Genomic DNA, 254,761 nt, shown 5'->3' on the forward strand with positions numbered 1-254,761 from the left:
TACACTTTTGTGCCCTAACTTGAGTCAGTGTTATGCCATGCCATCGGGTCACATTTGCCAGTGACGTGATCTCTGTCGTGATGTGTCTCCCTGCGTTAGACCAATATGACCTGAAGGGCCTCCATTAATTTGAATCATGTTTCTTATTGTGCCTTGCCGATGGCTCCCAGACGGAAACAATGCAGACACAAAGCAACGGAAATGCAAATATGCATGTATACAGTATAGAGGTTGTCTTGCATATTCGTACACAGTGCGATCTGTGTGTAATTGGTTTTGGGAGTTGACTTATGATTACATTTTGGTTAAATGCACACATGCAAGAGATGGGAAAGAAAAAAGTAACATCCTGCATCATCCAAAGTGTCTAAGCGAAAAAGAGAATTGATGTATACCAGCTGGATCAGTATGAATTTTAACCTCTATGACATGCATGTGTTATATGAATCCATTTTATTTTAAGTCACCATAAAATCAAATTGGACAATTTTTATTTTTAAGGACTTTTGCAGTGTTTGTAAGACTGTAGCATTCTTAGCTCCATTTAACACATTTTACAATGCTTTAATTCATTTTCTCAAAAAAAATCAGTATAGAAAATGGAGTAAAGATCATGAGTAAAGATTATCTTAATAAGTAATGTTTGACAATTCACATCCAATCACAAAGTGATTCAGTAAATATATTAGGTTATCTTAGTATTATAATTTTAGTAGCATATAACCTTTAGTTCGTTTAGTTATCTTAGTATTATAATTTTAGTAGCCTATTATAGCCTATTATTTTAGTTATCTTAGTATTATAATTTTAGTAGCCTATTATATACAGTAGTGAAGAAAAGACTATCGCAACTTCCATTTCATGCCAACTTAAAATCTTTACCTAAATAGCATTTCCCAGAAGTCTACATAAGAACAATGTATACAGAAAGATGCCAATAAAATGATTACTCTGCATTTCACATGGTCTTTCAGCCTCAAAATGTGTCCTACGCAGAAGGAAACACAAAATGTCCGAATGCAGCTTGCCGTGAACTTTCCATCTTGAGGCTTTTGCTGTTGTGGGCTGTTTTCACCTATAGCTCCACAGCTGTGAGATAAGGAGGGGAGGCCTTGAGACGGAGTGAGCTCACTGTTGACTCAGTGAGGTGTGTTATTCTCTCTGTAAGATGACTATTTGTGCTTGCGGTTCCACAGGCATACCCGAATCTTATGCCTGACCTCCTGGCAAACAAAACCTGTCCACCGTAATACAAATAAATAAATAAGCAACAGTATGTTGTCACTTGCTCCTGGGCAGTATGTCAATGTATTGTAGTCATGTCTTGGAAGAGCTAGACTTTTCCTAACTCTCACCTCATTGACATGAGGTCAGAACTGGCATGAGCTATACTGGGCTCAAAGTTTGAGAGTAAGTTTTGGTAGAAATTCCTTGAATCTAAACATTAGCTGGGATGATGATGCATTTTGCTGTTTTTTTTCTTCCTTTCTGACTCACTTTTCCTCTGTTTGCCTTGGCAAAGCAACTCGCTGGCCCTTAAATGGAAAATCAGCTTCGAATGAAGTCTGAATCACACCATAAAAACATTGTCACCACTAAAACAATATAACTTCCAAGCAGGTTAAAAAAGGAACCACAAATGGATATCCCTGTAAGTTTTTTTAAAAAGACAACTGGGTAATATTTCAATTTCTTGGTAAAACTATACCATATCTTCAGATTCTATTCCTCATATTTTCATTTTTGGAGGCTAATGTGAGGAGTAATCAAATTCTGGAGAAACAAAATTTTGTTTTGGACCCAAAATTTTCTTTAGGCATCCTTGATAAACCTCTGACGGTAAATTTTCCATTGAAATTAAACTTGTTAAAAGACACCTGACTTACATTAGTGAGCATCAGATTATCATCTTATAATTTGATCCAAACCATGCATTATATTCCAGTTCCAAATAAAGCTAACGGCCAGCTTGGAAGCAACATTTTATTTACAAAAACTGTTCAATTGAATTTTGCTTCCAAGTAATAAGCAAAAATTATTTTTTTCAAATAATTCTACAAGAAATGTAATATTAATGGCATTTCCTTTTTTGTTGTTAAAACAGTACTTAATGAGGTAGCATAAGCATTCAGAAATTTGATCATTTAGAACATTTCACACAGCAACAATCAAAATAAACAATTATGATCCCAGTGCAAATGATGCCAAAATAGAGAAACTTATTAATTCTTGCAAATGATGTCACCTTAATGGTCGTTAAGCCATCTAATAAGTCATTCATCCAATAAAATAATGGCTTAGAATGCAACTCTGCCTACCTAGAGATCCCTGAAGCAATCAATCCTATATGGACTTACCTCCGTATTCCCTGTGGTGCTGTGAGAGACTGTCTAGGGAGAGGAGCGGTGGCCGATAACCTGTCTAAATTTAACAGAAACGGGCATTGTTTCTGGCCTGGTGGGCCCAGTGAGCGCCTCTAAACATGGACAGCATAGTTGGGTTGTTGCTTATCGTTCTCCTCTCCCTCAGCCACTTCCATACAAGGCTGTGCTCGGAGCCTGTCACTTGCTACCCTGTCTGTGAAGCTCTGCTATCTGCCAGCTTCTTGTCCTTAACAGACACGTGCAAGATAAAGGGGCTCCGCTGGCAGGTAGCTTTATTCTCCCCCTGTGTGTGTGGCCATACTGTGTGTGTCTGAGAGCGAGTGTGTGTGTGTGTGTGTGTGTTTGCAACGAAGGCAGGAATGCGCTGAGGACGTAAGAAGCACTCCTGGTGATTTTCCACAGTTCCCAGGACCCCAGTCGTGACATCTTCTGATCCCGTGAGACATCCTGAAAGGTTTAGAGCTGGCTTACATTCAGTGTTATTTTAGTATCATTGAGATTCTATTACAGTTTTTATTATTAGTTTTTATTATATATTTTTTCTTTTCATTTAAATCTTAGTTCAGTGTTGTTGCCATGTCAACTAGCTGAAATAAAATGTTAAATTGATTTTTTTTTTTTCCAGTTAAAGTGTATTTTATTTCAAGTAACTAGGTTTTAGTTTTAGTTAAATATAATAACCCTACATCCTTCAGTTGGAATGAGAGCAGATGAAGCTCACATACTGGAGCCAAGAGGCAAATACATTATGAAATGAGACAGAGCTCGGCTTCCTGCAAAAGTCATTGGTTGCCCTTTATTTCGATGGTCCACTTTAGACATTCTACTAACAAAACAAAAAAAAGTATTGGTTTAACTTAAAAAAGTAAGTTATGTGGTTGCCTTAATTTTGAGTTAATACAATGAAGGAAATTAATAAATAGAAACTCAAAATATCATGTTATCTGAACCACATTAATTGTCTAAGTTGATTTGACAAAAGATAAAAAGTTGTGATAACAAATCATAAAAATAATAGTTTACACTGCATGTCAACTAACTCTCCTTATAGTTTTAGTAGACTGTCTTCTTAATACCAGCTAACATTTTATTAATTTCTGCTAGCATTTTTATTTTGATGCCCCTCCAACAGACATTCTTAACTTTACAACTACATGTCAACTTATTAACACTAACCCTAACATCTAACCCTAACCTTACAGTCTACTTCAGTCTAAGACTCCAATGAGAGTTAGTTGACATGTAGTTGCAAGGTTACTTAGTAGAATGTCTAAAGTGGAGCAAATAAATAAAGTGTAACCAAGTCATTATTACCATCGCTATATTTGGTATTGATATATACATCCTGCCTCCAAATCAGTGTAATTACATTCAACATGCTGAGGCATGAGTTTAGTTGCATAAGGGCAAAGTGATATAACACTTTTGGCCGCTTTAGACGTATTGCATTTTGACATCTGTCTAACTGGGCTCTATGAGAAGGGCACATAAAAGGCACATGTACTTGCAAGCCCATGAATCATGACCGTGTTTGGCTAAAATGCAACATCCTATAAACATCAACGGAGCAATGGCTACATTTCAGTATGCCACAAATGCAGGAAAAGCATCATGTATTTGACTTCATATTCTCTGGTTTTGAATTTGTTAAGGGATTTTGTCAGTGTCTTTAATGCTATTCCTGCCCTTTATCATAATCAAGTGATAAAGTGCACTTAGGCAAGTACTTTGCTGCTAATTTTATCACGACTTGCTGACATTTTGAATTCAGTAAATTTTTGTCCTCTATGGCATTTATTTACATTTTGACATTATTAAAGGACAACATGACTTTTAATGATGTTTAAATAAATTGTGTGGTAAAAAAAAAAAAAAATTTTGCAACTTTGCAAGGTAAATGAACTTTTTTGACATTGTGGAAAAACATTAAAACAACCCCCCCCCCCCCAAAAAAAAAGACACCTTGCCCCTATGTCAACAAAGACTCAATGAAGTGCATTACAATAGAGCTGTATGTGCCAGTGATATGGAAGAACCTATAAAAACTCATATACAATACATATATTACATACTACAAACAAGGAGAAGACAACTTGTAAGAATAGTCTTTATATCTTCTTGATCATCTTTCCGTAACGTTGACGTCACATCAGATTATGCTCTGCCAGCAGTTTGACGTGATTTATCCATAGATCTAGTCATGTGATATGTGTGACTGTTTTCCAGCAGTGCAGTTGTCAGAGGTCCATTTCAAACTGCCTGAAGGTACCCAGTGCTTTATTTACTGCATTTTATGATTCATGATGCCCAGTCCTGCTATGTCATATCCTACACATTCATGTACAGTATAAGAACATATGAAGTGACTAACTTGCAAAGTCATATGATTTGGTATAACACTAGCGACCATAGACCCTTAATCTGAGATTAACTCAGCTGTCAGCACCCATCTTTCTTCAAGTTTGTTGAAAACAGCAGTAATGAATCTTCATCTCATGAGTCATTAAACAACTTTGAAGTTTGTTAGATTAAGTATTATCCTTCCTGTAGTCAGCGGCTGACGTGGTCATCGCCGGCATAAAGGGCTGCAATGATTGTCTCATCCATTTCGGTTCCAGTTAAAGTGTCCTTATATGATGTTTGTGTTACATAAGTGAACTTCCATCCTGAAACTTGTAGTGAAGCATAGATAAAATCCTGTAAAGTATGAGCAGAGGTGGATAAAGTACACAACTTCCTTACTGAATCACTTAAGTAAGAAAGTTGTGTACTTTATCAGATACTACTGTTCAAATATTACTAAACTAAAAGTACAGAAGTACTCGTTTTTATAAGTACTTAAGTATCAAAAGTAAATGTCAATGCATTGTTTTATTATTGTTGCATTGTTTTATGTAATACTTACAGTTTTATGCCTCTGAATCTATGCTTGCCTACCTACCCTGATATCAATATCAAATTCATTTCTAGAACACAGTTCCAGTGGTGGGACTGAATGTGAGATTGAATAAGCGCACTCAATAACATCCACAATGGTTTAGGACACCCAAATGGCCATTCCCTAGTGCCCTATATAAAGATTTTTGGCTTTTAGTATGATTAAGTTGACAATATGTTACGCATACTGTTATCTATATCTATAGCTCCAAAACAATGACAAAATTCGCATTTAGAAGACAAACCCAATGTTGAAAATGAAAATGTCAGATGTCAGAATCCAACGTCAGATTGACGTTCATCTCCAACGTTGGACAGACGTTGTATTGTGGTTGAAAATCGTCAGAAACCAACATCAGTCGGGTTCTAACATCAACCCGACTTTCATTTCCAACCAAAATCCAACATCTGTCTTCTGACGTCAAAACGACATTGGGTTCTGACGTCAACTCGACTTTCATTTCCAACCAAAATGCAACCCTGCAACCAAAATCATCCCCTGACTGGCGTTACTACTTTCTACTCAAGGACCTTGACAGAAATGAAGAACTAAAAATGAATAAAAAGAACTAAATTTGTCTTTCAAATGTTGTGGAGTAAAAATAACTAAATTTGTCTTTCAAATGTAGTGAAGTTAAAGTAAAAAGTTACTTTAAAAAGTTCAGATACACAAAAAGTGTACTTAAGTACAGTACTCAAGTAAATGTACTCTGTTACTGTCCACCTCTGTGTATGAGCCAAATCTGAGGCAAATCTGGCGCCATTTTTCTTTATATCGTTTGCCTCTGACTGATATACTGGGGCCTAGCTCTTATAAAGGAAAATATTGGTTTAAACCAGAGGGAAAATAAACAGTAATTTTCCAAATGGTGGCTTGTCTAATGAAATGGGTCACTTATATGTGATAATCTCTTTTATGTCACTCTTACTTCTCACAAAACGAGTGTAGAAGATTTAAATTCTTCACCAGTGGTCTAAAATGACAGAAACTGCAGCTGTACATTTGGGTGGTGGACGAGGAATCATCTGAGATTCAAAGGAACATAGAGAGGATTTGTGAGAAGATGACCAGCGGAAAGATATTTCACAGACACATTTGGTAAGAATAATATTTGCATAATCTCAGACACAGAAAACTGTCTGAATTTCTGTTGGAAAATGTTCTGTTCTGATTGATCTAAATATTATTTATTTTTTAAAATTAACCTCTTATTTTTCACTTTATTTGAGATCCTCTGAACTAAACCCATTGTGATATTACTGAAGCTTTATCCCTGTGTTGAATTTGTTCCTGGCAAAACAACATTGTAGAAATACACTAAAACAAATTAGAATAAACAACTAAGAAAAATTTCTACGTGTCAAAAGAATATTGTTTCAAACAACAAAACATAGTTGCCAGTTGATTATCTAACAATCTCATTCAAAACTTGTATCGTCTCTTTCAACTTGTTTGCCCTTTGCTCAACCAATGGTCGTTTGTTGGGTTATCTTTCATTTTTAGTAGCCATCCTCTTCCTGCTTTTAAAGCAGAGGAAAATAACAGATGCACATCTTAATCTTTCTAGCATGAACACTCCTTCACTTATGCTGGGTACCAGGGCCTGAAATTAACACCCGACCACACGCCAAATGCGGGTGAATTCTGCAATTGGCGGGTAACACTGTCAATCTACCTGCCACATTGGCAGGTAGCCAATGAGAATCGACCCTTCGCGGGGAGTTTGATTGATGGCGATCTGGCCAATCATAATCCGCCGAATCCGCGTTTTTTTTTTTGTCCGACAAAGCAGTCAGGAGAGTTCAACGTTGGATGATTTGAACTTGAAAAAACGGAGTGTACTGAGTAGACCTACTGACATCTTTCCGCAGTTAAAACTTCATTCCTTCTTATGTTCATTCATGTTTATTTTATGCTATAAATTAACAAGAAAGAAGAGATGATCGGTTCACAAGCAGGCACAGCGATCTGTAAAGACACATTACAGAGCCACAAAAACGGTATTGTCTAAATTTCTTTAAAAATGACCAAATTTTAACGTTGATACTTTGTTTAAAATCAAAAGTAACCAGGACTGTCTTGTCTGTCAGCGTGTTGTCAGTGTCCTCTCTGCTGCGCGATGTGTTTTTCATTGCGTGAGATCATGGTTTGGCGTGAGCGCGGTGTAGCTTGTCGGACATAGCAACAGTAACTAAAGCGGCTGGGTCTTTGCGTATTTTTTTTTTTTTTTTTTTTTTTTTGCAACTGTTGTTATTTGACATTTAAACGAAGTCAGCCATACGCACCAAACGCGAATATGCGTCTAAATTCGCGCCTGACGCACTATTCGCGTCCGGTGCGAACGCAACATAACGGTTCCTGAACGCTGTAACTAACAGCTGCCCAGCGATCAACACAGCCGCGTGTGATTTGTTTACATAGCCTACGAGCTGCACTCGGTCTATATCTGTATTCTAAGAGTTATTATTACTTGTATGGATCTCGTTAATAACTTGACAGCACTTAAATGTGTATTCTTACAAGTTAAAGAACAAATGTTTGTGCAGTTCCTTTTTTTTCACCTTTTATGAGGCAAAAAAAAAAAAAAAAAAAAAAAAACTGGCTGTAAAAAGTCACTGTGGCGGGTGGATTTTTAAATCCACCTGCCACAGTGGCTGGTGGTCAAAAAAGTTAACTTCAGGCCCTGCTGGGTACACACCAAAAGATAATCGGGCTGATTTTGGGCCGATTTCCCCCCTTCCGACAATCCTAGCTATGTCCCGATTATCTTGATGGTTCAACAGATTATCTTATCAGATTTTCCCTTGGTGTGAGGTGTGTTAAGAGTGTCCGAACCTGCTCGGAAGAACGTCGGAGCCGCCCCGATCGCGAATCGTAAATATTAAACATGTTTAATATTTACGATCAGAAATCCTGATGTGTGGGGGGAACCCCGAGGACAAACGCGCGAACGTTCTGGAGATTATCACGTGAAGCGAAACAATATCCAATCAGAAAGTGAGATGATGGAAGACGGTCATTCTCACACACACACACACGCACACACGCAGGAAGCTGAGTGTTATAGGCTAAGGGTTCAGTGAGGGATTAAATAGGCTAACTTTTTCTAAAGAGAAAATAAATACAATAAAGAATAAATTAAGACAATAAAGAATGAATATATTTCTGTATAAAAGGTTATATATAATGGTGGGTACAATGTTTTTTTTTTTTTTGTTTTTTTTTTTATGTGAATTTTCTGTGAAAATCATTCATCAAACACTATCATCATAATTTCTTCCTGCATATCATCCGACATGCTTATTCTGAAGTCTCGCGAGCTTTTGTGAGATTTCCTGTGTTCACAGTCGAGACTGGTTGAAAATCTGTTTGTGTGTGGTGTGCTGTCTTTGTCACATCATGGCACACCACACACTATAGGAGCAAAATGCTTAAATCTAGGATTTTTTGTCCTCATGTTTGTGGTCTATCACATTTTGAAAATCTTATAAGATGTAAAAAATCTTTTGGTGTGTACCCAGCATTACACATCTCAACATCAAAATTACCTCCTTATCATTCATTTGGTGCTCAGGGCTATAGAGGGAGACAGTGCACTCTGAGGCCTTTTTTATATTGTAGAGAAATTAAACATTTCCTATGGTTAATAAAAATACACTTTAAGTAATATACTAAACAATCTCTGATATAAATGGCTTTTTAAAATATATTACAATAGAAAAAAGTTTTTTTAATTTGTAATAATATCTCACAATATTATATTTTTTTCTGTAATTTTGATCAAATAAATGCAGCCTTGGTGAGCATTTCAGTGCAGTGGTTTGGATTTAGAGCCTTTAAGTATGCAGTATACTGTATAAAATGGAATGAATCCATGAGACCCCAAACAGACATGTTAAATTAGAATTAGATGCTTTGTTTGAACAGAACAAAACAGAAATGTAATTTTTTTTTTTCATTAAAAATTGGGTGTTTTCATCCTCTGAATCTGTTGCGAAACTGTAAAAAGGTCCATAGCTCTGTGTATCTTCATTTAGAGCACACTGACCTGAAGGTCATAATAAAAACATAACATCATCAGCATTTTATTTACATTTCTCAATAAAGAATTTATAATGTTTTTTTAAATAATAAAACTGGTATGATTAAAGGCCCCTAAGGCTGAAAAACACATGTGCTTCTTGCCAACAAATACTGAGGTGAGTCAGAGACCGTTTGCGATACTAAACAGAGATTTCATGAAACAAATCAAAACTGAATACTCAGATTACATCTGTGACGCATATTAATATTTCAATCAACAGCCGTGAATGTGTTTTTTGACATCCAGCATTACATTCTTTCCTGTGTTGATGTAAAATGCAATCAACAGTGTTCCTTTGATTAAAAATATTCCTATCCTCTACTAATGTACCAGCCAGAAAATGTCCACATGTTTGATTAAAGCTTGGGACACATCTTGAGTCTTATCCTTGTTGAAGTTCCACTAGATCAACTATTTTTAACCACAGTTTCAAAACGTTGAGTGCTGGGTGACTGAGAATCAGGTTCTTAAGTATCCATGAGATTACAGGGACACTCACACCTTCCAAAGCTATTTTTTTCTTTGTTCATTTACTTTCCCAGCCAGATATGCGCTTGTGCAATGATGGTATCAGTGGAAATGACACGTTGCGGGGTGTCAGCTTTTTTTGTGAATAGTTTTTATTTCTTTTTAGTACTGTGTTTACCATTAACTTCTATTATAATAAACAAACTGAAAAACTGAACCAAATACAAAAAAATTATTCTTTATTGCATATTATAGATGTATATATTTAGCATCAAACAAACAATATCATTCTTGTTCAAAGTAATAAAAAACTGATTAAAGAAAGATTAGAAAATAAGATTAAAAAAAGATTACGATGGCAACATGCACAGAAGGTGGCGATATGCACTAAGAAGAAGATAAAAGTATGCGTGCTTCTTAGCGTCCGTTTCCATTGTGACTCGTGTGCTGTGTTCGAAATCGCCCCCTACACGCTCATTAACTATTCCCTACATTAACTTACTCCATTAATATAGTCCACTTGAAGGAGTTGATGTAAACGAGTGAGTGAATTCGGACACTGAGTGTGCCAGAAGAGCTGCCGATTTTACATGGTTTGTGCTTGCTGTTTAATAATAATCATTTGAAACACCAAACTGACAGATCCAGTAGTAATGAAAAGATTTATCTTGAACTCTGCCATGGAAACTAGCATAAACCTTAATTAAGCAATTTAATAACAAATTAAAAATGAATTTATATAGACCTAGCTGTATGATCTTAACAAGCGGCAACCTTCCTGTCTCTCTCTTGAAACCAAAACGGAAGTGACTTAAACTGCAATTCATCGACTGGCCTCTAGAGACAGGCTCCAAAAGAGAGTTACCCCCATGTTAATATGCCCAATTTTACAGCAGAAAAAAATGTGTTTACAGCCTGGTCACTACTAGCCGTTTGTCTGCTGTTTGTTAGCCGTCCCGTCACCTCAGCTAATCCCGCCTTTTTGCCCATTTCCGTTTATCCAGGAGTGACGCAGACGCGCTATCAAGATGGCGACGGCTGGCTCCGTCGCTGGCTTTGTGCTTCAAAAATGCTCTTCAGAAACCTATGGGTGACATCACAGACACTACATCCATATTTTGGATATGCTGGACCAGCGTGGTTTGGAAAATGGATGGATGATTTGATTCAGCTGTATGGCGCCATCTCCTGGCGATAATTCATTCACCATTAACTCTCAATTTAATACTCCTGGTTGACTGAATTTACTCCAAAGTAACCAATGTTTGGGTTAAACAACCGAGAGTTCAGGGTATGTGTGACGGTAAGTTAACCTTGCTTTCAGGAACACATCCCTGGTCCTCTCTCCTCCTTCGCTGTCGTCACTCCTCATTTTATCTTATCGGAGCTCCGCCGTGACTTGAGACCGTTGAGGTGCGCAGGTGAAGCTCATTAGCACTCATGCCACCGGCCTCGCTCAGTTCCCACGGCTCTCGTCCTCGCCCTGCTTGCCACACTTTGCTTAAATGTGTGTCATGGATCAACAGTAGGCCTACTCATGAACGGCTGTCGAGGATTCTCATTAGAAACAAGTACAGGCTTGGACCGCAAAACAGTATTCCTTGCGTCATGACTTAACGAGCGGATAACATTGTGTCATAACGGATTTAAGGTGTAGTCATATTAACTGTTGTTCAGCAAATGTTCACAGGTGAATTCCAGTCATTTCAATAGTAATCCACACAATCAGGAATCTTGTGTGAGGTCAAAAAATGTCAGTGTGGGTATAAGTTGCAATTAATATAAGTTGCATAAAATGCAATTAATATAAATAAAATATTCACAAGGAACATTTGAAGTAATTAATGAGGCAGAAAAGTAAAAAGGTGCAGCAGCTTCGTTTTCTGCCAGGCTTCTTTTTTCCTCTTTTCTGGTAGATTGTCCTGGCACTTGATTTTCAGCTCTACAAGAGGTTGTCATTCCTGTTCAAACTTGTTTCAGCATACTATGCCAAGATCTCTGCAAAGTACAAAATTTACTGTTAATAATGTTATTAAAGTTGTGAAAATGAAATCATTTCCTTGTGACATTTCAAACCTGTTTCAAACCCAAAAGCAGATCTCAGGCATAATGCAACCCCAGTCACCATTTACATTCATTGCATTAACACAAGCAGAAGATTTTTTTTTGTAAATCATCATGAATCATGAATCCATTCTTATGTACACTTGTCTCGTTCAATTTAAAGCAACAATTTACGTAAAAATTGATAAGTATCCTGGTGAGCTCCAAAAAAGTCCAAGAAAAGATAAAAAGAAAAGGATCATATAAATCCACAACTCGTGTGTTATGAGTTGTGTTATAAGCTTCTGAAACCGTATAATAGCTTTTTGTAATAAAAAAGTGAAGTTATAAGTCATTATACAGAGATCACAATGCAAATGATTGTCATATTATTTATCTGAGTAACATGAATGAAGTTTGAGAGCTGTAGCATGGGGGAAGATTTTCAGAGAATAACATAGAATATGTTTTTAGAATGCATATGTTTGCACTTTTTTGTGCTTCAAATTTTCTCCAGCCATTCACTCCCATTTGAAATTTGACACGAATTGTCCCGTTTTTTTGTGAAAATGTAGGCTACTTCTAAAGTAGAATTTCCTGGTTTCAAATTAAACTGTTTCCTTCTACTGTTACTGCAGAGCTGCCACACGCTTTTCTCACGCACAGAAAAATCGCGAAGCAAAGAGGACACGGAGACCGACAGACTAGACAGAGCAGGTTACTTATGATATAAAAGAATCAGCACTCAGATTCTGTAAATTTTATTACGAAATTCAAACAATAAACACCGTTTTGGCGTTTGTAAATGTGACGTGACAGATCCCTAGCGGCACGTGAACCGATCATCTCTATAGCTAATAGTAAATAAACACGAATGAACAATTTTAAAAGAAACAGTAGCCAACTTACCGAAATGTATATTCATCATACATAATATCGACCACTCAGTGTTTTTCATCCGCGGAAAGGGTCAATAAAACAGCTGGAGAACAATTGTCACATAACATTTACCTCAGGAAAGCCATTTAATGACCATAGATATAGCCTAGGCTATAGCACGTTAGTTGGCTAGAAAAAAAGAGCTAGAGAGTATTTTGCTAAACATGTGTAGGCTACTATTACATATTTATTATATTTTTACTTATCATTAAATAAAGTTGTTATTATAATAAAAAACGCATTATATTTAATTTGAGTTATTTTTAACCTTAAATAATACCAGCTGATAGGCCTCTCTGTGTGTTTAGCATTATAGGTGAGATTTTTTTCTTGAGAAAAATTAATGCCTATCTTGTGTACCTAATATTTATCCAAATTAGTCAATTAAATCAAATCACAAGAATTGAACTGAATTGAAATCCTGAAATTTGTTTCAATCAATAATAAAAAAAACGTAGCTTACCAGAAATTGTACATTGTAACATGTTGTCACTAAACCTAATACAATTCAGTTTAGTTACTAAAATGTTTTGAAAATCACAATACACTTATTGTGATGCAAGATTTTTTTTTTTCACAGTTAAAAATGTCAGTTAAATATGAAGGAAAAACAGCGCTGGAAAATCATGCAAAAACAATCCCCCCAAAGGTGGCAACCTTCATGGGCTATTTTTCCTTGGGTGAACTATCCCTTTAAAGACATACATCATTCTTATGAAAATACCTGAGATAGCTTGATGAACACAGATATATTATCGCTATCATGTGTTTGTCTTCATGTTTCATCAGTCAAAACGTCTCTATTTGCATGTTATTATATCCATATAAGGCATTTCCTGAAACGTCATAAGTTTAATACTCCTATGAATCTCACTTGTGGACTTTCTGCGTGGGGGATGAATCCGTACTGGGCTTAATGAAACAGATTTTGACATGAGAGTGTTTAGCGCTCCATATCGCTATCATCTCCCCATTTTGGGTAAAAATAGAAAAATAATACCAAAGTTCATAACGTAGTTACTTGAGTAGTTTTTAAGCAAACTACTTATACTCTTACTTGAGTCATATTATTTTTCAGTACTTCTACTTGTACTCAAGTAAATTGTTAAGTAGCAATAATTTTACTTAAGTACAATCTTTTTGTACTCTTTTCACCACTGCCTTACAGGGCCCAATTGTCAACCGTTCAAGGCGTGTGTGAACTCACACTCCCTGTGTTATGTTACTCGTACGTCATTCCAAACCCATAAGAACAGGTTAAACCAGGTTAAACAGTTGAAACCAGTTCTAGAAAAACAAGAAATTTAAAAGCCAAAAACAGACACACCACATGCTTTAAGGAACAGAAAGACACACCAAAATACACAGACTACAAAAAAAGAACAAAAAAAGAAAAGAAACCTTACTGAAATGCTGATTACATCTACACACTATAGTTACTGGGTTTGTTTTCTTGTCATAAGTTAGGCTATCCATGACCACATTATTTGTGGTGCTTTGCTAAGAACATGGCTATGGAAATGTTTTTTTTTACAAAATGTACACATGCAAAATGTTTGCTTTTCCCAGAGAAACCTGGTGTGCACTCAGTAATGGTGAAGTGTATTTACTAACTGTGGAGTTAACTAATGTTTTCATGAGCATTGTAACATTTGAAGCGGATGTCATTATAAATGTCAGTAGACTGGGAAGATTTCAAAATGAGCGGTTCATTCATAAGTCTGTAAGATCTTAACTTCATGCTGTGGAAATACAAACCGGAAGACACAACACAACAAGCGTAGACCAAAAGACCAAAAACCTTAGCAACTGCAAAGCCACTTTTTTTTTTTTTGAAAATGTAAAACAATTGTTTTATGATTCATCACACTAGCAGAATGTTGTAAAAGCAGGTGATTCATTCCAGAAAATCTTTCTTTTCTTATATTAAAAATAAAGGGCAATTTGAAGCCCTTTAGGGACACATTTGTATCCAGTGACACACCAAGAGAGATCATACTCCACAGATCGTTCATAATCTCCTTTATTAGATAAGTCATACAGTAATTACAATAATTTATACCTAAGGTGAGGTTAGTTTCCAAAAAAAAAGAAGAAAAAAAAAGAAAAACAGTAAAAAGTGGTTTTAAAAAATAGTCTGTATACATTGTATAGAAACGTTTGGAAAATTCAATAAAAGGATTTGTCAACTACTACATTTTATAGAACACAAGAAGCCTGGACAGTCAATCTATTATCACATGAATTATTACTGATGCATTATATGACATTTGTAATAGCTTTGATTAATGAGGCAGATAATCATATGAGTAAATCAGGTTGTGTGCAGATGTTTTAGAAGGATTTCCATCTGAGGGCTGAGAAAATGGTGTGGACGACATACAGTAAAGTGGTGAAAAAGGCAAACACCTGAAATTAAAGAGACAAATAATCACTATACACTTCAACGGGAAAAATGTACAGTTACATTTTTAACATGGCTTTCATTGGTGTAATCTAATGCATTTAAGTTGATTTCATGTTAAATACGTGTTTTGTTACTACATGAAGCTAGGTTAACCTGAATGAGGTTACATGTTTATTACTCTAAATATTCAAGATTATTCAGAACATCAGCTTTGTCATTTTTGTTCACAGATTTCACCAATATCTTACAACTAGTTATATTAGTATTTAACAGGTAAAACAGCGTTAGATTTGGAAATTTGATTTTGGGAAGAGGGACTCACCACGGCAGCTATATCCAACTTGTAAATAAGGACACTGTCAGAATTAAGTAGGGTATTGCCAGAAATAAGTAGGGTAAGTAGGGTATTGTCAGAAATAACTAGGCTATTGAAAAGACCAATCGAAATGGTTATATAAGCTAGAAGCACAGAAGCACTGAAATAGAGGAGTGATGCAAATCCATGGCATGCAACATCCTGTGGAGAGAAATGAAAAAATATATATATTTAAATAGGAAAATGTCTTCATTAAGAGAGAGGAAATACGAGAGAGAAAGAGAGAGATTATGAACCTACCGCGCTTGCCCAAGAGCTTTTGCTACGATGAGACCCAGTGGCAAAGACTATCAACCAGAGGAATGTCATGATGAAACAGAAAATTGTCACAGAAATCACATACGCTTGGGGGTTGTTAGGTATGAGCTTTGTAGATGCTACTAGACACAATACCAGACCGCCAAAGACCTAAGAGATAAACACAATGAAAGAATGAGCTTCCAGATAGATGTACTTTTTCTACAAGAAAATATATTGGTAACACTTTACAATAAAGTTCATTAGTTAACAGTTAACTAACATGAACTAACAATGATCAATACATTTGTTACTTTATTAGTTAATCTTTGTTAACGTTAGTTAATAAAAATACAGCTGTACATTTTTTGTTCATGTTAGTTCACAGTGCATTAACTAATGTAAACAAATACAACCTTTGATTTTAATAATGTATTAGTAAATGTTGGAATTGATATTAACTAAGATTAATAAATGTCGTAGAAATAATGAAATAATTATATAATGAAAATTAACCTTATTTTAAAGTGTTACCAATATATTAGATGAAAAATTACAACTCTCTTTCCCCTGTGAACATCTTTGTTTATGAATTGTTTTAAAACTTTTCCTGAAATATGACATGGATATCAAACAGTAAACATCTAAATTGGATATAAGAGAAAATAATGATATTGAAATAAAATAGAATAAAAAAACATTCTGACATTTATTTGGCCTATTGAATTTTTTTTGAAGAATTACAGATTTGCTTCGTTTTTATGCTATGTATTCACTTACAATAATGAATCAAATCATTTTAAATAACTTGGATGTATATTCTTTAGATTAACAAATTGTATTTTTTTTTTGTCATTTACATAATTGTATACATTTTCTGTTAACATTTGTTTTCTTTTTTAAATGACCGTTAATTAAAATAAATCAGGAGGCTAGATTCTCCAGGATGAATTCTCTTAGAGTATATTTTAAAGCAACCATTACATTTTTAAGTTAAACCAACAATAATTTGTATACAGTGTAGGTACTACTAATCAATAGTATTTGAATTTACATCTAATTAAATTAATTTATTAAAATCAACTCACAAGCTCTACTAGGTAGAAGATGTCGGGGATGGTGCAGAATATGTTCGCTCCGCTGGGCAGGAAGCCCGATTGCCCTGTATTGGATGCCATGAGTGTGTTCACCTGAGTGTCCTCTCTGCACAAGTAAAATAGATGTACAGAAATGCTGAAGATATGCTTTATTTAAGAGGCTGAGAAACTGGACAGACCTGTTCACCTTGATGCATTCCATGACCCACCCTGTGCACAACGTTCACCAAGAGCAGCTGCTTTTTTGCCAGACATTTGTGCACATTCATTTTTGACAGTGTTGTTGGTTGTTGTCTTTCAAACGACCATGGCAACTTTCTTTATTGTTTTTTGACAGGCCAAAGGCCTACAACAACATACTGTAGAATAGATATAACAACAACAACAACCACAACAACATCTTACTGTATATTCTAATCCAACCAATTTGTCAATTCATGGTAGTGATCAATCGCCCTATGTCAATGCAAAATATGGGAACTGAGCAAAATTCATTATTTTAAAATGAAAGATTTTTATCTCAACATTTGCCATGTTGACAGTCAAACACCCATGTCGAAGACTATTAGCAAAATGAATGTTTCCTAAGAAGCAGAGGTGTAAAGTCTGGGTCAGAAAGTAACTAAAAGTCCTGCCATATGTTTATTCCACCCATAAACTCAGCCAGCTTCACTAATTAAGTCTATCTCCTGTCTGAAAAACTGTGCTAATTAGCAAATCCAGGTGATTGGAACAAAATACACAAAAAAATACAGTTTTCTTTCTGAACCTGGACTTTACACCTCTGCTAAGAAGTCGTCGATCTGGTTACAATGGTGGTTTAGATTTTGTCAAAGCGTGACTCAGGATTCAGTTTAATAGATTTTTTTGAGTGACAAATTAATTATTTCTTTCTTACAATATCCAAGTGAGGCTTAATTATTTGCCTTTGCAATGTCTTATTTTATTACCGGGTGGTTATGAGGAAAATTCCAGGCTGGAATGTAGCCTATGGTAATGGCACACATCAGAAGTGTCAAGCTTTACCTGTAAGCTTGAAAGTTTTTAGTGGGTGATTTCTATTATTTATGTAGCCTACTTATTGAGGTGTCTGCTGAAATCCACTGCGATGATACTAGCAAATTAAAACATTTTCTGACAAACTGACTGACAAACACGAACACGACTGTATACTATCACGAAAACCTCGTGAATATTTATCCCGCATCAGAGACGGTTGAGTCACCTCAGACCGTCTTTTACCTTACACTCCCATCTAGTGTTTGGTGTGGTGATTACAACGCTTGAAGGAGTTGTCACGTGGGCTCTGTTACTTTACTCAGCGCTGGATACGATGAACCAATCACAGTCCTTTTTTTTAGCTTTAGCTTAGATTTTACGAAATACACACACACACATTAAAAAAAACATCCTGAATGCGAATTTAATAAATAGAAGATTCATCTTTAGGAGCCATTCAGTGTTCTACCCCTAGATAAACGGTCAACATTGCTTCCCCGTGAATTAAATGCGCATTTTGTCCATGTGTTACAGTAAAACGTATTCGGACCTGATTCGACGCGCGTAGCAGCACGTAGTAGGTCGTCTTGACTGATGTTTTGACATGCATTTTGGTTTCGATTGCCGTCGTCTAGTCGCTGTGTGCTAAACATCCACATTCTGAGAGGTAGACATGCTGAAATACTTTAATCTTTGTTCCATTTCTTATTATTTAACTTTACGGGCCATTTACAGACTGATACATACGATTCTTCCGGGTTTGTTTACTTGTTGTTATGATAAGCTGACTCATATTGTTTTATCTTGATTTCTACCTCACAAACTGCCTGTACCTAGTTGTTTTTCTCAGAAAGAAGGGTCATTTCATGAAAAGAGTGGCTTTTGAGTGTCGTAAGACTATGTTCATAATATGAAATACTGACAACTTTTATAAAATATCATTATTAAAAAAAATCATAACACATCAAAAAGTCAAGTACATGAATCATATGATGTGCGTTTATGCTCATACTGTACATAATATTTTGACAATATTTATACTATTTAGGCTATTATTATTTAATAATAATAAATATATTTTGGCAGAATATAAAAAAAAAAACGTAGGCTAGGTTAAGGGTTTACTGTAGTTTACTGTACCTAAAAAAAAATCATCTTTCAATATTGAATGTATGGAATAACCCAGAATTTTTTTAAATCACGTGTAATGGTTTATTAAGAAAAATAAGATTGTGACTCCCTATATCTCTTTTGTCTATAGATACAAGTTGGAAATATCTCAGAAGTTAATATCCTCATATGTGAGTCCTTCAGTGATTTTTTTTTTTCCTGCACGTTGGCTCAAATCTGGATCCTCCACCTGTGCAACGTATCCGTCACCTTGGCACTGAAGTGAACTGTCACAGAAGTGAATTGTGATCTATTTAAACAGACACAGATGCCTCGATGGGGGACTTGCACCAGCAAGCACTTTCGTTGGTCAAGCCCAGTAGCTCAATGGCTGGTTTTGTGTGTTTTAACCTTTGGAGTGATATTGCCTATATGCTGCCATCGTCTACTTTACTCGCATTATTTTTTAAAGAGTGTTTATCTTGATTCACTAAGCGATGCATCACTACAAAAAAGCTACGACAGAGGTCAGGAAGCCCTGCATTTCTGGGAGAGTGCTGCCTCTTCGAAAAGCCTGAAGGACCCTTTGGAAACGGATGCTAAGAAACCAGATCTCCTGATCACCATAGTGACATCCAGAAGAGCAGAGGGGAGGGACTATCACTACCTGTTACAGGTGGCACAACAGCTCAAATCGCTCCTCAAGGCATGTGGAGATAAACCGTGTGCCGAGGTCATGCTCTGTGATGTCGAAAGTGGTCCCTCTTTGAACGAGGATGCTTTGCTTCTGGAGAAAGAGTTCCTGGTTGTTAGACGTTCACCAGATGAGAAATGGAACAGCAAAGAGGTGGACAACATCTTCGAGAAGGAGAAAAGAGATTACGTTTTCTGCCTGCGGAAAGGATGGGACCTGATGAGGCCAAAAAACGTCGTCGTCCTGGAGGATGATGCGCTTCCGATGACCGATTTCTTTCCGTTGATTAAAAACTTACTCTCGCGGAGATTTGCCCTCAATACTTTATACATAAAGCTCTACCACCCGGAACGTCTTCAGGGATACTGGAACCCGGAGCCGTATCGCATTCTAGAATGGCTGGGTCTCGGCCTGTTTGGTTCTACAATCCTCCTCCTCTTGTCATCTCACTGTACACCTCTTTCTTTTACCTTCTCACCTCTTCATCTTCTCTTCCTAACTCTCTACATAATGGCCGTGTCTGAGATGGCAGGGAGGCACTATCTGCTGGAGGTCAGACGGCTCTCACCCCAGCTGTATGCTGTGTCTCCTGCCACTGAATGCTGCACCCCTGCTATGCTCTATCCAGGTAATGCCTCCATCCGAGCCGCCCAATACCTGGACCAGGCCGTCTGTGCTAGGGGTAATGCAAAAGACATGGTGCTGTACAAGATAGCCAGGTCGACGCCAGGTGAGAAGGCACACAGCGTTGAACCCAATATCATCAAGCACATCGGAGCTTACTCCTCCATCAGGAAGAACCCTCTTCTACCCAGATTAATTTGACATCATAATGTTTTCTTTTTACAGAGGTTGAAAATGAAACCCATTTTAGGCAGTTTATTAATAAATGTTTAAATTTTGTGGCTGAAATATGAATGTCTTTTTAGAGCCATCCGTTTGTCAAACTTTTGAAACCGTTTCCTGATCACGATGCTTGTCTTTTAAACTATTTTTAATCAACATTTTTGTCAGTTTACATCGCATAATGACACAATGGATTTTAGCATCAAAAGGGAATTCATAGTGTTATGAAAATTATTTTATATATGTAACTAAATTATTGCCAAATTTGCACATTCAAAACACTGAAATGTAGTTTAAAAAAAAATCAATTCAAATCATTTATATTTCTCTTTATATTCAACATGAACTCTAAAGGATTATCCTAAGAAATTATTTATATAGTTTTGTATTGATCTTTCACTTTTGGTAAAATATAATAAATATTATATAACGGTTTACAGTCGTTGGTTTCTTTTTTTGTGGTACAGAGGCTCTTTCACTGTTTTTTTAAAGGTAATAGTTCTAGGCAACCTACTGAAAAACGTTCAGTTAACACTACATTATATGATGCTATGATGTTCCTCCTCTGTTGTTGAGGTCTCAGAGTAAATGTCTGTGTTTCATAAGACAGTCGTTGGGGTGTTTTCTTCCAGATGTTCCTACAAAACTCCTGAGTGAGCCTGTGGCTCTTCTCCGCTATTTCCGCTGGATTCAGTCACATGACCGGTCAAAATACACCGCATTGCAAACTCTGTTTAAAGAAACAGTATACACTCTCAGTATACATATGCTCTTGATATTCCATAAAATTTATATTATTCGCCCAAGAACTGTTTATTTGGAGATTAAAACCAAGTACCACACGTTCCCACCGGGTACGTGTGTAATATGCGGGATTTAACCAATCGAATCCTACTATGGCGAGGCCTTATCTTATGAATATTAATTAGTTATAGCGTTCATCCTATCGACGCAAGGCTTCTTACAATGGAAGGCGGGACTTCTTCGTGTTAATTAGACCATGCTCAGGTTGATTGGTGAGATGGCTTGTCTACTAAATATTAATTTGGCCATGCTCTGTCATTTTCAACATACGAAGGCGTGGGTCATGAATTTTTAATAGAGAGGCCTTCGCCATACTATGATTAGGAAATTTGCTTCGTTTAGCAAGATACACTTTTTCGAGACGGGATTTCCTGCGAACTGGATGTATCTGCTGCGTAAGGACAGGGAAAAGTTGAGGGATAGAGAAAATGTCTGACACCGAAAACCCAAAGAGCCATTCTTTATCAAAGAATGAAGGTTTAACCAATGGAGGAAATAATGTTTCCAGTAACGTTTCAGAAGAGATGACAGAGGTATGTTGCGTGCGTGGATATATGGTGCTCTTGGAAACCTGTACTCATCAATGTGCAGCGAAATGTACAAATCTAAACGGATGGTTTAAAAAAAAAAAAAAAAGTTAATAGATGACACTCTGATTATTTGGTTTATTTGTATAGAAAGTTTTTCGAACTTATCACAACATTAAATCTGGATCGTTTATGGAATAGAAACATCTGGTATCCTGTTTGTCAAGAAAGCACTGGAAAATTGTGCCTGAAGAAAGTGTCAACTGAAGCACTGGAAATATTTGGCAAACATATTAGAAGTTCTTATGGATTGTTATGAGTGTCTGTTGCCATACAAATTCAATTATGCATGGAGGAACTGTTTAGATAAATAAACATGCACATATCAGTCACATTTCAAATGTTTTTTTGAGTGAAGGGTGTAGTGTGGGAGGGAGGTTATAGCATCAAATAGTTTTGGTTAGGTGATATGTCCTACTCTGTACTTCATTTAACCAGCTTTTCACAGCTTTTGCAAAGTATTTGATCTGTTTATTGTTATTTATACAGATTTTATGACATTATGTTACTTGAGAGACTACATTAAATATGTGTCACACCATGTGCCTCTCATTAAAATTTGCCAGTCAAACTGATTTTTCTCTCTTCTTGGTCTCTGATGTTTGCTGGTGGTGCTTTAGAAATTCGACCTTGCCACTGTCTATGTGTCAGATGCCCAGTATAACAGGAACATCTATTTTGACACTTCGCCACAGGCTGTGAGGTAAGAGATGACTTTCCATTAATCATTTATATAAGTTTGACTATTACTAGGTTGTGTATTTTAAAATCTGTAAAATATTCCACAGGTTGTACCTGCTGTACAATCACTGGTTCATGCAGACACTGGTATATGTGTTCATCGTCATAAATCTTGCTCTGGCTCTCTTTGAGGATCCTGCTGTTGTTCCAATTCCTATATGGGTATGTATGGAAATATAACTTGCATTTACAAATTGTTCAGCAAAGCAGTGGATTAATCATTGACCACAATTGTAATTCGTTTCAGACCTTGTGTAGAATTGTGAATGGGTGGTTGAATATTTCTTGAATGCTCTCTGTATCTCTAGCTGATTACCTTAAAAGTCCATAGATATCCCCGTCAGTTCATACTGCTAACACTTTCTCTGACAAGCAGATGCCATGAGACCTCTTTTTAACCACAAAACATGCATATAATGCATCAAACTCTATACTCTGAAATGAAGAATTGGGGTGTGTTTTCATATTTAAAGTTACCTATATGATTGTGTGACCAAGGAAACATCCCAAACAGTGATGCTATATATGTAATAGTTTTTAACATAGCAACATAAACTACACACTTAGAAGAAAAGGTTCTATAGGTATATAGAACCTTAAAGGGTTCATTTAAGAAATGTTTCCTTATAGATCCTTTTCGGTATAAAATGTTCTTTAAAAGTGAGTCAAGAACTCTAGGGTTCTATATAAAACCACATTGAACCTTTTTTTTTCTTCTTGCTTACTGCTTTTATGACATCCTGGAATCCATGCCAACCCTCCATATGACACAATGGGATATTTCCTGGAGACTTGTGTTTATTTAAACAGCTTATAAATAATTCTAAATGATGTTTTTTGAAAATCTAAAAATACAGAAAGTTTTCTGAGATGGTTCGGGTTAGGGTTAGGGCATAGAATATGCAGTTTGTACAGTATAAAAATCATTAAGTAAAAGGAATGTCCCCATAAAACATTTTGTATATGTGTATGTGTGTGTTCTATAGGCGACTTCTACAATTGAAATCATATGCCTCTCTGCATTTACTGTGCGGATGGTACACTATGCCAAAGTCATTCCAAAGGATAAATTCTGGAAGGATCCCAAAAATATCTGCATCATAATCGTTGTAACGGTAGGCCTCTAATACATAGTTTTGGATTGTATCTTATTTACAGGTACATAAGCACTTTTATCTTGTGTTCATTTTATAATACATTATTTATATAATATATATACCCTTCAAGTATTCTGTCTGTACAAACATGTGAAAATGCTGAGAATGTGCTCGTAACAATGTTGTGAAATGAACTTTAGCCCGTGTTTTATCATTCTCAGCAGTTCTGCAGGATCTCCAGGAAATGTGGCGTTCAATGACTATGAGTAGACATTTAGTGAAGTCAGGGAGAAGTGTGTGTGTTGCATAACTGGACATTTTGTGACATTTTAAGTTTCACTGTATTCTTGTTTCATTATCTTTCTTTACCCTTCCCACTTCACAGCTCTCTTTCATAGATTTGACTATATATGGGGCACTGAAAACATCAGGCTATTTTTCCATCCGATGGTCAAGGGTCTTGAGACCACTTCTGTTAGTCAATGTTACAGAGGGACGACAAGTAAGAAAACCACAATCAAAGCACAATAAACACATATATTTTTTATATTTTTCATAGTTTATATTTTTTTGTATTTAATTAAGATGAAATGTTGTCAGTAATTTAAATTAAAAATGTTGTCAGTTACTCTACTCCTAAAGTTGTCGAAAGCATACACTACCATTTAAAAGTTTGGGGTCAGTAAGATAAAAATAATAATAATTTATTTTCAGCAAGGTTGGAATTAAATGGATCAAAAATGACAGTGAAGACATTTATAATGTTACAAAAAAAATTCTATTTTAAAAAAAAAGCTGTTCTTTTGAACATTCTGCTCATCAAAGAATGCTGAAAACAATGGTTTCCACTAAAATATTATGCAGCACACCTGTTTTCAAAAATGTTATAATAATAAGAAGTGTTTCTTTAGCACTAAATCAGCATATTAGAATGATTTCTGAAGGATCATGTGACACTGAAGACTGGAGTAACGATGCTGAAAACGTAGTTTTGCTATCACATGAATAAATTACATTTTAAAATATATTAAAATAGAAAACTGTTATTTTAAATTGTAATAATATTTCACAATACTGTTTTTACTGTATTTTTGATCAAATAAATGCAGCCTTGGTGAACATGAGAGACTTAAAATCATTTAAAAATCTTACCGACCCCAAAGTTTGAATGGTAGTGTATGTTTATTGGGCACAAATGTCTCTCCTCCAGACCCATTTCTTTTTTTTTCATCCTTCTGTTTGTCTGTAGCTGCGGAGGGCGTTCAGGAGTATTCGGAATGCATTGCCTCAGATCTCCTATGTTTTTCTCTTATTCATGTTCAGCGTGTTGGTCTTCTCTCTTATGGCTCTTAAATTATTTGGGAAAAGGTAAACCTAAATAAAGTATCATCCATTTATACCTCTGTTTTCCCATTCATCTCAATTGTGTCCATTGAAAAATAGTTTACATAACCTTTTAAACTGCTTGTCATATCTTTTTTTATTTTTTCCCAGGGGCCTTCTCACCATTGATGGTTCACCATATTTCACAAACTATTTGGATATTGTTTTCGATCTGTACGTTTTGGTGACCACTGCTAATAGCCCTGATGTCATGTAAGTCTTGAGCTATTGCATTTTCTTTCTCTCCTTGAGCTTATTTCTCTTCTGTGAATCTTTGTTGTGTGCAATTGTATATTCAGCAGTATAAAAAATATCAGTCACCCATAAAATGCTTTAGCATGCATTGTACACAACACAAATGCTTCTGGAATATTTGATGTTTTTATGTTTTCTTTGTAGGATGCCGGCATACAACTACAGTGTTTTCTTCACTATTTTCTTCATTCTGTATATTGTTATCAACATCTATACCTTCATGTCCTTCTTTCTGGCTGTCGTTTACAATAACTACAAAAAGTACCTAAAGGTATTCACATTTTTTTCCGTCAACATGCAAATTTTTATTTCTCACATTTTAAAGAAGTTATGTATCTTAGAATAAAACAATCTTGAATTAAACAAATTAATCTTGATATTAAAATCAATATTATTGATCAGTTAATTTTTTAATTAATAAATACCACAGATTATGCTTTTTTCTTTATTGTGTAATGTTGCTGTTTGAGCATGAAGAAAATCTGCAAAGTTACAAAGTACAAAGTCCTCTTGAAAGGGAGTTATTCTTTATATCAGTAAGCACTGGCTAGATTGTAGTCTTGAGTTTTCTTCCGCAGGACTTTATAAAAGGGCATAATAGATCCTCTTGAATATTATTGTTCAGTCCAATAAAAATACTTCTAGCTATCTATCTAGCTGTAGTGGAACACTGACTTGATTTCTTTGATGTTTCCTAGGAGGAAGTGCGGCAGCTGGTGAAGGCCAGAAGATATAAGATGTGCCGGGCGTTTTCTTTGCTTCAGGAGACCCGGGGTGAAGGTGGGGAGCCTGTGGTGACCCAGGCCAAATGGAACCTTCTGGTTAAACTCGCCAAGCCGAAAATCAGTATTGCTCACCGGGAACTGCTCTGGAGCGTCTTAGATGATCAGAATAAAGGGCACATAGGTCAGATAGGTTTTTCTTTCCCATTTCAAATTTGACTTCAGTTTTATTGACTTTTTCTCTTTTTTCCCACTTGATCTTTTTTTTCTGAGCAGGAAAGTTTGCATTTGTCCAGCTGGCTGATCTTCTAAGTATCCAGGTGATCACAGTGAAGTCAAAGGCGCACCCCATTCAAATCTGTTTCCCCTCTCTGTATGATTCCTCAGCCAGCAGATTCATTCGCCACATGGTTCATCACAGGTATGTGGACAGAAAGGGCCAGATTTACTAACAGCTTGCATCACCACAAACCCTCTTTTGGCATTAAAAAACTACTGTCAGGATATTTAATAAAGACGTGCAGTAAAAAATTAGCGATTAAAAGGCATGGACAGTTATTTTTGCGTGGACTATGAACTTATTGCATATGCATTTGTAGGAGATTCCCTTTCAGAAGATTTGCAGTAGTCAATTTAATGGTATTTGCAGTAGCACTGCAGTACACGAGATCCAGAGGGCGGAGTTGGATCCAGATATAAGGGGTGGAGATGGGTAGGTTTAGGGGTGGGTTTAGGGATCAGGGGGTGGAGATGGGTAGGTTTAGGTATATGTAAGGTGGGAGGAGTTGGATCTGGATCCAACTCCTCCCCCTGGATTTCGTGTTCTGCAGTGAGGACCATCTCTAGTATTTGTGCCTTTATTTAACTGGACTGGAGTGTGAAGCATCAATGGAAAGGAAAACCAAAACCAAAAAATAGGGGTGTAACGATACCCTCATGTCACGATTCGATATATATCACGATACTGAACTCACTATATAATATTATTTCAATGCTCCTAGACATATGGACATATAACAAAAAATGCACTGTTGATTAAAGTGTAAAATGTGGTATTAATACAATAAAAATATTCATTATTCTGAAGCTTAAAATATAGAATTATTTTAGACCAATATGCTTGCACTCTGTCACTGACTAGATGTATTTAAAATAATGTAGGCCATTTGCTTATATATCTAAGTGGTGTTTTTAATATACGTTAAGACAAACCATGTGCAAATTCATATGTCAACACCATTGCTGAGTATTTTCTCCTTAAATCTGCAGTGATCAAAACACAGTCTCAAAAACGCAGTTTGAAATTGAAGAGTTCAGATGCAAAAGCCTCTAAGTGCCATCTGAAATTTTCTTCTAGAATGATCATTCTAATAAAGCTTGTATATTTAAGTTAAGTAATTTCACTTAAATGACAATTAATAGGTCATTTGCATTGCCATTTAAGTGAAATTATTTAACTTAAATATACAAGCTTGATAAAAATGATCATTCTAGAAGAAAATTTCAGATGGCACTTAGAGGCTTTTGCATCTGAACTCTTCATTTGCTGATGTTTCGTACCAGCTACTTTGTAACCAATCATGTTAAGGTGTGATCGTCAACGAGTGGATCTTTGAGCTGGTGTGAGTGAGTGGACGCGGGACTAATTTGCATATTCATAGATCCGCGTATACTAAATAAGGCAAAGGTGTAGAGTTACATTCAAGCTATTTTAAGGCATGAAGAATTTTTTTCAAGGAAAAAACGTGTAAATATGTCATTTTGGTGATCAAAGATGAGATCAAATTATTGACTACAGGGGGACTTTAAGTATTTCTCTCTGTTTCTCTCAGCACTATATTATTTTGTATATTTAGTATACTATATTTAGTATTTCCTGAACTGGATGTGTCTCTGAATGCCCTTTCATATTAATCCAATATTTCATTGTTAATTTTACTTATACTTATGGACATTTCTCCTACCTCCACCTGTCACGCCGATATTGGAGAGGATCAGCATATTCTTAATGCTTGTGCCTGAACTGTTTCGACTTTCTTAATCAAGGATTTTGATGCACATCCCCAAATTATACATCCACAATTGATTACTGACCTGATTAATGCACTATATATTCATTCTAAATATTTTTGACTAGCTTCCCATTCCATTCCTTCTTGACATCTGAATATATTAGTACTTTTTTTGTACTTATCTAACAAAATCTGTATATGTGTCTTGAAAGTGAGCCTGGAATCCATATCCCTAGATATCTTATAACTTTAACTTGTTCAAGTGTCTGACCGTTTAGTTTCTCTTTTATTTCAGGGAAATTATTTGGCCTGATTATCTTGTAGTGTGTGGGTGCCTTAACTGTGCTGATCCGTGCTGGTAGAACGCGTGTAGTGACGTTGCCATTCAGGATTGTTCACTTATCTGTTGCCTGACTGCCAGTTTCTCTGAAGCTGGCCAATTGCGCCATTTGAGCGAAGTTAACAATAAAATGAAAACATCTCATATCGTCTGTAAACTTTACCAAAGCAACAACTGACGCATATTACATTCTAAAGAGCTCCGTTATTATCAGCCCCACAGTGTAAAATGAAACCATATCCGTACCGAAATTTTATCCACTCCTGTTCATTTATTTGGAATGCCAGAGACTTTTTCCGAACGTATCATTTGCCAAGCCATGATATTTTTCATTTGCACTTATCTTGGTAGATTGCATTGGTCATTATGGAAATGATCTGACTGCATCCGTGTTATTTAATCTGCACACTGCGAGTAGATCACCCGCAGAACCATCGCACTTTTATTTCATCACACTTGCCCTGTTTAGTTAATCTGGCCCAAAATGTTGATCTTGCATTGACACTAATACATTCACATATTTCTTTGGATAACAACACCATTTGAATCCCATATATTTGTATTGTGTGTTTCAGAATGTTTGTGTATGTCTATGACCTGATTATTCTGGTGAATGCTGTGTTCATTGGTCTGGATGAGGAGAACCCTGTGGTATCAAATGCTGAGTGGGGTTTTCTGGCTCTTTATATGTTGGAGATCATTCTCAAACTGTACTCAACCGAGCCACGGGCGTTCTTCGCCCGACATCATTTCTGGAACTGGTGAGGAACACTTTGTGTTTTGTATGGCTCAGTGAATTTGATCACATAACATCACCTGTGTGAGCTCACATGAAACTAGATTCAGTCAACTCTATCTCTTACAGGTTTGACACTATCATTGTTGTGTGTGCACTCTTTGGCACCATCATTAACTCAGCACTCAAACACTGTAAGTGCACATGTGGATATAACAAAATTAAGCACTAGGAGGGTTATTATGTATATACTTGTGTATCACTGTATTTGAAGATTGGAAGATTGGAAGACTGTTTTAGAAGATTGACACATTTCTGCATTCTCTAAGTGTTTTATCAGAGCTGTTAATTTTGATATAAACATACCATATTAAGTTATCTTGTTGACTTATCTTTATGTTTGCAGCTGGAGGTTACACGAGTCGTCAGATCTTGGACATCGTTTTTATCTTGCGAATCCTCCGACTCATACGTTTGGTGGATTCCATAAAGAGGTGAGATAGTTACAACCAAATGCAAAAAACAAGTGATTTCTGTGCTTGAAAATACCTTTTATTCATTTGCCATGTGACATTAAACTAAAAACTTTCCTTCGCAGATTTCGAGCCATCATCAACACACTTATTAAAATTGGACCAACTATTCTTACCTTTGGCCAACTCATAGTGGTGAGTATTTACAGATTGTTATGGATTAGTTCACCCAAAACTCTTAATTGTCAAAATGTACAATTTCAAACCTGTACGACGTTCTTCTTTGTGGTTTTGTCTATACAATAAAAGTCAGTGGGGTTATCTGTTGTTTTGGACCCCATTTATTTCATTGTAGGAACAAAAACATTCTTCAATGTATCTTTGTGTACTTGTGAGTAATAGGCAATAGGCATACACTGAGAAATATCAAAACTATGTTTCAATAATATTTCTAATATGTATATACTGTATATACTTACAATACCAAATAAAAAATTGGGGGTCAGTAAGCTTTTTTTTTTTTTAATAAAGTAATAAGAATTATTCAGCAAGGATGCATTAAAATGAATCAAACGTGACAAAGATAATATTACAAATGTTATAATGTTACAAAATGTTTTTTTTGTTTTTTTTTTACTTTCTATTCATCAATGAATCCTGGAAATCATGATTTCTGAAGGATCATGTGACACTTAAGACTGGAGTAATGGCGGCTGAAAATTCAGCTTTGCCATCACAGGAATAAATTACATTTTAAAGTTTATTAAAACAGAAAACTTTTTTCTAAACTTTTTTTGTCATTCCAATAACATAAGTTAAAATTGTAATATATAGTAATATATTTCGTAATATTTCTGTTTTACTTAGTTTTGATCAAATTAATGCAGTCTTGATGAGCCTATAGAGTTATTTCAAAAACATTAAAACAACTCTTACTGACCCCAAACTTTCGATAATGTGTATATCTACCGCATGCATTAGATGGGCTATTGCTTTTAAATAAAAATACAAATTTATTCAAATGTTCCTGAGGAAGGAGTGGTTGCTGTCACTGTCTCATTGGTGATTCCTGTATACTGCACCATACCTGGCCTCAAGGACACCTTGTACAAAAAAGTGGGGGGTGGATGCAGTGCTTGATTTTTGGCTACATTTAGATACAGGGACAGGGACATAATCATCAGAAGGGAGGCAGAGACCCTTCATGCCAAATGTTAAACTGTTATTTGTGATGAGAAACATTATCATAATCAATATAACTGTGTATTTATTATAAATCCACTGCTGTCCCCCTACAGGTGGTCTATTACATATTTGCTATGGTTGGCATGGAATTATTTAAAGGAAAAGTTCATTTTTTTGAACCTAACTCTACAAGTCCTGATCAAGAGTACTGTGGAAACCCTCTCCTTAAAGGAACCGCTTTTGCTAAACTCAACTATTGCAAGAACAACTTCAATAATGTGATCTCTTCCTTCATCGTCTTGCTGGAACTCACTGTGGTTAATCAGTGGCATGATATCCTTTACAACTACAGATTAAAATGTATTTTTGCTCCAAGTATTATACTTAATCAAGTGTGTGAAACTGTAGATCAAGGTCTTTGAAATTTTTGAAAGTTTCATGCATTGCTTTTCCCTTAACTCAGCTGCACTGTTGGCCAGCGGTTTCACAGCAGTCACACACGTTTCAGCCAGAATATTCTTCGTCCTTTTTCACATTGTGGTCGTCATTATTATAATCAAGTAAGAATGGAGTCTACTTGAATATTATTGTTGTGTTTTACTTTGAAGGAAAAATATGCATAATGTGAGATTTTTATTTCCCTCCCAGTATTTTTGTAGCATTTATTTTGGAGGCCTTCTTGGTGGAATACACTATTGACAAAAGTGACCTGCAGACTTCTCTGGAGAAAAAGATAGAGGAGCTGGAGCTTAATGTTCAACAGTATGTGCCATTTAGACCTCATATCTTGTTATTTGATGTATAAAAAATGTTTCATGCGTACGTGTCAGCGTAGGATCCTGTTGCTGTTGATTTGGGGTTTTAATGGAGGTTTGTGTGGTTTTGTGTTTGTTAGGGATGGTATGGACACAGGTCTTGTAGATGCAATGGAAAGCAATGAAAATGACCTGGGTTCTTCTGAAGCTGGCAAACAGAAGCCCTCCCTCATGTTCAAGATTGCTTCAAGAAGTATTTTATTTGATTATTTTATTGTTATTAATTGTTTGTTTTATTATTTGGTGTATTATTAATTATTATGATTATTTACATTTTAATCAAGTCTTGTCAAATGCATTTTTAGTCTTGTTAGAGTAAGTAAATGTTTAAGATTGCTTCAAGAAATGTTGTTTTTTGTTATTTTTCAAATGCATTCTTAGTCTTGTAAAAGGTGTATTTTGTATTTTATATATGCATATATATATATATAATTTGTTTTATTTTTCCAGGATCCAGAACTGTGGATGGACTTTTGCAGCGGATGTTTGAAAGAGATCTTCGTCCTGAAGACTTCAATGAGGATGAAGAGCCAGAAAACATAAACTTCTCAAACCCTGTCTTTGACTCAGTATAACTGACAAGAAACTAAAAACTCCTCAAAACTTGTAAATATATAAATACATATTTGTATCAAAGATTCTTTATATGTATGCAATATTTGATAAGATTTATTATATATACTTTGCTATGTGGACCACTAATAGTGATTTTTCAATCATCAAAGAGTCATTTTTGTAATCAAATGTGTGTGTGTATACTATTATATAAACATATAGGCTTAAAATGTGTGTGTTTTTTATAATTGTTTTGGGAAAAGTGCACTACATGTCCAATAAGGATTGCCACAGAGTAAAAGTTTGTATACCAATTGAAAAAAAATTATTGTAATAATAATACGAGAGAGACTCGTTGATATCCTAACGTGTCCCATAAGAACTAAACTCTATTCACGGGCTTATAATGTGCTGTCAAGAGCTCACCAACAGGGAGCGGAATACCGTGTGTGGAGCACCAGCATCGCTGTGGTGGAGGTCGGAGAGGAAGAGTGATGTGTGGTGCTGATGCTGGGATCCAGACGGGCGGGGAGCAAACAGGGAGCATCCAGCATCCTTAGCAATGGTGGCGAGAGGTCTAAAGAGTATCCTGACGCGGGAAAAGAGGTTATGAGCCTCCGTACATAAGAAAATGAGCAGGTAATAAGCGCCTTATATTTCAATTTCGCTGTGGCACAATATGGCTGGTTCTGTGATGCCAGGCCGGAGAACCGCTGTCATTTTAAAACAGCCCCCGTATGAATGTAAATTCAACCAACTGCATCCATAATGTCTGCCAATAATTTTAGCATTTCTTTGAAAATGAAGGGGGGGAAAAGCTGCTTATATGCGTTTGCTGAAATAACACAGGCCTAATGAACCCCCGGTGTTGTTCATCGGCTTCAGTTTGAGATGTGTAGTTCTGTTTGGATGCTTTTCTGTTTGGATTAGTATCTTTACTTTTAGCCTAGTTAACTATTCAGGGGTTTGCAATCTAGAGACTTCTCTCTAATTTTGTTTTGTTGAATAGGCTAGTTTATGTAACTATACAAAATGAACATTGACAACGAGTGTAACAGGGAGGCGAAATGGCAAATCCTACTACGGCGAAGACATAGCTTATGAATAATAATTAAGTCATGCTGTCGTTGCTGGCTGGGACGCAATTAATATTCATGAGCCAAACATTCCTCCTAGCACGATTCGTTAGTTTACTAGCGCAGCGTCTGCCTATTACCCAATCACGCAGCTGTACTAGATGAACGTAACGCAACGTAATAAATATTTATCCACAAAGCGTCCTCTACAGATTGCGAAGAGTCACTGCATGGGTGTTTGACGCGCTGCAGTGCGGACCAGCGCAAAGGATGTTGCGGACAGTTGCGTTCTGTGAGAGCTGTGCCGTTTGTTTATCGAAATTCACTGGATGTCTCGAATATCCGGATAGAATAGCATTCATGTACACACTCTTTTAATTTTTTTGTCGTTAGGAGGATTGCAATATGATGCTCCATAGAGCTTGTTTATACAGCGAATTAGAGCACCTGTCTCGTGCCAGATTTGTATATTTGCTTTAACCTTGGACTTTTATGTCATTAATATGCATGGTTTTTATTTTATAGGCGTGATGTTTACGATTAGATAACCAACTACGCTTCCAGTAGGTGTTTTTGTGGTTGTCCACTGTCTTGCAGTGCATTGTCAGTGTTATTGAAGAATGTTTTAAGTTACTGTACATTCGCGTTTTTCTTAGTAAAACGGCTAATAATTTTAGAATTTTTGATAGATGGAACATCACTAATAAAATGCAGAAGTCAGGCGGTTTATGGTTTTAGAAAAGGTCCCAGCTGATGGTTTGTGTCACTGTGAGGTCCCAAATGAAGATTTCAAAACGACGGAAAAGACTGACTTTTCGTAGTCTGTGTGCCAGGTAGGGAGAGAGACTTCCAAATATATTTTAAAATATGCATTTGCTTTTTACTGTTTTACTAAAGCATGTGAAATAATCTGGAGTAAGGCTTGCAATGAATTTAGTCTTATGTAAAACATAAATGTTTAATCGTCTTTTTGTGAAAAAAAATGTGTTCATTTCCTGCAAATGTAGCCTATAATTTGTCTTTTTGTTAAAAAAAAAGTGTATATTTCTTACAAACTTTACTCCACCTTTCTGACATAAGGGAGAATGGGGTAAGATGTGTCACCCTCACATTTTTTTTGTATTCCGATATTTTGAAAGGGTCCATCACAGGACGTCTTCCTGTGATTGAAAGAAAAGTGATGATTTTATTTATTCTAAATCAGTTTTGCATGTCAAAGTACATTTTCTACAAGGCAGGTAAAATTACTTTTATGTTTTTATGTCAAAACAAATGTACAGAATATTAAAGTTTTCTGTGAATAATGTCCAGTAAAGAGTTTGGAAAGGGATTGTACATTATAAAAAAAAAAAAAAATGGAATACATGACTGTTTTGTTTGTGAATTCATATTTCTATGGCCCTGTAATATAGATGACGCTTCTCATCTTATTCAGAAAACCTAAAACAAAAGTGGCACAGCTTACCCCCACTCTCCCCTATGCTTTTAAACACAACATTTTTGCATTTATAAAAGCATTATATGTATTTACTGTCTTGTCTTTCTCACTGGCCCATATGTGTCCTGGTGTGTTGTAATGTGTGTATGTATCTGTGTCCATTCCACTGTGTTGCACATATGTTTTGTGTTTTTTCTTCAGTTCACAGGGCTTTCGTAACGGCGATGTCTTTTCGTAATGTCAAGTCAAAGACATATTTTTCCTTTTGCGCATCAGCTTATGATTCAATAATGCATGTATCACCTTTCTCTGGGACATTGAGTGCAAACTGACCTTTGTGACATTCATCCTTAAGGATTCAGTTTCTGTCTGACCCATGCTTGCCTTAAGATGGATGGTGAGTGTCATAATAGTCAAAAGAGGAACAGCTGATGGTTTGAGATTGTATCAATACTGACCAAAATCCTTGACAACTAGCACAGAGAAGGAAAACAAAACAGCCGGAACGTCATTCAAGAACTGTATCAGCTCAAAGTGCTCAAAACCAATTGCTTGCTAAGTATAATCCATCTCTTCTCTTGTTTTTCTGGCTTGTAGGCTGGCAAAGGAGGGTTTTGGTGTCGACTAAATTGGTCAGTTGCAAGATTTTTGTCAGAGACGTAAGGTTATTGAAGAGATTTGTGAACATGGTGAGAGAGTTACACCGTCCTTCATAGTTCCCCCCTTTCCCTTCCTGGACATGTGGCTGCACTTCACTTTTCAGAGTTTGATCACAAAATGGCTGTTGACGCTTCCCTTCCCTGGGATTCAGAGGAACTTAAATGATTATTCTTTGCTAATTAAGGTGATCTGAATGAAACCCCCTCTGCTTTTCGCTCACCGTAACCTCACATCCCATGGGTCCCCTGGAACGAAACTGAAAAGAAAAAAAAAACCCTCACACGCAGTTTAGTGGGAATACAAGCCGCGCGATTTGAATGCTTTAGCTTTTTCGCCAGCATTACGGCCTGTGCGCGAACAACACCCGTAAGACTGTTCGGAACCTGCTTTTTAGATACTCGCTCATAAGGGAGAGGGTAGATAGCAGCAAATGTAGAAACTATTAAGAATATCCATCTGTCCTTTGGCCTAAAGTGGATTCCCTTTATTATGGGAATGAAGCAATAGCATTTCCACGCATTGTGGTTTCTCATGCAATATAAAATTTGACATCATCTCAAAATATAGTCACAAAAGAGTGCAATAATCGGGTTCCGGATGTAAAAATCTCATTTATTTTCTCCAAAGGGGAATACATTTTTAAAGCTCACTTATAAACCTTTAAAGAAAGATCTAATGTTATGGGATTAACATTAGAGTTAGATTTATGAGATTGCTAATCAATTGTAGGCTATATGCCTTTTTTAAAGGCATCAGCCCACATTATTTCAACTGATTTTGTTGAATAATCATGTATAACAGCTTTTTGTTGAATAATCACTCGTTTAAAACTACACTACCCATGATTCTTCAAAGAAATCTCCATCAACCAGAGAACTGAAACAGCAAATCCTGCCAAAATATATTTTTAGAGCCTGCCTACTCCCATTAAGCACTGCGAATGATGTAAAGAGTCGGTCTCTTTATGCTCTCAAATTTTGAAGTAAATCCCTAAATATCTATAAATCCCTAGTTGTATATTTCTCATGTTTTTATTTGATTATATCATTCGCGTTGCTTCATGGGATTGTAGTTCTTTCCTTCATTAAACATTAAAAACGGTTCGGTACAGTACGTAATCTTGTACCTGTCTTTTTGTCCGACGTAGTCATTCACCTCGTAGCTGGTTGATTTGGTTCATGGCTTATAACTCTTTAAATTAGACTTTTTATAAATCCCTATTGATGGAAAAAATACTTCCGGAACCAAGGTCGCCGAAAAAGTGGGCGGGCACTGTTGCACTCTATGGAAATTGTCAATTGGCTGTAATTGAAGAGATTGGAAAGTAAGGCTATAATGGACAAAACAAGTTGAATAGCTTCATTCTTCTACAACGGCTGTTACAGTCACAACAATATACTGCAGCTGTTAAAGAGCCCATTGATAACCAGCCACTGAAGGGTGTGGAAATGCTGGCTTGATGAACTTCAGTTGTATCTCAGTGTTCAAAAACCAACACATAGTGATTAAACTCTTCACTGCTCACATTCTTTTGCCAACTCATGTGAATTCGAACCAAACATGATTTCAATGTATTATATTTTCGTAAACAGCATCATTCATCCCTGTCACTGCCTGTATAACATTCAGACTATCATCTTCCAGTTGTTTTCTACAAATCTCCTTGTTTGCATCTATCAAGGGTACATCAGTGCAGGTGTCAGTAATTTGGCACATGAGTTGGCAATATTATGCTCTGTCACTGTTCTTGGCTGAACTTTGTCTACCTGATGTCATAGTGCAGTTTGTTCATAGATTATCCATAGAGCACTTCTCTAAGATGCTGCACTAGAGACTGCAGCTCTTGACGGATGCTGGGCTGGGCATGAGTTAGCGATTGAGCTACTGAATCTGAGCCGAGCTAGGCCCTGCATGTTTAACCAACAAAACAACGGTGCTGCATGCCAAATAGCATGTTATTGGGTTCTTATATGCATCTTTCTTAACCTTAGTTTCCAAAATTGAACCTTGGAGTAAAGTTTCTATACTGCATTAAACATTTTGAGTCTCTCATTTTAGTGCCGAATTTCATTTGTGTTAAGAGGCTGATGTTTAATTTAAAAGTCGCGGGACAGTGGTGTTTAAGAATCCAATGACCAATACAGTTTACTGTCAATCACCTGGTTTTAGAATTAGAGATCGACCGATAATGTTTTATTTTTATTTTTTTATGACCGATACTTGCTTGTTACCGATATTAAATTAATTGTTCTATTTGTGCTTTTTGACTCAATACTTATGTCGCATAATTTATGCAATTACTTTACGTGTGAAGTTTGGTGTTTGCTATTGAACACACACAGATTCATTGTTGGAAACTATTTTTGACAACTTACCAGATTCTGTTGCACTCTGTAAACTAAATAATTAAGCGCTGATAACTTACTTAACAAAAGTGTGTGAATATCTGTAAAAAAAAAAAAAAAAAATTGGTCAAACTCATTATCTATTTACAATTGCAGTAGTGTTTGGCTGCTTTATTTTAGAGATGCACAATATATCGGTTATTAGCTGATACTGGATATTTACAGTAATTGTGCATGTTTGTTCCCCTTTTTGTAACATCGTCATTTAACACTCAAATTTAACCTTTAATAACACTTAAATGCAATCTTTAGCCAGTCTCATAATGAATTCACTTGTAATATTTTAAAATGACCCATTATTTACTGTTTTATTTGTAATTAATTTACACAAAATGGTATAGAATTTTAATGTCAACCATTTAACACTTATCGGCCATAACATGAACATAATTATTGGCTTACCCATGTTAGCCAGAATTTTAATATCAATGTACCCCCTTTTTTGGGAAAAAAAGCTAAATGTGTTATTTTAATAAATGCTTAATTGTAAGGTTGTTAATGAATATTTTAGATGCGTTCATAATGGTTTCTTTTTAAATCTTATCAGAAATGGCTTAATGGAACTGTTTTAGTATCCCTTGTTAGTGCACATCGTAGGCTACTTGGCCTACGTATAATAGCATGTGCTGTTAGAAATATCCTCACTGTTTGTTTATGGGGTGTCATTACTTTTTTTGTTTTCTAAGCATTTCCTCCACTGTTTGTGGCCATTTTATTTGCGTAGGCATTTGGGTCAAAAAGTATGTGGGTCAATGGATGTGCCTAGTAGACTTTTCTTTGTCTGCTAACAGCATAGTAACATTATAACGCTCAAAGCAGACTTTAATGTCAGCATTTTGCCTCTTGAATATGTATCAGTAAATAACCGCAGGAATAAATTGGTGTTCTATCTCATAACTTCTTTTTAAAACAGGCATTCCAAAGCTAATCTTTGGAATGTTACCGTTTGTTGAAGTTTGATGGCAATTGCATGTAGAAGCCAGCTCAACTGACCTATAGCACGTCGGCAAAATGGCAATAGCGATGATGAATAGGTGATTTAACAATTTTTGGTGGCTTTTCACAGATAAATGGCTCGTTTAAGCTGGGGGCTGCCAGAGTGCTCTCAGGGTTGCAGTGCCTAGCACCAGCTCTGCAGGACAACGCCAACATGAACGGCACTGCAGAGCAGCAGGACATTCTGCCCCCAAATTGCATGGTCAAAGAACGATGGAAAGTGGTAAGTTTTCAAAAGATCAATACATGACATTTGTACACACAGGGACACACACACACTGAATTTGGTTTGATGTAGAAACAATTTTCACTCAGAAATTGCAAGTAAATTTCACAAGCTATTACAAAGAAATGAATACCGGTACATTGAATTAAACGTGATATTAAAGTGCAGGTGTAATGCTCAAAATAAAACAAAACAAAATAAAACATTCAGTTTGCTATAATTTGACCTAAAATTAGTGCAGAATCCTAAATATTTATTTTCCATTGTATTTCGCAATGTTTCTTTGTTATACATTTCTCAAAACCCTGTATGTTTTGTTTACTTTCATGTTTAAATAAAATTTTGAATCCCATATTTCAAGATTTTTTTTCTGACATTTGGACTGTTTAACTATTTTTAACATAAAAATGTAATAGAAATACATAACTTTAATTAAATAGTTTGGGGGATCAAAAACATATTAGTTTTAAAGAAATTAAAAGTAGAAAATAAAAGTGACAGTAAAGACAAATAAATGCTGTTCTTCTACATTTTTATTGATCAAACTGTCCCGGATTTTTTTTTACCATGTAAGTTGCAGATTTTCAGCAAAATGAAATGGGGAGCTTCTCAAAAAAAAAAAAGTATGCGGGTACATATAGAATAGATAAAGCTTCCCATCTTTTCTCCTATGCTCTTAGTAGATTATGTAACAGTAAAGCTCTTTTGACCCCAATCACTGGGACTGTCTTGTCAAAAGACATCACATAGAGATAAAATTCCTCAACAATTCCCAGTACAAGGGAGAAGAGAATCTTCTCACTTGACTGATCACTTCCAGTCCAAGTAAACGGGCTCAAGAACCACTAGAACTAGACCATCAAATAGACATGATGGTTTATGAGTCATTTGAAATCACAAATCTTCTGCTTGCTTTCTCCTTTGTCTTGCGGACATGTATTACTCTGTATGGTGCGGATATGAAATTTGCGACAAATATATGCAAAGCTGACTAATGTTTGTTCTGCAGTGGGACTGCTGCACTACTGCATATCCCTGATCAATAGATTTGCCCTCTAGATTGGTTTATCAATGAAACAAGGATTATAACATGCAGATGTAGAAGAGATTCTGTTACAGTATTATTTGTTGAGCTTGTTGTTTTTTTTGTCTGAATTGAAATCAATATCTCAGGAGAGTAAAATAAAGGTACTATTGACGCACTTGAAATGTAAATATTACGAAGTGCTTTTTGATGTTTCCCAGATGCTTCTTCTAAAAGACACTTTGCAAGGCTGCGTGCATTTTTATAAGATCATTGAATATTGACAACTTTTAATCACAATTGTTTCTCTGACTTTAGGTTTCCCAGCTCATACTTGAAATCAATACCAAATTAAACAGAAAAAAAAACATCTTGTTGTGTTCCTTTTTGATGTACAGCTGAAGAAGATAGGAGGAGGGGGGTTCGGGGAAATCTACGAGGCGTTGGACCTGCTGACTCGGGAGAATGTGGCGTTAAAAGTGGAGTCAGCTCAACAGCCCAAACAAGTCCTGAAGATGGAGGTAGCAGTTCTGAAGAAACTGCAAGGTAAGACATGGTCATCATTAGGTCGTGGTTTTTGGTACAGCATCAACATCACTTTGACATTGACAAGATATCACATTGTCCGATTACTTGAGACAAATTCCCCACAGAAATGCACAGGGTCATTCATGTTATACAGTACCCTTTGAACTCCTAAAAACTGTATTCTTGTGTTGTAATTTAAGGAAGTTTGTCTACAAATTGCATACCCATTTACAATACGTTTGTATACACTATCGTTTAAAACATCAAACGTGACTTATAATGTTACAAAAGATTTCTTTTTCAGATAAATGCTGATTTTTGAACCTTCTATTCATCAAAGAATCCTAAGAAAAAGTATATCATGGTTTTCTACAAATGATTTCATCATTAATCATAATGAGAAATGACTTCATATATCATCATATTAGCAACAAATCATCATATTAGAATGATTTCTGAAGGATCATGTGACCCTGAAGACGAGTTTCTGTTTTGACTGTATTTCGATCAAATAAATGCAGCCTTGTTGAGTATAAGAGACATAAAACATTTTTAAAAATCTCACCGACCCCAAACCTTTGAATGTTAATGTATATTTTTAACCATCTATTAAAACCATTCTTAAATTACCATACTGACTTCCTGCAAATTTATCATATCCATTGCTAATATTTGTTGTTTGGGCTGTTGTTTTCCTATCATTATGTAACTTCCTGAAGGATGATTTGATTAGTTAAAACACATAAAGGACTCATAGGATGAAAAGTGATATTGAGGACACAGGAAAAAATGATAAATTAATTTACAATTAAGACAGTATTACCAAGAAAACATGTTGGAATCATTATAGAAAAGAAAGACTCAAAGAAACACAAGCCCTGCTGTGTTTCAAAGGCTTTATAGATTAAGTTGCGTGCTAGTCGCATTGTATAATTTTATACAGTAGTTAGTTGACATCATCATGACTGAGGCATTTATTAAAAGCTGCAAAGACTGACCATCCCATCACAGTGGACCATGTGCGTGGCATGTTGTATATTTAGCACTGTGATTGAAGCGGCAGTAACACGGCCTACGTGACTATCGTCACATTCTGATGATTCAGTTCAGCCATTAGTCATCAGAAAGAAGCAAAAAACAATCAAAAAAGAAGTACAATTTGTCACGTAATGGCATATAGTATAAAGAAATTGTTGATTGGCCAAGTGGACATGGGTATTAGCCATTTAATCAGCCTGACTAATAATGCTATTCTTTATTTTTGTATATAAATGACTTGCACATGTTAATGTTATTTTCTTTTTTAGGTAAAAACCATGTGTGTAAGTTCATAGGCTGTGGGCGAAATGATAAATTCAACTATGTCGTCATGCAGCTGCAGGTAAACGACTTCCCTTTCATAATATAGTTGGCGCATATAAAACCAAAGCTCATATAAGTAATCCTTCATTTGAAAAATCATCATTGATCGATGAAAGTCCGTGGAGCATTTTATAGTACATCATAGATAACCATCACATGCTGGTTTCTCTCAAATTCTGAAGCTGTCTTTTACTGGTGTTATGGAGGTGTGAGGGCTTCACTTACACTTCATTATCACTCTCAGGGTAGAAACCTGGCAGATCTCAGGCGAAGTCAGCCACGCGGCACCTTTACCATGAGCACAACCCTCCGCTTGGGAAAACAGATTCTAGAATCCATTGAAGCCATTCACTCTGTTGGCTTTCTCCATCGAGACATCAAACCGGTAATATCTAATAGCTTTCCTGAAAATTTTATTGCCTTGTAATCATGTGTCTAATAATAAGATAATGCAACACTGTCATTTGATTTCCAGAAGTGATTTTATTTATCAAGGATGTATGGATTTTCTTTCCAGTCAAATTTTGCCATGGGAAGGCTGCCTTCAACATACAGGAAATGTTACATGCTCGATTTTGGGCTCGCACGACAGTATACGAACACCAATGGAGAAGTCCGACCGGTATGTCACAGTTTAATTCCTTTTCAGTATTATTCATTGTTAATTTAATAATTTACTGCTTAATTATGCTCATTTGTTGTATGCTCTGAAGAAAAGTACATGTTTCCTGCATTGCAATGAAATATGACATTTCTGTCAATCAATATTATTGGTTACAATCCAACCATGATATTAGGTTGTCTTTTGATTGAGCCCAAAGGTCTGGTTTTATTAAGAAGCATCTGAGATTTATTTGAACAATAAAAAGCAATATTCACTGTAACAGTGCGGGCTGGCAGAGAGACGAGCTTGAAAGCTCATGAGAGGTTTACAGAGCTCTCTGAATCAGGCATTGGGCTGTTTCCTCTTTTAGCTCATTACAAAGAGCTCTTCATTCGCACATGTTCCTCTCTTCTCCATCCTTCACACTATCTCTCTATTTCTCTGTACGTGCAGGTTTTAATGCAGCGGTATGAATATTTAATAAGACTGCATGCATCAGTGAGCAATGCCCCCAGGTTCAGCCTGAGAGAGTGTAATATTTTCAGCCCTCCCTCTCTCTCTCTCTCTCTCTCTCTCTCTCTCTCTCTCTCTCTCTCTCTCTCTCTCTCTCTCTCTCTCTCTCTCTCTCTCTCTCTCTCTCTCTCTCTCTCTCTCTCTCTCTCTCTCTCTCTCTCTCTATTTCTCTTTCGCCATTCCTTTCTGCACAGCTGAGTCAGCAGCACTCATTGATTCAGGCAGGAAACTGAGTGTCATCCTTTAGTCTATCTATCTATCTATCTATCTATCTATCTATCTATCTATCTATCTATCTATCTATCTATCTATCTATCTATCTATCTATCTATCTATCTATCTATCTATCATCTCTCTCTCTCTCTCTCTCTCTCTCTCTCTCTCTCTCTCTCTCTCTCTCTCTCTCTCTCTCTCACTCACTCACTCACTCACTCACTCACCTGGGCAATGCAGTGCTGCAGCACTAAAGTGGTTTGGCTCTGCTTTTCTCCTGCAACCTTCAGGAGTTGTTTGTCTGTTCCTGCAGCAGATTGAAAATTTAGCTTGGGTTGATCCAAAACTACCTCTCCAGATGAATTAATAACTTTATAATGTTGAACAAATAACAAAACATGTTTAAAACCAGACTGTAACTTTACTGTGAAGAAAATTCTTCACTTTAAATGCAATTGCAGCATGTTTTTTTATCCAATCTGTGTTATCCATTCATATTTATGAGATCCTAAAAAATCATTTTTAGGATTCTAAATAGTTTTGGTGTCCTCAGAACTGTATATGTTGCCTTTTTTTTTTAAATGCATACAGTATAAATAGGACAAGAGTCATATGCTGCCATGTTTGTTTGTTAATATTTGTTGATGTTTGTAAATGTTTTTAATTGTACCCCATTTTTTAAATATAGCTACTTATTTGTTATACTACTAACATTTTCCTATTGAAAGCATTTGAAGGACATTGCATGGGGTCATTTGTATAATTTTGCCTGGTGCAAATGGACATTATTTCTGCTTTTTCTTTTGTTTGACCATCTTGTCTTATTTTTGCAGTTTTCGTTTGGGGTTTTAAGTTATGACGTGCATGTCTGACGTATTTCTCCATCTGTTCCCTTCTCCCCACATTCTCACCAATGGAAAGACTTTCATTGTGAGTGACTTCATGGAGTTCTCATCTTTGCTTTATATCTGACCTCAAATTTTTTTCATTTATAGCATATATATATATATATATATATATATATATATGCACGCATGCATTAGGAGAGTTTGGCATTCAAGTTCAGCAAAAGTGCAGTTTCTATAATTGTCAGTAAAAGCGTGAACACGGTAAGAGAAAATTAACTGCATCCAAATCAATTGTCATTTGTTCTGCAAAACAGATGCTACTTGTCATGTCATTTAGTTAATCAAAAATAAATTTGTTGATTTGGTTTGTAAGAATGTCCCATTGGGACTAATACACACTCATGCACGCACAGACACAGGTAAATTTACGCGACGGAAGGTGTTTACCTTTTGCGTTGCGTGTTCAATGTTCTGGAAGAGTGGAACGCTATGTTCAGTCGAGTGTGTGTTGTGCATTGTGTATCCCTCTCCTGTTGCTACAATACCACTAAAACAGAAATTAAATGAATAATGCATTAAATATAAACAGGAATCTTTTTGTCTGATTTGTTTTGATTTACCTAAATATATAGAAAATTCTAAGTATTACAGATGACGAAAATAAAATGCAAAAATAAACTTTTCCTAATACATTTCTGCTTTTAGCCCAGAACTGTTGCAGGATTTCGAGGGACTGTTAGATATGCATCTGTCAATGCACATAAAAACAAAGTAAGTGCTTAGTCTATGTCTACTTATGTATTTATATCAAACAATGTATTTTACAGGATATACAATAATCTAATGTTATTTCCCTATTCATTTTAATGGAATTCTTGTGTTGTTTTTTTATCACAGGAAATGGGTCGCCATGATGACTTATGGTCGTTGTTTTACATGCTGGTTGAATTTGCTGCTGGGCAGCTGCCGTGGAGGAAAATTAAAGACAAGGTGCTCTGACTTTCCTTGCCTGATTTGAAAATCAGTGTTTGTTATTTTTTTTTACTCGATTTTTTTTACTTGAAATTAAGTTTTACTTTGAATCAGACCACCATTGTTGAAATGTACTGTTGTCATCTGCATCATTTAGGAGCAGGTGGGTCAGATAAAGGAGCGCTATGACCATAGGATGCTGCTTAAACACATGCCATCAGAGTTTAATGTCTTCCTGGAGCATGTTTTAACCCTTGACTACTACACCAAACCAGACTATCAGGTATCTACAATAGAAACTCTAACTCTCTATATATCTTATTATGTTTACTAAACAGATGTGTACCAAATAGAATACTAAAATAGATTTTTATATTGTTTTTTCAATATCTTTAAAAACGTTTTTCCTGTTTATTTGACTTTATTTATTACATTTACTTTATATATTGTACATCTACTGTATCTCTCTCTCTCTCTCTCTCTCTCTCTCTCTCTCTCTATATATATATATATATATATATATATATATATATAAAAAAAAAAATATATATATATGAATATTAAATATTAAACATTATATAACAATGTATAAGAATTACATGGATACATTTCATCATACAGATATGAGTAGTCTTTACTAAGGTGTCTTTTCTGTGTCAGCTCCTGATGTCAGTGTTTGAGAACAGCATGAAAGAACGCATCATCACAGAGAATGAGGCATATGATTGGGAGAAAAGTGGGACGGACTCCACAATGTCTGCCACCACACCGACAGCAGCGCAGCAGAACACACGGCCTACAGCGGCTATGGTTGGGTAAGAACCGCATGCATGTGTGAACACATCACACGCCATGTGTATATGCCTGTGGACGTGTGACCCTATAAATCATCCATCCATCCATCCATCCATCCATCCATCCATCCATCCATCCATCCATCCATCCATCCATCCATCCATCCATCCATCCATCCATCCATCCATCCATCCATCCATCCATCCATCCATCCATCCATCCATCCATCCATCCATCCATCCATCCATCCATCCATCCATCCATATTGTTAAAGATCCTCTTGTACACGAACACACAAATGCACCACACTTTACAAAACCCACACTAATTCACAGGCAGCCTCTCGAGGGATTTTGTTACTTGTCGTACATTGTCACATAAAAGCCGTACAGATGGACGAAAGGCATGATTAACGTCTGAAATACTCAAGCAACTGAAAAAACAAGGGACAAGCTTGAATGTGTTGTCTTATTTGTTTTTCTTAATCACTGTTATTTGCATACTGATAAATTTTGCAAACTGATTTATTAGTCACAAACATCCAATGCTTCTTGGAACATTGTGGTTTGTTTTCAGTAGGTTTACATGTTCAGAGAGGAGAACACTCACTTCTGATGGAAATGTCACTGACTTATTTTAGTCCATTGCAGTTCTGGAAAGGCAGAGTTGTTGTATTGCTCCAGGACATGAAGAACATTTTACCATGAAATAGAAAAACGACTTTTAAAGGAGTTCCCCCTCTGATGCTTCTTCTTGAAAGCTCTGGGTGATATTTACAGAAAATGACTCTATAAAGGTGAAGCATGTCATAAACAGATTTTTTTTAAACAACCCCAAGTAGGTTTCCCAAAACATTTTCTAAAGTCATTCAGGGTCGACTTGATTTTTTTTTTTTTTTTTTATTGAAATTGATTGTGATCTTTTCTTGAACCTTTAGGGTTATAAATGTAACCCAGATGCCTGGTGACCTTCAGAGGGAAAATACAGATGACGTTGTGCAGGACGAGCACCTAAGCGATCAAGAAAACGCCCCTCCGATTCCCTCTGGCCGGCCAGCTGCTGGCAGTCAGTTACCCACTGACGCAGATGGATGGGAGGAGACAGACTTTAATCGCAACAAACTCAGGATTAACATTGGAAAGGTGCAGAGCACTCCAATGAATATAATCCAATCAAATACTTTTCATGATCATATTTTGAAAAGCAATTTTGTTTATTTTAAAACCAATTAAACATAATCCATTTGAAGTTTTATAAGTCAGGTTTTTTTATATATTTCATTTTCTTTGATTTTATGTTGCAGGGAGGTCAAGAGGAAGATGGTAGCCGGGGTGTGTGTCCTGTGTCGCCACAACGGGGAGGGTTGGACTCTCCGGGTATGCAGGTGCACTCACTCAGGTACCGACGGGTCAACAGCCCTGAATCTGATCGCATATCTGCCGCTGATGGACGGGATGGTTACGGACAACGGTGGGTCGAAATTTTTGTATCGAATCAGAAGAGTCAACCAGTCAGAAGTTAGATAACGAACCATCTGTTTTATAATATTAGCTTGACTGTTTTGAGTCTTAATACATCTTGTGATGCTGTTTTTGCACTTACCTTTATCTATTGAGTTCCAATATAATGAATAGGCTATTTTCATTGATGAAATTTTAATTCACTGCATTATTCAAATAAAGGGATTACAACATGATTATTTCATATACACTACTGTTAAAAAGTTTGGGGTCAGTAAGATTTTTTTTTTAAATAAATTTATACTTTTATTCAGCAAGGATGTATTAAATTGACCAAAAGTGACTGTTAAACATTTCTAATGTTACAAAAGATTTCTATTTGGGAAAAAAATCTGTTATTTTGAACTTTCTAATCATCAAAGCATCCTGGACAAAAAAGTAGCACAGTTTCCACAAAAATATTAAGCTGTTTTCAACAGTGATATTCATAAGAAAATGTTTCTTGAGCACTAAATCAGCATTTTTGAATGATTTCTGAAGGATCATGTGACACTAATGATGCTGAAAATTCAGCTTTGTCATCACAGGAATAAATTACATTTTAAAATATAATAAAAAAGAAAATAGGTATTTTAAATTGAAATAATATTTTAAAATTGTACTGTTTTTACGGTAGTGTAATAATTTTTTTCTTTGATTTTTCCAGCAAAAATAGCGTATATATTTTTTCTGGAAAATCAAAGGAAAAAATATTTATACTACAGTGAGAAATATTTTTTTCTTCGATTTTCCAGCAAAAATAACGTGTGTATGTATGTACATATGTATATGTATGTGTATATATATTGTTCCTGTAATAAAATATAATATTGTGCTCATACTGCCCATTCATACTATTCATATTTTTGTGTCATTTAGCATCATAAATTGATTATTTATTCCTTTCTCAGCTCTCGGATGGACATCCTGGGTTCTCCTTCTCGGCATGTTTACTCCTCCCAGCCTGCTCAGATGCTGTCCATCGACGGTTGTCGTGGAGACCGTGGTCGTAATGAGGCCTCTGCGTCAGTGGACCAGGAAGCCCACAGCAATGCCTTCATCCGCTCCGTCCCACTCGCAGAAGAGGAGGACTTTGACAGCAAGGAGTGGGTAATCATAGACAAAGAAACGGAGCTCAGAGACTTCCACCACCTCCCAGGAGCCGAACCCACCACATCCGGTACCACAGATGAGGAGCCGGAGGAATTACGCCCTCTGGAGGAAGGAGAAGAGCGGCGGAGACATAGAGGGACAGATCCGTCAGTCAGGCCCAAGACCTCACACGGCGACCGGACGACACGAGGCATGCTGCCGCTTACGGAGGAGGAGGCGTCCAGGAGGAGCGGGAAAGGCCAGTCAACCTCAGCGGAGAGCCCTGTGCAGTCACCCTGTCACTCGCTGCCCTCCGGACGGCCACGGCGGAGAGAGTCAGAAACCAACGGACCTCAGAGACAGGTAAGACTATCCTGACTAACCTGCACTGACATTCTTAGCCTAAAGATGGAGTGCATTGCTGGGTTTAAGGTGAGTGAGGCTGAAAATATTTGATGGTGGTAAAGAAATCATGAGGTCCAGTTAGAAGTGCTATAATAAATTGTTTGTTTACAGACACTTTTTTTTTTTTGTACATCATTCTTTGGATGCGGTGTGGGTGCAATGTTTTCGAGCTCATGAGATGCTGAAGAAAAATGGTCTGGATAAGAATTTTAAAATTAGATCAGGAAAAGGATGCTTATTCACAAACCAGCTTTATCAGCTGAGTACTGGATTTTATCAGCTAATAATGAAATAAATGATAGGGAAATATCAGATAAGATGGCAGGAGCACTATACTGTAATTTCTTTATATTACATTGCATCTTGCTATTTTGTTACTTCTCTGCTTGCAAATTAATAACATATATTTTCAAATGATATTATTTTAAAAACATATTAATTAAAATATTTTATGTTTTACAAAAATTTTATACAAATTAAATACAAAAATGTTTATATATACACTACCATTCAAACGTTTGGAGTCAGTAAGATATTAAAACATATTAAAACTTCCATTCAGCAAGGAATTGATCAAAAGTGACAGTAAAGATATTTATAATATTAAAGATTTCTATTTCAAATAAATCCTGTTCTTTTGAACTTTCTGTTCATCAAAGAGTCCTGAAAAAAAATATTATCATGGTTTCCACAAAAATATTAAACAGCACAACTGTTTTCAACATCGATGATTATGAGAAATGCTTTCCATCTATTAAAATAGAAAACATTTATTTAAAACTGTAGCAATATTTCACAGTGCAGCTGTTTTTACTGTATTTTTGTTTAAATGCAAAAAGCATAAAAAAAACTGAAACATAAAAATTCTTACTGATCCCAAATTTTTGGACAGTTATGTATAGGGATGCACGATAAATCGGCCACCATATCGGTATCGGTCGATACGTGTTCATTTTTAATGTTATCTTTATCGGCTCGATAAGAAAATGTTGCCAATTAAAGTAAATAATGGATTATTTCCTTCAGCTGAGACACTTAAGATGTGCATTGTTCGCCATGATGGTTTTGAATTGCTTGAAATATGATTGCAATCACTTCAAAAAAGGAGTGTAACATGCACAGTACAAGTCTGAATATAGGCTGCATAAAATTATAATGAGAATATTATAGTTGTGTGCTTGGGACATGGCTTTTAATGGTGAGACTTTTGTTTTTGTAAGCAGGCTCTCAAAAATGATATCGGCCAATGTATCGGTTATCTGCTTTCAAATATAAAGAATTATCGGTTATCGTGTCAGCCATCATTTTCATATCGGTGCATCCCTTGTTATGTATCTGTATGTAAATGTTTGTAATAAATTGTGTAAAAAATATTACTAAACCAACCTATAATCCTCTTTGGAGCGCTTTCAATCTTGTTTTAAATGTGGTGCCTGATCTTTTCAGCCACCACACATACATCAGGAATTTCTTGTACCTTTAGAAATTTGTTCACTTTCCACTTGTTCCAAGAGTGAACATGAAATACTGGTTCCAGAGACATGTGCAGGAGACTTGGTTTAGCTTAAGTCCCATTATAGCACTTTTTCAATTTTTAAAATAGCATATCTGTCTTAAAACCAACTTTAATCTATATAAAGCCAGTGCTTTGTGATGATGGGGCGGTGCTATTGTCTCCGCTTTTTACAGGGTGTGTGCCTATTTCTTTCTCCCTTTCTTCTCTCTCCATCTGTCACTCTCTCTTTAATTCACTGTCTGACACACAGACTCATGCCTCATCTCTTCTTTTCTGACCATCAAACATTTGGTTTTCACATGATTTGCTACAATGTAATGATTCTTCTTTGTTCGTGATTTGTATTTTGGAAAACTTTTGTATGCAGAAGTTCAGCTGTAACTAAGGGGGTATTCAAGGTCATGTACACACTACAAAGCTTTGATCAGGTATCATTTTCATATGTAAAGAATAAGGAGTCTGAGTCAGTTTTGTGATATGGAGGTTACCATAGTGATTTTTTCACACCCTGCGATTGTAAACAAGAAACATGGATACCACAGTGTTAGTGACTGATTAGTGTGTCATTTGTTATGAAATCATTTATGCTCATTAAGCTGATTACATTGCATTAACTAGCTGCTCACTTTAGTTCTGATCGCACTACATGGATTTAAATAAAATTCAGTTGCTGCAACCTTCAAGGGATTGGTAACCCAAAAATGGTTTTCAATCCCTAAAAAAAATCTGAAAATGGTTTTCAAAAATTCTGTAATTTACTCACCCTAATTTTTCCATTTACTATGGAAGTCAATGGTAACCAAAACTGGTTGTCAACATTCTTCAAAATATAGTCTTTTATGTTCCACAGAAGAAAGAAAATCATACAGGTTTGGTACAACATGAGGATGAATATATAATGACAGAATTTTCATCTATCCTATTAATCCTATTTAATATTCTAGAAATGATTTCACTTGTTTAATTCGGTTGTCACTCCTGTAATAACTGAACTCAGTATGAACAGAATGGGATTAAAAGTAGCTGCAGTGTGTACATGGCCAAAATTTCTTTTCTTTTATTCTTTTTTCCTTTCCAGATAGAATTACTCGATGATTTCTTAAATCTTCAGAAATATCTGGTTTGTTTTCAGCAGTTTTTCAGAAAAAACACAAAAAACTCTGTGAGGGTAAACTAGACCTTTGCTAATTGGATTCCGGGGCTGCGTATTTCTTGTCCTTCAGAAAAACACTTTTTTTACATTTTTTTTTTTTTTTACCTCAATACTGTGTTTGTGTCTTTGACTGCGTTCAAAATGAGGGGTCTACTGCTGAGCGTTCCTACAAATTTTTTCAACTCTGACTGTTGTTTGTCTTTTTAGGACGCTCAGCACTAAACCATTCAGTACAACTCTGCACTAATTCACATTAAAGTTATTCATTTTCATATTTTAATGTTTGTCATCCCTCATAGTCCAAAACAAAACGTGTGAGAAGATTTCAGACGCTCTTTACCACTAGGGTGAGCCAGATGACATATAGTAGACCAGCAGTTTTGCTCATCTTAAAAGTTAGCTAGCTAGTTTATTCTTCTCATTTACCCACGAGGAAATATAGCAGAGAAAAAAAAAAATTCTGGGGCATTTTTCTGAATTCTGTTTAGAATAACTTGCCCCTTACATTGTTTCGCTGTAAACACAGTCACAGCCTTTTCAAGCTGAACTGAGATTGCTGGATTGTCTCTTTTGTATGATAGCCAAAATCTCAAATCAAAACAGATGAGGATGCTCATTTTCCCAGCAGTCTTCACCTTTTAAATGCCCACTGCCTTTTGCTCGGCCTTTCGCTCAAAATCACGTATGACACGTTGATTTCACCCACGGAGAAAATACCAAGGCTGCCGCTGGAGCCACAAAAGAAGAGTGAAAGAGGTGTTTGCGGTAAGCACAGTTTAGGCTAGTCCCTTTTGTACCTGTTTGATGAACTTGCTCATTGTTTTTTCTTCTGTTTGTCATCATTTTATCCATATTTACCCATTTTTATCCATGTGTGTTTGTGTTTGTATGCCTGACCATTCATTTTTCTTAAGTTGTCCGCATTTACAACGACGGTGTGATGATACCGATCGGTAAAATGGCTAAAGTACTTTTTGTCTGGAATCTCTCTGCTCATTGTCTTATACATGGTCACATGTGGCACATTTTTGAGAGGTGGATCTGCATCAAACGAACAGCCTCTGTGGAATAGAGGCTCTCAATGTTGGCTGCCCAACCAAAAAGAAAAAAACATAGCTATCCCTTTAGCTTTGTCTCTTGTGAAAACTTGTTTCCAGGCAACCCGTTGTAGGTCTGTGTAAAGAGAGCCCGTTCCTCTCTTTCCTCTGAGTGTCTGGCGTTCTCCTCACTGCATGCGACTGGGGAGATGCCTTAAATGTTACAAATACAAATCCTCTGTAAAGCTCGTGAATTTCAACGCTTGCTCTTTCTCGTTTTATTTCAGCTGGATGATGACAGGCCTCACACGGGGCCGCGTTCCAACCAGCTGCGACGTCTCGCCTCCTACGTCTTCTCGTCCTCGACGTTGGAGACTGAGCAGTACCCTCACGCCGGAGGATCCTTCATCCAGCGCAGCCGGTCGGCCGAGAGCAGCCCGGCTCACGGTAACCTCCGATCGGGCTCGAGGCGTCACGCTCCCCTGCAGCCGCCTGGAAGTCCGCGCAGCAGGCACTCCATGCTCAACGTGTCCCGCGTGCAGATCCAGCAGATGCTGGCCAAACTGATGAACAAAAACAGCTGAGGAAAGCTGACGTAATCTCTTCTCACACACCGATGTGAAAGACTTTTTTTTTTTTTAAAGGATGTTGAAATATTTTTTGGGAAAGATGAAGTCTTTTCTGATGCAATAAACTGTAGAGGGCTGTAAGAAGGGAACGACGTGTTAAAGGGAATGCCATGCTTTTACACACACTGTTCATAACTCGCACTTTCTGCTTGTTATGAACAAACGCTTTAGTCATTTTAATCACTCTGTGAGTAAAAAAAATCACATTAGATATAGCGAACTATAAAGATATTAATAGCCAAAATTCATTACCTGCAGTGGCTATTCGTGTACCTCAGTTGCATGTGTTGCATTTGCAGCTGTGGTCAACCTGAAACATAATACCGCTGCCTTTAATATGCAAGTTATTTTATTGTCTTCCATGCAAAAAAACATGAAAAACTTGGTGATTTGTTTTTTGTCTTCTTTTAATATATTTAGTATTATAATTTAAGTTATCAAACACGTTCTAAGCCATCATCCATAGTACATACGCAGGCTTTCAATTTTACATTTTGTTTTCTTTTTTCTGTGCTCTAAAGGTGCTTTTGCCTCACAAAGGAGATGTTATGCAAGTTGAATGAAAGTTTTTTGAATATAAAATGGAACCATAGGAGCAAAAGGGAATAATATGTCAATGCTTTTATAACCAATGAAGTGGCATGCTGGAGTCTGGTTATCTTTTACAGACGAAATATGAGATAAATGAGTCGGCTGTTGTGTCAGTCATACAGGAAATGAAAGAACAGCACGCATTTTGGTTTCTCTGCCACTGATTAAAATTAGTATAGCCATAAATTAAGCAAAAATTATATATATATATATATATGAAAGCAGTTTCCATTAAATAGCATCTTTTTTTTGTGCGTGTTTAGGAAGGTGTGTAGATAAAAGCTTCCATATCTCATTTAATCATATATTTATGTGCATAGAGCTTTGAATGCGCTGTGTACGCATTATATCTCATTAAATACCTCCTAGTTAGTCTTGGGTTGGATGCACAGTTTTGTGTTGTATGTTATTGAGTAGCAAATTAATGTGTGTGAGACTGCTGTAGGGTCTTTTGTGTACTGTTCTCACTATTGCACTTTAAAAAAGACACCGAATTGGAGCCATAGCTGTTTCCTTGGCGATGTGATTGATTGCAATAAGATGTGAACGGTGGTTTTGAATTGAGCGGTACAAGATTGTCATTTTCTCAATTAAAATCCACTAGTGTTTATACTGAAAAAAAGAACTGAAAATAAGGGCATATTCTAGAAAATATTATGTACATTAGACATTTAGTGATTAAATAGCACCTTGGTTGAATAAACTTCATTTTATGGATGTTGGTGGCTTAAGTTGTTTTAAACAACCTAGGCTTGAAAGTTAAATGGCTCTTGCAGTGTTGTTGTTGTAGCAGGCAGATATCTTTTGGCAATATAACATAAGATGCATGCCTGGATTGTGAAAGTTGATGGAAAATGTATTTATACTTTCCTTTTGTCAGGAAAGAAAAATGATATGGTCATTAATTGTTTAGAAAACCATTACTTTTGCTAGATTTGATTTAATTTATATTTTTGATTATATTTTTTAAAACGACTTGACTAAACTGCTTTTTTGTTGCAAAATAAGTGTTTTTAAACATATTAGAAACATGGGAATTCAGAAAAAGTGTATTCGAAAATCTGTTGTTTGTTCACGCATACATACAACTTATAGTTTTGGAGTGTGTACTGCACCTTTATATGATCAAATTTTCTGAATTGTGCATCTTCAGAAATTGTATTAGAACAGAAATGATACATTTCAAAAATGACTTGTTTTCTGTATATGTTTCTGGTACTGTCACAGTCATGGCTTCTCACATGAATGTACTGTTATATACCCAAACAGGCTGCTAACTCTTGCACTTATTTTGCACATTTGCTTTTGCCTGGATTACATCAATATGTTTAGCTGTAATTTTACAGTAATGGCACCGACATTAACGGTGCAAGAAAAGTCGTTATTGTTGAGATTGTCCAGGTCTGTTGACTGGGAAGTACTGGAAAGACAGTGCAGTTCAAAACCTTATTTTTGCATGACTAACAAATGAAGTTGGTCCATGAAAGCAAGTGAAACTAAGACAATTTTGTATGGTTTATGTTATGCCTTTATGTTTCCATGAATTGTATTTTGATTATTGATTTACATACTAAGTGATCAATAGAGCAAATTCCTTAGGTTTTTTTTTAAAGTTGACAATATTCAAAATATTTAATTGACAAATAAATTTGCATTAAAGCATTTTTTTTTTTTTTTAAGATCTACCATTACAAAAAGTTTTTGTAAAAGATTTTCTTTAGTTTTAAGCACTGTTTACAAAATTTTCTAAGGCCTTTTATTTTATTTCTACCTGAACATCTGCATGTGATGCTCTGAAATACCAAAAAGAAATTCATTTACTCTATCACATCCCACTAAACTGCTCTTATGAGTTTTTGATGGTTTTACTTTATGCCTATACACAATGCCTTTGTCACAATAACACCTTTAGGATGGAGGAAAATGCTGTATCATAGCTGTAATGTGCATGTTGTATGATAGATTGTTGATTGCAGGGTCATTCTATATAATGTATATAGTGAGATGTGATGGATCAAGGACGTTTGAAGCATAATCATGTCTGCAGGGAGTGATAATCTTAGCTTGGTGTTGTGAGAAGCTTCACTTGAACTACAATGAACTCTACTATGTTGACACCGATACACAGCTGAAAAGCAACAATGTACACAGAACAAGCTCTTGATGGAGCTGATACAAGCACCGACTGTTGTCAATATTTAATGTATTCAGTATATTTGCAATTAAAAACAACTATGTGTCAATGGTAACAGCGCTAATTTAAAAGTGTGTGCTGTTAAATAACAGTGTAAAAATAAGTTGCAGAAGGTTTTATTTAACTTTTTATGTAACCAGGCAAGTAATTTAAGAGCAAGATTTTATTTACAATGACAGTCTGGTATTGCTATGTAATGTAAATGGGCTGTGATCTGTTAGATTGATGTACAATAAGCATATTACCTTTTCTATCACAACATCACTGTACAGTATGCTTGTAATATTTCCAAGTTAAGCATGTATTTTAAACTTTTTTTAAATGATAGGATAATTGTACATATATATCTAAGAAAGAGAAATGAAATCAATAGTGTATAGATAAAAGCATGTTATCTGGTTGGTTTTAGTCTGTATGTATTGTATAGAAAACCTGTATGTTGGATACACTTGAAAAAAAAAAAGCTAAATATGACTGGCTGCTGTAAAATGGAAAATTCTTTAACACATTTTTGTGCCTTTTTTATGTATGTAATCTAGACAATCTTAAAAAGCTTGTGTACAATTTAAACATAATTAAAGTCTTTGAGAAAAAAGAATTGTTGTATTGTGTGGTTGTATAATGTATAGCAATGATTTTTTCTATTAGAAATTAATAAAATGATTAGAAAAAGTATGTGTAAACTCAGTTATGAAGTACAGTATGTCTTCATATACAGTAAGTATGTGTTGCTGGAAAGTGTTTTCCAGGAATATCTTACTGAACAGGATCTCGTTGTTTCTCATAATTTTTCTTACACTGCCTTACCAATATGGCAGTATTGTAACTTTAGCATTTTTATGTTATCCTTTAGGGCCCAACCCCGGGTGAGCCCCTATTGTCACCTACTGACTACAGGACTAAATCCCCATCCTCTGAGAAGGAGATGTTTCACATCCTTCCTAAACTGCAGGCTAAGAGAGCCGACTTCCTCACCGTCATGCTTACAGGAAGCCTACACCAGCGACGGGCCTTCACAGCCACACCGCCTGAAACACAAGATGAGGGACCCAGAGATGACGATGTCACGAAGAGTGAATCTAGTAGTGGCGCAAGCGAAAAGAGCACTGAACCTAGTCAAGATGGGGCTCCTTCCACCTTAGTGGCCGATGATCCGCACAAGGAGTCAAAAGAACCGGGTTCTGTTGCTGAAGTAGATCCTGACCAAGAGGACGTCTCGAACACCCTTGTTTTGTTTTCACCAGGAGACACAAAGAAGTCTCCCAATGTTATAAATGCGACGGATGTGGATCAAGCTGTGGCGGGATCTGATGCCCCTCAAAATGAGCAGTTGGATGAAGTTGGTCGACTAGAGGTGCAGGTCCAGGAGGACATAAAGCAGGCAGAGAGGTCTTCAGATGCAAGGCAACCTGATGGAATTACTGTTGACCCATCCATACAAACATCTAAACTGGTGGTAACTGTCTCGACAGCTTTAGTGGCCTCAGCCTCAATTGCATCACCCCCTTTCTCCAAAGTGGAGAGAACTTTTTTACACATTGCAGAGACAACCCATCTGAATGTCATGTCTTCCAGTGGTGCACAGGTTCTTGAAGTTTTAGAGGAGGTTGAAGGCAAATCACAATCCAAGCGGATGAAGGACAAGTCAGTCCTTTCTCAAGAGCCAGGAGGAGTTGCAGCGTGTGTCCAGTCTGAAGTGACCTCTCAGACTCTTACAGAGGAACCTCGGGTACTCAATGTTCTGCATGGGTTTTTGCCAAATGAGACTACTAAAAAATGGGAAGGTCTTGTGGTTCCTCTACTCTCAGAGTCTAGGGAACCCATTCATCAAGGTTCATCAACTGAATCCAAACAGGATAAACAACTAAAAGAGGAATATCAAGAGGAGAACACAGTACCTGAAAGTGTTTCTAAACATCCACGACCAAGGAGCAAAAGTCGAATTCCTATCCTAGTCCCAGAAGAAGAGCCAGGATCTGAACAATCCCTGCCCATCAAAGAGCGACTCCGTAGAAGAGCCATGCAGCAAGACCTGGCCCGTCAAGCTGTAGAAAGACAACGTCAGGGCCGCTGGATAAGACTAAATTCCAGGACTTCATCCTCACTATCTTCTGGAGACGAGCCCAAGAGACCTTCAGAGACTCTTTCTACTACAGGCTCAGAGGAAGATATTCACGTATCTGATGATTCTGTCAAGAAACTCAAGAAGAAGGCTGAGGAAAAGTACCAAACAGAGTGGCACAGCAGGATCCCACGGCCAGTTACCCCAATAAGAAAGCCTTCAACTAAACTAGTCGTAGTGGCTCCTGTTATCCAACCTGAAGCTGGGAATGCAAAATTAGAACAAAAGGCAAGCAATGGGTAAGTTCACTTCAAACATGTTTGACAGCCAGGGTTGTGCACCATTTAGAATCAAATTGAGAATGCATTGAATTAGAATTTCTTTGGATTGCAACTCCAAGTCAAATTCCAATTCAGTTTTCAAATAGGATGAAGAACATTTAAATTCACACTTAAGAATTGAATGGCAGCCATTTCTTTAATTCAGCATACCAAAAGTATGAATATGGTAAATTAAATTGTATTTTGTTTTATTCACCTTAGGTCAAAGGTACAACCACAATCAGGATCAAGTGCTCCACCACTTCACACAAGATCAAAATCAACATTATCTTGTTCCACCAAGCCAAGTGGAAGCAATCGCATGCCTCTCTCCTGTATTCCGGCTTCTTCTCGTCGCAGCTTAAGCACCACAAACTGCACTTTCTCTTCAACCCGTATAGCTAGTCCTTCGCCCCATAGGCTACCCATACGAACTGCAGTTAGCGAATCTCGCAAGCAGCCGTTTGCCCTCCGTACCACTGTGGATCTCCCACTGAAGTCTAGGACTACTACTTGCAGTGGTCCTGCAAAGGACCCCAAACCATCACCAAACCAACCCACCAATACACCTGCAAGGAATCAAACCAAAGCTTCTGCTCATTCAAAGAACACAGTACCCATGAAAAGGGAAAAAAGCACAAGCAACAAAACAGCTGCAGCCAGATAAGACACTGTGACTGCTGTTTACTGGGATTGTTTCTTCTCAATTACTTGAACATATTGCCTCAACATGTAATCGGCCCCATTGACCAAAATTAACCTTTTAATTAATTTAATGTTCTTCCTAATCTACAAATGGCTATAGTTCAGTTCTAATTTTGAATTCTGTACCAAATAATTTTATGTTGTACTATAAGGGTAAACAATGTAGAACTTTCACTTTACTGGAAGTTTTTTGGAATATAATGGAGGAAATGTCACATTTAGCTTAATCGGTGCTATACTGTATATGTGTTGTTCTGTTGTGCATATTTAATTCAATATGTTTTTGAAGGTGTACTTTATTATTAGTTAGATGCCAAGTTGTCTTTGACCCTTGACACACAATAATAATGTATAATTATTTACAACATCTAAATCAATCATACAGTATATTATGTGTATTTAGGCAGCACAAATTATTATAGACCACCAGACACACAGAACATTGTAAAATCTGCCACATATCCAAGGACAAATGCACAAATTTTCTCTGGTCTGCAGCTCGGCCCTCTTTGTAAACCTTGTGATGATGGGCATGCCTTGTCTTTAGCTTGTTACAAGTGTTTGATGATACTGCTGTATGCTTGTATATATTCTTTTCAGTATTTCTTGCAGAGACCTCTTTATTTTTATCAGGCAAAGGAAATGGTAAAGTATTTGGGTTTTAGTTTTCTTAAAGGAATTTATTGTGGGTTCTACACTGAGTTATCTCATTTTCTAAGCATGGCAGAAATCACACATTATTAATAATTGTCAATACGGATTATTTCTAAATGAACAATTTTCACCTCTTTTGCTCTTATTACAATGGTGAGATGTTAAGTGAGATATCTGTTGGAACAAGGAGCATAAAATGATCAAGTCTTAGTTGTGTTATGTTGTTGTTTTTCTACGAGTGACACATTCCTTCATTTTTGCACACAGATTTTTAAGTAACTCATATTTGGAATTAAGTAAAAAATGAAGTATAATTAAGAAAATAAGTGACTTTAACTTGGCCAATTAGAGTTTGGTGAGTAATCATTTCTACTCAGTTGAAGCTTACCTTGTACATTTAACTCCATCAATATAACACTAAATTAAGCCATACTTTTAAAGTATAAACTTTCCTTAAAATATTTAAGTAAACAGTACAGTGGATATTGTGTGGACAACATATCTACTTAATAAAAGTAATGTGGTACCCAGCCAAACACATGAGACCTCAATATTTGGAGCACAATACACGATAACGGTAACATTCCTTGGATCATGAATGTGTCATTTTGAGTAAAACGTACTCCAGATATCACAAAAGAGCAAGTTACTAAACCTAACAACAAAAGCAAGGATAAAACAGTGTAAATATAGCTGGGAAACAGTGAAAAATGCAACCTTAATTATTAATGCACTTGTGCATGATGGGAACACAAGTATCAGAAAGTTGCGTAGGTTTTACTAAATTTTATAACGCTGATATTTGCACTTTCATTTCTACAATCTTAAATTGAGTACTAATTAAGAATTTACTTTGTTTTTGTTTGTTTTTTATTCTTGCCTGAACTAAAATAACATTTGTTTTTTTCTGTGGTATTTACTTCACCACAGAATCAATTTTTGTGTAACTAATGTATTTTCCTTTTCCTCTCTCCGGCTAGTCAGTTGAGGGATATTGAACTTTTAAAGCCTGGGATTCTTCTTTTTCTTGAGCTTACCAAGACAAAGACCTCCTTGTGTCTCATTCAGGCCCTGAATAGCGTGACAGGGAACAGTATTATGATAACATATAGCAATTCAATTCAATCTCCTCAGACAACTCTCCACTCGCTGTTAACTGTAGACCAAACCAAGTGTGTCCCTAGAAAAAGAGCTAATTTCATTGAGAAGGTCTCGATTCTGATGGGTGAGTAGAACGAGCATTCGCAAAAGAAACAAACGGATATCATATCTACTTGGTAGCTAATCTAACTTTCAGCTATGAGGTTTGAGGACGTCCTTCAAGAAATTGGTGGCTTCAACAAGTTCCAGTTTCTGGTTCTATACATCCTGTGGCTCCCACGGGTCATCCTTCCACTGCATTTCCTGCTCCACAACTTCATCTCAGGTGTGCCATCCCACCACTGTGCCCTGCCTCACTTGGACGGCCGGTACACAGATGGCACAGAGAAGGACAGTGAATCGGCATGGATTCTGGCTTTTGGCATCCCACGTAATGCAGATGGCTCCTACAGCTCCTGCAAGATGTACCCTATTCCCTTGGACTTCAACCCTAATGGTGACCTGTCCCTACTGTATGGAAACCGATCAAATGTGTCGGTGCCATGCCAGCACGGATGGGCATATGACCGCTCACAGTTCACCTCAACAACCGCCACAGAGGTAAGAATGTACAAAGCATTTTCCTCTATTTCAGCGGCCTTCAAAGCCCCCATTGTCAAAGACAACATTAGAAAGGCCCCAATATATATATTGTAATTCTGATGTAATGACAAAGCTGCTTATTTTTACACTTTTTCATTACAATTATTAATAGTTAAAACAATTAAATTCTATAATTCCCATAAATTCAGGGTTTCCATCAGGGTTTACACTTTTTATTACCAATCAATTTAAATGTTTTTTTTTTTTTTTGTTTGGTTTTTTTGTCTATACTTTAGTGATTATGGGGATTTTACTGACAAATGTTCATTTCTAGATTGGCATAACTAGAATAATTCCTATTCATTATAGAAATTTCCATGACTTCTATAATTCACACTGGAAATTCAATCATATGTCCTGGTTTTCCAAGACCATGACAAGCCTGGTTCTTAAATAAAGTTGTTGAGGGAATTATTTAAAATAAGAAATACGATTTCAGTTTGCAACTTTTTTTAGCAGTTCTAGCTTATTTTAAAGCATGTTTTGTCATATTATAAATCATTGTAAGCCATCTTGAGACCCCCTAGTTGAGAATCACGGCTCTGTTTTATATGTTGATGAAAATGTATTAATTCATTTTCATGCTGTTCGTGGACTTTATTTCACCCGTATATTATAACAAAGACAATATAAGAAATCTGCAAGGAATTTATCATGGTGTGATTTGTCTCTCTTTTTCTAGTGGGACCTGGTATGTGACGACAAAAAGCTAAACCAAGCCCTTGCCACATTTTTCTTCATTGGAGTAACAATCGGTGCTATTGTGTTTGGCCAGTTGGCAGACAAGTATGTTATTTTTTTATCAATCTTATGTTTTAGAATAATTTGTTCCATGCTATTTTTTTCTATGACCAATTATTTTCTACTATTTTTTTTTTGATCCATGGACCATATCCGAGTTTCATTCTGCTCAAAGTTGGTCACATGATTTTACTACAATAAAGTGTCTTTACTCACATGTCTGAGGTTGACAAATTATGAATTGCCCTTGATTTGTTCTGCATAGTTGATTTGTACATATCCATAATCATTCTTTGCTTTTACAATAGAGTTTTTTCTTGAGTTATACTCGTTATTTGTCACGGAACGCCACATCTAAAACTGCTTACCTCAGGCTATTTGTGTAAAGAGCAAGAGACATTTTCCATGTGATTTTCACTCTTATAAAATGGTCTAATATCCTGTGTGGTTAAATATGTCTTTTAAATCACTCCACAGGTTTGGTCGTAAGCCAATGATTCAGGTGTCCTTTGTGGTCAGTGCTATTTTTGGAATTGTCGAGGCTTTTTCTACATCTTACGTGATGTTCGCCATAGCAAGAACCTTGTGCGGACTTGCCTTGACCGGGATGTCTATCACCACAGTGGCCCTGTGTATCTATCAATTTATAATTTCTTTAATCTTCAATCTCTTTAGTCAACATGATCAAAACTGATCCTATTTACTTTCTTGTGAATTATTCATCAGTGCATGTTGTCCAATGTATATAAATGTATATACACTACCATTCCAAAGTTTGGGGTTGGTAAGATTTAATTTTTAAAGAAGTCTCTTGTGCTCACCAAGGCTGCATTTATTTGCAGTAAATACATATTATAACAACTTAAAGTTTTTCTATTTAAATATATTTTAAAATGTAATTTATTCATGTGATGGCAAATCTCAATTTTCAGCATCATTACTCAGTCTTCAGTGTCACATGATCCTTCAGAAATCATTCTAATGCACTCTAAAAAAAAAATTGTTTGAGTTGTTTCAACCCATGTTTGGGTCAAATATGGACAAACCCAACTGTTGGTTTAAAGGGGTGTTATAATGCCCTTTTCACAAGATGTAAAATAAGTCTTTGATGTCCCCAGAGTGTGTATGTGAAGTTTTAGCTCAAAATACCACACAAATATTTTAGCATGTTAAAGTTGTCACTTTTTGAGGGTGAGCAAAAGCGCACCGTTTTTTTGTCTGTTCCTTTAAAAGCAAATGAGCTGCTGCTCCCGGCACAGAGGGAGGAGCTTCAACAGCTTGTGTCCTTTTACCTCACACAGACATGCACTGAAAATTTCAAAAACTTTTAGCCTTTTATGTACAAAGTCAGAAAGATGGAGAAGTAGTGACAACATGTAGACAACATTTCTGAATGGTTAGTTGATGAATTTATATAGCTTATCTGTAGTTATCTTCTAGTCATTGATTAGCATATTCTGTCATGATAATCTATAAAACGCGTTCCCGGGGGCGGGTTTATGTAAATTTTACTGTTTGTGATGTCACTAACCCGGGAGGAATGTCGTGTAGTCCTTACCAGCTGTTTGTTGTAGTCCTTAAAAAGCAATTTCTTTAAAAGAAAATATCTCCCTTTGCTTTGAACTTTGAGTGTTGTAACTTTGCAGATGTTATTTACGCTCAAACAGCATTTTAATTACATTTTTAAACCCAACATTTGGACTTGTTCATATTTGACCCAAACATGGGTTGAAACAACTTAGCATTTTTTTTTAGAGTGCAATAGAATGATTTCTTTATATTTAATATCTAAATATTTTGCAACATTATAAATGTCTAACTTTCACTTTTTAGCTTTTTAGCACTTTTTATTTGATGCATCCTTGCTAATTAAAAGTATTTTTCAATTAGTTTCTGGAAGCAAAATAGGTTGAGAAAGTATCATGTTGCTTAGACCAGATTATTCACAGTATTGTTTTCACCGACTCTAACATGAACTCCGCTCAATATACAGGTGTTGAGTGGACAGACGTTAAACATCGCACATTTACTGGTACCATCATCAGTCTCGGATGGAGTGTAGGGAACATGCTTCTGGCTCTTCTGGCATATCTCATCAGGGACTGGCGCCACCTCATCCTGGTAGTGACATCACCCTGCCTTATTGGCATAATTGCCTGGTGGTGAGTGGTGGAACTGCAAGTGAAAGAATAACGGGTTATTGGACCAGAAAAAAATTGTGGGATTTGAAATACAAACAATTAAAAAGGAAGAAAATATTGTCCAATTTCTATTCATAATGAATTAACAAATATTACAGATATTTAAATAAATATTACAAATATTTATTTATATTTTTACAAAAATATAATGCATATTTTTAGGCCTCTAAATGTGCATCATGACTACAAGACTATTTTTCTCCTTTGCAATTCACCTCAAAAGGTGGGTTCCTGAGTCAGCAAGATGGCTGCTGGCCAAAGGCAGGGTAGAAGAGGCGCAGAAGTATCTCACTCAGTGTGCTAAGATGAATGGAAAGTACTCTCATAAACTAGAAACTGAGGTAAACACACCTAGCCGAGCTTTCATTTGTTATAACCAATTTTGAACACGTCCTTTATCTCTTCATTAAAACAAAATAAAACATCTCACTGTCATCTATATACTATAGACCTTAAAGAAAATCACCATTTCTGAGGTCTCTGACAAGGATCATTCCTACCTTGATCTAGTGAGGACACCGAAACTGAGGAAGATTGTGCTTTTGTCAGGGATTTTCTGGTATGTGAGGACTTTTTTTTCTCCATTGTGATATAAAAGTCAATAGCTGGTTTTTTTTGTTTTTTTTAAACAACAATCTTTATTTTAATTGACAGGTTTGCAGTTGCTTTTACCTACTATGGCATCAGCTTCAACATCACTGGGTTTGGTCTGAACATCTATCTCACGCAGTTTGTCTATGGAGTCATTGAAGTCCCAGCTAAGGTTGGGACCTACTTCACTCTGGATCTGATTGGACGGAGAAACGGCCAGGCGTGGTCTCTCATTATAGCAGGAGCTCTGATTGGACTAAACAGTATAATCCCAACAGGTACTCCTTCATTCTTTATCATGCTGCATCTTTGTCTTTGACCTCTTTACCATATTTGATGGTGGATATATGAATTACTGAAGAATTGTGCTATTTCATCTACAGAGTTGGCTGTTGTGCGTACAGGAATTGCAGTTATTGGGAAGGGATTCTCAGAGGCAGCCTTTACCATTGCCTTCTTGTACACTTCTGAGCTCTACCCTACAGTACTCCGGTATTTAAAAAAATACAGCACTTGTAAAGTTTTAGATAAAATTATATTTAAAATGTTATTTTAGATAAAATGTTATTGCCAAAGGTTTCTCATATTTTTCATATGCCACGGATCCCCAAATATGATCATCCTCATATGAGGGACCCCCATCCTAAAATTTTAAAGACATCAATCTTTTTATAAACACCCAAATTTATACTCTGAAAAGTTAATATTATAAATCTAAAATTAGTTTGTTAGATTATTTCTGTTACAATTCCTATCTTGTTTCCCAGGTCTTTTGTTTAAGGACTCTTATTTTGAAGTGTATTTTTGTTTTTATTGTTCCTGCTGTTTGACTTCCTGTGATTAGTTCCTGTGTCTCATTTCGAAGGCTGCGTCCTCTGGAGGTCGCATTTGTCAGCTGCTTATGTCATCAATGATGTCTCATTTCTTAATAGTAAACATTACATCCCAAAGTCATAGTAAAAATACAACAACTTATACTTCAGAAGGAATAATGGTCAATGTTATAATAGTTACTTTTTCTGAAATGAGACATCCTTGATGACGTATACGGCTGACAAATGTAACCTCCGGAAGATGCAGCCTTCGAAATGAGACACAGTTTTCATTGCTGCCTCGATTGTTCCCATAGTTTCCCTCGTTCGTCTCCATAGCAACTCATTACCCACACCTGTTCCTTGTTCCAGCCCTTGTTATCTTGTGTATTTAGGGTCCGTTTACATGTCACCATTTTCAACAAAAACTGAAAACTCTGAATGCGTTTTGGCTATTCATTTACACATCTGGTGGGCTGGAAATGAAAGCTTTTGAAATTTTAAGGGTATACGTTTACATGATAATGATGTACTAAAAACGGAAAGTTTTTCCTTTGCGTTTTTTTGCGTACAGACAACAACATTGTCAAAACGATCCCCATTCACACGGATTCACAAAAACGAATAAAAACTCTGCATTATGCTGCCAGGCCAGTAGTTGGCGATGTTACTATGTTCTTGGTCTGGTTTTGTCCAGTGATGGCTGTTTCGATTTTTACTCCGTGTTTTCAGTTTGTTCCTAATGTTCAGTGTTTCTTTAGATATTTTGAGTTACCTTGTATATTTCTGTAGCTAAATAAATAACGCATTGCATTGGGGGTCCAGCTCTCCCTCATTTCATTATATATTTTTTTCTACTCACTATAATAATGTACTGTTAAATATATTATTTATTTATTTGTTTAATTATGTAATTCTAGTTTAATTTTTATTTATTTATATTAATCAAATGTTTATTTATTTATTTGAATCTGATTTATTTAATTAATTTCAATCCCATTTTTATTAATTAATTTATCTAATTAATTTATTTGCTTAATTATTTTTGTTACTTATTATTTATTTATTTATTTATTTTTTATTATTATTGATTTTTTACTTTTCCATGGACTCACTGTCACTCCCATTCGGCCCCCTGCAGGTCCCTGGACCCCAGTTTGAAAATTGAATCCATATTTATGAGCTACCTCTTGTCTTAGGTATGAAGCAACTCACTCTGCTTCTCTGTATCTTTCATAGGCAGTGCGGCTTGGGCTACACCTCTTTTATAGCCCGTATCGGAGGTGCGCTCGCCCCCATGGTCATATTATTGGAGGACATGTGGCGCTTCGCACCGCCTCTAGTGTTTGCTGCCACTGCAGTTTTCAGCGGATGTGTGGTCTTCCTGCTGCCTGAGACCACCAACGTTCAGCTTCCAGAGAACATTCTGGATATAGAGGAGGGGAGGTATAGTATCAGATCATATCCAGTATATAAGGATGCCAAACTTGCTTTCTGCTGAATCACACAAAACACCACAACAACAAATATTAAATTCCATAATACTGCATCTTGATATAAGATCACAATGTGAAATATTGATCATTTATTTATTTATTAAAGGCACACAGTGTCCACGGAATCAGAGAGGGATGTTGAACTCTCTGAGATGAATTCTGGGGCTTTACAAGAGAAGGACTCATAAAGGCAAATACTGTCAGAAGAACAATGACTCCTTACAGTTCAACATCCTTCCGTACAGCTGTGAATACACAACATCAACTTCAAGACATTTTATGGTGCACAAGGGATTAAAAAAACATCTCTGAGGTTTCACAAGACTAAGAAACAAATGAAATGTCATTGAATTTAAAAGTCAACAAATTGCTGTCTGTTAAAATAAGGTGTTTTTTGTATTTTATCTTCTGAAAAGAAATAAAATTGAATGGTGCAAATGTTTGAATGGTTCTTGTGTTCTTGTACATACGCATTTATCTTGATGTGAAAAATATTAAAAACGTTGTATCATGGAATTCAAGACATACAATACACCTCTTTAATGGACTGAAATGTAGAATTTATTAAATGTGGCACTTACACTTACCACTATTTCTTAACAGTTATACAAAAATATATAACTTACCAATACATTTTTTTTAGACTCAAATAAATTGTTACCACTATCATCTGAATTTTCCACACACTTGCAATTACGCATTAACACTCCTTAGCGGCAGGGGGTGCTCGTGCACCACATACAGCTTTACATACAACAGGCGTAGTAGAATTTCACAGGTCAGCTGTTCGCTGACGTGCTGATCTTAAACCCCTCAAAGAAGTTTTCATTTTATTAGGATTTTAAAATATGACCCTAAACAACATGGCAGACCCAAGACGACCGAATAAGATCTTTCGGTGAGTATTATGTCTGTGTTTAACAATTGTTTAATTTACTATGATGAGAGGTGTGATTGGCTCTCGTTAGCATTACTGTTAGCCGCAGTTCGGCTAATGATTAGTAGAGATTAAACCAGATTTTCACTGAAGATTAGAAGTATGGTTTTTACCTAATAATATACTTTAAATTAAATGTTCATTTTATTAATGTTACTTGTTAAATTGTATAAATATTAATTCAATATGTTAAGTAGTGCGTATTACTGACAGCAATTGTATCGTTATCGCTGCATATTTATGTTATTAATTATCTAATCCTTCATTTATTTCGGGTTGTCCACCTAGATATCGTATGGCTATCTCTGATGGAATCATGTGATGTTTGTGTTCTGTGTATTTTATATGAAATCGATGCCGGATTAAATGACAGACAGCATTAATAGCATCATAGACTATTAATAGTCGAGGCATATTGTGTTTGTTTTACAGCTACAAGCCTCCCAATACCGAAACGAACCCGACACTGGAAGATCCTACACCGGATTACATGAACCTGCTCGGCATGATCTTCAGTATGTGTGGCCTGATGCTCAAGGTGACCTCATTCTCATCTACAAAAACTCCTGTTTACAGTCAACGCTGCTGTTTACTTCATGAATGCTCAGTGTTTGTGATTAAAACACGAGCTGAATGATTCTCAGTGATTATGTAATGTTAAATTGTGTTTCATTTGTGTATTTTGGCAGCTTAAATGGTGTGCATGGATTGCAGTGTATTGCTCGTTCATCAGTTTCGCCAATTCAAGAAGCTCAGAAGACACTAAACAAATGATGAGCAGCTTCATGTGAGTTGCTTATGCTAATTTGTCATTCTCATAATTAATTCCAGTGTTTTTTTTTTTTTTTTTTAATTGATCAATGTTAGTCTACCTGAAGAAGTTCTCAAATGTTATGCTTCTGGGATTGTATGCCAAATGAAACATGTATTCATTCATTCAGGCTGTCCATATCGGCAGTCGTGATGTCGTACTTGCAGAACCCGCAGCCCATGTCGCCACCGTGGTAACAAATAATCCAGACCCAGGGAGATATCTCAGCAGGGACGGCATGAGAACCAGCTGATCCTCCCACTGTCCTTCTGGAACACAGGGACATACACTCATCAGCCCAGCTGGCCAATCAGAGGCTGTCAAATTGACCAGTGTAGCTCCTGTTTGACCTTTTTTCAAGTTGTCTCTGTGCTCACCGATTTTTATGTATGTGACTATGCGAAAAATATTCATATGATTTTGAGAAATAAATGACTGTTTTGACATTTCTTTGTGGCTGTATTTTTCATATATGCACAAGTAATTAGTGGACACTTTGATGTGCATAACTAGCAGGCGAGATTTTGGAGATTGATGTTAATGTATTCATGCTGCTACTGCTTCCAACTATATGTGTGGACAGAAGTTTAATAAGCTTTTTATTTAGTTAGATTTAGTTTTTCCAAGTGTGCTGTAATATACAGTGCCGTACAGACGTGCCAGATTCATTCCTCTCTCAGTGTGTCCAAATCCAAAATGGATTCTGCTCAGGCTTAGAGGATTTAAGGAACAACTGGCAACTCATGAATTGGCATTTTTGGAAGTATTGTTATTTTTCTTATTAAGAGGAGCAATGTGTATAGTCTATTATTTTGATTGTTGTCTTTATAACATCAGGGCAGTTTCTTCAAAAATCTGTGAAATTTTTTTTTATTTTTTTTTGTCTGTAACCTATTATGCTATGTTACCACTATGGTTTGAGCACTTTTCTGACAAGATTATAATCTATATAATTATAATATTAAATTATTTATTTATATGATATGTGTTCTGATGGCAAATATCCTCTGATTTCTGTTTTTATATATATATACATTTAGACATGAAAAACACGAGCAATTAAGCATGACTCTAAAATAATAAGAAACATTATTTATTATTTAAGCTTTTGTGTATCGAATTTTATTAGATATCTTATGACGAATGTTTTATGTCACTAATGGTCAAAGCTGAGTAAGACGTTGAGTCAGCATTTTACCGTCATCTGACAATTCAGACACTCGTTCTTACGTCTGATCAAGCTTATTGGATAATTCATAATCTATAAAATAATAAATCAACCCAATAGTTATAATTTATTATGACTTATTATATGACATTTTATTGTTTGTGGATATTTATTTTTGCGTAGCCCAACGACTGATTAGTGAAATTCGCATTTACATTTCCCGTATGAATAATAATTTGTGCATCTCATAATAAATCTGCGGATGGAATGAAATTACACAACCACACCGTCTCTCACCCATCGCGCAGCAGCAGCAATCAAAACGCGTAGTTTTAGTCCGCGCGACACTCAGTGCCATTACAGTCACGTATTCGTTACGCGCACAGAGCGCGAGACTCATCGTATCGTACAAGTGCATGCGGGTCTCGCGCCACGTAGAGTCGTTTCTCGAGAGCCTTCGAGAGCTGTCACTCCTGAGAGGAATACCAATATTACACTGAGAGAAAATACAAATTATCTGTTTTGTCCAAGAAAAATACTTAAAGACAGAATGCTCCGAGCTTGAAGATGGAAATGACCTCCTGCTCTGAGAAAACGGACCTCGGACCATTCAGTTTGTGGAGTTTTATTGTTAGTTTTGTCAGTTATAAACTACAGGTGATCCGGACGGGTCCAGATTCCAGGATCTTCTCAGAAAAAACACAAACCTTTCTGGTAAGTGTTTTGTCTCTTGTCTGTTCAAAAGCGCTTATTTTTCTGTATAGCCTACATAAAGATGTTTATACATAATATTTTTCTCTATATACAAATAATTAAAATATATAGCCGATATTTTCTTTAAAAAATATATAATTAATATAATGTAAAATATAAAATTATATTATCTATCTATCTATCTATCTATCTATCTATCTATCTATCTATCTATCTATCTATAAACCATAAACCTTTACCTGAAATATCTGGGGCATCACAGAAGAATATTTAATCTTTCTTTGGTTGAAACGTACCATGAAATACCATGGTATTGCTCATTTGCCATGGTAATACTATCTTTGAACTACCTTGGAGTACATACCATGGACTATATCAATGTACTATGATTTTACTACCTTATATATTCAGTATACCATGGTATCACAGCAGTGAATTTTTGGACTTAACACAGGACTTTTGTATTTGTTAGATGTTCTGCTGCCAGCCTTTTGCTGTTGTGTGATGGCTTTCAGCCAGTGTTCACTCAGCAGGTAGCATATTCTCTATGCTCTGAAGGGTACTAAATGCTAGCAAATCATTTTATTGCATGTTCAAACATTTTCCTTTGTCCTTCTATTAAACAATACACATGTCAGCTGCAGAATTGGCTGAGACTGAATTTCATCAACCATTTCTGATAACAGTTCAATTAATTTTTCATTTGCAGGCATATCAATTGCATGATATACTGGAGAGTTAAAAAATCTAGTTCAACCCAGTAAAAGTATTCTAGAGTTTGATACTTGACATCTTTGAGTAGGGATTCTCATGGCCATTATTTTTATGGATAGGCTAAGTTTTTGTGGTATGGAGAACTTTGTAAATAATTGCATGTATTCATACACACCCACACAACGGTGAGGCTGTCTGTGGGCTGGTGCAATGGAGAACCAACCCACACCAACAGCCACTTGCTGTAACACACAATGATGAAAATGAAATCATCCAAAATTGGATCTTACAACCTTTTGTGCATATGTTTATGCTTTACCTCGCCATTACGGTGAGATTTATGGTGTTGTCGCTTCAGCAAACAAAGCAAAGAATGATTCTTTTGTCTTGTCCAGGAAGCAGCCAATGCATCACACCCTTTAAATGAGGAAGAGATGTGTTCCTAACTAAAAATACAAAAACATGAATGTCACAATGCTGTCAGCCTCCAGGGAGCGACCTTAAAATGTGTTGAAGGCCTTTCAGGATGTCTTCTGGTTCTCCTTCACCTCACTGAATATATTCCCTGTTGGAACTGGCATGCTAATTGCAATGTCTTTGCTCTCCATTGGCCAAAAATAAAGAGGCAGATTTAGTTAGTTCCATCTTTAGTGTCTGATCATTGAGACAAGCTGTGTCCCTCCTAATCACAGTCTGACAGCAAACCCCGCCTGTCAACAAAGAGCACAGCCTCAATAAGGACTGTAGTGTGAATGTATTCCATTCACAGTTTGGACTGTGCTTATCTTTTCCCGTGCTTTACTCCATCTGTGCCTTTCTTTTTATCTATGTACTTTGGGGAAGGTCACTACAGCATTTGACACCTTTTCAATGCCTTGCTTTCGGAAACAGAAGTGTTGAGGTGTTATTGGCCCGTGTTGCTGCATCTCAAAGAGCCCCAGAAATCCCAAAAGCATAAACACCCGTCTACAGCTCTGCTATTGTTTTCTTATGCATGTGTGTGTTATTGAAAGTGTTGAGTGTGTATGTGTCACTTTAAATTACTTTATTCCACCTCCCGTGTCACAGTGGACAAATTCTTCAAGCACTGTCAGCATATTGTAGTACTGGAGTGCATCATTTATTTTCACCTGACGTTGGTCTATTCCAATTTTTTCTAAACATCTGTGCAGCCTTTTTTTAATTAACCTCCCTTGGTGCTTTTTTCTTCCCTTTGCTTCCCTTTCCCTTTTGATAACATGTCACCTATTTTCCCCTTCACTGTCCTTCTTCTTTTTTTGGTTGCTGTCTGTATTATTACTATTATTTATAGCATCATGAACACCATCACAACATTTTTTCAACAAAAAAAATTATAAAGTGCAATAAGAAATCAATCAAATGATATATTTTATCCTCATTTACATTTATGAATAAGTAGTTAGTGGATATAATTAGTAATTGTATAAAATATATATTTTTTAAATTTCAGTTATTTTTCAGTATTTATTTATTTGAAGCATTATGAACAACGTCGCAACATAGGCTACGTATTTTCCAATAAGAAAAATAGAGAAATGGTATTACAAAAATTTTAATAATAGTAATACCAATACTATAATAATAATAATAATAACAAACAGGGTATTATATCAACAGCTTCATAAATGAATAGCATAGTATGCATTATAAATCAATGGAAGGATAGATTTTATGCTCATTTACGTTTATGGATAAATCGTTTTACTGATTTTACTGATATAATCACACATTATACTCATCATAAAAGATAAAAGATCTTTTTCTTTGAATTTCACTTAAATATCCATAGTCTTCAATGACAACAATGACAACAGAAAAAAAATCACACCAAAATAATTTCTGCCAATACAGCCTACGTCCGAAACTGCATACTCTCTTGAGTAGGTACTTATTTTGAATAAATAATTACTTTACGACCGCTAAAAACGTACGTTCTATATAGTATGAGTGTGTGTAGTATGAATGTAATCTGGATGTTCTACATTCGCCATGTTGTCATTATCATGTGACCAGCATCAGTTACATCGCTTCACTGCCATTCATAAATCCTCTCCCGTGGCCTCATGGGATAGTAAAGTGTCCATCGTATGCACACTTCAGAATCTCGCCGGAAGTAGTAGGTCATCCGTGTACTTTTGTCTACTATTTTATGAGTAGTGTGAATTCAGACATACTTCTTTTGTCACATACTATTTTCCCCCTACTATATAGTAGGGAAGTATGCGATTTCGGATGCAGCCACCTTCACCTCTCTACTTTTTTCCCCATAGAGCCATGCTGTCTCCCATGTATGCAGACAGCTCAGTCATCATGGAGAGAGCGCCGTCCTTGCGGAAGGGTGGGAGAGTGCAGCCACAGGGCCACAAACTGCGCTGTCATCCTCCTACCAGCGGGAGCAGTGTTTGTGCCAACCCCACCTACTATCATACTGTGTATGACATGAGTGATGAAGCATGCCAGGTTGACTCCTTTGACTATAGCAAAACGAATGGAGGGGAAACCGTGGTGATGGATGGGACACTTTACTCTTTGATGCCCAGTGATTCTCTGGTTCCTCCTGTCAGAAGGAGAGGGGGCCTAGTGGACCACCGTGATGTCATCAAAGCCCACCAGTCCCATAAATTGCAGAGCACTCCACAAGCCCGACGAAAACAATGGGAGTGAGTATTAAATAATATGTTACTTTTTTTAAAGGTCTTGAGTTTGACGACTTTGTTTGTTAGTTTAAAGTGTACTAGAAAAAAGTCCATCAAAAAGCACCAATCTTGTGTTTTGGCACGTTTAGTCATCTGATGACATTTAAGTTTACTGTAATTTTGCACAAGTAGTTTAATGTCAATGCTAGTCCTATGAATTGAAATTAGCAACAGTATAACCTTGTTTCAAATGAAATGTCAACAATGGTCCACATTTCGATGGCGAAATACACCCACACACCATTCATCTTTATTACTATTATTATTTTATAAACCAGAGTTGGAACGCTTTGGTTAGACCTAGTTTGTTTCCATGCCTCTTCTAAAGCTTTCAGGGAGCATGTCTTCTCAGACTGTCACTCAAGAAATTCATCTCCTATCATATCTCTGAGAATAAAGGGCAGGTCATGAAGGTGTGAGTGTGTGGAGAGGATGTTTATGCTAGAGCCACAGTGATGGACACATTGATGGACATAGTGATGGTCCCTACTTCATTTGGACCCTGTGTGTGGTTGTGCCTGACAGCAGTTAGTGAATGTGGAAACCTTGAGCTCTAGGGGAAACAGAAATCTGCAATGGAAAGAAAACAAACTCAGACCAAGATGGAAACATTAAATAAGGCAAAACAGCCGTGGTGAAGGTATGTTTGGCAAAGATGTTTGTGTAGTAGTGAAGTGAAAGCCTGTTTATATTCTTTTGTTGTGATTAGTGGAAACATGCTTCTCATAAACTTGTCAGTCTCATAATTGGAGCCTGACAGCCCGTCAAGATGATGTATTTCTGTGGCACTGTAGCACCGTAGGACCAAACAGAATAGCAAAAATCATATATATATATATATATATATATATGATTTTTGCTATTCTGTTTGGTGCTAATAGTGCCACATATATATATATACTGTATGTGTAAGGGATAATGTAGAGCGAGGCGGCTGTTATAGCGAATACAACCCCGACAGGCTGATAGGACCCCAACGCGAAGCGGAGGGGTCTTGAATCAGCCTGAAGGGGTTGTATTCGCTATAACAGCCACCTTGCTCTACATTATCCCGCTTATTACATGGCTACCTACCAAATAAATCAATAATTTGACACAAAATATTGATTTAAAAAGGAGTTTATTGATTTAAAAACGATTGTATTGCTTCCGCTAAAGAAAATAGTCCATTTCGTCTCTACGGTTAGAATCCTGCGTCCATAGCAACGCTCTGTTTTTCATGCCAACGGTGTGTTATACTTAGCAGCGGTCTGTTATCAAGAAATAACAGACCGCATTTTACATTAGAATTCAACCAATCCATGTAATAAATATATATATATATATATATATATATATATATATATATATACACTCACCTAAAGGATTATTAGGAACACCTGTTCAATTTCTCATTAATGCAATTATCTAATCAACCAATCACATGGCAGTTGCTTCAATGCATTTAGGGGTCTGGTCCTGGTCAAGACAATCTCCTGAACTCCAAACTGAATGTCAGAATGGGAAAGAAAGGTGATTTAAGCAATTTTGAGCGTGGCATGGTTGTTGGTGCCAGACGGGCCGGTCTGAGTATTTCACAATCTGCTCAGTTACTGGGATTTTCACGCACAACCATTTCTAGGGTTTACAAAGAATGGTGTGAAAAGGGAAAAACATCCAGTATGCGGCAGTCCTGTGGGCGAAAATGCCTTGTTGATGCTAGAGGTCAGAGGAGAATGGGCCGACTGATTCAAGCTGATAGAAGAGCAACTTTGACTGAAATAACCACTCGTTACAACCGAGGTATGCAGCAAAGCATTTGTGAAGCCACAACACGCACAACCTTGAGTCGGATGGGCTACAACAGCAGAAGACCCCACCGGGTATCACTCATCTCCACTACAAATAGGAAAAAGAGGCTACAATTTAGACCAAAATTGGACAGTTGAAGACTGGAAAAATGTTGCCTGGTCTGATGAGTCTCGATTTCTGTTGAGACATTCAGATGGTAGAGTCAGAATTTGGCGTAAACAGAATGAGAACATGGAACCATCATGCCTTGTTACCACTGTGCAGGCTGGTGGTGGTGGTGTAATGGTGTGGTGGATGTTTTCTTGGCACACTTTAGGCCCCTTAGTGCCAATTGTGCATCGTTTAAATGCCACGGCCTACCTGGGCATTGTTTCTGACCATGTCCATCCCTTTATGACCACCATGTACTCTGATGGCTACTTCCAGCAGGATAATGCACCCTGTCACAAAGCTCGAATCATTTCAAATTGGTTTCTTGAACATGACAATGAGTTCACTGTACTAAAATGGCCCCCACAGTCACCAGATCTCAACCCAATAGATCATCTTTGGGATGTGGTGGAACGGGAGCTTCGTGCCCTAGATGTGCATCCCACAAATCTCCATCAACTGCAAGATGCTATCCTATCAATATGGGCCAACATTTCTAAAGAATGCTTTCAGCACCTTGTTGAATCAATGCCACGTAGAATTAAGGCAGTTCTGAAGGTGAAAGGGGGTCAAACACAGTATTAGTATGGTGTTCCTAATAATCCTTTAGGTGAGTGTATATATACAGTATATATATATTTCCAACTCATGGTCAGAATAAATTGCTATTAATGACATATTTATAGTTGTTTCTGGGAATAGGGGGAAATCATTTTACCTAAATATAGTTAATGTTCTTTTCTACCTTGACGTTGTTAGCACAAAAACTTGTGTCATCGGCTGCAGGTCTCTGGTGTGTAGAAGAGTATGACTTTGTTTCTGTTTTGCGTCACGGTGGGACTGCTTAAAAATGAACACAGAGTGGCAGTGAAATCCAGTCACGATTTCTGTTGCGCTTTAGGGGTGTGGAGGCTTCCACTCTCATTGCTCACCCACTCATTCTGGCAGCCGTAGCAGCGGGGAGACGTGAGATAACAGGTTACTGACAGAAAATGCAATCTCACCTCATTTCACTCATTTCCCCTCACTCTCTTCTCTCTCTCACTTTCCTTTTCTTGTCTCTGGCTGTAATTAAATATGGGCCCAGGGAGTCTGTCACACAGCAGAGTGGTAGAGAAATGCACAAACAAACACTCACATGTATAAGATACACCACTAAACTCATTCCAGCTATGATATATCTCCAACACATATGTTGCAGACATTGAAAATCTTCATATTCAAGTCTATTTGTGATATTGACCATGTTAACTCTTTTGTGGAGATGGTCAGTTCTTGTGTCCGTTGAATCACAAGCTCTTTGGATCATTTCCAAATTATGCTGGAGAACATTATGTCAGCCTGGAAACAATTTTAGTGGTATAAAAATACTAATTTTATTAATTATATTATTAATAAATATTATAATAATAATATAAAAAGTAAGATACCATATACTAGGATAGTTTCGTGAACTGCCCTGAAACACTCTCACATTGTCCCTGGGACAGTATAGGTTATTCTTACTGTTGAGACCTGAAATTACACTGAAAAAAAATATTTGTTGAATTGAATCAATTTTTTTATCGTAAGTGGTTGCACACAATTGATTTTAGCTACATTTAAACAAATGCATTAAGTTGAAATAGAATTTGAATAAGCTAAAATCAATTGTGTGCAACCACTTACGATAAATAATTTTTTTCAGTGTGGAAGCCTTTTCCTCATATTCTCTCAAGGTAAAAACATACTAGACTCTGTTTCTTTCTCTCTTTCCCACTCTTTCTCTTTAGCCACTGCCTTGTGCTCAGTGTTTTCCATAAACACGGGGTATGTCTCTCACACGCTCTCAATTAGAGCAGTGCTATATTAAAACATCCTCTTAAATAGAATAAAAAAAACACTTAGCTGTTGCTTAGCTGTGTATTGCATCTCTTCTCCATACCTTCATCTGTGTCCCACATACCTCCCCCTTATCTGTGCTGTAGATTGCTTCACTTCATATTTCAGTGGTCTAGGTTTAGAATGAAAGGCTGAAAATCAAAACGCATGAGCCTCAGGCTTTTGAGTATTTTACATATAGACTGTACACACACACACAGAGTCTTATACAGAGACACTTGGCAGCAAGTATGGACAGATCAGCCGGCAGTGTGACAAGAGGGCAGCTTTTGTGCGGACGCTTCTACAGTTTCTGTTGGCAAGACAGACCTAAGCCACATAAATAGGGTGGCTGTGCTATTTTTAGCAACCATAAAATTGGCTTTTTAGCATTTCCAAGGCCGCGATGAATTAAAGCGTTGATTTAAGACAGAGAAACTGGGATGATTTGTGGAATGTGATGTTACAGTTGTGAGGGTGCTTGATGATTAAATGTCATCTAGAATGATCTTGGCAGCTGCAGTCCTTTTCCCAAAGACTGAGAGGATGCCAGCATATGCAAATGTAGAGACTTCCTGATTAGCCTCTGCAAATAGTTTCCATGTTGATTTATACCAGTGGCGAGGGAATAAAATTCCAATCGAGTGGACCTTGGCAAAATGTTATGGATTTTATGATCGTTATTTTCCTTAGCCTATATGAGAACATTTTTGCGATGTTTTTTTTTTTTTTTGTGGCATTATTATTAACTGTACAATACCGATATCTGCACTATTGACTGAGTTGCACATTTACTTTAATACATTAAGGCTCAAAAGTTTGGGGTTAGTAATATAAAAAACAAGCCTCATATGCTCACCAAGGCTGCAAAATTTGACTAAATAGACAGTAAAGAAACAGTAATATTATGAAACAGTATTTCAATTTAAAATAACTGTTTTCTATGTTTATATACTTTAAAATGTAATTTATTCCTGTGCTTACAAAGCTGAATTTTCTTCATCATTACTCGTCTTCAATGTCACATGATCCTTCAGAAATCATTCTCATATGCTGATTTGGTGCTCAAGAAACATGAAATTAGGTTGTGCTGCTTAATATTTTTGAGGAATTGTTTTCAGAATTCTTTGATGAATAGAAAGTTCAAAGAAACTATTTGTCAAATAATCAGTGTCTTTACTCTGACTTTTGAATTGCATCCTTGGTGAATAGAATTATTAATTTCTTAAAAAAACCGACAATGAATAATTGTACTGACCCCATACTTTTGAATGGTTGTTTTTCTTGTGCGACATGTTAATGTGGTGAGAGACCCGTTAAAATGTTTGAATGTCATTGCATTAGATGACAAAATATCAAGCCAAGTGGCATTTGCAAACAGATTTTTTTTGTGATTTTTAGTGGATGCATGCATACGTAGATGCAGTTCCCTTAAAATTAGGATTTTTTTTTGCTTTTGCATAGCACTTGTAGATTTGAGCTAAATGTTGAGAAAGAACAGAATAAATCAGTTTAAATTAAATTAAATAATAGGAGAAGTTATTGTACAAAGAGAACATGAGATTCACAGCTGGATACCGGCCATAAGATGAAACATAGGAGATGAAACATCAAGTTTTTTTGAGCTTTATTCATGAGAAAACACTTTTGTGCTTGGCTGGGCTAAAATAGTTGTTTAGTGAAGTCGCATTTGAAGAGCCTTATATTATCTATATCACAAAACTAAAAAAAGCTTTTTAATGTGCAGAGGCAGCATAAACCTGTGCATGAATCATAGTTGTGGGGAAAAAAATAGATTGAAAGTTGCATGCACAGTTGACAGAAAGCAAGATTTAAGGCTTGTTTTATGATAGCAATCAGATATTATGTTATTTATTTTAAATTTTTAAACAATTAAATGCAGTAGTTTTAAGATCGTCTAGTAAGGGCAGAACAAATGGTATGTTCAAGGAAGAGGAAGTACATGGTTTCTGGAAGAGTTAGGCAAATAGTATAGAAAATATCATTATCTTCATATAAAAACAATAGAAGTCAATGAAAAGTTATCCACCTTGATAAACAGTATGAGAAAGAACGAAGAAACATTGCAGCCTATATTTAGTCCATGTGAGAGGATGGATGGATCAATAGATGAACATCACCTAAGGAAATTATGAAATGGAAAGTAAAAGAATGAAATATGAAGTAATCAAGAGGAGGAGTGAAACGGGAGACAGATTGAGCATTAAGACCAATGAGAACAGAATGAGTGTCCTCTTAAACACTGAGCTATTGTTTGTTTTTCTTAGGTTATTTCCAATTTCCCTGCAGTCTAACTAAACCATAATCTTGCCCTCCATCCCTTCTTTCTTTTTCCTTTGGTCCTCCTTTACAACTTTCTTCTCTTATCTTCTTTTTATCTTGCACCAATCTAGCTGATTGCCAAGCGTGGCAGACCTGTTCCAGACAGAGGCGTCCCTTAGGACCCAGTTTCTCCAATGTCTGTGTGCGTGCGTGTATATTGATCGCTTTCTGGTGTGGTTGCAAAATCGTTATTCCTTACGGGTTTCTTGTTGTTATTGAACTTTCAAATACACCTCAGCAGTTTTCATGCAACTATGTCTCTGCATTAAATTCATTACTCTACATAATTACTTGGCTGGATCCAAATAGTGTGCAAATGCATTACTTCAGTTTAGGCATCTGTGTCGTAAACCAGCTCACTGTCTTGTTTTTAGGCACAATTTATTGAGCCTGGGATCCTGTCAAACCACAGTGTTCTCCCAGCCTGAGACTGCACCTCCTGCATCTCAATTATGCATTTGTGCCATACTGTCTTCCTGTATGAGATCTCAGAGGTGAGCTTGTTGTGTGTGCTTGTGAGAGAGAAATTTTGGTGCTTAAAGAAATGTATTAAATCCTTTTTCCGGTGTGCTAGGCAGAAACAGCAGAGTCATAATCTGGTAGGGAGTAAAGAATAACAATATAAAAAGCTGTTATGAAGTTCACAAAAATAGTCACACGTCTTCCTTCATACAAATCGAATGTTTCTCAGGGAACTCCAAACTTTTGCGATCGAACGCAAAAACATCGAAGTATATTTTTTTCCTCCCATATCATATTTTTTTCCCCATCACCATGTTATTTTAGGAGCTGCGTACAAACCAGTTCAGAAACATTCTTTAAAATATATTCTTGTGTAGTTCATCTTTTGTAGTTCATGAAAGTGGACTCAGTTGTGAAAACAGATCAAATTCTACCTATGTTTGTGTATCTTTCTGTGTATCTCTTGTTATTCATGAATGTAGGGCAGAACTCACTTTATTTTATCTCTCTGTCCTCTGTCGTTTCTCTGAGCCATTTAGATGCTAATGCAGCCAGCGAGCTCTTTCCATCTGCTGCTGGCCCAAAGGTCACAGCAGGGTCAGCTCAAATCTGCTCTGGGGGGCTGGACTGTCTGACCCTTGTTCACACCCATTCACACTTCCCTTTTTCCCTGACTAATAACAAATATGACACAATACACACATGGTTATGTTTAATGGGGTCTGTGAATCAGGCTGCTGAAGGTAAATGTGAGTGTTATTTACAGTGCATGTATATGTTTATTTTCGCATGAAACAAATACCCAGTGTACCTTTTATTTCAAATGCTTCCACATCACTCTGAACTGTATTGCTTATGTTAAGGTGTCAAATAAACTGCAGATAGCTGCTGTCATATATTTATGTTAGCAAATAATACTACAGTATGAGTAGTAAAGGATGTTAAAGCCAAAAAATCTTACAAAAAAAAAGTGCACTCTCATTAAGCAAGTCAGACAAAGAGAGCTTTTTATTCAAGAAAAGAAGTGCTGGGAGACTAACACGCTCACAGCAATCTTCTCAATGGATATTATGCCATAAAAAAATCTTTATGGCAGTGCTTTACTTCCCTCTCATATTCAGAGATTGATCTATTGCTTTCCATTGCCCTTCATTCATATTTTGTTGTCACGACTTGTCTAGATCCTTGCAGATTTCACAAGACACACATATGCTTTAATTTGATTTTATGCTTTAACTTCAAAACCATAAGTAATTCAAAGATATTTATTGGATATATTACTGTATGGATACATTTATTAGATATATTTACATCACACACAGCTTCAGGAACAAGCTGTCATGCCTTTCTGTAATGTTAGAGTTACTGCCCTCTCCTGGGCAAAATATTCAACTGCACTGTAAACGATGAAGATATCTTGGCTTCTAAGAGGATGAGTGTGTGTGTGTGTGTGTGTGTGTGTGTGTGTGTGTGTGTGTGTGTGTGTGTGTGTGTGTGTGTGTGTGTGTGTGTGTGTGTGTGTGTGTGTGTGTGTGTGTGTGTGTGGACTTCAACCTGAATGCACAGACTCATGGGGGCTTGTGTCACCGTGGGGACCTAAACGAGGTCCCATGAGGAAACAAGCTTTTGGTGAAAATATAAAAATGCAGAAAGTTTTCTGTGATGGGTAAGGTTAGTGAAAGGGGATAGAATATACAATTTATACAGTATAAAACCATTACGTCTATGAGAGTTCCCACAAAGATAGCAAACCAGACATGTTTGTTTGTATATATATATATATATATATATATATATATATATATATATATATATATTATCATTGTTTTTTTGTGGTTATTTTTCATGTTCACCTGAGGCATTTTGCCATCTTAAAAGTAAAATTAGATGGACATTAAAAAAAGTAACCAGACAAAGATTTTATTAGAGAAAAATTTTGTATACTCTATTTTTTTTTAAATAAAATTTACAGTGAGACATTGATGTTGTTCCAAAAAAATAAATCTATTTAAAATAAATATTTTGATATTTCTATTCATCACAGAATTCAGGAAAATAAATCATCACAGTTTCAAAACTGTTTTCAACATTGATAATAATAATAATTGTTTTCTGGAGTAATGGCTGCTGAAAATACAGCTTTGCCATCACAGGAATAAATTACATTTTAGAAATATATTAAAATAGAAAAACAGTTATTTTAAATTGTAATGATATTTCACAATATTACTGTTTTTGTTTATTTTAATCAGCCCCAAAAGTTTTGAACAGTTGTATATAATTTTACATCTATATTATATTATTCCATTATTATCTTGTGTCTGTAGATGATATATAAAAATGTGTAGAAGATTTATGTAGTGTTTGAATTTAGTGACTAACGTAATTATCAACACACACAATGCTTTTTGCTTTTTCATTTGCTGTTAAAAGGTACAGCATGGATGTTGTGAATTTAACATCAGCCTTCCTGTACTTTTACCCTCATTGTATTTGCCTCGATTAAGTTATAAATAATTTAAATTGGCATTGTTAATGGCTGTTGACGAGACAAAACAATGTTTGAGGCCAACCTCAAAGCATTAAGCTAGACATTTCCTAAGTAAATGATTCAAATCCACAAACTTTCCTCCCATGAGCTGTACAGTAGGGGGAGCTGTGAAACCTTGTTACATTTTTAGCCTGCTCTTCCAATATCAGACACACGGTGGCACTGCAGACAGTGCTGTTAGATTTCTGCAGCCCCACCTACTGTTTTGTCACCCTGTAATCACCCACAGCTGAGGGGATCTCCCATCTTGATTCACTCAAGCACTCGCTCCTCTTCGTCTCTCGCCCACTCTCTTGCTCTAAGCCTCGACACATACCATTGTGATGATCATTACAGCCGTAGTGTTACAACTCATTTTGACAAGCTCTGTCTATCAGTTTGATTGAATGGATTTAATCAGTATGATTGCCATGTGCTGTGCCTGAATTCTCTCTGATCACAGTTGCAGTGAAAGCAGTAAAAGGCTGCGAAAACCGGATCCACCATTAGAAAGGACTTCACTAACATTTTATGCCGCTCATGCTGTGAATAAGCTGCTCTCCCTCATGTCATTTTAAACCTGTATAACTTATTTCCTTCACACAAAAGGAGACGTTTAGCATGATATCTGAGCTGCTGTTTTCCTTTGCATGAAAGTGGATGGTGACTATGCGCTGTCAAAAGAAAAGCATCATAAATGTAGTTTTTAAGACATGTGCACTATATTCAAAGTCCTCCTAAACCATATACTATACTAACTTTGACGTGAAGTTATGGATGGAAAACCCAAATTAAAGTTATTTACGGAAAACCTTGCATGGCAGCTGTGGTCACCATTCACTTTCATTGTACGAAAACATTAAGTACATTCTGTTATTAATGACTCCTTTTATAGGTCATATAGATTTCAAAAGACATCAAGATGAGCAAACAATGACAGAATGTTCATTTTCTTCTGCAGAATACAAAAGAGTATATTTTGAAGTACGTTGGGACCAACATTGGACCCTATTGACTTCCATTTTGCTGAGTCTGTAGCCATTTTCAAGAAACGGCTGAAGACACATATTTTTCGGCAGCACTTGATCCATTAATACTAACACTTTCTCTTCTCTTCTATTCTATATCTATTTATAAAAAATAAAATAAAAATAAAAACATGTAGCCTACTGCGTTAGATTAAACTGGGAAGGGTCATAGCACTTGCATATTGTTGTCCTATTGTTAGTTTAACTGATTCTATTGTTCTCATTTGTAAGTCGCTTTGGATAAAAGCGTCTGCTAAATGAATAAATGTAAATGTATTTTTATTTGCAAAAAATAAAACGCTTTGTTTTCCATAAAAGTAGTTTTGGAACAACATGACGGTGCATACATTTTAAATTTTTGGGGGATGAACCACCCCTTTAAGGGTTCTTGTGGAATACCACAGTTGTTTATTTCAGAAGCACAATTTGGTAATTTTCGCCTTTCTAGACTATTATCTCATCAACTGAATTAAGTTAGCAAAAAACTGCAGCCCTTAGGTTTGTGGTTGATGAAATGCATCAGTGTTTATATACAGTACGTGCCGTATTCCCAGCAGCCACCATGTTACCAGTGTTCAGTTCTAACTAGCGTCACCGTTAAGTGCTCCAGCTTGTCTGAGTAGCCATGCGTCCCATTGCTCACATGTCTTCTCAGGGTCACTCTCCCTGATTGGCTGGCTGCCAGTTTGAGCTCGGCTCTTTTCTCAATGAAACGTTCAGAGAGTGTGATTTACGCTGTCCTAACGGCATGAGTGGAAATGAGATTCAGCAGAGTGCGGATGGCAAATGCAAACACACAAAAACTAAAAAGGATTTCTAAGCGGTAGATACTAAGCAAATGTTAATAGAAAGGTTCAACCCCCAAATAAATAATTATTTACTCCAGCTTTCAAACCCATATGATTTCCTTTCTTCAATGGGACAGGACACATAGAATAGGTGAGTCAGTAGTAGTGCAATTTATTATGAAAGGCATCAAATCTGATGTATGTGTGTGTGGTAAAAGAAACTTAACTAGTCGTTTCATCATCAGTCGAGTTTCGTAGTCTTCTGCACGCTCTCTCCCTGGCACACACACCCTTTCTCTCTCCCCCCCTGAAATAAAATGGTATGCAAACACAAGACTGTACTTAATACAGTGTCTTGCTAAACACATCCATCTGTGTCACATACTTAGATATTTGCAGCAGCCTGTAGTACAACGAGGGTGCTCTGTTATTTTATCCCACCTTGCTTCATGTTCTTGCTTTCTCTGAACAAGGACACTGAAAATAGGTCGTATCTTATTATTAATCCTCTCCCTCTGTCACACTCATTTTATCCTTTGCTCTGTCTGTCTTTCTTTTATCTATCTATCTATCTATCTATCTATCTATCTATCTAACTATCTATCTATCTATCTATCTATCTATCTATCTATCTATCTATCTATCTATCTATCTATCTATCTATCTATCTATCTATCTATCTATCTATCTATCTATCTATCTATCCATCCATCCATCCATCCATCCATCCATCCATCCAAAATTAAGTTGACTTTTTCTGAATTTAGAATCATTTTAATTTACCAATTCCATATAAATTTTCCAATTGTATGTCCTGTTTGCTACTTTAATTCAATTTCAGTTTAATAATTGTTTTTCTTGACATAATGTGCCCTGGTGGATTGTGCACAATAAAACCAGGAATTATTTTTTAAAGGATTTTATTTTATTTTTTGGTTTTATGTTGAGATAAAGCACTCCGATTAATTTATGCCGGAAGGACACTGATGCAAAGCACACACACGGAAATATACTTCCTTCTCTCTCTTTTCCCCTCCCTTTCCATTTCCATCTTTCTCTAACTCTTTTGACTCCTCCCCCTCTCTCTCGCCAAGTGTTTTCACTTTAATTGAAAGGCCCTCAGTGATGAATCAGGGCTGATTTGCCATTTGCAGTAGCAGGGAAAAAACGAACGCTCAGCACACTGGCTAGATGCATGGATGGATGGAGGGAGGAGGGTCGGAGAAATGGAAAGAGGGATCGATTGGCTGACGTGGTCGCAGCTCACTTGGCCAGACTCATTCACCGTCTCTCCTGCTTACTCATAACTTCCCGTCCACCTTTGATCACACCTCCTGCTTTTAACATCATTTCCTGCCTGTGATATGCTCTTTTCATTTTCCCTCTCTCTGTCTTTTAGTCTACTTTTTCATCTGTCCTTTTGTACCACATGAATTGTAAGCATGTACGTCATCTTGGTTATGATACATTGTTAAAAAGTGCTGATCATCTACTACTCCATTATGAAATATTAACGATATTTTGCTTGCAAAAATATATATTTCAAGAATACATGGCTAATTTTGAATGACTATCAAAGGAAAGATTAATTTTTGGTCCAGATGGTGTAGTTGCGGCATCTGCTAGCAGTGCCTGATTAACCAGCCATATCTTGACCGATTAAGAATAAAAAGGGGTGACAGGTTGAATGACTCAGCGTTCATGTTCACACCTCTGAAAATGTTTTCTAATTCCATGTCACGGATTGTAGCGATCAATTTTGGCAACGTAAATCCAGTGCAAATACCGTGCAAACAATAGTTGTGGTTACAATTTACAATGGGGGACATTTGTTAACATGAACTAACAATAATTAATTTCTTAATCTCAACATTTACTAATACATTATTAAAATCAAAAGTTGTACCTGTTCTTATTATTTAATGAAGCCAACATGAACTAACAATGAACTGTTGCATTTTTATTAACTAATGTTAACAGAGATTAATAAATACTGTAACAAATGTATTGCTCATTGTATGTTAATGCATTATTGACTAAAGGGACAGAAAGCTCTCAGATTTCATTAAAAAGATCTTCATTTGTGTTCCGAAGATGAACGAAAGTCTAACGGGTTTGGAACGACATGAGGGTGAGTAATTAATGACAGAATTTCATTTTTGGGTGAACTAACCCTTAAATGGATTCAAATGAATTTAAGGGAATAAAGAAAAAGAAATAAAAATGGTAAAAGAAGTTCTAATAATATTTTATTTTAAAATATGCACACAATCACTCTTTGTCATATGTTTAATGTTGAAAGAGCAAAATTTTTCTTTTCTCATCACACTGAGTTATGAATTGCATGAATCATGTAAATGATAGCATATTCAATTCAATTCAAATGCATATGCATTTAAATTCAAAACAGCGAAACTTGATGATAAAGTTGAGTTTGAGTCACTGGATATTACTGTCAGTTGTTTAACGTAAAACACTTGTCAAATATTAAATGTTTAGCTACTTACATTTTACCACACACTATTTCACTGTTACAACTGAAGCGTTGCGTTGGAATTCGCACTCGTCTTCTGTGAACTGTAAGGCCTGTCTCTGATTTGATTAGCCATCTTTTCGAGCACTGTTAGACCGCTGAAGCAGACAAGCCCAACAATGTAGATTTTAAAACTTTTTGTCATCCTAGCAACAAACAGAGCAGTGCATAATAGTGCGCAGCAGAGCAGCATTAACAATATCAAATATTGAGATTTGGGGGTGGGGGGTTGACGTATCCCCCTCAATATCTATTGTGGTTATTGCCCTGAATCCATTACACTTGGATGTACATTACAGAATAAAAGATCTGTCGCTACTGAATACCATTTACATTTAATTAACCAAGACTATCCTGACTCAATATAAGAAAAATGCAGTTATGTTGATATGTGGCTTTGCATTTGGAGAGGAGATTTTGGATCATATCCTATCAGGACAATGAGCTCGTCTGTACATCAGTGAGATAATAAGGCCATTGGTCATTGCTCAGTCTGTCCCAGTGACTCAACGATCATTTCAAACATCCTGGATGTTGTCGGAGGGTCAGAAGGGCCATTGTCTCAGCGGGGAGCGGGCCGCTCTGACTCCCTCTGATTCTCGACTATGCAAATTAAGCTTAAATGCATGTGTCTTTATATTGTAGATGTTTCTGTGCACATACAGTGTGTGCAAACACTCAGCGTGTGTGTGTGTGTGTGTGTGTGTGTGTGTGTGTGTGTGTGTAAGTGCTGATCCTCCTCAGTAGACTGCTTACTCCACAACAGTCTTAGGCCATTAGCTGAGGCCAGCAGTGCAGACTCACCCCTCCATTCGCTCTCTCCCTCCATCCCCCTCATCAATCAGTTCATTAATTAATACACACTCAGTCCCTCTGCAAACACACAGAACAGCCAAAAAAGACCAATCTCCTAATTACTGTGGCTCTTCTCCCATCCTCTCCCATTCCTCTCTCTGTCACTTAATTCCCCCCCACTCATAAACTCTCCCTCTTCTGCTATCCTTCTCTCTCTCTCTGAAGAATCTATCCATTTAACCTCATTGGCCTAAGAACTGGATGAAAAAGATGCAGATAAAGACAAGATATTTGATATAACAAAATAAATGTCAGATATCCATTTATTTTTGGAATATCAGCATCTGAAAGGCAGCAAAAAACAATACCGTCAAGATACAAGAGATTGTTCTGATACGAGAGAATCATCACACAATGTGACAGATTCAAGAAGACAAACCACAATTAAGTATACAATTCATATTTAATACTAATATTTAAATGAATCAAATTTAATATTAAAGGAAAGGTCAGCCAAAAATGTACTCTTTAAAAATACATATGTGTAAATGTCTGTATGTGCATAACACTTTACAGTAAGAACTCATCAGTTAACATTAATGCATTAACTAACAATGATCAATACATTTGTTAGACATTTAGTAACCTTTATTAATGTTAGTTAATATAAATACAACTATCTATTGTTAGTTAATGTTAGCTCAAGTTCATTAAATAATATTAACAGATATAACTTTTTGATTATAATAATGTTTTAGGAAATATTGAAATTTTCTAGGTCAGAAAGATCAGTTCTGATCATTTGGAAGTATATAGAGCGGAACCTTTCTTTGTACTGAAGCACCTTGGTACTTAATGTATTGCCTAATAAAATATTAACCAATTGAAGACAGGCCAACATGCATCAGTGCGTAGATATAATTCTGGGTAATGCATTGTCAGGTTGGTGATGATGTGTATGTGTGTGTACATTTTGCAGTTTGAATTAAACAAAGAAAAAAGAAGTGACAGAAAAGTGAGTTGGAGAGTGAAGACTAATGGAAGAGAAAAACGACAAAAGAGATGTTCTTCCAGTCCCAAAGCTGTATTAGGAAAACATCCACACACTCATACTTACATTTGGAGATGCTGCAGAGAGTTAAACAGATCAAAGTTTAATAATGAGAGCTGGGCTAGTATGCATGGCTGCTATGAATTATTTAGGTTTATGAATCATTGAGTATAGAATCGTTTTCTGGACAGAACTCAAGACTGGCTCAGCCTTAAAACTCAAGTGCAGATTACTGGACACAGGTGTATGCAATTGGAGACACACAAATATAATATAGCTATTTATTTATTTATTTATTTTAAAGACAGATAGCACAAACATTTCACAAAAGAAAGAAGAATTGTAATGACAACAATAGATGTAATGTTCAATGAAGATAAATAGAATTTGGACACTGTTTGTTGAATGTTTCATGACTTGATTGCCACTAAAAATGGAGAAAAGTAATAAAAGTAAAAGTAATTGTCCATATAAGTTTCTTGCAGATGCTGATTGGTTTGATATGTATGTTCTACTGGAATGCAGTTCATGCAGTTTTAAGTATCTAAATATATTTTTGGGCCACTGTATTGTTGCATTGTCCCTTAAACCCAGATCTCTCCTGGCTGAGCATCAGAGTGAAGTTTGAGTAAGACTATTTCTCCGACTCTTCCTCCAAGACTTCATAAGAGCAACTTGTTTTTGGGATTATAATGACAGCATCTATTGCCACAAGTGTAGTCTTGTCACATCTGATTGCTTTGATTGACACCTCCAAGCTGGGGCATTTGTTCTTGCTGTGGCTGAGCGAGGTGCTTTCTAATGTGTTGCAGTCACAGAGCAGTAGAGTAAGCGAGTTCTCGAGCATATTCTAACCTCTTGAGACAGCCTGTAAAGAGGCTACACACACCTCCTGCTGCCATACACCGAGAAAAGCTGAGGATGAATCTATTGCACTCGCTAGCCCGGTTTAAATATAGTAGCCCCCCCTCCGTCTCCGCATACACGCTCTTTATTGCTCAGAGACTCATGGGTTCTTGGCATGTGGTGATTTTCTGTGCATCCTCATGTGCTCTACATGCTGTTTGACTTATTTCAGTCATTTTAAAATGAAAATGCACCTGAAAAGTGATATAAAACAACACCAACATTACTAGTGGCACAGCATATAATTCCAACTCTATTGATTCATTTATCCAGTACTTTTTTTGGTTGGAAGATAGGGCGAATGCAAAATTCTCCCAACCTAATTGTTTTATAACAATTAATTGTCTGCTTTCCTATTTCCTATATGCTCACTGCTTGCTTGTGTGTGGATGGATGTAAGGGTTATCATGCTTCACGCTATGCTCAGTCAAAACACCATCTGGTAACCCTGTATATTCCTGAAGGGCCAGAGCTTAGAGAGCAGGTGGTTAGAGAGTTATATGTCTTACCATTATAAACAAACGCACTCATATTTGCATTCCCGACTTCCTTTTCCCATGTGTTCTGATACATTCTCTCGGCTTCTTGCTGTACTTGAGGCTAGATGGGCGCAGTGAGAGAGGAAGTGGAAGGATGGAACGAATAAGGAGAGGAGCGGGCCGGGGAGAGAGAGAGAGCAAAAAGCAAGCCAGAGGGAGAGAGAGAGAGAATGCGGGGGAGCACTGGGTGCTTCCTGCAGGGTTTCCGTGTGAACGCGGTCTGAATGACAATGGTGCACATCAGGGCCCCAGCACGACTCAGTCTCACGGCTCAGCCAGAAACACAGGAACGCATAGCATGCTGTTACATCTACACACAGGCATGCTGCACAGAATGCACACAAGATATATAAACATTGATTTAATTGTCTGCCTTATTTATTGCATTTGAACTGGTTCTGATGCAAATGTCAAAAATTGGACTGTACAACAACAAAAGAGCTCAGAAATTAATTATAAAATGTGTTGCTGAAGGCTAGCAGTGAATAGTCACCTATGTGCAGTGTGTGCTGCAATGGTGATTTCTCTCTCTGTCTCTCTCTCTCCCCTCTGTGCTGTGTGTTATAAAACCTTTTGTCAAATTGTCTCCCCAAGCGAATGCATTATGCCTTAATTAACCATGTCTCTCAACGCGGAGGCTCATCATCTTTGTTGCATTACACCAGGCGCTCCGGCAGATACGCTACAGACTGCGCATCCACGCCCCTTACCGACACTCACGCTCGCCCACTACCAGGACAACCACTCCACCTCCTCAGCGGGAATCCTCCCCTTTTATTGCATTATTATGGGCAGCTTGACTCGAAAGCTCCCGGAACAAGTGCGCTGACTAATCATGCTGTACCTGCACCGCTATATTTCTGATATAGAGTTTGTTCTTTGATTTCAGGACCACGGATAGCGCAGTTTCAGTGCAGGGGGATAGTGCAGTTTCAGCACCACGGACAGCGTCAATCTAGAGCGCCCGTTGATTTTACACTGCAAATATTACGCATTCCTTCAAACAGAACATTTCCAAATTCAGTTCACAGCCCTTTAGTATGCCACCAGCTGTCTTCAGATGGAAATCGGACACGTTTTCTCAGCAAGTTTAGCTGGAGAGTAAACCCAGGGAATTAGCAACCAAAGGCATTTCAGAGGCTGGTGCCAGGTGGACAGATGGGCATGATATGAGCAGAGTGTTTTTAGGACACACACTCTCTCCTGAGTGTCTTTTCAGGCTGACAAACTGTCTGTTCAGAGAGAGAGCATCACATTGCAATGTTATATAAAAACGTGTTATTGGTTAACTGTACTGTAAGTTATCTACCATATAGCCTACGCTAAAAAGATCTAATTATCATATTAAAAAATATATATTTAAAGGACATTGCATTTAATTTGACTAATTTTACGATGTAAAAAACAGTGGAACTTACCTCATAAAATTAGGGAAAATATTTAAATTATATTTAAATGTTTATAAGACACTGTATATTTTTGCAGTAAAAGAAAATGTTAAACTTATATATTTAAAATAACTAAAAAGTAAATCGCTTTATGGGCAAAGGGACATTCCCAGAATTTGGTTTCCCATCAAACCATCTTTTTTTTTTTTATTAAACTCTTCTTTTATATTATTAGTTATATACGGTGCGTGGCTGTTCAAACGTTTGGGGTCGGTAATATTTTTTTGAAAGACGTATTTTATGCTCACCAGGCCTGCATTTATTTAATAAAAAAATTCAGAAAAAACTGTGATATTGTGAAATATTATTACAATTTAAAATAACTTTCTTTTCTTCGTTGAATATATTTTTTAAAAAGTTATTTATTCCTGTGATGCCAAACCTGAATTTTCAGCATCATTACTCCAGTCTTCAATGTCACATGATCCTTCAGAAATCATTCTAATATGCTGATTTGGTGCTCAAGAGACATTTATTATCAGTGTTGAAAACTGTTGTGCTGCTTAATATTTTTCTGGAAACTGTGATTCATTCATTCGTTTTTTTTTTGTTTTTTTTTTAGGATTTGATGAATAGAAAAAAAAAAAACCCTCATTGACCCCAAACTTTTTGAAAATAGTGTCCATTGGAGTGTTTTATGTTGCATTCATATTGTTTAGTTAATGTTTATAGCATTATTTTTGTGTTGTGTGTTTCCTGATGATGTTTTATGCTACTGTAACAAAATGTGGATTCCATTGTACCACCACTTCTTTTATGTGTACATTTACGTATTTTAATTGGTCAAAAAGATTTGTATATTAATATTATACACTTTAATGACCTACAAAAAATAGTTACTAAAATGCTTCAGGTAATAGTTATAGTTTTAGGTAATAATAGTTAGTTGAATAATAGTTTCAGGTCATTTCTGAACCGTACATTTTTCAGTGTAGTGATTAAATATAGTAACATTTAATGTGGAATAAGGACACTGTAAAGTCCCCATAAATCCATACTTGGTCAACAAGTACACACTCCCTCTTCCGGAAAAGTGTATGACTCAGACACAATACGTATTGAGAGATATGAATCCATCCATCGCCTTTGGATAATGTCTCGTCTCACACGGTTTGCGAGAAGAAGCAAAATGGCACGCACTGTTCGGTTGAGTCTTGTCTTGGCCATAAGGAGGAGTGAGCTGGAGGATAAGCGAATCGCTACGGGGACGCGCGTCATGTGCTGCAAGGCTTGAGCACGAGCGTTAAATTGATCAGATGCTCTAAACCCGCCAGCTGATCTGAAGAGGATTGCGCTCGAGACCCCGCGTCTCCGTTTCATTTTCTCCGCCAAAAATAAAACTTTTAAATCCGAAATAATCGGTCGTCGTCCACTGAGGCGACAGAAAAACCCCGAGGCGGAGCATTTTAGGGGGGCTTCAGGCGATGGGTGCCTCTTGGTTCCTCTCGGTTACCACAGAAGATGCGAGCTCGAGCTTCAATCCACGCGCTCCGGCGCCTCTCCAAAACTGATTATGCTCATTTCAACGACCACCGTCGGATTTTTCGCGTCTTGGATTTGTCTACGAGTCCTGGAGTATAGATGATAATTGTGTTTAGTGAAGAATTGAGGGAGAAACCGCAAGAGATCATCATTATATCTTGACATGGTGTTTTTTGTTTTCCCAGCGCGCGCTCACGCCCACCATATAGGACCGATATGGCTCTAAAAAAGCAGATAAACTTAAATGACTAAAATCAACAAATGTGACCGAGGTGTGGATTTTTTTGGGGAAGCCCCGTTGTCTGCATTTGCGAGTGTAATTCGAGAGTTTGGCGGAGGGGAGTCTGAATATTGCCATAGTATACCAAACATTGCGGATACCACAGAAATAAATTAATAATTAAAAGGTTTTCACCATTTTTCTATTCTATTTTCGTCTTGTGGATATAGAAAAAAAAAACAAGAATGCAACTCCTCAGAAAGACGTATTAGACCTAATATAGTTGATGCTAATTTACATGTAATTTATTAACGCAATTATGCTAAAAGGATCTGTATGCACACCTTGCAAATGGCAAGACGACCCACACCGAGCTGTTGAGACGGGAAATACTTCTTAAAATGTGGATCCCACCCTCCTGAGGAAGATAATTCGTCGACATTTTATCTCTTTATGTTTGACTATTTGTTTGACTATTTGTTGAGCTGATTGCACCATTGAAAGGACATACTCCATCTATCCATCCATCAATCTCGTTATCTGAGTCCCTTTTTGGCGCTGACACGCTCTCACACACATTTCCCCAACCACTGATCTTGTTTGGTGCTTTATGATGGACATTTCTTAACCATGAAGATCAGATCTGAATGTCTGTGTGCTCTGTGCTGAGGCGGATGGGGTGTAATGTGGTGTTGTCACCCTGAGACTTCACCCCCTTCTCGGCTGCTTCGTAACGATTGGCGTTTGGTGTCTACAGAATGGCTCGGTTCGGAGACGAAGTGCCGGCCAGGTACGGCGGCGGGGGCTCCGGTCAGGGGGGACCCGGCCGCGGCGGCAGCAGGCAGGGCGGCCCGCCAGGGGCCCAGAGGATGTACAAGCAATCGATGGCCCAGAGAGCCCGGACCATGGCCCTCTACAACCCGATCCCGGTCCGACAGAACTGCCTGACGGTCAACCGCTCTCTGTTTCTCTTCAGTGAAGACAACATAATTCGAAAATACGCCAAAAAGATCACCGAATGGCCATATCCTTTACTAAACCCAGATACGAGGGCTCCTGGGAACAGGTACAGATTTGTAATATGTTATAGGTTAGTGATGGCTCCTTCACTGGCCCCTGCTTGATGCTGCCTCCATTTCTTCTAGACATCTCTATAATGTAAGTTAATTATTCAACCAAATCATTATAATTAAGCATAAAGGATGTAATGATTAATATTCAAACGCTACTTTTTTTATACATTTAGTTATTTATCGTTGGTTGTAGAACATTTTGAGATGCTGAGCAACAGCACCAGATTCCTCTAGGTTTTTTTTTTTTAATTCTTTTAAGTTGCCTACCATAGTATTACCCTTTGGTTTGGATTTTAGGACAAATACCATTTCTAATGCCATGGTATTGTTTAAAATACCTTAACGTAGCATGCAAATAAGAGAAGTTCAGTATTGTGGTACATCAAAGCACCATGTTGTTTTTGGATGAGCCGTCACTGTTCAGCAAAGCTAATGTAGACATTTTGAACATGTTTTTTCCCACTTAAAGTAGTCTATAAATATTCTTTATTATTCCTGTAATATTAAGGAGATTGTACCGCACTCTTTTACATTTTCTATAGAGCATCTTAGAGAACACCCCAGTACTCTACCCAATAAAGAGGGAGGTGGTTGCCAGGGTGGGCTAGGCTGGCATTTTCCCCCCTGTGGAGCCAGGCCTGATGTGCATGTGTTTTCATATCCATGTGTAAGCATGTGTTAGGTGTGCAGGTCTGTGTTCAGAGGCCTGTGGCTGCGTGGGTGTGCGTGGTTTCCCGCTGGCTGGGATTGGTGGAGTGTGCAAGTGACTGTTTGAGTGCCTGTGTGAGTGTGGAGGGGGGCTGCTGATGTCAGCATATGAGCTTTAATGGAGCCTTGCAGTGTGGAGCGAAAAAACAAGGAGAGAGATGAAGTTGCCTTTCAATACTGTGTGTGCACAGTTGAGTAAACCACATCAAGTGGTGGCTTAGTCAGAATTGAGCTGGTAGTCCTGATTACATGAAAACACAGAGAGTAGCGAATTGTGAAAAATTATAATGCGCATAAAAAACATAAGTAGTTTGAAGTCACTAAGATAATACATTTTCCTCTGGTTTCACAGACAAGGCTTAAGCCTAGTCCTGGACAAAAATGCATGTTTGAGCTGTTTTAACTGAAAGCAACTTGCACTGACATATCTCAAAATATGTCAGTGCCATTGCTTTCTCTCAAGATGCACACCAGTAATGTTTTAATGTTTATAAAAGCTACTTAGATGTCTTAATTAAACTAAGGCGTAATCCTGGTGTAATCTACGTCTGTCTGTGAAACCAGGCCATTGATTTTGAAGACAAAAGGTGATAGTTCACATAAAAACGACAATTTATTAAGTAGCCTGTATGACCTTTTTTCTTCTGTGGAACACAAAAGATTGGACCCCACTGACTTTCATTGTATGGACAAAAGACCTTGAGACTTCAAAATATCCTTTTTTGTTTCACGGAAGAACTCATAAATGTGTGGAACAACATGAGGTTGACTAAAAAATGACTGATTTTTTTTTTTTTTTGTGAACTGTCCATTAAAGATTTCATGCATCTTGTATTCTTTACTGCTGCTTGTCATCTACCAAATGTATTACATTAAAAGGTACTTGCAGAAGACTTTTTACAAGATAAGTCTCCTTATATCCTGAAGGCTCGCTAAAGGATGCAAAAGAGTATGATCCCTGAATTGGTAAAGTTCCCTTTCACATTGAACTTTTGGGACATCGACTAGGCCAACACTATTCTTCTTCCCTGTGCATACACTTATGCGGAAAGACATGGATCAAGGCAATGCAATAGCAACTTTTAAAAGACTTTAATTGATCAGTTCTTCTATCATGATTGGCAGACTGCCATGAGTTGAGGTGTACGATAATTTCTCTAATATTAGCTTTACTGTTACAGAGAAGAGGTACTAATGCTAATGTATACTCCATCTCTTGGAGAGTTGTCGCATGTAACTTGCTGTTGAGTTTAAAAATCTCTGTAGAGTAGAGGTTATTCAAGAACTGGACAGGGCAGCTATTGTGATAACAGTCCTTCTCTGCCACCGTTTGGTTTTAGTCAGCAGCAAAACTTTCTATTGGTCAGTTTCCTTAGCTCAGTATATTGGCTGGTTGCTTATAACTTCTTTTTCCATCCGAGTGCTAATAGTTTGGTAAAACAGTGCGATGGTAGAGGTGTTAGACTGTTTTAAAAATACTCTGTCGGAATGATGAGTTTATAAGGTCTTTGCTTGTATGAGTGCCAGTAAAAAAATTCCCTCTCTCATGCTCCTACGCCTCCCCTTTCCTTTTGCCATCTCTCTCTCTCTGATTCTCTCAGACCATCTGCTCATTCTCTCTGTTGTCTGTATGGTGGTGGTGCTTCCTGGGGTTCTGTTGGACTCACTGGGCATGAGCATGTGAGAGGAAACGGTAAAAGAATGGAAAAAAGAGTGATCTGGGGAGGTACACTCATTTCTGTCCTTTTGGATGTGCGTGTGTGTGTGCATGTGTGATGCAAGTGAAACAGATTTGTAGCTATTTGACCAAAGATAGCATCATAGAGATCAAGCACATGGTGTTCATTTTTAGAGCAGGGTGGAAGTTTTTTTAAATGACAGTTAAAAATCAGTTTGATCGGTCATAACTCACCCTAGAATTAATAGATAAATATAAGAATGTAAAGAAATTAAGCTATTATGTTATATTAGTTGTTTTTTTTTTGCATATTGACGTTTGAATGACAGTTAAGCACATTTCCTATAATATTATCCTTTTCCCAAATGCAAAGAAACAGTATTCTTTATTCATACTCTACTGTAATGCTGAAAAAATACTGATTTAATTTATTGAATTACGTACAGTAGATACACTTAATTTACTTATGGTAGTGTCTTTAAAATAAGATTAATGAAAAATATAATTTTACTACATTTTTAAATGTAATACAACAAAAAATGACTAAATTGAGAAAGTAAGAATATCACTATTAAGAATATTGAGAATGGGAAAGTGGGTAACATACACCCATTAAGGTTCTTTATAGTAAAGTTTGCTCAGTAAACCTGAAGCAAAACGTCCCATGTTAAGAAACATTTTGGAGGAAAAGGTGGTGGAAAAAAAATCTTAGTACAAAAATAATAAAATTTTCTTTATGCCAATTCATGCAAATTGTTCTTTTTCACATTTTCTTTATGCAAAATATATTTTATGTTAATTCAAAAACAATTATTAATATTTTGAATTAGATTTTTTTAAATATATTTTTTCATGTGAGTTTTGTGTTAAATTTGTATACATTTTTTGTGCTGTCGTCATTTTTATTATTTATTTTTTTCAATATTATTTTTTGTTTAATTTAACTTAATTTAATGTAAATTTTTCAGTTTTTAGGTTTAAAGTGTCCTATTATGCTTTTTTTTTTTTTTACATTTTCAACTTTCTTTGAAGAAGGTCTGCAAATTTACAAATCACAAAGTTCACTCGAATGGGAGTTATTCTCTATATCAGTAAGCACTGTTTCTGAACTCCCTGAAACGCCTTGATTGTAGTCTTGAATTTTATTCCGGCAACATAAATGTCACAATATCCCTCATTTAAATAATTCCCGCCCAAGTTATACACATAAAAAGGGACCTGGTTGAGTTGCATTAGTAGTGTACTAAAACTCGCGGTTATGGTAAGGGGCGTGACCAATCACAACACACCAATCAAGCTGACCAATCAGAGCACATTGCGCTTTTCGGAAGGTGGAGCTGAGACAGGAATTAAACAGGGGTTTTCTGAAACCATCTATAGTCACAAGTTGCTTTGTTATCAACACAATTCAACTGAACTTGCAACCCTAGTTGGCCAACGGTGCTTTTGAGAAACGCACCCCAGAGCGTTACTGACAGACTGGTAAGAGAGGTGCTGCAACAATGTAAATATGTGAAAAATAATGTGTTTTTTGAACACTCAAGCATTAAAAACAAAATAAAGACTTTGTAAAAGGGCATAATAGGTCCCCTTAAATGAAAAAAAATAACCCTGAAAATGACCTGGACATGTTTTTTTTTTTTTTCCTTGCTTCATGGTCAATGGCATGGTCACATATAATAGTAAGCCCTTGCATTAATGGATGCAGTGATGTGTAATAACAGAAGAACAGGGGTTTGTAAATGTTTCGGCTGGTTTCACACTTTGGCCTCGTGTCCAAGCTGAATGGAGATTGTGCATCAGCAGTAACACACAGTGGAGGGATCATTGCTGGGTGAGTGGAGACTTGGTAGGGCGGCACAGCCTGTGGCATCAAACACACAAGCACACGCACATGAACTAAGGCAGCTAAAACAGTGACACCTGTTCTGTAGGATCAATCTCCTCAGGAGACCAAAGGAAAAAGGAACCGGGCCAGGACTCAGCACCAGCCTATGGCATCACACACACACACACCATGTGGGACATTCACGCTTCAGTGTGCAATCGTAGAGACACACAAGAAATGGATACATGCTCACACTCGCACACCCACACACACATACCAGATACCAGACACTAAATCCATTGCTTTTCTCTGGCTATAAAACACAATCTGGCTCTCCGCTGCAGTGCAGACTAGAAGGGATACAACATAGTTTGAGCAGAAGAAGCATCTAATGGTCTGTGTGTGTGTGTGTATGTGCATCTGAGTGTTACTCAAAGAGTAAGGAAAACGTCACAATGCACTTCACAATAACCATGTTTATTGTGTAACCCTCTTAGACACACAGACACACTCTCCCACACATATTCATATTGAAATGCTCTTTTTTGCTTCCCAGTTGGACATTTCCTTCCTTATTGCCATAACCTTTAGGTACCCTCTGCTGGTAAAAGGTCTTTTTTATGAATACCAAATAATGTTTTTTTTATTAATATTATTAATTTTGTTGTCCTGCTGATGCATTTGCCCTTCTATTTGGAGGAAGAAAGTCCAGGAAAGCTTTGAGATCATAACCTTTTTGCAGCTCCCATAATGCTTTGCTAAACCACATTTAGATGCTTGGCTGGACCCAGGTTGCAGTTGATTGGATCTCAGTAGATTTGAGACTGTGATTTGATAAAGAGTTTAATTGTTTTCTAGAGATGCTTGATATGCAAGTACCATATCGGACAATATTAGAAATTTTGGGGTTTTAATTTTGCCCATTGCTCAAAATCATTTTAATTTGTATACTTTACATTATAAGTTTTTAGCGATGATTTGTAAATCATAATTTGATATTGGGTATGTATGGCAAGCTTTTTGTCATGAAGTGCCATTTTTAAGTTTACGAGTTGATCACTGTGCCACAACCCATACCCAATCCCCCCCCCCCATATGTATATATACACATAAACATATTTTAAATATTCCTAATGGCTAACATAGAAATTGAACAGAACCTTAAATATTTCTAAAGCAATTTTTCATAAAATTTGTTTTCAATTTGTCAAAATCCTTTTTACAATCAAGTTTGTTTTCATGTTTAAATTAGACTTTGAAAAACAGGTTTCCAATGGGCCTATTTTTGCATTTTTACTGATTGGATAGCTATCCGTTTAAACTCCGCAAAACCAATATAAATCTAATCTTCAATTCCTGCACTATAAGCAAATTAAACAGATTTAAACAGTTATATTAAATTGTAACATTTCACAATATGTCTGTGTTTTTGATCAGCTTTTCTGAGCATAAGAAAATTCTTTCAAAAACATAAACATCTTACCAACCACAATCTTTTGAGCTAACGGTATTGCATAGAGGTTTCAACAGCATATCTGCCTTTAAACCTCCCAGGGTGCCTTGACACATACAGTAGACTTAAATTGCATTGCTTTAAACTATTTTTGTTTGTTTCTTCTCAGTAATGGACAAAAAAAAAGTCTAAATTCTTTTCCGTGGTAATTGACAGATTGTCATAGTTGATAAAGCTTAAGTTGCTTTGAACATGGAATATTCCTTTCTTGTATGTGTGTGTGTTTCAGTGGGCACAGATCACCCTCATCGTTCAGAGAGAGACAGAGAGATTCAAGAGTTCTTTCCATTGTCTGGCATGATGTGTTGGGCGTGAGCCATTGGCTGTTGTCCAAAGTAGCTGTATGGCCTTAGTGTCACTGCTGTCACTGTAAGGAAAGTCTCACCTTATGAGCTCCCATGTTCCCTCTTTAGTTTACTGTGTCTTATGGTTAAAGACACAGTTCGGATTTTATCGACGTCTTTAAAGTGATAGTTCTCAAAAAACTGAAAGTGCTGTCATCATTTACTCACCCTCATGTTGTTAGAAATCTGTTGACATTCTTTCTTTTGTGGAACACAAAAATATGCTTTTTTCATAACAGGAACCGAAGGTATTATGCTCCAAAAAGGGCAAAAAACTATTCCATACAAGTCATCTATACTGTATCACTGCTGTAACAGCGTGATGTGCAATATTTGAATTGATATGAACATGAATGTGACTTGAGAGTCATAATGGACAATTCTAGTTTTTTCGTGGAATATTGCAGTATTTATTATAAATGATTTATTCGTTCACATCATTATTTTTTTTTAATTCACTTGCTCTCGTAATCTTTAACCAAAATAACTTCCCCTTCCTCTTGTAATGACTTATCTTCTCTTCTCTGATGATGTGTTTATCGGCAAGCGGGCAAGCAGCCTGTCACTCACATGAGATCACAGCAAAAGCAAACCACAACGAACAATCAATTCCTAACGGACAAAATCAAGTCCCACCCTACATTTTTTCTTGTTTGAGAAGCTGTTTTACTCGCATATACATCACATTAGGCTATGTGTCCACCAAAGTGCTTTTTCACGCGACTGGCGTATTTTTCCAATTGTTTTCATTGGGAGCGCCGCGTTTTTAAAACGGCAGGATCGCCGTTTTTTTTACCGGTCGTCGAGAGTTTAATTTTTTTTTACTTTGGGTAAAATGCAGCGCTCATCATTGTCAGCCGTCCAATCACAGTAGAGGAGGGGCGGGACAAATACCACATCGACCAATTGTCACATTCTGCTTTTACAACGTCAACAGATGACAACAACAAGCATAATAAAGAAACAAAATAATTTAAAACAAGAGCCAGAGCAAATACTTTACGCTGTATCAATATTTTATGTAGAAACAACACAGAAACAAACTATCTGTGTCTAAGCGTCTCAACTGAAAAAAACGCTGCGCTGCCAAAACGCTATGAAGTGCCCACAGCTAGGCCTTTTCAGCAGAGCGCCTGGTGGACGAGCGGCCTTAGGTTTTGTTTCTTGCCGACTTTAAGCAAATAACAACATTGCTTCATGGATCATATGGCTTCATAAGACTTGGAATATTGGTTGGCGTAATTTTGTGTGAGGGTGAAAAAGTTTGCCATGTAGATTGTGCTCATGTTCAAGTTAGTCTTGCAAGTTCACCGCACTGACCAACAGAAAGCTGCTTGGTTTGAAAGTGCTTCATGCATCTCTACACAATGGACAAGGGAAAATGGAGACTTTTTCAGCTGATGTGGTCAGCTAATGTGACCACACCTTTACTGACCCTAATCTTCTGAACAGTACTGTACGTTTTAGGGAAAAGGAATGTATTTTGCAGTTGAAACATCATCAGGACTCAGACCCAATGTGATCTCAGTCCCTGCATCCCAATTTGCATACTATCCACCCTAAATATAGTATTCAAGAATCTTGAATACAGTTTGGGGCGGATATTATGCAAATCGGGATGCAAAGAGTGTATCATATGATAAGTCTTAACAGCCTGATGCCAAAAAGCGATGACAAATAGCTAGTTCATGTATTTTAGGTAGACAGGGATGTTGTGAGCCCAGTTGCTTGATAAGATCAGCAAAGTGAAAGAGAGAGATATACTGTAGAAAGGAAAACGGAGCAGATGCTGCTGGTTTGTTCTTTTGTTTATTTAACAGTCTCTTCTGTGCTTTTCTGTTCTATCAACATGATATTTATTGGCCTTTCAACCAGGCACCATGTTTGCAGCAAGTTTGTTCATGTTACAGGCTTATGTGTGTTTTGTACCCATGCCCCTTTTCCATGTGACTTAAAAGTGCCTTTGCCTCAGGTATCCCACATTCTCTTTGGACTGTTTCTGGCCCTGGTTTTATATATATCGGTGGCGTTTCTCTGCCCACTGGGCATGAGCAGTCCTGTTAAATATCACAGTGTGTGCTGTGAAGCATTTCCTGATTCTTTGTCATGTACGCTTTTGGCTCCTCTCCTCTTCTCTTCTTAATAATCTTCTCATTATAAAACCATGCGACTGTAAGAACATCTCTGTACGTGGCAGAAAACAAACCCTCCGCCACCTCCGATGGCTGAATGAGACTGGAGGTACTGTGATATTTTGCCCCCGTTCTTGGTCAGGAGCCATGTTTTCATCTGTGTCCTGAATCGATCAAATAGATATCCAGCCTAATTGTTATTTTCTGATTAAAACACTGCATTAATGAGAGGATACTAATAGGAGTGCTTATGCAAGGGAGGGTAATGATAATAATTATTCTGATGACAGTGTGATTTGGCATTACAGGGGCTGCTTAGGAGAAACTGAGAGAGCAGGGAAAAAGGGAGAGGCAAGGGTGAGGAGGGAAAGAAAAATGAGTATAGGTGGAGGAAGAGACTGTGTGTGTATTCAAATCAGTTTGCATTAATATAGAGCCGATCATCCATTTATTCTATCCATTCTGTACTATCTGTCATTCCATCTGTCATCATTTGTTCTATCATTCATTCTATGTATCATTTTATCACTGTATCATTCCATTCCAACATTTTATTCTATTCATCATTCTATTATTTTATCATTCTATCTCTCGTTCTTCTGTTCCAATTCTTTGTTATATCATTCTATCTGTCATTCTAGCTATCATTTCATCTATCATTTGTTCTATTGATCGTTCTTTCATTTTGTCTGTATGTCTGGCCGTCTGTCTGTCTGTATCTAATATCTGTCATCCTTGCTCACATCCTTCTCCTCTCATTCTCAGAGTATTCTCTATTCCTCAAAAGTACAAATGTCGTGTGTGTGTGTGTGTGTGTGTGTGTCAAACTCCGGCAAAAATTAATTCCAGCCAGAATCCTCACAATAAGGAATTTTGTGTGAGGGTGAAAAAGTTTGCCATGTAGACTGTGCTCATGTTCAAGTTAGTCTTGCAAATTCACCGCACTGACCAACAGAAAGCTGCTTGGTTTGAAAGTGCTTCATACATCTCTACACAATGGACAAGGGAAAATGGAGAGTTTTTCAGCTGATGTGGTCAGCTAATGTGACCACACCTTTACTGACCCTAATCTTCTGAACAGTACTGTACGTTTTAAGGAAAAGGAATGTATTTTGAAGTTGAAAACATTATCAGGACTTAAATTACTGTAAATTTGCTGCTCAAACAGAGCCAATTAATAAGTCCCCCAAGTGGTTGCTCTATTGTAGCTCAGGTATGGGTTATAACAGAAAAGATAAAATTGTAAACACATGAGACCTATGTCTACATAAAGTAAAAGTATAAGTTACTAATTAAATGAATTACTTAGCTCAGAAACTTTGATCTTAGAAGTATTTGGTATGAAATGTTTGAGTTTTTGATTGTAGACCTGTAGACATCATAGCAGATCTGAGCATGGTTTGAGATACTATCAGAGAATTTCTTGTCAAACTAAAGGAGACTCTCAAGAAAAATTTGGAAGGCAGAAGACTTTGCTTTCCATTTTATCTAGGTGTTCTCTAGGAGAGCGATATTAAAGAGATCTCAGTTGTGATTTTCCTTTCCTGCAGATACTGTAGTCATCCATTTATTTTCAGGTTTGACCAGGTTGGTGTGTTCTGACAGAGCTAACATGTGATTTGGTGCGACAGCCTCCTCTCATAGATCAAACAGCTCTGAAATAAAAGTGTGCACTAGTGAGAAGTCACAGCTAAGTGTGTGCTAGTGAGAAGTCCTCTTGCCCTCATAAAATACACACACATTATGCAATCTAAGCATTGAATGACAATGAATGAGAAACTGTACAGATATGCAGTAATATTTTACGGTATAACTATATCAAATATTGGTACAGATCAGTGTTGGTATATTATATATGATTATATTTGTATTACTGTAAGGGTTAACAGTCTCCTTATTAGACATGAATTAGGATGCATGCTAGTAGTTTGTAGTCAGATACACACACACACACACACACCGCAAGTCTGATGTAAAGATCACCATGGTCTGATGATTGCTATTGATTCTGACTTTATATAGCTGTTTTTGGTTACCATGGTAACTCGTGGGTCTACCCCTGCAGTAGCACACGAAGCCAACACATACACGCACAGACGAAGATGGAAGGAACTATCTAGGGGATGCAAGCACACTCAAGGCAGTATACAATACCTTTTAAAGATGGGGGTGAAGAAGGGGAAGTGTGTTAGAGACAGAGAGAGAGAGAGGCATCAGCTTTCCATGTATCCTTCAGGGAGCAATGTGTATGATACATGCAAGTTGATTGCATGTACATGTGGTGTTTGACTGAGAGGTGAGAGGTCGCAATCCACTGTCATCTTAACAATAAAGGGGATGGGTGGTGATAGCCAGTGTTTAAGATGGTAACAGAAAGATTGCAGGTTTAGTCCTCAGTAGGAGCGGCCCATGAACTGCACAGTTAAACCACCCGTCTCTGCCTTTGTGTAGGGTGTTTGACCCCAGCTTAATGGAGGAGAAGTGACCCTGCAATTAGTGAACTACAAGTGGAGATGGTTTGGATAAAAGTCATCAGCTAAATGCACGGCAGAAACTAATTTTCCTAATCAGTATTTGTCTGGTTTTCCATTTAAAATATCTAAGCATCCTTAACGTGAGATAAATATACTTGAAAAGGAAAATGTGAAGTTTGAGCAACTTGAGAAGCCTAAATCTTATAAAATATTGTTAGATTAATGCTTAAAGAAAGTGACTCAAAATGGCCAAATATTGACCTTTGAAAATGAATTCACTCCAATGTAGTTACTAGTCATTTAGCACGTGTTTTTACAGTACATTAATTACTGCAACGGTCTTCCTGCAGTAACCTGGGATTAAGTCTTGTGCTGGAGGGCACAGTGGTAATGAGGACAGTGATTTCGGTAAGTCATGGGTCACAGCAAGCTGGGATCAGGGTGTTGAACTATATCTGTAACCATTATAATATCAAAGCCATAAACTGGTTTATTTGTGAAATATTTATAGTATTATATTTTTCAGCATAACTCATCCCACACTGTTTGTGCTATTGACATACAGTAAACTATTCTTCAAATCGTGTGGCTTGTGAGGAGAGGTGTGCGGTTACTTTTCTAAGTGATCAGACTTTTTCATCTGGTGGAAAATCAAACATATTTTTGTAAAGAAGTCTCTTATGTTCACCGAGGCTGCATTTTTACATAACTGGTTTATATTTGAATATATATACATGTATATACAGGATATATAATATATCTCAAATTAAAATAAAATTTATTCCGGTGTTTGAAAAGCAGCCATTACTCCAGTCACATGATTCTTCAGAAATCATTGTAATATGCTGATTTGGTGTTTAAGAAATGTTTCTTATTATTATCAATGTTGGAAACAGTTGTGATGGTTAATATTTTTGTGGAAACCGTGATACAATTTTTTTCATGATTGTTTTGAACATTGAAGCAGGGTTTGATGTATACATTTTCCCCAGGAGCACATGTGCTCCTAATTTGAAAAAGGAGTGCATAAAGAACTTTAGGGGTGCAATGAAAATGTATTAAATATTTTTTTATAAATGGATACGAGGATACATTTACATGCAAAATGGTTTAATTTGTTTGAATACAAAAACGACACTTTTAAAAAAATATTTCTGCTTCAAACTGTATTTATTTAGAAATTATAAAAATTATGTATATTCTAAACATTAAATTAACTGCCAGATCAAGTTTATTGTGTAACAAAATACCAATAATAAACAGGAAAAAAAATGTTCTGCATAATGCAGGACTTTTATTTATAAACAAGGCCCAAAATACACTGGGACAATTTAAAAAAAAAAATGTCTTTACTTCTTCCAGCGGCTCATTCAAATATACAAGGGAGATCAAATATGCATGCTTACAAACATCTAAAACATATTACAATACAAAAGTTAAGTAAAGTAAACATTTTCAAAATTAATTTCAAAATTCATTAACCATATGCGCAGTATTAATTGATTGCGAACTGCTCTGAAACCGCAAGCCTATAGAATAAGCAACCATGCAGCGTTTTGACTTTGAATGTGCAGCACTCATATTTATTGAAGTAAATCATTGTCAAAAATCACATTAGGCCGTATCACGATTCCCGTTTTCTGGCCTCAAATTTAAGACCTCTTAAAATGATAATTGAGAATTTTATTATATCATAAGTTACCCATAAGTTATGACCTTAAATTTGACAAAACTGACTTTTTATTCACACGCGTGCTGTTAAATACATTTTACGTTTCACACAGATCTATTTTAAGTCGCTAATGCAATTAAAATGCTCGCTCTGTGGAGCCCTGTGCAAATCTTCTTGTCAAAACTGCTTTGTTTAAACAGACACAATACTTGATGATGTGAATAAAATATTCAAATGCAGTAGAACTGCTTAAAGATGATGTTGATCATCTCTGTGGCATTCTTTCCAAACATATTGGTTGCACATGTTTGTGGACAGCAGCTAATACTCTGATGGGAACAGTCACAGTCATCAATATGTGTCAAGTGTCTTTAGAGATCCCAGAGGTCAAACCTTCAATCCACTAATCCCTCCATGAATGTGTTGAGATTTAATAGGCTGAAACTGCATTCATACTAAACAAGTTGCGTATTCTAGAAATCTCAGCTGTGATTATCAGTTGCGTGACATTTTGCAGTATAAAATGTAGTTTAATTGGGTTTCAACTCCTTTGCAGACACTCTTCTCCCTGTCAGTCGTCAGTGTTTTTTTTTTTATTAATTAATTTTTCAGTCAGGCTCTATTTCTAGTAACTGGGACAAGCTTGTGGTCACCATGCTTCAGGCATCCAGCGAATTATGGTAATAAAAAAAAAAAAAAATTGTAAAATGGAGTCCTCTTAATTACTGCTATACTCCTGCATGAAGACACAAGCCCTGATTTAATTAACCGTTTGACAGTTGGGAAATCTCTTAGTCCTTTAATTACACTCATATCCTGTAGTATTTCCAAACTAATGATTTCATGATTTTTCACATTCTGGTCACTTGAATTAAATTCAGCATTAGATTTTGACAGAGGTCTTATCAACATCTTAGCATCTTACTCCCAGCATTAAACTATCTACAAAGGTGCTGTCAACTCCTAAAATCCTGTAAAAAACGACTTCACGTAGAAACAATTTTTATTTAGAAGTTGCTAGTAAATTTCACAATAAGTTTCCATAAAACTGCTCATTGAATTAAATAGAAAAACTGAAACAGTATTTTGCAACTTTAATAAATCATTTTTTTACAGTGCAAAATTTAAGTAATGCAAAGCTCCTTTGATTCAATGACATTTAGCAATCACATGCAAGTATCACAGTATTTCCATAAAGATGACAGAGAAGTAGAGAAGTTAAACTTCTTTCCTTTTTCCGGAGATGCAATTAGGCCACTGTGAGAAAAACAGGGTTTCATAGGGGAAGGACCAAGTCCCCAAGATGATGATCTGGTTCCATATATAGTACACAGAGTGTAAATAACTAATGTGGCTAATTCTGTGTCCATCATGATTCAAGGGTGACTCACTGCCTGGTCTACACCTGTGTGTGGGTGTGTGTGTGTGTGTGGGTGTGTGTGTGTGTGTGTGTGGTTTGTTTAAGCACTGTTGATTATTTTTAGGCGATCTAGACTTTGCCTGATGTTGCACTGTATGCTGTTTTTATTTGATTATATTAATATAAGGACATTTCAACACTGTGTTCTATGTGGAGCTCTAAAAGCAGAACATCAAAGAAAAAAAAAATCTTTTGGAACGTATGTACAAATCTGTGTGTGTGTCAGTCAGATGACATCGTCTTATCTGAATGAATGTTTCACCTGAATAAGCTCATATCGTCAAAACTATATAGGAAAGATTTCAAATATTTATTTTCAGATATATTTATAGATATCTTACATAGATATAGAGTGGGTTTCAGATATACTTTGTTTCTACATCTGAACACCTGGTGTTTTTAAATTCATATTAGCATCAATTGTACTCAATTGTATCTTGGTTTTGAACTTTGATTCCTTATACAAGTGTTGATTTCACGCATTTTTGTGGGTCATTACATTAGAAATCACGTTTGCCTTGAGCTCCAAAAACAGCTCGTTTGGATATTGCGGGATCTGTGACATCACACGGGCAAATGCATTTGCATATGACTTCCTTCAGAGCAAGACATTGACGAATAGTCATTGCACCATAGGCCCCGCCCACTGGCATTTAGTTGCTTAATGGCTGACATTTGACGTTATAATCACTGATGCTGTCTACACTGGATACAGTATACAGATGCGCGTTCAGTTTCTGACATACTCCACGCGTGACGTAATTTTTACACAGGTTTATAAACTTGCGACAGCACTGGTTATACCGATAACACTGGGGGTGGGGTCGCATTTGAATGCGTGCATGCTTTTTTTACTTTCGCTTCCGAATTCGCGATCATGCGTACTCTGTGTATAAAGGGAGCAGCGCTACTGACTGCATATTTTACAAGATGAGATAACTGTCAATGATGCTCAGGATCTGTTGCACACCAAAATCCTCCGCCATTGTCTCTCTCTGGTCATATAATAAGTGAAATCTGACTCCTGCTGCTCTGTGCTACGACTCTGCAGCTTTATGGAGCAGAGCAGACACTTTTAGTTTATAATTGTTGCATCTGTTGTCAAACTGAACTAAATGGTTTTATTTCTATAAAAAAGCAAAACGACAGTGGGGGTGGTGCCGAGGTGGCCATATGTAATCTGTGTACGGCTGAGCACTGTGAAACACCGGTAACACTGACTACCGCAACAAGCCTATTGTAAACAAGGAACACTGTAGTGGAGAATTCGCAAAGAAACTTTTGTTGAAAGCAAAGCAGCCGACTGATCTTACAGCAGCTGCATTACAAAATGTAAGTAAATGCAGGGTTCTCAAGTCTCACGCATTGGCCGTGAGACACACGCAATTCAACCAGTTCACACGCTCACACGCCACACCGTGTATTTCTCACGCTGAAAAGGCAATGCCAACCAAGTTGTCCTACAAGCTTTATATATAACGTTGTATATGAGGCGCGGGCACACAAAGTGAAGTTTCCTGCCGCCAGCACGTATCTTGGCCAGATTGCGTTCGTTAATAGGCAACACAGATGCGCGAACACACGGAAGTTGACGGAACATTTTCGGCCACCGTACGTTCGTTACTAGGTAACCAACAACATCGCGCGAACACACGTCGTGATGATGGAGAAGGTAAGTTGGAAGAAAGCTCGTCTAACATTTTAAGGCTAGAACATTTAATATATAGCCCATCGTATTATTGATGCAGTCAAAAACTCTACAACTACTTTGCAACCAGGCCAGAAGCTTTGGCTCAGTTTGGCTAGCTTACGTTATCTGAAACTAAGGGAAATGTTAGTGGGTATGGGAAGGAATGAAGATGTATTTCTTCATTTTATTTTAAATAAATTTAAATGTATTTATTTTATTTTAAATTATATTATATATTAGACTGTATTAATAGTATTTCTAGTTACATTAAGGCTACATACGTATTAAAGCAGAGTGCTCTGGGTAATATTTTATATCCTGTCAAAACATAACGTTACATTAATCATTGATTGCCATTGCATTTGTATTTTTCAAACACTTGCAACACAAAACACATTTCATAAGCTGGAGTGTGTACTCTTGTGTACACACACACACACACAAACACACACACATACCTTAATAATACTCTAATATGTCATTTGTTCTCAGTGTCCCACCACACAATAAATCATTATACCATTTCGACTAGACACATTCAAAATGCAAAAATATTTGTTTTTCCAAACTGTTTGGAGCAATTTGTTATATTTTTGTAATTTTTGTAACTTAATTGTAATTTTGAAATATAACATTAAAGAGTATATTTGATGTGATTAATTGCTCTGTCATTTATCAGATTTACCAATTGTTATAATTTCAATTTGTGCTGGTTAATTATGAACAATGGGTAAAATTGGGGGGCGGGGACAGGTGGGGGCGGGGCTCCATTAGGGCTCCTCCCCCAACCGCATGTGATCTCACTCCAAGATTTTGATAAAACTTGAGAACCCTGTAAATGATTTCATAATGCTAAATGACAGTTTTATACAGATAGAATTTTCAAAACACTTGCGTGCAATAGCTAGTAGGTGTTGATACCGTTTCCAATGCAATGATGTCAGCCAATCATAACAGTAGCATTTACTGACAAACCTTAAAGGAGCCACCCCTTAAAGTCGACATGAAATCAAAATTGTCCCTATTTACTTTGTTAGCGCATATTACTAGTCTTGTGGTGAACAATTAATCCGTGCAAGTTAATACACAGAATTTTTTTTTTGCCGTGGTATTCCTTAATCAAAATCTGAAAAGTTACTTCCGGTCTTGAATGGCATTCCTTTTCTGATGACATCAGTTTGACGGCTTGGGTTGAAAACACTTAACCACTCTCCTTAAACCGTTAGTCTGCTATGAGCGAGAGATGGAGAGGAGGAGCGCTAGAGTAAAACCCTGCCCTCTGTTCAATATTCCGTTTCACTTGGAAATACGTCACAACACTGGAGAAAAGTAATTTGCAACTTCCCGACTTTAAAAACAGATCATTTTAGACAGAGTTTTTTTTGTGCCAAAACATTACTCGCATTATAAGTGAAACTCAAGGAACATAATAAAATAATTTAAAAAATCCATGTCATCATGACCCCTTTAATAGAAAGTGGTTCTATAAAATCTAAAATATGATAAAAATAATTTTGTAATAAATTATGAAATATTATTTTAAAAAATCATTTTGATTTTATTATTAGTAATAGAGTAGTTATTTTTTCAGGATCATTTTTTTTTATTCTTTTTTTGTAATTTTTTATAAAATTATTGCAATATAATTTTTTTCTGTAACAGTTGACACGGATGTTGTTTTTTGCTTCATAACTGGGGTTATTGCGGGTCACAGTGGATTGTTCAGAACATGCATACACCTTATCAACAAACGCGCTAGTCTTAACTTATCAATACCCCTCATTGATCCGTGAATCCTTTTCCCTCTGACCCAAGCATTTTTCTCACTCCTTTAAATGAGAAGGGGATTGGGGAGAGGTTTTTTTTTTCATTCGGAGGGTGGGTTGTGCAAGCTCTGACTTTCCCCCCGGGGTCCTAAATCTCCCATGGGACAATTTAGAAGTTGCAGTGCTGAGACTGCAAGCTTTTAGCCTCTCTTATCAGGGCCTGGCCTTGCTGACATGCGCGTCTTACACACATACACACGCATACGCAGGTGCACCCCAACGGTTAGCAGTAGATCTCCCAGATTGCATTGGGCCATTGACATTCCATCAAATCCCATCAGCACTTGCTTCACTTGGCTGAAGCTCAGAGAGTTCAGTTCAGCCCGGGAGCCAAAATGTTACGGTGTTCTCTGACGATCGCACAACGCAGGGGTATTGACATGGAGAAATATGTATTACAAATGGTCACATTCAGTTCTGTAGCTCGAAGTACAATAAACATGCAATTACTGCACAAATGCTTCTTTAAAAGAAGAAAAGTGTTGATATGTTTAAATCAAGTAATGCTGATGTTGCCTCACTGTGGCGGGTTGTGCTCGGTGGCATATTGTGCGTTTGCTGTAGTTCCGATCAATACAGAAGCTCTATAAAACAGAAAGAACTCTCAGTGCCTGGCCACAATAATGTAATGCATGTAGTCCAATGTGGACAGTATTCATGCAGGAAATATATGGAGAGCATATACAGTGTGGCTGCTCTAAAGGCCAAATGGTGATAAAATCAAAGTACACTATACGTTTCAGGCTTTTGATAATAACTAATATACATATTTCGTTTTTCAGTTTCATGTATTGTCCCTAATTTATTTAGGGATGTAAAAACTGTGTATCCTGTCCCTAAACCTCTATCCGTAAACCTACCCATCACAGAAAAATTGTGGCTTTTTTTTTTTTTTTTTTTTTTTTTTTTGAATTTCAAAAAATAAGTTTAGTATGTTTTTTTTTTATATGCCATTTTTAATATTATATATTTAATATTATATTATATATATTTAAGACTTCCGTATGCATTTTTACGGAGCCCCGCACATTACATGCTGGAAAAAAATAGTAGGCTAAATCGTGCGGACAGTTTACTATTTTGTTCCCTCGATTTATAAATCGTGCACACAGTTTACTATTTCGGTCCCTTGATTTGCTATATCGTGTGCACGATTTATAAATTTAGAGAACAAATTAGTAAATCGTCCGTACGATTAGTAAAACGAGGGAACGAATGAGTAAATCGTACGCACGATTTATAAATCGAGGGAACAAAATAGTAAATTGTGTGCACGATTTTTTTTTTTTCTTTGCATGTCATGTGCAGGGCTCATGACACTTTGAATCAGAGTTTTAATTGACTAAAATTTAATTCACAGAAGCTAATCAAACGGTTTTTATTGCCTTTTTGAAAGTTTAAATCCGAGGTGCTATTGAAACATCTTACGCTTGCAAGGTGCGAGTTTGGATCCCCAAACAATGACCTGTTTTTTTTTTTTTTATAGAAACTAGATAGACCCAAAACTCACTCAGTTTGGCCAGTGGGCCACCCTAATTTCTTTGTGTATTTTTACAAATATGTGGTCTGAAAATGAGTATTTATTATGCATGTCCGTATGTGCATGTCTGTTGTATGATATGCGAACACATGATCGCACTTGAGGTTGAGTGTTTTTAAGCCATCTGATGATAATTTACTTCCTGAAGCCCACTCGCAGAACAAGCAGAAAAAGAAATCTGCATCTCTTCTTTCCCCTCCACCCACATTTCCCTTTTTCTCATTCTCCCTCTTCTCTGTTTATACACCCATCTTTCTTTCTCACACTCTCCATTTCAGTTTCTCTCACTAGGGGCTCTCTCCGTCTGTTCTGCCACTGTTTATGTTCTTTCTTCCCTCTATCTTCTCTCTCTCTCTCTCTCTCTCTCTCTCTCTCTCTCTGCAGAAATGCTGAGGCGGCAGTAGCGCTCTGACTGAATTAAGATTGTATGATTGATGTGCAGCACTCTCAAACGAGAGCGAGAGAAGGAGAGAACGAAATGCAGGAGGGAAAGGAAGGCTGAAAGGGAAGGATAAAAGATAAGACGAGGAGGAGTGAAGAGAAAACAGGGTGGAGTAAGCAACAAAAAGCTTTTCAATACTGGGCAGACCGACAGAGAGAAACATGCAGATGTCAGGGTGTGAAAGGTGCCGGATTTGACGTTTAAAGACTGGAGAGAAAGAGGAAGTGGAAGAAATTGGAGTGTTTGGTGTTTACTGAGATTATGCAGAAAGACTGAAGGATGAATGGAGGAATGAGAGAGAAATTAAAGTGGAGAGAGGGAGTGAAAAGGAGGCATATCAAAATGACGGACAGACTGTAAATATGAAAATAGAGAAAAAACATTTGACATAAATGTTGAGTGAATGTCTGCTATATCTGAAACGTACTGTATACATACACCCATGATTCTCCTGTCCACACACAAGGGTGGGTTTAGAAGTGAATTGGGGAAAATGGGGCTAGAAATTCTGTCCTCCACACTAAACTTTCACATTTCTTGTCATTTTTTTGTCAAATTGTCATGCGTTTTATATACTTTCTTAAAATTTCTAAAATATAGGGTCAGTAAGGTTTTTAGAAAATTAATACTTTTATTCAGCAGTAAGAATATAATGTTACAAAAGATTTCTATTCTAATCATCAACAATAAAAAATTATGGGTTGTTTCAACCCATGTTTGGGTCAAAAATGGACCCAAATATATATATATATATAAACCAACGGGTGGGTTTGTTCATATGGGACCCAAACATGGGTTGAAACAACCCAGCATTTTTTAGAGTGAAAGAATCCTGAAAAACATTCTTACAGTTTCCTCAAAAATATTAAGCAGCACAACTGTTTTCAACGTTGATAGTAAGAAATTTGTCTTGTGCACCAAATAAGCATATTAGAATGATTTCTGAAGGATCATGTTACACTGAAGACTGGAGTAATGATGCTGAATATTCAGCTTTACCATCACAAAAAGGAAATTTTAAATTTTAAAATACATTAAAATAAAAAATGGTCGTCTTAAATTGTAATCTTATTTCACAATATTACTGTTTACCGTAAAAGCCTTAGGGCCCTATTTTAACGATCTGAAACGCAAGTATCAAGCGCGAAACGCAAGCAACTTTGTATTATACCGGCGGGATAAATGACTCTTGTGCCCGACGGAAATCTAAAATGGGTTGGTCTGAAGTAGCTACATTACTCATAGGTGTGGTTTGGGCGTAACGTTAAATAAACCAATCAGAGCGACTTCTCACATTCCCTTTAAGAACAGGCGCGCTTGTTCCATGGCGGATTGCTGTTATAACGGCGGATTTGCAGGCGCCAGGAGTGGTTCACAGCCGAGGAGACCGACGTTCTCGCCAGGGCCGTAAAAGACAGAGAAGTGGCATTGTATGGGGATGGGAGAAACCCACCCAAATTAGCTTCGGTTAAACAGGCGTATAATAATTTGGGTAAATGTGTAAGCTAGATTTATGCCTATTTTTTCACATCTTCATGGACACAACAATGATTTCCCTTGTGTGTTAATATTTTTCCTTTAATAATGTATGGTTTTCTAAAAATGAGAACTGCTGCGTCTGTGTGTAGATGAGATGCGCGTTGTGCACATGTTACATTGATTATGGCCAAGCATGTGCCCTTAAAATAGCATATGTATAACATGCGCAACGCGCCACTGACTTTAGACTAGATTTTTCCTGGTCAGTGGCGGAATTGTTTTCTAAACCTGCAAAATAGCACCAAGGAACGTTTGCGCCGGAACACGCCTCCTCTTTCCGCTGAACCGCCCCCCGGGAGCGCAAGTTCATTTCCTAATTTACCGACGTGCGTCTGTCGAGGGAAAAGTCCGCTGTGCGCGGGTGCAAAATAGGAATGATACATGCGTCGGTGTACAAAGTCAATTGCGCTGGGTGCAAGATAGGGGCCTTAGTGAGCATAATAGACTTAAAAAAAACATTTATTACTCCATTTCTGTTGGCTAAAACAGTAGTTTAATATTTTTGTATGACCTTTAACATTTTAGCTGATTCAATTTTGTTTTGTTCTTGATAATTGTTTTGTCATCAAAATTTTGCTGAAACCCAATGTGAGAACTTACACCATATAGTTCCCCAGAAACTGTATCTCCGTTCCTGGTCAATGATCTTTGATGATCTTTGACTTTTTTTGTAGTCAAAATGTATGTGCTCTTACAGAAATTGGGCTTAAAAATAAACCTTCCCTGAGAAATATTCCCTGGAGATAAAATTATGACAACAAGAAACGGTCTCTGCTATATTCATATCGAGTATGAATCATATTTTACATCCCTGCACATTAGAGCTGCAATCATCCTGTTAACTAACCTTTAGCACTACTGCAAGAGATGCAGAACGAATCAGTGGGTGAGATGGTGTTTGTGCGATAAAAGGACAGATTAAGAATATAATACCACAAATGTTTGTATAGAAAACGTCGAAGAACAAGGCAGGAGAGAGATGGAGAGCAGTAAGGGAAGTTCTCATTTACACTATTACAGAATGTACAGAATTTATTTCGTAATTACAACATATTTTTGGTCAATTTCCAGCAGGTTCTGGAAAGTAAGCAGGTCATTATATTAATATTTCAGGCACACAGATCATAGCTGTAAAGAAGAACAGCTTGAAATTGTGGTTGAAACCTAAGAATGTTTTTCCATACAGTCTATATCGATATCACAACACAACACAAACTCTCAGCCAGAATAGATCAATATGATCACTGGCAGCAAACACATATATGTTTCCAATCTCACAGGTGGATGGTGTGTGCTGCTGTTTCTATGTAAAGCAGAGACACGTTTGTTTGGATTGCTCAGTGGAATCTGACCAACAAACAGCTTTGGGTCAGTTTTCATAAAAGAATAAAATTAAACTGAGCTTGTTTTAGTTGCAGGATTGCAATTAATTTAAAAATACACAATCTTTCATATATATACCATGTAAAAATTTGGGAACTTTGGGGAAATTAGTTTAGATTTTGAATTAGATTGTTTTCAAATATGATTTCATTTCATATTTGGACAGATTTACAGTGAATGGAAACTAAGACATTTTACTGGCTAATGTCAATGAGATATTGATACCATCTCTCTGTTCAATCTAGAGTGGAATCTAGAGCAGTACGTAATGGATATTCACTGTTTTTGTCAATGGGGTCCAAACCAACATTGGCTATTGGACATTTAAAAAAGATATATCTTTTGTGCTCCATAGAAGAATGTCACACAGGTTTGGGATGACATGAGTGTGAATAACTGATGACATAATTTTAATTTTAGTTGAACTATCCCTGTTTTAGATGTATTAGAGCAGACTGTTTACATGAGTGTGTTGGTTTTGAATGTAATGTTACTCCAGCTGCCGAATCAGGATCTTTCTGCATATTGCATCAGTAAACCAGCCCTCATGAGCATGCAGTTAGCATCCAGCAGTCAGCTCAGTGTCTAACACAGACTTACCGCAATGAAAACCATTAAAGGAATCCATGATGGAGGAAGAAAGCTATAGAGAGTGCGTTAGAGTGAGAGAGAGGGGAAATGAGAGAACAGGGCACTATGACAGTGGAGCAACGAACAAATCTCTGTGAATCAAGAGTCACTTAGACCTCTAAAGACCCGAACGCAGCAGGATGCAGTAGAATTTAACGTCACAAATAATAAAATACAGAAAAAGAGAGCGACAGAGTGAAAGAAATGGGTTTCAAGGAGGAGAGGAGCAGACTCTTTAATCTGTCATGTATCTATTTTTAGTGTAGCGTATATGGAACAGGAGGGGGAATTCATAACTGAAGGCTTTTTAGCATGATGGATCACACACACGCTCGCTTCAGGTCCCTCTGCAGGAAAAACTGAGCAAACGAAGAGGAAAGGAAAATGCAAAGATGGAGACAGGAAGACCACGGTGTGCCAAAGACAATGGGAAAGCGAGTTGACGAGAGCCCTTGCTGAGTCTTGTGGATTCTTTCATTTCATTTGTAAGGTTGTTTGTTTTATTTCAGTTGAGTTGTGTGCATCTCATCAGCTCTGTTTCCCCCTAAAGCACACAGTCAGCTCAAATCTAGAGCGCAGAAAAAAGATGGAAAAACCCTGGCCAACACGTATATGTCCATCAAACCCATGCATCTACAAGATGTGTAATTCTTGTCATTAACTAACAAAGTGCTGTCAACCCAAAGGTCAAATTTACAATGAAGTTCTCACTGTTATTTCTCGCAGGAAGTGGCAGAAGTGTTCATTTGAGCTTGGTTTTTCAGATGAAACATTTGCACACACAAACTAAAGGTGCGTAACTAAAGGTCAGTCCTTTTCAGTTTCAGTTGGCAACAAGGGTTGTTACAAATATGACAAAGTTGAGTTCAGTAAAGGAATGCACAATGACGTAATGGGAGGTGCAGACAATGCAAGTCTTGTGACTCGTTGTCCTTTAAAGTTTAAACGCTGCCCATACAAAGTTTCTAAAGCCTGGAGGTCTAACTGACCGTAGACGACTCTCCTCTCCTCTGGATTGCTTTCTGATAATGTAATATGGAGTTTTTAGTTGTGAGCAGTCGAGCATTAATATGCTGATGCTTAATAATGCAGTGTGTGCATGGGAGGGAGTGTACAGTAGGTTAGTGTGTGTGAGGTGATGGGGAAAGTAGGGACAAGAAGAGGTGGTCATGGGAAGGTTTCAAGGACACTTTAAAAAAATATATATATTAAAAGGAAAAAATGGCCTTTTAGAAGTTAGTTGAATCTAACAAAGCCTCCCATTGGGGACATTGCGTAAAAATTTGATTCCTGCTTAAAACAAGAATAATCTGCAAAACGCAATTTAAGATGAATTTTCTGCAAATAATTTAATTTATCATCGTTTAAGGCTATTTAGATACTAAAAAAATTATTATTTTTTAGATTATTATTACTGTGTAGCTAACTAAACGTGTATGTTTTTGAGAAGAGACAAATATGTGTACCGTATATAGAAGGAAAACGTATATATTTGGCTTTGTGCAGACTTTTTAATTAAAGCAGAAGAGATTGAAAGAGGGACCTGGCACCATCACTACCTCTTATTAGTATAATACACATTTAAACTGCTGATGGAGAGATGCAGTAGAGACTCTCAGATGCTGGCCAACTTTCCATTTAACAGCTCTTCTCTCTCTCTTTCTCTGTTGCCAGCTCTCCCTGCCTTTCCTTTTCTTTTCCTCCTCATTTAAATACATCTACATTCTCTCTGTTGTCCTTCTCTGTCTTATTTTTCTCTCCTTCTCTCTCTCAATTACCCTTGTACAGAAACAGAACAAGAGAGAAGACTGTTGAAATGAGAAAGGAAGATTTCAGTTGTTTAGTAGTTTAGTGTGCAGCACTCTGCAGCATCTCTGTCTGTGGTTTCTGCCGTGAAGGGTTTGCACAAATGCTCGCATTTCATTTCTCAGAACAACCGCTCTGCACATGCTCACTTCAGCGCTCGAGTGGTTGCCATGGATACCACTTTAAGTCTCCCAGCATGCATTGTACTGCTAGCCATGTTAGCCCTGAGCTAACTGTCTGTTGGTGATTTCAATAAGCTCTGAATAAGCATGAGTGTGTAAGGACTTGATGTGAGCTTGTGTCCCTAAGAGGTCTGTGTTTGCTCTTTTTGCACCACAAAATAACTGATGTACTTTGAACAGTTTACATGCAGTATACAGACAGATTGGTGTGAATTCTCGTGGCATGCTCATATGCACGGCTCCAGACTGCGACCAAATGGATGCATTTTGCAAACTTTTTCCTGCTGATGTGACTAAATTTTGTTCAAGGTCATCAGCCCAACTGATAGAACTGTCATTTCTGTTGCGTATGAGAAACATCAAACAGCAAACGAAACGAAAGCGGAACGAAACCCTTATACTTGTTATTACGCTGCTCGGACAGATTATTAGCTTTGCGTTGCGAGGTACTCACGAGCTGATCTTTGTCTGATCACGCGACACTGTTACTACACAGCGCTGAGAGATCCAGTGAGAAAGAGTTTGAATTCGCCACAGAATTAATAACACCGCTACAAAATCTAGTGAGAAGCATTCAAATTTGGTGCTGAATTCTCAGCTAGAAGGGTTTCGAGTCCACAAATCTCCAACGTTCACCATGGATTTAATGTAGTAGTACTAACAGTGTAACCATGGTATTGTGGCAGAAGTAGTAGAATGTTTTTACATTATTCATTGCAGGGTTCGTACAGCCTTTTGAGAGTGAAAATCAAGCGCATTTTAAGAACTTTCAAGTGCTTCACACAACTTTTTCCAGCAGTTCAAAACTCAAATATTTATTTATTATATTTCATGTAATTTTTAATTTGATGACCAAAAACATTGTTTGTTCATCCTACAAATATTGTCCCCATTTGTAAAACTAAAAGTTTCAAGATGTAGGAAAACTTACACTTGGTGGCAAACAAACACTTTTATTATTATATTATATTATATTATATTATACTAGCCTAAATCTTACAAAATTGAGTTTTATGTTTAAGAATAATCAGTAGGTTAAGAAAAATGTTTATTAGTAATTATTTATAATTATAATTTATTATTATTATTTTTTTTAAATCTATCTTCTAAAACTTCTTTAGTTAATGTATCTTGTTTTAAAAATATGTTTGGATATTGTTATTAGAAAACAAGACAAAAATACTGATTAATAATACGTTTTTGCAATGTATTGAAATATATTAAATATACGCAGTACATATAGAATCAAAGTTTCATGAACTTTATAATAGTTTGAATGAAGATTTATGCTTGTCATCATATAGTGTAATGCAAACATGTTTAACTATGTAATTAATCATCTTAAAATGTTACCGAAGTGTGTAGCAGTCTTCACACAGACTGCATGTGTTTTTGTATGTGTGCTTATCTGTATGTCACATGCATGACATAAGCGGTTATGGCAAGTGCTGAGAATGTGTGTGTGTGTGTGTGTGTGGTAGTGATGGGAAGTCCGGTTCTTTTCCGCGAACTGGTTCTTTCGGACAGTTTGTTTCAATGAACCAGTTCAAAAAAACGGTTTACCAGTAATCTGTAATCAGTAATCCTTACGTAATGACGTCAATTCTATCATCCCGGCGGATAAAAATACATTCAAATACAGGCATTTGTAATCATAACTTCAGTTAAATAATAGTAATCATCATCATAATCATCGCTGACGCAGACGCTGTTATTACGCCTGCTCAGTATCTCCAGCTCATCGGTTCTCCGTATCGAACGTGTCCGAAAGAAACAGTTCTCGGTTCTGTAATGTAATTCGAGAAATGCTGCAACAACCAGTTCTTAACTGTAGCATAGGCCTGTGTGTGCTGATCTGAGATCTGCTGCAATCTGAATATACAGTCGACAAAACTAAAAAGTCGATGCATGTTTAATACGTTATGTTTTGATTAACAACATTTACTTTGCACCCTTAAAACCTTGGCAGGAGTTTACGTCAAAGATTTATATCAACTTACTTAGAAATTAAATTAGCTGTTCCTGAAAATAATGTTTTAGTATAATAGTAAATGTTTAGTTTGACAGTTTTACAATCCATTCATTGTGTTTCAAATCTTTAAAATAATCCAGTGATAAGACAGTAATTATGTGATAAACATGTTTCTAACATGTTTTATATTGTTACACTTATTGATGTTCAACAAAATATTTAGGAAACATGCATTTTGTCCCTCTGAAAAAATTGCACGCATGCTCAGCTCATCAGCTCATCGGTTCTCGGTAGGCTACAGTATGTCGAACGTGTCAGAAAGAAACAGTTCTCGGTTCTGTACTGGTGATTGAGGACCGCTGTACCTGTACGTTCGGTAGTACGCGCATGCGCAGTATCAGTTCTCTCAGCACAGCATGTCTCAGTTCAGTGAACTGTTGGATTTACTGGAGTAACATATACTCCGGGATATTGGTTTATTTCGAGTCGGAGGGACTGTCAGGCATGTCCGAAAGAGTAACATTGGTAACATTGGTAACTTGTGGATCAGCGCTGACGCAAGACGCAAACTGTTTTGAACGATTCAGTCTGATTTAGTGTACTGGTTCGACCGGTTCACTAAAAAGAACCGGTTCAAAAGAACGATTCGTTCACGAACCGGACATCACTAGTGTGTGGCATCAGTGCCAGTGGCAGCTGGTAAAGAGACACACAGTAACTGGATAATGAGTGCTCTATTACAGTCAGGCTGAATCTTTCCACACTCATCTATTTTATACAGCCCTGCAGCCATGTGTGTGTGTGTGTGTGTGTGTGTGTTTATTTTTGTATGTATATGTGTGAGCCCAGGCCTACAGCTCCACATCACTTACACTTGAACGCACATGGTTTATCCAAACTCTGCAAGCGGACAACATTATGTGCATGATTTGTTGTTGTTGTAATATTAATTCCTTAATACAATTTCTAGTAATATTATAGGATAATAAAATTAATATTTTGACATTATATTTGGTTATTTTTGTAACATTGCAAAGTTCATACATTTTTATGTTGCCAAGGTGATTTTAATATTATGGTAAAAAAAACTTTTGAAATATAAATGTTTGATATGAGCCTTAACTTTGCCTCTTACTCCGTTTGAGTGGATGATTTTAACCACCATCATTGCCAACTGCATCGTACTGGCTCTTGAACAACACTTACCAGATGGAGACAAAACTCCACTGTCAGAACGACTGGTAAAGTGCAACACACACACACACACACACGCACATTTACTTAAATGCTTAGCTATCTAAATGGGGACATTGCATAGACTTCTACTGCATTTTTACAGTATTTACAACTTTATTTACTTTATTTTTGTACTATTTTTACAAATGCACTTCAAAGTATACACTTCACAAAAACACTTAATTTAGTATGATATATAACCTGTTTTCCAAAAAAGTCCTCATAAGGTAAAAATTTAGTGGTATTACTATCCTTGTGGGGTAAACCATACATTTGGTCCCCATAATGTAGTGAATATCAGGTACACACACACACATAGTAAACGAATAGTTTAACACTGCCATATAAACATTTCATCTACTCCTTTCTGTTCAAGCATGCACAGGACAATTTGAGAGTCACTTGTTAATAAATACAGGTACTGTGTGTTTTCTTTCTCTCACAGGATGACACAGAGCCCTATTTCATTGCTATTTTCTGTTTTGAATCGGGCATTAAGATTCTTGCGCTGGGATTTGCCTTCCACAAGGGCTCCTACCTGAGAAATGGCTGGAACATGATGGACTTTGTAGTGGTGCTCACGGGGTGAGTTAAACAAACACACTCACTGCATGGTGTCTGATGTCATTGCTCTTGTATACAGTACAAACTGCAGAGACCAAATTAAATATAATTTGAGCTGCTCGATTTATGAGTCAATATAAACAATTGTCAGATGACTCTCTGGAATACTTGATTCTGTTGGTCGATGGTGGAGTTCTGATGTCAAATATTTTTGTGTAATAATTTGTATGTTTAGTGAAAGACTGAACATTAAAATTGGAGTGGCTCTTTTTGACAGATTAATTAAAAGAGTCATTTGTTCATGATACAGACTACACTATGTATTATTTTTACTTTTACATGCAGTTAGAAATGACAAAGCAGACTTTTTGTCAGTTTTATTAAGCATTTCATGGCCTTTTTAAGCTCTTAACTTGGAAATAAAATAGATGATTTGTCTGTAGATTGCCGTATGACTGGTTGACTGCACATTATTCGTAAAATGTATGCTAAAAGATATACTTTTCGCATGGCCTAAATTAGCCTTGAGAAAAACACGCCCCCTCTGGAACTCTCTGTCTGAAACAACACTACACACACAGTAGAGGTCTGGTTGGATGCTGGCTCCCTCATGCCTTAATGAGCACACACACACACACAGACACACACACGGATTCTCAAACACAGGGCAGATCACAGCAGCACCTTAGGGAGCAACCATCAGGGCACGTCTGAAATGTCACCTCACAGGGAAGCAGAGAGAGAGAGAGACAGACGGGTGTGTTGTAGTATTGCAGTTCTAAAGAAGGGCAGGGTCATGTGACTCCATTACTCCATTCCCCTGGGCTTTGAAATATTGGAAAATTAGAGAGAGAGAGAGAGAGAGAGAGAGAGAGAGAGAGAGAGAGAGAGAGAGAGCTCGGTGTTGGTTGATGTGGAAAGATATATGGACTGGAGGAGGAGGAGATGAGAGGCTGAAGAATCCACGATGGAGTGAAAATCCTGAAAAGCTCATTTATGCTGGTTAGTGCTGGTTTGGTTGGCAAAATGCTGGTCAACTAGCATCATCATTATGATTGGCAAAGGGAGGCTTGGTTTAGTTCACCCAAAAATGGAATCTCTGTCATAATTTACTTGTCGTTCCTTACCTGTATTGCCTAATTTCATACATGGGACACAAAAGTCTCTTTTGTCCAAACTGCTCTTTTCCATAAGTGAATGGTAACAACAAATTTGTCCCCATTACCACTGACTTTGTTTAAAACAGCTACATGGACATTCCAGTAAATATATAAATATATTTTTAGACAAAAGGGGTCAGCAGGGACACATCAAATAGGTAACAGTAAATGCATTTATAATGTCCGTTTCAAATAAATGCTGGTCTTTTTAACTTTTTATTCATCAAAGAATTCTAAAAAATATATCACGGTTTCCACAAAAATATTATGCAGAACAACTGTTTTCAACATTGATCATAATAGTAAATCTTTCTTGAGCAGCAAATCAGCATATTAGAATGATTTCTGAAGGATCTTGTGACACTGAATACTGGAGTTATGATGCAGAAAATTCAACTTTGCATCTCAGGATTAAATTATATTTAAATTATAAGTATATATAAAAATACAAAACTTTTATTTTAAATTATAATAATATTTTACAATATTACTGTTTTTACTGTTTTTGATCAAATACATGCAGTCTTTTTGAACATAAGAGACTTCCTTCAAAAAACATTTCAAAAATCTAACCGACCTCAAACTTTTGAAGGGTAGTGTAAATATATTTTAAGTGCAAGAAGTCATGCAGGTTGAGAACGACATGAAGGTGAGTACATGATAATGGAATTACTTTTGAGTGAACTGTCCCTTTAAAAAGATTGGTAAGATCACCAACATACCAGCATCCAAAACATGTTGACGAGCAGTGCTTGTCTTTTCAACAGAAACTAGTGAAAGTAGAAATGATGGGAAGAAGGAGAGAAAAAAACTAGAACATGGAGGATAGAGGTGGAGGGGGAAGGGAGGAGAATGAGAACGATGGAAACGTAATGGAGCAGGGCGAGCGGGTGTGTGTGTTTTTGTTAGCTGCTGCAGTAACCTGCTTTTCACTACTGCAGATGATCAATCAACTAGCCCCGCTTTTAGACACAGCCAGATCTTCACACACACAAGCAGCTGTATAACTGAACATGGCTAATCATTAACTACATCCTCAATACACACATTTTTACTCACCGTCGACTGCTGTGTGTGCATATTGGATACATTTGTAAGCATCAGCTGACATTCACAGCAGTGTGTGTGTGTGTGTGTGTGTGTGTGTGTGTGTGTGTGTGTGTGTGTGTGTGTGTGTGTGTGTGTGTGTGTGTGTGTGTGTGTGTGTGTGTGTGTTAGAGAGAAAGAGCTACACTTTGATGATACAATGCATTCTCCTCCATGCTGCTTCCTGTAGCTTTGATTTCTATTTACAGACAGACTCATACATACCTTTACTTACTGTAACAAACACGCATGCATACTTTCATGTTGGACTGTCATGTTGTGTCACTTTTGGAAGAAGGTGTTAGTGTTTTTTCTCTTTCTGTCCAAGAAAACATATTTTATTTTATTTTATTTTATTTTATTTTATAATTATTATTTTTTATTATTTTTTATTTTATTTTCTATTTATTTTATTATTAATTATATTTTTTACTTTTTATTTTATTAAAATACAATCTTTTAAATATTTAATATAATATATATATATATATACACAGTACTGTGCAAAAGTCCTAGGCATGTTTATACCCCCCCCCCCCCCCCAAAAAAAAAAATGGGGGGGGGGGGGGGGTATTAACATGCCTACGACTTTTGCACAGTACTGTATATATATTTTTTTATTATTATTTAATTTTTTATTAACAGTATTTATGTTTTACCAGCACAGACCTTTAGATTTAGACCATTTACATTTAAGACCATGACCCAGCAGCATAGGAACGTTCTGAAAAACATTTCCACTTTGATTTTAATATAAATATTGTGATGGGATGTTTACTCAGTAGTCCTGATTTGATGACAGTCAGGTAATGGGCGCTAGCCATAGCAGGATTACTGCTCACTGCTTGCACAGTTGTTCAGTCCACTGCCAACATTACCAGCTGGCAGAAGCTTTTTCTTGGTCTTAAAGTTGTTTCACAGACCCATTTTTTTCCTCATTCTGCAGCCATGCAAAACACAACTCTTTAAATATGATTAGCTATTTCTAAAAATTTAAGGACATGTCAGTCATAATGCTCTGAAAAGGACAAAATAATGAATAGTTAATTCATGAAAGCTGATTGGTCAGAAGCTTCAAGATTCAGTCAATAAGATTACTCGCTCAACATTTTAATAGTCTGGTTCATTGTTTGCTCTAAGCTAGTCCTTCCTCTGAAACCCTCCACCTCCCCCAGCTCCACCTGCCTAGATCTGCTACAGGATTTATGTCTATTTTGTCTATTTATGCAGCAGCAGCATATCTTACATGATCACAGCAGCGTGTTTATGTATCTATTCCATACTTTCTCTACAGTAGGCTTGCTACGATAGTCGGTGTTACCGGTGTTTCATCACTTGCCCACCGCAGCACCGCAAAAAAAAAAAAAAAGTTTAAAGCGTTAAAAATATTTAATTTTTAGTATCCGTTTTTTTCTGTCACCTAGCGTTGTATGATCACGCTCTTATTAATGTGAATGCTTTTAAACCATTCAAGCGCGACAAGACTAAAGAGACCGTGCTGTAAGTCCTGCCTATTAAACACACACACACACATGACCCACAGAAAAGACGCGCGTCAGTATCGAGTTCTCTTTCGGGCTTGAACAAACCATAACACGAGTGTACAGCTTATGTATGCTAAACTGCTGTCCGAATTCGCTCACTCGTTTTCATTCACTCCTTCAAGTGAACAGTATAAGTGGACTAACGTAGGGAATAAGCCTAACTTAGTGAGTGAGGGTTTAGGGGGCGATTTCGGATTCAACCCATGTTCTCAACGCGCTGACAGGCAGGACCGAGCAGGTAATATTTAATATGAAACAAAGTCTCAACTTTCAAATTTGGTCAGTCAAAGAAAATTAAACAATAAATAGACCTACCGTTTTGTGGCTCTTTAATGTGTCGTGACGGATTGCCTCAGTTAAAGCCAAGTTCAAATCCACCAACGTTAATCTACTAATTCTCCTGACTGCTTTGTCAGACAAAAATGGTGGATTTTGATTGGTCAGACTCAGATCGCATGTCAATCAAATTCCCTGCGAAGAATGAATTGACGCTAATTTAAAAGTGAAAGTGAAGTGCACACTGCCGCACCAGCTTTTTATAAACGATGTAAAAAAAAAAATTGCATCGCCCAACCGATATTACCGGTGTTGTCACATGTCGATTAACCGGTGGGAGAATATTATCACCGTCACATCTCTACTCTACAGCAGCAGTAGCAGTAGCTTAGCAAATCTAGTCCTACGAAGAGCAAATACATTAACTCTCCATATTCAATAACATGTAATGAGGCCTACATTAGTTTTAGGTTGTTTCAGCCTTTTGACTGACACAGAAATCAGAATTGCTTTGTCTTTGAATAAAAATATAGAACTTCAGTTAGAATTAGTCTGAAATTATCAACAGAATATTGGACACTGATGTCGTTACATTTCATTGTTTCCTCTCATGTTTAAACGTTTAGCCGTGGTCGTCTGTTTTTAGTATCTGAAATGCTCTTTAGTGTCAGTTGAAAAAGGATGTTACTTCTGACAACGACTGTGGTTGCAGGACTCCCTCGAGTGCCTCTCCATCAGCTCGAAAACTCTAGTTCTACATTTTAGTTTCACCTCGTGGATTTTACATCAAGACATCAATGAAGCTTGACAGCGGAGTGACAGACTCTCATGACCTCTGAGCAGAGTTCGCTGCTGGTCTCAGAGCGGTCACTGGTCACAGCGGACAGTCTGAAAGAGCTCATGTTGAATCTGCATTTGAGTAGTTGACAAATAACGACATGAACTTGCTTTTTTCAACATCAGGATCTTTTTAAAAGTCAGTAAATGTGTGTTTGTACATAATGAAAAGACTTGAATATAAAATTGATGCATATGTAATTTACAATATAAATATGATATATTATATGCATATATAATGAAAAAAAAATTAATAGTGAACTATAATTGTTTTTTATTGTACTTCTTAATTAATTCCCCTCCATTTAGTAGGGCTGGGGATATTTCGAGTTTGTATGATATATTTCTTACAAACAATATAGAATGAGGCAATACCGTTTATATCGATATACTGTACTGTAGTTTGATACAAGCGCATCTGAAAAATAGCGGAGGATGCAGAGTGTGCTGCTGCGGGGAAGGTGCATAATTCACTTTGTCCATGCTTTATATCAAGGGCTTCATAATAACTCATAAGATATAGTTAACACGGATAGTTTAAAGCGGCTTGCCCCTTTAGATGCTCTGACAGATACATGCTCTGTTTAATGCGTTTGAGTTGTGGTGTTTTCCTCAGTGCATAACTTAAGTTTCACAGGTATATTCTCACTCTGTAAATGTTAGAAAGTCATGCAAATATTTCCATTTTGTTGTCAGGAGAGGACAAGCCTTATGCAAGTGAATCTCCGCTAAACGGACAGACTTCGGTGAACGAGCGCCAAACAGTATAATAATTCTGACTAAAATAAACATATTGCTAAAATATTTGTAGTTGGACAATAAATGTGCTATATTTGAAATTTTAAACCTACAAGTAAGTGAGTTTTTGTGATAGCAGTAACTGTAAAGTGACTATTGCAATGGGTTAATCAAGGCTAATATAATATGTCTGTGCTTTTGTTTTTATTTATTTTCATTTTTAGTCTTTTTTGCACATAATAGTCTAAATGGCATAGCCTGCATGGTTACATTCACTATATCTGTTTTCATAGCCTTCAATATGAACATTGTTTGTTGGACAACATTGGGCAGGATGTGAAATGTACATATTTTTAAATAAATACAATAATTTCTATCCATGTAGAAAACGTATAAAATACCGAGATATGTCGCCATTCAACCAAAAAATGCAGAGATATGTACTAATTAGTACTTCCATTTTGAACCAGTACCGTTATTAGTTCCCTATCACATTCTGCATTACCACTGCCATTGCTTGTGCTCGTGTTGCCAATGTACAGCTCTTACTTGGCAGATTCCTGAGTCGTGACTGCGCTGGCTATTGGCTGCCTGCTCTGTGCCAATCTGTGACTTCACTACTGGCACACACAGCGAAGAGAGACAGAAAGGAAAAGAGCAAGAGAGTGAGCGAGACCAAGAGAATAACACCATGGTTTAGCCTGTAGAAGATTTCTCAGTTTCTGGACACACCTTAGCACTGCCATGTGCAGCTGTTTCCATAGCAATGTTATGTAATAAGAGAGAACCGTGGAAGGCCAGAGAAGACACCACTCTCTCTGCTTTTCTCACTTTATCGTTCTCTCTCACACTCTTTGGTTTGCCGTCTCCTTGTGTCTACACTCACATACAGTCGCTTATTTTTAAATTATGGAGTAGAGGAACATTTAAACATTAATATGGACCAAGATGAGCTGTTAAATTGGATTGAACAACATGGAACGGCATTCTGGCACATTTGATAAAAAAAAGACATTTGTTAAAAAAAGACTACATTTATTTGCAGTTTGTGTGCAATTAGTCCAGTTTCTATTTGATCCAGTCCACACTGTCACCATTTTGTGAGTGTACTCACTCAAAAACCCATCAAAGTGTGTTACATTAAGCATTATGCTTAATTGTGCATGTTATTTCAAAGATAAAACGTTTTCTCCATAATATTGAAGGGGGGGATGTCAGTTTGTGGAAGTAAAATATGTTCAAACATATATTTATACAGAAAGTAGTATTTTCTCGTAATACATGCAACAAACAATAATCTGTTTTATTTACATGATTTTGAATCTGGCTTGCCTCTTACCCTAACCCTGATTCTTCCGCTTCTCTGCATCATTTCCTGTCTTCTCGCTAATATCAAAAAAAAAATCTCCCAAAAAGACAGTGTGAACTTGTGCGCTTGTGTCTATATGATCTTTTTTGAGAACATGTCCAGGAAGTTATGTCTGTGGTAACGGTACCGTTGCGCCGACCGGACACCAGGTTAAAAGCGTGTTTCAGGAATAGATGCACTTTGAGTGGAGTGCGTTTGTGCGTGAGTGTGTGTTGATGTTAGAATAAGTGTGTTTCAGGGTGAGTGTGTGGTTTAGCCCTATATGGAGGTGAAGGGAAGGATGTCTTTCTCTAAATGACTGCAGAGCAATAATGATAATGGAAATGATGGCAGTGGTACAATATCCACACAGGTAGAAAACCTCCCTCTATCTCTCTTTCTCTCTCTCACCACACACACGTCATGTTGCACACATTAACATACACCTTCTGCGTGTGTGTGCTGGTGAAGTTGCTCTTTCTCTTGTCCTTGAGACGGCCACACACATGCTGGTTGCCACATAAGGACAGGTGGGAAGGACAACAACAGAATGCCAGAGAGAGAAAGTAAGGCTCTCAGTAATAGACGGAGAGAGTGTGTGTGTGTGTGTGTGTGTGTGTGTGTAATAGAGAGAGACTGCATCAGTGTGTTATGTAGTTGTAAAGGGTGAAAGAGGTTTTCCATGTTTCTCTCACCCTCATTTTTCTTTCATCACAAATGTAACAGTGAAAGAGGGGGACTAATAGGGAAAAAAGCATTCGTGGAAAAAGGAGGGAGGTAAGGGAGAGGTAGGGGGAATGTGAGAATGCAGAGAAAACACGGGTGCTTGGTAACAATGAGCGGAGAGGATGAGAGGAGGGGGAGGGAGTGACCATCAGCTGTGCTGAGATCAGAAGGAGCAAAAATATATGTATATATATTCTAGTCCTTAGATTTTACTTGGTCGCTCCTTCAGTATAGGTCGAATGGATATTTAAGGATATATTGTCTGCCAGGTGAAAATCTGAGGGTATACTTAAAAATTTTGATGTAGGATTTTCTCTCAGAAATTGCTAGTGAAGTTCACAAATAATTACAAAGAATTGGCAAGTAACACTGACATTGTATTGTAATTGAAAGTATTTTCTTGTAAACCTCCAGTAATCTTGGAAACTTTGGAAAATAAGGTTTTACAATGTACTGTATGAATGCCTAAAGTAACAACCAGTGCCAGAATTGAACAAAAATTAAATCATTAATTTGCCCCTAAGATTCATATATTTACTCTCATATTAACGCATAACGTTTTCCCATTAATCTCAAGTACTTCAATTGAATCAGTCCATCAAAATTTCTAAATATAGAATATTATGCTTAAAATATTATAATATTTGTGCAGGTAATATAAAATACACAAAGTTTAAGGTCTGTATTATTTTATTTATGTTTTTGAATAAAGTCTCTTTGTCACCAAGGCTGTATTATTTAATCAAAAATACAGTAAAAACGTATGATCTGTTTAAATGATCTGTTTTCTGTTTTAATATATTTTAAAATATAATTTTTTCCTGTGATGGAATAAATGGATGGAATCAGCATCATTACTCCAGTTTTCAGTGACACACGATCCTACAGAAATCATCCTACTATGCTGATTGGTTGCTCAAGTAACATTTATTATTATTATCAATGTTGAAAACATTTTTGTGGAAACTAGCGCTGTCACTAACGTTTATTTTGGTAATCAAGTAATCGTCGATTATTCTGCCGATTAATCAGATAACTTTTTTTGTGGTAATAAAAATAGACCTAAGCAAAGACCTAAGCCTTTAAAACGACTTTTTATATATATATATATATATATATATATACATTTAATTCAAATGTTCACTTAATCGTTAATATTTGGCCATTTCTTTACGATAGAAATGCTACAGGCACTGTAATTTCTTGAACAAGAACATGTAGACAGTAAAACATGCAAACTCAGAGCGAGGGTTTAAACTTTTATTTTGAAATCGCGATGAACAGTTTGCATTTTTAGAAACACGATATTCTCCTGTGCTGGCGTAGGTTTATAAATGATTTACCTTGCAAATCTGACGAAATAGTGCACATTGCATTCCCAGATGAAAGTCATAAGCAAACCAAACTCACAGCATATGCAGAGATGGAGTTTGGCATGCATATATATATATATATATATATATATATATATATATATATATATATATATATATATATATATATATACGTATATGCATCTCAAACTCCAAACTCCATATATATATATAAATGATAACAGTTGCAACAGTACTTGAATTTAATCGAGGAATCTTGACACCCATAGAGGAAACCATCTTTCAGGATTCTTTAAATAGAAAGTTTAAAGGAGCAGAATTTATTTTAAATAGAAATAATTATAATAGATTACATTTCAATCCATACATATTTACTATCACTTTTGATAAGTTGAATGCATCCTTGCGCAATAAAAGTTTTAATTTTCTAAAAAAAATAGGTTCCTAAATAAAAAAAAGTAGACTAATGCACCTAAGGGGCAACAATTTTGCCCCCACATTTTAAATTTCTGGGGCATTTTTGTAACTTTGCCCAAAAGCTTGGTTAATTTCTGACACTGGTAACAAAATGGTTTACCTCAGTAAGCAACATGATTGTGGCTATCATTCATGTCTGTAGCACAAATAGTGCAGGTCAAGTTACGCACCCAGGTGTAATGGTGAGAGTTAAGGGCTAATCTAAATCCATAACCTTAAGTGTGAGCAATAATAACAGGGATATCAGCATTATCAATGACTAAGAGACTATAAGAAAGAAAGCTAAGTCAAGGAGGAGGAGAATACCATTTAGAAACGGTTGATAATTTTTAAGGAATTAAGTTATATCATCTTCCCAGTGGTGAAAATGGACTCTTCCAGCAGTCTGTCGCCATGCTGATCAGATCACACTCTCACACAGACGCCCGAGATGAGAAGTTAACAAAGAAGAAACCTATTCCACCACTAACAAGAGGCCTATTTTACAAACTTTGGTACAAGAAAATAGATTGTGATACCAGATCGTTGTCGCACTCCCCAAACAAACACCCTCACATACCGCACAAATGCACTGTATTCCCAGATGCCCCGGCCTGAGTGTACAGCATTGAATAATGTAGAGTTCGGCTGCATATCAGGATGACCTACATTCAGCACGAACGAAAAGCTGGAGGATTCCTGCACCGTTTTGTTGCAGGAACCAGCTGTTTTCTGGTGCCGACAACATGTAGAGGACGTGCTAATGAGGTGGACTTTATGTAGTCAACGGTTAAACTGCAGATAAGTATGACACTGTGGTCAGTCAGTGAATTCTCACCATATAAAAGGGGGAGGGAAGGGAGATCAATCGAAAGGGGACACTTTATCTCTCACTCCTGGTCTGGTTGCCGCGGCAATACCGAGATTCCATCAATGACAGAGGCCCGTTGCCGTGGCAACGGTTATGAATGAGAGAAGGCTGGTAACCGTGGAGACTCCGTAAAAGAGGAATCGCCGGTTGCTATGGTGATGCCGTGAATGGGGAGAGACCTGGTGGCGTGATGTTGGAGAGAGACTTCCACGATCGTCATCCACATCTTCATTTTTTTTTTTTAAGTAAATGAGCAAGACAACACAGAATCTATTCTTAGAAACATTCTTAAAGCATACACATATTAACGTAATATGTATTATCATACACAAATAGACTGTAAACAATATTTTCCATTTCACTAACTTCTTCTATCTTCTATCTTCTACCAGATATAGCCACGCCCTTTCTCCAAATCAGAAAATCCTTCCTGTCAATAATTTTTCATATGTGGGTTGTGATATGTCTTTCAAGGGTGCTTTAATTTTTTTAAGTTACGTTACAAACACAACACCTACAGTGCAATAGAGGAGAGAAGGAGTGATAAACTGGTGTTGGGAGAAAAAGTAAAAAAGAGAAAGTCCTTTCTTCACTGTGTGTGCTCTGATTGATTGTCAGGTTTTCCCCAGCAGACGAAGGCCTTGACGCTCCTGTGAATCCCTCACTCCCTTCCTCCATCTCACCTTGTCATCATCCTCTCCCTGGGGCCGGGAGGCTTTCTCTTTCTCTTTACCTCTCTCTCTGTTGCTCTGTCATTCTCAGGGCTAACTGTGTGTCTTTCAATCTTTTCTCACCAGTGTGTCCCAAATCACACTGTATTCCCTTCACAGGACCCTCCCACTGGTGCTGAGAGAGAGGGCAGTGACTACCTCATATAACACTGTGAGAAGTGTTCTTTCAATAAAACTTGGCTGCCTATACAGTAGAAATGCGAAGAAAATGTTGAAATCGGTGCTACCAAACTAGAGAAAACAGAGATAACAGGCTATTGTCTTCCCTTTTGCCAAATCGGTAGGGAAACCTCGACACCCATAATGCACTGGCATTTTGCACTTTACGGCCACCCCCACCAGTCTGATATGGATATGCTTGAGCAGAGTCAAATACCACATTGCTTTAGTAGCAAATACTTCTTAGCAAACTTTTAGTCATAATGGTGTCGACTTGTATTGTTCCTGGGTGCAAGAATTCAAAGAGTAAACGTTTAGCGGGAGTGAGTTGCTTCCAGGTTAAAGGATCCAGAGCATTGTAGGCAGCGGTTAAAGGCTGCAAAGTATCGTAACTAATTTACTTTACTAATTTAATGAACATATAAGAATGATTCTGGGTGAGAAACAAGTTTTGTTTCATTGTTTATAGACTACAGATATCATTTTTTAAACTATTTTATTTGCATTTCTTAATATTGTACAATACTTTTTCAGACACATTTTCAATATTAAATGTATTGGGAAATGCACATAACTGATTGTAAAGAAGTGGAATTTTACTTTATTTAAAAAAACCTATATATACGTGTATATATATATATATATATATATATATATATATATATATATATATATATATATATATATATACTAGTGCTTATCAACGTTAACGATACTTTTTTCAGTTTAACATGTTAAATATATATAAATATTGTAGAATAATTCTGGGTAAGAAGGACACAGTCACATGTTCTGTAAGGTGAGTGAAAGCAAATAACTAAAGTTTATATGTTTAACTTTACCAAATGTAACTTTCTGAATGAATGTTCAAATAAAGTTTAGCTTATTAGCGGTCGAAAACATGCTCAAATATGTGAACCAGGGTTATTATAGTTAACCGAAATCATAAAAAAATACTTGAAATAAAATAGACATTTACTGAATTAAAATAAAATGTATATAAAATAAAACGTACTACTTAAACGTAAACTTAATGTACTAAAATAACTCACAATGACAAGAATCACAGAGTCACATTTCTGTGACTCACAATCACAGAAAAAAATGAATAAAAACTATATAAACATACTGTATATATTTTTAAAAACAAATAAAAATGTCACAATAAAACATTAACTGAAATTAAAATGAGAATGGAAAATATAAAAATAAGAATTTATCCAAAAACTATAATAGTATCCTAATGATACTAAAATAACACTGAAGTGAACTCGAATGCTAGTTTGTTGCATTCTTAGTGCTGCCACTACGGATGCTATAACTAGTTATTCAGAGCTACAGTTTAAAGGTAATCTTGCTGAGTAAGTTAGTTTAAGTTAGTTAAACTGACATTTACAGCTAGCTGCCTTGTATATCACTAGAGATGGGTTGTCATTGGCTTTTTTGACTGGGCCAATAAGCATCCACCTAGCAACCAAGTAGCAATGTGCTAAAAAACACTTAGAACATATTAGCAATCACACCCACAATACTCTAGAATCATGTTTTTCCATGGCCAACCACTATATACTCGCATATGTTCTTCAGAAAAAAAAAATGTAACAAATTTTTATTTATCAATCCTAAATTGTCCCTATTTCAGTATTGGCCAGTTAGTGTTGTGTTCAAAATAACATCCTATGAAAGGCACTTTCTTTGACAGCTCACAACAGAGAGTTCTTATCAGCCAAATAGATTTGGACAGGCCCGCTCTTCTACTCTAACCCGAGAGCAGGGGCTACAGCCTTTCTTTTCAAACTTTTGCACATATACACACTCTTTTCCTCTCTCCATCTGTCTCAGACTTGCACACACTAACACACATACACGTCAGTCCACTCTTCCATCAAAAATACCACAGGCCTTTTAGTGTGTAGTAGGATATGAGCGCTGTCAGCGGTGCTCTGTTATTCTGACTGCACTTACTGTACATAAAGTGTTCTTCACCGCCTGACCGGGAGGCAGTTTATTCCTTCCCGCATCTAAGTATTCACTGTTCCACAAAAATAAAGTGTAAACTGATCTTATATCAGCAGCCGAAGCACTTTAGTCCTGATCTCAGATCCGTTCTTTAAGTGTTGAATGTAGATTTGCGTCTGTCTTAGGCTTATTTAATCACACGAGATGGCTCATAAATAGGTGTTATTTGTTACGTGAGACAGCAGATATATGTAAATGAATTACTGACCGTTTCATCCAAATATCTCAGTTGGGTTTGCTCAAAGAGGGCACAGTCTGCTGATCTGTGATCAGGTTTTCAATTTAGGTTTGGTTGTGAATATTCTAGACAGATCCTATATGCTTATTATATAGGGTTGGCGCCATCTCATCTTCATTCTCAAAACATTAGTTGCACCATGTGACATCACAAAATAACTAATATGATTCATTGATTGAATTAGTCACAATGTTCTTGCCAATGGAACGGCTTAACAGAAAGAGCTGAAAAAGCAGAAGACATTAGAGAATGAGTCAGGAGACAAGTTTGCTGCATTCTGTCCAGTCTCGCTTAAGTCCATCCATCCAACCATTCTCTCTCTTTTCTTTAAGCTTACGTAGGTGTTTGCTGCATGTGATGGTAGAGCAGTTAAAGGCCTATTGACTGAGCCAGCGGCTGGCGTTCTAGATCATAACCACTAATGAATGAGCTCTTAGCAACATTGGCATCGCTGCATATACAGGCGACAGCAAAAATGTGTTGGAAAAAGAGCAAGAAAGGAAGGAAGACCTCCTAAATCCTGAATTCAGTGTCATTGCTCAACTATAACTTTTTCTTTTGACTACAGATATCATATTTCTATAATTTTCAACCCATTTGTATGCATTTCTCAATACTGAGAACACTTTTTCATCTAAATGTTCATTAATATTGACAATTATTAAATAAAAACAATATTAAAATGGATTCCGAAACATTTTTTCCCATCCAACAGGCCACTAGTGTCCCACAAATGAAGAATCACTGCACCCCACTGTGTGCGCGCGCACACACACACATTTAAAGTCACCAAGAAATACAATTTTTCGTTTTTTGGCTTTTAGTATGAATATGTTAGCCTTACGGTTATGATTTTCATGACATCCCTCTGCACTTCAGCTTCTCATCAGATTTTCTGTCCAATCAAATGTTCTCTAGAATCTAAAGCGTCCCGCCACCTACATTTTAAATAGATGCTGAAGCTGCGATGAAAATCAGTCAATTGTTCACACATTTACTACTTTCTAAATGGTGAATGGCACATAGTGCACAATATGGAAAGGGAACTATTCAGACAGTGCAAGTATGCTTTCCATTGGGGCAAATTAAGTATGGTTTCACATTAGGGTTAATCGAATCGCCGCAGTGCGCACACAGTCTGCGCAGACACACAGAGACGCTATAGCACAGAGCGGATCATATGCGCGAGTCCGCGCATACCAGAAAATGTATCGGACCCATTTGAATTCTGCGCAGAATGCTATATTTTAAAGAGGTATGGAGGATATTAGGAGGAGAAGCGGTTAGAGATTAGGAGGAAACTGCGGCTTTACCGATCTGAACGGCTCTGATATAAACTAAACGCTATTGGCTGTTTTAAAAAAGGGGAGGAGCTGTTCAGCATGTCCAGTCCTGTCCCCCTGTTTCAGTAGAAATTACATCAACACACTGAATAATGCTGCGCATTTCAAGGCACTTCAGTGGGCCTTTAAAGATCAGATGATCAGACCAGTGTGTGATGTGAGAACAGAGTAGTGTGTGATCAATTATTTACCTGCTATTGACCTCTTCTCAGGTTAGTGTGTATGCATGTGACTATACTATTGTTTGGGTCCAAATTTCTCCCCATAAATGAGATAATATGACAAAACTTCCTTCGAAAGAGATGTGAAAAAGTCATAATTTGAAGAAAAAAAACAATAACATCCTGATAAACCGATGACTGAATCCAAATGAAAGAGCAGAAAGTAGATTGAAGCTGTTGGGTTTAATGAGCAGGCATTAACTGTTTGTTTTTCTGCCTCCTTTCTCTCTGTTTTTTTCTTCTGTCTTCCAGTATCCTGTCCTCCGTTGGGTCAGAATTAGACCTGCGGACATTGCGAGCAGTCAGAGTGTTGCGGCCACTAAAATTGGTGTCAGGAATTCCAAGTGAGTGTTCTTTCTGTCTGCATTGATCAATGTCTGACAGAGCTCTTTGTGCAACATGCAATAATGTCATTACTCTCCAGGCCTGCAGGTGGTGCTGAAGTCCATCATGAAGGCCATGATTCCACTTTTGCAAATTGGCGTGCTCTTATTTGTGGCCATCCTTATGTTTGCCATTATTGGCCTGGAGTTCTACATGGGCAAATTCCACCAAACATGCTACGACAATGTCACATGTGAGCTTTTCCTAAAAGACAAAAGAAAATCAGTTGACCTTTGATTTGTATGCCTTTTACCAAAACCTGTGCATTTACATTATTCAGTTGAGGTTGTAGACGAACAGCCCTGTGGTGCTCGAAGCTGTCCGGACCATTCGGTGTGTATGGGATACTGGATCGGGCCAAACTATGGCATCACACAGTTCGACAATGTCCTTTTTGCCGTGCTCACTGTTTTCCAGTGCATCACCATGGAGGGTTGGACGGACATGCTTTATTACGTAAGAGCAAAAGCCAATGATTTAACACTGATTCCATTTTTTAAAATTGGATCTAGATGACAATATTTGATAAATATTTGTGTATTACAGAGCAATGATGCCTTAGGGAGTTCATGGAACTGGATGTACTATGTTCCCCTCATCATCATAGGATCCTTCTTTATGCTTAATCTGGTGTTGGGTGTACTTTCAGGGTAATGTCTATCTATCTATCTATCTATCTATCTATCTATCTATCTATCTATCTATCTATCTATCTATCTATCTATCTATCTATCTATCTATTGTCTTGTGTGTCATCTATCAATCGGTCTTTTGATTGTTCTTTCATTCATCTAAATGTCTGTTTATATCTATGTCTATCTGTCGTTCTATCTGTGTATTGTTCTATTGTTCTATCAATCATACTACCTATTTATTGTTCGATTGTGTCTGTTGTTCTATCTATTGTTCCATCCATCCATCATTTGTATAAAATGTTTCTATATTTGTTTTCGATTAATAAGTTGCTAACTATACAGGTGTCTTTCTGTCTGTCTCTTTTTATATTATCTGGTTTCCCCCAGCGAGTTTGCCAAAGAAAGAGAGCGTGTGGAGAACAGGAGCGAGTTCCTCAAGCTCAAACGTCAGCAGCAGATAGAGAGAGAACTCAATGGATATCTGGAATGGATCTGCAAAGCAGGTCTGTGCATAAAACACATAAACAAATGTATAGATATAAATGAATGTCCTGAATTATCTGCAGAATGTAACCATTAGTTTATACTGGTTTGGACCTGCTTGTTTTTTTGCATAAAGAAAATGCATCTAAAAATACTGGAAACTTCACATTTTTCAATACTCTCTCTGTCTCTTTTTTCAGAGGAGGTCATACTCGCTGAGGATGACAATGGCCCCGGTGACAGTATGAATGTTCCTGTTTTGTGCATGCTAAACAAAGTCACAGAATTTAAACATGCTATAATGTCTAAAATGCAGTAATAATTCACACTGCCTCGATGTGTTTTTGCCCAGGATCTCGTCGCAGGCCCACATTAAAGAAAAACAAAGCTGACCTTTTAAATCCAGAAGAAGGAGAGGACCACATGGGAGATGCAGTTGGTAAGAATCATTCAGATCATATAGGAAAGCAACTATGATTATTGAATGTTTCTTTAATTTGTAACACAGACGAAGTGATCTGAATGTTGCCACAATGTTATGTGCGTATGTTCTCAGGGTCGCCTTTTGCTCGTGCGAGCATAAAGAGCGGGAAGGGTGACGGAACTCCGTTTAACAAGAAAGAGCGCCGTCTTCGCTTCTTCATTCGAAAGATTGTAAAGACTCAAGTGTTCTACTGGACCGTCCTCAGCCTGGTGGGACTCAACACACTATGCGTGGCCGTCGTACACTACGATCAGCCCGAGCTACTGTCAGACTTCCTCTGTGAGTTGTTTGTTTGTACATTTGTTATAGTGGCAGCTATTTTTGAATTTGGCCAGCATTATATCCCATTGTTCATTTCACTCCTCAAATAGTTTTCTAGTTTTGCTGTCAAGAAACTCCTTACTCGCCTCTGTTTTCTTTTATCCCACTTTCTGTCTTATCTCTCTTTCTCTTTTTCTCCAGATTATGCTGAGTTCATTTTCCTAGGCCTCTTTATGTCAGAGATGCTGATTAAGATGTACGGACTGGGGACGCGTCCTTATTTCCACTCCTCATTCAACTGTTTCGACTGTATCGTGAGTGCCCTTCTCTCTTGGCCCATTTAAAGTCTCACTTTCTCTCCCTTTCACTTTTTTTTTTTTTATCTCTGCCTCTGTTTTTAACCTCCACAAGCCGCTGACCTACATTAGATGCAGACTTAAGTCCTTGTTGGCCAGTCCTTAGAGTGTTCCTTATTTGTTTTGGGATTTGACTGTGTACGTGTTTCAGGTCATCGTTGGCAGCATATTTGAGGTGTTCTGGGCCATGGTAAAGCCAGGGGCGTCCTTTGGATTCAGCGTGCTACGAGCTCTCCGACTACTTAGGATCTTCAAAGTCACCAAGTGCGTTCTGTTGCTTTCATTCAATCTCTGAGTCACCCATGACCCGTCAATTTATTGGTTTTTGTGTTGCCCCCCTCTTGAGATTTGAACCAAAAACAAGATTACACTGCTGATTGTTTGTTTAGATTAAAGGAATAGTTCAAGCAAAAATTGTTTTCTCATCCTCACGTCTCCAAACTTCTTTTAACATGGAATACAAAAAGAGATCATGCTCTTTTCCATACAATGAAAGTCATTGGAAACTGGGGCTTTCAAGCACCAAATCAAATGTTATATTCCACATCTTCTAAAGCCATATGATGGATTTGTCTGAAGAAAATACTGGAATTTAAGCCATTTGTCAATCTTGAGTTTGAAGCAACGTCAGGGGAATAAATGATATTAGAATTTTAGTGTTTACTATATTTCTTCCTTCTTACCAGAGCCTTCTCTCTGTCTTTTTCAGATACTGGGCGTCTTTGCGTAATCTGGTAGTGTCTCTTCTAAACTCCATGAAGTCCATTATCAGTTTACTTTTCCTTCTCTTCCTCTTCATCGTGGTCTTTGCTCTTCTCGGCATGCAGCTGTTCGGTGGACAGTCAGTATAGATCTACATTTCGCTGCCAACTCTCTTAATCAGTTTCTCAGTTATATACAGACAACCAATTATTATGCATAGCATGTTATCATTGTAAAAGTCCATTTGATGTTTTTTTCTATTTTTTGCCAGGTTTAACTTTGAGCAAGGCACTCCTCCCACAAACTTTGATACGTTCCCTGCTGCCATTATGACAGTGTTTCAGGTAGGTTATGTTAGCTTGACAATAGCTTCCAAAACCTTGCAATCTGCCTACATATACAGCATTCTAAGGCATGTACAGATATAGAAAATAGCTAATTATTCTTAAAAGAACTTTAAAAGAACCACGTTTGTGTGTTTCAAGAGCACCTGTTTATATAGTATATATGTGTTTATATAGATTCTAACAGGAGAGGATTGGAACGTGGTGATGTATGATGGCATTGAGTCTCAGGGAGGGGTGGACAAAGGAATGATCTTCTCCGTATTCTTCATTGTCCTCACACTCTTTGGCAACTGTATCCTTCTTAATCACATACAAACACAAGCATTTTCATTACTACATAACGGGTTGGTACATTTTTATGTTTTGAAAAAAGTCATCACCATTTACGCATTTATTTGATAAAAATACAGTAGAAAGAGTAATATTGTGAATTATTATTATAATTTATTTGAATATATTTTAAAATTGTATGTATATCTGTGATGGCAGCTGAATTTTCCGCTGCCATTACTCTTGTCTTCAGTGTCACATGATCCTTCAGAAATCATGCTGATTTGGTGCTCAAGAAACATTTCTTATTATTATCAATGTTGAAAACTGCTTTTATTATTTAGCATAATAAAAAAAAATTCAGGAATCTTTGGTGAGTAGAAAGTGCTGGAACAGCATTTATTTGAAATAAATATTTATAGGACTTTTTTAAGTCTACCTACATGATGTGAACTGATGAATTGCCAGTTATTTTAAGGCAAGGCAAGTTTATTTATAAAGCACATTTCATACACTATGGCGATTCAGAGTGCTTTACATAGAGATGAATAAAAATAATCACAAAATAAAGGCAAGGAAAAAGGAATTGGTACAATACTCATTCAGTAAAAGCACAGCTAAACAGATGTGTTTTGAGTCTGGATTTGAATGTGACTACTGTAGGAGCACATCTGATCTCTTCTGGAAGCTGGTTCCAGCTGCGGCTGGCATAATAGCTAAAAGCGGACTCGCCATGCTTAGAGTGAACCCTTTGTATTTTTAGTTGATGTGATCCTAATGATCTGAGTGATCTGTTGCGTTTATATTCAGTGAGCATATCTGCAATGTATTGAGGTCCTAGGCCATTGAGTGATTTATATACCAGTAATAATACTTTAAAATCAATCCTAAATCTAACTGGGGGCCAGTGTAAAGACCTGAGGACTGGTGTGATGTGTTCATATGTTCTGGTTCTGCTCAGCGTTCTGTATGAGCTGCAACTGCTTTACGATCTTTTTGGGAAGGCCAGTGAGGAGTCCATTACAATATTCCACCCTGCTGGTGATGAAAGCATGAACAAGTTTCTCTAATTCTTGTCTGGAAACAAATAATCTAATTCTTGCAATATCTTTGAGATGATAGTATGCTGATTTATTTATTGCTTTGACATGACTACTGAAGCTAAGGTCTGACTCCAGAATCACACCGAGATTCCTGACTTGATTTTTAGTTGTTTGACCCCTAGAGTGAAGGTATGCGCTCACCTTGAGAACTTCATCTTTGTTTCCAAATGCAGTGACTTCAGTTTTGTCTTTGTTTAGCTGAAGAAAGTTTTGGCACATCCAACTGTTGACTTCATCACTGCATTGGCACAGGGAGTCAATGGGGCTGTAGTCGTTAGGCGATAGGGCTAAGTAGAGCTGTGTGTCATCTGCAGTGGAATATCTGTAACTGAACTTTGGATTAGGGATGTCACAAATAAGATATTTGTCAATGATGCTCAGGATCTGTTACGCACCAAATCTGCCATCGTCTTGTCAGTCATCTCTCTTTACTCTCATCACGTGATAAGTGAAATCTGACACAGTGTCTATGACAAACTTTGTAAAACACAACTACTGTCTGTTGTTTCTTAACCCTGTCCTCTCAGACACACTACTGAATGTATTCTTGGCTATCGCTGTGGACAACCTGGCCAATGCTCAGGAACTAACTAAGGTTAAACACAATTTCTCTGTCTCAGATTCACCAATCATGTACATTTCTCCCCAGAACCATTTAACTAATTTTTATATGCCATGCAGTGGTTAGCGGCTGTCACTACTGAACTTTTTTATTTTATTTGTTATTTTCTAGGATGAACAACAAGAAGAGGAGGCCACATCACAAAAGCTTGCTCTCCAGAAAGCAAAAGAAGTTGCAGAAGTGAGCCCACTGTCTGCTGCCAACCTCTCTATTTCTGCGTGAGTTACTCTACACACTAAAAATCCACACCTTTACAAATACGGATACACACACAAATTTGCCTAGCTGTCTATATGGGTATGTTTCTTTTGACTTCTACTTTTCTTAAAGGTGAATTGCAAAAATAATGACTGCCATGGATCAAACAGTCAGAATTCAGGGGACAAATTTTGCCAATGTTTTGCCCAAAAGTAATAGCTTGGTCAGAGATACACACACACCATAGCAATGAAGCCATACCCAGTTTTTCATAAATATTCATGATCAAAAGGTGAAATTCTAATTCTTCAAGACACCTCTGACACTCAATGACTCGTAAATACCATGAATAGGCATATATATGCAAATGAGTCATAATACACTTGCATATTAATGTCAAAAACTGACATAATATAGTACACTTCAACTTTATTACTGTAAGAGGCCTTGTCTTATGTCACAGGAATTTGATCTGGTACCGTAAGCTAGTTTAAATGCTTAAAGCCTAGCTTAACTGAGTTTAGCCCTATCAGCTTAACTTTATCATCTTGTTTGAGTAAATCCACTCTAATTCACTTTCCAGCAGACTTGCTTAAAGCTGCTTGATCATATAGTATGAAACCCCCCCAGAACCATTTATGTTTTTGTTGTTAAGGGATAGTTCACCCAAAAATGGAAATATTTGTCATTTACAACTTTATGTTGTTCCAAGCTTTGTTTTATTGCAAAGAACACAAAAAATAGATATTTTACAGAAGGCCTAAGCTGCTCTTTTCCTTGTGTTTGTAATGCAGACAGTGAACAGTGGCTGCCAAACCCCCAAAATAGACTAAAATAATACCAAGAAAGAAAAAGAAAGAAAAATACCATGAAAATGCATATGACTATATAAGTCTTTTGAAGGCATGCCTCAGAACACATATTTTGAGTTAAATTTGCAGTTGAACTACCGTTGTATGTGTGGTATCTGTTTGTGACGTGGGTTTTTCTATAAGGTGTTTTGTTCCTCATTAAATTCTTCATTCAGTTTCTAAAAATGGTCATTAATGTTTTAATTTTTGTGTGTGTGCGTGTATGTGTGTGTGTGTTATAATCAACTAACACTTACACTATGACCTAACCAGGCATGATGCGACAAGTTTCCAGTGATAAAATGTGTCTTTCCACACTGAAAGTAAAAATGCTGAACATCGTGAAACAATCATGCAGAACATATTTGATGTTTAACACCGTTACATGGAGATTTAAGACCAATGAGATTTTACTGTCGTCACTTTATTGTGTCTGATTAGGACATGGTTACACATTTATAGTGAAAATATATATTTAGTCTATTTATTTTTGTTTAGTAAATAAATATGTTAATAACTTGACTGGGGTTAGTCACATAAGTTTAAGGATAGCTTGACACAAACCTGGAACTTGGAATAGTTAGTTAGTCTGCCAGCAAGCAGGTTTGAGAAGTTTTATATTTTCCTTGTTTTAAAAAGCGCGAAATTCCTGGTTTATGCCAAGTCATCCCTAAACATGTTGACTAACCAAACAAGTTACCTTCAGTGAACGGGACCCTGTGAGGCCTGTTCGCTTTGTCAGCTGTTTTCTGTGATAGTTGTGGCAGCGTTGTTTTTATGTTCCTTGTTTCACCCCCGTCTCCTCAGAGTTACAGTAAAATCTGAACGTATCGATGCCACAGACAGTTTACTGGACTGGTATTTATTTATTTACTTACTCATTTTTTTGTTCTGTATTCCTTTTGCTTTTGCTTTCCGCCTCCCTCATGTTTTGTATGGGTGTTTTTTTATGTTACCTGCTGCTGTAGCTGCAGTCTTGTGTTGTAGCACTGAGGCTGAGGTATCATTGGCTGTGATAACACACTGTCTCCTCCACAGCAGCACTGCAAGCACAGGGCTGCTTGTATCGCTGTTTTGGTCTCGATCCATCTCTGCCTTCCTCTCTCTGTCTGTCTGTCTGAACATGTCTCAGTGCTCAAGGCTATTGTTCAGTATGTCCCCCACCCTTCCCCTTCCCCTTCCCCTCCCCCTCCCCTTCACAGAATTCATGAGCCACATCCATGTTCTCTTGCTGGGGACTAAGGGACACTATCATTTCCTTCCACCCTGGGTCATTGCTCATAGGTGCTTTAGGGGAAGAAAACTTTGGCATTTCTTCCTCCCATGGTTAAAATCATTCTCTGTTTCTGTCTGTCTCTATTTCTTCACTCTGTAGTAAAGAGCAGCAGAAGAACTCAAAAGGTTCTAAGTCAGTGTGGGAGCAGCGCACAAGCGAGATTCGCAGACAGAACCTGATGACCAGCAGAGAGGCACTTTACAATGAACTCGATGCAGAAGATCACTGGAAGGTCAGAGACAATTCATAGATCCCGAACGAAGAGTGATGATGTTGTGATGAGGACGTTTTTCATTCAATTATTCAATTATTACATTTTTATTCAGCAAGGATACTTTCATTTGATTGAAATGACAGTAAAGACTTTAACATTGTTACAAATTCCATTTCAAATAATACTGTTCTTTTGAACTTTCGATTCATCAAAGAATCCTGAAAAACAAGTACGGATTACGGTTTCCACAACAACAACAAAACAACAACTGTTTTTAGCAAGTCAACATACTGAATGATTTCTGAAGGATCATGTGACACTAAAGATTGAAGTAATGACTGCAAAAAATATACATTAAAATAGAAAACAGTCATTTTAAATTGTTAGAAAACTTAAATTCTTGCCAACCCATAACTTTTGAAGTAACACCAATTAAAACACAGTTTAGTGTAATCTTTAGCAAATCTCAGAATATCCATTTATCATGCTGTACGTTATAATGTTGTGTAAATTCATTTGCAGCATTTAAATGATTAACTTTGGTTTTTAGTGTTTTATTTAACTTATTTAGTTAAAATAGCTTATTTAGACTAAATAATATAGTTTAACTATTTAACTATTTTATTATATGTAAATACTTATTTCATATTGAGCGTTATTCTAATATCGGTGCTTTCCTAGTTCACAATAAAACTGGTTTTGTAACATATTAAATGGGTCAATTTTGATTTAACGTTTACTACTCTTTTTCGTAAGAAAGTAACATTTTTGAATTGATCAAATCTACTTTTTGTATCTCTAGATGAACTACCGCAACCGTCCTGACATGAAGACCCACTTGGACCGTCCACTAGTTGTTAATCCTCAGGAGAACCGCAACAACAATACCAACAAGCCCCGACCGGGTGAACCAAACCCCCAGGAGCTGAACCAGCAGAGGAGTGAAGAATACTTGCAGCACCAGCCCCGATACCACCATCATCACGGTCATCATCATCACCACCACCACCACCACACCCACTCCAGCCGCCAGTCCCTACACCACCCAGAGCTGGGGGACGCAGGGTGCGAATATGCCCAGAGAGGAGGCGAGGACGTGGAGGGCGCAGGCGAGCACAGGCGCCCCCGACACCACCAGCACAGAAGGAGGGATGAAGATGGAGCAGAAAGAGGTAGGAGACACAGAGAACACCACAGCAGAGGAGAGACAGGAGGAGAAGGGGAGGAGGGCCAAGAGAAGAGGCAGAGGAGGCATCGCAATGGAAACCATGGGGATGGAGATGGAAGGAGGGATAGGGAACGGAGTCGACAGCATCAAGCTAGAAAGTGAGTGTGCTAAATTTGTGTATCTGTGTTCGTTTGAAACTGCACAGGAACTTGATGAATTGAATTGAATCAGTGACTCATTATTTTGTTCAGTGAATCATTTACAAGAATCATCTAAATGAATCGACTGAAATAAATCTTTGAACAATAATAAAACTAAAATAGAAATAAAAATAAATAGAACTTTATATACATATATTTAAACATATATATATATATATATACAGTGCTATGCATAAGTGAATACACCCATGCTAAAGTTGACTAAAAAGAGGAATAAAAAATCATATTTTGGAAATTGAACTTAATGCCTTAATTTAAAAAATTAGGAAAAATCCAACCTTTAAGGACACCAATTTTCTTTGTGAATGAATAATGTATCGTAAATAAATAAATGTTCTTCCTTAAAATACATGGTGCATAAGTTAGTACACCCCTATGTTAAATTCCCATAGAGGCAGGCAGATTTTTATTTTTAAGTATTTTAAAAAAAAATGTTTTAGGATACTATGCATCCTGATAAAGTTCCCTTGGCCTTTGGAATTAAAATAGCCCCACATCATCACATAGCCTTCACCATACCTAGAGATTGGCATGGGGTACTTTCCATAAGATCATCTCTCAATGCAAATCAAACTAGCTTTTAGGCTAACTGAAATAAAACCATGCCAATCTCTAGGTATGGTGAAGGCTATGTGATGATGTGGGGCTATTTTAATTCCAAAGGCCAAGGGAACTTTATCAGGATGCATAGTATCCTAAAAAAAAAATAAAAAAAAATACTTAAAAATAAAAATCTGCCTGCCTCTATGGGAATTTAACATAGGGGTGTACTAACTTATGCACCATGTATTTTAAGGAAGAACATTTATTTATTTACGATACATTATTCATTCACAAAGAAAATTGGTGTCCTTAAAGGTTGGATTTTTCCTAATTTTTTTAATTAAGGCATTACGTTCAATTTCCAAAATATGATTTTTTATTCCTCTTTTTAGTCAACTTTAGCATGGGTGTATTCACTTATGCATTGCACTGTGTATATATATATATATTTATATATATAACTAATAACAACGACAAAACAAAATGACAAAATTGCTGACTAAAATGAAAACAGAAATGATAATAAATTAATATGACTTTAATAATATTAAATTAATAATATATGAATGATACTAAAATAACACTGCGCAGAATAAACAAATAATTCTTAATCTAAGCAGCTAATTACAGTATGTTACAACTGTTGTTTCAGCTGTTAACCTGTCTTCCCCTGTTTTTATTTATTTATTTATTTTAAGAGAGGCTAGTTTATCGTTGGCTCGTCCAATTCAGCCAGGCCTATCTCACACGGAGAGCCAGTATAGTGAGGATCTGGACAACCTGCGAAACAGCAGCAAGATGGCCATCCATGACCCTGATCCTGATCTTTATGACCCCTACTGTGACCCAGAGCAGGCTAATAATCTGCTGAACCTGCGTGGACCAGATCTCCATGACAGCAGTCTCATTCTGACAGACTCCACCAAAACCCCCAGCAAACTCGACCACACTGTCATAGATATGCCCCCGATTTACCCCTCACTCAACGCCAAGTTACAAGGTGAGGGATGTGCTTGTGTGATTACAAAAAACTTTTGGAGGATTAACTTTTAAACTTTTAACAGGATGATTTACCCAAAAATGAAAATACTGTCATCATTTACTCGCCCTCAGATCTTTCCAAGCCTATATTTTTTTCTTCTATAAAACACAAAAGAAGATATTTTGATAAATAATAATATTTAGATACGTTTTTTTAATATCCATACAATACAAACCAATAGTCCAGTGTTGTTTTGTTCCCATTGACTTTCAGTGCATTCGCAAAAACAGCTTATAACAGTTTTATAACCACATGAGGAGGGTGAATACATATATTAAAAAAAAGAAAATGTGTGTGAACTTTCTCTGTAAATCCTAAGCCCAAATCTATACACCTTTGTTCACATTTTATTGCATTGATTTAAAAAAAAAAAAAAAAACTGAATTTAACTGTGGTCAAATGTGTTAAATGTAGCTTGAGATTGGTTGCTGAAATATACAAAATTGCTTTTTAAAGTATAATTTTAAAATATAGAAATTGCAATTATAAAAAAAATTGCAGTTCAATCATGACAACTCTCGAAATAGTTTTAGCATGTTCATGATTATGGCAATGTTAATGTATTTGGTCTTGGCGGACTAGATCTGCTACTCTGCTGCTGTTGATTATTGCTGCCGTTGCAGAGCAAGTATGGACTTGGTACTGCCAATAGATATTCTAAGGGCACAGATTCTGTGCAAGCCTATCTATAAGTGACATTATGCATTTATGGTCAGACAATTATTAATGTTTAAAAGCTGATGTTGGACTGTTTTATACTTGATTATGTTTGTGGATTTCTGAGCATTTCTTTTTTTCCCACATTCCCTTCATTGTGCAGTAAACAAAAATGCCAACACAGAACCGGCTAAAGAAGGAGAGAAGAAAGAAGAGGAAGAAAACAATGGTGGCGACGAAGACGGACCCAAACCCATTCCCCCATTCAGTTCCTGTTTCATTCTATCCACAACCAACCCGTAAGTGTGTTCAAGTGTGTAAGTGCATATGTGCAAAATAAATTTTACTCATCATAACCAATGTGGGTTTTCAGGTTCCGGAGATGCTGTCACTACATACTGACGCTACGTTATTTCGAGATGTGTATTCTGTCAGTCATCGCTATGAGCAGTATTGCATTAGCGGCTGAAGATCCCGTATCGCCAGAATCACCTCGAAACAACGTAAGACTAATGTTCTGAATATTTTTTGTGTTGAAACTTTCTAACCTTCTAGAAGTAATGTTCTGCCTACTTGAAAATACCACCAACCAGAACAATTTTAGGCGTTCAACATACAGCTATGTGATGCAGTATTTTGGACCAATGAGATCAATAAGACCAATAAGTTTTAGAAGAGATCTTAACATTAGCCGCGTTTCCACCGTCAGGCCAACAGTGTGCGTGCTAGTGCGTGACAGGGCCAGTCGCGATTCCACTGTCACTTCCGGGGCTTCCTCAGGCCTTGTCAGGGCTTCCTCGTGGCCAACGGCCAGGGTTTTCTGGCCCGACGGATACCTTGGTCCAAAGCGGGCCAACTTGGGCTAGAGGACTGGTTACGAACAGAGGCGAAGTTTACCTGAGCCGGATGACTTTATATACTAGCTAACATCCGCATTAAAGACTTTCAAAAAAACTCACTTTCATGTTTGAATGCCTTCTGTTTGTGATCCGATGTGGATTCTGATCACCGTATAAGGTAGAAATATTTATATGCGATGCAAAAGCCTATGCACGCTAACTATTACCATAGTAAACATGGTAAATATGAACGCTTGAAGAAATCAGACAAATCATAAAGGCTATCACAATCATGTTTTTATTTTTTATCTGTCAGTTGCCTATTGTCATACTAGTCTCTTTATACCGGACTATCATAAAATAAAGCAACATTTTTTCGGGAGCTTCCTCTGTTTCTCTGACTGAAAATATAACTGTAGCCTATAGCCTACTGGGAGAGAGTGCTAAAGCTCCTCAGGTCTTATTTTTGGTGGCATATTTGAAGAAATTATCATTCTTTCTAAATGTGATGTAAATACAGTAGGCTATGTCCTGTAACTACCAAATAAACAGAAAAAGACGCGACTGAATAAGTAAGTCTGTCCTCTTTCTTTTTTGAAATAGACCTAACTTTATTTCTGTGTGACTAATGTGCAATTTTGACTCAAATGAATTCATTATGATCAATGTATCACTTTGTATTGTAAACCTGTGGCGAAACATCGATTCTTGGGTTTTAAATATTCAAGTAAACAACAAAAATGCCAGCAAACGGTCGCTTTTATCATGTTTGTTTTGCGATCTCGCTGTTTCCAGTGATTTCTTTCTGATTAGTTTTCATTTGTTGGTGAAATGATGGGTTTGTGTGACGTTGTTCCAGAGAGGCGTGTTACGAGCGTGTTTTAGTGAAGCGCTGTGGAGCTTCTGGCCCGACAGTGGAAACGCAGTGTGGTTTTGGGCTCGGTGCTACAGGCTCGGGGCTTTTAGCCCAGCACGGCCCGTTTAAAGCCCTGGCTCGCACTGGCCCGACAGTGAAAACGCGGCTATTGTCTCAAGCTGTGCTTTCAAATAAATCTTCTTTCACAAATAAATCTTTTTAATAGGAATTTTTATGAAGTAATTTTTTGTCCATATTGAAACTACAACCAACGATCAGAAATAGTTTAGATGTTTGACATCTGCAGTGTTTTGAACCAATGAGATTTCACTGTGGGCGGGACAACATGAGCAACCAACAGTTAGTCCTAATAACAGCTAGTTTGGACAAAACTCAGATTTAAATGGATTTGATGTGATTTGTGTTGGTTGTTTTGTTCTCGTATAGATTGTATTTGATGGCAAACATTTTCAATGCATTTGCTTTCTTTTTTCCAGGTTTTGCGTTACTTTGACTATGTATTCACGAGTGTGTTCACCTTTGAGATGCTCATCAAGGTAAAGTGTGCACGAGATGATTTGTGCGGTGGCTTTTTAGTGTGTCATTTTATCTGTTTGCTTTAATCCTGTGCTCTGTGTTTCAGATGGTGGTGTTAGGCTTGGTTTTGCATGAGGGCTCATATTTTCGTGACCTCTGGAACTTTCTGGACTTTGTAGTGGTTAGTGGTGCCCTGGTAGCCTTTGCCTTCACGTAAGTGCCCTTTGCTCCACCGCTTCCTGCCCCACAGTGCTGCCTCTTATCTTCTCTTCTGCCACCCTCTTGCCCCACTGCCACCTTGGAGTCTCTTTAATACTTTCTGCCACTTTCTCTCTTGGTCTCTTTCTCTGTTCTTCTCCTGTCAGCACTGCATGCTCTTCTTCTCAGCTCTCTATTTCTATTTATTTATTTTTTTGGTCACTTTGCATTCTGCCTCACTCAATCAGACACGAAGATGAAGGTCTTTCTCTCTTTACACACACTCACGCTCACACACAAACAATCACTTTCTGGCAGGACTGGCCTGTCTATCTCTATATTTTCTCTTTGACCAATGAGCTCCCCAAGCTTTCTTCTTGGCTTCAGCCCTATTCCTTTCCCATTCAACTCCTGCCATTAGTTCTATGTGATGCACACAAACTTTTTCCCTCCATTATACTGTGTGTCCGACACTTCTGTTTGCCTGTCTGTCTTTCGTCCCTCACCATTCATCTTTTATCTCATCTCACACTCTGTCCTTCCTCCTGGTGCAAAAACAACTTTTCTTTGTTTCCTCCTTTAACCAAGACTTTCAATCAATCCTAGATTCTCTGAAATAACTCCAGTCAAAACCAACAAATGCACAAATGGTATCTTAGTGAAATTATCCAAATTGAGCAAATGGAGAATTCTGCTCAAATCTCAGATATGTGTCTCAAAATGTTCTCTTAGGGCGCTTTCACACTAGCACTTTTGGTGCGCACCCGGGTTCGAATGACGTCAGAGTTCGGTTCGTTTGGATGATGTGAACGCTGTCTTCAGAACTCGGGTGCGCACCCGCGTACCGTACTCGAGTCCGATTAAAAAGGTGGTCTGGGGTACGGTTCATGTGAACTCGTGCTGATATGAACGCAATCGAACCAAACCGCGGAAGTGAACCGCTATAGATGACGTATAATGTGTCTTCGGAGGACAGCCCGCTGTCTTTGAAACGTTTTCAGAAATTTTGCGGCAGACAGACGCAAGTGTGTTTCTGTATGTCTATGTTGAAAACATAAAAAGAAGAACAAATGTCAACTGAGCAAGTCTATCCATTTGGGCGCCTTTTATTTCGCGGTTACCAAGCAACACCATTACGCCAGCTGCAGCCTGATGACGCAAGCGTACCGCGGTTCGGATAGAAATAATATAATGTGAACACAGTCCATCGGGGGCAGGGGAGGGGGGAGCAATCGAACTCGGGTTCGGAACAGGCAATCGAACCAAGTGTGAAAGCGCCCTTAATGTTCCCACTAATCTCACACTTGAGTTCCAAATGTTCCAAAAAAATTCCAATTTTTATCTAATAAAGTTTATTGATTGATTTTATTTTATTCTTTTAGAAACTTTACCATGGCCCAATAAAATAAATAAATAAATAAATATAATCAACTTTTACTAGTACATTCATTTATTTATTTAGTGAGTTAGTTATTAGATTTTTTTTAGAAACTCTACCGTGATATATAATTTACAGAATTGGTTAAACATAAGCCAAATGTTTGTTTTGTTGGAGTATCAGGGCTCTTTTCCATCGTCATTGCTCCACCAACCAAGTATTCACCATAACCTTGTCCCCTCACACTTTCCCCCTGCTGAGAAGGGTAGTTTTGTGCCCTTTGGGGCCCTGTGGGGGTGAGGGGTCTCCAGGCACCTGTAGCCCTTTAGTGCCCAGGCGGTTTCCATGTTTGGATCAGCGAGAGCTCGTCCTGCCACAGGTACTCTGGTTTCTTTCCTATGCACGGCCTGGGGGAGCAGCAGCCTGGGGATATAAAGAGAGTGGTTGAAGAATAAAACTGAACCCCAGAGTGGGATGATCAGCTAGTCACTAAGAAAGGAGAGCAAGTGAACACTGCTGATGGGGCTTTGAGCGTGGAATGATTTTTACTCTTGTTTAGCCCTTTTTGGTTATTCTTTTAAGTGTATGTTGTGCATGTATGATCTAGTATGTGTACATCCTCCTCAGCCCCATAGGCCAGATATGTTTTTCATGTTTGTAAGATTATTTGGTGGATTGCTGGGTGTCATAAATGGCATAACACTGTTTTTTGTGGTATTAAAAGTGTCTGCACACTTTTAAACAAGGCTTTGGAATAATAATAGCAAAATTAAATAAGTAAATAAATATCTCATGCATAGTTTCAGATCTTTTTTGATGTGGTATAGGCATCTATCTGTTTATTATGTGTGATTGCACGTGTTTACATTATTGCATGTGCATTCAGTTCAAATTATTTTTTCAGCTGCGCATTTAGCCAACATCATAACATGTGACCTTAAAAGAAATAATCACCTTCTAATCACATGCTACTAGTAATTCTGAAAAATCCATTCTAAATAGCAACTTGCTAGCCAACCAAGAGCCTTTTGAAATAGTCTTAAGTTGTCATTTGCGTCACTGTTTGTCAAACTGTTTTGTCATTGTTAACACTTTGCTATCCAATCGTCCTTGCAAGCAACATTGGCCCCAACAAGCAATAAAAATTAGGGACTGAGGAAGGTGGACATGATTATTTACATCAGTCAAACTATCAGCATACATGCACTGGCCTCAAATTTAATATGCAGATTTGAGATTTAAGCTAATTATTGTATTTAAAAAATATATATATATACACTACCGTTCAAAAATTTGATAAGTAATTTACTTTTCTTTTTTTTAACTTACTATTTATAAAAACATCCTGGAAAAAATAAGCAGCGCAACTGTTTTCATCATTGATAATAATAAGAAATTTCTTGAGCACCAAATCAGCATATAAGAATGATTTCTGAAGGATCATGTAATTGAGTAACCAATTTTCTCCTTTTTTTATTGAAATATTTGCCAAGAGAATTCACATGTTATGCTGATATGAATGACTGTTAGCTGAATGCCTGTAGTGAAACCTATCAGGCCGTACAGTATGTTTGAATACACATGGCCTGATATGTTTAAATCCTGCTTTGAGTTAAAAATCACTCCACACATAACGCCCAGTTCCCCTCCCCTGACCCTAATCTAAATGAACCCTCTCCACCCTCTCAACCCTGTTTCTGTCCTGTGTCTTTTCCTGTTCTCATTCCTCAAAACAATTCTTCCCCATCCAATTTCCTTTCCTTTCCTTTTCTTTCTTTTCCTTTTCTTTCCTTTCCTTTCCTTTCCTTTCCTCTCCTCCTCTCCATCAGCACTAAGCTGCCTTGGACCATCTCCAGCTGTCAAGCTGTTTATCATTTGGGCCTCCATTTGTTGAGTCTGACAAAGTGAGTGAAAAAGAGAGACCATAAGAGATGTGGAGAGATAGAGAGAACAATAGATATAGAAAAATATGGTTAAGGAAATAAAGGAACACAAGAAAAGAAGACTCCAGGTTGACAGTTGCTTCTCATTAATTGGTGTTTTTGACGTTTCTTCATCTTCTGTCCTTCATCTCATTCTCTCTCTCGCACTCACGCACATATGAAATGAAAGGTTATACTGTTTCATTATAACCTGTGATTATTTACTCACTGTCATGCTGTTTCAAACCTGTATGTTGTTTTTTCAATATGCCTCATTTTGTGTTCCATGGTTAAAAAAAACCATCTTGCAGGTTTGATACAACATAAGGGTGAATAAATGACAAAATGTTATTTTTGAGTGAACTATTGCTGTAAGTCTTGTTCTCTCCACTGCTTAATGCTTTCTAAATGGATGCATTCTGGGTATAGGCATGGTCATATGACACACAAGCATCTCTGATTACCTAGAATACCTTGGTTTGGTGGAGGAAAGGCTTGCCCATTTGTTATAGGCTCACAATAAGAACAAAACGACTCAACAAATGATTATGCTTTTGGCTCCTTCATTCTTAGAATAAAGAATGAAGTTATTACAAATACCTGCGAAGCATGTAAACAAATAGGTGCTGGAAGTTTGGATTGTTAAATTAGGTATGTGTGGGGTTGTGGACTGTATGTGCTGCTTGAAAGTTACTCAAATAAATACCGTCGAACACTGCCACCTTGAGGCGACAGCAGTGTGGCGGCCATTTTGGCTCCATTGCAGTCAGTTACGGATTCCACCTCCATTCTGGCTCAAGTGTCTGATACAGTGTGCTGATTCAGGGCTAAGGTGGCGAGAATCTCCCCCTGCTCTCAGAGTTGGCATGGCAGAGGGAGGATTCTCTCCTACCGCAGTGGGTTGTCCTAATCTATAAGTGTGACAAGTTTGAATCCTTAGTTATTGATTGGGGACAGGCCCAGAGTAAAGACCTGCCAAATACCTAGCAGGGGTTAGTGTATGTCTGAGAATGATTCAGTCAGAGTCAATACAGCAAAGAGCAGCAGACTCATGCTCGAAATTGCCACACACACACACACACACACACACACCCAGTGTGTGTGTGTGTGTGTGTGTGTGGCAATTGTGAGCATGAGTTAATCACTAATAAAGCAGCTACATTTGATCAGCAGATCAGTTCACATTAATTTTATTATAATATTTGTGTAATATTTTATTATAATGTAATTAGATTTTATTATATGTATATAATAATATTACATACTAAAATATGATCATATATGGATTATTATGATTCTGAAAACTTTATATATATATATATATATATATATATATATATATATATACAGTATATATATATAATATTTTATCAGATAATGAGTTTGTTTGTGAAATGAACAGATAGATATGATCTTGTCTTAGAACTGTACACTGCTTATGTTTATTAGATCTCTCAACAGCTTTCTAAAGTTTTAAGGATTTCGTCTGGATTTTGATTGACCCTTAGCTAATCCCTGCCTCCAACATTACTGGCAAAACCCACCTTAGCAACTGTTGCTGACTAATATGCGCATATGGAGGAATTGTTTTGTTTTATAGTTTTACTCCAACATTTTACAGACATTATTAAACAAATATGCAAATAATAGATTAATTTCATGAAAAACTCCAATTCACTCCTATGGGACTTTCTGTAAGGCTTGTGTGAGCGAATAAAAGTAACCAAGTAGGCAGCGTTTGGCAAAGGGTCAGTTATATGTGTCTATAGAATTGTTTTAGAATACATTAATTAAAGACGCACTAAGCAAAGTTTCAGTATTGACCACTGTTGGAGGGGATGTTGTATCACACAAAAGCAGTTGTTTATCAATTCCGATGAATTTGTCAGTTAATTTGAATTAACATAAGTGTCAAAAGTCCTATTATATGTGTAAAACATTGCTTGGTGCATCTTTAATTTTGTTTGACTTGACTTGATCTGTACTTTTAAATATCTGAACACGGGGGCTTTCAACTCTTTTAATCATTCGCTGGAGTTTTTTTTGTTTGGTCCTTTTTCTCTGTTTGTCTGTCTCTCATATTGATGTTGTTCCTCTGCAAACCACTCCCAGTATCTTGTTTCTTTTTCTGTCTCTCTTTCTCTTTTTCTGTGTGTGTGTATTCCTCTCTTTTCTGTCTCTTTCTTTCTTGCGCTGTCTGTCTCTAACCTCTCTTATGTCTACGCCTTGGTGATCAACAGGAGCCTCTCTCGGTAAAGTCTCCCCTCCTTATAGTCGCACGGCTACCGTCCAGCTCACGCGATGGCTTCTCTCTCTTTCTTTCTTTTTCCCTTCCCGACAATCCCTCCTCTTCCCTTCCTCTTTGCTCATCCACTCTGGTTCTCTCCATTCCACTGCTTGTTTTATTCTGCCCGTGACTTACATTGGTTATTACGGGTCCATCTGTGGACCTAAACGTCTGAACACAAAGTTATAGAAGAGATCGCACTTTTGTACACTGCTCACAGTACTGCACACCTTTCTCTGAGCACAGTCAGGAGCGAGTAATTGATTATTGGTAACCTGGACCTTTTCCAATGCTACTCAATCAATCTGTCATGAGCTGGCTGGTCTTCAGCTGGGACTTGCCTGGAAGTTCATAGTTAAAGACAGCTGTCTTGGCCGCTTGATTGAATAGTTCACTTCTGTTTGTGTTTGGGACCTGTGTAAATACTTCAAAGAAATACCTCTGCCACATTCATAAGACTGAGCTTGGCTCAATAAGGATTCATGCTTGATGGCTAACACTGTCTACACTGGATGCAAGATCACTAACATTATCATTTAATAAATAAAATAAAATAACTTTATTCACAAATGTTAAATGTCATTTTTTTTACTATGAATATTATTAGTTATATATAGTCCTGTCAGATTGATTAATTGTGATTATTTGTGTATTTATATAATATGTATGTGTACATACATTACATGGATGCATATATATATATATATATACACACACACAGACACGCACACACATATTTATATATATTATATATATAAATATAATATGATATATATACACACACATATTATATAAACGCAAACTTTTATGTTAGATGCAATTAATCGCAATTTGACAGCACTAGTTATATTTTTAAATAACCTCATCATTAACCCATTATTAACCTCATTATTTTTTTTATTTTTTTTGCTTTTATTTATTTAGCATTCATTTATTTAAGCATTCATTTATTTTCATGTCATTTATATATATATATATATATATATATACACACTGCATATAACCCGTGCAAAGTCCATTTAATTCCCCGATTTCTGTTAGCAATTAAGCAATTCTTTTTTTAACCTTGATCTTACAGCTGACTGATCCGTGTTCATGAATATTTTCGGATAATCAGTTTTGACGCTTTCCAGTGTAGACAGACTATGGCACTATACATCAAGTTTCCTGGTCAAAAAATTCTTCAAAATGGCAAGCATTTCTTGACGATTTTCTTGTAAAAATCCAAATGGCAGAAAATGTATTGACAGTTTTTCCTTTTGTTTCCCTTATCGGTTTGAATGCAATGAAATGTCCTTGTAACTTGTCTTTGTCTCCTGGTTTGAGCTTCCTCAAGTTCTTCTAGGGACAAGATACAGTTGGACTCAAGTCCGCTAGCCTTTTGCATCTCAGTGAACCCTCAGTCTTGTCATGTTACCTACAATTAACACAAACAGCCTCCATATCCCAGACCTCCATTCCCTTGTCTGCTCTAACACAGCTAAAAAAAAAAAAAAAAAAAGAAAGAAAGAGGTTTGGCTGGGCATTGCACCAGAAAATGCCTGACAGTTTTGATACTTACTTGAATGTGTTTTGAATGCTTTTGCAATGTCCAGAGAAGAAAACAAGTAAACCAAAAACCATCAATGGTTGAGAATCTGAAGGCCTGTGAAAACTTGCTTGAAAGAAAAAAAAGATATTTTTGATAAAAGGCATTCCACAACAAAGTAGTCTACAACATAATATACGTATATAAAATAATATTAACTGTTGCATGGTGATATTGAATCTATCTTCTACATTAAGAGTAAAATGGAAGCTCAAAGAATGATCTAGAAGTGAAATGTGATGGAAATAGATGGAGACGGTCTTTCAAAATGTCCTTATCACTCTTTCGTTCTCATTGTACAGCATGTTAATGTCCTGTTGTTTGCCTCCACTCCTCAGGGGGAGCAGTAAGGGGAAAGACATCAGTGTCATCAAGTCTCTGAGGGTCCTAAGGGTGCTACGTCCACTCAAGACCATCAAACGTCTTCCTAAACTAAAAGTACAGTCAAAGACACACATGTTATCGCATCATCCTGTTTTCCCATGTTAAATTGTTTGCACTATACTAATTTCATTCGTCTCCTTCTCCCAGGCGGTGTTTGACTGTGTAGTAAACTCTCTGAAGAACGTGTTGAACATCCTCATTGTCTACATGCTGTTCATGTTCATCTTCGCTGTGGTGGCCGTGCAGCTCTTTAAGGGACGATTCTTCTACTGTACCGACGAGTCCAAAGAGTTCGCCCGTGACTGCAGGTAAGGAGAGATGACTTGCAATTAAAGATGATGTTAGTCAAAAATCACAATTTTGCATGCAACAGGTTTCCAAAAGTGACATGAATTTGGCAACATGGTCCACAGTAATACACTTAAGGTCCGTTCACACCAGTGATAACTATAAAGATAACTTTATCGTTAACCATATTAGCATCCACACCAATGCATGATAACGGTCTGTTTATTATAAGCATGTGCTGACATTTGCCACTTTAAATGTTTGAACTTTTTAAAGTCGGGTGGATTCTGATTGGCGTCAATGTTTTTATCATTGTTTAGCTGGAAAAAAATCATTCTAAAAAGTTGTTCCAACAATATTGTTCCTCTGTGCCATTACCGTTGTATAACCAAATAGAATTACAACCATTACTAAAACTTTATTGTTATAGTTATCGTCCTTGGTGTGAACTGCCTATACACAATGTGTATTTGTGTTTCAGGGGCGAATATTTGGTGTATGAGCGTAATAACGAGGTCAAATCGCAGAAGCGGGAGTGGAAGAAGTACGATTTCCACTACGACAACGTGCTTTGGGCCCTGCTTACTCTCTTTACCGTGTCCACTGGAGAGGGATGGCCGCAGTGAGTTGGCATTCACTCACAAATAAGCGCTTGTGTGTCATCTCTGGTGTCATCGCCTCTTCCTTTCTTTTCTCTTTCAGGGTGTTGAAGCACTCTGTGGACGCCACTTTTGAGAACCAGGGTCCGAGCCCGGGGTACCAGATGGAAATGTCCATCTTTTACGTGGTGTACTTCGTTGTCTTCCCCTTCTTCTTCGTAAACATCTTTGTAGCTCTCATCATCATCACTTTTCAGGAGCAAGGAGACAAGATGATGGAGGACTACAGCCTCGAAAAGAATGAGGTAATTGCTATTTTATTCACATGAGTAAACCAAACTAACATAGCTCATTTTGACCAAAATTTCAGGCAACATCCTATAAATCCTTCAATTGCATTGTGTGCATTGTGTGAGATTGTGGACAGAGTTTAGTTGTATTCATTGCTAAAATGTTGTTTAATGGTAAATAATTTCATATAATTAAAAATGTGGTATTTCAATCTACATTTTGAGACTCATTTTGAGTCATAAGTTGCAGTAGCCATTTGTGTACAAATGTGATTATGAACTGAAATATTGACTCATCTGTGAAATTGTCAATTTTATTGCAAACTCTAGAAAGGAGCAGATTGCTAAATATATAAATATATTCTATTATTATTATTTAAAGTGTTAGTTCACTAAAAAAAAAATTCTGTCATCACTTACCATCGTGTCGTTCCAAAACCGCAATAAAATCTGAGAGATTTCTGTCCCTCATTGACATTCTATGCAACTACCACTTTCACACTTCAAAAAGTTCATAAAGGCAGTGAAAACTAATCCATATGAATCGAACGGTTTAGTACAATTTTAGGATAAAGAGTAGACTGACTTATGCCGTTGTGGCTCTTTGCAACTTTCCTGGTAAAAAATTCCATATGAAAAGGGACGCGAGTGGAGCCAAAGGAAAGAAAACAACTTAACAAAACCCAAGGCTATTCGCGTATAATCGTATAAAAGGAAATCAAAAGTCTTCAGCCAAAATACAAAACTTACAGGTCACTTCTAACCAAGTGCATCTAATACATCAGAGATCTCTAAGTGTTGCACAATGTATGTCACTTGACATCTTACCTGTCTACTTTTCCCCAGTACATGGTGAAAACAATGGGAAAATAACAAAAAATCAATGAAATGCAAGATGACAAAACAAAAACGGTACAAATAAAGATTGTCACAGTTAGAACAGCGCTAGCAAAAGGTTAGACTAAACAAGAGCAGTGAAAACAGTGATGTCACACAGGTTATTGATGATTGACAGAGAAAATGAAAACACAATCCTTTCACCAAGGAATGAGCCTAAGGCCCCATCCACACTACTGCGTTTTAGTTTAGAAACGGAGAATTAAAATGAATACGATCTCCGTCCACACCAGCGTTTTAGCTGCGTATTAGAATTGATCTCCATCCACATTAAAATGACCATTCACCAACACTGGGCATGCGCGTGCCGGTGTAAACCTAGAGACTTTCAAACATAGACTGTAAAAAAATGCTTTTAAACATCAAAATGTCATTTATTAATATGTATTTGTGTCAAAATTACATATAAACATCTTTTCCTATTCTATTTTGCCTGGAAACGCTTCCAACACGCTTTCGTGTCGCATGAAAAATAGGCGTCGGTTCTATTTCTAGCGCGCGAGTATAGTATACCGCGTTAGTTTACTTCTTACTGTAAGAAACTGTTCCAGCGGGTGGAGTTTACTGGTACTGAATATTACCTGTGTATACTCCATGACTGATGACACCCAATCATAGAGCCGAGCGTGAGCCTCTGCGTCATCGTTTCTAAAGTCCTCCGTTTTGACCCGTCTTCACTAAAACGCCCTCCGGAGATTCAAAACGCAAAACGGGGTCGGCAGCGTTTCTAAACTTCTCCGTTTTAGGGCTTCGTTTTTGCCGTTTACGATTTCAAGTATTTAGTTGTTTATTTGTACATAATTTGGGCTTCCAGCTCATAAAACCCACAAAAACAGGATTTAAAAAAATTTGAATATTACATGAAATCACACAGTAATTACACAGTTATACCATGGTCATTGAACCAGGTTTTGGTTCTTTTGGCAGTGTGGGCCGGTGCAAATCCTGCTGGGAAATGAAGGAAGCATGAAGTGCTCTGAAAATGTCCTGGTAGACGGCTGCGTTGACTCTGGATTTAATAAAGCACAGTGGACCAAATGTGGAGAGCAAATTTTGCATCTCATTCGGAAACCAAGGTCCCAGAGTCTGGAGGAAGAATGGAGAGGCACACAATCCAAGATGCGTGAAGTCCAGTGTGAAGTTTCCACAGTCTGTGTTGTTTTGGGGAGCCATGTCATCGGCTGGTGTTGGTCCACTGTGCTGTCCACTCAACGCAGCCGTCTACCAGGACATTTCCAGAGCACTTCATGCTTCCTTCAGCAGACAAGCTTTATGGAGATGCTGACTTCATTTTCCAGCAGGATTTGCACCTGCCCACACTGCCAAAATAACCAAAACCTGGTTCAATGACCATGGTATCACTGTGTAATTACTGTGTGATTTCATGTAATATTCTAATTTTTTTAAATCCTGTTTCCGTGGGTTTTATGAGCTGGAAGCCCAAATTATGTACAAATAAACAACTAAATACTTGAAATCGTTTAAGTTGTGGGCCCTGAATCTATAATCTATGGAAGTTTAATGTTTTGAATGGAATTATGGAAATAAATAAACTTTTCCATGATATTCAAATTTTTTGGAAAGGGTCTGTACATCATTAGAAAACTTAGTTTTCCTATTCATGTATATAAAACTGTGTTTCTGGGGCATAATCGTCTTATTTCAATTGAGATGATTACATTTGTGCACACACGTTTTATATTTAACCACATGCTATTGTAAAAAACAAAATCAGTTAAGAGCATTATTCGGTTTTAATGCTGCACAGTTTTAATCTTTCCACTGCAACAAACATGCAACGTGATATGTCAGATGCTTCTTTCACTGTTTTCTGTTGTTCTGTGTCTTCTAGAGAGCCTGTATTGATTTTGCTATAAATGCCAAACCTCTAACGCGCCACATGCCTCAGAACAAGCAAAGCTTTCAGTACCGAATGTGGCAGTTTGTGGTGTCGCCTCCGTTTGAGTACAGTATCATGGCTCTCATTGCACTCAACACGGTCGTCCTTATGATGAAGGTACGAGCTTCTTCTTCCTCCCCTAGCATCAATCATGTCTGTACATCCATCAGGGTCTACATTTTCATTAATCTATGTTTCCAGTATGACGGGGCCTCCGAGGCGTATGATAAAGTCCTGAAGAACCTGAATATCGTGTTCACGACACTCTTCTTCATGGAGTGTATTCTGAAAATCATTGCCTTTGGTATCAAAGTAAGTCACGTTCATACATCCTGCTCTTCCTAGCATTACTCATTGCACAATCTAAAGATATCACCCATTATTAATTCATACATCCTGTTACTTTTTTAGACCTGAGATATTTATGAAACGTTTCTTTCCCTAACCCCTTTCGAAAAATGTGTTTGGGAAAAAAAAAAAACATCTAATGCACTTGTCTGCCTTTCTCCATGGTGACAGGCATTTGATTGGCTATACTTCTTTAATAGTCTTGTCATTGGAGGATTGGGTAGAATATGGGTCCTCGCTCCCCAAGAACTCTGACATGATTGGTTAACTCACGCTCTCCTTTTGTTTCTCTGCAGAATTATTTCCGAGACGCTTGGAATATTTTTGATTTTGTGTCCGTTATCGGCAGCATCACAGATATTTTAGTGACAGAGTTTGGGGTAAGTGCACTTTTAGACAAGTTTAGAAAGCAAATACAGATTGCAGTTTGATTAATGTTGGAATTGAATGGACAAATGTGAATTTATCCACTTCTACATAAAAACTCTTTTTAATCCCTGTAAAAGCAACTCTTACAATCACTTCCCTTTCTTGTGACTGTAAAAAGTTGCATTCCCACACACAGGAATATTTAAGTACTGAATATATAGCATGTATATAATATACATCAACCTATTATTACACAATTTTTCATACAGTATTTTACATGTTTAATGAGGAAGGTTTAAATGCAACACTTCAAACTTTATTTTGTAAAATTGCTTGTCAGCAAAATGTTAGAACTTTTGTCTACTTGAATATTTACCCGTTCAGTCTTCCACATCATGTGTTCATGCTATTGTTAAGTGTTGTGTGTATTTGTACTGGGTTTTGTGTGTGAATGTCAGTGTTTGAGTGTGTACTTGTGCTTGTGTTGTTTCCTCACTGTGCTTTTTGGGTGCTCTGTCTATAAAAACTAGACAGACACTTTACTCTGATGTGTTACACTGAAGTTTGTGGGCTCTCCCAGTGGCCACACATTACACAATGTGGATTATTATTCCAACTTTCCCCTGAGCAGTATTATTTTTATACTATTACAGTATTTATACATATAATCATTTTAGTTTAACTTTTAGTAATTTTGTTATGTGCTTGTCATTTTTCTATTTATATTTTTCTTAAGTAGTTTTATATTTTAATATTTCTATTTAGCTGTATTTTTTTATTTCAGTTTTAGTTTTAGTAATATTAGTACTTCAACTGAAACATATTTCAGTTTGTTGCCAAGATAACATTTACAATTTTTGCTTTTCAGTTTTTCATCTAAAATGTTATAATTTAATAAAATATTTTATTTAATTTTAGCTTCATTTCAATCACCAAAGACTTTTTAATAAAATAATTTTAATAACAACACAACCCCTTAGGTATTTAGCATTAAAAAAAGATTTTTAGGTCATAATCCTCATATTTTACTGTCTGGTCAAATCAGTAAAATATGGTTCGGCCACTGGAACAGCCTTGATAGTGAATCAATGCCCACAGTACCTGTGTTTGATTAATCAGCCTGTTGACTGTATCCATAACGACTTATTCCTGTTTTATCTTTTTACATGCTTTCTTTGTTCCTCTGATTTGTTGGCGATAAACCCATCCAATCCAAAACAAACAAAAAATGCACTATGAAACTTTCATATCTACCATCTCATATGTACCCATCCAAACCCCTCACACACTCACTGTACATGTATGCATCCATCTACTGCAACAACACATAGAATCCGGTTGGTTTGTAATTTATTCTCAGCTTCTATTGCATCCATTACCCAAAAATTCCTTGCTCTTCCTTCCCTTCCTTCCTTCCTCAAAGCATGTGCTTCCAGTATAATGACCCCCAACCCCAAAGATGCTTGACAGTCGGACAGCTGCTCACATTAATGCTCATACACTCTATTAGCAATAAAAAAAGCTCAAAGAAAATAGGACTGGGTGGTATGATGGTTAAAATGTGTCAGTATTTATATCATGATACATGATACATTTACATCCATAATGATGTAAAAGTACTCATAAAAGTGTTTGGTCATACTGTCCACCCTAATAAAAAATACAAATATCTAGTAAATTAAAACAATTTTACTGACAAGTTGATTTACCTAAATGTATTTATAAGAGGTTAAAGAGAGTTTATTAGATGACTCTTGCTCTTATTGACTTGTAGTTCTAATCTACCCATTTACCCAGTGACTAATAAGAGCACTAGTTTTTGTTTTTGCATAAAAATGCCTTTACACATAAAAATACCTTTACACTTGCACAGTTAGTCACAGTCGTTGCAATACCATCATTGAATGCCATGCACTTTAGCAAAAGCTGCATGATGACTTTTCTTTCATTACCTTATTTCTTCCCTCCTTTTCTCGACTCATCCGCCTGTTCTGCTCTACTGTAGTTCCTCCTCTGCATCTCACTCATTGAAATATGTGTATGCTGGAATGGGGGATTGATCCTCAATAACCTATCCACACAGTTGAGACTTATTATTTATTGTACCAAGTCTAAACGCAACATTTCGCTGACTGATTATATCAAAGGTACTTAACTCTTTCCCTGCCACCGTTTTTTAAAGTTGCCAGCCACCGCCAGTGTTTTTGATCATTTTCACAAAAATTTCATGGCCCCCAGAATATTTGTTTGCATGAATATCTGAACATGCAGTATATCAAAAGAAGGAACTGACCCTTTGCTTTTAAACAAAAAAAACCTTTTTATCCTAGCTTTTTATCAACACTTGAATGTGGGTAAGTGTCATTAAAAAAAAAGCAACATTTTGAGCAAAAATCATGTTTTTGTCAAAGACTACATCCAGATCTGATTCAGAACGATAATCGAAACATAGCTGGAGTAGATCCGAGTCCATCAAGTAACATTAGGCAGTTTTGATGATTACATATGAGATTGCTTGTTTCTGCATCTCCTTCAAGTGTGTTTTGATCAGGAGATTCAGTACTCTTTCAAAAGAGGTGTAATAGCACCCCCTACCGTATAACAGTGAAAACACGGAAAGCCTGTCAATGGCGGTGAAGCGTTTTCTCACAAATTACGGAAATTTCCATCAGTGGCGGGGAAAGTGTTAAAATACCACATTGAAAATGTGAATTTTTAAGTACTTCTAAAATGCCATGAAAATACAGTTGGCTTGACCTTTGTGTGTGGATTGGACCATTGAGAATTACATGACCAACGCAGCTAATCCCCATTGGCTAATGTTGTTGGTATTCTATTCCTTATGCCTGAACTTGCTAAGGCCTAATTAATGCGGTGCATCGGGCTGCTTCCATACTGTGACTTGCCTGTCTCAACAGATCAGTGCATTTGATTAAAAAAAGTTTATGCTTTAATATATGATTGGATGATGACTGTTACAGTTTAGTGATTGTTTTTTAGCCCCTACTGAATTAATTTGATAATTTTTTAGTAATCTTTTTTTTGTTTCGTTTTTTTTTTTTTTTTGTCAATCCCATTTTAAGTTTATTTTATACATTACTTTATGTATATACATTTATATGCAAAATATTTGTATAACTTATTGATTACTTTAACCCACTCTTTCCTTCTAAATTATATATTTTTTATTTTACAAAAAAACTGATTTGTTATCATTAAGTAAACTGATTGTGATTTTCTTCTTCACTTTACCTCACATCTTCTGTCTCTTTTACGTTCTCCATTTTCTTCTGGAACATTCTCCTCTCTCTCCGTTTCTACATTCGTCTCAATCTAATCTTCCCAGAATAACTTCATAAACCTGAGTTTTTTGAGACTCTTCCGAGCAGCACGTCTCATTAAGCTCTTGAGGCAGGGCGAGACCATTCGCATTCTGCTTTGGACCTTTGTTCAGTCATTTAAGGTACGAAAACATCCACACCAACTCTCAAGATTTAAGATAAATGCAAACATTTTTCACGGCAAAACCTTTACATCGATCATGATGCCAAATTTCATGCTCTCTGAAGTCCCACCTTTCAGTTAAAAAAAAAGAGAGACAATTGTATCTATACATAGAAAAAGCATAACCAACTGCCCTGCCTTAAAGGGATTTAAAGAGTGAATTAATTCTTTGCAATTATTTTTAATATTGTAATTCATTTTTTAATAGTCAATATGCAGCGGAACATTTTACAAATTGAGCTTATTTATTGAATTGAACATTTTTTAAAAACTTTGGAATTCTCCAAAAATGAACAAAAAATGCAGTGCATTATTTCATGCAATATCATAGAGGTGCATTGTATTGATTGTAGAGATGTAATACTTTATAAATTCTTGCACTCTTGCACATAAATGCACTCAACCTATTTTACAGTTTGCCAACCATCAAAATTCACATTTTTTCCACCTTTCATGCTGTTTTTGTCTTTTTACAGGCTCTGCCATATGTGTGCCTGCTCATTGCAATTCTGTTCTTCATCTATGCCATCATTGGCATGCAGGTAACAGCTGTTCTGTTTAAAATGAGCTCTAACATCACTGTGAGTTTTTAAAGAATCCATCAACACATTTAAATGGCATATGGTTGCTGGGATATCTCATCTGTGAATGTCGTGATGTGTGCATAAGTTTTATATCTGCTCTGTGATGCTTTAGTTGTTTGGGAACTTGGATATTGAAGAAGAAGAAGACAGTGCGATCAACGAACACAACAACTTCAGAACCTTCATCATGGCCCTAATGCTCCTCTTCAGGTCCATCCTGTGTCTTTACCAGTGTTATTTTAGTATTGCTATTATTATTTTGAATTAGCTTGTTGTTGTTTTTTATTATTATTATTATTTTAGCATTAAGTTACTGTGTTTTTGTCACGTGCTTTTGTCATTTTTTGTTTTTACATTTCTATTTAGATTTCATTTATTTTAATTTTAGTACTTCCAATTAAACCTTTCTATTTTGTTTTTAGGAGCAAGACTTAAAAAAAAAACACCAAAACCTTCACTTTTAGATTTATTTTTAGTAATTTTGTCTGCTTTTTATTATTATTATTTGTATATATTTCTGTTTAGCTTTAATTTGTTTTCATTTCAGTTTTTTTAATTTGAAGTTAGAACTTTTTTTTAAGGTTTTTCCTACTAATAGTATATATTATATATTTTTTGTCAGTTAACAAAAACTTTTTTTAATATTATGTATGTGTGTGTTTTGGTAACAGGAGTGCCACTGGCGAGGCATGGCATGACATCATGCTGGCATGTCTCGGAGGAAAGAAGTGTGATGTTCAATCTGGGAACGAAGGGCCAGAGTGCGGCAGCAACTTTGCCTATGTATACTTTGTTTCTTTCATCTTCCTCTGTTCTTTCCTGGTGAGAACAACCTCCACTTGTTTCTTTACTCCTTCCTTTACCTTAAAGGGTCATGAACTGAGAATTAAAATAGTCCTTGATCTTTTTACAGTTTAGAGGTTGTTATACTATAAAAATATCCTGTAAGTTTAAAAACTTCCTTGTTATTCCAATAACAGCTTATTGAAACCAAGGCCAGAAAAAGACAAGATCTGAAAAGTGTGGAATTATGACGTCATAGTGCTGTGAAAGACCGCCTTTGCCGAAGAAGATCCACACATTATTTTAAAGTTACCTTTTTAGCCCCCCCCACCGAATCGCATATGCCATGTATTATGTAAATAACAGAGAGACGCTAACGCTAGGTTACTAGAGCTAACAAGCGATGAAGATGGCTTGGGGGACGGCAAGACGTTGTGCAGTGCCAAGTTGTGGAAAAACTCAGCCGTTGCATTTCCTTCCTTCAGATCCCAACGTAAGGATTGCGTAGTTGAAGTTTATTTTTAATACAGTTTCAGATTGCGTTAGTAAGAAGCTGTCCATTTGTTCGCTACATTTTACTTCGGATTCCTTTGTAAACAAGGCACAGTTCGATTGCTTGAGAGACTGAAATTTTAAAAAGAAGCTGTGCCCTTCTGTATTGGATCTGACAGGAACAGCTCAACACACATCTGTGAAACATTTTTTCTTTATCCTGTCTTACTATTGCTTTGTTATAGATCATTTGAGGGTTAATATGTGTACATGTTTAACCAAAATTACAACAGAATCCATTGATGAAGGATAAAGTCTGTCAAAAAGACAAAAGTGGGCACTTTGGGATCTAATTGGTTTAATCTATTTTACAAATGCAACACTATTACCCAATAATAGCAGTGGGCGGTTACTTCCAAGTCTTCCATGCGGCACACCCAGTGTTTCAGGATCGAGGCTCAAAAACAGGGTAGAAAATAGCCTATTACTTACTAATTATGATGTTTTTTTAGGTAAAAACCTTTCTAATGCTATTAGTGGACCACAGAGAACAGTACAAAATTATAAAAAAAGGCAGTTCATGACCCCTTTAATCACATTTTTTAACATTTGACTTTTTCTCTGAGATGCATCTGTTTTTTATTTTTCTCTTCAAAACAGTAAATAGTTGATTCAGTATGTTTTTGGGCGGTCTATTTATGTGTTTAGATGCTGAATCTCTTCGTTGCTGTCATCATGGATAACTTTGAGTACTTGACCAGGGACTCCTCCATCCTGGGTCCACATCATTTGGATGAGTATGTCAGGATATGGGCAGAGTACGACCCAGCAGCCTGGTGAGTTGCACGCACAACTTTTTATCTCACACACACTTTTCTAACAAAAACACATTTTAAAGATGCTCATATTCTTTTATGGCCGTTTACACCTGGTCACTTCATTGGTTTTTACTGATCGGATAGCTATCTAATTAAAAAAAAAACGTTTCCGTTTACACTTTGTTGCATAAATGTGTTTTAGCAAAATTCCGCATAAATTCCTGCGCTATAAGCAGATTTAATGGAGTTCACGTCACCGAAATCAACAGATACGAGCTGCATTTTATTGATCATCAGCTAATTTCAAAATCAAAGACCACAATAGGAGAGAGAGTGACATCAGTCCTGGTAAGATCATTTAGTTTCTTTACTTTTAATGAAGATGATTGTGTGTTGAGCGTTTGCCACTTACTTTCAGTTTTATTTGCGGTAGTTTGCGCGTTGGCTTGATAAAGAGATACTCTGCTTATCTGCGACGATCGTGTTGCAGTTTCTGCATATCAGGCTATAACATGTCATATAGCCAATAACACGCTCTCACACGTTTATTTTTTAGCATTGTTTGGAGGAGTAAAATGTACATATGTGGTTTCAACAACCAGATGCATTTTCATTTGTCCAGTTTCATCTGGAATGCGGCCCAGACCACCTCTTGATGTGGTTCGAGCGATCGGATTTAAATCCGTCTCCAATGCATTTCGGAGGGCATTTACACCTGGTCCTTTCGCAATCGGATAACTATCCAATCACAGAAAACGCATGAAGTGACCAGGTGTAAACAGGCCTATAGACACACGTGCAAGCATTGATATTTCCTTTAAATTGTGTAATGTAAATCCCAAATCAATTGCAACACCTAATAACAACAATTTGTAAAAACATGCTTACTGCAAGCTAACAAACACTGTAACATTCTAAAGATTATTTTATCACAGATATGTGCACACAAACTAACTTAAACACTAACCATTCTTCTCCATAGCTCTTATGTCTTTTGAAAACATCCCCAAAATGTCCCAAAACACTGTCCATGGTCACTCAAGATAAAGCCCTGTCACAAATAGTGGATCTCAAACTCTCAAAATGCCCCAATGTTTGTCTTTAAATCCCTCCTGTCCCATCCTAGGGCTGATGTGACCCACTGCAGTCTGATTTCTTGTCACATATGTAGATGAGCCCGATTGTACCAACTGCACAAACTCTGTCTGCCCAGTCAGTAGTGTCTCCCACTTCCCCCCGTCCCAGTGCTTGCCTCATTCTCAAGTGCTGTTCTGCAGGAGCGCATGGAGATGGTCTGAAGAAGCTCAAGAAGAAAAATAATAATAATATGTGTATAAGAACTACAGCAAGAATCAGAGGAAGTAATTTCAAAGAATATAAGCCAGAGAGAACGTAAGACCCTGTGCATGGCAGATTCTGACTTCACAATGACTTAATTCTCCCATCTTTATGGCTCAGGTGTGCATGGCAAACATCTTCACAGACAAGCTGTCGCAGCTTATTTCTGTACTTGCCACTGCATACAAACGTTAACAAAATACACCTCATGTATTTTGCCTGTAAAGCCCACATAGCTGTCACTGTATGCAGTTCAATTAAGTCATTGGACTCGTAAAGATGAGAGAGCCTCTCATGTGCACGGTCATATCGGTGGATTCGTTTACTCCGCACCGTGATAGGGGGAGGATTCAGAACAGCACTAAAGATCATTCAAGGACAGCTGAAACCAAATCTTTTTTTTTTTTTTTCTTTTTTTTTCTCTGGTGATTTCACTTACATGCATATAGCTGGGGTTTATTGCACTGGATTTTGACATGCATTGAAATCTCGGCTACATTAACCCTCACATGCATGTTTCAATTTATCCAAGACAATGGCCCCTTTTCACATTTCCAGGTTTTTATTACGGAAGTAAACTATAGCATGAGAACTGTCTTAAGAGGGAAATGGGCATTTATTTATAATGGCTGTAGCATGCTTCTATGCATTTATTTATTTAGTTTATAATATTTGTAATACTTGGTTTGAATTATTTGCACCCTTGGTAAATATGTTCAAAGAAGGCTGTGGTAATAAATCTGCATTGTTTATCCTTTTGATATTTCATCAAAACAAATCTAACCTTTCTAATTTTGCTAATATTGCTAATAGTGTGGAAATTCATCATCACAGTCTTGTGAAAAGTGTCCATTCCAGGAAGATTTCAGTCTTTCGTATGACCTGAACATGTTTGTTATAGCTTAAAATCGGTTGGGCTGTCCTTCGAATGATCTGGTTTTCTCTTGGTTTGAGGCAGTGGAACAACTTCACTGGGTTTGGTCTGTGATTTGTCAATGGATATGTGTGCTTTTATTCTCTTGTTCTTTGTGCTCCTCCTCTTGTTTCACTATTTTTTCTTCTTCCTCTCCATCTCCTCTTTGGCTCTCTGGCTCTCTTTTTTTCTCTCTTTTCCTGTGTTTGCCCCCTCTCTAACCTCCCTGTATTCTTCTTGCAGCGGGCGCATTCATTATAAGGATATGTACAGTTTATTGCGGGTTATCGACCCCCCGCTGGGCTTAGGCAAGAAATGTCCTCATAGGGTGGCCTGCAAGGTTTGGATCCTACTAAACAAAAAACTTAAGCACCTGCTCGCATTGAAGACTGGAATGAATGTTGCTTTTCTTTTTTTTTATATTTTCTTTTTTCAGTTTCTTTACTCTTCTCCACAGTTTTTCTTCTTTTACTTGAAATTCATTTTTGTTATTTTATTTGCCATCTCTGTATGCATTCTGATATGACAAATGAGAATGTGCAGGACAATGCAGACACCTTTTTAGAAGCATGACATGCACTGCCATCGACAGCCAAGTCTGTACGAACCTCTCTGTGGAATAAACCACTCTTAACAGCCAAAAAAAACAAAAAAAACCACAATCGAACGAATCAGTCATTTTGTTATTTTTTTTTCTTTCTGCTTGCTGTTGAACCATGCCTTGGCAAACTGGGTGTAACAGTGTGCATTGTTCTTGTTTGGGGACGAAGTGAGGGTTGGGGATCAGAGGACTGCATTGACGTGACTGCCATAGTTCACCACCAAGCAGCGGAGCTTTTCTTTGCCTGTTTGAAGCCCCACTGCAGTTCTATGGGACCGTCCTACGATCGCATAGAACAGTGTTTTTACTAGGACTAAAAACCAGCTTCCCCTCCTCCTGTTTAACCTCCAGCCAATCAAGAGCTCTCACGCTCTCAAAACCCCGCCCCTCGCCCAGACCAAATCAATAACCTATGTGTCTTTGTTTTTCCTTCTTGCCGTTCTTATTTCCTCCTCCTTTCTCCTTTTTTGGTTTAAATCCCACCATCCTCCGGTTTGTCCCCCTCCATTGTTTCTCTTCTTGTCCATTGTTTTATTCGTCCTTCGTTGTCCTCCTACCCCCCCCCCCCCCCCCCGTTCTCCTCGTTTAATTTTTGGGGTTCTCACCCCTCCCCTCCCACCCCACTCCCCCTTACAGCGGCAGGATCAGTTACACTGATATGTATGAGATGCTCAGGCACATGTGTCCTCCGCTAGGCCTGGGAAAGAGGTGCCCGGCTCGGGTCGCCTACAAGGTTAGCGGCAGCAGCCCGCCGTGGGTGCGCCACAGCCAATCAAAGCTGTCCGTTTTTTTTTTCTGTTAGTGTTGGTGTTGGTGAGCTGCTGTATCTTTCTTTTTACATTGTGGGGTACCGGTGAAAGTGTTAGCCAGCTGACACACACACACGTATGCACACATCCACTGGAGAGCGGGAACGGAGGGTACCTTGCCAGCCCTTCTGCACCGTACTCAAATACTCACTCACATGCAGATGCAAATGATTTTGTTGCAAAACTGCAACTGTTAACTTTTATTGCAGTCTTATTGTTAGAGTTGATGTGTTTATTAATTTAGACATTTGTTAAAATCAACATGAAATCAAAATAGATCCTATTTAGTGTCTTAAAGCACTTACCAGGTCTTATTCATTGGTGCAGTATTATTCCGAACCCCAAAAAGTTTTTCTTCATAATCTTTCATCAAAAGTTAATTAGTAGTTTCTCCTCTGCAACAACTCAAATGAATTCCTAGTGAATAAAATGAAGTCGCCTACAACTTTTGTTCTCTTTGAATATCCAGTTTCACTCTTGAATATCACATTGCAGAAGTAAAATGGTTTTTGAATGCCGTTTCATGTTGACTTTAACTTGAAAACAAGGATTCTTGTATTATTTTCGCATTATGTTTTCCATTGCAGAAATAGAGCCTGTGATAAACTTGAAACACAAATATGAAGCATATAGACAGAAATATACATGTTTCACTGTGTGCGTGTACAGAAGGACTGGGAAGGATTGTGTGCCTTTGGTCCTCTGCGTCTCTCCCTCCAGTGGATGATTCCTAAAGTCTACAGATGTCCAGTATATTTTCCATGAGTTTGGCAGATGACACTTCCGTAGGTTCAGCTAGTGCGATCACACAGCTTTTAGGAGTCTTTAGACCCACTTTATCCTTTTGATTTTTTTCCAGCAAATCCACTAGAATCACAGATAAGCTTTCCCACCTGTCCTTCGTTTGATTCTGTCAATGCAGTTCTGACCTGTTTCCGTTCCCCTCTCTCTTTCTGTCTTACTGTCTCTCACTCTATCTTTTCTCCCCCCCCCCCCCCCCCACATTCCTCCAATTTGCATTTTCAGCCACTACATCTCTGCATCCTTCTCCTTTCTTTCTCCTGCTCTCTCTCTCTTTTACATCCTGTCTCCTTCTCCCTCTCTCTCATTTCTTCACTTTTGTCAGCATGCTTCTTAATTATGCAAATAGTAATAATCTGAATGCATCCTTATGTGACAGTTACATCCAGCCATTTTACATGTCATTACATGTTCATTATAGGCCATGGACCTTAGTCAGATTAGATGATGGTGTGTTTAGTTTGAGGTGAATGAAACCAGAGCCATGTTGTTAGTTTTTTTTTTTTTTCATACAAAATATTATTTGTCTCTGTCGTTTTGCAGGTGGAGACTGTAATTAATGTCCCATGATGTATATCTGTGTAGTCTCTTTTCAATACAATTCATGCTTATAGTGTGTACAAAACAATGATTTGTTCTTACGCCATTCACTATATTCTGCATAGTGAATCTCTCGTACAATACTGTTCAAAAGTTTGAGGTTGGTAAGATTTTCTCTTATATGCACCAAGGTTGCATTTATTTGATCAAAAATATAAGAATAGTAATATTGCGAGATATTATTATGATTTAAAATAGCTGTTTTTTATTTTGATATTTTTAAAATATGATTTTCCAGTCTTCAGTGTCACGTGATCCTTCAGAAATCATTCTAATTTGTTGATTTGGTCTTCAAGAGATGTTGGTTATTATTATCAATGCTGAAAACAGTTGACCTGCTTAATATTTTTGTGGAATTTTTTTAATATATAATACTTTATATATTATTCATTTTTAAATAAAAATGATTCATTTCTTTAGAAAAAACTAAACTTTTGAACAGTGGGGTTTTTGAGGACAGAGTGAGATAAAATTAGTGTATTTTGAAAATATTGCAGAAAATGCACACATTTCTGAGGAAAAAACGACTTGATTTCTCATGTGACCATTCAGTCGTAGATTGGAAACATCATATTTTATGCGTTTTCTTGCTGTTTCACACTACAAATATTTTTGCAAGTAATAGTTTTCTGGAGTTTTTTTGTCCACTGCATGTTTCATCAGCTGTACACAGCGATATGGTTGTACTTGGACAGACAGTACTTCCACTTTTATAATTTGTGTCTAATTACAACTGGCGTCTACACTGACTAAGATCCACTGAACGGACTTCCTCTATGCCAGCATGGACAGTTTTAATGTGGTAGACATTTTGTGAAGTGCAATTTAATTACAAGCTCTCAAAGCTTTACTCAGACTCCCTTCACTCCTACCTCTTCCTCTCACTTTCCTCACTCTCTGATTTCCCCTCATCTCAAACAAACAACATTCTTCTTTTTTGCTCTCTTTCTCCTCTCAGACTTTCTCTCTATCCATTGCCAAGCACACCACTCCCCCCCTTCTCATTATTTTTATATGTGGTGCATATCTCATAGCTTTCCAGTCTGAAGTGAACTAACCTCTATACCTGTTGCCCCTAATCCAGTCCTACACCTCTCGGTGTACAACACAGCCATTTTTCCTCTTTAACTCTGTAGGGAATGCCACCCCTTATCCGACCTTAAAAAAAAAAAACTGCACCCGTTTTGCATCGAGAGATCAGAAAAAAAAAATAATAATGCAAAATATCACTATGAGAAATCACCCAATGAAAGATGCTAAACTAACCCAAAAATACAAGTGGTCAATAAAAGATGAAATGATACTCTCTCTGCGCGGCTGCACTGCTCTTGTTCTGTGAGGGATGGGGAGGGAGGAGGGGGGGTGCATGCACTGCATGCTGCATGAAGTAGGGGTTGATGTTCGGGTGGGCCGGGACCGTTGGGGAGGGCGGGTCGCCACTAAACTCCTATTTGGGGTCCTGCTGCATTGCATGCGCTTCTGCATGACCACCACTGGAACCCGGCTCGTACTCGTTGGTATTTACACCTCCAAGGAACGACGGACTGGTCTGAAATGGGCACACGCGTATACACAGGCTCACACATGCTCACTTTCTCACACTAATGCCATGTGGTGTGCTTGTGTGTTCCAATTCTATGAAGGTACATCCAATGCATGGAAATAGGCATCTAAAAACTGCTGGTTTTAGGTGCCCTTTCATTCATTGGTTTGTCCAAAATATACAACCTCCAACAGGTAGGGGGAGCTCTTTAGCAGTAGTCTTTTGAAATAAATGTCAAATTTAGCTGATATTTGTTTCCTCAGCCTTTGCCAGCTGATTCAGGGTATGTAGCTTACTGTTAATTGAACAAAAGAGTACTTTAAATTGTATACATTTGCATTAGATACAGTATATCAAACCAAGTGGCATTCGCAAACAAGAGATGCTTATGTGAGTGATATTTATGCCTGATCTGAGATCAGTTTTCACTGGCAGAGGAACACTGAGGAACTACATCCTGTGTGATACTGCTCCTGTTATCTGTGAGGGCTCCAATTAAGTTACTTAATTGATGTGTATGTATTGTATATGTTCTATAAGATGTGTGAATGGTTCATTCACACATTACAAGGTTGCAGGATGTGTATTGGTCAATCATTTGTCAGTCTAAGAAAACTGCTCTCACAGATGTCAACGAAATCTCCCTTTTTTGTGTGGTTGTATGAGTATCACCTGAAAATGAATTGCATGATGCATGGTTTGTACACAACCACTGCATCAAAAGAAAGTCAGAATTACGATCAAATGATCTGTTTAACAGCTTAATCTACTGAAATTTGTATGGCTAGAAGTTTATTTTTTGGCTACAGACTGCTGAGCTCCCCAAGCCTTTTATTAGTCCACCAAAGCATCTGACTGGAGGTTTAACTTACACAGCCCCGCCCTCATCCCCTCTGATTGGCTCTCCACAGAGACTGCTACGTATGGACCTCCCTGTTGCTGATGATAACACGGTGCATTTCAACTCTACTCTGATGGCTTTGATACGCACAGCTCTGGACATCAAAATCGCCAAGGGTACAGAACGACATCCCTCTTTCTTGTATACTGTATTTTATTAACTTTTTTATTCTATTTTGACACAAATTTAAACCGATTTGAGTCAGATATGCACTTTCTTTTTTTCTTCCTTTTGAAAAACATTCCAAGTATGACAAATATTAACCAAAACAACATTTCCTGTGTGTTTGTGTGTCTATCTTCTGAATGAATGTGATTATAATTATGTTTTTGTGATGTTTGTGCTTTTGGTGTATATGCATATTTTGTTTATCTATACGTATGTGTTTTGCTTACGTGTGTATGTACACTGCCCTGACATCACACACTTTCAGGAGGCGCAGACAAACACCAGATGGACGCGGAGCTCCGTAAGGAAATGATGGCGATTTGGCCAAATCTCTCCCAGAAGAACCTGGATCTGCTGGTAACGCCACACAAGTGTAAGTTGCAGATGGGTTTGTAGAGAAAAACAACTAATAAAAGATCACTAATTCATCAGAGGACAGCTTCTCTCAGCCCACACCGCTCAGCATCCTCTGATCAGGCAACAATCTCACAATCTTTCTCCCATCCCCACATGACAAACCAATATCTTACACTGTTAATTAGATCAGGAATACCATGCTTTTCCATATTATTTCTATTTAAAACCATCCTGCTTCCTAGCTATATTTATTGCTCATAAAGTTGTTTTTTTTTCACATCAGATATTCAATGTGACTCGTTTAGTTCATCCATTTCGCTATCCACATTTAGGCCTTCAACATAGTCATCCCACTTCTACATAACATATCCTCTCCTTCCCCAACCTCTTTCTTTTTCTCCCTCTTCCTTTCTCCTATCTTCTATCTTCATTGCCTGTTATCAGGGGGTGCCTCGCTATAGACGGATCCTCTATAGAAGTCTTTTCACTCCAGCACGTGTAAAGCACAAAGCTGGGCTAAACCTCCAAATCACAGAGCCTCATAAACTAGCCCGAGTTAGTACCTCATATCTGATGGTGTTAAAAGATGTTAGGCACTTTAGAGTTTGATATGATGACCAGAATATATGAAAATCTGTTTGTATAATCTATGGAAAGTAGCTAATAAACAAGTAGCCTGGAAATGCTTTTGTATGCTTTCTTTTGGCATGTTTTCTTTTGAAAATTCTAGCATGTTTTACATTTATTGTCAATCCTTTGGGTGTTTCATGCCATTTTACTATGAAATTGTCCTAACAAGAAGTTGTTTGATGTGAAGGGATTGCTTTTTTTGTCATTTGTGGCAGCTCAAATTTTTTCAAATTTATATGTTATATGTTTCATTCAAACTCCGGATGCCATTGCAGAGTTTTGATGAAAAATTTGAGCTCCTTGCAAAATATTGTACTCTTAAGGTACTGTTACTTTTGCCTCATTCATGGCATCTTTTCGTAGTAAAATGGCTCTTGAGTCCCTGTAAGAACGTAATACAGCATAGAAATGTGAAACAGTAAAAGGTCATTGAGTAAAATGAGAGGTTCTTTAATTAATGAGGATCTGACTGTGAAAAGACTATCAGCTCAGTGGCGTTTTGTATTTGTCAGTGTACTTTGTATATATATTGTGTATAATGTAAATTGTGTATTTATATTACAGTATATATAGTGGTCCCAAAAAGTATTTGGACTATCAGGCAACACTAAACATGTAAGACATTCATTGCATTTGATAACAAAACACCAGGTGGCATTTATTTTGAAGAAAGAAACAAAATATTTCACAAAAATTGGTTTGGAAATTGGAAATTAGTTCTGGGAAAATCTCTAGCATCATTTGTTTGCAAATGCCACTTGGTTTGATATTTTGTTGCCAATGCAGTAATATTCATACATGTTTAACCGTGACTCTAGTGTCTAAGTGTGTCTAAGTGCTTTTTTGGGGCCTCTTTATTTGTGTAAGTTTTGTTGTATACCTGTTGTCCAGATTCTCAGACCCAGATTGAGACTCACTCTGGACTCTGAAGAACTTCTGTTGGTTCATTTTTGTTGAGGTCGTGGATGAGTTTTGTCCGGGTCTGAGAGACTAGACCTTAGTGTTTGTGGCATGCCTTGTCTCCAACTCCCATTCCCCTCTCGGCTCAGGGTCCCATTCCACCCCGGTCTAATTGTGCAGGTTAACTTTTTCATCCTCTCAGCAGCGACAGACCTGACAGTGGGCAAGATCTACGCCGCCATGATGATAATGGAGTACTACCGGCAGAGCAAGGCCAAAAAGCTGCAGGTGCTTCGTGAGGAGCAGGTACCGCCTCAGACAAACAAACAAATGCCAAATCTGCTCTGCTTTCTCAACCTTTTGCTAATCTTCTCCCAGCAAATCAATCATGTAGTGTATTAAGCCAAGTTTGCAGTTGATTAGCTTCACTAATTAACTTTGCAGAGGAAACTTCCTCATTTTGCTAATCAACATTGGTAGCACTTTTTTTTAATTCCTGCCTGTCCACACAATTATCTTAAATTTGGCTACCTTCTCACTTATTGGCTATGTATGATTTTTTAACTTATAAGTTCTAAATTTTTAGAAGTGAGCATTGCAGTTTTTATGCACATTTTGGAAACTTTATTTGCATCTTGGTGCTTCCATGCAGCATTTTTATGTGATCTTTAAATATGCTTCAAAATACATGGTTGAAAACTGTTCACAGATAGGCAGCAGCCTGCAGTTTCAGACACAGCCAATGCATCCTTCACACTTCACACATTTTAAGCTGAAATTAGCCATTTTTAGATGATCACATTCCAAATTTGGGCTGGTAAGATTTTTTTAAAATTATTGTTAAAAATAATATGCTCTTATGCTCAACAAGGTCAATTTATTTGACCAAAACTAACTTGTGAAAACGCTATTACAATTTAAAATAACTTTTTGTGATACATTTTTTCAGGATTCTTGGATCAATAGAAAGTTCAAAAGAACAGTATTTATTTGAAATAAAAAACTTTTGTAACTACTTTATATAAAAATATTAACTTCTTTAAAAATCTTGCCGACCCAGTATACACAGTAGTGTATGTCACTTCCCACATGGAGCACTAAGATTTTCATACAAACTAATATTTAAGTGCTTTTATGGCATGAAAACAGTAAACTGGTTATACAGTAGATCTGTATGATCATTTCACATTTTATTTACAGAGTTAGAGCATGCTTAAAAACACATGCAGTAATTTTGCAATGAATATACAATGATGAATGATACAACATGGCCTTTTGTCAGTGTCACTCCTGCCCCCTTCCCCGGAAATGTTCCCATCCCTAACAGGCACAGTGTCCATTGTTTCTGCCTATCATTGTTCATATAGAAATTGAATTAGTAATACTTGGAGCATGGACACTCTGCTGGCATCAGGGAATGGTCTAAATATATGTTTGTGTCCTGCCTCACCTGAATCCCTGTCTGTCTCTTTACCTGTCTGCACTTGTACCTCAGCACCGTCCTCTCAACATCAGCAGTGCGTTTGTGGCTGTCTCACTCTGTATATCCATCCTTGATGTCTCTAAATGCCTGTCTGTAAACTTGTTTGTATTTTTTACTGTTTTCCTTCTGTCTAATTCTTTTCAATTCAAAAATTCCTTTTTGTTTCCATACTTTTTTGATCCACTGTCTCTTGTTCTTTTTTATTGTGTGTAATCTTCTGTTTTGTCTTGTTTTCCTCCATCCGTTGATCGGTGAGGTTGATTTATCAGTCACTAACATGGAATCTTTTCTCCCTCCGTGTGGACACGTTTGTTCAGCCGATATGTTCATTAATGGATGTTGAGGGGAGGTTCTTGGTGTAACCTTTGGGCTACCACGGTCTCTGAGATTTCTAGTGTTCATAGTTTATGTATCATCCACCCAGAACCTGTAGTTCTGTAAGTATGAACCTTAGATCTTCACTGTAGCACGCCCAAACTGTTACTACCACCCATATCTTTTGGTGGGTTGGATGGAAATGCATTGAGCCATCGGCACCTACCTAGACAGCACAGCCCCAATGGGCTACTCCATTCAGGTTGACGAGGGCACAGGAGGAATCCATTTCCCATGGTGCCCTCTGGGTGATCTCTGCTGTCTGGTACCCCACCACCTGTGTAATGCACGGTGGCTTGTGTGTGTTACCCCATATCCCATGAGTGTGTCTGATCCCAGCTGCAGGCCATGTTCGTATCTTACACAGAACCGAACGCCATTAATGTTTCAGCGCTTGGAGCCATCCCCGAACCAGGAAGGGGGACCGGGGGTGAACGGTCTCCCAGAGTTGCCGCAGGAACCTGTCAATAGCCTGTGAGTAGCATCTTGACTACTCTTTTTGTACAAGTCATGTTTTTTAATTAGCTTTTAACTTAATCTGTATGAGTACGTCTCATGAAATCATATCCAGGTCATATTTCATTCAAAAGCTAAATTAATTATTAAAAGATTATTTATGTGCTATTTCATTGTGCCATTATTTTCATGAGAATAAAGCACATTTTCCCCCAGAATTGCTGTAATGCATTCAGAAGTTTTACTAACAATTTTTAAAGCAATAAATAATTGTAATTTTTTATTAATTAATTAAAAAAAAAAAAAAATTCTGTAATACAAAATTCAATAAAAGCATCAAAGAAATCACAACAATATATACATATATAAAATAAAATATCTATTATATTATATTATATTATATTATATTATATTATATTATATTATATATATTTGTTTAGTTTTTATACCAAACCTGAAACACCACAATCTCTTTTTATTTCCTCTCATTGTTTTGCATATTTATGCAAATTAAGTTTTTAAAATATTTGTTTTATTAATTTGCAGTGTAAAGCTTGTAATATTTCTTTATTTTATTTTACATTACTTTTGTATAGACCAAATCTGAATTCACTTAATCTCTTTTTATTTCCTTAAAAATAGTTTATATTAAAATATTTGTAAAAAAAAAAATTTTGTTTTTAATTTATATAAACCAGAACAACAGCTTTATATAAATATATTAAATTGAAATGCATTTAAATTATTTTAAAATTAAATTAAATGTTAAATGATCATGAAAATAATGTCAAAGTTCTAAAATTATTAATTGTACAAAAATAGACTTTGATTTTTTTTTTTACTTTGATATATATATATAATATATTATTTTAATTTTTTCTCTCTCTAATTAATTTTGGGGGTAAAATATTAGTAAAACCTTGCAGGTTTTATGAGATTCACCTGTTTCGACTGGTGCTCTTTGTCTCTTTCTTCACTGCTTAGCTTTGCTTTAATTGTTGTCTTTCTTCTTCTCCTTATAGGCTGTACTTCTGCTCTTTCTTTGTTTTACCTTCTCTCAGCTGTCTTTGTTCACATTATGTTTCAATTCTACGATTTACGTCTATCTGCTTTATGTTAATTCTGCTGTAAATACATATATACATTTGTAATAGTGTTTCTGTACTATTTTTGTCTGCAAAAGGCATTCTGTGTGTACAAAATAGCTTTTATGTAAGTGTGTGAGAGTGAGTGAGAGAATTAGCCAACCAACACCTTTCTCTGGTCCAGGCCTCCTGAGGGTGGAATGAGTGAGAGCCAATCTTGGGTGACGTCCCGTGCCCAGGAAATGTTCCAGAAGTCTGTTCCGGAAAACTGGAACCCTGACAGACCATCGTATCCTGACGACCATCACAACAGCCGCCATAATCCACAGGTAATACCGGAGATCTTCCAATCAGAAAGGTGATTTTGTCTCGTTTAGATCTGAATCTGAACTTTTAGTAGGAGTTTATCTGGCCGATTGAAACCTGACAAAGTAGCTGTGACTATATCAGCAGAATCTGCTTCTGGCCTTTTCTCAGCCTTCGGTATTCCAAGAACCGTGTGCTTCAGCCAATCACTGTCTTCCCAGCCATTGTCTTTTTCAGTGCCTTTGGGCACACATTTCATTCATATTATCACTCTTTCTACCTCTTCTGTCTCTGTCAGTCTCTAGCTCACATCTTTATCTATCTGATAAATATTTCTGCTGAACTTTACTGCCCATCGTAGACATTTGTATAGACCCTCCCACCTCTGCCAGACTGCGGGGGTGATTCACTGCTTGCTGCTTCTTCACTGTCTTCTGGATCGTACCAAACCCCCTCCAGACTCTCATCTCTCCTTCAGTGTGACTCTTCTCTGTAGCTCAGCAGTCATCCGACCCTGATGTTTCCCTGCACTTGTCACTCATCCTAGTACTATGAAGCAAAGGAGATTCTGAATAAACAGCTGTAGGCTTGAAGAGCATGTTGGAAAGCACTTAAACCAGTAGTGGGCAATCAGACAGGGTTAGTGTTCACCTAGTCTCAGCCTGCAAGAAGTCTATAAACGAGAGCTGTGGCTTTTTTACTGTGAAATTTTCAATCTATGTCTTTTTATTTCCTCCCATCACTTTGGATATATATGCAAAACAGGTTAAAATATTTGTAATGTTCATTTGTTTTTCCATTAATTAAAACCAAAAATCTAAAGTTGAGCTTTTTATTCAAAGTTATTTTATTTTATTTTATATTTAAAATATAAAATAAAAATATTTATTATAAATAATATATATTTATATTTTATGTATTTATTTTATATACCAATCCTGAAACAACACAATCTCTCTTTATTTCCCCAATTTTTTTTGCATATGTATGCTAAATAAGTGATGTTAAAATATTTGTTTTATTAATTTGTAGCGTAAAGCTTGATGTTATATTTGTAATATTTTTTATTTTATTTTACATTTCTCTTTTATAGAGCAAATTTGGAAATCACTCAATCTCTTTTTCTTTCCTCAAAAATAGGTTATATTAAAATATTTGTTTGATTAATTTGTTATATAAACAGCTTTTTATTTTATTTTATTTTATTTTATTTTATTTTTACAAACATATAAATATGTATATATATATATATATATATATATATATATATATATATATATATAAAATACATTAAAAAAAAAGAAAAATAATATATATATATATATATATATATATATATATATATATATATATATATATATATATATATTGGCATGCTTAGTAGTAAGTAAATGTGATATCTTTGTGCTTTACTCTCATACATCTTATTTTTAGATTTACCAGGTCCTTGTCCTTGAACATTATATTCAAAAAGCAAACTTTGGTTTGTCACTTTATATATCAGTCAGTCTCCCTTTCTGTCTAAATTGGCCGGAATAAGTTGTAATATGGGCCGATAATCGGAGATTAGTGTGCACCTGTTCCTTTATTTCACTCTGTTAGTGATATGCCTCATTTGGTAATGGCTAATGACTACATCAAGTGTGCTAATCTTCAGTTCAAAGCACTTTTGCACATGACATCGCCCTCTACTGGTTTAATCCCTTATGGGTCCAGTATCACACCCCATAGAGCTGTAGGCCGGTGAAGCAGGCATCAGCCCGGCCCACATGCTGTTGCTCTGTTTTGCAGACGGTAAAAATGAGAAAGATTGGCCCTGTTGGGGACGGTTACTCGGACACTGAGCCCTATCACCCAATGGAAGGGCATGGGCGGACCATCTCCATGCCACGCCTCTCAGCAGACAACCAAGTGAGCACCTTCATCCTTTCATCCATCCATTCACCCATTTCATCTTTCCACCTTTTATCTGTTATCATCCATTCCCGACATCCGTCATTAGTCAGTTATCCAGCTTACAGCCTTTGACCGCTTTGGAGGGGGGAACCAAACTTCAAATAGTTTGTTGTGCTGTCATGCTAACATGTCAATAAATGCTAGCATGTCTTTGTCAAGAGTCAAAGGGCACATGGATAAGTGGCTCACACCCTTACCTTCACTTACCTGCATGGCTGTGTGTATGCATGTATGCGTGAGAGAGAGAGAGAGAGTGAGAGCGAGTGTGTGTGTTCTCAGCATCATCATACCACCCTAGCTCACTTTCAGGAAAACCTTGGTGTGTCTGGTGGTGTGTGTTGCTGCCAGAGCTTGATTTGAGGTAGTGACACGTCAGACAGAAATAGGTCAAAACAGCCTGTTTGTGCATAATTATAAAATGTATAGCTCTAGCTTTAAAAAGTCATTATATCATACAGAATAACTTATGGAGTTATCAATTAATTATAATTAATAAAAACAGCAATACTGTGAAATATTATTACAATTTAAAAAACTGTTTTCTGTTTTATGATGTTTTAAAATATAATTTATTCCTGAGTTATAATTTAAATTGAGTTAAAATATCTCATAGGACAGTTCACATATGGAAGCAACCAATCGACTGAATTTAAGAGACACCCCTTTGATGCAAAAAGGTGCAAAAATGTGATATGTAACATATGCACTGCTTTGCATACCTAACGCCGATGTCCTGTGACCTCCTGACCTGACGGATATATTTCACCTGATCCTTTTGAAACACTAGCACAAATCAACCTCTAGAGGCAGTAACACGCTCACAACATATGATTCCGCAGACACACACCCAAAACACATCACATAGAAGCAATTACACTACTATTATGATAAAATGCATAAATATACACAGCGTTTCTCACCCTTACATAAACCCTTGGTTGACTATCCTCTGGAGATGTGTCTGAGTTGAGCATTTTGTCCAAGTGTGAGGGAGCCGTGTGTCCCCGCATGTGTTCCAAAATGTGTGTGAAGGTGAGCTAAGCGTAGAAACCTCACAATCTAGTAACAATCTATATATGTTCACTTGTGTGTTGGAAGTGTGGTGCATACAGTGCACACCAGGAAGTGTGAGGATCCAAAGTCTGTGTTTGTGCGTTCCGTGTAAAGCTGTAACGTAGATGTGGTTCTTGTTCTTGTGACTCACTCTTGTCTAACACTGCTCTGCCCCACAGAGTGTGCATTCTGCTGCGGTAAGTGTGTTAGTGTGCTTCCTATCTTCCTCTACACTCGCTCAATTTTTGTCTTTTTTCTCTTTCCTTTTCCTCCTCCCCCTCCCCCAACTCATTCCTGTCAATGCCTGTGTTCCTTTACTCTAAATTACAATGGGGATCACGATCTCTCTCTCTCTTACTCTGCTCTCTTCTCCATTTTGCTTTTCTCTCCCCAATCTTGGTTTCCTATTTCCCTTTTCCTTGCATCCATTTTCAACCATTTCCTCTTATATTTCCTGTTCTTTTTATTGGTTTTACTTGCTCTTTTCTCTCTTTATTTCCCTGTTTGTTTTTTATTACTTCCTTTGATTTGGTCTCACTACTTTTTTCATGGACTTCCTGTGGCACACTCGTCTTTTTAATTTCTTACCAACTCCATCGATCCCTTTCCTTTTGACAATGTCTCTCATTCCTGGGATCTTTCTCGTCTCTTCTGTCATGTTGCACATTGAATTTGTCTCCATTTTTACCCATAACCCCATGGTTTCCTCCTGCCCACTTCCTTCCTTCCTTGTTCCATTTCCTCTTTTCTTCCTTTACCTTCCCCTCTCTCTCTTTGTTTCCTCACACACTTTCTCTGCTGTGCTCTGTGTGTATCGTCCCTGTGGTCTCATGCGTGTGTCCTGTTCTGCGCATCGTCTGTGTGCTATTCAACAGCGACGGAGACACAGGCCGCGAGGAAGTAACCTCAGTGTATGTACCGTCTCTGGCTTTCTGCCTCTCTCTCTCTCTATCTTCTCCATGCTTTCCCTTGTTCCCTCTCTCATTTTGTCTGTTTAAGGAGTCTGCGTCTCTCTTTATGTCTTGATGTCACACTGAACTCTTTTTTTCAAGCCATCCTGTTTTCCCTCTGTATATTCTACCCGTTGCTGTACCTTTCTCTCTCTATACCTTTTTCGTGTCCACTTATGCAGCCCTGTATCCCTGTATGTATGTGTGTGTGCGAGCGTGTGCGCAAGTGTTTGTGTGTCTGTCTGTATCTTATCGCTGTTTTTCTGGTCCTGTGGACATGGGGAGCTTTTGCTGTCTCGTAGTTCTTGGCGCATGGATTTCAAACAGGAAAACCTGCTGCTAATACCGGTCATGTTGTTAGCATGTTTCAATAAGGCGCATGGCATCAAGCATTACGTGTGTGAGTGAAAAGAAGAGCGTGAAGGGTTATTTCAGTTTTCAGATCATGTTTAGATGCATAAGAGCGTAATGTGGCCAAGTATGACTGTGCGTCCACACGTGCTACCGACTGTCATGTTGACCATCATGCCTTAGGGTGTGTGCATTGATGAATGTGCTGAACTTTATTTGGCTGGACTGGGTTCTTCTGTGTGCTCAGCTATTGCAGAGAAAGACATTGAGTATTTAATGTTTCCGCTTGTATTAGAAAGGCCGCAGTGCATGTAAGGCATGGTCTGTCTGTCTGTCTGTCTGTCTGTCTATCTATCTATCTATCTATCTATCTATCTATCTATCTATCTTATGTTTGACTGCCTGTCTATCTGTGTCTCTGTCTGTCTGTATATTTATCTATTTATTTATCTATCTATATGGTTTTATTTCTGGCTGTCTGTCTGCTTATTTATCTTTCTCTTTTACTCTCTATCTATCGTATGTCTGACTGCCTATCTATCTGTGTATCTGTCTGTCTGTCTATCTATCTATCTATCTATCTATCTATCTATCTATCTGTGTCTCTGTCTATCTGTATATTTATCTATTTATTTATCTATCTGTATGTTTTTATTTCTGGCTGTCTGTCTGCTTATTTATCTTTCTCTTTTACTCTCTATCAGTCACAGAATATCCATTTATCTCTGTATTTCTATCTAGATCTCCTTCGCTTTTCCTGTTGATCTCTATTTCTCTTTCTGTCTTTGTTGAGCATGACAGATATACCTGTGCTTTGGTTTTCTCTGTGGGTGTGGAATGTACTGAGTGTTAATCTGGTTACATTCAGATGTTTCCACTCACGCACACTGCATTTAATTAAACCCATATCAATGTAAACTTCTGTCCTTTCCCATTTTTTTCTTCCTTTTCTCTGTCTATCTTTTTTTTTTTCTTTCTCTGTAGACCATCACCGACACAAGTCCAATGCGCCGCTCTACATCCTCACTGGTCCACGGACGTTCTGGTCGAGGCGTACGATTGGACGATTATTCTTTGGAGAGGGTGGTGTCAGAAGAGGGTCACCGACACGGTCCACGAAGGAGAGAGCGTGATCGAGACCGGGACAGAGACCGCAGTCACCGCACCTCAGAGAGATCCCTTGCTCGCTATACAGATGCAGACACAGGTCACTCACAACTCATTGCAAATTGTGTCATATTATTATTATTATTATTATTAAAAAATTTTTAAGATACCCAAGTTCTGTAGGTGCTATGAGAAACTTATTATCTAAAGTTAGCAGTGCTTCTCAATTTTTGTCAAACTATAAAAATGTTTGCCCCTCCCACTACGTAATCTAAAAATCTCTCTTTATTGACAATATTTACATTATTTAAATGTATTTCTTTAGCCGATTCTTTTGTCCAAAGTGACTTAAGAATTAGAATAAATAAGCAATTAAACAAAGTCACTGCAATTTATTATTTTTTTTATTGCTTTTGTGTTCGCTTGCAAAAGTTTTGCGTTCCCCCTAGAAACATTGCGTTTTCTCTTTTGTGAATGCAAAGTTTCTCGTGGGAACACAAAACATTTGCGAGAGAACACAAAAGAATTGACACGTAATTTTTCCGCCCATCTCATATTTATTTCCAATCACCATGTCCCTTTAGGGTCTCCGTACTTTTCTGATGAATAATGAACAGATTTTTATTTTTAAAATCAATTATTTTCTTCATTGAATTTTTTTTAACTTTGTTTTGGGTTTTTTGTAAACATTCTGTTGCTCTAATTATACAAAAAATAGCCAAAAACAAATGAATAAAAGTTTGCTTTACAGGACCAATAGGGATAGTTCACCCAAAAATAAATAATCATTTACTCACCCTCATGTCATTTGAAACCACCTTATAATCCCTAATAACTGACAGCGACTCATTTGGAGGGTTTGTGTTCTTACACATCTCGTCTCATTTCTCTGTGTTGTCTTTTGCAGGACTGGGCACAGATCTTAGCACCACTACACAGTCAGGTGAACTTCCACCTAAAGAGAGAGAACGAGAACGGGGTCGAGCAAAAGACCGTCGCCACCACCATCATCATCATCACCACCACAGCTCGGTGGATAAAGAGCGTTACGGTCATGAGCGTGACTACCACCGTCATCCTCAAGACAGATCTGATCGCCAATGGTCCCGCTCACCGAGTGAGGGGAGAGGGCACAGACAGGTGGGGCACACACACTCGCTGAAATACCACTCGTATATTTACACACAAATTCAACTTGATATTTTCAACTTATTTCACTATACTACTTAAAGGGGCCATGTCATATTGAGTCTTTATCTTTATAAATTAAGCAACAGCACGTATGAGTTGCAGATTTGCTGTCAGGTCTAATATAGTTTGCACTGCTCTGTTCTTCTATAACAGCCACTTTGCACATTGCAGCAGGTTCACAAAACAATCTGTGCTGAAATGTGCCATCCAAAAAGTTAAAATAAAAAAAACAAAAATTCTTTTTGGACAGGAGGAGGTTTTGCACTCTGAGAGCTAAAATATGTTTATATAACATGTCAAACTGTTTTTATTTTTTTTAGGAGTGGGAAAAATACGGCTGTTGAAGGCAAACTTTAAATAAGAGGCATCAGTATCATTATTGATATCAGTGACACTGACCTTTATTCATAGTACTTAGTAAAAAGATGCCATTAAACAAATGTTTTAAATATTAAATATTTTAAATACTATGTTATTTCACCATTCATTTGGAGATGCAGTGGAAAATATATTTACAATTATTTCACATTTTAATCATAGGTGCAGTTTAATCGTGATTAATTTCTGAAACCCGTGCGATTAATTCGTTTTCTTAATCGATCGACACCCTTATTATTTTTATAAAAAGATAAAGGAAAATGAGACATTTGATGATGTGACCCCTTTAAAGTCATACCCATGAGTAGTCATTTTGAACATTCATGTGTATGTGTTCGTGGTTTAGATCTTTACAGTAATCTGCCATGAGAAGCCAGAGGAATGAAACTTAGAGTATCTAGAATACGCAGGTGTGGGTCCAGCTGGACAGTAACCAGACAGCTTATGCTCACCTGTGACCTTATCATGACTGCTTACTGAAATCAGTTTCTCTTTCTTGTGTTATTCTTTTGTTTATCTTCTTTTATCACTGTGGTTTCTGTCCATTTTTCTCGATGTGACTCGTGGCTTCTCTGTGTCTGCTGTTTTGCCTCATTGCCGGTTTGTTTCTTTCTGATTTTATTGATGTTGTTGTTGTTTCCACACACCTCTTTCTCTCTCTTCCTCTTCCTTGTCTCTCTCCTTTCTTCTCTTCCTCCTCCTCCTCCTCCTCCTCCTCCTCCTCCACCACTTGCCGGTGTGTGCTCCTCTCTTTTGTTTGACGTTAATTTTGTGGTGTTTTTTTATTTGCCTTGTTTTAATTTTCATGTAGGGCAGTAGTTCTGTGAGCGGAAGCCCCGTTCCCTCGACGTCGGGGACCAGCACCCCCCGGCGTGGCCGTCGGCAGTTGCCCCAGACCCCATCCACACCTCGTCCTCATGTCACCTACTCCCCAGCCGTCCGCAAGCCTCCATACGGCTCCCCGGGCCAGGGTCGTCTCCGCTCCCCTTCCCCGCGACACTTCTCTCCACCAGATCACGAACCGCCCTACCACCGTCCACCCTCCCGCCATGCCTCGCCCCATCACAACTCGCCCCGGCACGCCTCCCCGCGCTCCCCCAGGCATGCGTCACCCAGGTCCCCACGTCACGGCCGCTGGGGCCCGCCGCCGGACAGCCTGGAGGGCGATGGAACATTCTATGACCGGGACTATGAGTACGAGCGGCACCACGAGCCACCTGCCTACGAGCTGAGTCTATCGCAGGGCAACCCCCACCCTCATTCTCACCCGCACCCCCGGTCCCCAAGGACTGCTCGTCAAGGGCCTCCCTCACACCCGCGTCGTGTGCCGAACGGCTACCGTTCCTCCTCGCCCTCCCCGCACCGGCGCGACCCCCACCCAGGCCCACACCGGCCGCCAAATGGCCGTGGGCCCCGGAAGGGGTTGCACGAACAATATAGCGAGACGGACGAGGATGATTGGTGTTAGTGCGCAGGGTGACCAGGAGGGGGCGCCGCTCAACTCAAACCGAGATGTTTATGCACCGCAGCAGGGAGAGAGGGGACGGAAGAGGAAAAGCAAGTGGTGCTTTTGCGCCATCGTGAGACTCTAAACCTTGGAGTGGCACATCGAGCTTCCCTACTCCCTCTCTCTCTCTATTGCTTTCTCCTGCTCTCTAGACTATGTTGCCCATGCTGCTCAGCAAGCAAGGGAATGGGAGCATACGAGATAAATGGGGTGGTTGCGTTTAGATGGACTGAACTTTAAAGATCAGAGTCGTTGTGTTTGAACGCTCCACTCCAGACTGAGCAAGACCGATTGCTTCTTGCACGATGGAAAAAATGAGCAACATCATCTGTCAATCAAAAAAAAGAAAAGAAAAAATGAAGATTGAAAATCAAGCCAGAACCCCCTTTTTCCCCCTCACATCTATGCCTCTTGAAAAGACCCAAAAAAATAAAAAGGGAAGAAAAAAATAGACATTGTTGAAGAAAAAGCAAGTTTTCTTGTGAACAAGAGCTCTACCTACTGCAAAACCAGCCCCATGTGCTGGCCAATATCGATGAGTTTTATCATCTACGTTTACTGTTACCAACTCAAGACGCTGAGTGACCTCATCACCTGGGGGAGGGGTTAACTGTCGAAGAGGCGTGGCATATGAAAGGACTCAGTGCAGGCGGGAGGCGGCGGGTTGGCGTGGCACACCGAAACCCCGCCCACAAACTGCCACTCAATGATAAAGGAAAAGACAGCAGCGGGAAAAGAATGAAACGGCAGATGAGGGAGGGACGGAAAGACTATTTCCTCTTCAGAATGTCTTCAATTGATTACTTCTTCTTTTTGAACATTTGGAGCTTGGTTATTCTGTTGCATTTGCTCAGCTTTCTTTGATATTTTTGGACTAAAATCTGATGGAAACTTGCATGAATGATTTAAAAAATATATATATATCAGACAGAAGATTTACTGTGGGAAGGGGGGGTGATAACTCTCTTTTTTCCATTCAGTTTAAGGAAGTTCTTTCTCTCGTTTTCTCCCTGTTGCTCTTGCCATGTCTACAGACCTTTATGTGCAGATGGAGTTTATAGATAGACGTTAAAGCAGACCTTTCTAGATAGCGAGACAGATCTGAAGGTGTTTTCTATGTTATTTCCATCTGAGGATCCCAGATGATGTTCTGCACTGTTTATAATTACTTTGGATTGCACTATAAACTAGCCTGAATGGTGAAACCTCCCTCACTACAGCTGTCAGCCATGGTTGTGAACAGAGAGAAACGGGGTGAGAGATGTTCTCCTTTCTAAAGGCTTCATTTGCTATTGTCAATAACAGTAGTCTTATAATGATGAAAACTATCTTAATGCAATTGATGTAGATGACGGTGATGCTGATGAAGATAGAGGTGGTCATGTGACTTTGTTGTCTTGTTTTCAGGAGTTTTGTCTGTTGTGGCCATCTTGTTTCGAACTCTTTGTGTTTGTTTTTGGTTCCGTTCACCACAGATTGAAGTCTATAAGGGTGCGCTCCTGATAGCATCCTGAAGTTTACGTACTTGTGACCTCAGCTGAGTAGAATATTCCTATCAGTAGTGAATAGTTTTGGTCAGAGCTCATGAATGTTTTAAAAGAGAGAGTCAGGCCATTCAGGATACCCTCGGACAGTTTTCGTGTCAGAGTTTTTCAGACAAATTCAGGGTCCATTTCATATTTATTTTTTGACAGAAAAAGATGGTCGCACAACAGTGTGATCGGTAGAAATTGTTTTATAGAAGGTCAGATTTTAACCCCTTAAATTATTTCACAGCTAATGTAGAGTAAGTGCAAGTTAATATTTTGGGCGATGAATGTTGTTGTTTACTTTTTGTCCATGTTGTGGTGCTGTTACACAGCTTTAGCCAGGCTAGACTATGGACAAACGATCCCTTATGAAAATACAGTCGCCAGAGGGCGCTATTACATTTGCAAAACTGTTCCCAGACAGTAGGTGACGTAGCAGGTCTGTCGAAGCTCGTCGACAGTCGTTTTTTGAGAATTTTGACCTGGATAGTCTTTGATCAAGTAACTGGAAACGATTCTTCCACCCTGCCTTCCTGTTCCCTGCCATGGGCAGTTTGTCATGTCTTTGGCTGCCTGCTCAATCTGAGACCCTCCCCCTTCTGCTCAGGATACAACGATACAGCCAAACGTATATCTCACAGGGGTGTAGAGGTGCGGCCTTTTCAGCCTCCCCTACTGTCATTGAACCTGTCCAGCTGACCCACACCAATCCAACCATCTCAAAACATCAGAAAAGACCAAATGTTTATTAAATATCCCATTACAACAGGGTTTTTTTCCCCTCCAGGTTAGGATTTTATTGTGCGTAGGTTACTCTTTTATAGCTCAGGAGCCGTGTAATTCTCAGTTTTAAGTATCAACTTTGTCTCAGATGTTTCTCCAAAAATCTATTTAAAAAAAAAAAATCACAAATGAGACAATTGTTGCCGTGCTGTATGAATATAGAGCTATAAAAGAAATGTGAGTAGCATCATCTGAAATCGTTTTTCTGAGACGCATGTGAGGAGAAAAAACTCCGCAAGTCTCAATTTTATCTGTCAAGGAGTAAGAATTAAAGAGATCTTTTCTTTACGGAATGTTCAAGATCAGAAACCCTGACTGTAATTTTGCTTAAAAAGTTTCAAAATGTGAAACCGTGAGGATTCAGTTGGTCTCATAATCTCACTTTATTCAGATAAAAATATCAAAGCGTCTCAGAATAGTTCACCACATTCATCTAATCTTGAAGTCGGTTGGGCGGTTCTGTATCGTCTCATTTTCTGTCCCAGAATCATATGAAATCCACAGTACAAGGGACTTTTTCTTTTCTTTAAAATAGTTTTTTTAAAAAGTGTCTTTTTGTTGAATCCCTTCTCCTTGCCAACCCATATCCAAGACTTTTAGGGAGGAAACCACTGTTTTCTGGGTGTTTGTTGATGTTCGGCCCACATTTACCCACAGCTGGCCCCCAATTAGCCACAGGTTTGATGCCCATGGGTCCAGATGAACCTGCAGAGCCACAGTGCCTTCTGTTCTAGTGTCGCACACTAACCCTTCCCCTGCCTCTCTTCCCTCTCCCCTCTATCTCTCTCTTAATGTGATGGACTCAGTCACACTACGCCTTAACAAGTTCCCATGTCTGCGCTGTCTGCTGGGCTTTTTAAAGACAGGGAGGCACGGTTATATGATGGGGGAAGATCCCAGTTACTCTGAGAGTAATGAAGGGAAAAGACAACCGAGTTCTGTCAGGGTGTCCATCTCGGCTCTCTGTCTCTCTTAGCAATGCTTCCTCAAGTGGATGGCAACCATTTTTTAATTTGTCTCACCCTGCTCGTTTAGAGAGTTGCATCGAACATCGGAGGGATTGTTCTACTTCTCAGGTCTTTTAGCAAAAGGACAGGAAGGCTTATTTTTGTCAGGCATGAATGTTAGTTAGACCTTTTGCATGGTTAATATAAAGCCCATTTAGAATTTCTCTTGGTCTTGAATTCTTTTGCTGAAAACACTTGAAATGCAGCTCCATTTTAGCTCAAGATGTGGATCGATAGTTTATTAATAGGATTTGGTTTTTATTGATTAAAAAGAGATAGCAGAAGGTTGTGGTTTTTAAAAGAACAGTTCACTCAAAAAAGAAACTTCTGACATGATTTACTCTCCCTCATCTCATTCTTTACTATTATGACCTTCTTTCTTCTGTAGAACAGAAAAGGAGAAATGTTAAAGAGTTATTCTGGTTGCTCTATTCTATGCAGTTAAAATAAATGAGGACTGGGGCTTTTAAGCCTCTAAAAGGACACAAAAGTACCATCAAATATCAAATTGGGACAGTGTTCTCATTTTTATAAGCCATACAATAGGTTTGTGTAAAAAAACGAACGGACTGAAATACAAGTCATTATTCGCTAAATATCTTAAAATCCACCTTAACGATTTCGAACTTTTCAATGAATCAGTTGATCCAGTTCACAAATTTGACCGATCCAGTTACCTGAAGGGCTTAAAGACTTTACAGCTGGCATGTAGAAATTGCAGTCATCTTTGCTATTTTGATGTATATCCAGTGAAACAGCTTCTGTTTGGTGACTTTAAATATAGTGCATCCTTTTTGTAGCTAGCAAATTTTCTCCTGCTATGTTTCACTGAAGAAATGAAGTCATATTGGTTTAGATAAACGAGAGTGAATAAATGATGTCGGAAATTTCATTTTTGGGTGAGCTGTGCCTTTAAAGGTTTATGCATGTAACTAAGACTGGTGCATCATTCTTTGGCTCTGCTTGTTCATCAGTTTGGTTCTGACCCTCTTTTGCTCTCAGTGTCAATGCCTTTATTGCTTTATGTTTTTGACTCGCATCTTCATTTTCTGTCCCAACAGAAAGCCATTTTCAGTTTGCAACACACACAAGTGATCCATCGTAGATACACAACACACTTGCATTTGAGCATGTGTTGTTTGTTTTGTATCGTCCTAGTGGAACAAAGCTGTATTTTCTTTCTGTTTCATACGAAATAAGGGCTTTCCTTCAATGGTTGAGTGCTGCCAAAACAAGTCACCCTCTATGTAGCTACACCACTTCCTGTGGTCTCCCTTTGTACAGAACAGAATTACATGTGTGTGCATGCTAATGTGTGGGGGAACTGGAGAAAGGGAGGGGGGTGATGGGTAATGTAGTTTTTTTTCCCTGTATGTATGAGAGTGAGAACTTGAGGCACAGCTGTGGCCAGCACAGGCATTGTGCATGCCAAAAAAAGAAAAAAAAAAGAAAAAAACCTTATCAGAAAGGGATACTAATGATATTGTGCACCTTGGGTAATTTAGTGCTGGGTTTGCCAATCCATTTCTGCTCAGCATTTACCATGGCATACTTCATTATCATCCTCATCTGATCCCAATCCGAGATTGGGTACGGATCCATTGCCACCTTTTCCAGAAGATCGGAAGGGTTGGGTTCATCCATGTGACAGTGGGACGGTCGACTGCGAGTGTGTGCGTTTGTCCGTGAGCTGATTTGAAGGCAAGTCGTTTTTTAGTGCCTTACAATGAACAGTTTCCCATCGCCGTTACGTGACCGTAGAAACAAAGCCATGGCGAAAGCGAAGAGAGTCATCACGTTTGTACCTCGACTGTCTGTCCATGTCTATCTAACTTATTTTGTTGGGCCTATCTATCTCTTTCTCTTCTGTAACTCTTGTAGGCTATATCTCATTCATAAACTTCCTGCAACAGTCTGTGTTCATCCTCTTTCTTCAGCATTCCCATGTTCCTTACTGTTTCATTTCCTCTCGTTCTGCATGCATGTCATGGTTTCTTCACTCAAACACATTGCTGATTTGATATACTGATAAAACTAAGAAATATTTTTACATATAAATGTATTGTTAGTAATGCTCATAATTACATTAATTAAAACATAAATCATACTTATTACACATTTAAAAGGACAGTCCACCCAAAAGTGATTTGGAAAGTCATCATTTACTTAGTTCCAAATCTGTATGACTTTGTTTCTTCTGCGGAACACAAAAAGAAGATAATGAAAGTCAATGGGGTCCAATGTTATTTTGTGTTTCTTCGAAATGTCTTCTTTTGTGTTCCACAGAAGAAACACAGTAAAAGATGACCGAATTTTCATTTTTGGCTGAACGATCCCTTTAAGCGCACTAGTTGTTCTGCCTAAGACAGAATAGATGCTAAAAAACATGTAGCAGACAAACGAACAGATTTCACTTAAAAGAGAAACGAATGTTGAGGTTCTCTAAAAGGAAGCGGCTCACAAGACAGGAAGCGTGTTTTCACCACCGTCAGCCGGAGTGTGCTTCTTCACAGCGCTCGTATGTGTCGAAGGGGATGTGGTGTGAATGTGCGAGTACGTGAGGAGTTCCTGTGAGCGCGCAGCCACTGTCACCATGACACCCACAAACCCGTCCCATCTCTCCTTAATCACCCATATCCCACCCGCCATCCATATTACTATTGACCTGAACCATTTAAAAGCAAAAGAGGAAGTTTAAAGAGAAAAAAAGGCCATGATAAAGAGAGGTATTTAATTACTGATTTGCATGTGCAATGTGCATGCCACTATGTGGGTTAAAAAGTCAACTTCAGGAATTCTAAAATATAAAAAGAAATATAAAGAAAAAGAGTATATATATATATGTATAAATATATAAATATAGTTAGATGTTTTTATGAGCAATGTGTTCCTTTTTTCTTCTATTTTTAAAAATGACAAAGACAAAAAAGAGCACCAAGAGGGGGAAAAAAATAATACAAGAGACGATAAATGATAAATACTCATAGAATGTTTGTTTGTTTCTATTGCCAACTGTTCTCTGAGAATCGTGGGTGAGGTGAGCACACTACATGCTGTGGAAAAATGTATTACAGAATTAAAATAAAAAAAAAAAAAAAAAGTTAAAAGATATCCAGTAACTCTCAATGTGAGGGACTGCACATCACTCTGATTTAAGAAGAACTCCCAAACCCTTTTTGCTGATGTTGAGCTGTGAAAGAGGCTGCCTGAACCTGGTGATGTTACACATTTATTCTGGCTATGAAAAATCACCCTTTTTTCTCTCTCTTCCTCTGTCTCTGTTATCTCTCTGCTATTTCTACCAGTGCATTTTGTAATTCCGAACAGACCTCTTCCTAAAGAACCTGAATAAAAACCAGAGAGAATGCATTCTAAACCCATCTCTTGTCTTCAGATGCACGACTGTAGTTTGTGTGTGAACGTGTGTCTAATTTCACTCTTTGTACGCAACTGATGAATGTTTGTAGAAGACAAAAGCCTCTCTTTGACACGTACGCGTTCACACCTATACGACAATCTGAAAAGGATTCAATCAGGTTTCAGGTGGGGGAAATGATGCCACACATTGACAGCTGTTGAGGAAGTGTTGATAGCCGGATTATTAAGGATCTGGGCTGTTAACCCAATGACTTGTGTCCCAGGAAGTGAAGAAATAGTGACAAATAGTGACTCTGCATCTAAACACTGTCATGCTTCCTCTTTAATTTAACTGTTAGTCACCATGTTGCAGAGAAGGGCAAAATATTTTTTCTATATAAATAATGATTTGCCCTTCTCTGCTTCAATTAGTAATACTTTACAATAATGTCTCTTTTTTTTTTACCATTAGTTAATGCATAAACTAACAATGAGCATTAAAGCATTTATAGCTTTGTTAATGTTGAGCAATCTCTAGGTATGGTGAAGGCTGTGTGATGATGTGGGGCTATTTTAATTCCAGAGGCCAAGGGAACTTTATCAGGATGCATAGTATCCTGGATCCATGAAATAACTGGCCTTTAAAAATAAAAATCTGCCTGCCTCTATGGGAATTTAACATAGGGGTGTCCAGACTTATGCACCCTGTATTTTAAGGAAGAATATTTATTTATTTACGATACATTATTCATTCACAAAGAAAATTGGTGTCCTTAAAGGTTGGATTTTTCCAAATTTTTTTAATTAAGGCATTAAGTTCAATTTCCAAAAGATGATTTTTTATTCCTCTTTTTAGTCAACTTTATGCAACTTATGCATAGCACTGTTTATATATATATATATATATGTGTGTGTGTGTGTGTGTATAGGGGTAGAGTGGGGGAAAACGCCCCCCCTTAAGGAAAATGTGACATTACAGTGAAACAAAACATAAATGTGACTACAATTGCCATCTCGGTGTTGAGTGACTATGGCAGGAGTTATTCACCAAATATTATAATTAATTAGTATTTTGACTAAAAATATTTTTGTACAAAGGGGGCGTTTTGCCCCAGCGGTGGGGTAAAACGCCCCCCAGGTGGGGTAAAATGCCCCCTTTCTTACCAACCAGTTTGCTTCATAGATCAACAAAAAAATTAACATGCAATAGTTTTTAATCTTTAAAAGTAAAAGGTAAGTAATGTATCAACATTTATATATATTAATATTTATTTCAGGAATGTCCAAAATAGCCAAATTCAACTACCTTCCATCAGTGAGTTAACTGTGCTAGCAAACTAGCTAATGCTCACTTGAGGTAATTTTGTCATGTTTTGTTCAAATATTTTGATTTTACCACTTAGTTATACTGCATTAAGTGTAAAACAAAGGATTTGATAGACTGAAAAATGTTATTATAGTAATTATGATAGAGAGAAACTATTCCCCCTGGGGGGCATTTTACCCCTCAGCGTAGGGGGCGTTTTACCCCACAAGCTATGACTTTTTTTAAAAAAATAATATTTTTTTAAATATAATTATTTTCCTTAAAAATAACTTATGATCTCAAACTACAGACTTCACTATTCATCTATCATACATCACTGCAATATCCTGCAGAACAATATTCTCTTAAACACTTGTTTACTAATATCTGAAAATTATAGCATTTACCATGTAATCCTCTTCTCTTCAAATATATCGCTGGTGTCAGCTTCTCCATAGAGATTTGTATATCCCCGTTATCAACATAGTGCATAGCAACAGTAAAAATATCATACCTCTAGTTGTTATTTTGGGAAAAACAGGTGGGGGGCGTTTTCCCCCACTCTACCCCTATATGGAGAGTTCAGATGCAAAAGCCTCTAAGTGCCGCCTGAAATCTTCTAGAATGATCATTTTTATCAAGCTCATATATTTAAGTTCAGTAAATTCACTTAAATGGCAATGAAAATTACCTATTAATTGTCATTTAAGTGAAATTACTGAACTTAAATATATGAGCTTGATAAAAATGATCATTCTAGAAGAAAATTTCAGATGGCACTTAGAGGCTTTTGCATCGTATGTATATATATATATATATATATATATAGTATATATATATATAGTATATATATATATAGTATATATATATATATATATATATATTTATATATATATATATATATATATATATATAGTATATATATATATAGTATATATATATATATAGTATATATATATATATATATATATATATATATATATATATATATATATAGTGTATATATATATATATATATAGTATATATAGTGTTATTATAAGTAATAAATGTGTAAGTCTTTGAAAAAACATTGTTATAAATATTATGTATATTATAAATTAAAAAGATAATTATTTCTCTTATTGCTTTATCAGGGTTAAATGGTTGATCTTGAGAAAAGTTTGATGAATTGTTTCTCTTCCTGCAATGCTCTATTTTTTATGTTGTTTATTGAAAAAGTTAACAGTTAAGCATGAATATCAGTTCATCATTATGACACTGCTTTGTGATTTTAAATATAATTTCGACAGGCCAAAATTTCCATAATTTCCCCCCTCCACCTCATTTGTCAGGTCAAAGACCCACATCAAGACCACCCTGGAGGAATCTAGAACATCAGAAACCTGTTTGAGATATCCACCTATAGTCCACACATGACCACATCAAACAGATTCATTTAGGTTTCACTCAATCTGAGTTGAACTAGGTTTCAGTGATTAATGTTAAAATGAGTTTCAGTTATTAATCATCCTCCTGAGCAATTATCTCACTGCAGTTTCCCAGCAGAGGATTCAGCCTAAAATGATCTCCACCTGAAAATTTTACTTCCTGTCTGCTCATCACGCTCCAAAACTTCCTACCTGAAATTACATGCACACCTATTCAGATCCACCCCCACAACCCACATATACATTCAGAGCAATGATTCATACTTACTCATGCTAGTCATTTGAATTTAGAGCCTAATCACATGCTTTTTTGTCACGCTAAATCTTAGAATAAACTCTTAAAAAAAAAAAAAAAAAAGATGTTTGAAACGTTTTATTTTAGGTATACAAAACCACCCAACCACCCAGAGCTTAAGACACAACAGTGTTAACATAAACAAGTGATTAAAATTCATGCTCTGAGGCCTGTGGACTCTAGTTTCACTCTCTTGCATTAATTATTTCTCATTGTGCTCTACTGATGTCAGTTTCGGATGTTGTAATGCCAGTTGAACTGGGACTTCAAGCTTAACCATTATATTGTCTGACACTGGCCACTAGCCAAAAATGTTTATCAGTGTTCAAGGGAAAAGTGAATTTCATGACTCATGGTCATGTTCGGACAGATCTTGCTGACTAATGAAGGGAAATTACACTTTACCGTAGTCTTTCCAGCTGTTGCCTTTTTTATCGCCCACACAAGGGTGACAGATGATGAGCTGTATGTTTTATCAAAAGATTGGGTTTAGGATCAGTGAGATAAGCATTACAACTCACGATGAAAGGCTGAGTGAGTTATAGTCACATATTTCAGAGATGATCTGTTTGAAAAACCTTAACTAATTCATGACAGAAGGACTTGGAAAATATCATGGAAATCGTGTTTAAAAATTGTGATTTCCAGTCCTGGAAAAGTCTAATTAATCTATAAATATAGACTACATAAAATAAATTAATAAAAATATATTAAAAAAAAGAATTCTATACTTTTTTTGTGGGTGTAATCTCTAAAATATATATTTGTTAATCCTTAAGTAAAAGCTGGTGAATCATGGTTCTTCATTGGTTAAAAGGTGTGGGGGAAAATATAACTTCAATCAGAACTTCTTCATTTAATCCACAAATATTAGCCATCAAGAGTTTGTTCAGATGTTAGCTCTTCAAAATGAAATCTGTACAACATGATGATTTTTAAACATTTGCATGTTTATTGCAAACAGTAAACACTGAAATCAACATCATATCAGTCCATCATGCCCTTCTTAAATTAGTATTTTCAATACATATTCTTCTGTGCAATTGATCAGTGTGCAACAGTGACATTTAACACGTTTTGGCATTTTCAAGACATTTTCAAGTAGCAAACTCGGATAAACATGTGTCATACACCGTCAGAGTTCTTCTTATTTGAGGTTGTAAAGTTCATAGGCTTGATAGAAGACATCAGAGCCCAGTTCATACGTGATTCAACAGAGTCATCTGACTCCTCTCACTGAACAATGAAGCAGCTCGGGTGATTCCAATGCGATTGGGATCATAGTAGGCTATCCACCACCTGTCCTGTATTCCTGCTGATCCTGGCCTCTCTCGGACCTCTTATGGCGAGCTGAGCCGACCGCACAGGTGTCAGGCTGCATAACCAGTCCGTTCTGAACCAGTTTGTCCAGGAAATTCCCATCAAGGGAGATCGATTCTCGGAAGGATCCAAAGTGCGTCTTGCTCAACACGCCCCGATGGCTCGATTTGTTGTGAACGCTGTCAGGGTTTCAGCCTGGCGACAGCTGTTTCCATTATTAGTCCTCAAAACCTCGCTTTGGAGATGTTGCTTCTCCTCATCCGTGTCCATTCTCGCCTTCTTCAGAGGCAGAAAGTCAGGCTCGAGCGCCGTCTTACCGCGGCGCTTCCTGGAGTGCCGTTCGGAAGCGCACAGGTTCTCTTTGTCCTCTTCTAGAGTGTCTTTAGGTTCCTGAGGCTTCATTGCGACCTCATTAGGAGTCTGAGGAGAGTCGTTAGTAATCTCCATGGGCTCCTCCGGGGCGCACGGAACGACCTGCTCCTCCTCCGCGTCTCGGAGCTGCTGCGCGGTGTGGTAGATGTCCCGTGCGGCTCTCATGGTCATGGAGAGCAGGAGACTCCGGTGAAGTCTCAATCCCCCGCGCTGGGTTCTCAATGAATACAGTTTACTAATAGAAAGAGCCATGATTCTCTTTGCCTCGACGTCCATTGTGTTTACAATGTATCAGGATCTTTCAGTTCTAGACTTGTTTTCTATTTTTAAACGTCTGCGCTTTAAGGTCTTCGCGGTGGATTGTAAAACTAAAAGTTTTCTCCTCTCAGGGCGGTGTTTTATGTGCGCTCAGGTGACGTAAAGAGTTTCCATTCCCCTGGGTGTATAAACACGCCCTTCCCGTCTTGTCAACATACGTCATATTGGCACAGCACTGAGGTATCAAGTCAACATATGCGTTGTGTTGCCATGTCCACTCATTATACGCAACTTTAAGCTTGGAAGAGTAAGGTAATACATGCGTTAAATTGTGGCGGTGTGGATCAGTGTTATTTTCGTATTATGTATATAGACTAGGCTACTATTTTTTAGACTAAGTTTTTAGTAATATAATTATTTTTTTATTTAATAATTAATTTTCTTTTACATGTTTTTGTCTGTTTTTTTTTTTATTTCTCTTAGTTTTTTTATTTATTTCCCCCTTCAACTTCAACTTATTGCAATTATTTGCCAATGCAACATTTATAACTGTCATTTAATATTTCCATTTAATTTTATTTCAATTAATAATAATTAATCAAATTTTTTGGGGAAAAAATACATTTGTTAAGAAGTTTAATTATTTAGCAAATATATTGTCTTTGCAGCAAAATGTAATAGTGCAGCAATAGATCGGAATGATTAAATAAAGCAATATTCATTGATAAACCCAGCCTGCACCAGAAGCACAAAACACACTTGTCATGAATGAACTCATTGAATGAACATTAACATTATTATACATGTACTTTCGTTCAAATGCAAAATTGAACGATATACAATTTTTCATGCAACCATAAAGAAAATAACAAAAAAAAAAAAAATCCGTAGGGGGTGGGTTGTTGTGTAGTAATATTAAATCAGAATGAGGCTGTTTAGAAATATTAAAAATATTTATATTTTAAAGTCTTTAGCTTTCTTTTTTAATGAGTCTTTAATACTGTCTACATGCCTTACTTCAGTCAACAAATCGTAAACGTTTTTCTTTAGTAAAATAAAAAAACATTTATGAATGTGATGTTTAAAAATCGAAATAAAAAAACGTTTCGTCTTCTTGTAGCCAAAAGCTGGAAACAATAGGGTTGCTTATTTTGGGCTTGTTTTGTAAAAAGAAATTGATGGGGATTTTTTCTAATGAGATCTGGCAACACGGGTCTTAATAGCACTGCTCTACAAAAGTGTCATCACAAACAGCATATGTCATTATTGCACTGTATCAGATGTCTGCCAGTACAGTAATAAAAAAAAGGTGATCTGTTTCTCAAATAATCATTACTTATTGATCTCATGTAATTATACTAATGACATGTGAATGAATACATGAAATATTCATTAAGTGTAGGGGAAATGATAACTAAGTGCATCGTTTTCCTGATTATAACTAGCTTTTGTTTTGTTTTTTGCTCTTCTTCTTAAAGTGTATTATCTAGGCTATTTATTTTATGTGGTATTTTCAATTTGAAATGGCCTAACAAGCTCGCCTTTCTTGTTGAAACATTAATGTTGAGGGTTTTATCAATCTGCCCCCCAGTGTTTACAGTTCACTTTTTTCTATTTGCTCGACGTCACGTTCTATCGCCATATTTGGCAGATCCGTCGTGTCTCTCGGGAGCGCGCGCTCGCAGTGGAAAAGCCGTGACGTGCCGCAGCTTCCCGCAGCCTCAGCAGAGGCAGTGATGATGTCACCGCGCACCATATTTGGACTTGTCACCGGTCCAACAGCCCCTCCCCTTCTGCTCACATGAGCGTAACTAGGAAGCAAAGCGACTGAGGTCAGAATACAGCTGTTATTCGCAGCAAAGCGTATTCTATTTATAGAAAATTGGCTACCTGCTGACTTTGTCGAAATGAAAGATTTTGTTGGTGTGCGGCATTTTTGTACAGAGAATTGCTTTTAAATTATGAGCGTGAAAAAACATTTGTCAAGTCGAATGTGTTTGTATGGCTACCTTGTGTGTGTGTGTGTGTGTGTGTGTAAGCATTTCTGGCAATAATTCTCATTCGGATTATTTTGATTTATTGCTCAGCATGGGTAGTAGTCTTGTTTGTGAATGTGTTTACTGAGAAACAGAAGAGGGAGGAAATCATTTATTTTATTAAACACTAGGGCATCACATTACAAACCAGTTTTGTAAACAGAGTGACTAATCATGAGGACCTTCAAGCTACCGCTTGTAAAAATAGCTCCCTTATTACAGTTCTCTGACAAACTGCATTCCATGTGATCAGGCCTCCATTTAGGTCCACCCTTGCTTTCTTTCCAAAAGCGTTCTTTGCACCTGAGATCACACTGGTTTCATTACATTAATGAGGGCACCTCAATCTTGCCAACAGGTTTATTTGAGGGTTAGGGTTGAGGTTTAGCAAATGAAAACCATTGGGTCTATGTGAACCACATTGACCCAATGGTTTTAATATGTACATAATGATATTTGCTAAACCCCAACCCTGAAATAAACATGTTGACATTTAAGGCAAAAACTCTTTTCAGACCTAATCTGTCTTTCAAATTGTCAAAACAATTTCAGATGTCCTCTAAAGTCAGTTTTCACCTTGTCTCACTACTCACAAGTGTGGCCCTGACAAATACAACCAACCTTTATGCTTTTCACAGGAGGTGGAGTGTGTGTGTGAAACAGGAAACAGTGTGGAGAGAGAGAGGAAGGCAGGAGACAGGAAGGAAAGGGTGACTGTTTAAGAGGTGGGGGAGGAACTGAAGGAGAATAGTGTTGCTAAAAGGAAATGGAGGAAAGGAGTGGGGACCAGACGTCAGCGATTTAACCCTATAGCTGGCATTAAAAACCATATGGGAATCTTTTAACACACCTCTTGCAAAAATGTACGCAAGCCGTATGCACCCACCACCCGTCTTTAGCCTATCGTATTTACTGCCTTGAGCGTCAACCACATCCAGGCCAGTTACATAACCGAATTAATTATGAATCAGGTCAGGACTGCAACATAGGTGTGCTAACAGCCCTGTTTTGGAAATGAGTGACAAACAATGCTAAAAATATGCCATTTCTGCTTAGCCACAGATGAGGTAATGCATGAGGCTATTCAAAGACATTAGTGCATTAATTCTCTGAAAAATTACAGATTGTTATTACTTATTATTATTGTTAGGATGGACTGATAACATATTCAAAACAATTGCATTCATTTTATTTTACATACAAATGAGGAAAATGTGTATTTTGGAAACTTGTGCTTATGCATTAAGATGACTTAAGCTTTTGATATTTTCTTTAACATATAAATAGGACCAGGAGTTTGACTAGAGTACTATGAATATTTTTGTGCTTTATACCTTAAAATAAAGAGTAATCACAATTTTGTGTGCTTAAAATTTTGTATTAAATAAAGAGAAAATCAAATGAAATGGTATATTTGTAAGGACATTATAGTGGACATCTGAATAATGGACCTTTTGCACGTTACCTGGTTTCTCAGAAGTGGAAGTCGTCATAGTTGGGTAAACTTCTATAGCGGTGAATGAGAGATTACATTAAATATTTACATTACATATTTTTTGTGTTCCCATTTGCTCAAATAAAAGAAAAACTCCACAATAGTGTTTTCACATCTTTCAAGAAGAGGGAAAAAATAGAGAGAGATTGATAACGCTGTCAGAAGAGAGAAAGATGTCAATTTTTCCATCACTCCCACAGCCACTGTATTAGAAAGATCACAGCAGCGTTAAATAGTTTCTTGTAATGTGATGCAAAGGCAGAGGTGGACATTAACAAATTTACTTGAGTACTGTACTTAAGTACACTTTTTGAGTATCTGTACTTTACTTGAGTATTATTTTTTCTTGAAACTTTTTACTTTAACTTCACTACATTTGAAAGGCAAATATCATACTTTTTACTCCACTAGATTTCTTTTAAGGTCCTTGAGTAGAAAGTAGTAACGTCCGTCAGGGGTTGGTTGGAAATGAAAGTCGGGTTGACGTCAAAATGACATCAGAACCCGACGTCGGGTGGACGACAACATCCATCGTCGGACAGATGTTGGATTTTGGTTGGAGAGGAAAGTCGGGTTGACGTCAGAACCCGACTGATGTTGGTTTCTGACGTCAACCCGATTTTCATTTTCAACCACAATACAACGTCTGTCCAACGTTGGAGATTAACGTCAATCTGACGTTGGATTCTGACATCTGACATTTTAATTTTCAACTTTTGGTTTGTTCTTCTAAATGCAAATTTTGTCATTGTTTTGGAGTACACTAGCTTATAGAGTACACTAGCTTATAGATAACAGTAAGGGTAACATATTCATACTTAAAGCCAAAAATCTTTAAATATTTGAGGGAACGGCCATTTGGGTGTCCTAAACCATTGTGGACATTATTGAGTGCACTTATTCAGTCTCATATTCAATCTGGAACTGTGTTCTAGAAATAAATTTGATATTGATATGAGGGTAGGCAGGCATAGATTCAGAGGCATAATACTGCAAATATTACATACAACAATGCAACAATAATAAAACAATGCATTGACTTTTTATTTTTGATACTTAAGTACTTTTAAAAACGAATATTTCTGTACTTACAACTATTAAAATAGGTATTTACAACTCTGACCAGTAGTATCTGTACTTTCACTCAAGTAAGGAAGTTGTGTACTTTGTCCACAGGTTATATAATACAAAGTATAGTGTTATAAATGTACATACATTTTTTACAATGAAAATATTAAAAACTTTGCATGATTTACGATGCTGATGGCCGTTAAAACGCGTCATCACAGTCTGTGAAAAAGGTCAAAGTGTAAATTATGGAACATGCTATGATTAGAGTTCAGGGACTTTTATTTTGAAAACTCGTGCGTGCGTATACAATCCATCTTGCCGTTGACTTCACGGAGCTCCTAAACCAGAGGGGCTAATATGTCGATGGAGGATCCTTTTTTCGTGGTTAAAGGGTAAGAAAAGTTATCTTCCTCTTTCCTGCCTTAATGTCTGTCTTCCGTCTTTGTCTAAATGACACGCGTTTGATATTGACAGGTTAATTTAAGTGTTAGTGAAGCATCTTCATCACTACCTGGAGCTCCAGTTCTTGTCACATTATTAATGTTTCCAAGTGATTTTACTTATAAACTTCCCTAATAAACAAAATATAGGTGTGTTTTTAGTTGAGTTTGAGTGATCAGGAAGGTTGAATTAAGTCTAAAGAAGCCAGAGACATTTTATAGTATTGGTTTGTGTTGACTGGAGTGTAAACACACACTGATTTATGTTGCATGTGTTTGTGTGGCTCTGTCATTCATTTAATGTACAGATACAAACCACAAATTAATCATATACATCACCCCAAGATGACTGTAACCAGACTACCACCGGCGTACTGCTTATGTAAAAGTTGTTTGCTTCTGATAAACACCTTTCATTCCTTTGAAGTAGAAAGGGTTTGACAGTTTGCTCCTCTATCTGGCAGGGAGGTGCAGAAGGCCCTGTCTAAAGCACAGGGGCTGTTTGAGCGCTGGGAAGAGCTGCTGCAGGAAGAAACACCCGTCAGTCGCGATGAGCTGGACTGGAGCACCAATGAACTCCGAAACTGCCTGAGGGCCATCGACTGGGACCTAGAGGACCTGCATGAAACCATCAGTATCCTGCCATAAACCAAAGCCCAATGATGCCTTCAAACATCAGAATGACGACACTTTAGTAGACGGAATGTTACACAAATACTGTGTGATACCTCAGTTTAGCAAAAGGGAGATTAATATGCTAAAAGACTTTATAGTTCTTTACTATTCCACTGATCTCAAACTTTTGAACGGTAATGTATAAGCAGAACTCGTTATAATTCTTGACAGTATCAGGTATTGTGGAGGCAAACCCTGGAAAGTTCCGTTTAGGGGAACATGAACTCCAGGAGAGGCAGGACTTTGTGGAGCGAACACGGAGTTCTGTGCAGGTGTCAATCACTCTCCTATTCTCTCTCTCTCTCTCTCTCTCTCTCTCTATGGTATATGTATGGTGTAGTCTTAGTTTTTGTCTTGTAAATGAGTGTGTTTCTGTGTGTAGCTGATGAAGGAGCAGCTCTCTAGTCCCTCAGCTGTGGCCCAAGCAGAGAAGAAAAACAGACAGGTGAGTGATTCATTCACTATTTCACTAACATGAGACTGAATGGATTCATATGGTCATGTTTGCATCCATGTCTGACAGGCTTTGCTGGGGGCCACAACAAAGGATCGTTACGCCGGTCTGGAGCCTCACCTGGTGTCTGCAAACTCCAGATACATTCAGGAGCAACAGGAACAGCAGCAGGTAAATGAATCATCGGTGAAAATATTATTTTCTTATCCAGCATTACTTGACAATATTCCAAAGAGCATCTTATAAGCTTCACAGAAAACAAGGAAATGTGACCTTTTAGTAGTTCAGATAGTTCACCCAAAAATGATAATTATCCCATAGATTACTCAGCCTCAAGCCATCCTAGGTGTATATGACTTTCTTCTTTCAGCCAAACACAATCTGAGTTATTTAAAAGAAATATCCTGGCTCTTTTCAGCTTTGTAATGGCATGGATTGGAAGTTGTGATAGTATTTTCTTCTCTTTTGTGACGTATATCAGAGTGAAACGGCTTCTCGGACAAGAAAAAATGTAGGGCAGGACTTGATTTTGTCAATCGGGAATTGATTGGATGGTTGGATCGTTGTGGTTTGCTATTGGTTGATCTCATGTGAGTGACAGGTTGCCCCGCCCTCGCACCAGTAAACATGTCATCAGAGAAGAGATGTTGCTGCAAGAGTTATTTTTATTAAAGATCACTAGGGCACATGAATAAAAAGATTTTGAAAACTGCAGTTTTCCATTAAAAAACAAGAACTGTCCATTTTGATTTCATGGCAACTTTAATACCACAATTTTCAGTTGGCATAAAAGGGTAAATATTTCTTCTTTGTTCGTTTTACATCATAACTTTCCCAACTTGTCTTTCCGTGCAGCTGATCATGCAGGACCAGGATGAGCACTTGGAGCTGGTCACAGGCAGTATCCGTGTCCTGAAGGACATGTCCAGCAGGATAGGAGACGAGCTGGATGAACAGGCAGTGTAGGATATTGAAGAATAAACTGAAACACTAGCATGTTGATTTTTCTAATACTCAATGTCTATTTTTATTGCCATGTGTGATTTTTGTCCTAGTATGCTCGGGGAGTTTAATGAGGAGATGGACCAGACCGGTTCTAGAATGGACTCCGTGTTGAAGAAAATGGAGAAGGTTTCACACATGACCAGCAGTGAGTGCTTTTACTTCTTATTGTGTGTTCTTCAACTTCTCACGTTTTTATATCACTCACAGCACATGTTTGTAATTTCAGCCTAAAATGTTATGTTATTATATTTATCATTCAAAAGTTTGGGGTTGGTATTTCTGAAATGTTTTTGAAAGATGTTGAATATTGAGAAATATGGTGAAATATAAAAAACTATTAAATGTTATTTATTCCTGTTGAGAGCATCATTACTCCAGTCTTCAGTGTAATGTTTCTTATTATTATCATCAATGTTGAAAATATTTGTGCTGCTTAATATTTTTGTGAAAACCGTGATACATTTTCTTCAGGAATTTTTTTATGAATACATTTTTTTAAAAGAGCAGCATTTATTTAAAATAGATTTGTTTTGTAACAGTGCAAAAGTGTTTGTGTCATTTTTGATTTTAATATCTTTTCTGAATAAAACTAAACTGACTTAAAAGGAAGCATTTAATTTTTTCTCAAACAGGTTCTCATTCATTGTTTTCACAAGCTTTATATCTTTAATTATCTTAATTTTGCTAGGCTTGAGAAACGAGAATGAGATTTTGACTTGGATCATATGTTTTGTGTGTTGCAGGTCGGAGACAGTGGTGTGCTATCGGAGTTCTTGTAATCATACTGATCGTGGTGCTCATTTTGTTCTTCGCCATTTAAACCAGACTCTTCTTCGGTTTGGCCCTCCATCATGCCAAAATCTTACAGAAGAATTTCCCCATGATTCTTCCACCTCATCTTCAATGATCCTTTGTGAGAAAGAGATCCCAGTTATTTTTTATAGTCCTTTCTCGTCTTTTTGCCTTCATCTAATCCATACGTCTTCTGGCTCTCAGCATTTCACTCTCTCCCGCTGCTTTTGGATTGGACTTATTGTCGAATTTCACTAATGCTGAGATGGAAGTTAACAGTTATTATATTTCTTATGTTTTATTGTGGTACAGAGTATAAGTGGGGATGAGGAATTTGATAATTGCCTTATTATATTTTTATATGTTTGATTCTTACAGCAGCATAGTAATTGTGTACATTATAAATGCCAGTGAAAGAGGTTGACCATAAATATGTTCACGAATCATGTAACAATTTAAATGTTGTTGTTGGTTGATTCAGATTTCAAGCACAATGGGTAATGCAGGCTCATAGCGCCCTCTAGATCTGTAACGTCATCATAGAAAGCTCTGAAGTCATCCAATAACCGTCATCAAACAACCTATGATGGTGTGCTTTGGAAATTGTTTGTAAATTGGAAAAGGAAATTATAGCAAGGGTTATTTAAATTGTTTTAAAGCAAAGTCACACCTTTAACATGAGGTTAACATTTGCATTTTACATGTTTGCTTTTCCTTTATGGATACATCTGACACTTTATTGCATTATTTGAGTGAGCTTATGGAAAATTGCTTGCAGAAAAATCATCTAATTTGCCTGCACTTTTCATGAATCTTCATGGATGTGCTGCTTTTATGGATTTTCCCATATTTTAGACTGATTTGGTTATTCTTGTAATATTTGAGTTTCCCCATATTTTAAAATATAATTTTAGGAATTGTTTTTGAGATTACTGTACATTGGACTGTGAAGTTTCATATTACTGTGGAGATGTGTATAGAATAATTTGGACTGACATTCTTTGTCTCAGTTGATGGTGTGGGTTAAGCCTTCACTGCATGCCAAAGTGATATTCCAGACCCATTACTCCAATAATAATAATAATATATATATAAATATGTCATTTTACTATTTTTCAAAGGAAAATGCTATTAACTGCTCTTTTAATTGCAGCGAGATGCATGTACTGAAAGTCAGCTATATTAACTGACAACATCCCCTAAAGAGCTGATCGGACCCCACAGTTAGGATCATCACTTGATATTTCTATTCCTGAACTTGAGCTCAGATTGTGCCCATCTGTGGGTGTGCTAACGAACATTTTGTACTGCTATCCTCCGTGCCAATGAGTTGTTTCCAGTGTGCCCTCTGATCTGAGACACTACGTGCCTGTGGGTGAATGTATTATGTTCAGTATAAATGCTTTCCTCTCTGAATATGACATTTCAGTATTCTCTTGTTTCTTGTAATATGATTAAGTAAATAAACCCTTAACAGAAAATCAGATCCAACTTCAAACGTAAGATTTTTTTGGAAATTTTTAACATATTTTAGTACTCACTGCTATTAAAAATGTGGAACAATGAACTAAAACTTATTACCTCTTACATGCCCTTTTAGGGAGATTTGGGAGTACGCATTTGATTGTCTTTTATTTGCAAAGTAATGTCTTTCAGTGCTGCCTGCATATAAATAATTGCATTTCAAAAGTCTAATGCCCTTGTCACTTGTTTTTGTAAGCATTTGTATTGTATACAAATTTTGCCTTTATTTTGGCATCTTGATAAATTCAAATGGTCCCTGAATAAAGTTTATGACTTTGACATGCCATTCATTTTCCCAGGTCATTTTTCAAATTACATTATGGAATAATTTTATAGCACGGAAATATACCACGGCATATGTTATTTTCTTTCACAATAAAGATACATATCATGCAATATAAAATCCAATGGACCCTTTTCACGGACTGTAATGACTCGTTTCCACTTTTATCAACGTCGCAAGTCCAGTAAAGTTTAAAGTAAAAAAAAAAAAAAGAACAGTAAATTACAAAAAAGCAACAGGGTTTCTTACAGAAAGGCCGAGAGAGTGACACCAATTGTGACATCTTTCTCTCTTCTGACTGCTGTAATAATCTCTTTATTTTTTCCCCTCTTTTGGAAAGTCATTGAAACGCTGTTGTCTGCGTTTACACGACACCGATGTAGCAACTTAAAGCAGAAAAGTTTTTCCTTTGCATTTTTCACGTACAGACGACAACGTTAAAAGAGTCAAACGTCAAAAAAAACTGTTCACACGGATCCGTGAAAATTATTACAAACTTACAAACATTATTATAATGCCGCCAGGCCGGAAGTTATCGATGTTACTGAAAAATGATGCGCCTGCTTATGCATGACGTCACCGTTTTCACAAAATCGCATTTTTGTAGTTTAAATGGAGACAATGACGGTATCATTTTCAAAAACTTGAACTTTGAAACCAGATTTCTAAAGTTTACTTTTCAGGCTCCCAAAACGCCGTTGTCGTGTAAATGAACGACCAAAAACGCATAAGTTTCAGTTTTTAGTTGAAAACGGTGTCGTGAAAACGGCCCCTCATTCGACTTCCGCTTCTGAGAACCGGAAATGTGAAAAAGGTCCATAAGTCACACATTAAAACAAAAGCCAACCACAATAATTTTCTTTGTTACAAACCTTTTTTTATTAAGATGTATTTTCTTGTTTATCTTTTCTTTTTTACAGTAGTTAATGTGCAATTTTCTTTCTCGTTGGGTCACAGTTAAGGAATACACAAAGTTATTGGCACTTGGAACACAGAGGAAACACTGGCATGTACTCAGGGTGGGGTGACGGGTATTTTGACATCAGTAGACGCTACTGCATTTGTTTCCAAAAAGGTTTCTGGGGAATAACATCTCATGCTGTGAGTGCACAACTAACAATCAAACTTCATTAGTGTTTCTATGTATAATGTACAGTATATATAGATTTGTATTTATATATGTATATTCATATATCTATACTGGAAAATAAAAAAGCTGCAGGATCCCTGCGGCCACACCAGAGACATGCTCTCCGGAGCCATGCTGACGGTCGGAGCTCCCGGCCCCTGGTGAGGTATGAATCTACCATTTACATCTAGTTCCTGTAACACCGTTCAGACAAATCTGAACAGCAGCACGTCGACGGGTCTCCTGCATCCCATGACCTGTTTTAGGGCACAGGGAGGTATGGCTGAAGGTGTCGGGAGGTAGATCCACGCACATTTATTGGTCTCTGGTGGGCAGGGACATACAAAGAGCAATATGTTTGAAATCTGTAAAAAGTCTTTGAGGTTGCCGGCAGCGCAGAAGCGCACAGAAGGGTGAAGTAAATGTACATGGAGCAGAGGGACAGAGGCATGTTTATACTGGGGGAGAGAACACTGGAAAGGTGAAACGAGATTATCAGGTTGATAGACATCTAAGGATAAAATGTATAAGATAACAGTTTAAAGGGTTAGTTCACCCAAAAATGAAAATTCTGTCAGTAATTACTCACCCTCATGATGTTCCAACCATGTGTTCATCTTCGGAACACAAATTAAGATATTTTTGATGAAATATTGGCAGATATTGATTACCTAGCAGTCTATGAAGGAGTGAGCCAGCTCTCAGATTTCATCAAAAATTCCAAAGATGAACGAAAGTCTTACGGGGTTGGAACAATACGAGGGTGAATAATTACTGACAGAATTTTCATTTTTGGGTGAACTATCCCTTTAAGAGAGGTATGTTTTCATCCGAGGCTTTTGATTGCATCTTTCATTGTTTTTCCTGTGTACATGCCTCTACTTTTTCCACATAACTGAGGTGGAGCGTGTGTATATATACTGTATACACACACACTGTATAGGTTAAATCATTCACACAGAACGCAGTCTTGCACCTAAAAACACATTGAGACGTGCTTTTAAGTTAAGATACTACAGAGAAATCCGTTGTTTTTTTCATGCACTGGTCAATTTTGACATTTTGGGCTTCCATAACATCTTTTGGACTAGTAAAAAAGAAAACATCCAAAATATACATATTTTATTACTCTAGCTGTATTTGTTGATTTCAATTACAATGCATACCTGTAAGGGCTATTTTCTAAAAAATATGTTTTCCCCCCTTTCTTAAATTAGCTTTATCCAATGTTCAGATTTCTAAGCTGGAAATTTAATTATTGCCTCATTTGCATATATAAACAACATTTCAGAAAATGTGTAATACAAAACATTTGTCTTAATGTACTAGGATTAATCATCTGGGAAAGTATTATGATATCCATATATATTTATTTTTACCATATGCACCTGTGGTGTCTTGCCTTAAAATTATAAATTTAACTTTTTTTTCCAACCACAATAAACAAACATCACCCTAGCACAAGGTTTACATATAAAAACTTTTTTTTTTTAAAACAGCACAGTTAAATGCAAAAATGTGTTCTGTGTGAACCAGCCCTAAGACTCAGAATTAAAGAAAAAAATTATTGAAAATGTAAAAAGTTGAACTCCCCATTGCTCAATTGAATCAGAGGCAGAGAGAGGGCGCTGAAGGTGCGAAAGTAGGGGTCTTCAACTTATTTTCAGGCCAAGCACCCCTTGCTGTTCATAAAGACGGAGAATGGATCCCCTTTTACATAGTGTAAAATTGAGTGTTGCACTTTAAGCCTGGCCATGCATATATATTACCATATTAATGTATTTACATATGACGCTTATATTGCAAAGACATTAAAATAATTATTGTGTTTTAAAAATAAAATATTCATTTTATTTAACTTAATGTGGGAGGACAAATACAATTTTAGCTGAACATCTTTAGCTTTTTATTTTGTAGTCAATCAACACTACAAAATAAAAATAGGTTTGCAGACCCTCCATTGAAGACCCCTAAGACAAACTATGAACACTCCCTCTCTCTTGTAAAATAAATACAACTGAATTTAATATCTTCAGAAAATTATTCATTTGTAGCGCTCTAAGCTCCATTTAACAAACACATTTTACAATGCTTAATTTCATTCTGCAGTGTCCCAGAGAAAGAAAGGAAAAAAAAAAACAGGATTTGAATAGGAATTTTATAATAAAGTAAAGTTTCACATAAAAATTGCAGTGTCGAATACTTAGTTCGTGATAGCTGTTCGCAATTCCCCATATTGGCCATTTGTTAATAAAGTGTCATATTAAGTATTGATTGTTTTGATCGTCACATTGGTAAAATTCAGCTGAAACAATTTATTTTAGTTCGGAATAATCGCAATAACATTTCCTTGTATTTGGCAGTTCAGAAACATTTTAAACACAGCTGTGTACATTTTCTCCTGTTCAGGGGTTATTAAATAAAACATCAAAAATGAGAATTAAAATCAAAGTCAAATTACAAGTAGTTTTTTTTTCTAAATCCTTTGCTGTCCCTTATTGGCCAGGAGAAGTAACTGCATTGCAGTTCTCTTTTCTACCTGCAGCATTTATGAAGTCTGACACCAGGTGGCGCTCATCCACGTGCCATTCAACATCATTCAAAGATCCTCTTTACCAGCAAACTAATTCAGTAACAAATGATTTCTTTAAGACAGAAAAAAATAATAAAGCTCGCAGACAGTGCATGAAGACCCTAACTCCTTCCATCTACGCTCCTTCAAACTCATCCATCCCTTAAAAATGACATTTCAATACAGTAAAACGCTTTCAGCTAGTTTCAGCTGCCCTCATCCTTTCCCAGCACTTCTCTTGATCCTAGCTATCGTATATTTCAAAATGTTTCTTTACAACTCTACGGTCTATGTTAAAAATGAGTAGCATCTCAATGGCCAAGCACTATTCTAAAGCAGAACAAAACATAGATAAGAAAAACAAAGATACAATGTTCGCCTTACATTTTATCCCTAATTTTTTTATGGTTTTCTTTTTTTTTTTTTGCAAGTCTCAATTCGAAGCTTGACCTCAGTTGTTCTGTTTGACCTGCATGATTCTTACTCAGAATACATGTAGTTCAATTGAAGAACTAAAAGGATCTTGCGCAAGACCATGAACCCAGGGTGCGGGTCAGGGGTTAAACTTCTCCACTGGGTAATTCCACTCAAGTTCATCGGGTTCAGAGTTCAGCACACACTGTGTACCCAATCTCACCAATGCACCACTGAGCAGAACATGTTAAGAAGCGAGTCGAAAACATCACGAAATCCAGCCCCCCGTGGACACACATGCTGGCTGCTTCCTAAAAAAAACCTCCTGGTCTCTCCCTGCGTGTCCAACATTATACCAAAAAAAAAAAAAAAAAATGATCAAGCTGTACATTCAGGATTCAGCTCCTTATATGTACATTCCAAAAGGATGAAGAAATGTCGACAGCTGTTATCTTTTTCTCCCTCGTTGTATTTCAAAAGGTGCAATGAGGAACAGTCCAACACAAAGCCGTATTTTTGCAGTCACCATCAATCTATCAACTATCAAATATTTTTCATTCTTTTGGACAGTGGAATGGTACTTGTGCGCACACACACACACACAATTGTGTTCACTTGACATTTAAATGGATAGTTCACCAAAAAATTTAAACCTCTCATTATTTACTCCCCTTCAAGTTGTCCTAAATTTCCTTTATTTTTCTGCTAAACACAGAAGACAATATTTTGAACTGTAGCCATTGACTTCCATAGTATTTTTCCCCATACTATGGAAGTCAATGGCCACCCGTCAAGTCTGGTTACCGACATTCTTCAATACATCTTCTGTGTTTAGCAGAAGAAAGAAATTCATATAGGTTTGGAACAACTTGAGGATGAGTAAATGATGAAAAAAGGCCATTCGCAATCCCTTTTAATTCCACAATATGTTTGAATTGGAATATTTAATAAGAAACTGAAATGTAGGGCAGGATTTGATTTGATTTTAACAACTTGAATGTGATTGGATCATTAAAAGTGGTCGTTCTACACCAAAATTGGAGCCAAATGTAAAATTCAAACCTGAAGTCGACTGTAAAGAGGATGCATTAGCATTAAATGACTGGTTTTAGAAACAAAGCAATTTCTTTCATTCCATTGGAAAAACACATTTGTCATTTTGGAATAACATGCACAGAAATGATTCACAATAACAGAAGGGGCCTCATGAATAAATGTTTCATAAGCACAAAATAGGCATTGAAATGTGCATGATATGTTTTCCATGCAAACAGATATATATATAAAAAAAACTAACATTCTAAAATGGATGAATCATTCACAATAAGATCTATTATATGCATTTAGAAAATAGGGTGAATTGTCATTTCATGGCGACTTTAGATGCAGTAGGAAGATATTATCTGGATAATGCATGTGTAAATTGCATGCAAATTAGGCTATGCATAATAAAAAGCTTTGTGCATTCCATATATGGTTATTTCAAGGAGAAGATGAGGTGGAAAAGTTCTAGCAAACGTATGGTTTTATAAATCTGACACCTTTTGATTATACTCAAAAACTGGCATGGATTTTTTTGTGCGTGTATAAAGTTTAATACATGAGACCCCAGAAATGTGCAGTAAAAAGAATCAATTTTGATTTCATTTGAACTCTACAATGATGAAACGAAACCAATGGAGCCAAACCAGATTGGATTCAATGCGAGCTGATGTTTGTTTAATCAAAGCGTACCCGTTTGATGCCTCCATTTGGGAAATGGCTCACTGCACCAGTTGTGTGTTTAAGTGTGTGTGTGTGTGTGTATATATATATATATGTGTGTGTGTGAGCATCCATCTCCTCACCATTCCCTCCCCTCTCTGCTTGCGTCTGCACTGTATGTCTCCCTCTCTGAGTCAGACAAAAACAAACAGAGCTCTCTGATCTCTGCATACACACATACCAACCACCCACCCATCCATCCATCAACCCACACACACAATGCACATATTCCACAATCAAACACCAACACCACCCACGCACACTCTCTCAGACATGCATTTGGCACACAAAAACCAGACGTACACACATTTGAGCACGTTCACATAAACAAATGAGCGCGCATAAAGAGCATGCCTTTGGCTCACGCTCTCGCTTTCCTGTCAGCCTCCTCGCATGAATGCACAGACATTAGCACGTGTGCCTCCAAAAATGGAAATAAAAAAAAAGAAGCTCAAACTCAGAGAAATAAGTAGCGGAGCACACCAGCACACATGCATAGAGACTCATCCAGGCATTCTGTGCCCTCCATTCCTAGAATTTCTTTCTCTGTCACAGACTAGTTGTGTAAGACTCTCAGACACCAACTTCCACTCTTTAAGGCAGTGCTGAACAATCCAGCTCAGATTTGTGTGCAAATATCTCATTCGTATCCTATCGTACTGTGATTAAGACTTGGTGCAGTCTCTTAGGATCGTACCACGTGGCCGAGAGGTAAAATTCTTCTGTGCCCTGGCCCAATGCTAAAAAAAACAACAACTTGTCTTTGTCCTTTTCTTCCATGAAATGTCTAAGTAAACGGGTTTAAAAATGTAATTTAAAGAGATGGCTCACCCAAAATTATGATGATTATATTTTGAGCAATATCCAAGTCAATAGTCACTAAAACCTTTTGGAGTGATATCAACATTCTCTAAAATATCTTCTTTTGTGTTTCACAGAATAAAGGTGCGGTCACAAATTTCAGCAAAACTTCACATGCAAAAAAAAAATAGTAATAGCGTAGAAAAGTATGAAACTCCCAATAGCACTTATTCCTATTGGAATGACATGATTTTACCCACAATATTTTGTTGAACAGCGGTAAATGTGACCGCATCTTAAAGAAAATCATAAGTTTAGAACGACATAATTGGGCGAGTAGATGACAGAATTTTCATTTTTGGGTGAACTATCTTTTAAAAAGAAAAGGTAAAAAAAAATAATGTAAACATTAAAAAAAAACCACAAATAACAGGGGTAAATGTGCTAATATAGTTTTTTTTGTTTTTTTTTAAGTTAGAACTCTTTATCATCATCTTGGATTGGGATAATTTTGGACTGGGATGATCTTGACCAATCGCAGCCTTTCTTAAGCCATAATCAAAAATTCAAACAATATAGCCAACCATTAAAGGAAATAAGTGTGCTTAAAACCCCTGAAGATGCAGGTCATACTTTGGGAATCTAATTTTAACACATACTGGTGCAACTACACTTTTAAATAACATGGTCACTTTCTTTCATCTCCGAACCTGGGGTTACAACAGCTCTTTATTGTGATTATAGACTTCAAGAACTTTCTGAAACCCGAAACACTTAAAAACTGACTTTTTTTTTCAAATCCACATAATAAGACTACAAGAGCTTCCAATCTCAGAGTGGTCTTTACTGATCTGGAGCCAGCATAGCTGTGGTCAGTGCCAATCTCTAATACTGCACTCGGCCCACTTCATCAGAGCGTTTAGTGCAACTCTGTCAGAGGCGCTGAGGCGTAGCATGTCAGAATGCGCCATGCGGCAGCATGCACCACACTTGTGTGTTAGGTGCATGAAGCAGTGAGCTGTGAGACATAGTCTGCAGACGCCATACACACTCATTTACACATCACACAGACGCCATGTGCCATCTATACAAAATAAAGGACATAAAGAGAAATGTAAAAGGCCTTAATGATTTTTAAGCTTGTGGGAGAGTTTTGGGATTTGCTTTGCAGATATTTGACAGTAAAAACGTGTCGATTTTTGATTAAACCTACCAAAGTAACAATATTAAGCCTTGGTAATATACCAAAATAAAAATGATTCAAATAGATTTTGGATTTTGCTAATGCAAAAACATGTGGACAACAATTCACCATTCATTGATTCAAAAGGTGAGAATCTTGCACAGACCCTCTCTATCGACGATCAAAACGACACAGTAGTTTCACACATAGCAAAACAGATTCATCTGCCTCTTACAAATTCATATCACAAATCATGAAAAACTACTTCTCTTGGGATACTTGGCAAGACAAATAGTGAAAAAGTTGGCAAACAAATTACAAATAAGAATATTTAAAAGAAAAAAAGGTGTCAAAGGGTGTTGGTGCAAGAAGAGGAAATGGGGTCCAAAAAGCAGATATACAGCTACTAAATATTAACAGATGAATACAATCTTACGTCCAGCAAAATTAACTTTCTGGATTCTCCAAAAAGATACATTCAGAATCATGCCAGTGTTCTCAGACTGGATAGGAGCTTCCAGACACCATTTCCCCTTCAGATCACCCCAAATGTCCTCAATGGTCCCTCCTCTTCAGGAATGTGTTTCTGCAGTATGGAGAGGAGGGCCCACAATGTACAATCAAAAAAATCTGTAGGGAAATAAAAATAACCAGATTTTGAAGTGGGATTCAACGACAGTCTTCATAAAGATACACTTCTCGACTCCGTGATGACATCAACACCCAAGGTGAGACTGAGATACGATGGAGGAGTGGAAGGGAAAGAATAACTGAACCATGGTATTGTTACTCACTAAAACAGGCTGCTACCATCCCCGCTCACACCTTGCAGGGCATCTGTAGATGAATGGCCTGAATCAGAGGCTGTGCCACCTTCCAGGGATCCTGTTTCAAAAGCATGCTCCACTCCCAAGCCGTCAGACTCCATTTTGGCAGCGTCCGGAAGGAAGTTGGCATAAGCGTCGCTTTCTGCCATCAGAAGCTTCAGTTTCGGAATCCAGCTCTTGCGTACCACGCGCCGTGCGTTAGTGCACATGTCTGCAGCGATCGCGTTCATTTCGCTCTCTTTGAAACTAGGAGCAAAGTTCTGGCAGTAAACTGGAGATTAAAAAACAAACAAAAAAAACTATTATTTTTATTATATTATCATAACTATTATACAAGCAGCAACAGATATTTCCTTCCATATTGTTGTGACGAACATCCAATTATCAGAAAAAGACTTAGTTCTATCCATCGGTTACCCATTGATTGGATTTTGAGATTTGGGTGTTGCACTCAAAAACAAATTTGAGCTTTAAGTCATTTGTGGAGGGTTGGGGTTTAAGTGAACTACATGATTGGAGAAGTCCGGCATTCATCACCAGTCTGTTGTTTTCACTGGAAGATTGCATTATGACATTTTGAGGCAAAAATACATGAATACACAGATGAATCATTTACAATAACATCTATAACATGCATTTACAAAATAGATGGGGTGAATTTTAATTTCATGCTAACTTTAAAAATTCAACTGGACTGTTTTAATGTGGATAAAACTGCTGGGTTCATATTGGAAATAGCTCATTTGTTTAACCAGTAACAAAATATTATACCACAACATATCAGCATCAATACAGCACTTACACTTAACAGCGTGGAGAACCCGACTGTCGAGTGGCTTGCGGTTGGGGTCATTTGTGGAGGACCGGATGCCTGTTCCACAGCTGTTTGCAAGAGTGCTTCTACAGGAAAAACAGAAAAGGACACTTTTAAAGTAACACAGAATCTGACCTGTAGATTGCAAGGGCAAATGGGATCAACTAAGTACTGTTCACACAAACTCTTTGTGGACCGTTTTCTTCTACTAACTGAAATTGTATTAAAAAAAAAGTCACTTTCTAAATCCCTAAAACAATTGGTTAAATTTCCATTAATAACATGTTAATCTATTATTTTCAATTAAAGAGCTGGTTCACTCAAAAATGAAAATGTTGGCATCATTTACTCACCATTGTGTAATTCCAAACCCATATAACCATCAACTTTCATTGATACAAATAGGACATTATGCTAAACATCTTGGTGAGTATGGGTGAGTAAATGATGACAGAATTTTTATATTTGGACTAATTTATTTATTCTCATTTATTTTAGTTTATTTTCTGCAGAATACATTAAGTCCAAAACTTAAAACACTCACCGGTCAAAAAAGGCAGCAAGTAGCCGCCTGAGCAACACTTTGTGGCGTGTGCCCGCACTAACGTGGCAGTTCATCAGCTGAGCACGTGAAATAAAAACACTGGTGCCGGTTACTAGCTCCAGTTTCTCAGCAGGGTCACCTTCTTCATAGAGTTTAGGATGACAGCGGTTTCCGATCTGTGCAATGAGCTCAGTGGGAAGAGAGGCCAGATCTTGCCTCACTCGAACTCCTCTTCCCCTTGATTCAACTGTGAGGTGGTCGGGCAGTGATTCCACTCTTTCATTGGCTGAACCCAGATTGCAAAGAGGAAAAGACATAAAAAAGAAAAAAACAAACATTACAAGAGCTTACACTGACTACCAAACTGAAGACAAATAAATTTTAATGAAACTGGTCAAGATGTTGAATATATCTCTCCCCACTGATTTACATTCGCTGTCTTTGTTTAATAAAAAATATAATTAATGTACATGTAAAATAATACACATATAAAATGAATTTATCTCCCCATTTTGTTTAGTTTTTTCTCTTTTAGTAAACGTTTTCTTGCTTTTTATATGTTGCTTAGATTCTCTTTGGGGGAACCGTGAATGGAAAAACAGGACAGTTTCCTCTACTGTTTATTGTTTATCTGTAATTTAGAGTTTTCTGAAAACAATAAAATATATATTTTTTAAAAAATTAAAAACAAAAAATAAAATGAATTGTCTACTTTACAATAATCCTATTGATGGAGTTCCTCAGAGCTCGATACGTGGCCCAATTCATTTCCCACAATTACACTACATTAGCTGATAAAATTAACTGATAAGGATTAGCAATCAGACAATGAAATACAATTCTAGTCAACATTTCTTACCTGTTGCCCCTACATTTAGCATGCTGTACATAGTGTACATATTACAGATCTGTCTGTACTGTTCTTCTGTCGTTTCGTCTGCGATTTCCTCTTCTTCTTCATCATCGTGGTAAGAGATTGGTGAGTCACTGGTGTACATGCTGGGGGTGCCTGGGCTGGTGCCTTCCGGCGTGCTACTGCTGTTGTTGTTATTGTTGTTGCTGTTGCTATTAGTGCTACTGCTTCCACCCAATAAAGCTGCACTTTGAGGTGGGGCGCCGCCCATGCCCCGTGCTGCCTCCTGCGAATAACGGGCTGCTTTTCTCATACCTCCTCCTCCACCTGCCCCTGATCCTCCACCTCCTTCACGGCTACCTCCTTCCCAAAGACGCTTTGCAACTGGAGAGCAAACCACTGAATATGATGATGCTTCTTGTTGGGGCTGATGGGCCTGAGGTTGCTGCTCTGTCTTCACCCTTGACATCAATGGAAGAGGTGTGAGACAGGAAGCGGGTCGAGCCGTTGCCGTGGTGACCGCACCTCCTCCTATGTTGCTACTCCCAGTTTGAGTAACGGGGCTCTGGGGTTCTGAGGGCGTTTCTTCTGTGTGAAGACCCTGTGAGTCACAACTTGGTGAGCTGACCTTTAGGAAGAATTCTGTGCCTTTTTCCATAATCTGCTGAATCTGCAGGAATCCTGCTGTGTACATTAAGAGAAACTGATCACCCAAGTTCATGCTAAGTCGACCGGTGTAACAGAAGGAAAGGATCTGCTGGAAGCTCTGAGGCTGAACCGCTGGTGGTAACTCCACTACAGAGCTCTTACTTCCAGAGTTGAACAAATCACGAAAGTAGGAGCTGCTGGCAGCCAGCACTGCCCGGTGGGCTTTAAATGTGTGACCCTTCACCACCACTGACAGATCACAGTACAGGCCCTGAAGCCTCTGCTCATTAAGGCACTCCAGGACATTGTTGCCAAAGTTGGGAATCGCCATCTGCAGCATCTGAGCCATATCGCAAAGCCCAGCACCACAGAGTCTGTGAAAACAGAAAACACTTGGTATTTTATTTTTCACCTCAATTATAAAATTCTAATATAATAATGATGACCAGTGGGTAGGCCTGTACAGAATCCACATCAACGCAAATATTATATCAGCAGCTTCCCAAAAGATATTTAGCCTGTCATTCAAATTTATACTCATTCCCACCCTTTGCATGTTCGTTTTTTTCAAATATTTTGATCATTTAATGTTAACAGTTACTAATAATCAGTGTCGTTTAATACATTTTACCATATCAATTACACAGAATTCCAGACATTTTCTCACCAAATCACTGTGGAAAATGTGAAAAAGTGTGCCGATTACATACAGTCTCACCAATGGGATATGATGACAGGTACAGTTATATTCCTAAAATAACCATAAATCATTTTAAATAGTTTGTAAGAAAGTTTGAATATCACGCAATTTCAAATTGTCAAATTTAAAATCTTGTACTGTTTCTTAAAGACTCAACAGCTGCAAAAATGTTTAGGCAAGATGACATAATAGGTTATTAAAAAAGTTATAGAAACAGGTTGAGTCCGTAAGATTTTCTAAATGTTTTTTGAAAGAAGCCTCTTTTGCTCATCAAGTCTGCATTTATTTGATAAAATATACAGTAAAAACAATAACATTGTGAAATATTATTAAAATAACAGTTTTCTATTTTAGTATATTTTAAAATGTCACTTATTCCTGTGATGGCAAAGCTGAATTTTTAGTAGCAATCACTCCAGTGTCACATGATCTTTCAAAAACCATAATATGCTGATTTGATGTTCAAGTAACATTTCTTATTATTATCCATGTTGAAAAAGGTTGTGCTGCTTAATATGTTTGTGTGAAAGAAACAGTGATAATTTTTTTTCCAAAAAGAACTTGATGACTAAAGTTCAAAAGAAAAATCTCTTGTAACATTAACTGTCACTTTTGATCAACTTAAAGTAACTAAATAAATAAACCTTAATTGAACCCAAACTTTTGAATGATAGTGTAGATAACTTCCGATTAAAAAAAAAAGTTGTCTCACATACATATAATTTAAACTGAGTCCCTTAAATAAAGTTTCAAAGATTTTTGGAATCTCGACACACACAAACATATACATATATCATCTATTCTTATGAAACCATGCAGACACAGTGCTACTCTCTGTTCTAACTCCAAGGTCAGTGCATGCAGTCCCACAAATAACATCCCATGACTAAGTCTGTAACATAGAAACAGAAAATACATACATTCACCGCAGGAAATCAGACAAAGAACAAAAGCAATAAATGTTGATACACATTCTTAATATAACTGAAGATTAGAGCTCATGCCTAGGGCCATTCAGAGGTTTTCTGTGGGTCATAAACAATTTATCCTACGGTCTATTCTTTTTAGGATCATACATATTTTAAAATCTGCTCTAAGCCAAAGGTCAGCATGTACTTAAAATCCTTTTAGGAGCAGAAGATGAATGCATGGTCAACAAGAAGTGGTTCAAGTGAATATTTTTTAACATAATTAGAGCACATGCCTAATGCAATGACACTATCCATATTATGAAATCCAACATGCTTCAGAGGAAGAACTCGCATTTATTTGAGGTTACTCTTCAAAATTAAGTGCAGTTACTTTTCTGTGCACACATTGTTTACTTATGTTCATTCAGTCTGCTCAACACTTTTAAAACTTGTATCTCAAAAGTCTGTTAACAACTCTTAACAATCAAAGATTCTATTGCTCACCATGACAGTATCTTCTTCAGTAGTAAAATACGACTACTGAAAAGTACCTTACAGTTTGATCAAAAACCCCCCAGTAAGGGTGTACTGAGTAATTTCACACCAACTTATTGCTCTGAGTCTCTGTGCAAAGGTTGATAAGATCGCATGCATATATGAAGCAGATCAAAGATTCTTCTGGCTGAGCAGGTCATGCAAAGTTACAAACCCAAATTTTGCTTCCAAAAGAAACTTCCGTTTACAATCTTTAACATACATATATACATATATATATATATATACACACACACACACACACACACACAATCATACATTAAATGATCAAATAATGTCTATTTTCTATTTCCCAGTTACTGCAGTTATTCTTAATACTGTAAAACTCTGATAGAAGCCGCCACTCCACCAAAAATAAAATAAATAAATAATAATTACAGAAAGATTCTTATGCCGTTTATTGATATTATGCGAAATATTATGACCAGCATAGTAATGGTATTTTGGAAACAGTACAGTACCCATAGTTCATTTTTCGGATTGTGCCATCCTAATTAAAGGGTTAAAGCTAGTCATTTAGCTACTAGCAATCACATTTTAAGAAATTCTCATAAACTTAGTCTAAGAGTAACGTAGTTTAGATGGTCGATTAATGTCTGTCTGTAGTTCAGGAGCTATGAAGCGAAATACGGTTTAATTCATCCAGACTATTCTGTTTCACTCGCACAACACTATTTCCCAAAGGAGTAATAATAACAACAGTTTTAATTACAAGCATAAATGTAATAAATTAGCGATAGTTTGTAATCTCACAGTGAGAGTCGGACGCCGGTGTTTCTGTGATGTGTGCGGCCGCGGAAGGGCTGCGGTTCCCGGTGAGAGTGTGTGCCCGCACCGCTGCCCAGTTGGACACGAGCTCCGGGTTGGCACGGGCCCAGGGGGGCTAAAAATACAAGAAACAATGCCCCAATTTCCTGGTTTCCTCACTTGATGCTGCGACCAAAGAGCTAAAATCTGCTCAGCCCTCAAAAATCCTGTCACCAAAATAGTCTGATAGATGAATTATTGAGAAGCCCACATCCGTTTCTCTCGCCCCCTCGGTGCCAGTGCAATGCTATGCAATGTCGGGCTGAATTACAGTCCTGTGCACACCAGAATATCAATACCCAAAACGCTTTGACTCGACCAACAGCATCCATAAGCATGGAATTTTTTTTTTTATCCTACCGCTACTTGCAATTTGGCTTTCTTAAGAAGTAGGCTAGTCCTAATTGTATGCACGCAGCGCAATCATTGGATTTCACATAAAATATTCTGTGGTTAAATTCTACTCCATTTTGGAGGAAAAGGAAGGGGGCTCGGCTTCATCTTTTCCCGACATCAACAGGTCATCCCGGGACAAATGCAGCAACTGGGGGGCGAGTCACACTGATCCGCGAGACAAGACACCATTAACCACTTGAAGTCTGAAAGCGATGCACATCATGCCCTCATCCATTATAAATCCTCAAATCATCCAGAAACAAGCGCTAATTTGCAAGCGATGTTGTGTGGGCTAAAAAAAGTTGGAAAATATAAATGGATGTATTGATGCACCATAAATCAAGCTCTCGGCAGCAAGTCATTGAAGTGGTTAAAGTTTTGCAAGCCCATCCCCCATCTAAAGCAATCGCACACCTTCACAAAACAATACCCCTATCCAAAAATCCCCTCAACATTTTCTGTTACCCCGTGCCACAAACAATAACTAACGCGACCCCTTGTTCAACCCACGTGATTGCCCCTTGACCCCACTCAAAGTGGCATGACCCTCTCTCGTGCATGCATTAAAATACTCACCCCCTCGATTGCAATCTGCTGAAAAGTGGTTTAGTGGTGGAGGAGTCAAGACTCTTTCTCTCTACGGGCAGCCATTCATCGTGAATGCACAGGCAAGACACCCGAGCGCAGAATAATCGAGGGGTGCATCATTTTGTCACCCCGGTTAGAGCACAGAGTTACCGATCAATCATGCACAGACCAAGAAAAAGGACGCTAGCGTGCAACCGTGCCGCGCGCTCTCCGCTGGATCAGTCTGTGCGCAGAAAGCGAGCCGTGTGTGAGCGTCTAGACTCAGGTGAAGCCCTGGGGTCTGGGGTCTGGGTGCTACGCGCTCTGCATGCCAACGGAGCTCTGCATGGCGCACTGGAGAAGAGCATGCACTAAACGCCTCCCAAATATGTCCATCACGTCGCTCTAATGGGGTCACATTATATGGCGTATAGACAATTAGTGTTTATAGAGCGTGACTGGATTAGATTATTAGTTCGAATGTGACATTTGCACAGAAGGAGCCACTGTTGTGACATATAAATATCAAGAATGTTTAATGCTGCACAGAGAAGGCATACTTTACGCAGAAAATGTATTTATGGAATTTATGTTCAATATAAAATTATGAATATAGAAATTTGAACTATAAAATAGCTAAACGTACTGTCATGACAATTGCACATTTTAAAGGGGTGGTTGATTATGATTTCACTTTTCTAACTTTAGTTAGTGTGTAATGTTGATGTTTGAGCATAAACATTTGCAAAGTTACAAAGCTCAAAGCAAAGGGAGATTTTTTTTTATTTTTAAGAAATTGCTTTTTAAGGACTACAACAAACGGCTGGCAAGGACTACACAACATTCTTCTCGGGTTAGTGACATCACTAGCCCTAAAATAAATTTTACATAAACATTTATATTTACATAAAAGAATATGCTAATCATTGACTAGAAGATAACTACACTTAAGCTACATAATTTAATCAACTAACCATTGAGAAATGTCCTGTTGCATTCTTCTCGAGTCTCTCCATCAATGTCTGGCTACAGTTTGAACATAAAAGGCAAAAAAATAAATAAATTTCAGTGCATGTCTGTGTGAAGTCACAAGCTGTTGAAGCTCCGCCCTCTGTGCCGGGAGCAGCAGCTTATTTGCATTTAAAGGGACAGACACAAAAACTGCGTTTTTGCTCACCCTCAAAAAGTGACAGTTTTAACATGCTATATAAAATATCTATGGCGTATTTTGAGCTAAAACTTCACATACACACTCTGGGGACATCAGAGACTTATTCTACATCTTTTGAAAAAGGTATTATACCACACAAAAAAAACTTTGACTTTTTTTTATTTTTTATATTAAACACTGTTCACATCAACACCATATGCATAACAATACTATCGGTAATAATAATGGTGATTCACTGAAATATTAAGGAGCAGATAAAATACCCAGTACTATTAGATAAATTAGTCTGTTTATTAAACAGTACAGAACATTTTTCTTTCTTAATTGTGGATTTACTTCTCATTTACTGGCATTCAGTTTTACAGATATTTTGCATGTAACATTGCCAAAGCATAGACAAGCACAGACAAAAAAAAGTGTCAGGAATGTCAATAAAAAAAACAATATTATATAAAATACAATATTATATTATATTCTGACCCTCTTCTTAGTTACTGACATTCTCTAATTTCTGCTATGTGTATATATAAAAGGTAGTATATTATATATAAAAAAACATTTAGAAAAAAACCTAAATGCGTTGAAACTAGTTCCTTAATGACACTGCTTTGTCCTCGTTGTCTTTATTTTACAGTGTATACTTTCTATAGGTTGCTGTGCGCGTGCGCAGTGCCTGGCGTCTCAGTCAGGCGTTTAGTACTACAAGGCTTCCGTAGTTCACACACAGCGGTGAGCTGCACGTGAATTCTCCCTGAAAACACAGGAGCTAACAGTTGACAAGTGTCTATGGTAATGTACAGTTAGCGATGTGGTTTATTTTTTGTTCGTGACTGACTTGCTATGACATTACTAAAGTATTTTTTTGGAAGGATAATTAGCGGTTAGTAGGAAGGCGAGATAAATTGTGTAATGCTAGCTTGGCTAGTTACATTGTGAATGTGAAGATGCCCAGGTTTAGAAACATTTGTCTAGTCTATATATAATTTAGTAGGTTGAAATTGTATGTGAGTTGTATATGTACATAAATGTATATAAAATGCTTTTAAAATATTTGACTGAAAAAATGGTAAACTTATGGAAATCCATCAGTCAAAAGGTGTGGGAAGTTGGGAGCTGTTGTGTATATATATATATATATATATATATATATATATATATATATATATATATATATATATATATATATATATAATTTAAATTTTTGATATATATAAATTATTAATTTTTTTAATTAAGTTGACACAGCATGTGGGAGTTTGTAAGCACATATTGTTAACTAAAATCAATTTTGTGTTGACAGGTCACTGTTTTTCTTTGGTAGATGTTAGCAAGGACTACACTTCATGTATCCTATAGGTGTCTTTGTTTGTCATTAGCATTTCCTAAGAAGAGAGCATCCTTCCTTCAGATCCTCCCAACAAGGCGCAGTTGCGTCCCGAAAAATCTCAAAACAATGGACAGCAAGAAAGAACCCGAAGAATCCCAGGACACCATCTGTGCATGTGCAGACAGTACTACCACAGCAGTACCAAAGGAAGACACCAATCCCTCCAGCTCTACAGAGCGAATTCAGACCTCATCTACAGAACCTGGGCTTTTGCCTGGGGAGACGGTTGTCAGGGAAGGAAAGGCTGCCATTTTATTCCCAAGTGCTAATGAGGTGTTCTACAACCCTGTGCAGGAGTTCAACCGAGATTTAACGTGAGTATGCCATCCAGTGTGACATCTCGTGATGTTTTGTTTTCTAGCCTCTCCTTTAAACTTCCCATTTACCTTCTTTAATCAGGTGTGCGGTGATCACAGAGTTTGCCAGGGATCAGCTGGCTCAAAGGGGCGTCCGGATCCTGGTCCCGGGGGAGAAAGACAGAGTCGTGGTCCGACTCTCGGAGGAGAAGAATGGAACGATGGATCAGGAAGCATCAGAACAGCCTGAAAATGAGCAACTAAAGGAAGAAGAGGCTGATGAGAAGGAATACATCACTGCATCTGTAGGGGAAAGATGTGAGGTCTGTGTGTGCTACAGTGACATTTTAGTATTAGATACTATTATAGTATTTATTAATATTTTGAGTTAGCTTTTGTTATTTTCAAATGGGATTTAAAAAATGTTATTTGTTTTATTTCTATTTCTTTTTAGATTTAGTAATTGTATTACTTTAACTTAATCTCATTTAATTTCGGTTAGATGCCAAGGCAACATTTGTAATTTTATGGGGAAGGTTTTCATCTAATATTTGTATTTCATTTTATTTCAGCTTTATTTTAATTGATGAAAATGATTATTAATATTTTTTGTTTTAGTTAACAATAACAACACTTATTTAAATTATTTTGCTAAAGGTAATGATTAAAATGTATGTAAAATGTGTTTTAGAATTTAAAACAAATTTTAGATGTAAGATTTTCTTACATGACTGGTGTTTGCACAGTGTCTTGTTTTTTCAGTAGTTTCCTTATGACTCGCTTGTTGGGATTTTTTCCTCATTTGTGAATCACTTTGGCTAAAAGTGTCTGCCAATTAGTAAATGTATTGTGATTTATCTCTCTCTTTTGCTCTAGCAAGGTCTGTGTGTGCTGGAGGGTCTGGCAGCGTCAGGCCTGCGTTCAGTACGTTTTGCTCTGGAGGTTCCTGGCCTGAAGAGCATCACTGCTAATGATTACTCTGCTAAAGCTGCAGCCCTGATCGCCCGCAATGCACAACACAACAACGTGTCCCACATACTGCAAGCCAGCCAAAGAGATGCCAGGTGCTCTTTATATATTCACATATTTGCTTTATATATATATATATATATGTATGTATGTATGTATATATATGTACAGTACCAGTCAAAAGTTTGGAAACACTACTATTTTTTAATGTTTTTGAAAGAAGTCTCTTATGCTCATCAAGCCTGCAGTTAAAAACAAACAAACAAACAAAAAAAAAACAGTAATATTATGAAATATTATTACAATTTAAAATAATGGTTCTCTTTTTTAATATATTTTAAAATGTAATTTATTTTTGTGATGCAAAGCTGAATTTTCATCAGCAAGTACTCCAGTCTTTGGTGTCTTATGATCCTTCAGAAATCATTCTAATATGATGATTTGATACTCAGTTATTATCAATGATGGAAACAGTTGTGCTGTTTAATATATTTTTTTGGAATACTTTTTTCAGGATTCATTGAGTAAAACGTTAACAGCATTTATTCATAAAAACAGCATTTATTCAAAATAAAAACATTTCTAACAATATAAATCGTTACCATCACCTTTTATCAATTTAACGCATCCTTGTTGAATTAAAGTACTAATTTCTTTAAAAAAAAATAGTTATTGTTCCCAAACTTTTGAACGGTAGTGTATATTGTTACAAAAGATTTCTATTCTAAATAAATACAGTTCTTTTTAACTTTTTATTCATCAAATAATCCTGAAAAAAGTATCTCAGGTTATAAAAAAAATATTAAGCAGCACAACTGTTTCCAACATTGATCATAAATCAGCATATTAGAATGATTTCTGAAGGATCATAAGACACCAAAGACTGGAGTACTTGCTGATGAAAATTCAGCTTTGCATCACAAAAATAAATTACATGTTAAAGTATATTAAAAAAGAGAACCATTATTTTAAATTGTAATAATATTTCATAATATTACTGTTTTTTTTTTTTTTTTTAACTGCAGGCTTGATGAGCATAAGATACTTCTTTCAAAAACATTAAAAATAGTAATGTTTCCAAACTTTTGACTGGTACTGTATATATATATATATATATATGTATGTATGTATGTATGTATGTATGTATGTATGTATATATATATATATATATGTATATATATATAATATATATATATATATATATACTGTGTGTATATATATATATATATATCTTTAACTTTAGCACTTATTTAAAGTTAAAGTTATTTTAGTATTATTTAAATGCTATTGTAGTATTTATTAATATTTTAAATAAACTTTTATTTTATATAACTTTTTTAAATGTTAGTTTAAGTTTTAGCAAGTACATTTTAGTAGTACAGTTTTTTTAACACTTTACAATAGTTTCATTTATTGACTTCTATATAGCTTTAATACATTTTATTTTAGTTTGATATTTTAGCACTTCAACAAACTTTTTTATTTAATATTAGTAATAATATAAAAAAAAAAAAAAAAAAAAAAAAAATATATATATATATATATATATATATATATATATATATATATATACAGTGAGGAAAATAAGTATTTGAACACCCTGCTATTTTGCAAGTTCTCCCACTTGGAAATCATGGAGGGGTTTGAAATTGTCATCGTAGGTGCATGTCCACTGTGAGAGACATAATCTAAAAAAAAAAAATCCAGAAATCACAATATATGATTTTTTAACTATTTATTTGTATGATACAGCTGCAAATAAGTATTTGAACACCTGTCTATCAGCTAGAATTCTGACCCTCAAAGACCTGTTAGTCTGCCTTTAAAATGTCTACCTCCACTCCATTTATTATCCTAAATTAGATGCACCTGTTTGAGGTCGTTAGCTGCATAAAGACACCTGTCCACCCCATACAATCAGTAAGAATCCAACTACTAACATGGCCAAGACCAAAAAGCTGTCCAAAGACACTAGAAACAAAATTGTACACCTCCACAAGGCTGGAAAGGGCTACGGGGAAATTGCCAAGCAGCTTGGTGAAAAAAGGTCCACTGTTGGAGCAATTATTAGAAAATGGAAGAAGCTAAACATGACTGTCAATCTCCCTCGGACTGGGGCTCCATGCAAGATCTCACCTCGTGGGGTCTCAATGATCCTAAGAAAGGTGAGAAATCAGCCCAGAACTACACGGGAGGAGCTGGTCAATGACCTGAAAAGAGCTGGGACCACCATTTCCAAGGTTACTGTTGGTAATACACTAAGACGTCATGGTTTGAAATCATGCATGGCACGGAAGGTTCCCCTGCTTAAACCAGCACATGTCAAGGCCCGTCTTAAGTTTGCCAATGACCATTTGGATGATCCAGAGGAGTCATGGGAGAAAGTCATGTGGTCAGATGAGACCAAAATATAACTTTTTGGTCATAATTCCACTAAACGTGTTTGGAGGAAGAAGAATGATGAGTACCATCCCAAGAACACCATTCCTACTGTGAAGCATGGGGGTGGTAGCATCATGCTTTGGGGGTGTTTTTCTGCACATGGGACAGGGCGACTGCACTGTATTAAGGAGAGGATGACCGGGGCCATGTATTGCGAGATTTTGGGGAACAACCTCCTTCCCTCAGATAGAGCATTGAAGATTGGTCGAGGCTGGGTCTTCCAACATGACAATGACCCAAAGCACACAGCCAGGATAACCAAGGAGTGGCTCTGTAAGAAGCATATCAAGGTTCTGGCGTGGCCTAGCCAGTCTCCAGACCTAAACCCAATAGAGAATCTTTGGAGGGAGCTCAAACTCCGTGTTTCTCAGCGACAGCCCAGAAACCTGACTGATCTAGAGAAGATCTGTGTGGAGGAGTGGGCCAAAATCCCTCCTGCAGTGTGTGCAAACCTGGTGAAAAACTACAGGAAACGTTTGACCTCTGTAATTGCAAACAAAGGCTACTGTACCAAATATTAACATTGATTTTCTCAGGTGTTCAAATACTTATTTGCAGCTGTATCATACAAATAAATAGTTAAAAAATCATACATTGTGATTTCTGGATTTTTTTTTTTAGATTATGTCTCTCACAGTGGACATGCACCTACGATGACAATTTCAGACCCCTCCATGATTTCTAAGAGGGAGAACTTGCAAAATAGCAGGGTGTTCAAATACTTATTTTCCTCACTGTATATATATATATATATATATATATATATATATATATATATATATATATATATATATAATTTTTTTTGTGTTATTTATTAAAAAAAAAAATTAATTGCAGCTTTATTTCACCAACCAGATTTCTTTCTATAGTTTTAGTTAACAATAACACTGATTCTGTTTTGTCCTAAATCCTGGTATATCACCATCTTTCCAGTATGGTGATGTATGAGGCAAGAGGGAGGAAGGAACGCTATGATGTCATTGATCTCGACCCCTATGGCAGCCCATCACCGTTTCTGGATGCGGCTGTGCAGGCTGTGAGTGAGGGAGGTGAGTCAGTCGCTGTAGCTTTTCTCTCACATGCACATTTTGAATTTATCAAGCACATACACATGAGTAATCTCGCTGTCTTGTTGTCAGGGTTGCTTTGCGTCACGTGTACGGACATGGCTGTAATGGCTGGAAACAGCGGGGAGACCTGCTACAGCAAGTATGGCTCTATGTCCATCAAGTCCAAATACTGTCATGAGATGGTAAGAGAGGCTCACTGGTGTTGTGATGAATGGATGGAATGAAGGCAACACTTCATCATAGCTATGTCTTTCTCACACTCTTTCTTTTTATTCAAGGCCCTGCGTATAATCCTGCACAGTTTAGATCAGAGAGCAGCCGTGTATCAGCGCTACATTGAACCGCTCTTGAGCGTGAGTGTGGATTTCTACATCCGTGTGTTCGTCAGAGTCAAAACCGGCCAGGCTGTAGTCAAAAACTCTGCAAGGTAACATACACGGTTTACTCTGACTGTCTATATAGAGAGAAAATAGCTGATTATTAATAATTATACATGAAAAATGCATATACACTACCGTTCAAAAGTTTGGGGTCAATTTTATTCAGCAAGGATGCATTAAATTGATCAAAAGTGACAGTACTAACAACATTTATAGTTTTGCAGAAGATTTCTATTTCAAATAAATGCTGTTCTTTTGCAGCCCTAGGAAGCATAAGTGACTTCTTTCAAAAACGTGTGTGTGTGTTTTGCAGTAAGCAGGCGCTGCTGTATAACTGTGTCGGCTGTGGTGCGTTCCATCTGCAGAGGATGGGGAAAAGGACAAGCCAAGGCAAACAGTGAGTATTTCTTCCTCCAGGATTGATCTTTTATCTCCCGTTTCACATTTTTCTCAATGCTTTTGTACTGGAAGTATCATTGTGTATATTTGTGTGTTTGTTACAGAATGAAATATTCAGCAGCCACTGGACCACCTGTAGGGCCTAACTGTGAACACTGTGGGCAGAGACACCAGGTCTGAACCATCAATATCTCCTCTTATGTTTATTACAAAAAATAAAATATCCCTTTGATGTGTTGTTAATTAGTTTGTACTTATATATCATGCATCCCTACTTATAAACCATGTTGGTTATCTGCCGATATTAGAGATTTTGTAATATATCAGTATCAGTCGATATTGGATGTATATCAGCAAATATTACAGATATTTAATTGTTCCATTTAATTTCCCCTATTGTTATGTTTAATATGTCTTAAAAAACACAAATAACTTAATAACGCTGTTATGTGTCATCTTTATAAAATCGAAATGAACTAATATTAATTTCCATTCATATGAATCAAAATTAACATACGTTTTTCATACTGTTCATCAGGGATTCCCCAAAAAAAGCTGTAACCCTTTGACCTAAAATATTTACTTGAAGTACCATCTCAGATTTTAAGTTTCATGTTTCAACGAAGCATTTAAGCAAATGCACTCTTTATGTAGGTGTAAGTTAGGGGAAAAATTTAGCTGCACACTCACACTCACAATTTTATTTTTACCAGTGTTTTGGCAATCAGTCTTTATCAAGGTGATGAAGGCTTGTTGCTGAAACATTGGAAAAAATAAACTTACAAGTGAGTGTGCAGTTAAATTTTTCAATCATTTAACAACACATTTGCAAGGTGATGGTTCCCTGAGGTTTGTTAATTGTCACATGACATGCAGGTAAACAAATAAAATATTTTGTCTTTTTAATAAGTGTTTTATTTGGATTGTTTTTATTTCAAAATGATTTATTTTACGTTTTTATGATTCAATTAATTTGTTGTCATCAGCTCACAAACCCCCTGCAGTTCCATCACGAAGCCAGTTTGGGAAATACTGCTGTAAATTATAATGTTGTAGTGTTTAAAATGATTGGTTTTAGTTTTTAGTGTTCTCTCTTTTATATATTTAGTCAAGATAGTATATAATTTTAATATCAGCCATTTATCAGTTATCTTCCATAACATAAAAAAAAATTATCAACTTGTCGTGTTGGCCAGATATTATATAGTATATAAGCTATAGTATATTTCAACCATGAAGTTTTGATTTCTTTGTTCCTCTCTCTGTGTTTGTAGTTGGGTGGCCCGGTCTGGGCGGAGCCTCTTCATGACATTACATTTGTTCAAAAGATTCTGGGTGCCGTTTCAGGGAACCCCACTCGCTTCAGAACGTCCAAGCGGATCGAAGGGGTGCTTAGCATGGTGACTGAGGTCAGTCATTATTAAACTTAGTATTAATAATCATCAACACAATTATAACATCTTTAACGTTTCCAGGCAATAACAGATTTGGTTCACTGAATAGAGAATGAGTACTGAGAGAAAGATGTGTGTTTCAGGAGCTGCAGGATGTTCCTCTTTACTATGCTTTAGATCATCTGAGCAGCACAGTTCACTGCAACACGCCGCCCATGCTGCAATTCAGGTAAACTCAATACAACATTTTCAACCTGCGTATTATATACTACTGTTCAAAAGTTGAAATATTGACTTCTATTCAGCAAATACGCATTTTATTGATCAAAAGTTACGGTAAACACTTTTATAATTTTACAAAAGATGTCTATTTCAAATAAATCCCAATAACATTCTGTTCTTTAAAGAATCATGAAAAAAGTATCACAATTTCCACCAAAATATTAAGCAGCAGAACTGTTTTTTTGAGCAGCAAATGAGCATATTAGAATTATTTCTGAAGGATCATGTGACACTGAACCCTGGAGTAATGATGCTGAAAATTCATCTATCATAGGAATAAATTAGATAACTATTATTTTCAATAATAATAATATTTCACAACATTAATGATTTTACTCAATGTATATATATATATATATATATATATATATATATGTTATATTTAATGTCCCCAACTCAGCAAGCCAAAAGCCAATGGCAACAAAGGTGAAAAAAGGCGAAATTGAGTTCTTTTTCACTGGTTATTTGCCCTTAAACAGTCAAATACACACACAATAATGTCAAAATGCTGGTCTTGAGTATTCACGTAAACACATTCAGTTATGTTTTAAGTGAACGTAAGCAGTTGAGAAGGAAAACACATGTGTAACTGTGTAATGGATCCGTGCGTCAGGTCTTAAAGTGACAGCAGCCTAATATAGGCTGCCAAATTATGAGACAATATTAAAAATATCTAAATGGCAGTTTTTCCTCATGGTGTTGATGTCAAAATTGTGGCCAGTGAAAAAGCTGAGTGGCTTGTAACTCTGGAGAACCACTAGCCACAGTGGCTGGAGAGCAAAAAAGTGTCAAGCCCTGTATGTAGATAGCAGTGTCTCCTCACTTTCTATCTACTGTGTAGGTCAGCTCTCCTGTACGCTGGGTACAGAGTATCTTTTTCTCATGCCTGTAAGAATGCTGTGAAGACCGACGCTCCCGCTGGGGTGTTATGGGATATCATGCGCTGCTGGGTGAGTGATTACCATTCTCTCATAAGATCCTCCCCAAAAGTTCTTAAGACAATGCCTTTTTTCCTAATGTAGTTTCTGTTTGCTTATCCTTCAGGAAAAGTCCAACCCTGTGAAGAGAGAGCGGTTATCGGAAACCAGTCCTGCCCACCGCATTCTCTCCACAGAGCCAACGTAAGGATCAGACGCCTTACATTTATTCATCTAGTGGCTATTTTACATTTTCTATTAAAATCCCTGTCATATCTGTTGCTGTGCCTTTTAGTTTAGTTTAATTGCTTAATTAATAAAAAATACAACTTTACTACCCTTAATCTTCGTATTCACTCATTAAGTCTTCAGGCCTGCTTTGAGATCAGAGAGGACGCAAACCCTCAGTCACGGAAACGTCACCTCACACGTTTCCAGGAGAACCCACAGGCCAACTGGGGACCCAAAGCACGTGCCAGGGCTGGGTTGGTCATACTACTGTTCTTTCTTATAGTCAAAATCTTTCAGTTGATCTTAAAAGTGTTAATCATCTCTTTTTCCCTCTTGTATTTAGTGGAGGAATCTCGTCTGAGCTGGAGGACAAAAGAAAACACTTTCAGGGTAAAAGAAAGAAACCAATCACAGACTCTTCCCAACTCAAGAGCCTCCCATGTAAAAAGTTCCGAAAGGTACGTTCACTGGAATTCAGTATATGATAGGGATCTCAGAGACATTCAAACATGTTGCTTTATTAGCTATCGTTACCAAATTGGTCAATGTTTGAGAATTTCAATTGAGAATTGAATTATTTTCTTTTTAATTTTCAAATGTAAAGAGGACCTATTATGCTTTTTTACATTTTCAATTTTCTTTAGTGCGTTACTTTGTAACTTTGCAGATTTTTTTCATGCTCAAACAGCAAAGCACAAAGTCCACTCCAAAGGGATTTATTCTCTATATCAGTAAGCACTGCTTCTGAACTCCCTGAAACATCTTGATTGTAGTTTTAAGTTTTCTTCTTGGAACGTACACTTCACAATATTCCTCATATAATAATTCCCACCGAAAGCATACGCAAAAAAAAAAAAAAGTAGGCGAGGCCTGGTTGAGTTGCGTTAGTTTTGTGTTGAAACTTGCGTTTTTGGTAAAGGATGTGACATTTCTGAAACGCACTCAAAGCAGTTGACCAATCAGAGCACACTAATCCAGCTGACCAATCAGAGCACATTGCGTTTTTCAGAAGGAGGGGCGAATGAGAGCATTCAGAGAGAATGTAAAAATGTGTTTTTTGAACATTCAAGCATGAAAACCTATTCTAGTAGACCCCAAAAACAAAATCAAGACATTGTAAAAGGGCCTGTTTAAGTCCAAGAATTATCCGACTCTTATTCCAGGATGTGAGATAAAGGATTTAACGTATAAGTGAGATTTTAAAAAGTTATTTTTTTAAGATTTAGTAGTCAAGAGTTAAAAATAAACTACTTGTATAACCAAGAATTCATACGTATTAAATCACAGCAGCTCTCTTTACCTAAAAAAGCTATTCTTTCTTTTTTAGGGAACATGTACACATGGAGACAAATGCTGCTATTCACATGAGCAAGAAACCAACGAGGACAAGATGGACTAATTGGTTTTCTCACTACGGGATGTACATCACACAGCTGTGACAGCTAGTTAAAGACTGAGACTTTATGACTTGCAAATTACTTTTCTCTTAGCTGTCTGAATGTCTGCACTTCTGTTCACAAGGTCTGTACAGATTTGGACCTAAAGCTTGTTTTATGTTAATTGGATTTGTGCAAGGCAAGTTTAATTTACCTTGGTTGCCCACGAATAAGTGGGACACATTTTATTATTGGAAATAGTTTTATTTTCACCTGGCAAATAAATATCAAGTGAATGTGTGTTTTTGTAATGTATTCAGCATGAGCAGTACGCATCATGTATCATTTAAAAACATTTTTATTTCTGGTCATTACATTTATGCCACAGTTCATTCATTAAAAACGTAATTTTTGTATGAAAGGCACAGTAGAAAAATACAATCAAAATTATTGCACAAATGAATTTAAGGAGATGTGTCTTCAACACAGAAGAAATACAAGATGCTGATTTGGCCAAGACAGCTCATGCAGAAGAAACTTGAATTTAAAACTTAAATACTTCGAGTTCTTATAGATCATATACATCTTTATGAACATGTGGCACAGTGCAGTTTGAAGAATATGCATTCTTTGAACATTGAAAATTTTTTTTTTAATTTTGTTCCCTGGATTATGCAACTGAAGCACACAGAAAAATCCTCAAACCTATGCCGTGTAGTTCAGCTCTGAATCAGTGGCAGGCAGGGTTTAGATACTGCAATGCTACACTCTGATTGGCTCTTACAGTGATCTGTCAGTTCTACAGCTGCCGTACCCGTAACAGGAAGGTGCGGATCTCCATTGGGTTTAGTGTCACTTCCCATGGTGAAGGGTCTCTGACACTGAAGGGCTTTGATTTCTTTTCTGAAAGATACAATTTTAACAATTGAGCATTCAGATATAATTAGAGTAAATAACAATTGTTCCCAGAGTAATTATTACCTGTGTTCCACCGCAGGCGGTTCATGTCATCTTTCCATTGATTCGCCCCTAGACTCATCTCAGACGCTCCGAGCACCTCGAGAGTAGAAAACAGCTTCTGCACAGACGAAAACAGAAACATTATCAGTATTAAAATGATTAATTATCTGTTTTTTGTTTTATTTTATTACTATAAGAATCTATAAGGCCCTCAAGATTGAGCTGACTATGCTTACAATAGGTATAGCACTACTTCAAGTGCCTTACTGCTTCTTATAAAATGATTAATAAATATAAAAATATTAACATCACAAACTTTCATTTGTGAAAATGAAACGCTTTTCTTCGACTGTGATGACATACAGTTATGAACATCATAAATCTAGCAAAGGTTTATATGTTTGATATATATTTTTAAAGAAAAAAAGTGTGTGTGTATATATATATATATGCACATACACACTTTTTTTCCTTTTCTTTTATGTACATTTATAAGACAATACTTTGTGTTTTATTACCTTGGCATTAAATAACAGAAAACTTCTTATTGCTGCTTAGTGAGTGTTTCTGAAACCATGAAACACTCCATCACAGACAGTGATGGAAAATATGACATATTTCTCTCTTCTGACCAATTGGGCAAATGGGAATGCAAAATTATATTTGTTGTAGTTTCTGTTCACCGCTATAGGGTCTACTGGAGGAGAACTTTTTTTTTTTTTTTTTAAAGAAATGCCAATTCTTAATAATGAAAATCATGAACATGCTTCACATGTTCTCTGTGAAACACAATCAGTGTTTGACTACAGCGGGATTTACTGGAAGTGTGTAGGTGGGGGAAAAAAACGTGTCTAATTATTCCCAGCGCTTGCATTATGTCTTTTAAAGTACTTGCATTGCATTACTGAAGATAAAAGCTTTCAGTTCATCAAAGAGCCCAAGCTAAAAGATTAGTCAAGTTTAGTGCAGTGCTAAATGCATAAGATCATTTAAATAGTTAGAACATCTTGCATGGCACCAGAATTATTTTGGATGTTTGTTGTCTATGAAACACAATCAGTGTTTAACTACAGCGGGATTTACTGGAAGTGGGGATGAAAAATTCTATTGTTACCTGTAAGTTGACCGTAACGGGCTGTGAGTGTGTTTTACTCTCTTTGGCCTGGTACTGATGTTCCAGCCTAATGAGAACTGAGTCTTTATCCCACTGAGACAGTGTCAGCAGGTGAACAGCAGGGGGCAGAGCGGCCTGAAGCCCAGAGAACTATGGGAGAGAGAATGAAAGAGTTCAAGCTTACAATAAGGAACCAGATCAGTTCATCCGTCCACCGATCCTCTACAAACCTCCAGTTTAGTGTTGGCGGGAGGTGTGCCGTCCTGGAAGGAGAGCAGGGGTTGGAGCACCATGCCCTGTGCGAGGGGTCTGTGGACATCTGCGGCCGTGTCTGGGGGGGTGAGGGTCAGCAACAGACGCCCTCGGGCAACTAAACCATGAAAAAACTCTCCTGGTTCAGAGAGAGGCTCTCCCACCCCCCTAAAATCATCATACAGCAGTCTTCTGTGCAGCTGAGAGAGAGTTTGATTAGCTGTTAGCATATAGAGACTATGAAAGCTTGTTTCCGTGAAAGAAAAGTGTGACTATTTCTCACTTTATAACTCGTAGTTGCAAGTTTATATAACGAGATTCTGAGAAGAAAAGTCTGAATTGCGAGATGTAAACTCGCAATTGCACGAAACAAATCTGAATTGTGGGATAAAAAGTCGCAGTTAGCTTTTTTATTTTTTTATTCAGTGTCGGAAACAAGCAATAAAAGACCATCTCATAAATAATTATAATAATAATAAACTTAATTTGTATATAGCGCCATAAAGGAAGATTTTGGAGGCACTTTACGTACAAAGAGAACAAGAAAATAAGAACAGTTTATAAAATAAATGCATATTCATATATATATTCATATATATATATATTTATTAAGAATATGCAGTTATATTATAAATAATATTTAATTTATATAAATATAATTAAAAAGCATGTATATCAAAACAAAAATACTAAAAGATAATGCAAAACAAAAACTAAATTAAAACCTTTCCTAAAATAAAATTAATTTGTCAAGTCTTGTTTATAAACATTTATTTGAAAGTTTGTGAAAGGTGGAGAGAGAAATATTGAAGGAAAAAAAAGTAATCCTAATTTGAAATTACGCTACAATGTTTATTTATTTTTCATTTTTAACTTAATTTAGATTTTGTTCTCCTCGTTCAAGTTTCATTTTCTAAAAATACACTGTACCTTCTGTATTAAAGCCAGAAAAGCATTTTTAAATTGAAGTGAACAGAGAGATTTTGACAGAGAGAAGGAAAGATCATTTTACCCTACCATGATTTCCAGCGAGCCGTTATAGATGCTGCTGCCCCCTTGAGAGCGATCAGTCACAACTGTTAACTGACACTTGTCATCCTAAATCCACACACACACACACACACATATATTACATTCTTGACATGTTAGGGCAGCTCAAGGCTGTTTATGAGAATCTGAGTGACAACAGAAAGCGAGGATGAAGACATGGAAATATAAAAAGACAACAAATTATATGTTATACATTATACAAACAAATCAATAAAATTATACACAGGATTCAAAAGAAAATAAGGAAGCTGACATGATTGGCTGCACGACACTTGCCTTGATGTAAGCGCGTGAGTTGATTGGATAGTAGTTTCCAGCAACTGGCTCTGTCTGCTTCAAATCCCAAGTGGGCCGATAATCTTTCCTACAATGACAACACCACTCCTAAGATTATTTACAGTTGTGCTGCTTCATACTCTTGTAGAAGGGATTTATTTTAAATAGAAATCTTTTGAAATATTATAAAGGTCTTCAGTCACTTTTGATCAAATTTATGCATCCTTGAGAATTTCATTTAAAAAAAAAATCTCATTGACCCTAAACATTTAAACAATAGCGCACATGACGAACAACACAGCAATTAAAAGAAACTTTCTACACCAATTAAAGCAAAATGTGATATTCTACTTCAGTTTTCCATTTCAATCCTTTCTTTAATCTTTAATCTCCTCACCGTCGCTCTAAAACCTCTCTGCCATTAGAATCAGTGTAGAAATATCCAGAGGACTCGATATCGGTGTCCAAACGAGTGATCACTTCTTTCCCTAAACCATCCCTGTAAAGAGAAAGAGAGCTGATATTAATCCTTGATCTAGAGAACTGTGCGTATGCGTGTGTACGTTGACTCACGCGACAGGCACGGGTCCCACGGTCCACTCCAGCTCCAGTTCCCTGCGGTCCTTGTACAGACGGACAACCTGAGACACCCACGGGCTGAACCACTGCGTCACCTCTTGAACTGCGCTGGACACCGTAACTATCTGTATTTCAGCAGTCTTGTTAACGATGAAGGGGTCTGATGAATTTGGTCTGAAGATGTAAGCCCCCGACGGCTGCCTGCTCTCCTTGTTATTCCCAGCGCTTGCATTATACCTGTAAGTATACAAATATGGTGATTCACTTTTTTATACTATCAAACACGACAAGGAAAGGGAACATTCAATGCAGATTCACAAGCAAAATGTACAGTACTGAATCATTACCATACTCACGTTTAATTGTATTTGCTTGTACTCCAAGGTAATTCAAAAAATAATATAGTATTAGAATTGTACATATCCAAAAAACAAGGTAATACTAAATTGTAGGGAGAGACTGATTCTGAATCAGCCTAAACTGACCAGTAGAAGTTCTGAGTGAGTCGAATGGTTTGCTGTGTTTCCAGGTTCGTCAGGCTGCTTAACAGACCTGTGGTGTCATCAAAGGTCACCTTTAAGAACTAAAACACATACAGAAGAACAGATTTATTATTTATGCTAATTGAAACATGATGCAGTTTTAGTGTAATTTAACACTGGTCAGCCTCAGTTTTCCGCGATTCTGCCAGTGAAACACAACAAAAAAGCATTCTGCATGCGTAAAAGTTGTGTGTCAGAATTTAGTACTCCAAAAAAAAAAAAAAGATTTCTGCATAATGTGGAAATGTGGAATCCTAATGATAAAAACCAATAAATGCATCACCACAAAATAAGTCATTTTGATTGCAATAAATAAATGTGTGAAATCCTGGTGGGACTGACTAGTAGATTTTGAGTTGTTTGTTGCATCAGAAACAGTCATTACTATTTACTTTATTAAATAGTAATGACTATTTATTTATTTATTTTTATTATATAATTTATAATTATATAATAAAATTATATATAAATAAAATTATTTTATTTATAATTTATTTACCATTACTCTTTCACCCTAAAAGTTCAATATATTTTGCAACTGTATCTTTAAGTCATGTAAAAATCTTTTACTGTACTTTCGGTTCTATGAAAACATGCAAATGACATTTGTTTTCTTTTAGCTAACCTTTGCATGTGAAAACCACCAGTCAAGTTCACATAAGGTCATTTATCATGGCGTACAAGTTGATAAATACAAAACATGTGTTCTAGATAAAGATACAGTATTTAGATGCTAAAAAAAATAGATCTGAGTTTCATATACCAAAAGTTTGGGGTCAGTAAATATTTTTTGAAAAATTAATACAAATACTAATTTGATCAAAAGTGACATCAAAGAATAAAATAAAAATCCACCAAAATATTAAGCAGCACAACTGTTTTCCACATTGATATAATAATAAATGTTTCTTGAGCCGCAAATAATCATATTAGAATGATTTCTGAAGGATCATGTGACACTGAAGACTGGAGTAATGATGCTGAAAATGCAGCTTTGCTGTCACATTTAAAATATGTTCAAGCAGGAAAGTTATTTTAAATTGATATAATAGTAAAGAGTTTAAATGGATGGTTTCCACTTATGCTGCTTCGTTTACCTTGTTCTGAATGGAGCGAGGGGCTGTCGGTTTGGAACTGGATGCTGGAGGCTCATCCTGAACCATGGAAATGACGTACGTACTGTACCCAAGAGGAGGAGCTTCAACCTGGAAAACCAGCTCACCTTTAGCACTACCCCTGTTCCGTCTCACTTCCTGTGTGGACTTAGACAGTGGGACCACCTGACCGATAGCAAGAGAAGTGGAAATATTATTGATTTCACTTCATAAATGTAACGCATACGATTCGTAATTCATGCAAACACAGTTTCCAACCTGACTGTCCACTGCTTTCCCATTAGCATCAGTAACACTGTACACTGAACCATTGACAGGCAAACGAACAGGCCAGCTTACAGTCCTGCCCAGAGGATTGTACACATTCATAGAGAACTGAGAAAGATTAAGAAAAAGAATGATCAGAATTCAATAGTGAATGTGCTTTTTATTGTATGCATTTATTTACTGAAATCTGTGTATTAGAGCTGCACGATTCTGGATAAATTGAGAATCACGATGCTTGCACAAAACAACTAAACAAAATAACGTAATTTATTAGAGGTTCTGACTAAATGTTAATTGCTGCAGTCTATTTAAAATGTTTAATTAATCTGAATTATTTAAAATGAATCAGCATTTTTGAATGAATCTCTTGAATTAATGATTCAATGACAAATACCAGTAAAAAATTTGAATAGTCACTCGTCGCCACCTAGTGGCGAAACAATGTAATCAATATAATCGTTACTTGAAGTGCCAAGTTACTTTCAAATCAAAAGGTGATTATTTTGATCACTACCATAGACATCAGTTTTAATATCCAACCTTTTTAATATCCGATTTTAATGTTCCAGTGTGATTTTGTCAAAGGCTTAATAGGCAAAGGCGAAATCATTGTCATTTAAAAATGCATGGATGTTTGAATCGAGATCGCAATCTTTTAACGATTAATCGTGCAGCTCTACTGTGTATCGTACCTTATGGCTGCTTTCTGTGAGGGGACACACACTTATGTTGAGATTCTCACAGAACACACGCAGAGCTTCAGAACCACTGAGAACAGCCAGAGAATTAAAAACCAGCACCTACAACAAGAAAGGGAGAGTAGCAAAATATTTGTTTTGCAATATCGTTGTTTTATTTGTATATTTAGACAGTGGGGAAACAGATTTAATTCTAACAGCACACCTCTGCATAATAAGCCGTATTATATGTAGCAAGCACCACTAATAATGGATGATGCTTAGTTAGGTTGAAATATTTTATCTTTGTACCTCACAATGTTCCCAGCCTGTAGCCAGTCTCCTGGCGTAGTCGTTTGCCACATGCTGTTTCTCTGTCCCAGACACAGCATCATGATGTTGGGCCACACCCATCGCCCTCTCTGATCAAAAGGATACGATTTCAAACAGACCAAGTGATTAAAGCCAACATAAGTGATTTATTTACAACAGATGTAGACTTACTCATAGTATCACTGTCCCCTTCACCAAAAGGACCCGATGTGGACTTGGGCCCGCCGAGCACCTCCAACTGGTTGCATGTCTAGAAGGACAGAACCAGACATTACGGATTAAAGAAATTATTTTTTTTTATTTCAGAGAGGAAGGTTGTGGGTCTCACCTGTAGTCGGCTGTTGCTCTGTCTCTCATATAACTTCAGTGCTGGCCGGCTAGTAAAATAACCAGTCCAGAAATCATGAGCATCATCAGCATAGGGGAAAAAATCATCTGTCTTCAGGGGCCTATGATAAACAGCCAAGACAGGAAAATGTCACAGGGAACATTTGAGAGAAATCCTCTTCTAAACGTATTATCTGTATATGCACACTAACCAGGTGAGGTTGGCTAGGTTGAGTTCCTGCAGGTAGCAGGACGGTGTAGAATAAAGCACATTCACCATGCTCCCTTTAGCTTGCAGGGCATTTACATACTTGATCAGCTTATCCATGTTCTTGTACCAGAGATTGGCGTTCTCATACTGGAAGTCTGAACCCATGGTCATGATGATGTGGTTTGTCTTATAAAAGGCAGCCTGGGAAATAAAAAAAATTTGATGGCACACCCATGCTAACCACAGACGGGTGAACTTTACATATAATTGACTAGACTGAGCATTGCTGCAAAGCTGTTTACTTACTTGCTTATAGGATGCATTGAGAAACTTCTGTACTATCTGATCCACATTGTAGTCCTCAAGGTCTGGGTCGTCTCTTATGGGAGCATCATCACAAGACTGGTCCCAGCAGAAGCCCTCAGGAGGGTTATAGCCATTTGGGAGAACGCCTTTAGAGATGAAACTTGTCTAGTCATTTAAGAGAACTAATATTCACACTTCCACATACTCAACACTGTGAAGTTATTTAGGATATATATTGTGGCGAGCAGGACGAGGCCGAGGGCCTTGACATTAACTTTTTTGCTCTCCAGCCACTGTGGCTAGTGGTTTTTCAAAGTTACTAGCCACTCAGCATTTTCACTGGCCACAATTTTGACATCAATACCATGGGGAAAAACTGCCATATAGATATTTTTAATATCCGTTTACCTTCACTTAAAACATAACTGACTGTGTTTAAGTGAATAGTCACCAAGACCAGCATTTTGACATTATTTTATGTGTATTTGACTGTTTAAGCGCAATAAGCAGCAAAAAAAAAAAAAAAAAATTACATATATATTGTTAAATATATATATAAAGCTCTATATCATGCACTATGGGAGAATTTAAAAAACTGAATTTGGATTATTAGACAGTATAAAACAGCATGTTTATAGATTAGTACCTGTGAAGAGATCAGCGAGGGGTGGCGTCAGGCTTTCACTGGCCCTCCAGAGCATTTCCATCTCTTTGGTCTTCATCCTGCGAGCCTTGTCCTGGTAGTCCAAACGGCCAAAGAAGAAACCGTCATAGCCCATCTGTAAAAAAAAAATAAAAAAAGGGAAGAGCCATCAGCACCACTATACCACACCGACCATTCATAGTCTCATATAATGTGCCATGATTACCTGAGCAAAGATGGAGGCATGTTCTCTGGCGTGTCCGAACGGGTCGATATGCCAGGCCACCCGGGGACGCCCGCACTCGCCGAAGGTGTCATTCAGGAAACGCAGCCCCAAAGTCATCTGATCTATGACAGCGCTATAGTGCGTGGTGGCCTCATCGCTCATGCACCAGCCGCCGTTTATGAACTCAAGACGACCTACGAAAAAAGAAAGAAATGTATATAATTCATGGCATATGTGAAAAATATTTTTTGCTTTGAATACAATATTTTTTTGGAAAAGATTGAAAAAAGGTGTGAGGCAAGTAGTTTAGTCCTTTTTACATCATTTTACATTTTAGAGTTTTTAAAAACAATGCTTTTGCAAAAATGTGTTTTATTAATCTTTTATTATTTTTTTTATAATTTTATCATCTCAGACATGCTTAAATATGGAAAATAATTATAAATATTCAGGAAGTAAGGAAAGTAATTTAGTACTTTATACATCATTTTAAATTTTAGCATCTTTATATGCAATGTTTTTGTAAAAATGTGTTTTATTAATCTTTTCTTAATTATTTTTATATTTTTATCATCTCAGACATCCTTAAATATGGAAAATAATTATAAAGATTCAGGGTGTAAGAAAAGTGTATTAGTACTTTTAATACTGTTAACTTTACATTTTTAGCATAATTAAAAAAAAAAAAAATATATATATATATATATATATATATATATATATATATATATATATATATATATATATATATATATATATATTTTTTTTTTTTTTTTTTTTTTTTTTTTTTAATCAGACATCGTTTGTGCAAAAATTATGGAAAATAACTATAAATATGTGGTGAAAAAAGTACTTTATTACTTTTTAGTACATTTTACATCACTTCAGATTTTTTGTGTGATTAATTTCTTTTTTATATATATATATACATTTTTTCCTCAGGAATATCCACAGTCACTGTCCCCAAAACAAATACCCTCCTCACCCTCATTGACAAGCTGAGTTACAATTCGGCGTGTGTTCTGGCTCTGTTGCCTCCACCAGCGGTAAAAGAAGGCCGTCTCTACATAGATGAAACGTCGGGCTGGATCCTTCTGTAGCTGGTCTATCACAGAGTCCAGAATATACTGAACACCTGCATGCTGGATGTTGTTTCGGTCTGAAAAATTACAAAGATTGGAATAAAAACACAGAGGTTTGTGGTTCATTTGCATGCCTGAATAAGCCTGACACCAACAAAACTGTATTGTGTATTATGCTGTGAGGTTAAACATTACCACTCCAATGCGTTGCCATATCATATGACAAGCAGCACACAAATCATGTGCAGAATATGGACAGTCACATGAAGAAAGTGATCTACTACCATATCAATGCATGTTTGCGAACAATAAAACACTTGACGTGAACAGAACTTCACCTCCATAGTAGTACTGATCCACAGTCTTGAGCCAACCAACATCATCATGTGTGTGAGGAACCAGGTGGACGTTCAGCATGGAAGGCTTTGTGGCTGGACATGACTGAAAAGATCCAACAAGGTCATCAACAGTGGAAAGATACAACAGTTCACATAAAATATTCACTTCCTCATTCTACAATCGTTTCCTTTATACTTTACTGGGAAATAAAGCTCCTGTATTCATAATTGATCTGCCAAAATTGCAAAAACTGTGTCAAGTGATATTTTAAACTAGACCGAAAAAATTAAATTAAATAAAAATTAGTCCATAAACAAAATAAATGTATTGGTTGGTGCACGACATCAGTCCCAACCCTGACAGAAACGTATTGTGGTGGTACCATGCACTGTACATGTTCCAAAACATGGTATTTTCAAGGTACGTGACCCAAACACCATGTAATTATCGTGACTTCATGTCCCAAAAAACAAAAAACAAAAAAAACGAATGTCCAAAATAATTACTACTAAGGTATTTTTTGTTCTTTGTATATTTCCCTCAGTGGCAACTTAAGTTTTTCCATTTACTCGAATCTCTCTTAAGGATCCTACAAGGAAAAACTTCTGAAAATTCACCTAGTAAGCCAAAACTCACCTTATAACCGCAGATGGAGTTTCGACCCGTGGGTAGAGAAAACACAAGACAGAAACACAGCTGGAGCAGAAAACTGATGTGTAGTGCAGCCATGTTGAAAATGAAACTACTATCATATGACAGCCGAATTTGTGTTGTTATGTCACGTGACTTCTGCTTCGCTTACAAATAAACAAAATAAAAGTCATTAAATAGAAGTCTTTGGTCAGATCATCTACAAAAATACAGTACTAACAAAATTAAAGGAATTATAATATAATATAATATAATATAATATAATTTATATAATATAATCAAATATTTGAATTATTATAAAAAAAATAAAACTTGATGAATTACCATTTGAGTAGTTATTGTGTGAAAATAATTTAGATGTTTCAAAATATATTACTATCCATATATATATATATATATATATATATATATATATATATATATATATATATATATTATAAATATATATATATATATATATTATAAAAAAAAAAAAATATATATATATATATATATATAATATTTGATTTATATATTTTATATTAAATGTATTTATATATATATACATATACATTACATTGCTTCAGTCAATATCCTGCTCACAAAGTGTTGCTTTTGCTATCAAAATGATCTGTGTTTTTTAGAGGTGGACAACGTACGCAACTTCCTTACTTAAAGCTACACTGTGTAATTTTTTAAGTTGATTCTTAGCAAAAAACACTTTGTTCTTTCAAAAGTGTATGTGCTCATTAATGTGTAATCACTTCAACCAACTAATCAAGTATTCTCGTAAGTGTAGAATCTGCCATTTAGAATACGAGCGAGCCGCTCGAATGGCGGCAGCCATGTTGCGCCTCCATCTTGAAAATACATTCGCCAAAGAGGGACATACCTGGAAATTCAAGCTTCGCCTTTCGCGTTTTGACACTCAGTGGCACCGTGACGAATGCGAGGGGGAGATTACTCGCGACTGCCGGCAGATTTGAAATAATACGGCCACCGTAGGAGTTAA

General features: G+C 37.0%; 12 protein-coding genes across 29 annotated transcripts; 8 read left to right on the forward strand and 4 right to left on the reverse strand.

Annotated features, from left to right (window-relative positions):
* Positions 1–14,863: 14,863 nt before the first annotated feature.
* LOC307150678 (myelin and lymphocyte protein-like) lies at positions 14,864–17,312 on the reverse strand. Of its 2 annotated transcripts, none has more exons than XM_079858105.1 (5): positions 17,161–17,312; positions 16,965–17,079; positions 15,880–16,047; positions 15,586–15,780; positions 14,864–15,265 (listed from the first exon to the last, which is right to left on the reverse strand). In XM_079858105.1, the coding sequence occupies exons 1-5, from the start codon at positions 17,226–17,228 to the stop codon at positions 15,191–15,193; spliced, it is 621 nt and encodes a 206-aa protein (XP_079714231.1). In that variant the 5' UTR covers positions 17,229–17,312; the 3' UTR covers positions 14,864–15,190. The 2 variants fall into 2 exon arrangements, with proteins under 2 accessions (XP_079714231.1, XP_079714232.1); XM_079858106.1 differs by having other exon boundaries at positions 17,153–17,236.
* Positions 17,313–18,535: 1,223 nt separating this feature from the next.
* tpcn3 (two pore segment channel 3) lies at positions 18,536–32,463 on the forward strand. The gene is made up of 20 exons (XM_079856722.1): positions 18,536–18,639; positions 19,234–21,959; positions 22,634–22,716; positions 22,802–22,916; positions 23,741–23,869; positions 24,237–24,353; positions 25,101–25,219; positions 25,346–25,447; positions 25,634–25,760; positions 26,188–26,395; positions 26,488–26,632; positions 29,139–29,324; positions 29,429–29,493; positions 29,706–29,793; positions 29,898–29,967; positions 31,071–31,290; positions 31,427–31,517; positions 31,606–31,719; positions 31,853–31,965; positions 32,223–32,463. The coding sequence occupies exons 2-20, from the start codon at positions 21,855–21,857 to the stop codon at positions 32,345–32,347; spliced, it is 2,322 nt and encodes a 773-aa protein (XP_079712848.1). The 5' UTR covers positions 18,536–18,639; positions 19,234–21,854; the 3' UTR covers positions 32,348–32,463.
* pgap4 (post-GPI attachment to proteins GalNAc transferase 4) lies at positions 19,419–20,601 on the forward strand (the record flags this gene model as incomplete). The annotated part of the gene is made up of 2 exons (XM_079857938.1): positions 19,419–19,447; positions 19,599–20,601. 2 exons carry the CDS (start codon positions 19,419–19,421, stop codon positions 20,599–20,601), a joined length of 1,032 nt encoding a protein of 343 aa, XP_079714064.1.
* A 337-nt stretch (positions 32,464–32,800) lies between the features above and the next one.
* Positions 32,801–60,053, forward strand: ttbk1a (tau tubulin kinase 1a). 3 transcript variants are annotated; one of them, XM_079857622.1, is made up of 15 exons: positions 32,801–32,966; positions 38,973–39,125; positions 40,551–40,698; positions 41,988–42,061; positions 42,287–42,427; positions 42,560–42,664; positions 44,926–44,991; positions 45,118–45,210; positions 45,350–45,475; positions 45,853–46,007; positions 46,925–47,129; positions 47,291–47,457; positions 48,398–48,941; positions 56,957–58,464; positions 58,708–60,053. In XM_079857622.1, exons 2-15 carry the CDS (start codon positions 39,057–39,059, stop codon positions 59,150–59,152), a joined length of 3,846 nt encoding a protein of 1,281 aa, XP_079713748.1. In that variant the 5' UTR covers positions 32,801–32,966; positions 38,973–39,056; the 3' UTR covers positions 59,153–60,053. The 3 variants fall into 3 exon arrangements, with proteins under 3 accessions (XP_079713748.1, XP_079713749.1, XP_079713750.1); XM_079857623.1 differs by lacking the exon at positions 32,801–32,966 and adding an exon at positions 33,649–34,236; XM_079857624.1 differs by lacking the exons at positions 32,801–32,966; positions 38,973–39,125; positions 40,551–40,698; positions 41,988–42,061; positions 42,287–42,427 and adding an exon at positions 44,206–44,302 and having other exon boundaries at positions 42,588–42,664.
* An 897-nt stretch (positions 60,054–60,950) lies between these two features.
* slc22a7a (solute carrier family 22 member 7a) lies at positions 60,951–67,871 on the forward strand. Its single transcript, XM_079856766.1, has 10 exons — positions 60,951–61,545; positions 62,270–62,373; positions 62,806–62,960; positions 64,322–64,490; positions 64,753–64,870; positions 64,979–65,088; positions 65,184–65,398; positions 65,504–65,612; positions 67,172–67,378; positions 67,535–67,871. Exons 1-10 carry the CDS (start codon positions 61,144–61,146, stop codon positions 67,614–67,616), a joined length of 1,671 nt encoding a protein of 556 aa, XP_079712892.1. The 5' UTR covers positions 60,951–61,143; the 3' UTR covers positions 67,617–67,871.
* A 290-nt stretch (positions 67,872–68,161) lies between these two features.
* wdr83os (WD repeat domain 83 opposite strand) lies at positions 68,162–69,458 on the forward strand. Its single transcript, XM_079857192.1, has 4 exons — positions 68,162–68,326; positions 68,798–68,903; positions 69,055–69,152; positions 69,307–69,458. Exons 1-4 carry the CDS (start codon positions 68,277–68,279, stop codon positions 69,371–69,373), a joined length of 321 nt encoding a protein of 106 aa, XP_079713318.1. The 5' UTR covers positions 68,162–68,276; the 3' UTR covers positions 69,374–69,458.
* Positions 69,459–70,981: 1,523 nt separating this feature from the next.
* cacna1ab (calcium channel, voltage-dependent, P/Q type, alpha 1A subunit, b) lies at positions 70,982–200,010 on the forward strand. Of its 12 annotated transcripts, none has more exons than XM_079858403.1 (51): positions 70,982–71,058; positions 74,064–74,453; positions 95,173–95,438; positions 123,402–123,508; positions 123,949–124,088; positions 139,407–139,498; positions 139,579–139,731; positions 139,819–139,994; positions 140,085–140,188; positions 140,561–140,676; positions 140,857–140,898; positions 141,009–141,095; positions 141,213–141,419; positions 141,603–141,715; positions 141,909–142,021; positions 142,467–142,598; positions 142,731–142,803; positions 142,981–143,098; positions 144,707–144,774; positions 144,913–145,019; positions 146,658–146,708; positions 147,226–147,358; positions 148,143–148,666; positions 149,971–150,272; positions 151,135–151,270; positions 151,345–151,474; positions 153,164–153,223; positions 153,310–153,416; positions 160,915–161,014; positions 161,108–161,268; positions 161,730–161,870; positions 161,951–162,152; positions 164,887–165,051; positions 165,136–165,246; positions 165,579–165,662; positions 168,998–169,114; positions 169,632–169,697; positions 169,852–169,949; positions 170,411–170,561; positions 171,723–171,850; positions 174,327–174,423; positions 179,349–179,454; positions 179,772–179,879; positions 181,596–181,699; positions 183,619–183,725; positions 184,977–185,121; positions 186,890–187,009; positions 188,983–189,018; positions 190,393–190,615; positions 191,423–191,655; positions 192,901–192,979. In XM_079858403.1, the coding sequence occupies exons 2-51, from the start codon at positions 74,068–74,070 to the stop codon at positions 192,901–192,903; spliced, it is 6,849 nt and encodes a 2,282-aa protein (XP_079714529.1). In that variant the 5' UTR covers positions 70,982–71,058; positions 74,064–74,067; the 3' UTR covers positions 192,904–192,979. The 12 variants fall into 12 exon arrangements, with proteins under 12 accessions (XP_079714529.1, XP_079714530.1, XP_079714534.1 ...); XM_079858408.1 differs by lacking the exon at positions 188,983–189,018 and adding an exon at positions 188,287–188,304 and having other exon boundaries at positions 70,983–71,058; positions 192,896–200,010; XM_079858402.1 differs by having other exon boundaries at positions 70,983–71,058; positions 192,896–200,010.
* A 4,713-nt stretch (positions 200,011–204,723) lies between these two features.
* ier2b (immediate early response 2b) lies at positions 204,724–205,402 on the reverse strand. Its single transcript, XM_079857925.1, has one exon. The coding sequence runs from the start codon at positions 205,262–205,264 to the stop codon at positions 204,761–204,763; it is 504 nt and encodes a 167-aa protein (XP_079714051.1). The 5' UTR covers positions 205,265–205,402; the 3' UTR covers positions 204,724–204,760.
* Positions 205,403–210,157: 4,755 nt separating this feature from the next.
* stx10 (syntaxin 10) lies at positions 210,158–215,022 on the forward strand. Its single transcript, XM_079856821.1, has 8 exons — positions 210,158–210,240; positions 210,753–210,922; positions 211,141–211,235; positions 211,346–211,408; positions 211,487–211,588; positions 212,273–212,379; positions 212,473–212,567; positions 213,166–215,022. Exons 1-8 carry the CDS (start codon positions 210,206–210,208, stop codon positions 213,240–213,242), a joined length of 744 nt encoding a protein of 247 aa, XP_079712947.1. The 5' UTR covers positions 210,158–210,205; the 3' UTR covers positions 213,243–215,022.
* A 7,150-nt stretch (positions 215,023–222,172) lies between these two features.
* nacc1b (nucleus accumbens associated 1, BEN and BTB (POZ) domain containing b) lies at positions 222,173–230,612 on the reverse strand. 3 transcript variants are annotated; one of them, XM_079857438.1, is made up of 6 exons: positions 230,516–230,612; positions 225,929–226,944; positions 225,070–225,355; positions 224,514–224,611; positions 223,679–223,982; positions 222,173–223,514 (listed from the first exon to the last, which is right to left on the reverse strand). In XM_079857438.1, coding segments are annotated over exons 2-6 (1,680 nt in total). In that variant the 5' UTR covers positions 226,920–226,944; positions 230,516–230,612; the 3' UTR covers positions 222,173–223,513. The 3 variants fall into 3 exon arrangements, with proteins under 3 accessions (XP_079713564.1, XP_079713565.1, XP_079713566.1); XM_079857439.1 differs by lacking the exon at positions 230,516–230,612 and adding an exon at positions 229,490–229,638; XM_079857440.1 differs by lacking the exons at positions 222,173–223,514; positions 230,516–230,612 and adding an exon at positions 229,490–229,645 and having other exon boundaries at positions 223,549–223,982.
* Positions 230,613–230,663: 51 nt separating this feature from the next.
* On the forward strand, positions 230,664–243,119 carry trmt1 (tRNA methyltransferase 1). Of its 2 annotated transcripts, none has more exons than XM_079857437.1 (17): positions 230,664–231,359; positions 232,312–232,466; positions 233,054–233,378; positions 233,464–233,683; positions 234,237–234,424; positions 237,705–237,820; positions 237,911–238,023; positions 238,120–238,268; positions 238,535–238,618; positions 238,725–238,794; positions 239,895–240,029; positions 240,158–240,243; positions 241,138–241,246; positions 241,341–241,417; positions 241,579–241,698; positions 241,788–241,902; positions 242,772–243,119. In XM_079857437.1, the coding sequence occupies exons 3-17, from the start codon at positions 233,131–233,133 to the stop codon at positions 242,841–242,843; spliced, it is 1,902 nt and encodes a 633-aa protein (XP_079713563.1). In that variant the 5' UTR covers positions 230,664–231,359; positions 232,312–232,466; positions 233,054–233,130; the 3' UTR covers positions 242,844–243,119. The 2 variants fall into 2 exon arrangements, with proteins under 2 accessions (XP_079713563.1, XP_079713562.1); XM_079857436.1 differs by having other exon boundaries at positions 230,676–231,359; positions 232,978–233,378.
* Positions 243,120–243,161: 42 nt separating this feature from the next.
* On the reverse strand, positions 243,162–253,886 carry man2b1 (mannosidase, alpha, class 2B, member 1). The gene is made up of 22 exons (XM_079857435.1): positions 253,756–253,886; positions 253,119–253,221; positions 252,684–252,857; positions 251,699–251,892; positions 251,476–251,608; positions 250,830–250,975; positions 250,525–250,724; positions 250,314–250,434; positions 250,157–250,235; positions 249,965–250,074; positions 249,668–249,775; positions 248,967–249,083; positions 248,691–248,873; positions 247,537–247,634; positions 247,046–247,288; positions 246,870–246,971; positions 246,473–246,560; positions 246,164–246,244; positions 245,125–245,346; positions 244,895–245,044; positions 243,802–243,898; positions 243,162–243,723 (listed from the first exon to the last, which is right to left on the reverse strand). The coding sequence occupies exons 1-22, from the start codon at positions 253,846–253,848 to the stop codon at positions 243,620–243,622; spliced, it is 2,946 nt and encodes a 981-aa protein (XP_079713561.1). The 5' UTR covers positions 253,849–253,886; the 3' UTR covers positions 243,162–243,619.
* Positions 253,887–254,761: the final 875 nt, after the last annotated feature.

The sequence above is a fragment of the Squalius cephalus genome, assembly GCF_949319135.1.
Source record: "Squalius cephalus genome assembly, chromosome: 22".
Classification (NCBI taxonomy): domain Eukaryota; kingdom Metazoa; phylum Chordata; class Actinopteri; order Cypriniformes; family Leuciscidae; genus Squalius; species Squalius cephalus.

What these genes read in the sequence shown, in the direction of transcription:
- ttbk1a (XM_079857622.1), top strand. Translation starts at nt 39,057, where the DNA reads ATGAACGGCACTGCAGAGCAGCAGGACATTCTGCCCCCAAATTGCATG. An exon ending in CCAATGGAGAAGTCCGACCG is followed by an intron (nt 42,665 to 44,925) that starts GTATGTCACAGT and finishes TTCTGCTTTTAG; the next exon opens with CCCAGAACTGTTGCAGGATT. An exon ending in TCAATGCACATAAAAACAAA is followed by an intron (nt 44,992 to 45,117) that starts GTAAGTGCTTAG and finishes TTTTTATCACAG; the next exon opens with GAAATGGGTCGCCATGATGA.
- wdr83os (XM_079857192.1), top strand. Translation starts at nt 68,277, where the DNA reads ATGACCCTAAACAACATGGCAGACCCAAGACGACCGAATAAGATCTTT. An exon ending in CGACCGAATAAGATCTTTCG is followed by an intron (nt 68,327 to 68,797) that starts GTGAGTATTATG and finishes TTTGTTTTACAG; the next exon opens with CTACAAGCCTCCCAATACCG. An exon ending in CAAATGATGAGCAGCTTCAT is followed by an intron (nt 69,153 to 69,306) that starts GTGAGTTGCTTA and finishes TCATTCATTCAG; the next exon opens with GCTGTCCATATCGGCAGTCG.
- slc22a7a (XM_079856766.1), top strand. Translation starts at nt 61,144, where the DNA reads ATGAGGTTTGAGGACGTCCTTCAAGAAATTGGTGGCTTCAACAAGTTC. An exon ending in TATCACCACAGTGGCCCTGT is followed by an intron (nt 62,961 to 64,321) that starts GTATCTATCAAT and finishes CTCAATATACAG; the next exon opens with GTGTTGAGTGGACAGACGTT. An exon ending in CTGGATATAGAGGAGGGGAG is followed by an intron (nt 67,379 to 67,534) that starts GTATAGTATCAG and finishes TATTTATTAAAG; the next exon opens with GCACACAGTGTCCACGGAAT.
- LOC307150678 (XM_079858105.1), bottom strand. Translation starts at nt 17,228, where the DNA reads ATGTCTGGCAAAAAAGCAGCTGCTCTTGGTGAACGTTGTGCACAGGGT. An exon ending in TCTTCTACCTAGTAGAGCTT is followed by an intron (nt 16,048 to 16,964) that starts GTGAGTTGATTT and finishes TTTATCTCTTAG; the next exon opens with GTCTTTGGCGGTCTGGTATT. An exon ending in AGTTGGATATAGCTGCCGTG is followed by an intron (nt 15,266 to 15,585) that starts GTGAGTCCCTCT and finishes CTTTAATTTCAG; the next exon opens with GTGTTTGCCTTTTTCACCAC.
- nacc1b (XM_079857438.1), bottom strand. Translation starts at nt 226,919, where the DNA reads ATGGCTCAGATGCTGCAGATGGCGATTCCCAACTTTGGCAACAATGTC. An exon ending in GCTAAATGTAGGGGCAACAG is followed by an intron (nt 225,356 to 225,928) that starts GTAAGAAATGTT and finishes ATCTGGGTTCAG; the next exon opens with CCAATGAAAGAGTGGAATCA. An exon ending in GGTTCTCCACGCTGTTAAGT is followed by an intron (nt 223,983 to 224,513) that starts GTAAGTGCTGTA and finishes TTTAATCTCCAG; the next exon opens with TTTACTGCCAGAACTTTGCT.
- ier2b (XM_079857925.1), bottom strand. Translation starts at nt 205,264, where the DNA reads ATGGACGTCGAGGCAAAGAGAATCATGGCTCTTTCTATTAGTAAACTG.
- trmt1 (XM_079857436.1), top strand. Translation starts at nt 232,999, where the DNA reads ATGTTAGCAAGGACTACACTTCATGTATCCTATAGGTGTCTTTGTTTG. An exon ending in GAGTTCAACCGAGATTTAAC is followed by an intron (nt 233,379 to 233,463) that starts GTGAGTATGCCA and finishes TTCTTTAATCAG; the next exon opens with GTGTGCGGTGATCACAGAGT. An exon ending in GCCAGCCAAAGAGATGCCAG is followed by an intron (nt 234,425 to 237,704) that starts GTGCTCTTTATA and finishes CCATCTTTCCAG; the next exon opens with TATGGTGATGTATGAGGCAA.
- cacna1ab (XM_079858402.1), top strand. Translation starts at nt 74,068, where the DNA reads ATGCTGTCTCCCATGTATGCAGACAGCTCAGTCATCATGGAGAGAGCG. An exon ending in CAAAAAGATCACCGAATGGC is followed by an intron (nt 95,439 to 123,401) that starts CATATCCTTTAC and finishes CTTTGCCTCTTA; the next exon opens with CTCCGTTTGAGTGGATGATT. An exon ending in TCATTGCCTTTGGTATCAAA is followed by an intron (nt 165,247 to 165,578) that starts GTAAGTCACGTT and finishes GTTTCTCTGCAG; the next exon opens with AATTATTTCCGAGACGCTTG.
- man2b1 (XM_079857435.1), bottom strand. Translation starts at nt 253,848, where the DNA reads ATGGCTGCACTACACATCAGTTTTCTGCTCCAGCTGTGTTTCTGTCTT. An exon ending in AGGGGACAGTGATACTATGA is followed by an intron (nt 250,075 to 250,156) that starts GTAAGTCTACAT and finishes CCTTTTGATCAG; the next exon opens with AGAGGGCGATGGGTGTGGCC. An exon ending in ACGGCTCGCTGGAAATCATG is followed by an intron (nt 245,347 to 246,163) that starts GTAGGGTAAAAT and finishes ACTCTCTCTCAG; the next exon opens with CTGCACAGAAGACTGCTGTA.
- stx10 (XM_079856821.1), top strand. Translation starts at nt 210,206, where the DNA reads ATGTCGATGGAGGATCCTTTTTTCGTGGTTAAAGG. An exon ending in GGACCTGCATGAAACCATCA is followed by an intron (nt 210,923 to 211,140) that starts GTATCCTGCCAT and finishes TGACAGTATCAG; the next exon opens with GTATTGTGGAGGCAAACCCT. An exon ending in CAGAGAAGAAAAACAGACAG is followed by an intron (nt 211,409 to 211,486) that starts GTGAGTGATTCA and finishes CATGTCTGACAG; the next exon opens with GCTTTGCTGGGGGCCACAAC.
- tpcn3 (XM_079856722.1), top strand. Translation starts at nt 21,855, where the DNA reads ATGTCTGACACCGAAAACCCAAAGAGCCATTCTTTATCAAAGAATGAA. An exon ending in TCAGAATAAAGGGCACATAG is followed by an intron (nt 26,396 to 26,487) that starts GTCAGATAGGTT and finishes TTTTCTGAGCAG; the next exon opens with GAAAGTTTGCATTTGTCCAG. An exon ending in GTCGTCATTATTATAATCAA is followed by an intron (nt 31,518 to 31,605) that starts GTAAGAATGGAG and finishes TTTCCCTCCCAG; the next exon opens with TATTTTTGTAGCATTTATTT.